The following is a 288,358-nucleotide window of genomic DNA, read 5'->3' as shown; positions in this document are numbered from 1 at the left end:
AGGGGGATCCGCCGCGCCCGGCACCCTCCGCGCCCGCGGAGCCCCGGCTGCTCCCGCCTTGGGAGCGGAGGGGTGGGAAGCATCCAATAAGCCATTACACAACAGACGGCTCCCTCGGGGGACGTGGCTGGGGCGAGCATATGTAACTACCCTGCTAAATACCGGGTTAATCTGGTTTTAGAGCAGGGGCCGCTCCAGCTGAGGGCAAGCCCAGTAAGCACCTGCGCCTCACCCCGCGGGAGCTCCGCGCCGCACCCCCACCCCGGCCGGGCGCTCCTGCCCTGCACTGTTCCCCGCCGCACCCGCTCCCATTCTTCAGCCGGACCAGGTCACCCCACACGGGGGGGGGGGAATAATAATAAAAATGATTTTTTAAACTAAACCTCATTTTAAAGCTGCGGGACGGCTCGGCTGCCCCAGGACTTACCGAGGGCTCCGCAGCCAAACCGCAGCAAGGACCTCCGCGCCGCTCCGCACCCCACTGCTGCCCTAGCTGAGTGGAGCCCAGCACTACCGCCGCGCCTCTTTTATATAGAGCGCGACCCGCCGCCCCATTGGCCGCTATTTATAGCCCATTCATTCCATTGGGCCAGGTGCGGCAGGGCGGGGTGAGCGCCTGCCGCTGGCTGGGCCTGCGCTTGCCGCCATTTTGCTTGTCTCTGGGGGGAAGCAGGGCGGCGGTGGGTGGGGGGCTGGGGGTTCCCGCCCCGGCCGCCCCGCACAGCAGAGCGGCAGCGGCGCCCCGCTGGTTGCACCCGACACGGACATCACGCCGGGATCCCGGCTCGGGGGTGCCACCGCACACCAGTGCAGGTGTGTGGCCTGCTGCCAATCGGGCTTCACACCTTGGCTGAGGATTCACTAACGGGTGTAATAACCCCCCAGCCTGAAAATACTTCATAGTGGGAGGGCTGTTCTGTCCCGATGCCACCGAGCTGGCTTGGCAGAAGCTGCCAACCACTTTCACTGGGCTCTTCGTAGGAATCAGCAGGGTTTGTCCCAAGCCTAAGATGTAGCTGAGAATCCCACTGTTTGCCAAAATAAATACATTAACAATGTGAGTGACTATCTTGATCTTTCACCTTTATGTAATAGTTTCTTTATCTTTCTGTGACATGTAATTCTTGCAGCAGAACCCACGTTTATGCTCCTGTCCAAACAGAGCGTGTACTTACTTACCCACGTGAATGCAGATCCAAGTGGCAGAGTTGCTCTCTTTGACCCAAGTTGTGAATGTCAGGGGACATCAGCTGGAACTCTTTCCCCCCACAATTCTTTTGGTGCCAGAACCACTACCCTCACCCCAACAACAGGAAGCACATGCACTTACAGAACTGATCAGGATTTAAAAAAAATAAATAACATACACCTAGAGGAAATCATTACAAAATAAAAAACAGAGAGTGCTTCAAGTGAAAATGCATTGTGTTTGGCTGCTATCCAGATTTCCAAGTTATTCCAGGTCTGACAGACTGAGATGCTGAGTACACAGATCTCCAGCAGAAGCCAAGGGTTCAGCATCTGTGCAAGTCCGGTCTCTTATCTCCCAGATCAAAGAACAAATCCTCTTTCTAAGTCTACTCTGACTTTCTAACCTCACAAAATCTTCCTCTGCGTTTTACTTTTAGTTTCACACAACACTCATGCTTCACAATAGTGTAAATAGCAAATAATGTAAGTGTAAAATCATACCCAGAGTCCTCAAACTAAATGTAATACTGCTGGATGACCTCAGTGGCAAAGATAGTTCTGATTGGGGATATTTTTTATTATTTTTTTTAATGTAAACCACTCAGTTTTAATTTTTAATTTAGAACAACAGAAAAAAAATCAAGACATTTTCTTAGATTACACCATACTTTTCTGGTGTTTTTCTTCATTTAAAAAAAAAGCATATCAGGGTAGGTGCTGACGGCTCGTTTTGTCTTATTTCATAATCAACTGCCGCACAGAGAAGCAATCAGCTGTTCTGTACTATAATTGTTCTGTAGATTTGTTCAGCCAAGGTCACCTCAAGAACCAAAATCCAAGGATCCATTTCTGTTCACTGGATATGCTCTTCCCCTCCCAGTCCTGCAGAACAGGGAATACCAGTCATTATTATAAACTAATATATTCTCAATGTGCCGTTCTGACACACACAGACGCCTCTTCACAAAACTTCTTCCGACAAGAAGACATGGAAAGAGACAAACAAAGAGTGCAAAACAACCAAAATATAGCAAATTTACATGTTTAATAAACATTGCACCCCCTACCTCATGTTCCTCACCACTATGTGACAATTTTCTAGCCTGCAGTAAGTCAGCAGTGGCTCTTGCCCGAGTTTTATTCAGACAGCATTTTAAGATTTGCTGAAAGCTGTGTGTAAACTGGATCCTACCTTTCTTACAGTATCCCATCCCAGCTTCCCTAGTGACTTAATTATAGATGCTGTGCCATGTGTCAACAGCCTCTGATCAACCGTTTTATCTAGCTCATCTGCTGAGACTTTCTTTGGATAAGCCGGTATGGCTTGTTAGACTGTGATAAAGGCACCAATACCTCTGTTCTGTGTTGGGATGACATGTTAGTGCATACTGACTTACACATCACATTGCTGTTCCGCAGCTCAGGATGGAAAGGTGGGGTGATTACTCCAGAGGTCTCTGCACCGAGCTTTAACAATGAAGAATTAAGGGAAGTTAAGCATGGGCCATGCAGCTAACTTCCTAAGAGGCTTAATGATAAATGTTGTGCAGCGTACAACTGCAAGAGGAGATGGGTGTTAGCTAGTGAATGTGTCTTCTGAAATGACTCGCATGAACGTAAGATGAACCTGAAGAATTAGGGGATAAACATCTTCTTAAAAATCTAGAAGAATATACCAAATTAGAAAACAGCAAGAGAAAGTGGTTTACAACAAAAAAATTGAATTGGTTCCCATTACTGACAATTGAAAATTAAACTAACACTCGTGTCAGTAAAGAAATTGGTTATAGCTGCATCTGCTTAACTTCTCAACCAAACCTTCTCTTCCCATTTACATTTACTGCTTAAAATATATTTGCCTAGTTATTATCCTTGGTATATTTTTTTACGCTGCTTAGGCAGTCTGTTGAAAAAGTACTGATCGTTTCCAGTGAGATGAGCGCCTGTGGAAACTAGGAGTTGCTGAGTGTCTTGATCTTGCATACACTCAGGCCCACAGTGATCTGAACAGCAGTTCATCATGCGAAAAAACGGACATGAGAACAATTACATATATAACCAATGACAGTAAAAATGACAGGAAAAAAACAAGGTAGGTGCAAATATAAAGGCACAGTAGAGCCATAATTGCCAGTCAGAAAAACAGCTGAGTAGGAGTTTGCAGTTTAAGAAACCTCTGAAACTGCATACATTATGTTTAGATTAGATGGAAAAGAGTTTCATAACTAAATAACAAAGACTACTGCAATTATGATATGGGCAGGTCAATAGCATAACAAAAAATATGTTCTCACCCAAGGTAATGGGTAAAAATCCCCTTATACTTGATGGAATCGCATTCATTTTTAAAAAATCACAAATTGTCATCTAAATGGCTCTCCGTTATTGATTTCTTGATTGTGGACGGATGACTTCTCCCCTATTGCGCATTACAGGTTACTGGTGAACACAGCACCATACAGAGCGTTATCTGATTTAGGTGAGAATGTTACCTGCACGTCCAGGGTGATTCACATGCCCTCTGCTCTGCCCATATTGCTCCCATGCCAGGTGGCCTGGGCTTGTTGCAAGCAGATGATGAGGCAATACTCTCCGCCCTTGCTCACCCTGACTACATCCCCCATACCACTGGGGCACACAGGGCTCTCCACATCACTTCAATCCTCAACATGAGACAGAAGTAGGAGTTAATACCATGCTATTTGGGGTTTAGATAACCATTCCATTGCTTCTGAGCCCACACTGTGGTTTCTCCTACAGCCTTACAAAACTCGTATGAAGAACTCTGGCGGCCTTGAGTTGCCTTTCCCCAACCAGGCTGCCATGGAGGAGGGCACGCAGAACTTTCTGGAAGCTGCCTGCCTGGGTGCAGGAGGTGAGGCCCAGGTTCACCAGCAGCACAAGTGGAGCCATTCCGTGGAGAAGGGGCTTCACCCCTTCTGGCAGTGGCCCTCAAGACTCCCCACCAGCACGCTTGATGGGTGATGAACATGAGTTCCCACTGGGTCCGTTAGTCCCCATCACGGCCCACTGAGATCCTGCAAGTTTCACCGAGAGGGTAACTGCCCCTCTGTGCCCTCACAGCCCCACAGCCGCTGGGACCGCCGCCCGTCGCCGAGGCAGGACCAGCCGGAGGGCTGCCGGTGACTGTCCCCCTTAGTGAGGGACCCAGCAAGGAGCACGGAGAGGGAGGCAAAGTCGGGCAGCGGCGGCCAGCGGGGCGGAAGCCTGGTGGCCGGGCGGGTTGACCGGGCTGCGGGAGCCGGGCTGACCGCGCCGGGGACGGGCGGCCGCGACGGCCCGGCTGCAAGCAGGGCTGGTGGGGCGGATACGACGGGAGCGTCAGCAGCCTGCGACCGGGGCGGAACGAAGCGCTGGGCGGGCACCGCGTGTGAGGAGAGCCGCGCCGGGCCTGCTGGCGGGGCTCAGCCCCGGAAGGTAACGGCTCTGGGGGACGGGGAGAGCTGATGGCTGCTGGGGGGGACGCAAGGCCCCGAGGAGCGGCGGCGGCCCTGGGGCGAGGGCGCTGCTCCTGCCCACGGCGCCGCCGCCTGGGCCCGTCGTGGCTGAATGCTGCTTCCTTGCAGGCTAATCCCTGCTCGGACGCTGCTGGTGGGCATTCTCCCCTTCCCTTCCTTCCCTGCCCTGTCTGTGCTTTTAACCCTTCCTCAGCAAATACCGAATTAAATCCGTCAACCCGGACACGGCCCCGGGACAGCCGTTAGGTTCCCGGGTCCGCTGGGACCGGCTCCTGTGCTCCTCGGGCGCGGGAGCCACGTTACCGCCCTCACGACCCTCAGCTGAGGGGCCGCAGAGAGAAACGGCCCGCGGGGGCAGCGCTCTGAGTGTGCCACCGGCCTTCGTGTTACCGGGGCCCTGCCCTGCCCTGCCCCGCGGCGAGAGGGTCGTGCCTGCCTCCTCCTTGTCCTCCTCGGGAGGTTCCCCATGCTGCTCTGTCAGGCAGCCAAGCTTTTCCGAGAGGGAAGAGGCAGCCTGCCAGGTCTGTGTGGAAGCTGGTCAGGAGAGGTATCTGGGTTTTGGTTGAAGGGAACACAGAATCGTTTTAGTGGTTTAATTCGTGAGGCTGCTCGGGGATTGCGTGCGTCATTTGAGTTTAGGTCGCTGCAGTCATGGCCCATAGAAAAGCTCTAATCCCTTGCCACAGGGCACTGCCTCACCTTCCCTTCCACTCCACAGCACGTGTGGCAAAAGTAACTCTGTACCAAGACATCTGTGTGCTACCCAGAGGGTAAAGGAGGGAAGTGTAACAACAGTGCATGAGGCTCTGCGTTGGTATGGAACAGAAAATGATTACAAAGGAATGAAAACGAGTGTTGTAGGTTACTGTGCTTATTGCCATAGGGGAGACAAGCTACCAAAACTCGTCACACACCCCATATTTTACCCCACGTATGAATATAATGTGCCAGGTGAGATCTGAGTCTGAGAGATTTGTCACATTGGGATCTCAGCATACAGTGTGGTGACAATTAGCTGTGCTACGTCTGGCGACTCAAAGGAAGGCAAAGAAACTGGAAGCCAGTTTGTGTAATCAAAGGGAGAATACCTCTTTCCATGTCCCTCCTAACATGCCGTAGCAATGTTCCTTTTGCACATAGGTGTAACTACAGTCTAAATACCATGAAAGAAATGGGTTACAGTCGAGGTCCTTGCAAACGGTACTGTTCTTACTAAGAGCTGAAAATTACATTGCTTTAATGGTATATAGAATGAGAGCTACAAATGTAATTTTTGAAAGCTTATGACAGGAATATAATCAGAAAGTGCAAGCTATTAAACATGGTTAAGCGTTTGTACTATCTCACAAAGTCCAGTATGCATGCATTTCTGAATTCATGGGATGCCCTTCTTACTATTTCGCCATATGTCTAGACAGGCCTATTCTGCTTTGGCATCTGAATACATTATGCAATAAGCATGTCATAAGCTTTGGAAGTTTTGGCCACAAGCACATCTGTTTATCAGTCTCAGTGACTGCAGTGGAAAAATTATAAATCTAGCTGCTTAACGGCAAACTGAACTACAACAAGTTTTGGTCAACAAAAAGAGACTAGAATTTGAGAACTAAAAGCTTTTCATTAAAACAGTGAAGTAGGACCAGGCTGTCATGCATGCAATACAAAAGTGGTGGAATCAAATCATTATTCTGAAGCTAAAAGTAATACTGCTTTTAATTCTGTCATGGAAGAAGTACCAGAAACCTGAGAAATCTGACCTTCAAAACCTTCTGTCTTAGGCTTTAACGTTAGAAAACTTCGGGATGACCATTACTTCATTAAACAATTCCTCCCATGAACTGATCAACCCGCAGTTTAGATAGTTAGGTGCCTTATCTGAAAGGCAACGCCAGGTTTCACTGTAATGTGCCTTCTAATTTTTAGATTGTCTTCTCAAAAACAAAATTTAATTGTAATTCTCTGCACAACTTTGATACCACGGAGCTAAAATAATACAGCTGTTTGCATTAGCTTGCAAATGGTTGTCTACATTTAGTTGCAGCACAGATCACTTCCCAGACAATTACTTTATGCCCCGATGGCAAATTAAAGGCCACAATATTCTTTTATCCTTGTAGTTTGTTAAATTTATGCATAAATTAATGCATATACTACCTTTATCCTATCTCTAAATCTTCATTTGGAAAACTTTCAAATAAACTTTTGTTAGTGGTACTTACAACTAGTGATTTATACCCAGGAAAATAACAATTGTCTTATGTTGTAAATCACCATGGTAAAGCCAGCAGATGGAAATAAAATTTACCACTTAAGAGCTTGTGGTATAACTCTTTAAGAGTTATAACTCTAAGAGTTATTCCACTTAAACTCTTGAGAGCTTGTGAACTCTTGAATTGAACAGTGCTGACATTATAGTAACTTGCAAGTTTCTCAGTATTGTGGAGCAGGCTGAGTAAATTATAATGTATTTCCTAAATTTTCTTTAAAATGTACCGTAAGATGGGAAAAATACTGGTTATATTCAAATCTGTGGGATCTTTCAATTGATTTTAATTAGATCAAGAGTGCGGCAGGGGGAGGTTCCTGAACTTTGTGAAGTTCTCTTGGTGACATCATATTTGAACAGTGTGGCTTCGTTCGGTATTTGGGAAAATGAAATTACTTCAGTTTGTGTCTCCATCATGATGCTGCAAAACTCTTTCGGCATATTTTTTCTTTTCTAGGTGACAAGCATCAGCAAGCTACAAGACTGTCACAATGAGTTTTGTTGAATATGGAGATACAATAAAGAATGGTGACACAGCTATTGTGTTCTTGGGCCATGAATCCATGTTTCCTGTGAAAGTCCAGCACGGCAATGTAACTCAGACTAAGTATGGGGTCATCAGGCATTCCACGGACCTCATAGGCAAGAAGTATGGCTCCAAAGTGACCTGCAGTAAAGGAGGATGGGTGTTTATTCTTCATCCAACTCCAGAACTGTGGACCATGAATCTTCCACACAGGACACAGATTCTGTATTCCACTGACATCTCTATAATCACCATGATGTTAGAACTGAAGCCAGGCTCCATAGTATGCGAATCAGGTAATAATTAATGTGTTGAAATCCTTTATTAAGAAGTAACACCAACACTTTCATGAAAAAAAAAAGAAAGGCTTATCTTTACATTTTGCATAAAGTCTCTTCCTTTTCCCATTATGATACAATTTTCCCAGCCTACACACTGAGTATTCTATTTCAAGCGCACGTGTTTCCTCATGTGCTGCTGTTTCTTCAACAAGTGATGTTACCTCAGTATGCTGGCCTCGTGTATGGGTATGCCTTTGGGTACATGCTTGATTAATTCATCTTCTTAGAATAAATATGTAAACATTTTTCTTCCCCTTTTCTAAAACTGTAGTTGTTTAGTAGTTAAAAAATATTTTTGAAGACATGATTTGAATCAAAATTCAGGCTTTGAGTTTGCACTTTCAGAGAACATAGTTGAAATAACCCAGTGAAAGAGAGTCTGACGATAGGGTGTTGAACTAATAAGGAAAATAAAATGGAATATTTATATAGTGTGATACCATGTAAGTACATCTATTTTAGCTTTCTGTTCCGAAGTGTGATCCAATTGTAGCACTGCAACTGCATACAGAATCACTGTAGCTGTATAATACAATGGATGATGTGTTTATCACATGGCAGTGTTTTGTTTCTAAACTTGGTCTGATTTATTACAACTTCTCTGATTTTGCTTAATTTGCAACTAAGGAGTGAAATTTTATATTAATAGGTATTTGCAGGTCAAAGGAGGTGATCCTGCCCCTCTACTCCGCTCTTGTGAGACCTCACTTTTGGAGTACTGTGTACAGTTCTGGTGTCCTTAACATAAAAGGGACATGGAGCTGTTGGAGCGAGTCCAGAGGAGGGCCACGAGGATGATGAGGGGGCTGGAGCACCTCCCGTATGAAGACAGGCTGAGAAAGTTGGGGCCGTTCAGCCTGGAGAAGAGAAGGCTGCGTGGAGACCTCATAGCAGCCTTTCAGTATCTGAAGGGGGCCTATAAGGATGCTGGGGAGGGACTCTTCAGTAGGGACTGTAGTGACAGAAGAAGGGGTAATGGCTTCAAACTTAAACAGGGGAAGTTTAGATTAGCTATAAGAAGAAGTTCTTCACAGTGAGGGTGGTGAGGCACTGGAATGGGTTGCCCAAGGGAGTTGTGAATGCTCCATCCCTGGCAGCGTTCAAGGCCAGGCTGGATGGAGTCTTGAGTGACATGGTTTAGTGCGAGGTGTTCCTGCCCATGGCAGGGGGGTTGGAACTAGATGATCTTAAGGTCCTTTCCAACCCTAACTATGCTATGATTCTATGATTTTCCTGCTTAAATACAGTTAATCATAACACCTTTTGAGTATTTGAGTCCATCTCTGTAGTTTGGAAAAATATGAACTGAGGTATTTTGTCCTTGTTTTTTCTGGCTGTTTCCTCTGAGTCTTTCTGTGAAGCAGTTCCACACACTTCCTTCTCAAGCATAGACATGGCAAAGGATCAGCATGACAGGATTGTGCTGCACTATATTTTCTCACATTTAACATTTTCTGTTCCCACCCAAGCATAATTTTGGGCAGCTTTTGAGGCATAATGACCACTTTCCAACATGACTGAAATGCCACTTTATCTCTGAATCCAGTTGCACCCATTAAGGAACAGGTGGTATATGGAGCTGGTTGCTGCATAGCAGCACTTGAAGCAGGCAAAGCCACAGGCAGAAGCCTCTGGTACTGCTAAAATGGTTGGGTCCTATGAGTTTACAATTTGGTTTGTAGGATGATCAGGCATTTTTAGGTTTGTCTTGGGAAGTAGCCCTATTGTTCGTTGGGCATTTCTTCACCTCTTCCCCTCCCTGCTGTGTTTAGACAAGATGGGATTAATATACAGTAAATTATTCAAGGTGGGGGAGATTTGAATTGCTCTGTGTCCTGCCGCACTTGGAATAGGTGGGTGTTGAAGTACAGAGCTGCACATAAAGTGTTTTCAGTAACATCAAAGGTACCTAGAGGGGGTAAAATGTTTAAAAGTTCTTTTATCTAAATAGCTAAGAAATGGAAACACTTGATGAGGTAACCTATCCAGATTCCCAAAGGTGTTGTGAGTCAAATTTCATAGCCATAAGCAATCCTTTTGGCTAATAGGAACCTATCCCCAGGTTTATTTTAACACCTGTGTAGTCAAAGTATTGTAACTTCTGCTTTCCAGGAGAAGTGAACAGTTTTATTGCCATAGTTGTGCTTGTATTGCTTGAAAGTTTCACTGTTCAGAAAGAAAGAGTATTGCATGAAATTCACCTGTTAACCTTAATGCAAGAGATCTTAACTGCAAATTTGCTTGCAATGACCAAAAGAGGTGATTCAGATGAAAAATTTTATGGATCCTGACAACTGGAGCTTCCAGTGTGGTGATGTAACCTACTTTGGTGCCATGCTAAATTAGACAGTTTTCACTGATTCAAAATCATTAGTTCTAGATTAACCTTCTGTGGCCTACACAGAACAAGCCCAATGGCGATTAATAGAAACAAGACAGGAAATCTGGTCTAAAAATGACATTTGAGTCTGCTTCCTGCTGGTGCTCCATTTAGATGTATTTTGAGCATTAATTAGCATGGAGGTCTGTCTTTTTTATCATTTGAAATTGAACTTCTGTACATAGTTGCTGTGCAGACCAGAAAAGCAAGCACTGTAAAGAGGCCAGGCTCTTTTGTCTTACCAATCAGACCATGGTTTTTGCCCAGTGTAAGCAGGCAGAATGGTGGATTCTCCACAACTCCACAACTATATGAAGAAAGGACTGAAAAAGTAAGATGAAATACCCTCTGAGTCATGTTGTATACAAGTATAAATGATCTTTGGTGTGTGTTTATAAAAATTCCGTAGAATAACCAGAAGGCTCAATTTGATATCACTTGAATTATGCATTTTAAATTGATTACTCATGATTTGTCATAAAAGATACAAATATATTAATACAGGTTTTACTATTTTTAATCATCTTTAATACATGAAGAGCAAGCTTGTCAGCAGTGCATGCATAATTAAAAATGATGCAAGCGTACTCTATTGAGGCTATAAGGGAACTCGGCATCTGCCTGATGTTTCATGACAGAGGTGTAGGAATATGATCCTTTTTCTGCCTTCTGCCAATTTCTAATTTATAAAGGTATGTAGAGATTTAAAGACTGTTAGCATGATTGCTGGAGCTAAGATCTCTTGAAATCATTGGTCCCTGGACTGTGGAATTTCCCACTCTGACGCAGTCTTTAACAACCTGGTCTTTCTGGAATTAAAGAATACTTGAGATAGCTCCTAAAATACCTGCCGTGGGTGGCCTCATAGCATGAAACGTTAATTCTCTTCAGGTAACTCTGAACCTCTTTGCGTTCTTTGCACGTGCATCCACTGTCTAGATAAAGGAATAAGATGAATCTTTTCTTTTGTGTCACACTCTCCAAAACTAATCTTTTTATTCTACATTTGAACCAGAATGAAACCTTTCAGATATTTTTTCCAAATATAAGTGTGCGGAACCCTTTTTTTTTTTTTGGATTTCTCCTTCTGGTCCCCATGTAGCAAGGCTTTTTTACTGTCTTCTTTCCCTGGTGAGACCTAAGCAAGTGTCTTCGCTAACCCTCAGAATTGCTCCGGAAATGCAGTACAGCACTGTGAAACCTCATTTAATCTGATAAATCTCAGAAATATTTTGGCTTCGATAGAGCATAGTATTTAGGCAAAATGTAATTGAGTCAGAAGTATTCTAACCACCATCCCAGTGATCCTTCAGCATTCAGCAAAATCAGACTCACATGAGCAAAAAATGTTAATTGGATTTTTTTGTTTCCCTTCAGCTAAATCCCAAATTAAAAATTGCTAAACCCTGTTCATTGCCACACAGCAGTGGGTTTCTGAGCCCACAGACTGGGTTTCTGAAGACTGAGAACAGTATTCTGGGTCCTCATGGTTTCTCTGTGGAGGAGTAACGGGAGCTGCCAGCCAGCCTTACACTAGAGCTTCTCAGAAACAATTATGAAATTTTCAAACTCAGCCTGGGTATAGATTTTGTTAAGAGCACGCTCATAAAAAATTAATGAGGACTTAATGATTAATGGATACTTAATGAATGATTAATACTTTATTGTCAAGTCCCAGCAAGTCATCTGTGTACTTATGAGTCTTCTGAAGTGCTTATAGACTTTTTGACGAATACTGCTCATGTCTTTACAATTTTTGTGGTATAAGTATATGTAAACTGTTTGCAGCTCTCTCTTTAGTGTAAAGTACAGGCAAGAGTTTGTAAGTATTAGTTTGATTTTGGAACATGTTCCTACTAATTAAGTCTATGTTTTATGATGTCTCTTATCTACCTCCTAGCAGCTGTTCAGGTTAGAGTGAGGGAAGAATTTGAAAACCCGATTCTTGTATAGCATCTTTTGAAGTGTAAGAAAGCCCTCATTAGTACAAATGTCAGAGAGCAGAGTATTCTCTTGATGTACCAGAGAACTGAACCAAAACAACTGTGGCCACATGAGGCATCCCTCCAGTGTATTCAGACTTGCGGCTCGCATGCAGCTGATGAAGAATGCCGGTCATGCCCTAAAGCATTTGTTTCCAGACTGTCTGGACTCACTTTCATCTTATCATTTCACTTGCCCACCAAGCGCATTTCTTATGCAGCTCTGAACTTAACAATATTATATTTGTTCTGCAAAAGATCCCTCTCCAAGGAACTCAGACTCTTGAATCTCTAAGGAAAAATTCAGTCTTCACATTCCCATTCCTTTTTGTAGGCAGTGCCAGCCTTGAAAACTTCCCTGCTATCCTTCCCCCAACTCCTCAATGTGGTCAGTGGGCAGCAGCAATCTGACCTCCAGCCTGCTGCCTAAAATGCCTATTTCAGCATGGTGTCCACAACAGATAGTAGGAGAAAGAGCTAATGTTCTGTAAAGGGGGCTTCTTGATTTAACTGTTTCCTTTGTCAGCTGCCAGCTCATCTTCCTAAAACTCTTTCCCTCTGTTTCCCCCTTCCGCTCTCTGTCCCTGCTCTTGCCGCGTCTCATGTCTGCCACTACGATTTGTGCCCTTGACTATCTTCACAGTAAGATATTTGGGTTAGTTTCCATCAGGTGCTTAATATCTGTTCATATATTTGCTAAAATTCATTAATGATTCTCCAGTTACACCAACTTATCGTGTACAGTGAGCAGTCTTCCTCTGTTCGGTGTTTCTTGACAGATACTAGCTGTGGAGTTGGTAGCTCTGTCTAAAGATTAATTTTCTTTGGTTTTGAGGCTCCTTCTGTTCTCATGGCTGACTCATGACCTGTCTTACTATTTGCTAGGTCTAAGTGGTGTAGCTAGGAGACAAATACAGCCACACTGTCATTATTGTTTTGTATTTACTCATAATATCTTCGGTTGCCAAATCTTGCAGCAGAAACTTAGTTCTGTTAAAAATGTTACTAGTTATTGTAGAGACCCAGTATTAAATTTCACTTCTCCTATTTCCAAGCAATAAGAACCAATGTTCTTAATTTTTGCTTAAAGCAAAAGAGCTGCTTTTGCTTTATTCCAAAATCCTTTTGCTTATGCACAGGTGTAAAATCTATAGGTCCCAAATCACAATTTCTAATTCCTTTTTTGGAAGGAAGCACCCATTATGAGAAATTTTTGGGGAAGACAAGCCAAGTGATAGCCTGCAATGAGAAAATGTAGTAGAACACAGAATCAGGTCACTTAGGTTTATAGCTTGGATCAGATTCCAGGATGTTAGACAAATATCCTTTTCAGTAAGAAAATGAGACAGAATAATAAACAGAAATCAGTGTAAAAATGTACTTTCTGGCTCAGTTATCAGTCAAGTACTATGCTAGATGCCGTGGTAATACTCATGTTTCTCTGGACAGTGTTCTGATGTCTATCTATACTGTTCTGAAATAGCACATGTTATTTTTTAACAGCTCAGATGTCCACTGCAGCTTTGAAAAGGTGAAAAAGGTCTTAATGTGGACATTGACTCAAGATATCTGAGGTGTGTGGAGGTTTCTCTGGAAACCTGTTGCTTGAATAAGCAGAGAGTGAGAAGAACAGATCTATTCGAGGTCAGGGGAGTGATTGAGGAGTGTGTCTGATCAATACTTTCTTGTCTACAAATCGGAAGTATCAGTAGCTGCTGAGCTAGAGTGTTCAATCTAGTTGTCCACTTGTTAAAATTGAAATCCTTCTAAAAGTGCAGTGTTTTCCTTGTCTTGGGATAGGGCAGAAACACTTTCCTGAGCTTAAGTGTATCAGAGAAAAAGAAGGGAATATGCTTGAGCCCACGAAGAAGGGAAGGATACTGCATCAGTCTGCAGGCCATTAGTCACCTGACTTATGTGGTTTTAACGCACAGGATCTTAATTCCTGCCACTTTCCTAGTCTGCATGCTGATCCCCTACACAGTGCCTCCTCCTCAGGTTTTGAGCTTTGAGTATGGCATATTGGGGACCCTGTGGTGTGTTATTAAATGCCTGCAATGCAGAAGTCTGCTTTTTGACTTTAAGATCACAGAATAGTCAAAGAGCATCATGTTTCCCAAAGGCATTAGCAGTGTCCTAAGTGCTCACCTAAGTGAGTGCTAAAACAGCAGCTGTGGTGTTAGGAATGTCTTCAGTGCAGTTTGAGTTATTGTCATTTTGCCTCTCTTTTGTAGAGTCCATTCATGATTAATACACTGTAGTTAAATGGGCATTTTCCTGTGGTAGAGAGCAAACAGTTTCTAAGACTATTCGTAGTGCAGGCTGTCAGAGAAGCAAGCATTCTGGTATAAAAATTACAAACTCTGTTTGTTTCTAGAAGTTTCTTGCTTTCCACTTTCTAGGTCAAATCGGGAACATTGGCATTTCACTACACCTGTATGAGAATGAAAATCTGTTGAAGTCTATCCAATTTTTAACTTGCCTCTTCTGATGGAAAAAGTTAATTTTTGAGCATTCAGGTTTTTGGTTCATTTGTGTACAGGTAATTCAGCTATGATATTTCAGATTTGGTAGCATTCTAGTTCATGTGTTCAGTAGTACTCCTTGCATTTTGCTGCTTTCTTGACTGATTCTGTGTCATGCTAAGGATACCCTTCATTTCCCAATGAAACCTGAACCTGACTAGAACTGAGTATTTTGCTGAATACTACTTTTTTTCAGTAGTGATTTTGAAATAAGTACAAAGAGAAATTGAAAGGGAATTGGGAAGGTGGTGGGAGAACTCGAATGTTGAATGTTGCAGATTTGCAGGGGAGAAGGTGAATATAAACAGAACTTTCCCCTTCTACAACATCAGAGAAACAGGGTTGAAGCCCTGCCTTCTATAGACAGTGCTGATTGGGCTTTAGGGGTTATGCTGAGTATGGGCTCATGTTGAACTGCCAAGCTCTCATATTCTTAATGAGTCGCATCAAGCATGCCAAACTGTCAGACACATCAGAGTTGAGGGTCCTCATAATTGCACAAGACTGGGTTCAGAACCTTTCATCTCTTCAAGAAGAGATTTTACAATGGTGGGTGATTCATAACCATCTTGTTCTTTGTTTCCTGCACTTTTGAGAATTGTCACAGAGAAGGCAGGCAGCATCTTCAGAAATACTCTCATTAATGATGTTACTGTGATAGAATTTGGTATGTTAAAATGTGATACATATTCTCATGTTTGTGGTAGCCAGTCAACAGTAAACAGTTCCTGGGAACCTTGCTTAACAAAAGCTCTGTAATACGCGTGCAAGTGATGACTTCCAACATCCTGGTTTTAGTTCAGGGTTTGGCATGGAGAGAAAAGAAAAGAAGCCAAAAGATCTTAATGAGTTTTCCTAGGAAGGAGACAAACAGTATCTTCTGTGGTGTTTTTAAGAGCAGATTTAAAAGGAAAGTGATTAAAAATGTAGAAGAATATGAACAAGGAAACTGGATACATGCACAAGCTGCCTCTCTCTTCTGCTTACAGCCCAGCTGTGCTGACAGGCCTTCTGTTCACTCTTTTAGATTAGCAGAGAAAGATACAGAAAGTGTGCAGTGTAACTCACTTGAGAGGTAAAATAATTAAATTCTGTCAGTTTGCAAAAGTTCTCAGTTGTGCAATCCTGCCTTCTGGCATGAAATGTAAGGGCAGAAGTTTAGTCATTTCAGCATCCTGTGAAAAACAGTTCCCTGCTCTTGTCATTAAAAGGGAAAAAAACTCACGACCACAAAATCAATCAAATGCTAGTTCGTTGTTATGCACATGTATCATTGAGGCTTTACAACCACATGGCTATCATGCTACCCTTACTCCTCCTGACCAGGGAACAGCTTATGTTGACGTTCAGAGCCTACAGGTGCTATGACCAGATAGTTTTTCATGTGTGCGCATGTAAATGTCTTTGCCTTTTCTTTGCTTTATTTTAATACTGTCATAAATTCATGGATTTTCACTTTAAATAAATGTGTGTCACAGTTTCTCTCTTCCTGTAGGTCCTCCCTCCTCACCTAATCCGCCCCATTAAAGCAGGGGGAGGGTGCTAGCCTGGCTGTTGGGGTCAGAGCCCTCTCAGAGGGAAGCAGAGGAGCAGTGCTGATTCCACAGTGCAGGCGGTTGATCCGGGGGCAAACATGGGCCCTGAGCTCTGTTTACAGTCTGAATAGCTCTCCTTTCAGAGCTGACAGATTAAATACGGTGCCACGGCAATGTTTCTCCCCTTACGTGACTAGGTGGCAAGAACCTTGGATCCATCAGTAAACTCTGACTTCCTGTATGGTTTCGGGAAGTATTACTCCAATTCAGCAGGTGTACCAGCCCCTGTGTCCCCTAATTAATTTCCTTTCTACTAGTTTCTGAACTTTCTCCACCACTGCTTTACTTCAGGTTCTGTCCTTTGTAAGCTTTTTAAGATCTATGTTAGAACTTGCTTCAGGCTGAAATTAGCCTGAACAGTCACTGAAGATAGCTGGAAATAGATTTTCTTTCTACAGGAAAAATATGTTCCAAGTACAGAAATAAAAATCAATAAATACAGATAATTTGGGTCTGCTGTGGGGTTTTGAGTTTGGGGGGTTATTCTGTTAAATGCCACTTGAGTGAGTAATTTGCAATGTGAATTGGTATATGGGTGTTTTCTGCAGTGAAAATGTTCGTTGTTAGTCATTCATCTATTTAACATGCCAATGGATCATTTAAAGGAAGTGTCCTAAATTATCAAACTAAAACAAGGAAGAGAATCTGTCTTAATAGTCCCTGGTTGTACATGGTAGTGGTACTTGCATACAATTTCAGGTATGTGATGGCTCTCATTAGACTAAGTTAAGACGGTGTAGGTGTGCATGTATGTAAGTCACCTGTGGTCATTTGGTCTGTGTGGCTGCAAGGAGACCTTAGTTTTGGATAATTTCAGTGGGAGTCGAGGATGGCCAGTGTCTCTCAAGAGCCCTGGGCAAAACAGACTCCATATCCTGAGGGCCATTTGTTTGCGTAGGTATCAGTAGGATTTTCAAGCGCTGACTCTTGCCAACATCTCTTGTTTGTTGTAATGAAGCATAAGGTTTTGAAAGACTTAAAATTTGCCTTCATCTTTTTTTCACCCTAGAAGAGCCTGGCCCTTTGAAAAAATCTCTCTGGTTAATTTCCCTGACTTTCTCCTGTCACATATACTTTGTGTTCTCTTGTGGCATTTGTTAGAGCTGACCCTTGGCATTAGTTTCCTACCCAGGGAGATAAGACAGAATTTGCCAGATTTTTAATTAATGTTTTGAGGACCCTTAAGACTGTTTCCTAGGTCATTTAGTTCCTCTTTCCTTGGGAAGACTCTTCTCTTTCAGTAGTTTAACCAATGGTTTCTGTTCATTTGGATTTTGAGTAAGTGTTCCAGGGAGTACTAATGGAGAAGAGCTCTGTTCTAATGTTTAGCACTGCCAAAAGGCATTTCATGAGTTGTTTGTCTTTTCCAGGTACGGGCAGCGGATCCCTCTCGCACGCTCTCATCAGGACAGTGGCCCCCACGGGGCACCTGTACACGGTGGAGTTCCACCAACAGAGGGCCGAGAAGGCCAGAGAGGAGTTTCGAGAGCATGGGGTGGAACATCTCGTCACCGTCACCAACCAAGATGTCTGCAAAAATGGGTTTGGTGTCTCAAACATTGCAGATGCAGTGTTCCTAGATATTCCGTCTCCGTGGGAAGCCATAGGACATGCAAAGTCAGCATTAAAAGCTGAAGGTAACTGCACTTGCCTCTCTCTGCTGAGGAAGTACTGTGCATGCACACATCTCTGCCTTTGAGCCATACACTAGATCTGCTCCCTTCCATTGTGTAATCACTGTTCTCAAATGTCAAAGTCTCTAGGCATTTCCAAGGCTGAAAAACCTTCAAAAGAGGTCTTCAATTTACAGTGGAAGATTTGAAAGGAGAACTTTTTTTCCTACAGGCCTGTGCTAGCTGCTACAATTAGCACGGGCAATTTATGAAAAACCCTTTGAACCTCTGTCAAGTGCATTTTGCTAGATCTGAGGGGTGTGGGAAGCAGCAGTAGCAATAAATGCTGAAAGCATATTTCTTTGGCAATTCAGTGGAAAGATGTTTGTATAAAAGGTGTTCAGACACACTTCACATCAATCATTGTAGGTTTGAACCTATTCAACAGAGCACCCCATCAGTATTGTTAAAGAAAATGTGGTTATACTTAAATATGCTTGCCAGTTTCTGCCTTAAATCTTTGCTGTTGGAGCTAATGAGAAGTTTGCCACTAGTTGCAGTGGGAATTGAACCGAAAGGGTGTCTAGTTTATGCCAGTTATTCCAGGATTGTGACAGCAAGTGAGAACTGTCAAGGTATTGGATGGATTTCATTAGTTCTTTTCCCTATTGAAAAATAAGCTTCAGTGAATAAATCATTCTTTTATCCTGGAATAATTTTTCCCTTAATTAATGTTATACTAGTGTAACTTTACTAGTGTGGATCTGAACTAACTTGTGCCAGATGACTTCCATCTACAAAAGTGACTCTTCTAATCAGGAGAGCATGCTGGGACATGAGTTTAGTAAAACTTGATTGTGTGCCAAGGCCCCGTTCTTTGTTAAAAAATGTAATCACAGGCCTGGCTTTAGATGAATTGCTAGGTCTTGAAATCACAGGATTTAAGCTTGTTCTTAACAGTCACTGAGTGTACATTACCTTGCTGAGTCAGGACTGACCTTGCTGTTGGGCTGCTTCAGCTACTACTGCAAATGTTCTAGAAAGCTTTCCAATACCACTGTACCACACACTTTCTTTAAAAAAATACTGAATAAAGAGAGACTGACTGGCACTCTGTACCTGCAACGGTTACAGCTCAATCTGTAGCTGCTTTCCAGCGTGTCCTGGGAAAAAAGGTAATTTGCACTGCACTGTACGATGCCCTTCCCATGCTCAAATTATCTAATCTAGTGAGCACAACACTCAGCTGACTTCCCAGCTTAGAAGGCGCTGCATTGCGCAGTCCAATTTGAATTCTTTAAGTGGTGCATGGTTAGCATACTAAGCAGAGCTGCTTGAACAGTTCCAAGTGTTGAATCCTTGTCTCATTTGAAATCCTAAAAAAGCTATTATAGTCACAAACTGGCCATGCCATCTGGCTGCACTTTTCTGTGCCACAAGGTTACATCTGTTTAGGCAATACATATAATACTTTAAAATCCCCCATTTTTGTGTTTGTGAAGTGGCGTCGCGCAGTTTATGTGCTAGTCAAAAGGCGAAGTTGGTGAGTCTTGCTGTAGTTTTTGCTGCAAACAGCCACCAGAGTCTTGAGATCTGGTACTTACCTAAGGCTCATGTTTTGGGTTTCATAGCACCTGAACAAGAGCCAGGGGCATATTTTTTCTTCCTATTTTGCATATAAACAATAGCTTTTCCATATCAAATATAATTGATTGCTGTCGTAGTAGGTACAGACTTACGTTTCTGGTTTTTTCCAATCGTGGGTATTTTTGTTGTGGACTTTCTTTTACTGCTGCAAAATCTAAAATATGACAGAAGGCTATCTGTAATGGCTTCCCTTTCCCTACTGCAAGCAGATAGCTTTATAGGGTTCCTTTGTTTTGTTTTCAAATAGTTAAAGCTCTTCTGCAGTAAGAGCAGTCTGTGCACATACTGCTGTTGTTCCAAGGGTTAGCACAGTGATAAAGCCTCACTGGAGAAAATGCGTCGTTCCACCCCCGCCCTCTCTCTCTCACATCTGGACAGGTCACATTTGAACCATTCACACTGTGGGTTTTATTGTGGTTTGCCCTGTATAGAGATTGCAGCTGTACTGCAGATATAGTGGTAATTTATTCCCTAAAGTCTTTGGGTACTTTGAATGAAATCAGAGCTAAGCAAATTCAGTCTATAGCATCAGCTAGCCTCCTCTTTAAAACCACAATATTCATTATAGAGTGTTCAGCTGAGACTGTATATAAGAGAGAGTTCTTAACAAAAATCTTACCAAATCACTGTTTTCTCTCCTTCTTAACTCAAGGTCCTGAATAGTTGCAGCTCCTAGTAGGCTGGGTGTTAATGATCCTCTTTATCATTTATCACTGAGGCTATGCCTTGCAGTATGCTGTAAATACACCACTTACAGTAGCTTGGCCTCCCATTTAAAGCACTGCCAGCCTCTGAAAAGCTAAAAGAATAAAATGGCACAGTAGGTTTGTAACTAGAAGGTTCTTGTTCTCTGGTGGTGTGCTCTGCCGACATTCAGGCTTGCATCTCAGCTGCATCCTTCTGTGCTGATTTCACCAGTCACACTTTCAGCAGACATGCTGCTTGTAATATCTCTCAAGCACTGCTGCACTGCAGAACTTGCTTTCATCTCCAGACCTGCACTGTTTTTCTTTTGCAGCATCTGCTGATTAATGTTTTTCTGTAGTCAGAATTGATGTTCCCAATATGTGACCTTGGCGGTTTTTGCAAAGTTGCCATTAACCCTTTCAGGCTAAATTTTTAAAAGGAAGAAAATGAAAAAAGGAAGAAAAAGGAAGAAAATGAGGTAAAAATATCTTCAGTATTCTACAGTTCTTAAATGCCCTGAAACTTTTGAGTCACAGTCATCTCGCAGCTCAATACTGTAGTGCTTTGAATATAATTCTGCACCCACCTACTCCACTCTCATAAATATTGTCTATTTCTTCCAAGGCTGTGGAAGCTGAAGCCGAAGCCCACTTGTAGGATAATTTTCATATGGATTTTAATTTTTCAGGTAGGAAGATGGAAAAATACAGCCATCTATTAGGTTGGATGGGCCTCTTGCATTATAAATCAGTCCTTGGTGGTGTTTAAATTAACAGTCTGAGTCATAAAATTATTAAAAGCACCCTCTTTTATTTCCTTTCTTTCTCTTAAAGATTTTACTCTTAAATTCAGACTCGCCACTTCTTCTTGAGTGTCCTAAAGCCCCTAAATTTTGAGTTTGTTAAATTGTGATCCCTGAGATACCACCTGAATCAGGTAACATGGTGCCGTCAGGTCTCCCCCCAAAACTCTGCAGGGAAAGTCCCCTCTGAACATCTCCCTGTTTGGGCCTCTGCATGTCCTGCCATCACAGAAGCCCTTCAGCAGTACTTTGCTCTTTGTAGTAGTAGTAGGCTTTCATTTCCAAAGTCTTATGTTTATTTCATTTGTAAACAATGAACTTAAAATAGGTCTTGTTTGTATTTTTTTTCCCCTTAGCACAGCCATTGGTGGTTGTTCTCACCTGCCAGGTTTGGTTATTACAGATGCTGTATAAGAGAATATATAATATCTCATCCTCCCAGTAGCCTGTAGTGCAGGTAAGGCATTGCCTGGTTTAGCTAGTTTCAATTTTCATTTGGGTTTGCCTCCCTGAGCTTTCAGGGAATACCAAGTCCGTGCAGAAAGTCTCACTGGCTTTTTTTCGTGAGCCCCAGAGGTTATTTGTGGTCCCATTTTTAAACCACCCCAGTGTGGCTTTGAGCAGCAGCTGAAATCCCTGGCCGCAAGTCTCACTTCTGTGGTAACTGGGTAGGGAGTACCACAAGCTGAATCACACTGAGAAGAGGGCAGTGACATCAAGGCTGATGTTGTTTGGGCTCGGGCTACCTCAAGAACAACCAGGGAATGTGTTAGGGCAGGAAGTGGAGTCTGACAGTCTAGCATGCTGTTGTCCTCCACCCATGCAGGTGGTACTGAAGTTGGTATCAGCACTTCTCATGTCCCCAGGAGATTGTTTTGGAATAAATGGATGAAGCAATAAGTGTTTGCTAAAATGTCAGCACCAGCCTTTGCTAGTGTGGTACCTGGTTTGATTTGAAGGAGAATTAACTCAAGGTTGAGGTTGAAGATCCACAAACTAACTTTAAATTGAAGCACATGTTACTCAAAGAAGGGCCACGAAGATGATCAAAGGACTGGGAAGCCTGGTGCATGAGGAAAGGCTGGGGGAAATGGGTTTCTCAGCCTTGCGAAAAGAAAGCTTAGCGGAGACCTTATGTTTCAGTATTTAAAGGGTGGCTATATAAAGAAGGTAGAGACTTCCTTTTTACAGGGACTCACATGGAAAAGATGAGGGCCAGTGGGTACAAGTTACTCCCCAGGGAGATTCCAGTTGGACACTAGAGGAAAATTTTTCTCCATGAGAACAATCAGCCATTGGAATAATCTTCTCAGGGAAGTGGTGGACTCCCCAGTGTTGGACACTTTTGAGATTCACTGGGACAGGGTGCTGGGACATCTAGTCTAGGTCATGCTTTGCCAAGAGTTGGACCAGATGATCCTTGAGGTCCCTTCCAACCTGATATTCTATGATTCATATCCTCTCAACATTGAGGGGCCATCTGCTGTAGTGCAGAGCTGCCCCACTAGGAAATAGGACCAGCTGCTAACCCACTACGCAGCTTCATTTGGTTCCCAAGCACCGTCCGTTTGCTGAGCCAGCCCCAGTTGTTGTATCTCATTGGAGAGCATTAACGTAGCTCTGGTCTGTCAGGGATTGCTAGGTCAGGTGCATATGATGGGCTTGGCCTGAAGTAAAAGTGATTCATGTGTTAAGAGTCAAGCAGAAGGATTCCTGCATCATAATCCGTGCTGTGGAATGCTGGCCAAAGCTATTTGCCTTTACACAGTTTGCAGGAAGTAGTTTGGGATGAAAGGATCCTTAAGTTTTCTTCCCCAGTTTGGAGCCAACTGATTTGTTTCATTTCCTTGTTACATGTTTTTGCCAGCCCATAATAGTGAGCAGGAATAAATCCCTTTTGAAAGATGCACCTACAGATGTAGAGGTTAAGGTCACATTTGCAGAAAATCACATCAAGCTCCTGTTAATGAGCTGGCAAGTGATTTGGAGAAAATTTTGTTTTCTGAACCAAGAAACATCCTTTAATTTCTTCCAACAGCCGAATCCTCTAATTTCACTTGTCAGGGAAGCTACATCAAATCGCCCACGAGCACACTCACTTAAAGGACGTTCTGTCCCCTTTTACAGAGGCAATATTTTTAGTGTCCTACTAGCACAGAGTAAATGCCATGGTGATGCTGCTCAGTGACTCTCCTGCCTCGCCTCTGCATAATGATAATGCCTGTGTGATTTTTTTTCTTCCTTGAGATCTTTGTAATGTAATCTTCCAATTATGACAATGCACTGAAGCCCCAAAACCCAGAGCTGTGTTCTTTTTCCAGAGACAAAAATGCTGTGTTGTATTCTTTACATCACAGAATTGTTTCTAAAATTACAGGCTCTTTTCCCTGGAACTTAATGGTGCTGCACTGCATATGTTCCTTTTGCATCTTCTGAATAATATTGGGATGATGAAAAAAAACTGTGAAAGCACTTGTGACGCATACTAAAATCTACAAAAGTGAGAGCACATAACTTGGACACATTTTCTGTATCCTAAGCCTGCACTGGAGTTCATGTCAATTGGGTAGTACTGCCAGATTTTCCATGCTTGAAACCTAATGTAGTTATCAGCTAAATAGAACTGGTAGAGGTGTTAGTCCTTGCTCAGACAAACCAGAAACAAAATTGTTTGCTGGAGTTGCACAGGAACATACCAGGAACTCCTCTTGAAGGAGGAGCAACTGTAGAGGCACTGACCTCTTGTAAAGATGCGAGGATGTGTCCCTTGATTACTAATCAGATACTGTCTGTTAAAATGTACAGAGCTTTGTGGATGCAAATCTTCTCTTTTATTTCTCCCTTCCCTTACTCTCTCTCTTCTAATAATTCCAGTCTGAATTGTACTTCAATTTTCATATCCTCTCGACCCTGTTGCTGGTTATAATGACTGCCAGGACTGTGTGGGCTCGTTCCAGCCTACAGGTTTGGGAGGTTTAACCTCTCCGTTAAATGTTTCAAACTAACTCACTCCCTGTAAAATTGGAGGTAGAAAGAAATTTAAGTCTTTCATACAGTCTCATTATTCTTTTCTCCTCAACTGTAACACTTGTCAGGTGCATTATACATGAATAAACACATTTTTAGACAGCTCTTCAGATCAAAAAGCTCACACAGCTTTCCAATGTGAACAGGATTAATCTCAGATAATTACTGTATCACTTTATGATGACACACAGATCTCATTAACCAAATTCAGGAACGGTAGCTTTCCTAAAAGGAGAGCTCTGAAAGAACACAAACTCAGTTTGTACTAAGAAGTTTCCGTTCAGTTGTTTTCGCTGCTCTCTTGTCTCCTCCACCCCTTTGTGATCCACAGACAGAGCAGTGTGCCCCAGCAAGTGGAGAGGGAGGGAGTACATGTCTTTTCTTCATTCACTAAGGAATCCTTGGCATGGCAAGACAAAGCAATGCATATTCAAGTCCTTTAAGCCCTAAATGCCTCTTGATGTCTAAAGGACAAGAGGGCTCTTAGAAAATCTGAGAATTGTGAATGCTGAAATCTAGATTTCTATCTGCTTGGTGATTGCGCCAGAAAGGGTCTTGCCTAGCTGGTAATCCGGCAGGGGTACAGAGGGCAGCCCACAGTGCAGAGAATTCAGAAGCATCTGGTCTGTTAGAGATGGCAGCATCTCTGCTCCTCAGAGAGATGAGCACGTCCTTCTGAGTGCTGGTTTTCTACTGCTCACAATCCAGGTTTTTTTGCTGGTCTAAACACATCATGGCAATTGAAGCTTCCCAAATCTTTCTATTTTAGACAGCCTCCTGCAGTCTGGAACTGTAATTTCATTTTTGCCTTCCAACCTTCTGCTAATTGTAGCTTTCCAATATTCTCTTAATATCTGCTAAATCAAACAAGTCCAGCCTTCGAGTCAAATCCAGGCTGCCTGATGGTGTGTACAGGAAAAAGCAGAGAAGACTCCTCGCCCACTTGTTAGGATCCATAAAGCTGTTTGTAGGTATATTTATTTGGGAGGGATGTATAATAATAACAACGAGAACAATAGGTATGAAAGGGAAAAGCTGAAATTGGCAGAACTACTTAAACCCACTGGATGCTCTCGGTTATATGGAACACCAGCTGTTACGCTGGTTTCTCACTCTTCATACCTGAGAAGCTTCCAGCAGCGCAGTAAGTAAAGTAACATTATTTTTTGTGCTTCCCCTGTGGATATTAGCTATTGCACGCAAGAGCTTTCTTTTCTACCAGGCAGTTTGAAAGCCTGTTTTCTGTACCCTGCTTCCCCAAGCAGTCTGCTTTGCAAGGAGACACTCTGATAAATCATCACCAAGTTTGGTGTTGACACGCTGTGCTCAGCTGACCATCCCGAGGCAAAATGAAGGGTGCTCTGCCTTTAACTGAAGGCTTGACAAGATCCGTAGGTGGCTCTGCAGCTTGTATGGCAACAGCTGTGTGCAGGCTTCTTAGGTTTTGACTGTAAATCCAGAGCATGTGAATTCGAAAGCCTAAACATATCTTGAAATCCTTGTAGTCAGAACAAATAAGAACAGACTTAATGTAAATGTGATTATATTTCCCTTTTTTATTGCAATATATAAACCACCAAAATCAAAAAGCCTGAATGAAATCGTAGTAAGTCTCTGGTCTCTGCAAATTCTTGCTTTGCAGACAAAGAGTTATTGTGAACTGACATTTAGCTAAGTTAGACATTTGTTCAATTCCCTACACAATAAGCATATAACATCTTTCTTTATAACATATGTGCCTCATAGTAGCTTTCTAATTATATAACAGAAATTTCTTCCTGAGCTTTTCTCTTTTACAGCTACAGACATGGTAGGAGTGTCTACTGCTTTGGCCAGAAAATATTAGCTGTCCACTTCAGCATCATTTTGGTAGCCCTGGAAATCCTGATGAACATAGAAATCTAATTTCATGGGAACTAGCGGACTGGGTGTGCAATTAAATCAGCATCAACAGAGTTGGTTAATAATGACACATAACAGCATTAATTTTGCAGGTGATTATTAGATTTGAGTTTTAATTGTCACTCCAGGGAATTACTTGTCCAGGGTACTTTGTTCTGAAGATGCATGATAAGAATCCCTGGCTGTGGAGACTTTATTTCAGGTCTGAAATTAAATCCTACTTAATGTATGGTGGATTAATGGTCATGGAGAGTGTTCTTTGCAGTCAGTACCCAGCACATCATTGCTGCACAGTAACTGGAGTGCTACACTGACGCTTTCAGACCTGATGCTTTCTTTTTTTAGAGATGTGACTTTAGAAACGAAAAAGGAAAAAAAGGGGAGTTTGAGATAAAGCAGGCTTCATGTAGTCCCAGCATAGCCTCTATTTATAGCAGAATGCTTTGCTCTCACTTGTATGGGTTCTTTAACTACTTCGACAACTGGTGCTGGAAGGCTTGAGTGCATGAGCCTGGGAGAGGGCTGGGAAGGAATGCAAATCAGGTCAGCAAGCATTTTCATCTAATTGTAGTAAGTAAAACAATAGCTGGAGCTGCATTGCCCAGTGTTCCTTCCCCCAGCACAAAAGCTTTTCAGGAAGGGCCTTGTGGGACACTGTGTCCTGGGTGAAAGCACATGCCCTGGCTTTGTGGCAGACAGTGTCCTTATAATTCTTTGATCTGATTTGGCTGTGGCTTTTCAGAGTAAATCTGAATCATTCTATTCTCAGCTGTTAAGGTGACATTGTAGCACTCAGAAAGTTGTAGGGGGCCTACTAATACTCTGTATTTAGAATCAAAAATCTGAACTGTGCTCAGATAAGGAGACAAGTGTCAGATTATCACTTGAAAGTCCTATCCTAGAGTTTTGAGGCATTTGCTGTAAACCTTCCTGATGTGATATCCAGTAAATTGTAATGCTCAGGAGACATGCTAGTCAGTTTGACTAAAAGGGTAAAGCCTTAACAGCACTCCGTCTATGGCCTGGAGAGATTACTTTATTCTGTACATGCATACCATCGTTCTCAAATAAACACAGCCGCTTTTGTCAGGCTGTGTGTGCACGCGCGCTGATATTCTAATGAAGGCAACTCAGTACAGTGCGTGGAGAATGACTTCTGGCTTTGTGTAGGTGCCAGCTTCAGTTCGGTCCCTCAGTCCAGAATAGTGGAGGGTGATTCCAAAAGAGTCTCTGCTCTAAAGGGATCAACTTTAACGGTTTTATCATGAACAAATGCGGTGGGCAATGCAGGATTTGGAAGATGAATGAATTCGCTGTTGCAGTTTTTGAAGGGTCTGAAGCATCTTGTAGAGTCATCTGTGTTTGATTTCATGCTGACACTTAAACCTGAATAGTTGCCTCACGGAGATTTTCTTGAAGAATGTTTTCACTTTGTCTGTAGGACAGTAATTCCATGGGCACCTGGGCGAATTTGAAAAATGATTAAAAGTGCTGTGGTTTGGTTTTTGCCCTCTTCCCCACTGCCTGTCTCATTTTGCAGGTGGCCGCATCTGTTCTTTCTCCCCCTGCATCGAACAAGTCCAAAGAACCTGCCTAGCGATGGAAGAATATGGTTTTACAGAGCTTAACACCTTGGAAATTCTGCTCCGAGTGTACAATGTGAGGACAATTAGCTTGCAAATCCCTGACCTTGGAAAAGCAGCTGAGGATAATTCTAGCACTGGCTTTGACAGCAGCAACCCATCAAACCAAGGTAGCCCATGTGCTAATCTCCAGCAAGGAGCTGTGCAGTTCAAAAGTGGTGTGCCACTCAGGGAGATGGTCGGTCACACTGGGTACCTGACCTTTGCCACCAAGAGCCTGTTCTAGTACATGTTGAGCTTGTGCAGTTTGGAGTGGTTTGTGTGTTTGTGTGTGTATTCTGTTTTCATGGTTCTTTTTTGTCGGGCATCCAAATTTTTACTTGTCAGGGAATTCCATATATAGTCAGATTTGGTTGGAATATGCTTTGTTTAAATAGCACACAAGCATTAAGCAGAGCAGCATCAAGGGAATGTTGAAACTCTGGAATGGTGCTCCACTTGCCGTCAGAAAGAAGATTAATTAATAGTGAACGGCCTTTCACTGGAATGTGCAGAATAAAGATCCCTCCTGATAAGAGAGCAAAACAAACAGCGCACAAATTACAATTAAGTTGGATTTTTTCCCTCCTCTTTTCTGAATTACTTTCCCAGGTTTATGTTTTTATTTTTTCCTAGCACCACTAGACACCTTTTTTTAACTTCTCTAGTGTCTGTGTTGCTCTTAGGAACGCAAAAGTGCCTACTTGCTTCACGTTAGATACGGAAGTTGCCAGCATGACTGATCACAGAATTAGTGTTTCCTTGAAATAGTGTTCAGCTGCGCCGAGGATTATTGGCACCGCTCAGGAACATAACCTCTTACTCCATTCCAGGCTGGCATCTGCAAATCATTTCAATTTCACAGAGGTCAAAGAAGTGTGCTAATTGTTGTATTTGGTTCAAACTGGTATGTTGTGCTCATCAGTTTATAGTAGAAATTTGGACCTGGATCTTCCAGTAGATCAGCCACTTTCATAGTTGGTGAATCCACTGTGAAAATTCACTGAACAGCTGGTTAATATTCTCTGAACACCTCTGTGTGAGTGGTATGGCTGTGGTTCTGTTTGTTTGATGGTTTATGTGCATTATGGTGTATTGTTTTCCTGCAGTTGAATGTCAGAAAGATTGCTTTTGGCAGGATTTCTGTCTCAAAATTGCATCAATAATGCAAACTTAGTAGAATCCTCAACCAGCTTTATTAATTAAGTTTTCAGACCATTTATTCTTTGGTCTTCATATAAAGCTGGTGGGTGTGATGAACTATTTGAATTCTGGATTAAATTTTGTATTTATAGATTAAAATAATTATGCAAATATATGGTGTTCCTTCTTTTTTAAATAGTAAATTCACACATATTTTTATTCCAGTCACTACTACTGTCTCTTGAAGTGTTTGGCTGTGCCTTGCATTCAGTACCTGAATATATTGATTGCTGTGTAAGAAAAATAACCATTCACAAACTGCTGCCTGAACATTTGAACCTGATATCCCTCCCCCATTCTGGACAAAAATAAACAAAGCTAAGCTTTTAACGTGTTATAGCAGAATGCTAATCCATAATGGTTTAAAGAAAGCTCAAGCGATCACGACAGCAAAGATAAACTGTTGAGCAGATTAAAGGCAGAAAGCAATTCTGTTGAACTAAACCAGTTATTTAAGTTGGCCTACAACTGTAGCATTTCTCCAGAAATTACGTGAAAGTTCTCTTTCTGCTGCGGCTTATGTCCTCCAGAAAGGCAGGCAATAAACTGCTCACACTGTGTATAAGGTTTGGGAGCGGCGTTATAATGACATGCTTGCATGTGTATGCATATGTATGTGTTTAGAATCATGGAATAGGATTGGAAAGGACCTTAAGATCATCTAGTTCCAACCCCCTGCCATGGGCAGGGACATCTTCCACTAGACCAGATTGCTCAAGGCCCCATCCAACCTGGCCTTGAACACTGCCAGGGATGAGGCATTCACAACTTCCTTGGGCAGCCTGTTCCAGTGCCTCACCACCCTCACAGTACAGAACTTCTTCCTTAGATCTAACCTAAATCTGCTCTGTTTAAGTTTGAAACCATTACCACTTGTCCTATTGCTACAGTCCCTGATGAAGAGTCCCTCTCCATCATCCTCGTAGGCCCCCTTCAGATACTGGAAGGCTGCTATGAGGTCTCCATGCAGCCTTCTCTTCTTCAGGCTGAAGAGCCCCAACTTCCTCAGCCTGTCTTCATACGGGAGGTGCTCCAGCCCCCTTATCATCCTCGTGGCCCTCCTCTAGACTTGCTCCAACAGCTCCATGTCCTTCTTAAGTTGAAGACACAACTCCAAGTGGGGTTTCTGTGTGCTTAAACCACCACCGTAGAAGTAGGGCTAAGGTACTAACATAAACCAGAAGAAAGAATAGGGAAATACGGCATAAAAGCTACAAGGTTGTTCTTAAGTTCCTTCAAGGTGATTCTCATTCACTAACAAACGGGATCCCCAGGCTTCACCAGGGATAATTCCAGCCCTAGACTTGATTCTTTTTTCCTGGCAGACCTTATTTTAAAATAGTGAAACATTTAAACAAGATTTAAGAGGAACAAAGTCACATTTCTGTCCTACAAATAGACATGGCATGAAAATACTGGTGTATCTTCAAGGACTTTGAAAGAAGGCTGATGCCTTTTTGCCTACAAAGCCTAATTCAAAACCCCTTGAAATAAACCATTGACTTTCCATGGTCCCATATTGATTTGATCCCTGCTGAGGAAGGGCAAGCATTGCGTAAGAGGAGAAGGATTTCATTTCTGTCTCTGCAATATTAAAAAGGCTTCTGTGTTTTTGTTGCCAGTCACAGCCATGGCCAGCAGCACCCCACCACTTCCTGCTGTTGCTTTGTTGTCAGGGTCACGGGGAGGATCCCACACTGTCCAGCATGGATGGTGCTGTGCTGCCAGAACCCCTCGCTGTTTCATTTCGCTTATGATCACCCATGGTTTACATTCTGACTGCATTCCCTGCCAACGGTGGTAAATCAGAAATGCGGGTCTTTCCTGCTCTGGGGAATCTAGAGCATAGATCTACACTGGGGGGGGTCTGCCCTGGCCACGCTTCCAGAGACTCATTTCTCTTTTCAGTACGTTTTAGTCTTCAGTCTGGAACGAAACATCTCTTTTTCCTGCCCTGGCATAATTCAGGCGCACCTTAGCAGGCTGCACATTTTGATTGCTGCCATGCATGTGGATCGCTTGGTTGCTGTGGATCGCTTGGTTGCTGTGGACAAGCAACACAGCTCTGCCCAATGGCCAGGTTCACCTTGTCCTGTTGTGCTCCATGCCTTCCAAGCTAGTGTGGAGAGCAGTCTCAGACACCTGCAACCTACAAGGCCCACGGTGATGACTAAGACGAGGCTTGTGTAACACTTGAGAGGTCTGCTGCTGTTCGTTGTTTACCTGTTCTTTAACGAAAGCATTACAGATCTGTATCTCATCAAGGTTGTTTCCTACCCACCTGTTAGCACAACACTGTTTTTCCTCTGAAGATGTGATCATAAATCCTGCTTGAGAACCTTAAAGGGATAAAGTAGCAAAAATGGTAGGAACTCACTCTTCTGCTTAACGTCCTGCTTTGTCTTCTCCGTAGGTACTTTGGGATACGTGATGGTGAGGAGATGGTTCTTCCTGGGAAGCATTCCAGAGATAAGGGTTCTGGTTCACACTCACTCCCTCGAGAGTACATCTGTGCTCCATTAGTCCTGGTGAACTGGATGATTGCGGAAGTCATGGTGACCTAGAAGTCATGGTGACCCCATGGAAGTCATGGGGTGTCCAGAGATGCAGCAAGCCTAGAACTACTTGTAAATACTAGCCCTCATCGCAGCAGAGTCTGCATCATTTAGGTGGGTGAGTGCACTGGGCAGCCCTGAGCAACCCATGTGTTCATGCCTTACCAGGCTCTTTCTGGAGAAAACTGTGCCCTCCTGGGCTGCAGTGTCAGTGGTGTTTGGTGTTCCCAGCTCCCCTCTGGTGCCAGTGGGAGCAGTGCAGGCTCAGAAAAGGAGGGCTGAGAAATGGCTGGGCTCTTGGACGTTATTGCCAGGCTCCATCCCAGCTTCTGCTTGCGCAATACGAGAGGGGCACAATCAGAGTGGGAGAGTCAGCATTGCGTAACTATGATGTTACACCAAAGGTACGTGCAGCTGTGACTACTCAAAGGGAGGAAGGGGGTTACTCTAGTACCAGAAAGTTCTGTCTGTGTCACCATGTGGGAAAGCATTTACATGCTGCTGGCCTCTCCAGTGCTCCTGAGCAACAATGTTGTTCAGATGCCAAAGAGGGGAGACAGCCTGTGTTATTTCCTTTCTCCCTACGTGACAGCTTCTGAGCTGGAGTGAATCTGCATTGGTATCAACACAGGGAACAAATAAACCTTGAATTAAATAGTCAGATAAAAGTACTCCTCCTCACTGGTATCCTGTCCTTTACCTGCATATCTCACCCACGAGCTCTGTGTCCTTTCCTGGACTGTTCAGGACGCACTGTTCTCTGCCATAGGGCAACAGCTTTGAACTCTGAGATTGGCTGGCTGGTATGCTGATAGAAATACATGCAAAAGCCAGCTGGGAACACTGGCCTGTGGGTCATCTCACCATACCTGCATATTTCTACCTGGCTGCTAAGGTAGCTCGCCCACAACTGGGCTTCCCTTGCCATGGAGTGGTCTCTTCCCTCCATCTCCCCTCTTCTGCCCTTAAACCCAAAGCTATCATCAGACTTACTGCTGGCATGCACCAGCTCTTGCTGGTGCTCCAAGGTGACTCAGATTGCACAGCCAGGTTTTTGGCAGAGGGAAGCATTTTCAGCTTCTCTTTACTGGACAGCAAGGCAGGGAGCAGGGCTGTATTTTGCCACCCCAGGAGGAAATGCAGACGCCCTGCAGGTACGGCTGCTGCGAGATGCTGTAGTGAAAAGCCACCTGACTGCTCCTGACCCCAGGCACCCTGTGGAGAGCCGTGTGCTGCCACAGCAACAGCACAGCATCATTCAAGCCACTTAACTCAGCTTTAAGATATTTTGGTGGGGGCTGAGTGGGTTGATGCTAAATACTGTATTCCTTTATAGTTTTTAAAAGGGCAATTTGCATGAATGGTTCCAGTGGAGCTGTGGAGAAGCTCTCCCGACAGATCTGAAAAGCTGCAGGAAATGTTGGAGATCGGGACCCAGTGAATTCGGAGCCACTGCTCCCAGAGGTGCTTGCTGAGCAAAGTACCTAAGTAGAGGAAGGAGTTTTTCCCATCTTTTTCTGTTAGTGCTGATACTGATTCAGCACGAAGCCCACGTGCATGACTAAGTCAGTCAGCTCGGAGAAGCCGTTGCTTTAGCAACCTCCCTTTGTATTAGGCACTGTGCAAGAAGGGGAGGTCTGCGGTGGGATTTTCCTCTCTCATGTTGATTTGAGGAAGCTGCTTTGGGGAACCTTCCTTGAGTCAAAAGTACATTAGCAGTTGCTACCCCCAACACAGGTGTCTGGGATGCCAAAATATTCTGAGCCAGAAGTTATTTTATTCCACTTGAGGGGTGAGGAAGATGATGAGATTGTAGCTCTCTGGTACTTTCTGCATTGGTCCCCCATGCCCTTAGAAATTGTCCATAAAGCACTATTTCAGAATAATTAAAGAAAAAAAAAAAAAATCTAGAACTCTCCAATCTGCTTGCAGGAAGAAGTAGTAGCAAGACAGAGAATTATTTCTGGGAGAAGGCTTCTCTTTTCCTTGCCTTTTGCAATGAAGAGACAATCCCCAGAAGGTTCCAGCTGCTCCCCTTGAAAGCTGTGGATCAGAAATGCTCATTAGTGAGGATGTCAGTGCAATTGGACTGTTTTAATAAGGTGTGTAGGCTGGATCTACAACGAAGGGAGTGGAAAGGAGGGAGGGAGAGGAAGAGAGGTTTTAAAAACATCTGCAGTCAGCTCAACCTGTTGGATTACATGTTCGTCCTGTCCGCTGTTGTTACAAGAGTTGCATTATGGTCTAAATTATCTTAACAAAATATACAATGTACTGATAGATAATACAGAAAAGAATCACCCACTTAAATACGTTACTGGGCAAGAGCATGGAAGAAGAAAGGGATTTGATTGCGTTTGTTGAAAAATCAGGTTTAGCTAAGAAACTAGCTGCAGTTTCTGCATGTTCTCTTGCTGTGGTTTTGTGTCCTCTGTCAGATAAGGTGGAAACATTTAAGAAAATGGATAATACTTGAGTGGAATATATACCCTACAAGCACACAAATCTTCCCAGACAGGAGACTGACTTCCAGTTTTGACCACCCAGTGCTCCCAGGGGAAACCTTCATTTTCAACATTTCCTCATTGATCTTAGCAGCACTTAGAGAGAAAATGGCCCTTTTTCAGCAGAGAGAGCAGATGGTCACATGGTTATGGCTGATTACCAGCCTGTGGACACACATCGGAGCAAGGACGGCAGCACCGGACTCCTTAAGGTTCCTTATATAGACTATGAATGGGACTGTATCCCCCCTCAACGGGTTGCTAGCATTACATCCAGCCCCTGTGCATTGCTAGCATTATAGCAACACCCGGAGGCCCAGGTGGGCTAAACGCTGCACACAGAGCCTGTCCCAAAGAGCTCATCAGCTGAACAAGCCACCAGCACGACAGACATGGCATGACCGGTACACGACCGCACAGCACGCCAGCTAGCCCAGGGCTTTCTCCCAATCTCAGGAATAGCGCTGCATCTTGCGCATTAATCCTTCAGAGCATTTTCTGCCTCCAAGGGATACACAAGGCTCAGTGTTTCCTCCAGACCCTGCATCTGCTAGCTCCTTCCATACCACTTCTGGTGGAGGTATAAGAGTCAAGAGTCAATGTGCTTCCCTAGGAGAAGCAAATGTGATTCTTCTGCATGATAAATCTCCATGTGAGACATGATTTCTGCTTCGTAAGGAAACCATTCCTCATTTCTCATGCAGTTTGATTTTGATCCTGCAAACATTTACTAAGAGAGCGGAAGGGATTTGTCAAATGGCTGCAGCAGGAGATGGAAATACCTGCTGCTGTTGTGAGTGTGGTGATACCTCTATGTTAGGGAGCTGCCTGAAGAAAGAGCAGATTTCTGAAAGAAAAGGGGTTTCATGCCCTAGCTCCTACTGATTTCCCTTGCTCATTTATTTCAGTGCAATTTCAGCACAACTCCCTTGATGACTTGGGCTTGGGCTGCCGAGGCTTCATTGGGAATCGTAGAGCACCATGCTCACGTGAAAGGCTGATGTGTAAGGGGCTTGTGCAAGTCAGTGGCAGAATGGAAAACGGGACCTGACATCCCTGTGACCTCCCAGGGGTCACAGCTCCCTCCTAAAGTGCTCTCCAAATGCTGAGCAAGAATCTCCTCTAGAGCAAAGCTCTCATGTGGCAACATCTCATTGCCCATAAGTTCTTACAGTACCTGGATGCAAATACAGTTAGATAATGTTCACCATGATACAGCTCATTACTAAATCAGAGCATGCAGCCATATCAATGCTTAATGATCTCCTGAAACCTGAATTCATTTTACTCTGTACTCTGTAGCCATTTTCATTAATCAGCTAGATTAATTTTATAAAGATTAAAGATGTAAGTCAATCTCTTTGAAGCAGAAAAGTGGCATTTTAAAATCTATATTCTATCCCAAGCCTATAAATACATCTGCCTCATAGAAATCAGCTGTTTATGGTTGTTCTTATAGCAGAGAGGATGACTCAAAGAGGCTTATGTGTTGCATTGTTTTTATCAGAGCTGAAAAAAAAAGCCCAAATTCCCTGTGAATTAGCAGGATCAGTGACTGTAGATAGATATTGTGCTTCTCCCCACCACTGGTTTCAAATAGTCTGGCTCCAATACAGTTACACTAGCAGCAAACAGTCGCATTTTGATGCACTTTTACAGAATACCAGCCAGCACTTGATTTCCTCAAGTGAAAGTCAACAAAGCAGAAAGACCACATAGGCTGCTAAAAGTGCCAGTGGTTTCCTTTCTCCCTGCCCCACTTCGTTATAGAGCACCTAAGAGTGATCGAATTCAATTACAAACCCCAAAGTAATATTAAAAGACCATGAGTAAGGCTGCAGAGCCACCCATGCAAAAAGCTAGGAATCTAACAGAATTAAGGTACTTTCTGAAGCCATTAGTTGTTGGATAAATAAGGCTAAGTAATGAGTTCAGGGATAAGGGTGGAGGGCAGACATCCTAGCTGGGTCTCGCAGGAGCATGGAGGTCACGAGTGGCGTCCCAGCATCTATGCTGGTACTTGTGCAGCTCAGTGTGGTTATAAATGACCCGGAAAAAGGGCTGAGCACTTAGCCAAGGAAATCTGCTGATGGCACAAAGTTATTTATGGCAGAAAGGATGGGGACAGGTTGTAAAAAACTATAGAAAGACTTTATAGGTGAGTCTGTCTTATGAGTGACTGACTGAGCAATAAACTGCAGGTGAAACTCAAGTGTATATAAATGCAAAGGGCTGCCAGGGAGAGAAGGGGGGCAACCCCATCAGGAAGTGTAAACTGAAAGAGGGCAGATTTAGATTAAATATTAGGAAGAAATTCTTATCACTGTGAGGGTGGTGAGACACTGGCACATGTTGCCCAGAAAAGTTGTGGATGTCCCATCCCTGGCAGTGTTCAAGGCCAGGTTGGACGGGGCTTTAAGCAGCCTGCTCTAGTGGATGGTATTCCTGCCCATGGCAGAGGGGTTGGAACTGGATGATATTTAAGGTTCCTTCCAACCCAAAACATTCTGTGATTCTATGATCTGTGAGTGCTGGGTACCAGGTGTTGGGGCTGCAACATGGAGAGAGAAGCTCAGCGGCAGCTCACAGCGGTGGCTGCTCCAGGGTGAGCGACACTGCCGAGAGGAGCACTAGCATCCTCTCCAGGGAAGGACAAGCTTGTTCCTTCTCATAGGAGCTTGTGTTTTAAACCTCCTAGCAGAGCGTGACTAAATGGAGCTAATCTAGGAGCTCATGGTCATTTGCTCCAAGGTCTCTGTACCTTCCTGGCAGTGATGGTCTAAAGCTCCATGACACTTCTCAAAACATGTAATAGCTGCTTGCTGCAAGTCAGAGTCAAGTTTCAGTTGTGTTTTCAATCACAGTAATAAGATTTATGTTGCAAAACTCTAGTGGTTCTTAACAGCACGTTTGCCCACTTGTAAGATGGGAGATTTTCATTATGGCTTTGTTTCCTAAACAATCTGAAAGTCTTTGGAAAGCAGAGGGCTTGCTCGGCTGTGTCCATAAACATTCAAATTGCACTTGTTTTCTACCCTCTATTTATCTTCTGAGTATGTGTGTTGCTGTTTAGCAAGTGCAGCAGTCCTGTGAGATCAATGACGGAAGAAGCCTCCTACCTGCAGTACAGCTTGGGGAGCTAAACCTCCTGGCTCCCATGCCTGGATTTTAAAGCAAAGAGCGAGGCTTTTAAATTCCTTGTTTAAACTCCATTCCACCCAAAAAACAGGGTCAGCAACCACTGCAGCACCAGGAAGGGCACTGCCGAGCACCTTTGGTTGCACTAACTGATGGGGAGCTGAGCCTGTGACTGCACCTCTCCATCCGTTCACCTGAAACAAGGTCTGGGCTGTGAGCAGGTTGCTGCAGCAGGGAGCAGCCCTGTTCCCCTGCCAGGCAGCTCGAGCAGCCTTGGGAGATGGCAGAGTTCGACAGGAGCATTTTGGTTTACAGGCGTTAGGATTTTACCAGGAGTTTTAAGAGACAGCTCTCTGCCTCGGGAACAGATGACACAGCAAACACTGGTGACGGGGCTCTCCCCTGCAAGGCACCTCACAGCTGCAGGGAGTATCTGTTCCACTGCTCCTCATCACGGCTGCCCATGGCATGTCAGCTTTTGTTCTGACTACTAATAAGCCCAACTCTTCCACTTCGTTTGGGGAAAAAAAGTGCAATAAACACACACTACAATTTGCTTGAAAATTTTCAACAGCCAAGGCTAAAATCAGCCTTTATGTGCTTGGAATTTATTTAAAATAATTGCTATTTATGCTTTTATATTTGGCTCTTTACCAATCTAATCAGCATCATTTGGCTGTGCTGGAACAAATCTACAAGACTCCAAAACTGCTCCTGCAGATCCTGCAGATTAAACATGAACTAATTAGTAGATTTCTGGATCTCTAAATCCACAGCTTTGGAAAAAGCTGACAATGCCCATCAGTCTTCCCACAAGAAGAGAGAGACAAAACGCAGATGCACCAGAAAAATGGCTACAGATGGAGATATGTGTGAGAAGTTTTTGCAAAGAAAAAAAAAACAACAAACAAAGAGATGGGGATATTAAGCAAGAGCAATTAATTTTTTCCCCCTCTAAATATTTCAAGAATAAAGACCTTTTTCTAACTTTAGTTTGCTCTTTTGTGGAAGTGAAACATGGTTCTGTGAGAACTAGTGGCCATAAACCACTGCAGGGCAAAAAGGAAAACATAGCAGAAGCTATGAAGATGAACACTGAATTCACCCACGACTTAGTCCAAGCACATCCAAAAGCCATGACGTCAGTAAAAAGGAAAAACTCTGACTATCACCCTGGGAATGAACCCAAAAAATTGCTTTGCCAATATGAGAAGGCTTCTTCATTCTGAAAGTCTCCTAAAAGTTTCCTCAGGAGACAACGATAATTCCATCAGGAATGTTCTAGCAGATGATGAAGAACAATAACAGCTGCTCCAAAGCTCACGGCAAACAATGGAAAGTCCTCATTGATTTGCTCAGTCTTGAACAGGGTCCAAAATTCACAGAATTTCAGAGGAGAGGTAAAGGCAGCTGTCTGCCTGTGAGAGCGGTGCTCATGCAAGGAGGGAACTGGAAGGGCCCTGTAACTCAAGCCCCAACCAACAACTGCCACTGACAAGCAAGAGCCTTAAAAGACGCACTGGAAAAGTGGGTTCAGTGCTTGTCCCAGGCTCAGCATTTGATGGGGTCACGTGGACAAACTTAGAAAGGTCTCTCTGGAATTAGACCTCTCTTGCATAAGGTGACATTGTTAAATCCCAGGTACATTAAAGAGGTGTTTTTATGTTCCTGTTTGCATGCAATGCCACTGTTTGCATGCAATGTCCTGTTGGCCACACGCAATCAGGGTACACTCCTGATCCCACCGGTACCGGTTTTATGGGAGGTCTCTTGATTGCATTCGCTGGCATTGAGCTTATCAAGCTGCCAGTCAGGGCTGCTTGGGCTGGACAGGCTCTGCTCTTTGATCTGATCTGATCAGAACGTCCCAGACAGTTTCACCTTCAGCACTTACCTGGGGGATACCTGAGATTGCTCTAATAATTTCCCTTATCATTGCCACCCAAAGCCTTCCTTGCTGCTCAGGAGCAGGAGGCTGCCATGTCTCTGCCTGGAGTCCCCATTCTCATACCCAGTGCAATTAGAGTTAATGAGGAAATATAAACCAATGGCATCAGAAATGCATTTGGCTCATTATCTTTGAAATATAGATAAAAGAGGCAAGAGGGCTTCAAAAACATCTGAAGAATGTCCCGGTGCTGGAATCTGAGTTTCACGATGCGGCACTGGCACTGCCTTGGCTGCTGGGGACCTACTGCCGTGTAACCGCAGCTGGAGTTGGCTGCTGGCATCCGGGAGTGCCAGGCTGAGCTCCGCAGCACCACAGGCTGAGGGTGTTGGCACAGCCTTGCAAGGAACTTCACTTCAGTTACTGATATGGAACTTTGCTGCCATGAGCAGCATGAGCAGTGGGTTTTGCCAGCAGAAGGACAAATTCCTCTTTCACTTCTTCATGTCCTGGCACAAACCTACGTGGCAAAGCATTGTGCCTGCCCCAGGGTTCAGAGCAGAGTGGCATTGCACTGCAGTACAGTAGCTGGGGAAAGTAAGCAGGAACAGACTGAATCCTGAGAATATCCGCTTTGCTTTCGTAGGTCTTCTCCCACCACCATCCCTCTCCCTTCAAAAGAAGTACTTGGAAAGTCCAAGAGACTCTTTCTCTACCATGCAGTTTAAAGTCAGTTTCAATAAAAGACCACATTTTTCTGCAAACAAAGCTTTAACAGCAAAATTATCTCTTTAGCAAGAAAATTAACCCTATTCCTGAGCCTTTTGATAGGTGCATGTTTATTTTGTCATTTCTCACAAAACTACATAGTCTTGTATTTGAAGGGGGCTTGTGTTGCTCATATCCTTTTGGCCAGGTATAATACCTCTAAAAATACTCCTAATAAAGCTTGTGTAATGTATGTACATTATAAGTATGCCCCTTCCCAAATTCCTTTCCCGTGGAACTGAAATCAGGCTTTTTCCATGACATGGTTAAATCCTGTGCTCAGGCTGCACAGCGAGAGGCTCTGGATCCTCATCCTTTTAGTTAAAATCCCTCTGGAATTTGTGTCAATTTAGCCAAAGAGCCTCTTGGAAATACTGCACAGGGCTTAAAACCCCCTCCACCATGCTATTTTCGAGCACAAGCTCTAGCAGCTCTGAAACATTTATTCAAATTGCACCCACAACGTTTCATTTTGGTCTCTTCTTAATGTGTCAGTTTAAATGCCTTCCCTTTTCTCAGGCAGCTCTCAGGATGTGCGGTGGCACTGGGACTGACGCCCAAGAGCAGGAACAGCACAGGGTGCTCTTGTGGGGATGACTTTCCCATCTCATGGCTTTGCACATCTTGGTTGGCACGGGGTAGGTTGCTTTATGCCCCAAAAAGCATGTTGGTACATGTGAAGGTAATGCAGTCAGCAGCCTTTGCTTTATCTCCTTAATCACCTTCATAGGTTTACCTAGCTGCATCATGTGCTGTGAATTCAGACATTAGTTACGGATGGGTTGTTTGCATTAAAGGTTTTACTTGAGGGAAATGAAGCAGTTGTACCTTCACCGCAGATAATCACATGCCGTCATCAATATGCACTTGCAAAGGAAAGGCTGGGCAGCAACAGAAAGTTCCCCGAGGTGGGTGTCCCCCAGAGGCAGTGCTGCTGTGAGCTGCGAGAGCAGGAGGAGCACACACGTGCTGTGCCCGTGTGTGTGTCCCTGTCTTCTCCAGGGACACTGCAGGGGATTGATGTTATCCCACTGGAGGAATCGTGTTCTCTTCGGTCTGTCTCGCCAGGAGCAAGTGGGGTGGGAGGTGGCAACTTCAGAAACTCAAGCCCCAGAACTGGGAAGGCTTTTTCCATGTTCCTGGCTGAAATGGATGTTTCCACTTCCCTGCCAGTCCTCCTCCCAGTCAGACCTATGTCTGAACCTCAGGAGCACTAGTGCGGGTCTGGGGAGGGCATGGGCAGGGAGGCTGCTGCCCCTCTGGGGATTGAAGCCCTGCAGCTCGGGGGCAGTTTCTTGCAAATACTAAACAAAGACATCAAGGAAAACGTGATTACTTGTACAGGAAAGCTTCAGCTGCTGGAGCAGGGCCAGTGCTCCTGATTGCTGCTGCCAAACTGGGCTCTGTGCTTGACCTTGGATGGGTCACTCAGCTCCAGCACAGCACTATCATGAGCAAGGACTCTGCAGTCAGCACAGAGCCAGATACTGCTGCTGGCTCTGCCCTTAGCATGCTGCTAGCTGTTTATTGTTTATATTAAGCCTTCTAACAATGTTGTTTATAATATTAGTTTGTACTCTATAAAGGCCATATGGACATGATGATCAATTCTATGCAGAAAGCAAAGTGAAGTGTGCTTTATACAGTCAGCATATTAGCAGTTTATTCAGTAAATTAATGCCTTTTAGAATGCTTATGTACATTGAAACAAAGATTTGTCATAAATTACATAGTTCAGGCCAACGATTTGTATTTCTGAAAGCCAAGGAATGACCCAGTGTAATTCAGCCCTATCTCTGCACAAAATAAGCACTCTATGGTCTTTATCTAACTGGAAAGCAAAGTGAAGGTCTCTGGAGCAGAGTTGTGATAGCCAAGCTCAGCTGTAACACACCTTAGCTGGAAGCCAGATGAGTTTATGGTAGCATAGATTAAAGACGGTGCAGTGTGATGCAGCCTAATGCATCCCCTGCTCCTCTCACCTGCACCCTGCCAGCCTGGGTTGAACAGGGGCAATGCTTCAGTTCAGCAAAGGAAGTGTTCTGTCATTTTTCTCCAGATCTTCACAAGATACAACCTGTTCTCAACGTAAATATCAAGAATCTCAAAACTCTCTCTCTCACAGCACACAGAGCTAAATGAAATGTCTCTTCCTCAGAGCTGGCACTGTTTTAGAAGTCTTAATGAGCTTTTCTTATTTATAAAAATGTTTTGTTTTTAAAAGTTTGCCATTTAATATTTAAGTAACAGCTTTAAATGTGTCTTTTGCATCTCTCCAGATATGCAACCTTTTTTCCTTCCACTTTCCTCCAAAGTCCATGTTATGGGTCATATGCAAAATGGTCTCACAGCTATTTATCTCTGAGGGAAGTCCAGCAGCTCACCAAATGGCAACTAGGAGGAAATATCAGCAGGGAAAGTTAATTTTAATGAGAAGAAAGGAAAACGCCCAGAGACAAAAGTCAAAGTCAGCTTGTGCTAGCAGTGGAAACCGCTTGGCCCTGTGGGACCCCTGAAAATCAACCCAGAGGACTCGAATCATACAAGCACCTTGGCTGGGCTTTCTCTCTAGCTTCTTTTAAGGTCCAGGCCAGCATCATGTAACATGGACATCTTGCTACACCTGCATGATGTCTCTCTGAATTCTGCCTGCCTGCAAAAAGCTGAAGAATTGGCATTCTCTGTTAGGTTTTTTTTCAAGCGAGAACTATTCCTTTAATTACAGGTTTTAATGTGATGTCACTCCTGTGCTCTCAAGCACCCTGCTGTGTGCTTCTGCAGAGCAACAGTAGTACCCTAGCAGTGATAAGATCTTTATAAACCCATTGTCCTTGTTAAACAAAGAGGACTTTGATTCTACAGTAACATTGCATTTGGTGAAAACTTTATTTGCAGACAGTCCTTTCCCTTCCGCCTACGAGAAAACTACCATCGACCTTCAAAGGCTTTTGAATTCATGTCTAGTGAAGGAATTGCAAGGTGAGCGCCTGACTTTCAACCTGTTTGTCAGACCTGCCATTGCTGGCCCCACCTCAGCACATAACCTTCAGCCGTGGACTCTGAGCTTGCAGTCAGCGCTTTTACCACCTGAGCTCTTTCAAATGCCTTTCAATCCCAGTGCAAATGGTAATACCAGTGATTGATACAGATTAAAGGCCAATGGGATGTCATAGGAACTATGGTATCTCTCCAGTTCCCTGCCAGTATTTTCCAGGAGCCTATTTCCTCTTATATCAGGATGTATTTAAAAAAAATCAATCTGCCTTATGCAAATACTTCTTATCAGCAGATAAATGCACCTGCACCACCAGGCATATGTGATTAAGGAGCCTGGGCACGATGTGACTCTTTCTGTCTAAAAGTTATTTGTACTAACTACAAGGAATGAACCATTAAGCACAAATGACCTATTTAGCAAGATGTTTTACAGAGCACCCTTGAGTGGACCCTCCAGTCTAGCCTGTATGTGCCAGGTCAGGATTGGGGTTGGGGAGAAATGTGGCTTTAGTCCCTTAAACTCTTGAGATGAGCAAAATAATATAAATGCGTGTAATTAATACAAAACTGCCTGTCTGTGATGCAAGGTGCTGTTGTGGCACCCAGGAGTTCATCAGCAATGCTTCCTTTCTTCTCAGGACAGTGATTTGGGGACCACTTTCCAAGGCTGCCATGTATTAAGTGTTTTTCTCAGTAAAACCATGCCCAGGCTTTAGGGATCAGATCTAAACCCAAGGATGTCATTGGAAACCCTCCTGTTGACTCCAGCAGCCTTTGAACTAGCCCCTCATTTCTGCGGATACTGCGGGAACAGGGAGGGATACATAGTGCTCTGGAGCAGTGTTTTTAAAACATATTTAGGATCGTTCCTCCTTCCGGCAATCTTTAGCTCAGCAGCTTAATCATCAGACAGGAACAAGAGTAGCTGAAAGATCTTCCACCTTCCTGCAGTGAGGTAATTTTCTCCTCTGCTATATTAGCTGTCATACATCTATATATTGTCATTTGTTTCTTATCCTCCTTCAGATCAGAGAGCTGCTTAATCACTGCTTGTCAACTCCTGCCTTGCCATATTTCAGCCTGCTTATTTAGAACATTGTTATTCACTCCCTGGGCAGCCAGTAGTAAACCAAAGAAGCAATCAATAAACGTCCTCAACTGGAGCTCAGACTGCAAGTGGAAGCATTGTCTAAAACAACAGGGGGAGGATAAATCCTTGTTTCCTTCTACGGCACTGCTGATTGCACGAATGCACTGATTCACTTGTCAGCTTGCCATTAGCAGGCAGGCTTTCCCTCCCAAAGCAAAGGGGTTGTGAAGGAAGAGAGGGGAAAGCCGCACAGGGAGCAGCTGGTGCCTCCTGGGCAAAACATCTCTGCTTGATTGATTGACCACTTTTTTGACACCCAAACCCCCCACTCTGCATGCTTGGAGGTGTGAGCATCCCGGCAGCACCCACAGCCACGTGCTGGGATCAGGCGCTGCTGCATATCCTTGGCATGTTAAGCAAAACTGGCACAGAAAAGTGCTGCCCAAACTCAGCAAAGGGGTAAGAAACACTGCGCCAATAGCGAGTGTTTGTAGACTTGAGTCCTGTATTTAAGCTGCTCCCAATGCTTAATATCAACGTCTTGTTAGAGACAGTAAAAAGGCACCAGCCATGTGGAACGGGCTTGCGTGACAGCTGTTTTATCCCAGAGGCATTTTAATAATCACTGCATTAACTGCATCCCAGTTTGCATGTTTTAGCCCAGCAAAACTAAAACCAGGATCTGTCTTATGAGCATGCATTTTAATGCCACTTAAGCATATAAAGCCATGAGAGGTGGTTTTCTTTCCTGCTATCTCTGCCTGGGATCCCATGCATGTCTACAAGTGTTTTCATTTGTTCTCCTTATCAGAACATTTTCTTGATACAGTAGAATACTGGGGTATCTACTAGGTTTAATGCCAGTTGGTAGGATGGATTTTCTCCAGTTTTAGCCTTATCTTCCTCTGTAAGCCATCAAAAATAAGTGTTCAAAAGTTATTAAGTGTTCCTGAGTTGACCTATAGAGAAAAACTAGGCCAATGAAGATCATAGAATGACATTTTCCTTATAGACACACCTTTTAGGAAAGATTCAAATTAAAAATCAGCTACTGTTAAACAAGGATACTTCCCTGTGGGTAAACCAGGCACTGCAAACTAGGAGCTGGAAGAGTTCCAGAATTTGGGAACTGGAAAATACCACTGATTTTCACTCCTGATCATAATGGACATGGTTTAGTGGTGGACTTGGCAGTGTTAGGTTTATAGTTGGACTCAGTGATCTTGGAGGTCTTTTCCAACCTAAATGATTCTATGATTCTATGATTGCACCTTATTGCGGTAGCCTGAAATGGCTTAGTGGGCTCTGCTTGTTTCAGTATCCTAGCTTGGGCTGTGTTGAGCTCTGTAGGTAGGTGAAGACACCACTTTGTTGTTATTATTTTATTTTTAAGTCATTACTTGTACTCTGATCATTGCTGCTGGCCCAACCCTAGCAAACCACAGAGATAGTTACATGAGAAGTCTGTTCCAAAGTGGGTTGATTATCTCAAGTCAGCAGAGGGATTCCAGAGGGTGCTAAAGCAGATCCGAAGTAATATGTGACACAACAGCTGCAAGTAATGGAAGGAGGGAATATTGTAGGAAAAGAGTAAAGGAAACAGAAGGTTATACAGATTGCTCAAAATATCTTCTCATTCCTGCCAGATATTAGTCAGCCTTGTCACCAACCATAACACATCTTCCACTAAAGCAACTCTAAGAAACACAGTTCTCTAACATCCTTCTCCAAATGTTGTCTGACATCTTCTGCCTTGACACTGGAAGCTGGGAGCAGGCACCCATGCTGCCGCATTTGCAGCTGTCAACATGGAGAGAAAAAATTCAGGCTCATCTACTCATGTCTCACAGTCATCAGCTGTCAGCAGTGAGACACTGGCTGTCCACGTTGTTCTCTCCAGAACGCGCCCTGAAACCAGTGAGCTGCACACACAGATGGACTGGCCCACACTTTTAACTAATCCTTCCCTCTGCCTCCATCTTCTCTTGCAACAGACCAGCTTCCTGGATGGCTCACACTGCAGAAATACTCTGCTGCAACAGCTCTTAGATAGATAGAGCCAAAGTTTGAGAGATGCAACCATGGTGCTGGCTGGAAGAAAATACATCTTGTCAACTCCATTCTCGGATGACAATAAGTGTCACATGAATCATCGCCATCCCAGCCAGAGAGCACTATTAGTGTCAAGGAGAATAATAAAGAAGATAAGGAGCACAGAAGAGCATGTGCAGCCCACTCTAATTACTCCCATCCCTAACAAGTCAATGAATTGAAGCATGAAAGGGAATGTCTGCAAAAAAGTGTAAAGCTGAAGACATCACTTGTTATTCCCTGATGGAGGGGGAGGAAGCCTGTATCAGCAAAACAAAGCTTCAAACACAATATGAAAAGTTGAGCTGTGCTGGCCACACTGCGCCATTGGGTGACTTTGGATAAAGTCAATCTCCCTTCTGTAAAACTCTAGGCAGGAATCCCCAAAACCTAAATAACAACCTGCACAAACTGTGCTCCCCTGTATTAAATGTAGAGGCAATGAGGCAAGGGGATTTGTACTGAGCTGGAGACTACTAGATGCACTCTCTGGGATCAGGACATCCCTATGAGGAGATTGAAAGTGCCTATTTAGTGCCCGTTCTCCAGCACAGTCATCATTACTGTTCAAGAATACTCTTCTTTCTATTCCTTCCTCTTGTCTGCACTTCAAAGGGCCTGTGACATTACAGCAAACTGGCAGAGAACACGAGCATCCAGACAGTTTTTATTCAAACCATGTAATTCAGGTCTTTCCCTCCTCATTCTGCCAGCCAGGGATACTTGCCATCACCTCTGTTAATGCCCTCTGCTCTGGAGCAGAAACATCAGCTCAGACCCTGATTCAGGCCCTCCATGTCTGGAAAGGAAGGATTATTTCACATCTGATTCAGAGCCTCCTGACTCTGAGGAGCAGGGCTCATTCCACTCCTGATTCACGCTGCTGTGATCTGATTCAAACCCTCCTGGCCCAGCAGGGAAGTGGGGCCGTGAGTCAGATGTCCTGGTTCAGAGCAGCGTGACTAAGGACCCCCATGGACCACAGCTAGAACAACTCCAAAACACCTCTGCGTCTTTGCTAGCTGCGGGGTACTTGCTACTGCCTGGGCACGTGGGGTGCACTGTGCCAAGATACACTTTGGACCATATCAATACAAAGAAGCTGTATGTTCAGAGAACAGTAGGGGAACAGGATATTCAGGCTGAAGCTGCCCCATGGATAAATCTGGTGATCACTGCACTTTCAACCTGTTGCACGAACCTGCCTGGCATGGCCCCTCCTTCTGACACAGTGCCAGCTCTTGTTCTGTAGGCGCTGCTGGATTGATGCCCTTTGCATCCTGCGTTGAAGAATTCAGTGAGCTTTTTTGGCATCAGCAGCTCAGGGCTCCTGGGTTTTGTACCTTGTGCTTACACTTATGGGACCTGACAGCAGCTTTTTAATTCTTAATCCTTCTGAGAAGCAGACTGTGTGTTCCTTCCAACTCAGATCAGTCTGGGCCTCATTAGCTCTCCTCACTCTGGTGTGCCTCGAGAAGAGGTGGCAGACGTACATTGCAGTCCATCACTATGGTTTACTGCAAATCAAGGCCCACAGATTTTACACTCAATTGGAACTGAACTCCATGTTAAAGCCCCTGTGGCTTCCTCAGCATTTCTGATTTCTGCCAGTATATTTTAATTCTTTGCCTTCCAGATTTCCATTTATGTTCAGAATGGAGGTTAGGGTGGACCACAGGATGCAAACTGCTGATGCAGTCTGTCCAGGGGCCCTTACTCTCAGAATTGGTGGGTGTTGACTGTCCCCACACCTTCAGGGGTAGGTATTTGGGTATGCATACATGGGGGAGGCTGAAAGTGTTAGAAAATCTTCACCGACATCCATCAATGAGCAGTGAGAAGAGCTGTCAGACACTGCTAGAGAATCCAGAGTGGGATCAATAACGTTATCCTGTGAACAGGGCAGTCTTCTACTGGTGCTCTTGGTAGGCACCATCCTTGGATGAGATCTGAACAGGTCAGTTTTCAAGTGGGCTCAAGATATCAAACATCCCATGGGACACATTGCCCATTGGTATGTGCTTAGATGGGGTTGGATCACCCCTCCCTTGGTATCTTGATATGCAAACTATGTTTAATTTCCCTAATTTCTGTGTGAAGGATTAAGCTAATGGGAAGGGGAAGGGAGGGAAGTACCCTCCCCTGCAGAAAGATCTGTAACTCATATCTACTATGCAGAATAAATTGGCTGGAGGGTGGAGTGGGCTGTGAACTTTGGCATCTGATTTGGGACTCTTGAGACCAGCCTGGTACCAAGAAGCACTGTGGCTGCAGCTTGGGCTTGTGGAAGCTGTTAGTTAGAAAGGTTCTCTAAAAGGACCAATACCGATCCAAATCAAACACACATAAAAATGTCACTAAACATAGCGGTATTTGAACCCAACCCACATGCCTGGAAGTTAGGAACCAAAGAAGGAGGGTGGGATGTCGCCAGCATCGGATGCCTCTGGCTGTTGGCAGAGGGCAAGAGTGAAGGACTCAGCTCTGTCTTGAAGCCTTAATGCTACTGAGGGTCCACCCTCCTTCAAGGAGAATTGTGGCTTCAGAAGCCCAGTTCACAGTAGACCCCAAGATGCAGTGAGACCAGTAAGCACTTTTAAGTGGAATTTTATACCAAGAAATGCAGTTTCCTTTTGCTCTTTAAGTTTACTTCAGCAGAGTAGTCTCTAGTTCAGAAGGGGAAAAAATGCCTGGCATGCCTGAGCACTGTCTGAGCAGTCATCATGGAAAGAGGCAGAACTTCTCCTAGGCATCGCAGCCCTGCGATTGTTTGCCTTACTAAAAAAAGTGATCCAAACTTGTCTTAACCCTGACATTCCCAGCGTTTTCCACAGCACACATCAGGCCAGTTGCAGGGAGCTGAGCTGAGGGCTCTGGCCAAGTGGGAACAACGCGCTCGCTGTTACGCAATGCATCAGCAGCATCTCCAGCTTGAGAAAAGTAAAATCCCAGCTCTACGGGCAACAGAAAACAGGCAGGGCCGTTTGGCAAGCGGAAGCAGGATTTGAGGTGGGCTTTGCAAAAGGGCAGGCATGGACCAGAGCCAGGCACCAGCATCCCTTGTTAAAAATCTACCTTTTAAGATGTGAGAAACGCTTCATTGTTATGTGCTGGTTTTGTCTTGGCCCTGCTATGCTAACCATGGCAGGGTCAGAGAGGAGGGGGAAAGCTGTGGTGAGGAGTTAAGCATGCTTTCACGCTGTATCTCAGGGAAATTGTATTATTTCCCTCATGTTGCTTATACTGCAGGATTTCAAAAAGCACCAGAGCCTTGGAGACTTAGCCTCCCAGTTAATGCAAACCAAATGGTAGCACGGTTAAGTAATTCTTTTTTACATGATGCAGCTGCAATTTGTCCTTCACTGTCATTAAAACCAAAGAAGCTGGAAGTAAATTGTTTTAGTCAAATCAGGGCAGAGCTGAGTGACCAACAATCCTGCTGCCGTGTCAGCCCTGAATGTAGTTTTTTTCCAGAGGCTGATGCAGGCTGAGATATTTGCATTCGCTTGCTCACTCTCAACATTGTTTCACTCCTCCGATTTCCATCGTGAGAGGTATATTAGCAGATCAGTAATCTATGCAGTTACATTACCATTTCCCTCACTGAAGAGCAGCATGCGCACTGCAACACATCACTAGCACAGCCGGAGTACAGAAATCCATACCTCCGGGCTGCAGCGACAGCAAAGGTAACAGCCTGGCTTTGCAGTATTAGCTCTCCCTCCAGTTACAGCACCCTTGGGTGACCTTCCTAACATTTCAGGCAATGCACGCCGTTTATCTGAGCAATGTGTAAGCCAAATGTAAGCCTGTGTATAGTAAAATGAGTCTCATGCTGCTTGACTGGGAGCTATGTATTTCCGCATTTTCCTTTCTCTTTACCTGAAATATTCAGGACATATTTCTGGTAAAATATTTCCTGGGCCCCTCTTTCAATAGGGGTAAACCAGGTAGATTGGGTCAAACAGTGAGAAGAACTGTCAATCAGTCAATCTGAACACAGTCAAACAAATGACTGGTCATGCTGAATTAATAACCTGGGCCTCAGCTGATTTACATGAGTGTAGCTCCACTGGTTCCACTGCCCTCCTCCTGTTCATGTCAACTTTCATTTTGGCCCCACCACTCAAGACCATCAAGAAAGGGTGCAGCACAGCAGCTCTCCATCACCACTGTACCTGCCCCCTGCCCTGTTCCCAACCAAGGGTCTTTGCACACTGCAGAGGCCTGCTGGCATTGAAGCCTTTCCAACATGTTATTTTAAAATTAAGAAATCAAAAGGAAGTACATTCATCAGATAAATTATGGTTTTATATTATCCCCTGCCCACCTCTGGAAGGTGAAGGTACAACAAAAATGCTGTTTGTGAAATAAATAGGGATGTGACCATAAACTTCATGTGAAAAAGGTTCATACTCCTGTTCCTGAATCAGGCAAATCTCAGCTTAGCTATTAAAGTCATTATCATCTTGTTCTGACTTTTTTTTTTTAATCTAATATATGCACAAGTTTCCACCTCCTGCTCTTGCCTGACCTTTACCGAATGACCCTTCTTAGACTCGGTACCATGCTGTCAGGCACCTCCTTCCTTCATCAACTGCATGAGAGCTGATTTACTTGCCCTTTAAAAATCCATCATCTTCCCCTAGACATTTCTTCTTCTAATTACCCAAACCTTTGTCTCCTTTCCACTGCCTGATAAGTGCTATTTATATCCACAGCTGCTGAAGTATCTTCTTCCTGATAGCAGGTGAAGAGGATTCCTATCGCAGCACATGCTCTAAAAATCCTCATCTGTTTTCTAAAGTCATTTGATGCTACCTGTCTTTTGCGTTGCAGAAATTGCCTCTCTGTGTGTTGGTGGCATGCACAAAATGACAGGAATTTCCCTGGGAGGGGGGAAAAGCAATGCAAATTAAAGGAAAGCACTGGGACAATGCAGCTAAGCTGACAGCAGAGCTGAAAATAATGGTCCCCCACCTGCCTTCCCTTCCAGTGGTGCTTCTTCAGCTTTGTGGAGGAACCAGCCAGCTATCCTCCTTTCCCTTGTGGGCTTAATCTTCTGACTGTCCATCTACTTGAACCTCCTAACTCTACTGGCAAAAGAGGAAAAGTGGAAGTAGCAAGGGGAGAAGACTGTGGAAGAAACACTCCTTCTTCCAGAAACAGCTATCCCATACATCGCTAGAAGTATGCTCGGGTTTGGAGATCTCTGTCCTGGGGTAGTTAATTTGATGGAGCTATAAATCTGCCCCAAACTCAGAGGAGACATGTGGGATGATGATACAGCTGGTCAGCTGCTTCTGGCCTTGTAGCCTGTGCTGCAAACCTCATCCTATGCTGCAAATAAACCTCCCTCCATATTGCAAATCTCATGTGGACCAATTCCACACAGCTACATCCAGGTGAACACTCCCAGGGTCAGCAATATCTGCACTGCAAAGGCCAGAGCCAGTTTTTCAGCTTCTTCCTGCAGTAGGAAGAGAACCAAACCTTCGTTGCACCTGGGAAGTTTGAGCTCTGCCATTTGTCCTACCACAGAGCAGAATTCACACCTGAACTCAAATGGGCTCGATTCCTGTTTGTGTCAGCCAGGCTTCAGAGCAAATGTGGTTAAAATTGAAGCTTGTATTAAAGCTGACCCTTGTATTAGCAATTTCACTGCACTTATGAGAACCTTTTCCATTGAACTTGGCACAACAGAGCCTTAAGGCTCAGATGTGTGACCAGTGTTTAAAATGAAAAAGTCCATCTTAGACAAATGAAGAGCAATGCTGTTGTACCGCCTGATAAAGGAGTGCAAGCCCAAATCTCTGTAGCTTAAGGGATGGCTTTTGCCACATGGAAATTTGCAGACCAAAGGGCAGAAGCTCTGGCAAGAGTGTTGAACCTACCCGCTGCAGCTACGTGCCAGGCAACACAACTGTTACGGACTTAGCCCATAGGCACCTCAGCAAGGTGCATCCAAGAGAGCCACTGCAAGATTCAACCCTCTAAATCTGTGCTAATCGCATGAGCATGCTAAGGAGTGAACCAATGTGCAGTGATCAGTCCTCAGTCTTTACAAGTTTTGCAATTGCTCCTTGTGCCAAAGGCAGAATGAAGCAACTGCAGCTCCAGAGAGGTCAGGAAGCTGCACCCCAGCAAATTGCTCATCTGATCATAGTCTCTGCTGGCTTCAGCTTTATCAGGCTTATTCCAGGCACAGTTGTGCTACAGCAGTTTTAATTCAAGTGCTGGCACCTTGTGCTCAAGTTCAATGTACTGGCATCTCATGTGAGACTGACAAGATGTATCACCTCTCCAAGAGCTATCTCAGTAACACTACACTGCCAAGTATTTTAAAGGGCTGTTGATGCTAAAGAGATGCTCTGAGTTGTCTGCAGCAGAGGCAGCTTGGTTGACCCATGGTAACATACATGGGGGCAACCCCTAAATAATAGTGAAAAGTGCAGAACATGTCATGATGTGTCACATGAAAACAAAAAGCACTGATTGCTGTGATCCCTGAGCTATGTGCCATGAAGAGGGGCAAAACCTCCATACAAAACTAACTATAAAGTTATCCACCAAGGCCAAAGGGGAGGAAGTCAAAACAGAGCCATGAGAGGAAGAGAAGGATGTTCCGGTAAGAAATGAAGAAAAAGTCTTCAGGGTGGGATGAGCCATCAGGAGCAGACTGACCCCTGGAAGCGGGCTGAAATGATACAATGAAAGCATAGAAGAGACCACAGTATGACCACATATATCTGGACTCTGAGGGCAAAAATGCCAGTTTTGTGCAAACACTTCTGCCAGGAGATGTTTATGGTGGTTTTTACCTATTGTGCCAGGCCAGCATGCCAGTCCCTCTGCGTCACTGACTGACACCAGTTAGGCAGCCACTGCAAAATGCAGTGCCCTGGGAATGCCATACACAGGTAAGCCCTTGTGGGCATTGGTGCTAAGGAAATATCTAGTGATACTTCATGCATTATTGGAACCTAATAACCTCTAACCCAAGAGTCACTCTGATTTTGGACCTCTATATCTTGGAAGACAAAGCCTAGCACTTGTGAAAATGTCCTGAGAAACCAGCTGGTAAAAGAACCAGCCCTTGTCACAGCTCTTGTGTTGGGCTCCTGGGAATAGGAGTGCCGAGATCCCCCAGCCGCGTTCCCGAGTAAGCAGCATGCAGGCCAGCAGGAGAGGTGGCCCTTCCTCTGCAGCAGGGACACAGCAGCAAAGGTCCCTCCGTGCCATGGGCTGACAAGGGCAAGGGTGAGCAAATGTTGTCTCCCTCCGTGCAATGTCAGGCTATTTCTCACGAGCACGTTGTAAACAGAGGTGTGTTTGCTGCAGCGTGTTCCCGACGGGGCTGGTTGGAGCTGCCTTGGCAGGGCAGAGGGAGTGGAGCACCCGCCTTTCGTGTGCTGCAAGACGTCGGTGGGACGGTACCAGCGGCAGCCACACTGCAGGGTAGAGGCTCTTTGCCATTCCCAGGAAGAGGTCCACATTCTCCATGTGGGGCTACAAGAGGTCCCTTCTTGCTCCTGCGGCACCCATGTACACCCACATTTATCCATGGGCACAGGGGGGTTCCCCCTGCAAGGTGCTCTGAGCTCTCATGGGCCAGCGCTTGCCCCACCAACCATGCGCATCCCCTTCCTCATCAAAGCATCCTTCAAAGTCTCACCAAAACAACCTAACCTCATTTGTAGTAGCCTCCCCAAAGGTGGCACACACACCGTGTCAAAGAGCCTCTGACTGTGCCCAGCCATCAAGGCTTGCCTCCCTCCCTGCAACAGCCCAGGGCTGGGTACAAAAAATCCTGCCTGCCCCATCCGTGCCCAGGACAGATTTGCATATTGGGTCAGGCAAGTGTTTACACCCGCTTCATTTCCAGGGGATGACATTATTCATGAAGCTGTTTGCAGTCCCCAAACCCCTGGTTGCCGTTTGCTCCTTTCTCACTGCCTCTTCCTTGCTTTTTACTCCCCCTTGGCTGTTTGTCTGTTAAAAGAAAGTTTCCCTTGGCTGCACCTTGAGTAGGACATTTCAAAGTCAGGCTGAGATGGGTATTAAATGAGGATAGATGCCAGGTTCCTTTTCACTACATCCAAAACTACTAGAATAGCACCGAAGGCTGTAAATTAGGTCAGCTTTGCACAAGAGTTTCTCGAGCCTTTGCTGGGAGCGATGCTGCACAGCCTTCGAGTGACTATCACTTTAAACAGATCTGGTGCAGCTTGTCTTGGGGGACTGGTGTGATGCAGTGAGACCTCTCCCAGGGCTGCCCCCTCCCCTATATAGACACAATTTGAGACCCAGACCTGTTCCTCTGAGGGTGCACAGTCAGGGGGAGGCATGGGAACCCCACAGCGCCCCAAGGCTTGGGCCTGGTAAATGCAGGGGATAGTGTGCATGAATACGGGGCAGAGTCTCAGACTGCAGAGAAGGGAGGCTGCATATGGGCAGCAGCAGGGGCAGCAGCTCTTGGATGAGGAGCAGCAGGCTGAGCAGCAATGCTGAGGACTGAGATTGCCTGGGGGAGCTTCTTGCCAAGTCCCGTGTGGATTCCAGCACATCGCTGTAGAGGCTTAAAAAAGCCTTTTCGGATACAACCAGTGAACCAGGAGGATTACTGGTGCTGAGATGATGCATCCTGCTCCTGTGGGCAGAAGGACAGCTATCTGCATGTGCTCTCTTGCCAGTTAAGTCATTGCCACCTTGGTATGCCACTCACAAGGTGAAGCCAGTTCCTTGCTTTCTGCAGTGGAAGATTAGCTCCTTGATTTTGGAAACCTGGAAGTAAGCAAGTGGGGCTACAGCAGGGGACACTTTGAGAGACATTCAGGTGGAAGAGAATGGTCTTACACAACTTTTCCAACTCTCCAGAGCACTTGCTGGTGAACGCAGTGAAGAGCTACAAACAGAGAAAAAAATACATGCTCCTTCCCCAGAACGCTCACCCAGTTCCCTCTGACCCACAGCTCGGGGATATTCTCATTTAGGGGTGATGTCTGTGTGGTTAGTAGCCATGGGCATATTTGCCCTCAGTGAGTTTGTCTAATTGCTTCTTGAACCTGTGTAACCCTGGGGTGACGTGTCCTACCCTTCACACTGTGTTTGGGGAACACACAGGCTGTCTCCTCTCTGCTCACGTCGGTTTTGGAGTCCTGCCCTGTCCCATGTGGCACCCTCAGCGTTGACTCTTTGCCCAGGGCGGGATCATCTCCTGGGCTGGGAACAGGTACACTGGGAGAGAAGGAAGGAGGAACAGGTCCGAGTCCTCAGCCATTAAAGGAAACGCAGGAGCACAAGGAATGTAATTAGTATCTTGGCATAGTGCTTGGGAAAGCCAGAGAGAGGAGGAGAAAGGGATCATATGATAAGCCAGAGAGCAGAGATCATGAAAACAGAAAGCAAAATACAGGTCCAACATTGTGAGGACCCAAAAGGCTTGGGCAGCCTCCACCATGCCTCTCCTGGTAGCTTCAGGCACGTGCGGCACCTCTGGGGATGTAGGAGACTGAGTCTACGGTGCAAAAGGCTTCTTCAAGGACCTGCAATCCTTTCCAATCACTTTCAACCCTGAAAGCCACTTCTGTGGTTTCCATGGAGATGTCATCAATGGGAGAGCAAGCGGAGGTCCACGCATCCTGGGTGAGAAGGGAGGGACCAGCAAGAGCAGCCTCACTCTCTTGCACCTATTACAAGTCTAAGCAAGTAAAGAGACACAGATTAGCTAGGAAAATCTTCTCACTGCCCTGACGCTTGCAGGAAGCACAGCAGAGGTTCAAATGCTGTGTCCCCTTGACAGGCAAGAGGAGATGCAAAGCATGACAGAGAGCTCCTTACCACTTCCAGCTGAGCTCTCCAGTGGCAACACAGTCCAAAATGATGAGAAAATAACCACTTTATACCTAAATGGCAGTGCAAACCTTCAGCAATGCTTGAGTTTGCTTAAATTGCAACAATTGAGTTTGCTTGGCTCAACAGGACTATCTGCCCCTGCTCCACCCCAAACAACACGGCTGCCCTCCCACAGCACTCCCCAGGACAGGGTGGTGGGGTGGCAGTCTGCAGGCGGGCGGGAGGGAAGGCTTGGACCTCAGTGCTGAGTGTTTATTTGCAAGATGCTGTTGTGTTTGGATAGAGATCCAGGCAGGATGTGTCTGCAGTAAACACAGGAAAAGGGCTGGCGCTGGAGTCAAGTGGAAGGGCTGGCAATAGTTTCAAGTTTTAATTAAAATGGCCCCTCTTGGGGTAGCATGTGATTCCTGAAATGATGGCTGATAAAGGCAGGTGGGTTGCTGAGGGCTTCCTCTTCAGGGTGCTGTGGAGGTGCCTTGATTGTTTGAGCTTCCGTTCTAGTAGTCCAAGTAGACACCAGATACATCTGGCAAAATACATGCATGGATTTAAACACTGAAACATCAACTGATAATTTTCTTTAAGCTCAAAATCAATCATGTGTTTGAGACAGAAACACAACCTACATTGTACAGTTCAGCCTTCCTGTGCACAAGCACTCCTCATTGCAATTGCTGCTTCCCAGCCAGGGAATAAGAAGGATATTAAAGAAGCTCCAGGTTGCCGTGTCAGGACCTATAATTTCACAATTCCCATGCGCAAAATGGCTGAAGGCCTGTAAACGGATTTTCCATAGAGCACTGCCCCCTGCTGAGAGCTCGCCATTCCCACATATTTCACTCCTCACAAACCCTCCTGTTAGGAATAATCTGCAAAATAACGGTGGTCTCATGAAATTCTGGGCTATTCACTGCCTATTTGTCTGCTTGGTGTCTTGTGGGTCTCCCACAGAGCAAAGGCTTCCTCAAAATGTGTGAGGAAGAAGAAATACCAACAGAACAAAAGGGAGGAATGAGGGTCAAGGAATTTGGTCAACGTATCTCTTTACCTCAACAAAATCCTTGACTGATACCTGAGATCTGGGGGCATCTGGGTCTGCAGCAGCTGCAGCCCAGGCCTTTGACACTGGGGCTTACCCTGCTGCGGAGGCACATTGTGCGACTAATGCAGCTGGTGGGGATGGATGGGACCAGTTGAGCATGGTTGCTGATGCCACTAGTGCTTGAGCCATTTTACTGCTCAACAGCAACGGAGGAAATGCACGTCTCTAAAGCACTGCTTGTCTTAGTGCTGGTGAGGTGCATTGGGTTGAACCCTCAGCCATGATGCTCAGTGAGTGCTGCGCAGCAGTGGGAGAGGCACCGCAGGCTGCTCACAGGGAGCAGTTCTGTAGAAGCTGTGTCCAGCCAAATGCTGCTATCAGCACCACACAGAATTTTGCCAACCAGGCAGGACATAAAAATGCACCCCAATGGCATTATATTTTCAGCAACTAAACCCTCCCATGCAACTATCTCAGTTGCTGGGGCTGAGCAAGTTTATTTGGCACAACAGTGTGATTTTCACGATATGATTCTTCTATCAGCATTGCCAGGGGTAATGTTTAAAGCCTTCTCGACAATTCAGCCATGCTCAGGGTAAGTCTGGTAACTCAAAAGTCTGACTTCTGGTAACTCAATCAGTCGCTGAGCGAGCTGTCTGCCTGCAGCTGTGCTGCTGGATGGCCTCATTTTTACGGTGGATAATGTATTTCAAAGGTGCACTCGCTCACATCCCATGGAGGTGACGCTCATTTCTGGAAGATGAACATGGTAGCTAAAGACCCAGCCTTTCAGCTGTTGAAGTCCATCACAGCTTTGCCGTTGTCTTCAGGAGAAGCTGGTAGTGACTTTCAGTTAAAGAAGCAAGAGAAAAGGTAGAAGAATGAAATAATGTGCCATTAGCATCCAAGCTGCAGGACAAAGAGCTTCAACTTTTGTAAACAGAGGACAAAGAGAAGACTGGAAGTTTTGGAAACTGCATGCATTCTAGATTAAATGAGCTTAGTGTGCATTTACTCTGAATAAACCATAAAATATCTTGGCAGAAGTCTACCCTACAGTAGATAGTGAAGTGCTATGTGGTAGATTATAAAATGACTAGTTGGAGAATACCTTGATTAGCAGATAAGAAGAGGTGGCTGTTGTAGTGAGATTCACAAAATGAAGCCCTAGGGCCCTGGTAGCTAGAAAACAGCAATTCCACCCACGCCGCAAACACACGGCTGCAAGCGAAGGGAAGGGAGAGGAGGGTTTCTCACATGGTTGTAATTGGGACCTTAGGAAAGCGGAGATGGAGGTAGCTCTGCAAGGGGTGTTTTTAGCCAGAATGAAAGCTTTTTTGGTTGACATTCATACAGGGAAAACCTGCTGGTGTTGGTGAACTGCCAAAGCTTGTGAGAACCGTCACGGCATTCCCTGTGATGTGGGAGACACAAAGTTTGATTCTGCAACCTGGCTTCATATTCCCCACATCAGCAACTCCCAACAAAAGGTAGAAGATTTATATTGATATCTGTGGCTGAGCTAGGAACTGAAACAGCAGGTTCTGAGGAGCATCTCTGCTGGCCTGGAAAAGTCACCAAGACAGTGCAGTGTAAAGTATGTTTCTGCATCCTCCATCTGCTTTGCAAAGCATTTCCAAGAAAGCCAAAAGAAACGGTTTGGGACGTGGGGGTTTTTTTACCTCTTCTGCCATTTACTTTCTTGATGTGACTCACTGTTGCCATTAAATTAAATGTATCCAGGTTATAGAAGAGTGAATTTATGCAGGGATTAAAATAGGCTAGCATTATGCCATTGAAAAAATTACTTAGCTTGCTACTGAATGAAAGCTCAGTCCTGACCCACACAAGTATTTCTGCCCAGGAACAAAAACAGGTCTAAAAGACGGAAGTGAGAAGACAGCTGGCAGGATGAAATGAAGAAAGAGAGAATGTCAGCTGCCTCTCCAGGGACCAGGCGTCTTTGAAATGAGTCCTGCTAGACAAAATAGAAGCCCTGTTGCTGGGGTCTAGTAAAATATTAGCAAAGGCCAGATCCTGTATGTCTCAAGGCTGGGGTACACCAACGTAAGATAAAAGTGATAAGCAGGAGTGGAATGTGAATGTTCCAGATCAGCATTAATGCTCATGTCCCACTGGTCTCTGCTCTTCAGTACACTCAAGAGAAAAAGAACAAGTTTGCCATGGCCTAAGACTGACACCCATCAATGCTGAGGGCAATCCCTGGTGTCTCCCTCATGCTAACTCCTTGCAAAGGACCAGGGACAAGAAATTATGCCCACTGCATCAGGAAGATGGACAGAGAAATCCAGCACAGGTCTTCTCCTCACACTGCCATGATGATATATCTCAGGTTTAAATAGGGTTTCCTACTGACAAGCCACAGTGTTAGCTGATGTAGGTGGACTTCACATGAGCTAAGGAGCTTATTGAAATGCCCCAAAATAGACTTTTCCTTTATCACATTGGTATAATTGAAATATCAAAGCCAGAAGGCTTTTGGACTGAGGGAGGATCCTAATCCACCTCTGTCCGTGAATATTTCAACACAGCTGTTCAGACAGGACATGGTCAGTCTTTGTCCTGCCAAGGTATGCTTTTTATTGATATGTCCAGGAAACAAACTTACAGGATGCTTCATACTGCTAGCCATATGGGTCCATACTGTGTCTGCTACACAAGACAGGTTAAGAACAGACCTGCACTTATTTCTGTACGAGTAAGAATACATATTCATCCCAGTAGCTGATAAATCACATTTCAACCACTGTATGTAGTTCTATGACTACCTCCCTTAGTGCATAAATTGTGCTGGTATAAGTGGTATATGTGTTTTAGATGGGGAGAGTTATTCCATTTCTGCAAGGAGCAGCTATCCCAAAATGGATATATTTATACCAGTACATCTGTGCCCACTCAGAAGGAGTTTTGTCACGTTAACTGTATGCACAGCTCAGCATGAGGGCATCTTCCAGTGAGCAGAGAGAGAATGCGGCCTACTATATATAACGTGTGCTCTTCTGCAAGACACAATGAGCACCCTTCCTCCAGCAACACAGGGGGGTGACCAAGAAGTAGAGCCAGTGTTAAAAAAAGTAAAACAGGTGACCCCTAACGTTAGGAGAGCTTCTTCAAAGAAATTGTGTCTTTCCACCAGTAGGGAAAGAGGAGTTGTTTACTCCTTTTTTGGTCCAACAGTAGTGGGTATAATTAAACGCAGCCAAAACCACAGCCTGATTTGTTTGACTCATTGACAATCTGAATAGCTGCCTCGTATTTTGTTTGGCCTCAGCAGAAGCCAGCCCATTTTGCAGGGCGACACAAGGCTGGGGTATAATGGGTATAATGAACAGGCCCCTTTCTAAGGAGCTCCTCTTTTCCCACTGAGCCACCAGGCTCTTTCAGTGTTTGACACTTCTGGAGATTTCTCCCCCTCATGGGTTTTCCATATTGCTATTTTCAGGAGATTTCAGAAGTGCAGTGCAAGCTTTGCCTGTTCAGCTTCTCTCTGACTATAAAAAAGCTTCCTTGCACCACTAACCATCTAAGTGTTTGGTATTAAATTATCCATCAGAGCTGCTTTGGTAGCAGAGGGAGTTGATTGCACCATCTTTACAGAGGATAAAAATAGCAAACGTCACAGGCGAGGGCAGTGGGGAGCAATGAGGCAAGGCTAACGAAAGCAGCAGCACTTTTACTGTGACTGAAGTTGGTAACGTCACCTGCAAACAGCGGGGATGGGTGAGAAAGGATCTACATTCTGTTATTGATCAAAATGTAAACGGCAGTGTTGGAATTCATGCTAATGACCTTCATCTGTTATGCAGGGAACGACACACTGGATACTGCAAATTTCCCCACAGCAGTCTGAAAACTCCCAGTCACCAGCCTAAAACCCCTGCCTGCTTCTTCAACTGCTTCTGGAAAACAACCGTGCTTTCCTCTTCAGTGCTGGTGCTGCACTGAGCTTGCATGCCCCAGCGTTTCAGGAGGCACAATGAGCTCTCTGGGCTCTGACAGGAAGGAAAACAGCTCCCTGCAATTTTTGCAGCTATTAAATAAGTGGAGCACACTCCTACCCTGCTCCACTGAACCCCCAGCCCCCACCCACCCTCTTCCAGCTGCTCCACTCCTAATCCAGGCTCTGACATCCTCACTCCGCTAAGCCCATCAGCATCATTGATGCAGTGCTGCAGCTCTCCCTCCAGACCTTGCTGAGAACTGACAAACTCACTGTTGCTTGTACCTCAAAAGCAGGGCTGACATGCAGAGGCGGGATTCATTTGCAGATGATGTGTCCTGAAGCAGGGAGGAGGTGGGATTTGCCTCCTTTGGCCCATGCATCAGCAAGCCGTGGTCGCCAGCATGTTGCGTGCTGCTTTCCCTACTCCGTGCAATGGGCTGGCCCAGAAGAGCACAGCCATCTGGCAGCTCCTACGTGTGAATGATGCCACTAAAGAAACAAGAATTTCACATTCAGATCCCTTTTTTTCATTTTTTTGCAGAAGTGTCAATTAAATGTGCTACTTGGGCTGGGAAAATGGTTTAAGAAGTTTGCCAGGATTAATAGAGCTTCTTATCAGATCAGTGGAAAAAAATATCTATAGGAACACATTTCCCTACAAATCCACGTAATTTCAGGCCCATAATTCAGCTTTTCTGGGGCTAAAGCTCTGCAAGTGTATAGACAGGACCCAGTTATCAGGGGCATTTCAGGAGACAGCAGAAGAATACAATGCAGGAATTTCACCTAAGTACAGATCAAAGTGCAGCTTTGGGTACTAAGTTATATCCTTCTGGAGACGGTGGTTTGCTCTGGTAGCAGACCATAATCAGATCTCCTTTTCACTGTTATAAGGGACTGGTGGCACAAATTTCAGGGACCTGAACCTACATGCTATGGCACAATAAGAACTGAAAAAAATAAGTAATGAATCCTTTACTGTTTCCTAATACCTAGGGCACTGTTAGAAATCATATACCCCCATGGACATACATCTGTTAAGCAAGGACATACTAGGGACATGCCATTTGTTTATCTGTGATCACTTTCCTGCAATATTAAGCTTTTCCTTATCAATAACTAGATAGCTGTATTACCAGAAATGCTGGTGCTCTGCTATTTCAGCACTGTACACGTAGCCAATGGCAATCCTTCCCCAAAAAGCAGGCAGTGAACCTAGTCCACCTATGACCCACATGCTTTCTAGGAGCACCTGCGCTCTACTAGCTCTGAGAGCATGGCTCTTATTTTCACATGCAAAAAGATGTGGATGCCATTGGAAATCAGACATAGTACTAAATTCCCAAGAACTTGCTTGGGAAGTGCAGAGCCAAACAACCCCAGCAAAGTGTCAGCACTACAGGCCAGCTCCTGAGGTTGTGACTCATGTGAAAAGAGTTCAGTGGTCCCACGTGGGTGCATAGGAACAAGGTTTGGCAGATGCAGACATCTGTACTCTCAGATGGGACCAAACAGTGAAGATGTGCCAAGTCCCTCATCCTTCCAACAGCTCACACATTGCCAGAGCAAGTGCTGAAAGCAGAAGACCATGGGGTAAGGCAAGCAAGTGGTCACACTTAGGCTGAATTTGGTACCCAGAAACTGTGAGAATCTGCCTTCTCGTTTGTATGACTAACCATAAGTTACGTATTCAGTCCTAGCAAAGTTTTCAACTGATGGATACACTAAGGCATGGAGGAGAAACACTGCAAAATGATCCTGCTTTACTAAAAGTTACATCTGCAACATATAAAGTAAATTGCCATGGTAAATAGCTAGCAGTAAGGCTGAATCATCTCCCCATCCTCTGCACATTTTCACTTTGACATTTGTTGTCCTTCTTCTTCTGTTTAATGAGCGAGTGAAATATATTTGAAACTTGTGTCAGTGCATCCTAGCAGTTGAAAAACTATTTTAAAGAAAAAAATACATTTAAAACTGCTGAAAGCTTCTCAGTGTAAAGAAAGTGCATAGAATGATTCACCTGTGCTATTGTGCGTTTTATCCTGGTCTGTAGCAAGTCAGAAATAATAGATCTGAAGATCCAAAGTGATTAATACCCCATTTTCTCTCTGCATTTCATTGGTGGCAGCTCCACTAAGCGTTGATACACTAAGCTTTACTTGGGTAAGCTAAGTTTTGTTACTTTAGCTTTACATATTTTGCATTTGAGATGTGCATTGAGATATGGATTTTTATATATATATAAATATCTTGAGATACACATCTCAATTCTGAGATATATTATTTAGGAGAAAACTGAAGTTTAATGACACCTGTAAAAAAATATGAGCGTATCATACAGATGAGTTTTGTGAAGACAGCAATGTGATGGCTGTTCTCTGGGTTACTAACACTCCATTAGCCCTTTTTCCAGCCCATTACTAACATCAGGAAAAATGTGTCTTTCTGAATAACCTTCATTTGGGTGCAGTGTCATTAAGACCTTCACAAGCCAAATATCAAATGCAAAGATCTCCAGCCATTGGGTAAGGCACACCAAGCCACTTGACTTTATATCCTCTTGGTGAATGTCCCAGTGGTATGCAGGCAACACTGTCTTCTTTTTTAAATGGGAATAAATTACTGCAGATTCATGGCCAAAGTTATTGCTAGTACGAACGAGTGACTCTTCGCTGACTTCGATAACTTGTGCTAGAATATGGCAGGACCAAATCAGACCTAAGGCCAGCCTGATGGCTTTAGGTCAAATTACAAATTAGACAAAGCTCTAAAGGGAAAAATCAAGTATGCCCAAAACTGGTTTAAAAGCCAATTTTAATACAATGTGATAACACAACATATATCACCCAGAAAATACAAACAGTCAACATAGCTTTCTGCAAACAGACAGTTAAACAATGAAACCTGCTTGTTTATCAGTGTCAGGAGCTGAACCCGGGAGTCCTGCATGGGAAGCGCAGAGCAGCCCACATATACAGCATAACTGAAACCAGTGAGGAACCTTAGACTTAGTGTTCAGGGGCGGTTTGGACCAATGACTTATTTTGCAGAGAGAAGCTGTCCCATGACGCATAGAGCTGTAGGCTCAGATATTTATGAATCTGCGAATCTGCTGGGAAGATGAAAGGGAGCTTATTACACAAATAAGAAACTCTGCTTGTTACCCAGTGACAGCAGGATCTCACCTATGAAAGCCAGTAATATGCTTTCCCAAAATCAGCAAGGTGATGATCAGAATGTCATGGAGCATTGCACCGATGCTGAATTAGGGGATTAATGCCACCTACTGAATTACCTATTCCAGCATGTAATGCAAATGCATGGACTGAGCTCATCCATTGCTGCACAGCCCTGGTGTGCCTGGCCTGCAAGAGTTAGCGAGACAGTGAATGAGAGAGAAAACAACAGCGTTTAGGGATGCTTGTGAGAGACAAATTATGATCCTTGTGACAACTGTCTGCTAGCAAGCAAGACGGCTGGACAGTAAGGTATATCTACTTAGGGGAAACAAATGTGAACACAAGCAGGAGTGAAAGAAGGATGGGCAAGGCATGGTGTGAATCAGTTATCACTAATATTAAAGTGCAAATTTAAACAATAGGTGGATACAAATATTAATAGACAAAGTGCATAGCTGGTGACTGCTCAGATTTGGCTGGTACATTTCTGTACAAGAAGCAGATGAGTGCAGCCAGTTATAGCTTGGAGGGTGTCCTACAGACAAGATCTTTAAGTCATTTCCTGCTTAGCTCCAGACATATCCAGCATCCAGTTGCCTGAAATTCACGAGGGATGTCAAACTCCTGACATGCCCTCATGTTGCCCAAAGCTCCCAGGGCTGCCTTGCCTTGCACTCCCAGCGACACCTCAGGGCCTCTCCTTGCACAAAACCACCTGCTGCCTGATGAGGTACAGGATTTGCCAATAGCAGTACTTGGAGCAACATATTTTCCACAAGCAGTTTTTCCCCTTATACTCAGACTGCCTTTTCATTTACAAGGCGAGGAGAAAAGGGTGTTTACTCTCCAGCCCAGGGAAACACTGTAGTCAGGTTGTACATCACTGGATAGCAAAGTCTAATAATTATTCCTTTAACAGAGACACACTGCTCTTTGCAGTGGTGCTCTACACTTACTTATTCTCTTGATGCCTGAGGCACCACACTTTTCCAGTGATATCAGCGCTGGCAACATACTTGTCCTGGGGCTTGTAGGGCTCTATATTATTCTTCATAACTCATAGGTATAAAATTTGTCCTTGTGACCTCCTGACATTTCAAGCCAACACAAAATCAATAAAGCACGTTCAATCATCAGCCAGCTTAAAAAACTAACCCAGCAGCAAGCATCGTCGTAAAAATGGCAGAAGAGCACTACTATTGAACAGTCAGAACTGTCATTTGTCCCCAACCTGGCCCACTGCTCTGGTCTTTGGGGTATTTCTCAGCGATTCCTTTCCATCGTGTCACTTAAGCAGTAAAGGGAAATCTTTTATAAGCTGAGAAAGGACCACAGTAGCAGCTGACATGATTTATGTTTAATAAAGGCCCTTCAGCCCCAGGAAAGAGGGGCCCTGCCAAATCTCAGGAGTCTTGCAAGCGGCTGCTATTGTCCCTGGGGCAGGAGCACTTTTTAGGTTCCCTCTCCATCTCTGCAAACAAAAGGACAGCTGTACGCTTGGCTGGCTCCGGACGGGGCTCTTTGTGCGCGATTAGTACCCTGTGCACATCATTCATGGCTCTTGAATAAAGATGACCTCTCACAGGACAGGACAGGGAGAAAAGCCTCTTTATTCAGCAGGGCTTGAATTAGCATAAGGACAAGGAAATTGTTCCTTGGAAGTCATAGGAAGAGCTAGATAAATAAGTAAACTACAGGTTCCATGCAAATACTCAGTGCTCAAGAGTTGTGCCTGGGAACGGTAAAATCCAAGGGAAGTTGTCCCCATTTGCAGTCGCTGGCACATGTGCCATCCCTCACTCTCCAGTCTGAGCTCCGCATGGCCCAGCCATGCATCTGCATGTGGGTAAACACTTTGCCGCAGAGGTTATGTCCCAAAACCATGTAACGTGGCCAATGTGAACTAATTGCCACCCCTTGATCCTTCCAGCTCTCTTGGCCAGGTGGGATGATGCCTCTGTTGGTGGCTTTTGGAGTGGGAATAATATTTGCCTTTATTTTCCATTCTGTGTGCAGACCGGGCAGGTCAGGCAGCGAGCTATGCAAACAGACAATGACATACTGAATTTGTTCACATGCTGGGTTTCCCGGCCAATGAAAGGCAATTCAGCAGCTTATCACCATGTAGGCTGCTGCAATTAAGAGCCCTGGGAGAAGTGGCAAATGAAGCTCTCCTCCCCCAACCCCCTCCACCTCCCATCCCTCCCCCATAGGAGCAGGATGTCTCTCACCACCCACCACACCAGCACAATTGCAACCCTTATACTCCGCACCAAGCTCCACCAAATTCGCTCTGACCCAGCAGCCAGGGGCACGGCAACAAGCGCCAGGGTGTCTTCCAGACCCAACCTTCACATCAGATTAGTTTTCAGCTGAAGTCCTGCTGTGTCAACTGTAGTGGCCCTTAGAAACACGAATTTCTCTCCTGGAAAGCTTAGCAACGGCAGAGTTCGCTCGGACTTAAAATTAGCTAAAGGCAGCAGACAAGGAATGAAACAGGGTTTAAAGTCAAATTAATTTCTAAAACTGTTTTTAATGCAGTGTTGCCACCTTCTTTGGTTTTATGAGTGCTCACAGTATTGCTGTTTTTCCACAGGTCTCACCTCCTGAAAATGATTCCACCCTTCTTTTTGACTTTGTAACTGCACCCTTTTTGCTGAAAAGCAGCCTGAAAATGTGGTCCTGGCTGTAGTCCAAATGGAAAAAGAAATAGATATTATTTTATGATTTGTGATTTTTCAAGTCCATTTCATTACTTTCAACCCTCTGCAGCCAGCAGCACAATGAACAAGCCAGAGTCTTCACTGTCACTCTTCTGTTCTGTATAAGTTTCGTGAGTCTCCAAAGAAGCTGCAGCATGCATAAAAACACAAAACAAGGGTAACTGCTGAGCCGGCACCAGACTCCTCCAGTGGTCTGGATTACTTTAGGGTTGAGATTAACGCAGGCCAACTGTAGCCACAGGTAGCAGTGTGATTTATGCAGGTGGGCATTATCCCCCTTATTCTTAAAAGCACAAGAAGCCAAGTGTCTTGCCCCAGCGGTATGGTTTGTCACTGGAAAACTGAGGAATAGGACATTACCATTTCGTGTGAACCATGCACCCACATAAAAGGACATGACACATTGAAGACTTTTAACAGTGGGTTGCCAAGGAATATTGCCAGAGTAAAGACTTTTCCTGTTGTGCATTAGTCTTTGGACTTCACGTGACAGAAAATGAGCCATTGGAAAAGTTATTTCCATGAAATCCAGTTGCATGTTGCTCCCACTCTTGCCTACTTCCAGCTCCCTGCCCCTCATCTCACATCTTATTTGTTTCTGTTCATCTCTGATAAGAAAAAACAATATTCTGAGTTTAATATATGGGGCTAAACTCAACATTTACAACAAGTATCCCTGATATATGTGATAACTACACATGTGCAACATTAACAGCCCTGTGGAGTTGCAGCAAATCAATGAATGAGTCTATAAAGGGCCAAAATACAATAAAAATCTGTGAATGGCGCTGTAAGAAAGCTCAAGTGCATCAAAGGGGAAGCAGTAAAACTGGATGAAGGGACTGCCTGAGAAGAGTAGCTAGTGAGAGAAGATTATCGAAAGTGCTTGTTATTTAAGAATGTTATTAATACAAGGGAACTCCTGCCATCCTTAGAGGTACTCTGCCTCTCTGCTTCATTATGGAAATGCTTCCCTCAGGCCCCATCTGTCTGGTTTTCTGCTGCAGATGAAGTTGACCCTAAGGGAATTCATTACCACACGTCTCCTACAGCAAAGCAAAGCCTTGCTGCAAACCAGGCAGCACAGCCTGACAAATGCTGCCTGAAGAGGCTCTGACAAACACATGGCAGACAGGACTCCACCGTCACAGATTCTCATGTGACAGCTTCTGCTTCCTTCTCGTACAGCTGGACGTCTTGGCAGCAGGCAGGGGGTTTGCGAGGTGATATGACTCATGTAGGGGGTTTGCTGGGAACATGCTCCAACAGGACAGAAATCATAGCGTATACTTGTTCTGGATGCAGGTGGGACATGGGAGCTATATACCAAGGAGATGCCTGTACCGGATAAATAAGACAAAATGCTGCAGGTGTCAATAAGAGAATATATATATTAATGTCTTATCTTCCATCAGTTTTCTATAAGCATTCACAGCTTAACTATCCAGTACAGGTGGAATTACTAAACCAGGCTTTATTAGTCAGTGTTAGTAGAAAAAACTGGGGCATAAAACGGGAAGCACTTTCTTAAAGACCAACAAGAAGTCATACACAGACCTCCTGCCTGTTTTCCAGTATTCATGACAAAAAACAAGACCCAAACAAATAGTGGAGTTAGGTTCTGCCAGCTTGAATGAGAAAGATAAAATACATAGGGACAGACTTGGCAGTAAAAGAAAATCCCCATGTGAGGCAGAGGTGGAAGACCCTCAACCTGTAAGGAAAACCAGGGCCCACGTAACCATCAGATTCCAAATATGTGTCATCTTTTAAATACATAAGTGAATTAGGCAAAATGAATAATCCTATGGCTTCTAGTGTCATAAATCAGGGAGATGAGAGGTGAGTAAGAGGCTGAGAGGTATATATCAGGCTTCGACTTTAATGTAGAGGATTAGCACGGCACCAGGATTTTCTGGCAAACCCCATGCCAGTACCATTGAGTTGCGTCAAGCAAGTTGAAGTTAGTTTCTTGCCAAAAGGCTCAGTCACATAAAAACTGTCTAACATTACACACCCATATGACTCAGGCTCCCAGCATCTTCAGCTTTATTCCACAATAAAAAGAGATACAGCTGTGAGCCTCTACAACAGCCATGAACAACAGTATTTATGGGGGTCTATCATCCTGCAGGTTATAGTGCCAGTCTAGCAGCTGACTGACATCTTTGCACTAGTTCTCGTTCTCCAGCTGGAATGGCTGGAGACGCTCAATGTTTCTGGGAGACTTTGCCCTGCTAAGCCCTGTGGTTCCTCTGCTGATGTTCTGAAAGGGCAAGGGCCTGGTGGAGGAGGCATGGCATGTGCCTGCAAGTTGTCAGCAGTATTCCCAGCAGAGGATGAGCTCAGCAGCTTCTCCGGCAGGATGTCAGGTGAACATTGACTCAGGAGAGGTCTGGGGAAGGCAATTCTGCCGTCTCCGAGGCACGCCTGCTCCAAGCTCTGAAGCACCAAGTCCTGCGGGAGGGCTGCCCAAGGAAGGGGGTTTGTTGCCTCCTCTCCAATGTACAAATGGTTAGCAATGTGCAGTGGTTAGTTTTTCACATATCCATGGAGCTGACACCCTGGTCTTCTGGGGGTTTTCCATCTTCACTAAATCCCATCAGCGGCTGAGGGATGGGGTCCTGCGGGGCTCATATGGGAGCAGGGGGAGTAGGAAGGAGCACAGCAGCATGTGAGGGAGCAGGGCACGTGGAGGAGACTCCATTTCACCAGCAGGGCAAGCAGCTCGGAAATACGGGATTTCAAGGGTTGTTTTCTGCAGCCTGGATTATAAACCTTGAGGTTTATAACCTGTTGCAGTGGGAAAGCTGTGACGCTTTGCCTGTCTCCTGCCAGCTTCCTGTGGACTTTCTTCAGCCCCTTGAATTTCTAACCTGCTTCTTGCTTAAAAGCCTTCATTTCAGTATGGGGCTGTAAACTCGGCCTGGCTTGTGGCAGAGCCATGTAAAGAATGATCACAGAAACTTGTATTTTCTAGTGAAATGGCATTTGTGTGTCACCAGGTGGAAAGAGATGTCCAGGAGGCCATGTATCTCCTGCACTGCCCTTACCTGTGGCACGTCCAGTGTAAAAAGACAGGCAGACTCACACCCAAACCATACTTCTTGGAGTATGAACAGTCCTCAAAGACTTCAGGAAAAAAGAGTTGCCTCAAGCCTCAACAAAGCAATGAATCCTAGTCTTTGCTGTAGTATAGCAAATTGACGCAGTGTTTACAAATACTTGCAGGCATAGCATGGTAAAACAAATGCTGCCAGTCCTCCAGCAAAATGCATGATTTATTTTCTATTCCACACACAAATATTTGTGCTGTTCTGTCTCTGAGAGCTGCTAAGTGAGAGCAGTGAAGCAACCTCTCCAACTGGCTCGGCCTGGGAGCTCTGGCTGTGCGCGGCTCCTCCAGCTCTGTGTGGGCACAGAGATAATGCGAGTGGTCAAACTGGGATCCTGCCAGCCCAGCTCCTGCAGTGGGAAATCATCCTGTAACCATTAGTTCTGTACAGGCTGCTATCCTGAAAGGGAGGAAGGTTACATTTATACTAGATAAAACCCAAACTCAAGGGGGCTTTTTTATTTTTTTCCCCTAAGAAATAATAAGATTGAGTTTATAGTTCATCCCTTTGCTGTAATGGAAGAACTAGTGACAGATAGGTGAGGGAAATTTAATGAAAAGCTTGTAAGCGTCTGCTTTGAGCATATAAGAATCCCCCAAAATGGTCCCATCCCATCCTTCTCCCACCTCTGCTGCTGCCCTTGTTTTTGCTGAAAGGGCTGCCCAGGCAGCGGGGCAATGGGGAGTGTGCCTGGTCCTTCTGCCCCACGGCGTGCTGGCTTACATGTGGGAGGTAGCACCAGTGAGGCAGCGTTTCGTTTCTTCTCCCATCCTCCCAGCATCAAAGCAGCTTACAGAGGATTGCTGGGGGAAACAGCCCACACAGACCATCAAACCACCAGCTGAAAAAAGTGCAGATAAATGCAGACATGGTTTCCTTCCCATCCGTGGCATTAGTAAGGGGTTTTTGCCGCAAGCAGATGGCATAGGGATATAAATACGTTGACAGCTCAGGGGAATCTGCTGCATCACCTCCGGTGCTGCAAGCCTCTTGCAGGCTCCCATTTTAGGGAGACCATTTTTCCTGGGCACCAGGGAAGGTGGCTGCTTTTGCCAGGGTAGGCTTTATGTGTGGATGTGGATGTGGAGAGAGAAGGTCAGTTTTGGGGAGGCCTGGCATCCTCACGCTAAAAGGCGGAGGAGGCAAGCCAGCAGGATACCAGCACTAAACAGCAGAAGTGCAGCAGGGCTGGTGTGGGTGAATGCAGCATCCAAAGGGAGACCCTGGATGCAGAGATGGCTCAGGTCCCTCAGCCTGGGGCAGCTCTGAGAACTTCTTAGGTTTCATGCAAGCAACGAGGAATTGGCCTCTATTTCTCCCCTAAAGCATGTTTCCATTCATCACCACTTGTGCATGCATGCTACATTTGTTTGGACCAATGACACAATCCCTGTCTGAGTGGTAACTGCTCATATTTACTGACCAGGGCACACTCAGTTGGGAAGGAGATGAGTGCAGGAGACCCTGCACATCTCTGCTGCCCACCACACACCTCGGTTCAGCCTTCCCTTCCCCAGGCAGACCCAGGCAGCTCATCCCTCCATTTAGCTACGTGACATGGTTACCTGAGATAGCCTGGAGCAAGATTCAGTGACTCAGGAGCTCCCTCTGTTTCTATTGTTTGCACAGGCTTTTAAGACAGAAGCCCTAAGCAATACTCATAACATGTTTGCTGAGGGCCAGGTGCTTACAGCAAACAGGGAAGCATCTGGGGAACACTGACAGTGGATATGATGAGCAGTTGTGAGGAAGGGGCTGGTGTCTATCTGTTAGCAGGTATGACAATGCACGTATACCTTTAATTTATTTCCCCCTGCCGAAGGTGGGTTTGCACGCCAAGGACCCTCCGCAGCTGCAGGGATGCTGGAGCTGAATGCACCAGGCATTTGACCTAGTGCCTCCCCTCCAGGGACCTTCCCGAGGCTACCCTCACCCTGCCACTCTCTCTGTGCCCTGCAGGCAACAAGATGTGGAGCGTCTCCAAGGGCGGTCAGGAGGAAAGGGAGATGATAGGGACAGTGGCAAGAGAAAGGGGGTGCCTGGTGTGTGTGGCAGCCCTGCACCCCAACATCAACCCCGGACAGGGATCGCTTGCCATAAATGTTGGGTCACATTAGTCAGACACAGGTGATTTTCATCTCTTTTCCTGCCTGAGCTGTGTCTAACCGCCTGCCCATATGTTGGCTCACTGGCAGCTCTGGGCACCCAGGGTGTGGTGTGCCTGCGGTCAGATGGCAAGAGGCTTCACCCATGCAGGGAGCTGGCTCTGAGCTGCATTGTCAGGTGCTGGTTCTCTTTTTCCACCTCCCATGTCACCAGTTTTCACCACAAGACAGCTGTGACTATGGCATTATGCCCTACCAAGTGTCACAGGGGGACCCTACTACAGCTTACAGACCTGGCAATATTCAGATACCCGCCTGTTTGGGATGCTTAAAATGAATAGAGCAGCCTGCCCCATTTCACAGAGCACTGCTGCCTGAGTCCCAGTCCTGCTCTCAAGCTTAACTGGGAGTTTGCCTTGCTTCTGTGATAGCTTCATTTCTCTTCCCATGCCATGCCCCCAGCCTCCCAGCCCAAAGATGCAAATATCTGTGAAAAAGCAACCTCTGTGCAAGCATCATTTCCATGGTATCCTGTAACCATGAATGATAGTGAAATTGCCAAATCCGGGACTGCTTTGTGGTCATTATCCAGCTGCAACTTGAAGGGGGCTGAGAGGGATGCCGTGCTAAAAGCTTTCCCTGCTCACTTGTGGGGAAGAAAGGAAAGAGAACAACTAGCCGTGATTAAAAGCTTTTTTTTTTCCTAAAGCAGTCTCTGCATGCAAAGATTTGGTTCAAGGAGCATTAAAATCACTGCTGTCAGTTCAGAAAGAAGGGGCTGAAGGAAATCTGGGCCATTGGCATTGTGTGAGGGTTGCTATGGCAATCCCTCCAGAAAGGCAGCTTAATAGGCTTTCTTCCCAGGAAACTCAAAACTGCAGCTCACGAGCTGCAGAGCAGCATGTGCAAAGATATTTTCATGAATAGCACCTCTATGGAAAATTTTGTTGGCTGTTTACATCCTCCCTTCGGAAGCAGGGAGGCAGGGAAGGTGTTTGAAGATCACCTAGAGGTGGCTTGTGACATGAAGAGGGTACAGGTGACATTGCAAAAGGGACATGCACACGGGCAGCAGCAGCAATGCAAAGAGAATGGCAAATTTCTCTGCACAAGGCAGGCGTTGTGAGGGACTTAAAACACATACTGTGACGATCTGCCTTCACACAGCAAGAGATGCTTTAGTAAATAGACAGGACCAATAAGCCATTTACCCTGAATTCTGTGACTCCATACGACATTATTCCTGAATGCTGCAAAACACAAATTTATGCTGCCTCTCAGCTCTTCCCTGTAATATTTAACAGATTTAAAAAATAATGACATTAACTAAAATATTCATGAACGCTACTTGATCACTCTGCTCTTTTCAGTGGAAGCTTCAGAGAATACCAGTTATTCAGGGCTTACCTGAAAAAAACCTTAAATATTGTGGATTAAGGAAACATATTTTATCTTAATGGAAAAGAAGAAAGACTAGGGATTAAAACATGAGACTGCAAGAGAGGATATCTCTGAGCTCTGGCAGACCTTCATTTCATGACGTCTGGCGAGACACGTAAATCCCTCTGTGCTTCTGTTCCTCCATGCCACCTGTAAGCTGGTAATATTACAAGCAATTAGTTACTTTCCTGGGTTCTACAAGATATTAGTTTGGTTAGTATGTTACTAACTGCATGTTAGTAGTATAATATATAATCTAACATAAAGAAATGACAGTCAAATATGTACATGTGCATCTTATTGGGAAAAATACAAACTGCTCATCAGTCTGGCCTATGACAAGGAAGATTTTCCTTTTTCTTCATTGGCAAATGCTTGATGCTTTGGAGCAAAGAGATCTGAATATCTCCTTGCTAAAGCCAGGAAATTCCACGTTATCACAATGTGTAGCACAGAGCTAACCCAAAAGTCTTAAAAGGTCAAGAGTTAGGTTTAAGCTGCTGTACTTTTTGCTGCAGCTCTATTTTCCATTTCATCTGCAATTCTAGTGCTGCTCTCTCTCAAGGCAGTGGTAATTAGTGCATTACTTGAACAAAACCTGAACTTATTATAAAGGACAGCTATGTAGCTAGGAGGAAAAAAAACCCACCAAACCAGAACTAGATTGTTTTTAAAAATCAGAAGAAACCATAGAAAAAATTACTTGGGATGAGTCAGAGTAGGAAAACAATAGGTAAGGGTCTGAATGCTTTGCTCTCCCTTAAGTTTGTGGCCATCTGGTAGAATTATGCCATTTCTCCATGTTATGTAAAGAGATTACTGCCCTCACAACATAAGAGTCTGAGCTCCTAATTTTGAGATTCAATGTCAGGCTCACGTTATGAAACTGAAATCAGAAAAGTGTGGAGACCTTGGCATCTGTGAGTTTTTTTGTTTTTGGTTTTTTTTTTTTTTTTTGTAGGCTCATGTTTGTTACAGGGAAGTTTTAAAGACTAATTGCAAAGAAGGGGAGAAAGGGGGGAATGGTGTGCACGCCTTTTACTTCTCTTCACTAACCAAGTCAGATGTAGAAAATCCCAAACAAGCTATAGAATCCCTTCCTCTGTCACTAATGGACTGTGGTGCCAAGAATGTGATGACACATTAATTTCTAATGGTTAGGAAATATGATGGATAGAGGATCAAAGGAAGTTCCCCGAAGCTCCCACAGTAAACCACAAGCAAACTTGTGATGATTTCTTGAACTTCAACACCAGACTGCTTTCTTAACTTGATTATGTAACTTAACTAGATTATGTAACACTAAAATTCAGAAGTTCGTCTGCTCTTTAATGTACAAGATAATGAAAAGAAGGTATAAAGGCAGAGCTAAAGCTGCTTCATTGTACAGTGGGAAAACTCCTACTGGCTACTTAACCCTGTTCTTGGTAGTGAATGACTACAGGACAGTGCCCTCTGCTTATTTTTTCAAGGCCTTTCAGGTAGTTAATACGCAACGGGCCTCAGTTGCTTGATTTTCAGGAGCAGGCAGAATGCATCTAAGGTTTGTGCTTTGGAGCTACAGCTGGAGAGGAGACCGTAGACCTTTAGGGACCTCAAGCAGGTCTCTAAATTGAAAGCTACACTGAATCCAAGTAAAAAAAAAAAAAAAGCAATTTACATGTGATTGTAACCCATCTGCATAAAATGCAATTGTTTGACTGCTAGTTTTGGCAGGCTTAAGCTTCAACAAGTCCTTTTCTTTGCACTTTCAAAATTACTCTTTTGCATTTCTCATTTTCTCACCCTTGTTTCCCTGAAGCCTTCAATGTCAGAGGATCAAAGGATTATCTGGGTTACCCGGCTGCACGGGTGCCTGAAGACTATGCTGGGACCTTGTTTCCCTGAGCCTCTAAGAGGTCTTGTATTTGGAGTTGAAACACAACTGTATTATCTGAATAACCAGGGCTTCCCTGCATTCAGAAAACCTATTCTTACAGGAGATACGAGGACTTAATCCACTCAGTTTTGCTCCCTAAAGATTCAACCAAAGTTTATCCAGTGCTGGCTTGTCTGAAGGCATTCAGAAATTGCCACAAAACCTCCTTTGGAGCAGCAGCTAAAGCAGCCGGGTGATTACAATGGATGAGCTCATGCTTTTCCTTGTAACAAGCACGGCTTTGTTCAGGGCTCTGGGGATGGGAGCCATGAATGGTGGGGAATACACCGAGTATCGGGGTCAGAGGATGCAGGAGTAAGAACTCAAATTGTTTTCAGTGGTGGGTTGGTTAGGAAGGTTTAAAAATAGGTTTTACAAACATGCTGGGCAGGAGGGGAGGGTTTTGTGCAAAAATCATTCAGCCCCATTCTCTTGTGCTGCGGAGTAGCATTTCCCATGCACTGTACAGCCGAATCTCTCTCCCATTGATGCCAGTTACAAAATTCTGGCTCCAAGCAGCAGATTTTGTAGTCTGTAGTGCTGTTCTGCAGTGCTAACCATGAGTTCTTTAATTTCACCCTTTGATTACTATAACTATATTTTTTCTAATGGAAGCAGTAATGTAGGACCGACACACTAATAATAAACTACTGCTTGTATATCAAAGTAGAGACACTCTACTGGGAAAAAAATAAAATCAAGGAACTAATCAGGAAAGCATTTTAAATATTATGTTTTTATTTAGAGGTGTAATCCTAAAAAAAAAGGTCTTGAGTGACATTCTTCCCAAGTGAAACCTCATGCAGAACAATAGCAGAGAGTGCATGTACTGTTAAGTGGCTGAAAAGGTTAAGAAGGGATTTATGTGAAAAACCTGGAGATCATTGATTCGGGTTCCTATTTTGAGATCAGCTTCATGGTAGGAGATTAAGACAAAGAGAGATACAAATTCAGAACAGATGCCATGATATGCTAGTTTACTACAGAGAACAAATAGTGGAATTATTCTACTTCGGCAAAAATATTAAGCCACGTAACAACTGTTTAGATAAATAAACGTTAAGAAAACATGGAGTTGCTGTACTTTTCTCCCCAGGAGTCCCGTGTTTTAAAACAATGAAATAAATATAGCTGGATGATTAATTTTGCAGAAATAAAGAAAGGGTGTTAACCTGAAATGAATCACAGCTCATGAAGTTTATGTCATATTATTGAATCGATGGAATTTCCTTCAGCCCAGGAACATTTTGTGACATCTCTGCTGAACAGCATGCTCAGAGTGCCACCTGATGGCTAAGCCTTGCTTTCTTCTCACACAGCTGCCGCCAAAATGTAATAGGGCCAGTCATGATTGCATCACTGTTTTCCTAACCTACAAGAAAAAGCTTCTGCTTAAATTACATGCTCATTTGCTCAGGAAAGGGGTATCTTTGGTGTTATATTCTTACCTACTATTGTCAGTTTGATAGACTGATCTACTCTGGATCTTCAGCAGGCATAGTTGGGGGCACACTGTGGCGCTCAAGGGGGCTTTGTGGGTCAGGGATTGCCCTGAGATGGGGAGACACCACTCCATCTGAGGAGGATTGTCCTGGGAGATCATCCACAGCTCCAGGTCATTTCCAGATAGGAAGGAGTCAGCTCCAAGCTTCAGAGAACCAGAAGCCTGTGAGTTTCAAAAGACACCTCAAAATCCACATTTTGTGAATTAAGCCGCTCTCAGTTAATACTCCATTTTGCCTTCTAAAATTTCCCCAGGTTTTGAAATGAGGATAACTCTTTCTGGGAGTATGCACTGGATGAGCCCAGTAACATCTACTGAGCTGCAGCCTGGATCTGATTCCTCTTTATTGACACTGCAGAGAAAACACAAGATTTTTGCTTGATCTCTGCCAAGACAGCAAAAGCAGCCTCTTCCTTCAGCACTCCAAGTAGGAGTCAGACATGATCATGTCCTTGAATGCTTCATCCACCCTGGTGGAAACAGAGACATGCTCCCGCCTTCCCTTGCACTCATCTGCAGGTTTTGACAGAGGGAAAGGAGAGCATTTGCTCTTCCCCACTGAGGACAGCAGGCGTGAACTAGCTTTGTGGGGAGGGAATGCCGAGATCCCCTTCCAGACAGAGGTACAATTCAACTGACTTCTATAAGAACATGTTCATGTTCTTATGCATCTCTAGTTCTCAAGAAAAACTGCAGGCAATGCTTACCTACAAGTCATGGTTTTATCTTTACCAAAGTTACCAAGAAAGAAGCTCAACATTATTTTATAAATAACTGTATTTAGTCTTTGAAACATTGTCTCTCATTCCTCTACTAGGGCATGAAGCTGATAAGAATTCAGAATAAGTATTCATTATGGTACTGTTTGTAGGAAAGGACAATCATTAAGGATAATCTCACTTTTTAAGGATGCTTGGGGGGTAAAACACAAATCCCTCCAGAATCTCATGCTCTCTACAGAACAAACAGAAGAGGCAGCATTCTTACAAGCAAGTCATATCAGAGGAAGACAGATATCCAAGCTGATAGATATATAATAAAACAATATTTCACAGTGACAGTAGTGAGACACTGGAGCAGGGTCCCAGAAACATGTGGACTCTCCATCCCTGGAGATATTGAAAACTCAACTGGACAGTGCCTTGAGCAACTCCATCTAACTTCAAAGTCAGGCCTGTTTTAAGCAGGAGATTGGACTAGATGACCTAGCGGTCCCTTCCAACATAGATTATTCCCTGCCTCTATGATGCAGACAATGAGAACAACATCCCACCCTTCCACTCTGACCAGCAATGAGTCAATGAACTTAACATTGCCTCTCTCTCCATGGGAAGGCTGCACCAACCTAGAGCTAACAAGTTGCTGTTTCACCCAGCAGCCATGTCAGGCCAAGTCCTGCAGCATCAGCCCTGAGGAAGCTCCTCTTGCGGAAGCTGACCAACATGAGCGTGCATCATTCCACATGACATTAAAGTCCCAGAGGCCATTGCCTTTAAGCAAACACAGTATTTCAAATCCAGCTGACAAAACAAAGTTTGGGGACAGCATAGCACACCCTTTCCTTATGAAAATCCCCATTAAGTGTAGGCATAGTTCTTACTCATCACACTAGCTTTCCCACACAACCTTCCTCCAACCTGCACATCAGAGCTGAACCCCTTTTCATCATCCAAAAGCAAAGCTTCTTCATTAACAGCAGCTGCCAGTTCATCCAGCCGGGCCAAGCTGCAGCTCTTGTTGAGCCTTTGGACCTTTACTCTGCACAAACGGCATTTTGTTGCTTCACTAAAGCCCATTCGAGGTGGACAAAATACGAGTTTCCAGGAGACCTCCATTCTCTTACAGAAAACACTCCTAAGGTTTTCTTCAGGTCGATGTTGTATTTTATTATCAAAACTATTTCTGCATTGTCATTGCATCCTATGAACCCATGGTCCTATGAATGCAATTGTATTTGCCCAGTGGATCTCTGCTGCATGTCTTGATCAGTTTTGATTGGAAAATTCCTGACCTAAAACCTTTCTCTGATCAATTTTCACTTTATATTTGCCTGATTTTACAGCTGCAACAGTTAACTGCTATGCACTCTGGTTTGAAAACTTTGGAGATGGCCTGTGAAGGTGCATTGGGACATGCCTGAAAGGACACTCAGTGTCCTCTTACGGATGATGGTTAACCTCACAGATTTCAATGTGATGGTGCAAGAGGGAGTGAGCAACCACTTCACAGCACGCAGTCAGTGGCCGGGCACATGCTGAAGGCAGGGCAGGCTGGACTGCTCTGCAACTCTGCTGCTGCCGAGGGTCCCCCTCAGCGAGGACCGCAAGGATCAGAGTAGATCAGGGCTAACAGCACCCACTGCCTACCCTCCTGACCTCACTTAAATTGACCTCATGCTGCCAGACATGGTTCACAGATTGAAAATCAAAGGGACTGTTGCAGTGCTCTGGTGTGACTCCTGCACACCACAAGCCAGCCTCTGCCACAAACCCTTGCAGCAGACGATAATTCTTTTTCCCTTGTTATATGAACATGTATCTGCTGGGACTCAAGCTTGTAACACGCTGCATCACGTAGAGCTACCAGCAAAGAAAATAAATGGGCTGTGTGTCATGCTCAGAGATTAATTAAATGGCTATTGAATAGCCCAGCTTCCTTAGCTAGCAAAAATCTTCAGGAGGTACTGGGAAACATTGACCTCCAGTAATGTGTCATAGTATCACTGGTCACCATTTTCCTTCTCTGAGGTCACCAGAACATGTGGCAATGCACCGATGTGTTCATATCCCCTCTGAGAAGAGCATGGCCAGCAGAGCCACCAGCTGACACCTTGTTCTTCTTCACAAATCTTGAGGTTTTAATAGGCCCCTGGAGGCAAAGGAAGGGAGCAGATGAGCCTGCTGTAGTGTGCCCTGGCATTTCTGGAGGCACGTTCACTCAGACACAGACTCGCTGAAGGCTTATGTTTTCTCCTCATCAAAGCAACATTGGAAACAAACCTGCCAGCCGAAGCAGCATGTCCTTCATACAAGCCAAAGCAAGTACCAGCCGTGTGAGGACTGACTTTACAACTAATTTCACTTCTTTCCATTGGCTTACACAAACCACCACAAGCTGTGTCTGAAAGTCACAGCCCTGGCTTTGGTGGAGGTGAAATAGAAACAGGGGGAGATGCGTGCAGAAGCTGGTAGTGGCAGAGGTAACCTGCAAAGGCAGTCACTGGCTGCAGGGGTATTAATGTACCCACAGAAGAAGTTCATAAATTGTTTCAGCAGTCCCCCTGCTAATCCTCAATTCTGAAATATCTATGGATGAGTTGATAACCCATACAAAGTGTACAAGGGCAAGAGGCATGGACGGAGCTTGTGCTCCTTCTTCAAGCACCCCAAGGGCCCATGGAGCACCCCCAGCCACCATGCCACCAGTGCAGGTTTGAGCTCACCCAGTGGCTGGGACACAGCCCCTCCATTCCCTGCTGCCAAGGCATGTGTAACTCCTGGAGCAGCTCTTCTTGTCCAAAAGGGCTGTGGGAGGAGGTGGAAATACTGCAGGGGACAAATGCCTGTGGCTGAGGGGATCAGGGTTGCAGTGGGGTGGTGGCTTGCTTGGGAGTGAATGTCATGCAGGTAAGCACCTTGATTAAGCTCTACTGAAAAGCAGCTGTCATGTCTGCCACTGATTTTGCTGCTTAATTCAAGACTCCTGAGCAGTTCAGGGAATTGTCTCAAAACCAGAGTGGACATTACATTGGTTGTATGCAATAAAGAATTAGCTGCAAATGTTTATCTTAGGGGCTTAGGAGATAGAAAGCTCTTAGGGTAGAAAATACAGTGGATAAAAAGTGGACCTAACCTGAAGGACATAAGCCTGGACTGCCTCACGTGAAGCACAGTGCAGAAAATGCCAGTAGCGGCATTCAGGGAAACATGAATGCATTGGTACAGCTCAGGGCATGGAGGTAAACTTTTACTTTGTGCAGAGCTGGTGTTTCTGGGCTGCCTTTTTGTTGCAGACAACAACAGAAAGGGCTGTCTGCCAGGGCTGCCTGCATGGAGAGTGCACCCCCAGGAGAGCCGGGGCTCTGGTGTCCCGCGTTGCTGGAAGTCACAGTCGCCCAGAGCATCCTCCGTGTCATGGGGCCACATGACACTGGCTGGCACCCATCGCTTCCCCTGCTTGTGTTGTGGTTTTCTCATCAGAAAACAGAGGTGATGGCAGTGTCCTCTCTGCTTTGATATCCATGAATGCGGAAATGAAAAGATAACAGCTGTTTACTGCGATGGCTGCCACTGCTGCTGTCCTTGGGAAGGGAGGCAGGGCCATGAGACTTGGTCTGCTGATTTATAGGCAGTTGAATTTGCAAAGAATAATTAAATACATATAAAGCAGAGGTCAGGCGCTACTTTAATTTATTTCTCAAAATAAGTACGAACAAAAAAATAAGATGCTTCCACATTTCAGCCATGGGGAAAAATCCAGGATCTGTTTTTCCTTCCCAACCTCACCTGATTGCACACCAGAGGGAGAAGGTGAAGATGAGCCATTATCCTCTGACTCGCTAGGTCTCATCTGCTTCATCTCCATCCCAACCACACAAACAATGCTCTGCTCTCAATCTGTTCATTCAGTCTCCCTTACCTGGCACTCAAAGGTGCAGATACCCTCCAGCATGGTTGCAGCTGGAGCCACAGCTTGCACAATGAGTAGTCCCATTGCCCAGAGAAGAAAAACCCAGAGCAGAAAGACCATGCCATTGCAGAGGACATTCATGGAAACTAGTGGACCAGCAGTTATCTGCCAGACCATGACTGCCCACTTCCAGGCTGCTTTGAGCATCTAACACCAGAGCTCTAAAAGGCTCTGTGGCTATGCAGGGAACGTGGATTTCCCTCCTGAGCCCTAAGCCACAACCACGCTGATGCCTGCAGAAGGAGTGTGAATGCCCCCCTCTCTCCTCAGAGGTGGAGCAAATGTTCCAAAGGACCTTCCACCATCTCATGTCATTTTGCAGACAGAGGGCTATCAGGCCTGGCTGACACTTGTCCTGCCTGGTCCCCGAGGCAGATCAGCATTGGCAGAGAGGTGGAAAATCGCTTTTATTCAGGGAGGTTAAAAAAAAAAGCTTACTGGCAAAACGTGGCATTAACTACAAGAGATCAATAGCTTCTGGATTTTTATGTTGTTTGAGACTACTCAGCACAAGGATAACAGCTGCTTTTTGATTCTGAGGAAGGTCTAGAAAGGAACCATCACGCAGCTATTCAGCCAGGTGCTTTTTATTAAATGAAAAGTCATTTGTTTCACAAGGAAATGCTCCTAAATTTGGATTCACCTCATCAAGAGGATATCAGGTACCTGCACTGCATGCCACAAAGAATGTCAGAAGAAGAATCAAGTCCTCATACATTAAATACTGGTCTAGGGAGGGTAGGCACCAGTGGGGTAGAAAATTAATGAATGCAATATCAACAAGAGGAAACGAGTGGTAAACAGTGCTGTGAGCAGGTACGTGTGTGACAGCAGTACATCTTCTGCGGTAAGCCCTCTACAACCCTATTTTTATCACTCTCCTCTGACCCAAATACTGCAAACACAACACCCTGGAGCTGTCTCCACACAGCAGGGCTGGTTCCTGAAACAGTGTCCCTATTAAAGCACCTGCACTCCTCACACCTGCCAGCTTATATTCACCATCTCTGGAGGAAGTGGGCAGTTTTCCAGCCTCCTGTGCAGGAGAGAGAGGATTTACTTTATATATATACTGCCAGGCCAGTGGCACAGACGTCTGACCAGGAGGCAAGGCTCGGGGTCTCAGTGGGCGGGGGGGACGCAGTGGAGAGCAGGGACACCTCTGTGTGAATGTCAACTAACAGTCCTGAGTTGGCCGATGTGACCTGAACTCACAGAGACAGACTGGACATCATAGTAGTCAAAGCAGCTAGGAAGGAATTAACGCACAGATTAATTCATTCTGCGGAAGCATGAGAGACCTTCAGAGAAACAGTGAGAAAGTTATTTACTGAGGAACAGCCTTGGCACATCCAGGCTGGCAAAATGTGCCTATGTGCCTGAAGACAGAGACCCCAAGGAAACCCCGCACAAACCACACCGGAGAGGGCTGACATATAAACATGGCAGGGGAGGATGTGCTTTTGAAGCTAAAGGACAAAGCTGGCACAAGAATCATAGAATCATAGACTCATAGAATCATAGAATCATAGAATCAGCTCGGTTGGAAAAGACCTTCAAGATCATGAAGTCCAACCTTTACCCCACGACTGCCAAGACCACCACTAAACCATGTCACTGAGGGCCTCATCTACACGCTTTTTGAACACTTCCAGGGACAGCGATTCCACCACTTCCCTGGGCAGCCTGTTCCGATACATGTTCACCCTCTCTGTGAAGGAATTGTTCCTAACACCCAGTCTAAACCTCCTCTGGTGCAGCTTGAGGCTGTTACCTGTTGTCCTGATGAATGGTTATAAACTGGTCATCAGCAATCCTAAGTGGGACACCATGAAACTGCAGCTAGCTGGGAAGTTTGAGAACAGGGCAATGGGAGCAAAAATAATCCATTTGGGAGGAGGCTTGCTGAGTTTAAGAGGGTATTTGTACAAAGTGGTGTTTGCAACAGCCAGGGTCAGCAGGCAATGACCCTCAATGTGCCAGCGAGTGCGGTGCTGCTGCATGTTCACTCTGGTCCCTGCAAGAGCACAAGATGGTCCCTACCCTGTGGCTAACCTGTGTGCTGGGCACGAGCCCACACTTCACTCCAGATGCTGCGTGAAGGGGATGCACTCACATCTGGCAGCTGTGGAGCTGTTTGCCATAGATACAGGAGCTGGAAGGGTGCCCTGGGTGTGGCCCACTGCCTATCAGAGGGAGCGAAGGCCTGAAATGGCCTTAATTTGCTTAACCTGCTATAAAAATAAGGTGGAAAGCAATTCTTGGAAGTGCTGCCCTTCTCCATGTGCTAAACCAGCAGGAGTGGAAGAATGAAACCCCCAGGTGAGCAGGTTGGACTTCACAAGAGCACATCAAGCGGAAACACAGGATCGTCTATGGTCCACTGCTGCTTTGACCATGGTTGCATTTATTTGTTGCTGTTGTTGAAAGGTAAATCTTTTTTACTGTTTTATCATCAGGTTGGGGTGTTATCAAGCAGTCAGAGCTGGCTTACACTGAGTCTTCAAATCATACAGACCCTGAGGTAAAAACTCGTAATCCCAGGTGGTGTTTGTCCTTCTAAGCAAGTTGTAATGCAGTTAACATCTTGCCTTTCATGCTGTCTCCTGTGCATGAGTTTGCACACACAAATGACTTCGCTGGCTGAAATAACAGAGTTTGCATTTCTGCCACCAGAAACAACTGAGAGACAAAAAAACAAAAACAAAAAAACCCCAAACAGCTGGCTAAGCATTAGTCCCATGATATTTTTTGAAAGGAACTCTATTAGCCTCGACTTCCTCTTGTTCATAGAGCTTTTTAGTGCTTCTCCTACCATTTACATTTGTGAAGGGCTTTTAAAAAAGCCCTTACATGCTTTTAAAAAACACCTTACATGCCAGCACTTACGTTGATGCGTTCTTATGTAAGAAATCTACTCAGTCTGAAAAATGCAAACACACGCCTCTATTTCCATTTTATGGTTTCATTTTTTGCAAAATCACAACCTTTTCTTCCCTGAGAACTCGATGAGAGCAGCTGCAGTGTCATGTCTGAGCAGTTTATCAGACAGCTCACATCTTCAGGAATTTAACACCAGCGGCTGAAGACGTATCAGCATCCTATAAACATCTGCCAGTGCTTTCTTGGTGCTGTGAGCACAGGCAGTCCTCTCCCTCCACACAGACCAGGCCACTTGAAGCGAGGAGGGGCTCAAGGTTTTGCAAGACTGCATTCCTGGTAACTTTGGAGAACCATGTGTTACGAGATGAAAGTCAGAGCTGGGTTCTCTAGCTCCCTGCAAATCCACAGGCAATAATCTCTCTGACTTCCCACGCTGCCAAAATGCAGTCTTTAACTGCATTTATTTTATTTGTTCTACATTTATTTTAAGCTACATTTATTTTATTTGTTCTGCCAGCTGTTTTGTAAAAAAGTGAAGACAACAAAAAAGTCAAAGCCTTGCTGCTTTCAGTTGGAAAAGTGACAAGTCAGGTTAGCAATAAAACCCCTCATGAAAGCTGAGGAATGGTGTGTCCTATTCTGCACCCCACGACAATACAGCCGCCGTGAAGTACTGCAGCTTATTTTGGGAAGTGTGTCATGCACTCCAGTTAAATATAGAAAACAGCACATTAGGTGGTGCCCCTGTTTCTTTCAAGACCCTCAGGAGATTTAGGGGACCAGGTACGAGTCTGGCGCCCAAGCATAGGGGCATGTCAGACGAAATCGGTAAGTAGAGAAGAAATGGAATTGCTCAGACCCTGCAAGGCAGCAGCCATGCATGGCAGAGAGCGACAATCTGGAGCAGCGCACAGAAATAGAAAACTCGTGCTGTCCCTCCCACTTCCTTCCCAAATGAAACCTACATCCATCAAACTGCAGTAACACTGCAACTAGGGGAGCATGTGGCTCCATGCTTCAAAGCAGAACCATCCTGGTGAGATTAAAAGTCACAGCAAGTATCAAATCAGAAAGAAAATCAAGAAGCAGCACAAGGTACTGCGAAGTGTTGCCAAAGATGGGTTTTCCACCCGCAAGGAGAAGAGACAATCTGCAGCAGAGTGATCTGCCTTGAAGGAAAGAACAATGGTCAGTAGACACTCCCAACACACCCAGCAGCTCATACAATGGCTGGAAGTATCCAACTGCCTGTTGCACAGAAATGAAGTGTTTAACCCTTTGACACGAGGAAAGGGGTACCTTTCATCCCCAAGTTGCACAAATGGCTGGGGTTGCCCTGTACAGTGCGTTAACTGTTTTCTCCAGATGGGCTGATGGCCTGGCATCACCATGGGAGGTGGGGACCCACCAAGGAAGGAGCTTCTCCCTTACAGCTGACTTCATTTGAGGGAGAGGCTGAGTTTAAGCTAAGGTTGGCAGTCAGAAGCAGGGATTGTGGTGCAGATGTTTGTATGGGAAGGTGTTTATCTCACAGGAAGTCTTTGGAGGAAGCAAAGCTAACCTCTCAATATTTACATTTTAAAATCATATTAAGAGCAGAGCCAGTGATCTGCAAACTGCTTTATCCCTGGGAAGGTTGCTCTGCTGTTGCTTGTGGTGGCTTATCTTCGCAGTGTCTCCATCAAGATACACCCAGGGTTGGTGCATCTGGATGGAAGCACCAAGGCCCACATCAAGGTTGGAGCTGACGTGGGCCACTGAAGTCAGGCTGGAAACTCCAGTTCAGCTCATGGATTCAGACTGAGACAGGAACTCTGGTCACACACAGCCATCTATGTACCCTACTCCCCAGTGTCACTGGCCTAACTCCTCACTATGCTGGATATTGAACCACTACACAGAAAGATCTAATCACTAACCCAGGAACCAGCAATTCAAGGCCCAGATATCAAAACAAGATTTTCTCAGGCCTGTGATAATGATTGCTACCCACATCTATCTTCTTACTTTGAAATGTTATTCCCTTCTAAGCTAAAACACAGACCAGAAATATAGAGTACAGAGAAAGCTTCACCTTAAAACACGGCCTGGCAATCACTAATGTAAGTGATGCAATGCACTGTCTACCTTAATCCAGATTATGTGGGAGAGAATGTATTCATTGTCAACGAGCTACACAAGCCTATAAAACCCCAGGGAAAGAGTGCTTTATATTGCATGAGAACTCTAGCATGCTATAAAGCAGAAGGCACTCCTATGTTCAGTAGCTGAGCATGTAAAACTAAGGAAGGGTGTGGGAATCAGGAGAAGGCTGAGCAACATGAAAAGAACTAAGACTTTCATGTGTTTCTAGTTAGTATGGAGGTATTTTTAAGGGTCCTGTTAGAAGTCTCTGAGCAGTACTTTGTCTTCAGAAAATGTTTGGAAACTACCCCTGAATGAGGTCTCTTCTGGAAGTTTCAGGTCAAGTAGCTGTTATATACCTCCTCCTCCAGTTGAATACCTCCCCTCCAGTTGCCAATCTTGATAATTCAGAGAAGAGTTTCCATCTGAGTCCTTTCTGCCTGTTGAGGTTTCGGAAGATCACAGGATCAGAATGGCCACAGGAAAGGATCTGGGGGTTGGAGGCTTTTCAAGCACCCATGTAAGTAAGTGGTACCTCAGGATGCCTGGCTGGGCAGGAACCATCTGTCACCTCCATTCACATGGGGCAGCGGGCACAGCTCCAGGGCACAACTGGAGTGGTCATTGTCTTGGGGGGCTGTTTGGCAGTTGGCACAGCCTTGATCAGTGAATCAGAGATGGTGGCAACCAGCCGCGGCTGGCATGTGGAGCCATGGCGCAGCAAATACATGCTCTCGCCCTAGCTGCAGGCAGGCCAAAGGCAGAAGCCAGCGGTGTGAGTCCTGCACTTGACGTGTGAGATCAGACAGGCCCAGGCTTATGCAGGATCATATGCTGAGCATGAGCCAACTGCGTGATGCTGTTGCAAGGAAGATGTTCTTGGCCGTATGTATAGGACTGTAATATGAGAGGCAATTATGCCATGTTACTAATTGCTAATGACTCCCCAACCGTAGTCCTGTGTCCATTTTTGGGAATAGTACTTCAAGAAATAGGCCCACAGTGAGCATCTATGGGAAAGCCACCTCAGCAACAGGAATTTAAATAACCTGTGATGTTATTCCGTCATGGAATACTGAAGCTGTTTTTGTGCTTAATCCATAAAAGCAAATGCTAAAAGAGGAGCTGAGGAAACAGCTATTTTCTGTGAATAATAAGGGGTTAGTTATTTATTACTAATGATTGCCTAATAACTCTCCAGATTCATGAGGATAGAGTAAGAAGGAAAACAAAAAATCAGTATTATTTAAATCTTTAGATGAAGAGTCAAGCTGCTAGGAAGAACTTGCTAGCTATAGAAGTAGTAAAGACCTAGGACAGACTACCTGCAGAGGATGTGGATTCTTTGAGAAGGTCGCACAAATATTTGTCACTCATGATCTGTTGATATTAATCCTCTCTTAATGCAAAAGTTTTCATGAGATGATCTCCTTAGGCCTCTCCCAAGCTGACTCTGTGACATAGTGTCTACCAAACATCTGCTTTCTGCGCTTTTTGCCTGTAAGAATTTAACAGAACTTTATAGCTACTCTAAAGTGGATGGCACATTTATTTCCAAAGAAGATTAAGTAAATAGAAATATGTGACATGTACTAGCATATCCAGAGAAGACTTGAGAATGAAGACACTCAAGGACTTAAAGGTATCTTTGGGATAATCAAGTCAAGGCAACATGTCATATAGCTTCCTTCAGAAATTGTCTCCTCTTTTACAGCATGGCTAATTTCTACCCATTTGTATTTCTACCCACACCATCCATTAGCTTAAGTAATTGCTTTTTCATCTTTGATACTTACTCTACTATTTAGAGAGAGCAATCTTATGTTTTTTTCTCAGCTTTCATTTTTAGGGGCTACAAAACTGAGCTATTTTAATGCCTTCCACTAAAGCAGGTCCTTCATTCTTCTGGTCTGTTTTGCACCTCTTGTAGTCATTAAGCTTCCCCGAGTGCAAATGATCAAAAGTTCCTATGATGTTTCAAAAGGGGTTTCCCTACTGCTCTATGCAGTGAGAAAAATGCTTCCTGTTCTGTACTGGAGATATCATCTCTGGTGCATTGTAGGAACATCTTCATCTTCTTTACGGCCATACTATAGGGATAGCTGTGTGGAAATACTCAGAAAGCTCTCCATGAGGTAGTGCCAAAACTGAAAACAATACTGCAGTGACCACACAGAATTTCCACATGAAGTTGTATGCAGCTTCTGCGTCAAGACCAATTTGGCTTGTGTTAAATATAACTATTGCATCTGCTAGTCTTCAGTCATATAGCATCATCCTATATTGCATCATCCCATAGTAAGCAAGTGGGAATGCAATTGCATCATGAAATGGTGGATGTGCTGGTGTGTGGCTGGTCTTTGTATCATATGATTAGAAATTGCATGGTTACTTAAAGTCCAGACCTTTTCCATGCTCAGGTGTTTGAGATGCTCTTCAGCTGACTGTGCTGAACAGCTTTCTGAATTTATAGATTTATAGGAATGCAGCCTTATGAGCTGAGATCAAAACCAAATTTCCCTTGTGTTGACTCAACTGCTGATTATTTCCTATTACCAACTCTTCAATGATCCCCTAACTGCTTAGCAAAACCTGTCTAAAACATAGTCATCTTTGACTATTATCATCCTTGATTATTTGGACTCACTGGCTGGTGCCCTGGCCTCAACCTGCTGTCTGAGTTCCCAAGCTCAACCTCAGACCTGCCTTATCACCAGACTTGTCTGGTGACCTGGACTCCTGGCAGAGTGTGGATATTGCCACTGGATCTGCCCTGCCCTGCCCTGCTGTTACACTCTCTCCTGGCACCCTATCCTGTTCTCCATCTTGTCCCCTAACTCCTTCCATCGATTGAGTATATCAGCAATATTGGTATTTTTTAGTCAGCTTGTTGGCTGTTCTACCCTCTCATGTTTTCTTATTTGTTGTTACAACCTCAGAATGTACTTTTTTTCTGTACAAGGAATGAAGCTCCTAAAAATCCTCCCAGCTGCCTTGTGTCTTAAACAGTTTCTTCACAACTACCAGAGCCTTGGTCCCAGTGATCCTTGACATAGCAGCTCATATGGAGTGCATGTGTTTTTTCAGGGTCTCCAGGTCTGACCAAGCGAGTAAAATTGATTTTGGCCAGAGAACGCAACTAACAAATGCATCCTGAATGTAATCTGTAAGGTTTCCACCAGGACAGAGAAATAACTCAGCCATTGGTGAACTGTTAGAAACTGTCCACAAAAGAATTACTTACTTGGGAAGCAGCTTGAGCTTAGGAAAAACAAGATGGGCCAGAAACAGAAATGATGAAATTTGCCACAAAACTGAATTAAAGGGTTATAATGAAAGATAGATAGAGACAAAATACAATAGCTATGTAGAAATAAAAGAGACAATAAATTGGCTTCTGCTCTGAGAACAGGGATGCTGAGAAATGCTGCAAAGCACTGAGTTGGAATGAGGCTGTTCTCAGGCTTCCCAAAACAGCTGCTGGCTTCACTGCATTTCAGTAATCTTTGGGTTTTTTTAAGATTATTTGCCATCATTGCTATAAATGTACTCAAACTTTTCAGAGAGCCATCTTACAACTAGTATTCTACAGACTCCCAGTGACCCCTGGCATACTCTAAGCTCCCAAAAGGAAACCGTTGTCAGAAGATTTTAATTTGCATGTGTATTTTTTTGAGTTTATAATTTGAAGAAGGTTGGAAACCACAGCACACACACCATATGAATGTTTGCTTATGTATATATGATCAGTAAGATGTTTTGTAGGTTATGAGATATTTTTCATAGGAAATTAGTACTCCTAGTACTCCATGTACCCCTAACAATTCAAATTTGAAAGCACATCTAAACACATAGCAACGTAAATCACCCTTCCACACTAAGTGCACTCTTCACAAGCAGTCTCCTGTTTTAACTGATGATTTCAAAGACCTTTGTCATGAATTGGGGTGGAGTCTCCCTGGGGAAGCTTTTATTCTAGTTCAGATACTATTGCACTTGCCTAAAAAATCTCATACTTCCAGCCAAGTGAAATGATCAGTGATAGCTTCTGGTCTAAAAGCCACTCCCATGTGGTTCCTTCAAACACCACCACACGTACTGCTGATGCAAACAAAGCTAGTAAAGTTTGAAAATGTTTTCAGTCCCTTTCTGCAGGTCATTCAGAATTATTAATTGCTAGAATATTCAAACAAGCAAAGCAAGGTGGGCATGAAGGTGGTGCCACAAAGAAATCACTGAAAATACATAATTCTGTTTTTTACAGTTGCACTGCTACAGATGTGATACTCATCTTTTTAGACTTCCCTTAAACAATGCATCAAACAAGGTACTTGTACGGACTCCTAGTTCAGGTTGGAAGTATCTAGCCTTAGATACACTTGGAACTGGAAAAACTCCTGAAAAAAATAAAAAAAATACTACTATGAATTTCCTTACGATTCAGAAAGTAGACATTTTCAAAGGAGCTCAGCCTGTTTGGGTGTATTTGCTTGGTAGCCAAGCAAAACAGGAGCTGAGAGGCAATTCAGCTGTGGTCTATAAATATACTCTAGACTACACACTAGGGGAGAAAAAAAGCTTCTCATAAATATGGTTATGCTGCAAATTAGAAGGTAACTCAATCCTAACAGCAACAATGCTTTGGAGCAACTTTACACTGGAGGAATGAGGCAAAGCCATTTTAAGTGGTGGCTTGATTAACTGCAAGGATGATCTTATGTTTGTCTGTGACAAGAAATGACAGCGTGCATGGGTCTATGGATGGGCTCCTTTTCAAAACGTGGCCTTACTTGTCATAGTGGGAACTTTGGGAAGCTGAGTATTCTGGAAAATCTGGCTTTTACTAGATGTCTGAAAGTGAGGAGAGGCCATTCATTAATATTCATAGTCAACAGAGCTCTTCAAACCTCCTTTTCATGTGGTATTATTATGAAGCACCCTAAAGTAGGAAATAGGCATTTGATCATAGGCTGATTTGAATAAAACAATGTTACAAAGATTTATTTTTTTTTAACTAAGAAATTTAGCCAAAAAAGATCTCTTACACAGACTTGCTACCAGTTTTTATACTATCCCTTCGAATTACCAGTTTGTTAGAGGATATAACCTTTATGTTGCACACTATCTTCTGCAAGCCAGGCTGATATTCCAATAGCATGCTAGGAGTTGCCATGACCAGAGATTTCAGAGAGAACGAGGGTAATTATGGCATTCCTGGAGATAGGCAGCATTATCTTGCCCAAGGGCACACCAAGGTAACCCCCATCAGCTAGGGGTTGGATAGTGCCCAGGAGGAGCACTTCAGGTGACTTAGGGTGGAAAACAATGTTGATCTGCAGGGTGTAGGCTGGGTATAACTGCAACAAGGCAAAAGGGAGCTTTGCTTTGCTTGCTTTTCTTATGCTGTGAAACTAAAAGAAGCCAGTCAACCAACCACCTGACAACTTTAGTAGTTTTTTTGCTTTGTTTTCCTCCAGCCTTCCTTTTTTCACTGCTTCTTTGGGGTATTCACTTGGCTTATAGAATTCTTGGTGGTCACAATCACAGATTGGGGTTTGGGTATATCTGTTCTGGAGTTGATACAATTAGGGAGCTAAGTAAGACAGGGCCTTATTAAGGACATTGGACTGCATCACTGTGTTTCTTCTCTCATGAGATACTTCTGATTAGCTGCCTGAAATACAGGTTTCACAAGGAACTCCTGTGGCACAGAAATTTGTCTGGCAGTACTAATTGAGAAGAAATGGCCCAATTAAGAAACTCATTGTACTTTTCCATTTCTAATGGCAAAATCTGCTACGATTTATGTCCTGTAGGAAGAGTTTTCAAATTTTGAAAGGGTCCTCATTATTTTTGAAGTGACAAGCAGAGCAACACATGCATTCATCTGTTTGGAAGTCCCCAGCACCAAATGCTGTAGAAAGAAAGGATAAGCAAAGCCTTCAACAAAAGCACACCTCATCCTCAGCTTCTTCAGTTTATGACCAGCTTTCAAATGATATCTATATGACTACTAATATAACTGAAAGCATCATTTACATAATTGTTTCAGGTAGCAAACCAGAATGATATCCAGGCCAGCCAACAACTAGTACATGCCCCACCCAGGGGCTCAGGAAAAGCTTTAAACAAAATTTCTCAGCTTCATCTAAAACAGAAAGCCTGACAGTATTTCAGGGAATATCCCCCCAAGAATCCACCTTCTCAGTGAAAACTCATAAGCAACAGGGGAACAGGCACAGAGTGCACTCAAAACACCAGCTCTGATCATCTGGTCATGTCTCTGCTAGCAATTTCCTCTAGCAGGAATGTTTTCCCAGATCCTTCTGTTTCAATGTCTCCTGCTGGCAGCCAGCTTAAGCCCCCAGGCCTTCGCCATGAGTTCAGTACTAAAGTCCTTCTACTCCTTCAAGTTCTCAGCTGAGAATTCTCCAAAGGAGAGGATACACCTATAAGGAAATAAAGAGTTTTTCCAGTTAAACCATTTCAGGCACCAAAATCTGCCTGTCCCAAACACACATAGCAAAATCCTTAGCAAGGCAAATTCTCTCCTTTGACGAGTAAACAGCTGATCAAGACAAACAGGTCAGCATCTAGCTGAGCAACATCTAGGGCCATTGCCCAGATGATTTACAGGTCTTTGAATAATATATTTACTTCAAATAAGCCCTACTGTTAAAAGGGAGAAGAAGATACAGTGAACTTGTTACCTATAGGAACACTCCACTTCTATAAACCTTATTCTTATCTGATGTCTTCTATGAAGTAAAACTTTTCCAGGTTGTGTACAGTGCTTCAACATGATCCCTTGTGCTTTGTATTGCATGAATATTTACTATATAACACAGAAGAGCAAATGAAAGCAACCGGTTTATTTTCTGTACATGATTCACTTGTATTGCCTTCACGATAGTCCATTACTAAAGCAGCAAATTCTCGTCTCTGTAGGAGTTGGTAGTGCCACCTTCTTTCCCTTCAGAGATTTAACTAATGACCGGCTGCTACTGAAAATCTTAACATTTGCTCTCCAATGCATGGCTGCATGACCCACCCATTCATTTTGCAGTAGCTCTGGCCCACATGTCCTTCTACAATCCAATTCGGCTCATTAAACCCACAGAACGCTTCCTCCTCCACTTTTGTTAAGTTTGTTTTCTCCCATTTTATCGGATTCAATCATCTCGTAGGAGTTGGCCAAGCAGCAGAAACCGCACAAAGCCAGCAGCTTTCCGGGCAGAAATAGAATGTCTGATTTCCATCAGCAGTGAGCTAGTAACTTGGCTCAGTGCACCCCAAGAAAACATACTGAGCCATCGAACAATCATGTGAACACGCCTCATCTACACAGTTTAAAGGCAGATTAGCTTACCTCCTACTAAAGATTCTTTAATCCACATTGATTTTGGACATGAAGAGAATTTATACCAACAGTTTTGCAAGCTCATCTGTTAAGGCAGCAGCCTTCAACAGAAAAGTGGCAGCACCTTGAAACAGCCACAAGCATTTTTGCAGTGATCATCCAACTGAAAGCCAGGAGTACGCAAAGCTATCGCTGAGGAAGGAACACGACCAATGACTGATGTAATGATTGTAACGCAAGGTTGAATTCAGAGAAAACCAAAAAGGCATCAGATTTAGCAAGTAGAGTTACAAGTGGTTTCCACACAAAGAACTTTATTTTCATAAATACAGCAGTGGAAAAGCAAACTTTTAAAGAAGGAGGGGAAAAAAATAACTTTATGTCCATATGTTTAATAAAAACACTTTCTCCAAGACAAAAATCATTTACATTCTTATAACTCACATTCAAAAATAAAGGCAGCAGGGCATAACATTCAAATGAATAACTAGTAAAAGGTAATAATGTATTTTTATTAATAATCAATATAACACTGCAATATTTAATCTTGAATTTGTATATACAAATGCCATATCCTACACAGCAATAAATCAAGATATACACACCATAAGGAGCACGTTCACTAACTCCTGTTAAATTGAAAAAGTAGGAATCATACTTAACAAAAAACTCCTCCAAGCTGGTAACAGAAAACCCACTTTGAGCAGTAAACAAAAAAATAAACACTGAAATAACTCAAGAAAACTAATTTAAAAAGAAAAAAAATCATGAAATAGGAATAATGATACAGGATTACCTCTCCCCCAAATAGCCAATTACTTATTTTGCTCTAAGGTAGGTAACATAGCACACAGAAAAGTTACCGTATTTCGCTAGAGTAGTAAAATGCAGGCTCCTGCAATTTGGTCCATTTGCATTTTGCTGATTATTTTAGCCTGCCATATCAGCAAGGAAAGTTGTGCCCCTCAATCTTTGGATAAAAACCAGAGAAATTACATTCTTCAGCACAAAAGCAAGATTTTGAGAAATGTGTGCATTATTTTTTTTTGTTAAGCATACTTAGTTTATTACTTTCATTCATGCAAAAGCTGTGAATTAATCCCATTCCAGATGCGGATTTTACCTTAAAATTTAAATAGCCAATTTATAAGATCAGAGGACAATGGAAAAAAGCTTAATCCACATAATATCTTGGTACTGAACTCTAACTCAGACAAAATTGCACTCATCTCACACATTTGCCTTGTGAGAGACACAGGTGTAATAATTCATTCAGAAAAGCTAAAAGACAAAAATGTAAAATAGAACAGATGAAAACTATACTTACTCATTTTTACCTAAGAGGTTCGAACATTTATAAAGCTACATGTAACCTCCAAAGAACATGGACACTAAATTGTTAAACAAACTACAAGTAACCACTGCAGACCTGACAGTAATACTAAAGAAAAAATGGGATAATATCATTATGCTATCAAATTCTTGTATTTCCTAAAAATCTAAGTGCAAATCAGAAGTTACAGTTCAAATGTGTAGAAAGCTTGAAATGAGTATTCAGGTATATAACATTATTCTGTTTTAGTCACATAATATATAAATATATTGGAATTTTAACTAGGGGAAAATGTATCTTTTTTTGAGGTAAGGAGAGAGAAATTTAACAGCGTTGTATCTCTGAAGGAGCGCAGTGTCCTGGGTCACTCACTGAAGCAAATGGTTACAGGAAGGTGCTGCCCTGCAGCAGAGCAGGGGCTTGCAATGGACAGGGGCATTCAGTGGGGTTTTCCTGAGCCAGGGAACCCCAGAGGAGCACTGAGACCCACTGGCTCATGAGAGATGGGCCAGGAGTAACGGCTCCCCCAACTCCCACAAAGGGCAGCCCCAGGGAGTGTGGTGACCAGAGCGTGGCACAGCAGTTCATGCATTCCAGAGGCGGTCTGCGCAGGTCAGGGCACACGTCCTACCTGACCCTCAAGGCAGAGTGGTGGGCACACGTCGGAAAGCATAAGCGGCAGCCCCAGTTGGGGGACCTGCACCATCTACACTGGTCGGTGGTGACTGAAGCCTTCACTAACAGGGAGCAGCTGCAGGAACAGGCTGCAGTGCAGACCTTGGTCTGCAAGAGGTGCCTAGTGCTGGGGCAGGAACAGGCAGCAGGCCAGACTTGGACCTGCTCAGGCAAGTCCAGAGGAGGACACAGAGATGATCAGAGGGATGGAGCACCTCTCCTATGAAGACAAACTGAGACAGATAGGGTTATTCAGCCTGGAGAAGAGATGGCTCCAGGGACACCTTCTAGCAGCCTTTCAGTACCTAAAGGGGGCCTACAAGAAAGCTGGAGAGGGACCTTTTCTGAAGGCATGCAGTGACAGGACAAGGGGGAATGGCTTTAAGCTGACAGAGGGGAGATTTAGATTAGATATTAGGAAGAAATTTTTCACTACGAGGGTGGTGAGACACTGGAACAGGTTGCCCAGAGAAGTTGTAGATGCCCCAATCCTGGAAGTGCTCAAGGCCAGGGGGGATGGGGCTTTGAGCAATCTGGTCTAGTGAAAGGTGTCCCTGCCCATGGCAGGGGGGTGAAACCAGATGATCCTGAAGGTCCCTTCCAACCCAAACCAGTCTGTGATCCTCCAACAAACATTCTGTGATTGCCTAATTGTGCCTTAGGCACCGTACTCAATTGAAAAAAATACGCCAGTTTTGGTAAGTAAATTGGCAAAGCAATCCCCTGTACAATCACAAACAGAATATATTTACACTCTGACATTACACAGCCTCAAAAACTAGATGATCTCAAAGCCTATTATGGAGCAAACATATTCTCTCCTTCTTGTAAGCACCTGCCTGAAGTCCCCCACCTCCACATCAATGCATTCATTTTTAAGCAGAATCCGTATTTCCCAAATTTGATACTCATTTTCAGGACTCCATAGAACAAGTGTCATCTATCATATTATGTTACGTTGACATACATTATAGTATAATAATATTTATGTGAGAAATCCAGTTTGCAAAGATTACAAATGTACCAAGCTGCCAGTAAACAGTTCCTCTATCTACATATGACGGTGCAAGTTAGCAGTGTCATAAAGGCACTTGTCTCTCACAGACAGTATTGTCTTCTCTAATCAGTCAAAAATAGATCTAAAAATATTTATTTTAGCATCCGAAATGTTTTTTACACCTTAAAGTGGTGCAAATCATCATCTATAGATAATTAATTCAACACCAAAGACATAAGTGCAAAGTATCCATAATTAAATATATCTTTATAATTAATTCATTTTAATGCCATGCTCTCAAAAAAATGCCAAAAAACATGCAATAGTAGAAATTTGATTGGCACTAGCAGCCACAAATGAAAAGGTAGGTGCATACTATAGTATAAGCAAGCTTATTTACAAAGTTACTAAAACAATTAAGTACTGCGTTGCAAGGAGAGGCATTTGACCTAAGTCTTTTCCAAGACATGCTTAAAGCCACACCTGACCAGTATGAAACATGTAACATGCATTTACATCATTAAAGACATCTTTATAGCTATCTAATTTTACAAAAATAATTCCAAAAATGTTCATTCACTATAAAGTGAATTGTTCGGGTTTTCATCGAATGTGAAAAGACAAGTCCAAACCAGAGCTAACAACAGAGTTGAAAAAGACACCTAAGCAGCCACTATACAAAATTCAGTGCAGTTTTCAGATTACCAGTGTGCAAGTTGCCAGTATGTACAGATGGCAGTGTGAAATCCTTGAAATCCAACTTGTCTGGTCAGAACATATGTACAGATTTTCCTCTCCAAGTCTCAGTAACTTAAAGCAATAATTTGAAAGTTTCCAACAACAAAAGACCTGTTTTTCCAAATCAAAGGGCTCAGGTATTAAAAAAAATAGACATAATTGGCTTTGCCTATGTAAATGCTAATTGGCAGTTGGCATTATAGCTCCATTAGCTGAGAAATCTAAACACCCAGAAAGGTGTGAGGGATGGAATAAATCAAGTACAACCCAAAAGCTAGCAGGTTTTTTGCCCTTTGCACATTAAGAGTATACCCAGACTGCTGTGAAGTTGCTGGATGGAGCCTCATGCTTGAATACCAATTTCCACGCCCAGTCTTCTGTAAATAATTTTGCTAGTACCATACCATAAGGAAGTTTCTGCATCTTTGAAAAATCTGCATCCACTGCACATTGCACAAGGTTATTAAAACAAAAACAGGAGGAAAAAACCAAGCCATTTCATCAAGTATTAAGCTATTCCTTCAGAGAATCACACTTTCTTTACTTATAGCAATGACCAGAATTGCTGATGGTGTACTGACAGTTGCCATGGCAAGTGGGTGACTGCGTGGGATAGCAGACATATAGCCAAGTCAACTGCTTATGCAATCTTCGTGATATAAGCAAGCACAGAACACACCACTTGTATTATGTGCTGCCTATGAAATGTATAAAGTGCCAAAGGAAAAAACGTTCCTCTATGTCAGGCCACGGCTATTTCAGTATTCCCATTCATCCGTTTTCATGTCCAGGTAGTAAAGAATGTTCTGCGCAAGCTTTACCGCTTGCTTTCTGGCGGTCTTGCACCGCTCGTCACCTTGGGGATCAACAGCATCAAGCGCTAGAAGTTGTTTTGTAAGAAGTTCTTCCAATCTCATGTAATTCTTATCTGTTCTGTTTCCATCAAATGAAATCACCTCCTGCTGAATTTGAGACAAGTTTCCAAGAACAGTCCAAACTGCTTTATGAGACTGATGTTCAGCAGCAGTTTGCTCAGAATACATTTTCCTTTTTTCAAGCGCTTCCTTCAGATCAATATACGTTATAAGAGTTTGAACTTCTATTACTGCTCTTCTCCTGGCTTCTCTAATACAGGGGTTTTTTCCTGGACTCACCTCATCCAAGCGGGCAATTAATCCCTGCAATTCTGCTTTGGATCCCAAATACAAATCAGAAGCATTCTCTGGTTTTAGAAGTAAAGAATTAATTTCCTTCATTTTCTTGCGGATCTCTTCTATTTTTAGAATGGACTGATTTTGTGCCAAATCATAAGCCTGAGTAGAATCTGCTTCTTCTTCCAAGTCCAGATATTTCTGCAATTTATTGATCTCTTCTACGACTTCCTTTCTGTAATTTCTGATTTCTGTGTGTCCACATACATCTAAAGCATCCAAATCAGCAATAAGGCCTGTAAGCACACAGGATAGATGCCTGCAGGTATCATTACTACTCACCCCCATTAGAAGCGCAATGAGAGTTCCTCTTGCTTTGTTCACATCACACATTACAGAGTTAATTTTGGAGACAGAAGGATGTGCATCATTAGAGAGTGGCAGGGACAGCTGTTGCTTCACACCGCTTTCTATGATCTCCTGAACAGCACATACTTTGGTCAGAGTGCGGTACCTTGCTTTGCGTAAAGAAACTTTCCCTCCAGTTTTCACCTGGGTAAGCCTCAGTACAATGTCCTGAATACCTTCTTCAAATTCATCACTTATACAGTTACCTCCTTTGTAAAAAGGTGTAATCTCACGTTCCACAAGTGACTGTGCCTCCTTAAATATAGCCTCTATCTCCAGTCTGCGCGGATGGTTTGCATTTTGTTCCAGCTCCTTAAGCAGCCTCTCTATTTCCTGAGCAGCTCGCTTTCTGGCTTGCTGAATATCGCCCTTTCCTTCGGTGTCTACAGAATCTATTTCAAAAAGCTGTTTGGTAAGGCTCCTTTCTAGTTTCTTGTAATCTCGGTCAGTAGACAGACCACTGAAGACAACCACTTGCTGTTCAATCTCTTTGACTTCTTTCTGTATTTCATGCAACCGTTTTATGGATGGGTGTTGGTTACCCATATCCATTCTCTTCTTTTGTCCAGTTTCAGATGAACTACAAGGAAAGTGAGAACAAGACTTGCGATTAATAAAGTGCTATGCAAGCACACATAACTTTCACAGCATCCTGAAGCACTTCAGCATTACAGCTACTTTAAATATCACTAGCACTAGGAATAAACCATTTGGGCGGTATTTCATAGCCATTCCTCTCGTTTCACACCTCTTCCTCCTGCTCGGGCCTCACAGGTGATGCTTTAGTTACCACAGGACCAGCTCTTACCGTTTACCCACAGCCTCCAGCCCTCCCCTCTCTACCTGCTCTGCAGCCGAGGGCATCGCGGAGCAAACCGGACACCCGCAGCCCGGGGGAAAACCAGCGGCAGAACCCGTGCGCGCTGCGGCTGCCCCAGCCCCAGCTCCAGCGCAGGGCTGCCTTCCCCCGCACAGGCCCCACAGCCGGCGCTCCCCCCGAGCACTCGGCGGCCTCCGCCCCCAGGCCCAGGCCCCTTCGCGGCGTTGGGGCCCGACGAAGCGGGGAGAGGAGATAACAGCGCCCCGCCGCGTCGCGTCGCCTCCGCCCGTAACGCTTCCCCCGGCCCGCGCCCCGTGCCGCCGCCTCACCCGCCGGTCGTCGCGGCCGAAGATCCCAGTGCCCGGCCCGGCGCTGCGCCACGGGCCGAGCGGCAGCGCACCCCGCGAGCCCCGCCCCGCGGCCCGGCGGCGGCGGAGGGGGCGGGCACGGTGCGGCCGAGGGACGCGGCCCCCTCCCCAGCACCGCCCCGCCTTTGCGATATCGCCGTAAAGCGCCAGGCGCCGGCAGGAGCCGGGCGATGGCGGCGGCGCGGGTGCTGCGGGGTGGGCGCTGTTGCCGCCGCCGCCGCCTCCTCTCCTCGTCGGCCGGCGGCCGCCCCACGGTTGAGCGCGGGGAGCGGCAGGAGAGCGCGGTAAATCCGGGCGGGACGGGGGGGTGAGGGCAGCTCCTGCGTCCTGGACCCGGCCTGCCCCGAGGCGGTGCGGGAGGCCTCGAGGTGTCCCGGCGCTGCGGAGCCCTGAGGGAGCTCTCAGCGTCTCTGGGCAGGTGCGCCCCGTTAAAAGGCCCCTGTTCCCCGCGGCCTCTCGTCGTTTATGTACTTTCCAACGCTCCCTGTGTTTGCAAGTACCGCGCGGGCGGGGCGCGGAGGCACATGGGGAGTAAAGCGCTTGTACGAACGGGCGGTAAGCTACGAGCTGCTGGACCCGGGTCCTCCGAGACCCAGCCTCAAAACTTACACGCTGGTGTATGCTCACAAGGGTGCGTGAAGAAAACAGCGCTTAGGAGGACCTACATACTCGCTAGTTCTTGCCATCAAATAATTTAACGAGGTGGAATATCAGTAAAAAAACGAAAAAAAAACCCAGCCCCAAACCCCCAAAACTGCTGGGTTTAAAAAAAAGTGTTGGAAAAGAGTCAAAGATACCTTCTCAGTAGTGCACTTACAAATAAAAGTAGATTTTAGGTGTATCACATTGTTTTCAGTTAAGGTAGATGAATGTGCATAGTTTCTGAACTTGTCATGCTTACATGTTTTAAGGTTGTGTAGAGTTTTGGAATTTATTTCGTATCAGGATGTTCTTTAAAACTCAGCCAAACCAGTCATAACGAGTTCTGCCTGTGTTTTCCAGGGCTTGGGTTTCAGCCCCCCCGCGCACTCCCGTAATGACTGGATCGGCCCCCCCGACAAGCACTCCAACCTGCGTCCGGTCATCTTCTACGTGCCCCCCGAAGAGTCCCCCCTGGAGCGGCGGCTGCGGGAGGCGCGGCAGGAGGCCCAGGCCTGCGACCAGCGCTTCTGGGCCCGGCACAACCGCGCCTTCTGCCAGGTGAGCGGCGCCGCTTGGCTCCTGCCTGCTGCCCGACCGCACTCGGGGTGGTGTCAGAGGGGTAGGGTGCTGTTCTGCCCGCTGTCAGTGGCTGGTAATTGCTACTGCTTCTTCTAATGCACACGGTGTCTTAGTGGAAATTACTGTTTTTTCATGCATTTCTTTAAACTGATGTACAATACTGAAGAACCTGTGTATTCTGTTGCTGTTTAGTGGCGTATAATGGTATTTGCCTTTTTCCTATCTTGCACTTGTATGGAGTTTTAGCCGCACTACATGCAAGACCTGTCTATGACTGGACCAGCTGCTGAAAATGATTCTTGAAGCTCATCTTGCTCTGTCATAAGTGAGAGAAATTAGGTATAATCACCAAGAATAAATGAGGGAATTGCCCTGTTTCAGTGTCAGGGTACCCCCAACAAGGCTAAAAGTGGGGACTTTTCAGTCATGATCTGTCTTCTTTCCTAATTGCAGCATTGCTTAGGAGACACTGAATTTTGTGGGAAGAACAGTAACGGTTCAGTAATTCACCATCATTTGTGGCAATCTTTGATCATCATATCCTCCTAAAACTTGCAGAGGTCTCAGAGAAAAAACAAAGCTTAGTTTGGTTTTTTTTTTAATTCTGTATAACTGCTTTTTAGGTTTGACAAACTTACATACAAATATTTATTCTGTTTCTATCTAAGTAACTTCATATTTTTTAAGGCTGCATGTTTTCCTTCATGCAGAAATTCTCAGTTATACAGCACATCTTATAGTTTGTCTTAGAAACTGAAGGTTTGGATCCTGTCAAGCAATGCTGAAGCTCAGCTGTAACTTTACTCCACAAATAGGTTGTATATGTTTCAGTAGAAGACTTGCAGGAATTAATTGATGCATGCAGAAAGCAGGATCTAGGTGACAAACTCACTGGATTCAGGCAAATGTTTTGTTGGTGTTTCCAGTATAATGAGTATTGCTTATTATTTCAGAGGGTGTTAAGCACTACACTGCTGTGTGATTAAAAACAATGGTTAACTTCAAGGACTGAGTACATCAGATTCTAATGTGGAAAAACATGTTTTAGGAAAAAGAAGAATTTATTTATTCACGACTGAAAGCCAAGGGTCTGGAAATGAGAGATGAAACAGGTTGGTGAGATCTTTGTTTATAGTTCAGGATGCATTCTGAATTCTGTTCAACTTTTCATTTCGTTAGTGTATGCTTTTTGTGTTCTGTCACAAGTAAATCTTGAGGGTAGGACTCGGAAATGTTTTCAGGAGCATGGTAAAGAAGGGAGGAGCTCCTCAGAGATGTGCATGTGGGGGTCAGATCATCTCTTGCACTGTTCTTCCCCTAAGTCCTTCCCGCAGCTGGAGAGAATGCACTGAAATCCTGGCCGAGTAATATAATCATCCTGTAGTCTAAGGAGAAAAGGGCCTTTTTCCTTTCCCAGTTCCTAAGCCAGTGAGCTAGCTGAGCTAAACAAACAGAGCATTTGCCTCAAGTGCATGTTATGGTTGGGTGGATAAATTCACATTCTTTGGCTTCAGGTCCACAGCGTATACAGTGAACACAATATTTTTCCTCAAGGGAGACTAAGACATCTTCAGAGGAGACAGCAGCTGGTATCAGCTTGTCTCTGCCTGACCACAGTTGCTGTAAAATAGTTGCCTCTGAAATTCATTACGTAAAACCGAAAAAGGATGCCTTCATAATAACAGCGAATTGGGCATTGTGGTATGAGGTTGAACATCTTATTAATAGAATAATGATCTGTTTGAGTTTAGTAAAGCATCTGCTCTGACGTTCTGTATATCACAGACCATTATTTTTCCTCTTCTGTTTGTATCCTGGTGACCAGTGTGTGGTTGAGAAATAATTTTAATTAAGTTCCGTGTTGTTTCAAAGACTTTTATATTGCCATTTAGGGTTTGGTTTTGTTTGGTTGGTTTGTTTTGGGGTATTTTTGTTGTTGGGGTTTTTTTAATTTATTTGTTGTTGGGTTTTGTTTGTTTTATATATATATATACACACCATAGAAATAAAAGAAAAACTAGTAAGCATCTACATCCCTTAGAAATTAAATTATATTGGCTGCATGTGTTGATTAACCCTGTTCCATAATACAGCTCTGTGTGCATATAGAAATAAGACTAATAACAATATATATGAACAGTTGGAACAAGACTTTATTTTTTGTGTAAGTGAATCTATAATCAGTTCTGCTGATACCAGTACAAAGAAACAAATTCATTATAGGTGTTAAGTAGTCAGCCTTCAAACAGTCTTAGAATAAATTTATCCCCATTTATCCCATAGTATGTTAATCCATAGTAATACATCAGATTTGTGAATAATGACAAATAGGACTGATCAATAATTTACATTTCTATGATCAGTCTCAGGAGCTTTAAAATACATTTTGGAACAGTAACAAGTTGAATATCACAATTCTACCTCCCTCATAATTTCCATGTCCCCTGGGACACTCAAATTTGACCCTCATCTTAGAAACATTGAAAGTGCCAGGAAGCTTTTATAGAAATTACCTGGTAGAGTCGAGAATATCTGCTGGTTCTCAGCATTCCACATTTGTGCTGTGGCCACAGGTTTTCCTTTTATGTTCCGTGGAGAGAATCCATCTCCTTTCATGTCCTGCTTATTAGTGGCATATTCAAAGTCATCTTTTCTACTTGCTTCTTCACAGAATAATTGTCTGCTATATGGTTAATAAATCTGACATCTTGGAACATATATTCTTTGATATAAGTTACTTTGAAATTTATCAACAGCAACAGAAAAAATGAACATCTGAAAATATGTCAGTTGTAGATAGTGTTCTTTCTATATTTATTGACTTGCTTTAGGAGGGAAATTGAAGTTACTAAGTGCTCTTACTGGTGCTGTTTAGACTTCAGCCCTGTGAGAGATTAATTTTACTCAAAGGTAGATACTGCTAGATCTATGGATTTTTTCATAGGGGTCCACTAGTTCCCTAAATAATCTAAGACCTGGTAAACATAATCACTTTCAAGTAATAAGGGTTTAAAAGTTACACCAGCTGCAAGATGATCAGTATTTTTAATCTGCTGTGTCCCCCAGATTAAGTTTTAAGAAGTTGGAAGATAAAAGTGTATTAACTTGCTCAGGGTTACACAGGAAGGTTGTAGGAATAAGGAGTCAGATCTAGATCTCCTGCATCTGAAGCCAGTGTTTTAATCCACAGAATTGTCTTGATATTGTTATGCTAAAACTTATTTTCAGGTAAAAAAGCAACACTGAATGCAGAAGAAATGGCTGACTTTTACAAGGACTTTCTAAGTAAAAATTTTAGAAAGCATATGCAGTATAACAGGTATGTAGAAGGTATTTATGTTGACTATTACACATTACAGTCTAAGTGAAAGGCATAAGATCAAATTTGAACATTTTTTTCCCGTAATTGGTAAAGCAGCACCTAAAACCATCATCTTAGAAAATTAGGTTTTTAAATGCTATCATTAGCATTTGTCAGAAATTTGCATTATCATTTGAGTTCTGCTGCTGCTTATTGCTGATTTAGTGGAGAGATGAGTCTCTTATCCGAGATTCAGAGAGATGATCAGGCACTCTTTTATGGGTCTTTGCATGTTGCTAATTGAAACTGACAAATATGCAAATAAAACAGTTGAAATTTCTGTATAACAGATTCTAGTTGACTGTTAAATAAGGACTAGTAAATGGGATTAATCTCAATGGAAAATTGTTTAATGAGAGTAGTACTTAGTACTCTTGGGTTTATTATTTTGCAAGCATATAGAAAAAGAAAAGTGATTAGCCTTGAGTTTGAGGTTTCTTGTGTGGCAAAGCATTAGTAAAATGATCTCCTGAACTCATCCAGTTTAGAACTCAGCTGCAGCTGGGTAAGCCCACATCTGCCATGCCTCTTTACATCTCCTGCATTGTTTCTGCAGCAGTAGTTGATAAACTGGGTAGGGGATCTGAAACGACTGAAAAATGACTTGCAAACACATGTACCCTACAAGTAGCTGTGCACAGTCGGTAGAGAGCTAGAAATAAGGAAGGAATGGGAAGCTGGAGGAGAATAGCACTTAATCCAGCTACAGTAGCACTGCCCGCTGAATGTGAAACCACAACTTCAATTTCTTTTTGGATTGAAAGATTTTTGGGCTTAAATGTGTTAAGTGTAACTGGTTTCTTAATGGTATAATGCTAGTGACAATTCTACCACTACTATAATTGACATATAATAATAAATTGTGGTTTAAGATTCTTGGTATGTATTGTGCATATACCATAACATACTCTACTGTAAGAACAATTTTAATGCAAATCTTGTCTTGCCCATGGGGAGAGGGGGCGGGCAGGAAAACCTCACCATAAACCTAAGCAACAGCATGAAAAGACGGAAAGTAAAAGATTATTTTTAGTAAGAGGATTATTGTTCAAATTGCCTATAACTGGTAAGTGAGAAAGCAAATTGTCTTAGAACTGGTCACCAGATACCATTGCTGTAGTGACATTGGGATAGTGTCCCATTTTCATGGTGAGAGAGTTGAGGTTTTGTGCCTACACATGCCCTTCCCTGTTGCTGCCTTGTATAATCGGGTAGTGTCAGCTGCATCATTGTAGTTTCAAAGCGGAACTGCACAGCGCTGAAAGCAGTGAGCTTTTTACAGGCACTCTGATTCTGAGGAGTCATATTTATAAAAATCTGTTTATGCATTCAGCTGTATGTTCTTTTGCAGAGTTGCCAGCTGGCCCGAAAACTGTGGCTGCTGAAGTGTTGCAACTTCTAAGATCTAGTTAAAATTGAAGCAATGACTGTACATACACACAATGAATATTTAGTTCAGGGTTCTTAGACTGGAAATACGGTCTAGTAGGAGGATACAGGACATGAGATCTGAAAGAGAAAGAGTTCCAATGTTAGCATGATATTTTGATTTAACATGATATTTTGATTTAACATGACATTTGAGGGGATAGCTCAGTGCTGCTTGTCAGCACGATTCTGGTTACTATCCTTACCTGAGACGTTAGTATCTCAGGTTTATGTTAGATCTGTACATACAAGATTCCCACAGAGATCTCAAGAAAAGACCTAAATTCCAGTGTTTAATATTCCCTGCTAGTTCTACAGTAAACATATTCTATTGCTTCTTGTGCAGCACTTTACAAAATGAGGGAGGGACCCTTGTTAGAAACTAGAACAAAATTGTGATATTAGTTTAGTTTCTAACGGGGGCTAGAATTTGAAGCAAGTTCTCAGTTTAAAAAGGACTGATACAAACTATCCTATCTATATCTTGAATTGGTTCCAGAAGCCATGCGTGCTTCATAAAAGCTATGTAAGGATAGAAAGACTTTGGCAGTATTAAAGGCATAATCTTTAAAAGGTACTGCATTAGAAACATAATGTGTCCTGTACTGGGTTATACAATTACTCTTTGAAGTGTGATTCTATTTTATTTTTCTCACTCTTGTAGGTAACCAACTACACCCTTTCCAACACACACATCTTCATACATGCACTAACAAATCTTACCCATAGCAGAGTGCTGGCAGGAGATTCTCCTAGATGGCTTTACTTCTGAAACATTGCAGGTGCTAATTTCAAATACAGTTTGTCATAAAACTGCCCATCCCTTAACTTGTTTACAGTTAAGCTTTCAATGGTTGTAGCCCTATAGTCCACATCCATCTGTTCATGGCTGCAGATGTTCACTTAGACCTTTTCATAGATTATTTAACTCTCATTAGGCAGGAAAAGTTCCGCCACAAAGAACTGAAAATGTAGGTCATCACTGAGGATCACTTTGTCAATGCCAAAAGATATTTTAATATAATTGTGTACCTTTCTCCCATTCTTGTTCTATGTGCTGATGATTTTCCTGGCTTTGGAATCCTAGAGATTGGTATAAACGTAACTTTACTATCACATTCCTCATGGCACAAGTAGCACTGGCAAGAGCTCTGAGGTGGCTTCGTTGGAAAAAGAAAAATGTTGGAAATTAATCATAGCTCCATGAAGAATGCAGCACTAGCTAGGCCTGCTATAAACTTGTTGTTTATAGTCATGTTCAGAATCTGAATGACTCATGTAATAATTGCTTGAATCTGTTAAATTATGTAAATAAAAGTTGCTATTGGTCTTAATTTATAATCAGTATGTTGATTTCCTTTATCTTTTATTCCAAGAATATCTATAATATTTCCCAACCAAAATACAACTATTAAAGTTGTATTATTAAAACTATTAAAAGCTGTTCCTTGTTTACATTAAATGGAATGGATCACAACTGTCACATTTTTACCACAGTCGTAACTCTGAAATAACGTGTGATTCGGTATGCTGGATCTGCACTCGGGTCAGAGAGTGACATCTCCACCTACCTCATTAGTATATAAAGACAGAAATGCCTCATTTGCAGCAGTTGTCTGTGTGGGGCAGTAGCTTTCTGTAAGTAATACAACATGGCTGAAGTGGCAAGTACGATTTGTGAGTATACATACAATCAATCTAGGATAATCCTCTTTTCAGTGTGATTATTGTCTAGTTTTAATAAAGATTTAAGATATGTTTTCATATAAATTACTAATGCAATAGGGTCTTCGTAGATCATTTCGTTTTAATTAAAAGCAATGTGCCTCCCTTGAACAAGAGTTCCTCTAACCTGTGATTGGTAAAAATTTTAGTTACTAAGCAGTGGAACAGATGCATTGTCAGTCACTAAATCCTGGTAGGAAAGGAAACTGATAGTTGGCTGTATGGAGAAGAACAACATTAGTACTAATACACACGGCTTTCTACTGGTTCATTTCTTTTAAAAAATGTGCTATTCTCACCAATTTCTCAGAGACACTCAAAACAACTCACTTGAGGGTGATTTTTCTGACCTCCAGGTACATAACATCAACCAGAAGGAGGCTAGTTTAAGTGAAGTCTTAAAATGTTGTGCCATATATGTCTAATTTAAAATAAGTTTCATTCCTCGGTATGTTTTCTTTGTTCATTTATACAGTTAAATGATTTTTTTGGATGTAGTACCTACTAAGAGGATTCTGTTAAAAAGAATGTGTGCTGTCAGATGAAGCATGTTTTCCTAAAGCTATGCTGTGGGGAAGGCTCTGCTTTTGGAAACGTCAGCTCCATAGCCATTGACCTGTTTTTCGTATCTAAACATGACATGATTTATTCACAGGCTCTTTCAGCTGGAGCAAAAAGCTTTGCCAGTATCGACTGTAATAATTCCTTTGCAAGATGAAATAAATATTAATGATACGGTAGCACTGTTTTGTACCATCATTGGAGCTAAAATGGTCACTGAACTGTGTTTTTAACTGTTGTTTTATCAGTAGATGAAAACAGTCATTAATAATGTTTGCTGAGGTGATAACCAACACTTCTAGGAAAATATCTGTGAATGTTATTTACTGCATTGGTAGTGTAAAAGTTGTATATTTATTTAAAAAGTTACAAAATGCCATATTTAGGGAAAAAATATTTTTAAGATAGACTACTGTGGGTATGTAACGTAATTCTTCAGGCCTTTACATTAAATTGTATCTTACAGTATGCGAGCTTTGACCACCATGCAAACGTACACTTTAATGACTAGTTCTGTTGTAAAAGAGTGATTGGGTAATACAAGAAAATATCCCTGAAAGGCAGCAGCCAGAACCCCAGTGGACTGGTGGTTGATAGCCTATGTTCTGACAGTCTATGTGCAAGATCTCTACAGTAGTTTCACATATGCTTTAAGAGGGTAGAGGTCAATCAAAAGAAGGATTTGCATCTTCCAAGTTGCTCACTCTTATTAACACAGACATTTTGTGTCTGCCTGCTGAACCAGATCAGGAAAATGTTTCACTACTAGAACTAATCCAAGGAAAAAAGTGTTAGATGTCAGTTGAATTAATATACCTCATCATGCAGATCTGAGTGTTCTACTGTTGGCAGGGGGGGGATGTGGGAATTCAAATGGAAGGTTTGGATTGTGCTTCAGTTACTTCACAGTTAAAAACTCTTTTTTGAACGTATAATTTTAGTGTTGGTCACCCAAAACCAGTATAGTTGGCATGTGATGGATCACACTAGGATTCTGCTCTGAACTGTTCGTAGGTAAAGTTCATGCCTTTATGGCACTGCCTTCATAGAATCATTCAGATTGGAAAAGTCCTTTAAGATCACTGACTAACCGTTAACCCAGCACTGCCAAGTCCACCACTGAACCCTATCTAGATGTCCTTTCAATACCTCCAGGGATGGTGACTCCACCACTTCCGTGGGCAGCCTGTTGCAATGCTCGACAACCATTTTGAAGAAATGTTTCCTGATATCCAATCTAAACCTCCCCTGGCGCAGCTTGAGGCCGTTACCTCTTGTCTATCACTTGATGCTTGGGAGAAGAGACCTACCCCCAGCTTGCTACAACCTCCTGTCAGGCACTTAAAGAGAGGGATCAGGTCTCACCTCAGGTTCCTTTTCTCCAGGCTAAACAACCTCAGTTCCCTCTGCTGCTTCTCATAAGACTTGTGCTCTAGACCCTTCACCAGCTTTGTTGCCCTTCTCTGGACACGTTCCAGCACCTCAATATCTTTCTGGTAGTGGGACCCAAAACTGAACATGGTATTTGAAGGCGGCCTCACCAGTGCCAAGTGCAAGGTAACAGCCACTTCCCTGTTCCTACTGTGCGCGCTATTTCTGATACAGGCTGGATGCTATTGGCCGCCTTGGCCACCTGGGCACACTACTGGCTCATACTCTGCAGTCAGCATTGCTTGGGTTGTTTTGACACCAGTGTAGGACTTGGCACTGAGCCTTGTTGAGCTTCATACAACTGGCCTCAGCCCGTCGATCCAGCCTGTCCAGATCCCTCTGCAGAACCTTCCTGTCCTCCAGCAGATCAACACTTCCAGTGAACTTGGTGTCGTCCACAAATTTACTGAGGGTGCACTCAATCCCCTCATCCAGATTGTCAATAAAGGTATTAAACAACACTGGCCCTAATACTGAGCCCTGGGAAACACCACTTGTGACTGACTGCCAACTGGATTTAACTCCATTCACCACCACTCTTTGGGCTTGGCCATCCAGCTGGTTTTTTAGCCAGTAAAGTGTACACCCATCCAAGCCATGAGCAGCCAGTTTTTCTGGGAGAATGCTGTGGGAAATGGTGTCAAAGGCTTTACTAAAGTCTAGATAGACAATAACCACAGCCTTTCAGTCATCCACTAGGTGGGTCACCGTGCCACAGAAGGAGATCAGGTGAGTCAAGCAAGACCTGCCTTTCATAAACCCATGCTGACTGGGCCTAATCACCTGCTTGTCCTGTACATGCTGCGTGATGATCTGCTCCATAACCTCCCTCAGCACCGAGGTCATGCTGACAGGCCTGTAGTTTCCTGGATCCTCCTTCCAGCCCTTCTTGTAGATGTGCGTGCCATTTGCTAACCTCCAGTCCAGTGGGACCTCTACTCTTAGTCAGGGGATAAATAATTAATGCTGATAAATGTTGGAAAGTGGCTCAGTGAGCACTTCCACCAGCTCCCTCAGTACCCTTGTGTGGATCCCATCTGGCTCCATACATTTAAGTGTGTGTATCTAAGTGGTGTAGCAGGTCACTGACCATTTCCCCTTGGATTATGGGGTCTTCATGCTGCTCCCCATCCCTGTCTTCCAGCTCAGGGGGCTGGGTACATGGAGAACAACTGGTCTCACTATTGAATTTTGAGGCAAAGAAGGCAGTAAGTACCTCAGCCTTTTCCTCATCCTTTGTCACTACGTTTCCCCCTGCATCCAATAAAGGATAGGGGTTCTCCTTGGCCCTCATTTTGCTGGTAACATATTTCTAGAAACATTTTTTATTGTCTTTTACAGCATAGCCAGATGAAGTTCTAGTTTGGCTTTGGCACTTCTGATTTTCTCCCTGCATAATCTCACAACATCCCTGTAGTCCTCCAGAGTTGCCTGCCCCTTCTTCCAAAGGTCATAAACCCTCCCACTATGTCTAAGATGGCCTGCAACCATCCCATCACCCTCAAGTCCTTCTCTGTTCACAAACAACAGATCCAGTGGTGTGCCTTCCATAGCTGGCTTCCTCACCAGCTGTGTCAGGAAGTTATCTTCCACACTCTCCAGGAACCTCTTGGGACTGTTTCCTCTCTGCTATATTGTATTTCTAGCAGACATCTGGTAAGTTGAAGTCCCCCAAGAGAACAAGGGCAAGCGATTGTGAGACTTATCCCAGCTGCTTATAGAATATTCCGTCTGCCTCTTCATTCTGGTTGGGTAGTCTGTAAAAGACTCCCACCATCTTATCTGCCTTGCTGGCCTTCCCTCTCATTCTTACTCAGAAACACCCAACCCTGCTGTCACCATAGTCAAGCTCTAGACAGCCAAAACAGTCCCTAACATAGAGGGTTACCCCACTGCCTCTCCCTCCTTGCATGTCCCTTCTGAAGAGTGTATACCCATCCACTGCAGCACTCCAGTTCTGAGAGTCATCCCACCATGTTTGCGTGATGGCAACTATGTCATAGGTTTCCTGCTGCACAATGGCTTCCAGCTTCTGTTTGTTGCCCATTGGTGCATGCATTGGTGTAGGTGCACTTCACTTTGGGGGGAGAAGCCCCAGTTCTTACATTGACCATTCTCAGGCACTTCCATGGTTTCTAACACATCAGTAACTCTTGAATCTTTGCTGCCGCATGGATCTCCCTCCCCTACCTCCACTGAGACAGCAGACCGAAGGACCTCACTAGCACACCGTCCCACAAACACTGGTGTGCTGCCTCCCTGGCTTATCTCTAGTGACCCTTGTTATATCCCTTTCTCCCTTCAAAGTCATTAAGATTCTGTGTGGAGGGCTGGGTCCCTTCATCTAAAGCTTAGTGAAGGAGTGATGTATTTATCTATTAGGTAAGTGTTGAGCTCTGATTTAGAATAACTAATAAAGCCACTGTGAAAAGAAGTTATTAAAAATAATCCATCCGAAATTTTGACTCTCATTACCAAAACCACATACATTTACTGAGATAATTACATTTTCTGAACAGCCGAAAGCCGTATCAGTTTTACCAGTGTTGCATTACTTCTGATTTTTTTTCTTGACACAGAGCAACTGTAATAATGCCAGCTGCTCTCAGATATTATTGATCATAAATCCTTTATACATCAAAGGAAGAATAAGGAGCTGCCACAGACTACTAAAAATATTTATTTTATTTATATGAAGGCCTGCTACAATAGCTGAGGCTAGTGAAATAGATCAAAGAGTGACTTCTCTGTGTTCATTTTCTGAGTGTGGGAAAAATACAGGTCAGTGTATTATCTCATCATTTAGGTATTTAGCTAATCCTGTCAGAAGGAAGAGTATTTCTTACTTGGTTGTGTCAGCATGTGTCATTTTAATCTGTCTCCTGCACTCAGTAAGTGCATAATAAAGCAACAGTATTCTGGTAATATTAAAATAATTTGAGGTGGTTTATATTGACTTGGGGTGTTTATGTTCTGATAATACGTGTGGTTTGTTGCTATTCACTGATTTTTTATTGGAGCATTAATTTCGGTAGAATATGAGAGGAGTAAGAGGAAGTATCAAATGGGGACTGAGAGACAGACCAACTAACAGTTGGATGGAAGTGATGGTAGCACCTTTATATATGATTAATAAAGAACTGTACATCTTAAAAAAATAATCTCAACTTCATTATGAGTATTAAAAGTAATGGTAGCAACTCCTGAGAACATAGCTTGTATGTTTAACTGAATATTCTTAGGGTAACTTTAAAATCTAGTTCAAAACTCAGATTTCTTATTTAGAAGCTGGCCCCATTTTAAGGGGACTGTTCTGCTTGCAATTCTTAGCTGCCGCTATCATTAAGCAAGATTGGTACCCTACAGGGTAATCAGATTTAGCCAAACAAGAACATAACTTACACCCTCTGCAGAGCCAGTCTTTTGCGTAAACACTGGGAGATTGAAATGTTTTCAGGGAAGAGTAACGTATGCCTGGAACTGTTACATGCATGAATGACATTTCATATTAAAAATTAGATCCACTGATTGCTGTGTAAATTCACTGAATAATAACCCCATAAATTGATCATTCAGGTTCATTTCTCAGAAAAAAAAATAGTAAGGGAAACACAACTTACTCTATTTCTTACAAGTTTATTTCTTACAAAGAGTTTATAAGTACACGGAATATAAGCATCTTGAAATACATACTCTTTTAATATTCATTATTATATAAATCACTTATTTGTGCCTTGACTTTGCCTTCATTAAGGGATCAAGATTTACCCAAGTACTGTGAGATTTAGTTGACCGATATATTCAAATAGCAGATGCTGTGGAAGTGCAAAAGCAGTCCTTATGGATAGAAATTGTAAAGGCAAAAAATTACACAATCCCATTGTAAGTGGAATCTTACGCAAGAGAAGTATTATTTTATAGTACTAGCCAGAGTCAAAACAGTATTTGAAGCCATGTAAATGCTCTGAAGATGCGGTCACTGTTTCACACAGCTGCTGGTGTTTTACTAGATACCCATTTAATTGTGTTTCTCATATTTTGCAGGGAAAGGCACAGTGGTTTTCCTTTCTTGTTCATGCAGGTTCTTGCCCATAGGGGTGGTCCCAGGTGCATTGTGACCGGCGCCTGAGACGGCAGGAGGGAGCAAGAACGACTGTATGCATCGCCTTAGCCAGGAGGCAATTCACACTCAGCCTAAGCTGGAGTAGCCCTAAAGCTACTTTGATGGGCCATGACTGGGATGAGTTTCTGGCAGCCCCCATGCCAGTCAAGAACTGCTGGCATCCAGCAGTACTCTGTTCACACTGCTGGGTCCAAAGAACCCACTGGTATGATTCAGCTGCAGAATTGGCTGTGATAATTTTCATCAGCTGAGCCAAAACACATTAACCGGCAAAATGCAGGGTTCAGAATCATAAGAAATTCAGGTCTCTATTCATATCTCATTGCTAAAGAACTTCCTGTTGACAAATGTTAACTCCATATTTGTAATAAATGCCTGGTGACCAGTGTGTAACATACATTGGCTGCTTCTACAGAGGTCCAGAAAAGTGACAGATTTTAATTTCTAGGATGGTTTGAGAAATTAGAAGTCTAGATTCATGTGGGGGGTGTGCAAAACAGATTGTGTAGTCAAGGCTCTATTACAAGAAAAAATCCACGAACTGCAAATTTCAAAATTTTGATTGCCTGCCTTGATTGCTTTCCAAGTGATTTTATTATTCTGGAGTGTCGTATAGAAACTAGATGATATGACACAACATAAATATTCTGTAACAAACCAAGTCAAGACAGTTCTGACCTTAGTTGCTATAGAAACTAGTCATACTTAGGTAGAAAACTCGTATTTGTCCAAAATTGCATGAGACTGGAAGACAAAATGGAAACTAAATTCCAATGAATATGTAATAAAATGTCTTCAGGATTTACCAATCTTCTTCTCACACTTACCAAAATAATACTTCACTTTAAATGTCATGTCTGGAAAACCTCCAGTTTCCTCAGGCCTCATGACAAATTCCACCACGAAAAAACAGAACAAAATGCTAAGCTGACATATGAGTAAATAGCCACAGGTGCTAATTTGTGTCAAAGGAGAATTCAAGCTCACTTCAAATTAAAAATGAGCTCTGCCATAGGATATTATAGAGCAACTTTAACTGACAAAAGATGCTCAAAACTAATTCATTTGCTATGCTCCTCTGCTGCTTCTTCCCTAGTGCTGCTTTTGCTGTTGGGAAAAGAGGCGTTCAGGGTGTTCAGGGTGACATCTGGAGACTTGCGGGGCATGCTTAACAGTTAGCACGGTATCACAGCCATAAATCTGATTGCCACAGGGCTGACTAAAATAGGCTGCTGCTGGGACAATGAGGCTGAAGAGTTGCCACTGGACAGAGCAGGTTTCCATCTTAGGAAGATTTTTCTCTAGCTTTCACATCACGAGGTTTACACTTTCTCTAAAAGCAGCAAAGCAGCTTATTACTTACCGTCTTGAGTCCATAATTTGTAGGTATTATCTAACAGCCACTTCACACTCAATGTTTGATTTTGTATGTAATTAACAATGTCCTTTCAACTTTTAGCTCTATTATATGTTTACATGTAAATTAGAAAAGCAATCTCACTTATTTACAATATGAACTTTGTTTTTCGGCACTACCCAAGAGAGTTCACAGCCAAAAATTCAAAGAGAAAGAAGTGAAATTAATGAGAACACCGGTAACACAGCATTCCAGCTTCCTTTGGCTGCAAAATGAGTGGGATGGGAAATGACAAACGTGTGAACCTTCCTTTAAAGATATTTAGAGTGCTTTCTGCATCGGTGTGCGATAAACCTAGAAGTAACATTTTGCAGTTCTGTAGTTAATTATAAGGATATGGGCCATGTTAAATTGCTGCCCACAACAGAACCATTTACTGGGTAGATTTCTGGTCAGTGTTCTACGTTGATGAAGGAAGATACTATTATTCATCAGCCTATTCTGTGTGAGTCATGGCAGTTTTCAAACATATGGTGATGGTGTACTTTGTGGCCCTTCAGCATGTAATAACAAGTATAACACTGTGTAGGCAGTACATTTCACTTTCATGGCTAATTTATATATATCAGTTGTTCCCAGCTTTCTCCTACTGTTTATTGAGGCATGTTTCAGTTCCTGTTTACAGTTACATTATTTTCCATACATACGGTTTTGTAAACTATGTAAAACTGCAATATATATGTCTTTGAAACAATTTCAATGTACTTCAGCTTTCATTAAAACATAATTACTATTTTAAATATGAAGGAATAATTCTATGTTAGAATACACAGATTCGAAATCTAAAGGACTGCATATGGCATGCTTCAGGAATTCCCCAGAACCTCTCCAGGAGACTGCTGTTAACTGATATGATGGAGTGAACTGCTCCCTCCATGTAATCAAAACACCTCAAACAGCTCAGGTGTTTTAGGTGACACTGGTGTGGTCAAGAACCATGGAGGCATGGATTTTTTTCCTTGAAAGAAATTACTACAAGTTCTGATTTCCTTGAATTTTACTATGCCCAGGTGGCCACCAAAGTCAAGGAGTCCTGCTTTACATTCCTGTCCTCTGAAGCAAAAAATTCTGTAGCCTCAGAATATCTGTGATGATTTACATACTGATAACTGCCTTCTTAGCCAGTTTCTGCATAAATTAGTTTACCTAAATAGATCCTAGCCTTTTTGGCACAAGGAAAGCCTTCAGAACACGTTGTGATACAGCAGTATCTGCCAAACCTGACAAATTAAGAGCATCCCCCTCCCTGGTTTGGGGATTTGGTTTAGGCATTTGGGTTTGGTTTTTTTTTTTTGTTGTTGTTGTTGTTAGTTTGTTTTTATATCCTGGTCTCTAAAACACCTATACACAGATGTATGAGGAATTCCTTTCTTCAGAAATCACCACCTACAAGGCTAGTTTCTAAGACCTCCTTTCACATCCCCTAATATAGGGGGTATACGAATGGGTTACGGATTAGGTTACAGATGGATCCTGTGGAAGCCCTGGGCAGAACTATCCCATGGGAGCCAGGTCCTTGTGGTTGTGTAAATCACACAGGGAGCAGGGAATATTACAGGCCTGGGAAGGCACAAAGATGATTTAAAACCATTCTCCCAAACCCTTCTCACCTGCAATATCAGACTCTGCTCTGGACCTTTTGGAGGCTGTCCACAGATTAAGGTCTTCAAGAATATTTGCTCTCAGGTAACTGACAGACAAGTCTGTTGAGATACAAAACACCATCCATCTTGTAGGAGTCAATTATGCAATCATGGCACTAATGTTTTAAGTCTAAGGCAGCAAAGTACATCTCTTGCTTTCTTCAGTATCGTTGTGAAGATACAGAAGTGAAGAGTGTGTCCATGGCATATCTATGAATTTCATATTTTTAATGGGATTTCTCTATGAACTGGCAAAACGATAGAAATACAACAGCAGAGATAGGAATTACAACATCTGAAACTAAGGCATAAACTTCACAGTACCTACTTGCTGTGGGAAGAGGGAGGCAGAAAGGAGAGAGAATTCATATCCAAGCCCCTGTGAGTAAGATCATCTTTTCTTATCCTGCATCTGCTCTATTTCCCAGAAAACAGGATGAGGAACAAAATATCTACCACAGGCAGTTCTGTTTCCTATTGATTTCTAGAATGACTCTGCCCTTCTCAGCCCCACATAGTGTATACCATCCATCTAGCCACAGGCATACCCACAGAAGCCATTTTCTGTAAAGACATAATTGCTCATTGGCACAGAAACTACAGAAACAATTGTCGCACAGCAGAAACATTCCCATTTCCCTTTCCCTTGGGGCAAACTGTATTACCATCAGTTCCCCAGCCCAGTGCAGCTGAGTACTGCCTTGGTTTGAATACCCTCTTAACCAAGGTAAAGACCTTTCATTTTCCAACAATGAAAAGCTGATGTAAAATGGCCTCCCATAAAAAATGAGAATTTCCAATCAACCTTGGATGCCAAGTGAATTTGGTGTAATTCCATATGGAGTGTTAATTGAGAAGGAGAGAAAAGCACTTAACAGAAGAACTGAAAGGGGGGTAAGGATTTGGCAATTACTGTGGCATGTGCAGAAAAGGAATACATCAAGTGAAAGGAGGTTACAGTCAGACTTAGGAACAACCATTTTCGATAGTGACCATGGCACAAACAATTGCTGCACATTAGCTTCAAGAAAGATGAAACAAATGAGAGCAGAGAAGGGCAAGCTGAATAATCAGGGATACAGAATCTCTTTAAAGAAATTAAGAGTTCAGTTTATTTAGCCAAGCAAATTGATGGTCAGGAGGGGAGAGAGGAGTGCAGAATCTCATAGAGAGGTGAATGGAGACAGGACCAGCTAAGAGGGTTACCCAGGGAAGAATCTTCTTTCTCTATAATAACTTAATCAAACATATTAAAGAGAAGTGTTACATTTGAGGATTTCATTAGAAATGCAAACATGTAGAGAAATGGGGCCAACCACTTGCAAGGGAAAATAGCTAGAAAGGAAGGATACGATTTGGCACAGCATCTGTATGTATATATTACCCTTGAGACTCAACACTGGAGGAGTGAGGTTCTTGGGCAGGAAGGGCAGGATGCCTGCTTGGTTTTCAATAGAGTTTGATAATTACATTTAGGAAAAGACCAGATGAGGTAGCTGTCTGTAATACCTTTTAAACTTCTGAGACTTATTTCTCTTTCATCAGTAGGTGCAAATTTCTACTTGGAAAAGGTCACGTACAGGCATATACTGGCATTAGCATTTCTTCTGATTAGCATATGCAGGGCTTTAATAAAAGGCAGCATCTGAAAAATCACAACTTCCTTCTTTCATAAATGTATGTAGGAATCTTAGTGATAATATACATCCATGAGAAAGCACCAGTTTCCCTATCGCCAAGTTTATGTCCCAGTCTGTGCCTGTGCCTAATGTCGGTTGGAAAAATGAATGCCTTTCTTACACTTTCAAAGATTCACTTCTCAAAAAAAGAAAAATCTCATACTGGTTAATAAAAGTATCCCAGATTTACACTGATGTGTGACAGAAATTAAAATCATAGCCCTCACAGGGACTTTTTTTAGGTGAAAAGCACTTTTGATAATGAAACTCTGGAGAATTTAATGAGAAAATGGTAGCTGTAAGTCTCCTTTGCCATGGAAAAAACCTTTCAATGCCTACCAAAATTATCAAGGTAAGAGTCTCACCCAATCTAATTGCAAGTAATCTAGCAGCAAAGCCTGATGAGCTACCAAATCTCCATAAAGGAATGCTGACAAACCATATAGGTAACAAACAGCTGGTGGTCAAAGAAAGAGAAGGGGATAATGTAAGTAATAAAGCAGGCACTTAGAAATCAGTAGAGGTGATCCTTTTTTTTCTGCATTTAGCCACGCATTCCAGAGTTCAAACACAGACTATCAAAGATTTTGTGTTTGGAAGAGTGTGTTTGTTGTGTTTGTGGAACAAGTTTCTTTTCCTGTCAATACCAGGCCAACGGAAAGGTAAAGAAAGGGAGCACAGTCATACTCGTGAGGTAAAGATATAGGATGGTAAAGAGAAGTACTGTATCACACACTGAATGTTCCTACTCTAGTTGTGTCCAAGACTGTGATACTCCACCAACAGAGTGTTTTGTATTTCCTCTGAAGAATACACTTCTGCAATGGTTCAGTGACTTAAGTAGGTGAGTACAGAAAAAAAAGTAACTTCCTGTGACTCATATGCAGTGATTAATAATTCTCATAACCTTGAATGAGCAACTGAAACCCCAAGAGAGAATAAACTCACTAAAAAGTGAGTACAGAGGAAGGAAAGGAGGAGCATAAATGGAACACTATCTTTCTTCATGTCTAAGCACTATAAGTCATGCAAAGTGAATATGGAGTCTTTCCAAACTAGAAAGGTGCTCATAGTCAACTCCCAGCTGACTATAGAGCATGAAAGCAAGTAAGGAAGAAAGCTGCTTCATCTTTCAAGGAAATGATAAGTATGGCAGCTGTAAAGAAGGAACAGAAATTGCTGGTTGAGCATAGTAAGAATGAATTGCTATAAACATTCCTTCATAGAAGGGGGAACTTACTCCTTGAATGCACGGAGTAAAGATACAACCCTAATTATCATCATAAGCTCTCTTCTGCGACCCCTTCACCTGTTGGGAGTTTTGATACTTAAACGTAGAATCTTGGAAAAACCAACAGTGTCTGTAAATTCATACTGCAAGGAGTTTGTCAAAGAGTGCAATTATTAGCTCCTTGGCCATTTACCTACTTTGAAGATAACAGTGAAAACTGGGATATATAAATAGCCGTGTAGCTGAAATTGTCTACTATTTTTCTGTATGTTCACATTAATATTGACATGCAAATTCTCTAATAGTTTGTAGCTTTCAAGTGGTTACTTTATCTGTATTACCTGAGGTTTGTAAGTCTGTTTTTTTATAACAGAACTGTTTTAAAGCTAACTGAAGAGGCTTCTTAAACCTTTCAGTCAGTATCTTTTGGGCTTTAACAGCAGCACACCTCTGTAATAGCTGGGAGACGACAGTTAGCAAAATGTTACTGTCCAGCGCAAGCATCCTGCTCTGTTTAAAGAGAGTAACAAAAATTAACTAATGAAATGGCCTGTTAAGGGTTGAATTAACACTGCATGCTTTATTTCCTTGTTATTTTTCTGTGGATAGAAAACAGCAGGGAAAAGCACGCTGGCTTTCATTTGTTACAGCTTTATAGAAATCAAAGGAGAATTCACTTGTGAATAAAGCTGGATCTTTAGGAAGCAGGATCACGATCAGGTTTGGTTTTTTTTTACTTAGAACTTCAATGCCATGCCCAGCAGTGGGTTCAGGCATCTTGACTATGACAGTGAGTCAAGGCAAGCTAAAATACAGTCCTTTTACTCTGAAGTGCCTGAATTCCCCGACACCAAGGTCGCTCTGCATGCAGTAATTGCACATATGCACAAGGGAATTAGGCTAAAATTGTGTTTGGAACCATGTTCCTGACACTTTTGACTCTTGAGCACTGATTTTTACGTTTTCTCTTTTCCATAAAGGACATTCTTGTAGAAAATAAAAACTAAAAGCATATGCAACTCTCAAGTGATTGTGATGAAAAGCCAGAAAGGTTGCTGAATCTGGCCTTTCAATAGTAATTATTGCCAGGATGCTTTTAAACAGCACTTTAGCAGCAGTTGAAATTATTCCAATGTAGTACTTTATTGTAGCCCATATTTATAAAATGAAGTCATAGATTTTACAGACTATAGGACTACATTTAAAAAACTTTTGTCTCTTCTGGAGGAAAGATCCTCTAAGACAGGAGGATAATTTTTTTTAATAACAATGTTAAAATAAAATTACCAACACTTCTTAAATGAAGTGAGCCTGAATTTCTTTATAGAGGCTTGCTCTATTTGTGGATGTCAGTTAAACTGAATCTTAGTTTGTTGCATGCATTTCTCACACTGTTGCACCTCAAAAACCCAAGAGCTTTCTGCTCCGTAAGTTGAACTGTTCCCTTATTTCTCTCCACTGTGAATTACAAACCTCCCTTCCTCTTCCGGGAGAGGAGGGAAATGGGTATATTGAGAATAAATAATCCATCATTGTAAATAATTCGTTCAGGGGCTTTGTTTTAATATCCACTCTGATGTCTCCAGCAAGCCACAGTGACCTTGGTGGCAGACAAAGAATATTCTACAGACAGCATGTCTAGATCATTTAATCCTAAAAGCGGGTCATGCAGCCTAACTAGTTCCATAAAAGAAGATGGAAATGTGGGCAGTAAGTAGTTTTTACTGCTAGATGAACTTGGATAATTCTTATGTAGATGAGACAGGAAAAACAAGATCCAAACGGAGAGGAACTTCTGATATTTCAGGTCAGGCAGAAGCTCGAGGAAGAAGCAGGCTCACCAAGCCTCTTCTGTCTCTATCCTCTGCTGCGGGCCATAAACACAGCGGAGTGATATTGCACTTTAGTTCCATGAGCTGATCAACTTTCCTGTGGGAGAGAGCTCATAGTGTGTGCCGCTGCTTATGTGGGAAACGGACAGCATACATATACTTGATTGGCCAGAGTATTATGCATCAGGGTCATAGCTGGAGTAGCTGCTTTGTTCAGCGATGCTCTGATCCCTTGGGTAAGCAGCTAATTGCAGGAAATCTTTTAAGACAAGTGTGTGATAGGAAGAATGCAATGAATATTGTTTATTCAAAAGACAGGAGTGGTTCCTTTGAGTCAGTTCTCTTGCATAATTACGTAATCAGGGCATGTTCTATTTTTAATTAAATCTCTTGCAAATTCATGAAAATACTCTGAACCTGTAGACCAATTGGCATGACTCTAACTTTTAAAATGTAGTTTGTATAAAGGAATGCCCTTCAATCTTTTTTTCCGCTTTCATATTACTGTGCAAACACGTATTTCACATTATCATACACAGCCTGTATTGACTGTCAACACTAAAAATAAAATATTATCCTAAACCATTAATACAAAATTGCCAAGAGAAATATTTTAAATGGAGATGAAGAAGATGAACACAAGAAGCTCTATTTCTGAAATAACAGTATCACAATTATTTTTGTTGGGCAGCTTGACCTGTGTAAGGTATAAGTGAGTGGTATTCAGCAAGTTTATTTCCCTCAGCTCTTCAAATCCAACAGTGACTCTCTGTATTTGCAGTCTGCAGACAACCCATGTGCCCCTGACTTTGTTTTGTTTCTTGTGGGCTTCTGTGAATCTTCCTGTTCTTCTGCCTGTTTGACACCAGCATTAGCTTTGATTCCTCTTCCAACTTCCTGCTTCTTCTCAGCAGTTTTGCTTTCTTCCCTGACTCTTGTTCTGCCATCCGCATTTTGCAGACTTGCTCAGTGTTGTACGTGAGGACGAACAGATGTAAGCTCTGCCTTCCTTGCGTATTTTATATATTACCATTTAGGTGAGGCTGCATGTTCTGATTTACCGTAATACCTCCATGTCTTCATCAGCTTATGACTGTTACTAATAACTCTTTCATAGTTAGGCTGTCACTGTTCCCTAATGATTTCCAATGCACGTTTTATGGTTTGCTATACTTAACTGTATTTTTCATTGCAGATGTCAACTGCCATCTTTAATTCCAGCACTTAACTTCTACCTAGTGGAACATAAAGCAACATGAAAAAAATACTGTGGTTGTTCCTTCTTCTCTAGCAAGACTGGGAATGAAATTGGAGGCGGCAAAGAAATAGTTCTTGTGACAAATGTCATGGAGTCCTTACAGAAGTTTTACCTTTCATGTGTACACCTGTGGAAGACTAGGGATCCTTCATTTGGTTGAGTGTGGAATAAACACAAGGGCTTTGAAATACATTAGCAGCACATAACTAGCCCTCAGGGGCTTTCAGCACAGAATTTGTACTTCAGCCTGTTTTACTCGTGTGAGCTGGCTGCACGCTATGCACTGCATTCCACATCCATCTTCAGGTACATTGTCCCAGCGGTGCCCAGCCGAGACAGTCACATCAGCTTTACAAACCCTGCTTGCTGGCACCCTGCTTTACAGGACCAAACCCTCAATTCTTTCCGGGACACTGAGACCAACCGACACAGACAGCACCTGCGGTGGTTCCCCGCGCCGGAGCAGAACCACCTCGGCGGCACCAGAGGGTGCGCTGAGGGAACGCCGCGTTCGCTCGCCACGCACACCCACGTCAGGCAGACGAGGACTCAGCAGGGCTGAGCACGGCCCCCGCCCGCGGGGCCTCGCACCTGAACCCCTGAAGGCGTCCTCCATCATCCCCCCTCCCCGGGGACAGCCCCGCCATGGCGCGGGTGCCGCGCTGAGGGGAGGGAGGCACCGACGGACGGGGGGGAGAGGGGGGGGGCAGGGAGCCGTCGCGGGGGGGGGTTGCCCTGTCCCGCTACCCGCGCGGCCCGCTCCCGTCCGAGGGGGAATGACGTTATGGATGGGGGGGGCGGTGGGAAAGAAGGGCACGCGGAGGCTTGTGGGAGAAGAAGGGGGCCGCCATGTTGGGCGGGGCGGCGCGGTGGGCGGGCGCGCGGGGCGGGCGCAGGGGCGGCGGCGGCGGCAGCCGGGGCGGTGGCGGGTGCCTGCAGCTGTCAGCGCCCGCTGCTCCGGACCGGGCTGTGCTCCCACCGCCGCGGCGGGACGGGACGCGCCTGTCAGCACCCCGGGGAGGCACTGAGGGCGCCGCGGGGCTGACCCGCTTCCTTCCTTCGCTCTCCTCGGTCCTCTTCCCCCTCCCGCCACCCCCCCCCAAAACCCTTTTCCTTCCTCCCTTCCGCCCGCCCATCGCTGACATCCTCCTCCGGTCGTCGTCGTCGTCGTCGTCCCCCCCCCTCTTCCCCCCCGCCGCTCGGGCTGCGCGGCCGCCGCCGCCTTTGCGAGCGCTGCGCACGTCGCCCGAGCCTGCAGCACCGAGCGGTGAGCGAGGGGAGCTGCCCGCGCCCGGGGCGGCCCCGCCGGGGGTCGGCGGGGGGGTGCGGGAAGACGCGGGGGGGAAGATGTTAAATCTTTTTGCCTTTTTATCTGCCGTTACGCACACAACAAAAGGCTGCGCGGGCCGGCGGGTCGCCCGCAGCGCCGCTGACAGCCAGCCCTTCCCTGCGCGGACACGGGAGGGTGCTTGGGCGGGGGGGGCGAGGCTGTTTCTCGGTGTTCTGTGTAAAGCTCTGTCAGTTGCAGCCGCCGCTCGGCTGCGGGAAAGAGGAACCTTCCCGCGGGGATGGGGATCACCCTGGCTTTGTCCCCTGTTCCTCTCCTGGCTCCCGTCGGTGCTGCGGCTGGGGCCGGGCGCCGCCCTGGGAGGGACCGGGGGCAGAGGCGGGGGGCGCCGGCCTCGCCTCTCACCGCCCCCCCTCCCGGACAGCCCCTCTCCGCGGGGCGTGCGGAGCTTGGTTTTTACTGCGCGGTTTTGGCTTAGGCGGTTTGTTCTGTGGCTAATTCAGAAATGGTGAAAGAGGAGGCGAGGACAGCTCTTTCTTGGGTTTTGTAGATCGGGACCGGATTTATACGTTGTAGGTCACCTGCTGTGCTGTAGTCGGAGGCGATTTGTAGCCTTAGGTCTTGGCAAGATTTCTACATTTATAAAATAAGACAAGCATTGATTAGGAACAGGTTATTCTAGCAAAAATACGTAACTGACTTAACTGGTAACTGTATCTCTAGGGCAGTGATTAATTAAACACTTTAAAATCTTACTCAATCTGGCTTCATGTTTCTGGTATTTTTGGGTAAGAAGATGCCAGGTCTGTAGATCTGCATAGGAGTTGTCTGTAATCACAAGAAGGAACTTCTTGACTCCTTATTGAATTTTGCGTGCTAAGCGTATTGAAGCATATTTTGATGACCAAAGTGGCATCACCTAGTATAATGCCAGTACCTGGCTTCTTAAAGGCTACTAAATCGATGATGGTGCTCTTACTGCTTTTTTTTATTTATTTCCTCCTGTTAATGATTTCCATTAGTGTATATGATTTAACCGTAGTAGTAGTACTCAGGTACTGCTCATCAAATCAGAATACAGAATCAGAAAATAAAAGCAGCTAGAAAAAAGTGAGTTTTTATGGTTTCCTATAGCAAAACGGTGAGCAAATAATATTCATGATATAAAATGCTTTCACAGTTGTACATAAAAATACATCAAATGAAAACGTAATCTTGGCGTTCTTGAAATTGGCAGGAGGTTTGGTAACAATTACTCGGGGAAGTAATTGCCTCTTTCACTTCCACTTTTGTATTTGCGCATCAGTTAAATAGGAAACTTATGCCCAAAGGGTGTGCATTGGAAGCTAGAAAGGAACCTTCGAGATTTAGAGAGCTTAGCATTTTAATTAAAAAAAACCCCAACCAACCAACAGCATGAACAACTAAACAAACCCCAACAAAATTATAACCCACCTTTTTTAATGTACAATTTTCAAACTCTGTTGGAAAACAGCTTTATTTTAATTGATTATGAATTCGAAAGCTTCAGTGAAACATAATAGAGGATATTATAACCCTGGGATTATAGATACAATTGAAAGTAACACATTCAGCATTTAGTGGCAGCAGAAAGAAAGCTGATCCAGGTGATTCTGAGCAGAAGACCTTGTATTTTGTAGGTCACACAATTATTTTTGTGAACATGGTCTGAGAGTACCTTTCTGTGAAATTACAACAGGTATGGAGAATTCTGGCAGTTCCGTTTAGATATGCATTTTATGTAATGCAGAACCATTTGGGTAAATGCAGGGAATTTAAATTGGTGCTTCCTGAAACTCGCACAATGCAGAATCACTTCTGCATCATGTTGCAGTTAAAGTTTGGCAGGCTTTATGTTTCCGAAGGACCATGGCGAAACTGGACAATTCCAGTAATCAGAAATTCTAACAGCAATTTGAGCTTAGATTCCCTTCACTTCCTAATGAAAGAAAACATGCTGTCATTTGTAATTAAAAAAAGAGAATAAAGTTGCCTTCCAGACATTCCCATGAAACAGCATCATTTACGGTTTGTCAAATTACTATAGTATGCTAACAGTGCCTTATTAATGGAAACTGATTTTTTAAAAGGTCTGGTTTTGACAAATGAGGAGTTGCATGCAAAATCATTGATTAAATTTGCAAGAGTCTAGAATACCATCTTCTGAATGTTTTTGACTGGACATAAATACTGTGGACTTACAACAATACTGTACGGACACTTAAGCTTATAGGAGCAATTGCTGCTTCCTCTGTTTTTGAAGAACTTGCCATGGTGATGTCAGAAAACCCTCACTTGTGTGCTACCCCTATACAGTATACTTTGTGTATCTATATATGTATCTCTGTGTATACATGCATGCCTGCATATGTCTCTGATTTAATTGGGAGTTTGGGGAAATATTGTAGCCTCATATTCAGTTCTGAGTCCATTTAATGCAGCTTTTGTTTCTCTTGAGATCTGGGCTTGTGCGATTACTCTTTCATCTCTTCCTCTGTTTGGCTTCTCTGGCAGATATGCAGTTGGATTTATTCTGGGATTAATAGCATCTCTTCAGATGCATACTCATGATTATTTTAAAACTTCATTCAGTGTGCAAATATTTGTTATAATGTTTTTATAAGAGGAGTGGAAAATAAGGAAATTTGAGTAAATTAATATGCAAAATATATTTCTGTATTTAATGTTGTAGGACGTAGTAGCAGATAGCGATGGGGACAAGCATGCTGGGTCTATTTAAATGAACGTGTCTTGTAGTCTGCCTGTCTCCAGGGTGTTGTTCAGTATGACACAAATACTGTAAACATGGACCAATTCCATCATCATTGCAATGAAGTTGCTAGTCACAAACTTTGCTCTTAATTCAGTCTGCATAATACTCTGTGTTTCCAAAATATTTTTCGGTGGTTTTGTAAAGAACATCATGTTTACCGTGACCAAAGTTTAGGAAAATGTTTCTTTTCAATGTTAACTCTCATTTTGCTCAAAACAAAAGCATGACACACATGATATCTGATACTTGGTGGTAACCAAGTACCAGTCACACCGTTCCTTCTAACAAGAAACCTTTTTGACTTCAAAATAGAACTGATTATAATAGTTGTATCCCGAGTCACAGTCGGCTTTGGGTATTTTTGAGGTATTAAGGCTTTCCCAGTAATTTCTTTAGTGAAACGTGTTCCTTCTGAAAGCAGGCTGTAGAAGTAAGTGTGGTTCCCTTGAAGAATTACGTAATCAATAAATGCCTGGCCGGAAAAAGGTGCACTTACGCTGTCTTAGCTTTGCTGAGATGCTTTTGTTGCCTTCACTTTATGGGATTTAAATTGGGCACTTTGTTAGAGGGTCAGAGCCAGAATTATGGATGCTTTCAGTGATGGAGGAATTATTTCCATAGGGTTTTGTGTGAGGTGCTTTGCAGGCATCAGGCATATGATGACACCATACTTGTTGGTGGTTTTTTTTTTTGCTAGACAATTAATACATTTAATAATGTCAGACCACAGCAAATAGGCAAGTGTGCGGACTGAGAATGTGTGCTTCCCTTACCCATGATATATTTGGGAATGTGAACAAAGGAGTTGTTCTCGGAGAATGAACACTAAAGCACAGTTAACACTAGATCTGCTAATTTCTCATAACGTATAAAGAACATGAGTATCTGATAGCTGACAGTTTCTTCAGATTCAGTCAGCTAAGGAAGCAGATGCAAGTAATAGTATCTGTGTGTTGATTTAATCACTGCTTGTTTCTTTGAATCCAGCTTATCTCTCATGGACTCTGCTATTTAATTCTTTTCTTGTTTCAGTCAGAAACAGTCTTAATTCTGGAAGCTGTGTTTTGACATGTACTTAGAATTAAATAGAATTTATTTTGTGAAATAATTATTGTTGGTCATCTTTGCTTAAAATTAGGAAGCATGAGATTGTGTCTCGTATTCCACATAATGCTTTCCTTCCATTGTCTGCTTAAATGTACAGATTCTTCATATAGTTTCTCAGTATCAAGTCTTGCTCACAGGTAAAAGCTGTAAATTATCTTTTGCAGGTAGACTTAAAAGACAACAGTTTCCTATTTTGGTCCTTTTGTAAATATCTGCCATAAAACCCATTCATTGTAATAAGATTGTGTTTCTGGGATTGTGTCAGAACTATGGTTGATTTTATTAAATTTCAAAGAGAAGAAAGCAAAGGATGTAACCAGTATAGTTGGTAGTACTGACTTCCTTATGTATCAGTAGGGTTGGCACAGTGGCTAATTATACTCTGCTTACTATGTGATGTACTGCAGCAAACCATTTAAAAAATCAGCGTTGCACTAAAGTAATATTCAGAAGGTCAAGAAATGTCTGACTTAGAGCTGAACTTTTTGGTACTGCTTTAAAAGGTGTATCTAAAAATCAGACCTTTTAAAGGACAATATTTAGATTTTTTGGAATTATCAGATAACTGTATATCTTAATACATAGTAATTTGCATTGCCTACAAACACTGATCCTGTATTCATAAATGTTTTCTTAAATCCTGTGCTACTGTGCAGCATATTACTACTGGTATTTTATAGTGTTCTAATTTTGTGCTTTGTCTGGAGACAGCACAAGTAGTTAAATGTTAACAGAAAATTAAGATTACTTGCTATTATTTGTGTGCTATTATTTGTGTGTGCTATTCATTACTCATATATGGGGGGGAGGGGGGGGGTGGTGGTTTTAAACTTTTTAAGGGATTGCAGTAGCTGTATTCCTGCAATGTATCTTGAGTTTGCTCCTTTCAGTTGACAGTAGCTGAACCAAAGCATGTCAGACAGGTTATGGACTGGCCTGGAGGAGGCAGGTTCTGTGTTGAGGGTGGGTCTGCTTTTTTTTCCTTTCTTTTCTTCTTCTTCCCTGAATAGAATATTGCGTTTAAGATTGAGTGCATCTATGGATGTTCCTTTATCAAACAATGTAGGATGCATAGTGTAGGAAAGTCACATCTTATCCTTCCACTTTGAGCAGCTTCCATTTCAGAGTGACTGCTAATAATCCCTCATCCCTCTTGTCTTCACTGTGAGTGGATTTTACAATAGCCTCACCTTTAACATTTAATTTGTCTACATGCTTTAACTGGATGATCCTCCCTGCCTCCCCCCAGTCATGTTTAGTGTGTATTAGAGGGAGAAGGGTTGGTTAAAAAAGTGGGATTCCTCCCCCCCTGCCTCATTGTGGAGGATGGCTGCATGTAGTCATGTTAATGCAACTAGTGGGATGGTAATCTGTGAGGATATAGGGGAGATTACAGATTTGAGATAGGGGGAGGACAGCAACCTCCTAAAATGTTTCTGCTGACACAAACAGGAATATATAATCAAACTCTAAAGATATAGTCGAACTCGTCTTCAGTCTCAGTGCTGTTTTATGTAGTCCTCATTCAGTTAACACAGCTCACCGCACGGCAGCCTGGGGAAATAGGTGTGTTTTGGCTGTGTTGGTGTCCTGGACCTTTTACTTTTCTGTCCCCTTGCTTGTGACAGAAAAATAATCCAGTAAAAGGCATATATCTTTGGTTTGACTCATTACAAACGGGTGCTTGTGTTGGAATGATGGGGGGTGTGAATGCAACGTTTGACTGCATGAGGAGCATTACCAGGGTATTATTTCTAACCATAGCCTTAATGAGTGAATGCTCATGGTCTTGTGTTTGTAGGAAGCCAAACCAGATGATTCAGTGGCCATTTCTGTCTCTAAATTCCTCTGTACGCAGAAGGCAATAATGTGAGGAAGAGATAAGAATGCACTGTCGTTTATATTTACCATTTCCCTGGATGTAGCCCAGTTACATGCAGTATAATAACTATTACTGTATTGAAATATGGAGGGGCACAGGAGTCATGGTGATGCTTGCCAGTATGCTGACACACATGATAGTGACCCAGAGATCTTACTAGAGGTATGGGTGAATGAATCATCAGGAAGATACATTAATTTTGAGGCGTGGTATATTGGAGGATATATAGTGGGAAGGTTTGATGTGTGAAGCTGATGGCTATGCCTCCGGTAAGGCAGATCTACGTTTAACAGGAATTGATAAAACTGCCCGTGGGCTTCTGGTCTGGGAGCATTGTGGAACACAGAATGCTGGTGCTTGGTGGGCATTCCTCGGGGCTTGAGAAATCCTGCAGAGATGACAGGTAGTTTTTTGTTACGGTACTGATAGGTGTCTTAGCCAAATGTCCTCATTTTCCAAAGATGTGTTATCCATCCTATACCTTTTGAAAAGGCAAGAGACGCCACAGGATGACTTTGACTCAGTGTCCCAGTAATTTGCTGTTCCTTAATTATATCTCCTTTCCATTGTTCAGAAAAGAGATAAAGGCATGTCATTGATTCAGCTACCATGCTTTTAAAGTCTTATTCAGTTAGTGTCAATTTCTCTCACAATAATTTACATTTCTACCATTGCTGTTAGAATACATTGTTTAACTTAGAAAATAATCTCTGAGTTTGTGCAGAATGCAGGTGGAGAGCAAATGCACAACAGATTTTTGAAAGCAACAGAGAGTAGGGTTTGCGAAGTGCCTGCTTGTAGTTTGTGTGGCCATTCAATCTTCAGTCTCAATCCCCACCCAGCTGTTGTTAACAAATGGCCTGGAAGTAATCTTGCTGACTTTTTTGTTTCTTTTTTTTCTTTTTTTTTTTTTTTCCCTTTTCCTTTTTCTTTTTTTCCTTTCTTTTTATTTTTTTCTTTCGGTCTGTGGTCTGGCTGCACATGGAGCAGTATTTGCAAGTGCATGGTATGTTGTTTTGAATAGCACAGTTGCTTTGGGAAGTGACTGTTCTGCCATCCTCCCCAAGGGGATGCTTTCAAAGCAGATTTATCCAAGTGAGATAGTTGAAAAAATAGTATTAAAAATGTAACTTCTTTTGTGTCTGTTTTCCAGTTAATGTGTGCTTTTGTTCTGTGTCAGTCCACCAGAAAAGTAGTGTACTGCAGCAGGATGGAGGAACTGTCACACTAGTGTACCACAGCCAGTATTTCAGGAGTCCCAAAGGAGCACTCAGTGCCCCAGTGTTAGCGAAGATAAATCATGAACGTGAAAGATCACTGAAGAAGGGGCTAAAAATATGGTTTGATCCTCAGGTGTGAGTGCACAGAATGTTAAAGTGTCTTTATCAATTGCTGGATTAAGGCCTGCTGTACTGCTGTCTGTCTCCTGGCCCAGTATAGTTCAGACAATTTGAGTAAACCCTGCAGACTATGGAAGACTTTTGGAAATTATTTCCAGTTTTACAGCAAAATCACCTCTCTGCTGTAGCAGGGAAGAAACAGTGAATGATAATGCGGTTGTTTTTCTAGGTGACTGCATCATTTGTTATGCTTCATATGAAATGAAATTTGTAAGGTGTAGAAAACTATTAGTGTCATAATTGGTGATTGCCATTGAAAGTATCAATTTTGATGTAATATTTAATGGGGTGAATTAATTCCTTCTCAATATTAAGGGCAGTGCCTGCACAGTTTAATCATGCAACTCTCTTTCTGTAGTCGTTTTGGAAGAATTTGGTTAGTGGTTTTGTATTTCTTTGTTTTTCAGTGGAAGAATGATCAGGGGGGCTATTTTTCCTAAAGCTTGAAGGGAGACTCTGCACAGTTTGTGCATCTCAGTGGAAGCTCTTAGAGAGCTTCAAAACCAGATTTAAGGATTTGTTAAACCTAAAGGCTAGTGTGTGCTGAAGCAAGGTTAGTGGATGTTCCTTTTATGTCTGCAGAAGAAATTGCTGGTTTTCTCATTTTGGTTCAGATAACCTTTCTCTTCAATGACCTCAAGTGTGTAAAAGCAACATAATCTGTACACAGTAAATTGTCGGCAAAACTTCCCACACAGATCCAGTAATATGAGACAAGATGTGGCCTTCTCTGCCCTTCCTGTGTGCATTTTTTATAGTGGTTATAGGTATGCTATAAAAAGTAGATTTGGTTAAGATTATAGGTCTGATGTTGGTAAGTGGAAGCTGATGGGGTTTTTAATGTATAATGGAAGTCTGATTTGATGGGAACATTCCTGTGCTTTTACCTAAGTGCCATTTAGAGTTAATATAAATATATAAGTAGATGCTTGCTTTGATTAGTCGATAAAGCAGTTCTTGTCCAAAAATAACAATGCATAATGAGTCAAGCTCCAAAAATGCTTTGTTTATGCTATTGACAGCTTGAAATTGCAAGACAAGTGAGTCTGAAAACATTTTGATGTTGCTGTACCTCTATTCCAGCCTCAGAGACACTCTCACTGGCTAGAATCAGTCTGCTAAAAATGTATTATCAAGGCTCAAGATTCACTGAAGACATGGTTGCACAAGTTGGCAAGTCCTTGAGGAGCCACGTGCTATTTCCACACAAATAAATATAGATTCTTGGACTATTGACTGTAAAAACTGTGGAATTTGATAGTGATGATGGATTTGTAACTCAAACTGTCTTGACAGTATCTTTCAAAAATCCCAGTCAAAATTTCCTTTCAGTGCACTGTAAGTAGGTAATTCATGAAGCATGTCTTCGTAACATTTCAGAAACCAGGCAAAATGCTCTGCTTTCTTGAGGTCTGTTGGTGGCTGCGTGGAAGTGTTTATTAGTGCTCACAAGAAACTAAGGAAGTGCTAGCTTTGAGGAAGATCAACAGACGCTGTTTGCTGTTGACACAGCAGTAGTACAAAAAAGAGACAACTCCCTTGCTCCAAGGGGTAGGAGGCACCGTGATCTGCAGTCTGTCTTCAGAAATTGCATGAACATAACTAAATTAGCAAATTGGCATTAGAGCTCTTTGCCCAAGACTACTGAACAGCAGAAGACGTGTGTATTGAATTTTATTATTCTGGAAAAGAATGTGGGTTTGATCTTGTCATGGGTCTGAGGATATTAAATAAATATGTTGTTTCAGATTTGAGTAAGGAAATTACGTACCACCAACCTGTAACAGATGATAGTAACCTTGGTTAGCAAAGAGTTAAAAAGCACGTTCCTTCTTGAAAGTCTGGCTTTTAGTGTAGTTCCTTTAGACTTTTGACCAGGTCTACTAAACCACCTTAGACACGTGCCTGTCAGATCTCCCTTGCACTTGCTTCAGCTTTGAGAGAGACTCATCTTTGATGTGATAAAAAATGCATAGAAAGATCTTTCCATCCAGTGTAATTTGAAACCTGAGATGGTAGAAGGGGTTAGGAACGTACACAGAGAATAAGTTTTTCTCTTACATACTTATGATACATGCAGACTGGTGGTAGGATCTAAACAGATGCCAATTTCCAGAGGAAGAATAATCCACTGTGATTTTAAGTTATGTGACTATTCCGTTTTTTAATCACTGCCTATTTTTAGGACTTCAGAAAGGTAAAATGTAGTGGGTGAGATATGCCAGAAAGAGGATATTTTCCCTTGATTCTTTTTACACAAATGCTGGGGGAAGGCATAGTGATTGGGGGGGGGGGTGGGGTAGCCATATCATCCAAGGGTCCCTACTGCTGTAGTATGTGAGCAGGAGGAGTAAGGTGGGATTTGGCCATGATCTGCAGCACTATGGAATTACAGATATGGTTGAATCTAAAAGAGAGTTTGGAAATAGATTGGCAGGTCATCTGGATTGTCTGCAGTTAAACGATAGAGATTTGACTGTATCATGATAATTGAAATGCTAGCTAGTAGCTAGTGTTTCTTCAGCGGAGTACTGTCAAGGGATTGACACCATAATAACTTTTTATTTAAGTGGAAGAATAATCTGTATAGTTACAGAATGCTTTTATACCACTTAATAGTTTTGTACTGTATACGGATTTTTTTACTGCATTAACTGTTTCAGAAGGAAGTTATAATTTCAATGAAAACAGTTTACTTGCTACAAAAAAAAGGAAGATTGAAGGCTGAAATTACTCTCAAGGGTTTTTTTGTCAGTTATCTTCAAAATGTGCAGAAGTATTTATTTCAAAATAGTGCTAAGATTGCTACTTACGAGAATGCACATATGATTGCTTAGAAACAGTATATGCTTCATTAGTCTTGATGTAGTATGCTATAGAAATCTAAATAAGAGGACTCCACAGCAGTGCAAGTCTTCATAGCTTGTGCTTTCTCAGTAGTGCAAATCTTCTTAGCTGCTTATTCTCAAAGAGAATTGTCAGCATCACCCTTGCTACAGGTTTTGTAGGAGCTATTTTAGCTATCATCTCTTTTATTAGCAAATATATTTTGTTTGCCTGCTCTTCTCCTTAGTAATTTTGTAATCTTCCAAAGAATCCAAAGATTTCCCCTGGAAGGCACGATTTTATTATTTTTTTTAATAGCAGGCTGCGATGTTTAAAGATGCTGAGATTTATCAAGGCAAGTGTACAGTCACTGTGTTCTTCACATAAACAAGCACATAATCCAGTTTAATGCAGTGGATGGGTTTATCGATGGCCGTTTGGGTTTCCTACAGTCTGATGTAGTGTTTTTCAGAGGTGGATGCTGTTGTGGAGCAGAGTTAGAACCTGCGGCTGTGCAGCCTCTTCCCACTGATGTGGTGTGGAGAAGAGGCTGCACCTGCCAGTCTTGTCGGAGGAGCAGCAGCCATATTAGTCTGGTGGAAATCTCTGCCAATATTGAAGTTTTTAGTGTTTTACATGTTTTAGTCAAGCTGTCCTGTGCTTATTGTGCATTTCTGCAGAAATTCATGTGTTACCTTTGTAAATGTTAAACCTTTACAAAGTATGAGTGTTTGTCCAATTTGCTTACCAGCGCAGATGTCTTGTGATATTAAGGTTGTAGATCAAATTATGAACGTGATTCTGATCTTTTTATTAGGATATGTGCCCTTGACATTAAAGGTCTAGAGATGTCCTTTTTATAGTATTTACCTTGCATACCTGCATTTTAAACCAAGTGATAGGGCAGACTCCTGCATGCAGGGTTAGTGCCAAGTTGAAGGCTGGTAGAAGGAGCACAGTAAGGTATTTTAAATTCAGATGCTTACTAGCTGGAAGTTGATAGAAAAATGACTCCACAGGGTTAATTCTGTGTTGGGTTTTTTTGTTGGTTTTTTTTTTTTTTCCCAAAACACATTGTATGTTCTAAAGGACTTCTCTGTAGCTCAATCTTGGGTGCTACTCATGTGCAGCACCATCTTCTTAGCTGCTTCTGGTCAGTGATCTACGGCCTCCAGTATGTGCTGCTAATTGTTCCCACTGAGTTATTTTTAAGGTGGCTTGTGTATGTGTGTGCTAAACTGTGAAGACACTTTCTGAGATATATTTGGAAGCCTGAGGCAGTACAGGAGTGCAGCAGTATTCTGTTTATAGAACTGGGTCAGCAAGTGTACCTTAAGTCTGACCTCCAACAGGACACTGTTTGCAAGTGTAGTTCACGACTTTATATTCTGTAGAGGCTCCTCTGTGGATTCAAACCTAGTATGATGAGAAGTGTGACAGATAGCATTGGCAGTTCAGCTACATTCCTGAATATGTCAAGAGGAAAAAGCTACTCTTTTTGTTCGTGGGGTTAGAGATGAATGTATAAAATTCCTGAGTGTAAAGAGATAATTTTAATTAAAAGGAGGGCAAGTCAAACAAGATGAAGATTATAAATTTTCTTATGCATGGAAATATGGCTTGTGATAGAAGAAGTAGCCTCACAGAGAAAGAAAAATTAACATATTAAAAAAAAAACAAAAAACCCAAACAATGAGTAACCATTGTTCTTTCAAACTTGGAGATTTCTGACTGTAAACCATAACAGCAGTATATTCAAACTAGAGTGTTTCTTATCTGAGTCCTTTTACAAATACCTTTCTAAGTGTGTGAAAGACATCCGTGGGTGATTCATCCTTGCCATTTCTGACTAGTGTGTCGCTGAGCTGCCTTGTTAGGAAGGGGAACAGTTAATGTAGTGTTTGACATACTACTCTTATCCCTCAGCAGACTCTTTTTCATCTCTTGCCTTTGGTTGGTTGCCTGCCTTTCTGTGCCTGGAAGGCCTGTGATCTTTTGAGATTGTTTGAGAAGGCAGTTTTCAACATTATGAAGATTAGCAGTTAAGCCAGCTCGCAGTATTTCAAGATGGTGCATTCCGTGATGTAATGAGATGTGTTCTTGGTCTAAGCAGGGAATTAATGACTTGTAATTTGCAGCTAATACAGAATGAAACAAGCTCATGCCAGATGTAGGACGCTGAGCCTTGCCATTTAATTAAGGAGGAACCAAGAGTGAAATTAGGGTTGAAAGCCCTGAATAGATTATTGTTACAAAACAGTGAATGGATAGGTACGTATTGGAGATACAAAAAAATTAAATTAATATGTACTATATCTTTGTGGAATTTGCAGTGCTTGTAGATGGCAGGGCCCATAGGTATGGCTTGAGCCAGTCTTGTAGTAGCTTTTGCTGTTAGGAAGATGATTTGCTCTTTCTCTCATGAAGACACATTATTCTGTAGTTTTCAACTATCCTGCCTCCTCTCTGTATATTCCAATGAAAAAGTTTAGGGAGAATTTGACTTGTCACAGCAGTTCACAGACTTCTGTTAATTGTATTTTAAATTGCGTTTTTAAAACAATAATGACCAGACACAAGATACATTAAAAATTTATCTTCCAAGTGTTTAGTACTTGAAACCTGGCAAATAATAAAAACATCAATACTGAGAAAGGGATTTCTTAGGGATACATAACAAGGAAATAAAAAAAAAAAAGAAAAATCAGAACTGTTTTGTTTGTTTATTTTTCTTTAGGACCAATATTAATCTTTAGTCAAGGAAACAAATAACATTGTGGGTTTCTTAGAAGAATGTTATTCCTTTTGTAAGTTTTCCTACACAAAGACATATTCATATGGTTACATGTTTTAGTTCAAGAATTCTTTGAGGTGATCTGCAGGGAAATTACACTTTTTAAAAAGTAGTGGAGTAGGAAAAGCTGTTTATGTTTAAGAAATCCTTAAATATAAGTTGAAGGGCTTAAGTAGCTCGTTCTGGTGTGTCTTAAATCCATTTGAATTTGGGCACAAAATGTGATGTCAGCATTACTAGTGCAATTGGTTTGAAAGTTTTACGAATAACAAAATACTTAAAGTGATTAAAGATACAGCCACTTAAGTCCTTCCTATATGTTATCTCAGAGAATATATGAGATTGTCTCAGCGGTTACATGACTGAAAGACAGTAGGCTTGGCTCTATTTTCTTTGTTTGCTTCAGATTCTTGCTATTCTCAATTTCTTTGACTGGAGTTTATGTTACAAAATTCTGCAGAACCCTCTTTGATAGGTGTCATTGTAGGACTTTTTATGTTTATCTGTCCAAGTTCATTAATTTTTGTGTGTTTGAAGAAAAATGCTTGATTTTTCTTTTAAAGTGTTGGAAAGTGTTAAGTGACTTCTGTACTTCAGCATAGTTTGTGTTGTGGTAAATAAACCAGGAAGGTAATACTCAAGATCTACACAGGCACGTATTTAATATGATACGTAAACTGCTTAAGCCAGCTGGCTAGTGCACAGCTCTGGCTGCATTGCATATTCTTTTTTTCTCTCATCCAAAATCCTGTTTTCCAGCTAAACCTTTGGGCATCTTAACTTTTTCTTTTGTTTTCAGTTGTAAAATGAATGAAAAATTAGTATTTGAATCTTGAATTCCTGCCCTATAACAGATAAAATTTGCAGTTCACTGGACTATTTAAAGGCTAAAACTGACAAAGAAGCCTTTGACTATGCCCTTTTTTTCTGTAGGGAAAAAATAGAGCAAGAAAGAATTAACATTTTCAAAAAGTGACATTAGAAAGGAATGGTAGATTTTATCTCTCTTCCTCTGTATACATGCATGTCTACTTCCTGCACACACGTGTAATTTTTTTGCTTCCTGTATGCATTTGCTGCCTTAGGGTATGCAAAAGTAATTGTACAATTGTCTTGTCAAATATGGCCTTGTTTGGTGAACACCACACCCCTATAGTACTCTTAAAATATATTAGATATTTATCAGATAACGGATGCATGTTATCAGAATCAGTTCTGATAACAGGATAAATTACATATTTGTTATTCTCCTTCTAAATTATTCTCACAAACACAATCTATGAAACTGTGAAAACTTTGTCAAGAGTCTTCTGTAGTGTTTTATACAGAGATAATTTAAACAGACATCCTATGAAACCTGTGCAGAAAGATTTATTCCTTTCCTGTCAGTGGGAGAGATCAGGATTCTAACTATTTTCACTAGAGGAGACTTTAGAATGCCTCTCCCAGGCTGTGTGCACCTTCAAATCAATCTGTGTCTTGATGCAGCTTTTGACTTGACACCAGCTACCAGTAGAGTTGTTTGTGCTGGTAGCTCTGAGGCAGTGAAAACTTACATAGCTATATTTGGTTTAGAATGAGGTGGCTTAAAAATCCAGCACACTGGATTTAGACAAGAAGCATGTATTTGTAAAGCAAGTCTACTGCTGCCATGGGCTTTGAGTATGTTTTTGTCCCATACGGTTTAAACTTGCTTTTACTTTCTTCAAAAGCTTCTGTGCTGGCTTAGCCTTCCTCAATTGCAGCTTCAGAGTATTCAGCCAGAGCTTTGTGCCTGATTCTATGATCTGACAATGTTTTTTTCTTTATAGTAACAAATTGGTGTCCATTTCACATCTTCGATGTAATTGTGCAGAGAGATGTGTGTTTTGGCTCTTTCTTCACTATGAGGATAGTGAGACACTGGAATAGGTTAACCCAGAGAAGCTGTGAATGTCCCATCCTTGGCAGTATTCAAGGTCAGGTTGGATGGGGCTTTGAGCAGCCTGGTCTAGTGGAAGGCGTCCCTGCCTGTGATGGGGGGGGTGGTAGCAGGGGGTGGAACTAGGTGATCTTTAAGGTCCCTTCGAACCCAAACCATTCTAAGATTCTGTGACTTCATATGTCAGATAGGTACTTCCGAGGATACTTTATTCTGTTTGCATGAAGGCATGACCGTTACAAGGCCTACTGTTTTGGTATTACTTTATTGGTTTTGTGTATCCTTTTCTTAACAGTGAATGGCTGTTAATTTATCAGTATTAATCACCTGTAATTAATTTCACTTCTACTGGTGTGGTTAAAATTTGCAATTTCTTTTAAACAGCATCTATACATGTGTTACATATAGATGCAGGTGCCTGCCTTCCATCTTCAGTGTAGAATGACTACAAAATACTGAAGCACACAGAAGGAATTGTTACCCCTGTCCACATAAGACAAACAAATGATCACACACTTACTTTGGAATGTTGTAGAAAACCTAGGTATTTGAAAATCATATTTCTCACAACTTCTCTAATACAAAATGGAATTCTCTATTCATTACATGTCCTCTGCTGTTTTTATTTCCTTACGATCATCAAAGGTTCAGTTCTTTGTATTCAGGATGGAAATTGTTGATTAAAGGTGTGAAAGCTGACAGTAATTAGGGTTGTGTTGTATGCTGAAGGTAGTGTAATTCATAACAATTCCTTATATGATGGTGCATGTTAGAAGCATGCATTTACAAATTTGGCTCACGCTAAATTGCAGTTCATTTTTATACACAATTTTACAGATTATGTGCTTTGAAAATGTCATTGAAGCATTCTCCGTAATAGTTCTCAGGTTTTAAGTGGGAAATGCATAAATATTCTGCTCATCAGGTTTTGGTGAGTTGGTTTTTCTATGCCATGCCAGATTAGATGTTTTATACAGATATATACGCTCTGTATTACATATAGTTGTGAATGTGAAGTTCTTGCATTAAACGGTGGTAAAACCAAAGTCAGTGCTTCCCCACATTGTGTTTTCAGACAGTAGATTATTACAAAATAAACCAGTGTAGTGTTCAGCTCTTTTGTGACAAATGGGTATGCCTTTTAGGTATTGTGTTGCAGGAGATTATAACAATGTGGGAAATTTGAGTGTATATAAACAGAAAGAGGAACACTTTTTGTTTGGGATTTTTTTTCTTAATGTAATGCAAGAGCATAAGAGCACATCCTTTGGCTGTTGTCATGAAGTGGTGCATATATATCCATGTGCCTTACAGCACTCTTATTCAAGATTTAAGTGGTTGTAATTTTTTCTTCTTTTCTTTCTAAAACTAGACTTGTTTCTGTACAGAGTTTTAATACAGTTTAGCTAATTCATCTTAAATGTTAGTTTATCAAAGCTTCTCCAAATGTCTTCATATAGATATGATAATTGAAAAAATCTTACCTACTTTATTCTAATTTATACTTCCCGGTTCACTTGAAGATATAAATAAGTATAAAGGAGCAATTCCTCAGTTCATTGTTGAACATTTTTCTGGTGACATTTAAAAAAGATCAAGTGATTTCTGTGTCTTCAGTTTGTATTTTTACAGTGTTATACTTGTCACTTCAGTAACAGAATGTGTGATAATAAAGTTACTCGAGTTCCTAAACTTTTTTGGATCTTCATTTGAATTTGACAAGCATCCAGAAATCTGCCAGCCTTAAAGTAGTGCATGAGGTACTGACAGAATTGCACAGTGAAATGTTTCTTGCAAGGGCTGTGTTTTACTAAACATTTTCCAGCATGAGGCAGCTGCAACTTCATCAAAACTACATCTATACCTGTAGGCAATTGAATGCATGTATTTAGCTGTAGAGTTCCAATAATGAATGTAAAGTAATGTTACGAGGCGGCTGTTATTTTCAAAATACATAGTGATAACAGCTTTTGTAGCCCTTGGGAAGGGATTAAAATGGTGTTTCCTTCTTACTGGAGAAGGATGGTTTTTCTCATGATTCCTGTCCCTACATGCTCATGTAAAAAATCCCTTCCAGATTTATTGTAGGCCCCCTTAAGGTACTGGAAGACTGTTGTAAGTTCTCCGTGGAGCGTTTTCTTCTCCAGGCTGAACAGCCCCAACTCTCTCAGCCTGTCTTCATAGGAGAGGTGCTCCAGCCCTCTGAGCATCTTTGTGGCCCACCTCTGGACTCTCTCCAACAGCTCCATATCCTTCTTATTTTTGGAGCCCCAGAGACAGATGTAGTACTCCAGGTAGGGGTCTCATGAGAGCAGAATAGAGGGGGAGAGTCACCTCCCTTGACCTGTTGGTGATGCTGCTTTTGATGCAGCCCAGCATACAGCTGGCTTTCTGGGCTGCAAGCACGCATTGCCGGCTCATGTTGAGCTTCTCATCAATCAACACCCGAAGTCTTTTTCCTCAGGGCTACTCTCAATCCAGTTGCTGCTCAGCCTGTAGTTGTGCTTGGATTGCCCTGACCCCAGGTGCAGGACCTTGCACTTGGCCTACTGAACTTCATGAAGCTCTCAGAGGCTCACCTCTCAAGTGTGTCAGGGTCCCTCTGGATGGCATCCCTTCCCTCCAATGTGTCAACTGCACCACACAGCTTGATGTCATTGGCAAACTTGCTGAGGGTGCACTCAATCCCGCTGTCCGTGTCACTGACAAAGATGACAGAAGACATCAGCAGTCCCAGTACTGACCTGTGAAGAACACCACTTGTCTGTGGTCTCCAGTTTGACATTGAGCCGTTGACTGCAACTCTCTGAGGGCAACTGTCCAGCCAATTCCTTATCCACTGAATGGTCTATCCATCGAATTCTTGTTTCTCCAGTTTAGAGGCAAGCATGTTGTGTGGGACAGTTTTGCCCAAGTCCAGGTAGATGATGTCAGTTGCTCTTTTCCACCAGTGCTGTAGCTCTGTTGTAAAAGGCCACCAATTTGCCAGGCACAATTTGCCCTTAGTGAAGCCGTGTTGGCTGTCTCCAATCACCTTATTTTCCACATGCCTTAGCATAGTTTCCAGGAGGATCTGCTCCATGATCTTGCCAGGCACTAAGGTGAGACCGACCAGCCTGTAGTTCCCTGGTCTTCGTTTTTAACCTTTTAAAAATGGGGATTATGTTTCCCCTTTTCCAGTCAGTGGGAACTTCACTGGACTGCCACGACTTCTTAAATTTGATGGACAGTGGTGTAGCCACTTCATCCACCAGTTCGCTCAGGACCCGTGGATGCATGTACAGGTCCCATGGACTTGTGCATCTTCAGGTTCCTTAAATGGTCTCAAACTTGACCTTCTACAGCAGGTGGTTCTTCATTCTCTCAGTCCCTGCCTTTGCCTTCTGTGACTTGGTGTGGCTGGAGCTCTTGCTGGTGAAGACCAAGGCAAAAAAGTCATTGAGTACCTCGGCTTTCTCCATGTCACGGGCAACCACGTCTCCTGTTTCCTTCTGGAGAGGGCCCACATTTTCCCTAGTCTTCCTTTTATCAACAACATACCTATAGAAGCTTTTCTTGTTGCCCTTGATGTCCCTGGACAGATTTAACTCTACTGAGGCTTTAGCTTTCCTAACCTGATCCCTGGCTGCTTGAACAGTTTCCATGTATTCCTCCCTGTCCTTCCTTCCACCCTCTGGAGGCTTCCTTTTTGTGTTGGAGTTTGTCCAGAAGCTCCTTGTTCATCCATGCAGGCCTCCTGGTGTTTTTGCCTGACTTCCTAGGTGTCGTAGTATACATCTTGCTTTCTGTTGTTGTTTGGCTTATGAGTTAGTGTTAATGTTGAATCTGGAAATAAAAACTGGGAAACTTGAAACACTGTTCAAACTCAGGACTTGAAACATTGTAAAAGTTGTGCAAAAATATAATGGCATTCTGAATATACATTTAAAATTTGTATGTTTTAATGACTTCTTAACAGAAAGCTTTATTCAGTTACAGAGAATTGCTGATTTTTTCATTTGGATTAACTAGTGTATTCTTCCATTTCAGAATGTATGAAAACATGTCCACAATGGTGTATTTAAAGGAAGAGAAGTTGGAGAAGCTCACTCAAGATGAAATCATTGCCAAAACTAAGCAAGTGATCAATGGACTAGAGGCACTGAAGAATGAACACAATTCAATTTTACAGAGCTTACTTGAAACACTGAAATGTTTGAAGAAAGATGATGAAACTAATCTGGTTGAAGAAAAATCAAACATGATTCGAAAGTCACTGGAAATGCTGGAGCTTGGCCTTAGTGAAGCACAGGTAAAATTGCAGCAGAAATAAAATATTTCAGACTTTGAGGACTTAAGATTTGCCTTACTGAATATTAGTAATGTGCTGGGACATTTACGTTGTTACTGCAAGTTAAGGAAAAAGACTGCTGTAATTAGTAGAGGTAGATACTGTTTGTCTTGCTATGTTAACAGAACTAATGATGAATTCAGCATTATAGCACTGAAGCTCACGATTGAGTCCTCTTTACTTAGTGAGATAGTGGCTATTTGCTGTTTAGACTTTTCCACAGCATTAGGCAGGTAATGTTTAAGCAGCTCAAGAACTGAGTGTTGGCATTTTAACTCCAAATTATTCCATATGGAGGTCTCACACACACAAATAAATTTGCTCTAAGCTTTGAGCTCTGTTGTAACCCTAAATTCATGTTTATATTCCCTTGATTCTGAGATTCTTTATAATAGCTCACAATGCTCCTGGATCTCAAGAATCTCTAATGTTTATCAAACATTTTACTAAACCAAAATTGAATCTAAAAGCTTTTTAGACGTTGAGAATTGAATACAGAATCTGAGTAACTTTCACTCTTAAAGGACTCCTTATGTGGACTGTCTTAGTTGATGAAGGTATTGTCTACAAAAGGTGAGTGAAAAGATGCATGTTTAGTCAGGATGTCAGGACTATATTTAAAGTCCAGCTTTAGGGTATTTTGTACTAGGTCAAAAACCTGAAACCTGATGTGATGCGACACAGTCATCAATATAAAATGGCAGAGTGTTTGCAGATGAGTTGAAAATGCCAATGAGTCAGCTCTATATTAATAGGCTTTATCTTTGTAACTGTGCTCAGTCTTTTCATCAAGCTGTCGAGCTATTACTGATTGGTGATTTGAAGTTGTGTGCATTGGACCTTGATGAATTGAAGCCTGAGAGAATGAACAAATGCAGGTTACCAGACCTGCAATGTACAAAGAACCCCTGGACATTATGGTACAAATTAGGTCAGGCCTTAGTATATCGTACAAGTTTTGATCCCTTCTATTGGAAGAAAATACTAAAAGACATGTGGAATAAAATTACAATAGTGGAGTTACATTTAGTGGGTGTTTGTAGAAGATGTGTGAATGAATGAGTAACTTCTCTCTCCTAATTTTGACATGGTATTGGGACTCTGAAAAGATAGCTCTGATTCTTGGCTCTGTCTGATTCAGCAGCCTAGTTGCAGATGTTCCTGCCTAGTTTGGCCCACATAGTGTTTCATGAACTGTGGTGGCGAGGAGCCAAGAAGTCTGTATTTAGTGCCTTTGTTAGGAAGCAATTCTTCAAACTGCTACTCTCAGACCTGATAAACCTACTCTTCCTGCACAGCTTGGGTTGCAACAATGTAGGATTTTTTTGTTTTTACTTGCAGTATTTAAATTAGACATGGAAATGCTTTAAAGATGTTTTTGTGACATGGATGTAGGTCTGATGATATAAGTGTTATTTCTGTAAAAATGAAACAGACATTGCTGAAGAAGCAATCAAACTTTTCTTTCAGTTAATTCTAGAGAGTAAGATCACAAGGGGGTTTAGTTTGCCATTGTAGTTTGTACAGTGTTGTTTGAGTATGTTGACCCCATTATCACAACTCTCCTAAATGTACTTTCTGATGTTAAAAATGCCACTGTTTGAATAGGCCAAGTTATTTAAATTATTAACAATTCTGAATGTGCAAATAGGTAGGTGCTGAAGTCTGGAGACTTGGATTGTTATTAGGAACAATGCGGAGTTCTTGCTTTTCTAGGAAAAAGTAGTTTCTAAAGGCTTGATGTGGGGTTTTTTGACACCAAATTTCACATAAGGACACCATCTGTTTCACATGAAATATTTGGTTTAAAAACACTTCAAGGTAACTTTGTTTTAAAGAAACATGAAATACTAAACTTGAGGATTTCAGATTCATCTGACAGAAGATTTGTATTATCACCAGTGACCCTTTCTTACAAGGTGTGCTTCCTGGGATTGCTGTGAGCTGTTCTACGTGTATCAGTGGGAGATTGCATAAACAGTGAAGGGGAAATACCTTCTCTATGTAGTGTTTGGCTTTCACTTAACAAGCTCCTTTTTCATTTAACTTTGCTTAGCAAAAAAACCCAATTCAAGTAGACTGCTTTTGTGGCTGTTGTATTTTTTGTCCTGAATATGACTGACTGTTCAAACACACTGAATGTCTGCACACTTAAGCTTATTGTATGTGTATCTGTAAAGCGCTTATATAAACTCTATGTTCAGTTGCACATTTAGATCTCAGCAGTATAATCATCCCTTTGAAGTATTACCATCATGCTGAGGTGTTCATCCTTATGAACTGTAAGCATGTGTATGAATCCTTTTCCATCTGAAAGCTGCTAAATTAGAACTATGTGTTAGTTCTTAGGTCATTTTTGTGTTCCTTCAAGTTAAAAGTATTACTGCTCCATTTGATGTTAGTGGAACAAAGATTTCCATTTCAGTAATCTGTTTCAAATTTTTCATATATTTTAAGATTATATGTTATCTTCAGGGAATTCTAAACCAATTTGATTTCTGGTAGCATCATAGAAAACAATCATTAGTAAAGAGTTCCTCTAGGTTAATTCTGGCTGAACAAATGGTAAAAAAGTTGAGAGGAAAAGTGAGAACCAGATAAAGAAGAGATATGTAAATGTTTACCGAATTTCACAGCTGACATAGGTTTTTAAATAATAAAAGGCTTTTAGATTAAATACAGGACTGCATTCTAGAGGAACTGTCATGTGACATCTTCTGCTTTTCAGGTAATGATGGCCTTGTCAAATCACTTAAATGCAGTGGAATCGGAGAAGCAGAAATTGCGTGCTCAGGTTCGCCGGCTATGCCAGGAAAACCAGTGGCTACGGGATGAACTAGCCAATACACAGCAGAAGCTACAGAAAAGTGAGCAATCTGTGGCTCAACTGGAGGAAGAAAAGAAACATCTAGAGTTCATGAATCAATTAAAAAAATATGACGATGATATTTCACCATCAGTAAGTAGCTGTGTAGTAAAAGCCCCTTACATCTACATGTGTGTTGTAATCTGCCTTGTTACCAAGAAGTGACTGATGCAAGCTTTTTATTTCTCTAACAAAAAGTTGTCACTGAAATGTTTACCTTGTACCAGGGTCACATAGTTTGCAGAAAGATTCTGAGTGTTCAGTTCATTCTTATTTTAACAGAATGTTTCACTGTCTGTAGGTAACAAAATATGTATGAGGATCAAAATCCATAAATACGTAGTATCATATTAGCTTAAAAAATATGAAGAACTAAACCAAACCAAAAATTCCTTTCTGTAAATTCAACAGTTAAAATAAATGGAGAATTTAAACTATTACAGATTGTAAGTACATAGGGGGCTTGGCTTATTTTGACTCCAAGAAAAACATTTAGTTTTCATGTAGTGAAATCAGTGTGCAGGTTTTATATCTGTTGATAATTTCCACGAGGATAGGATGTTACTGGATCCCCTTCTGCCAGACATTATGATAGTCTGCACGTTTTCAGTCGTGTTTAGCCCACTGTGTTACATATGCTTAGATTCAGGGAGAAAATGGATACAATTTTAATTTATAGAAGTAATGTACCACTTAAAAAGACTTCTGGATTATTTGCACTTCTTGTTGCCCTTTTATTTGTTTCCTTAAGTTAGATGGCACATCAGAGAAAGATCTCATTTTGCGTGGTTAGACCTTTTCAGCTGTGTTTTGGAAAGAACAGGTTTTTGTAACCAGTTATTTCAGCAACATAATGATTGAAAATATATGCATTTGTCACGCTTAACTGACTGCTTGACTGAATCCTTTTTAGTATATTGTTAGCAGTGAGAGTTGTTTTGGCATGTGGAACTTTCCAGTGCTATTTCATGAGTTGGTATTTGTAGCCGCATACTGCCAGTGAAGCCTGTTTAGAAAAGGGGCGGGAGAAGGGAATATTGGGATTTTGATGTGCTAACTGTTGATCTGTAATCTGCAGATGGCCTAAATAATGCCGTTATTTGAAGTTTAATTGGCAAATAAGGTCAAAGTAAGCACATCGTCTTTATAGTTTCACTAACCATATGGACAGTCTCTCTCGTTAACCTTTGAAAATAGTCAATTCTGTATGCTCAGTGTAAGGTTGGAATCAGCACACTTAAAATTATGAACTTCCCATCTGAGATCTAGTCCCATCAATCTGCTGTTTTTGCAGAGCACCCACTTTGCCACCATTGAACTCGAATGCCAGCAACTGCAGTTGTCTTTTTCTCTTGGATGGAGAGCCAGAAGAATGGGAATGTGTTCTGCTTCTGGGCTTTCTCCTTACCGAGATTAACTTTTCTGAGAACTTCAACTGTTTATATTGTGTAGGCCCCACATTTAAGAAACAGGATTGAGATGATCTCTTTCTTTATTTTACATGATTTGGAATGATCTTTGGATGTTTAAACAATGTAGACTGATGGATTGTGCAGAAATTAATATGGTTCCAGGTGAACACTGTTGGAGATGAACTTCGTTGCAGGTGGTTTTTTAATTTTTAATCCTTACAGATTACAGCTGCAAAAACTATTTTTTGTGCAGAAGTTGAGCACTCAGAAATTGAGGTCTCCATATTTCTCTCCCTTGCCCATCTGTAACTGTGTTTACGACTAAAAATGTACAATGTTCAGTATTTAGTAGCACTGAATCTGTATTCAGTAGCATTCACTCGTCACTGGGTACTTTCATTAGGTATGATGTCTCTGTAAGAATAGCAAACGTGTTCGCGTGTGCTCAAATTGAGACTGAAATCTAGGAGATCTGATTTCTATTCCTGGCTCTTCTGAAGGTGTCCTGTGTTGTTTGGGACACATTATGCAAATACATTTGAACATAAGATCTTCATAAAATTTCAATAAGAAGTGTTATTCCTGTCTATTCCTAAGTTCTGGATGTGGGGTTTTCCTCTAACATTGCTGTCCCTTTATGGCTTAGATTTAAGTATAACAATTTGCGTTTGCGGTTGTTCTATAGGAGGATAAGGATACAGATTCCACCAAAGAGCCTTTGGATGACTTGTTTCCCAATGATGAGGATGACCAAGGACAAGGAAGTAAGTGCACTTAAAATTACAATATTAGTAGGTTTCTGCAATGCAGAATATAAAGATGCTGTTTAGAAAAATGAACCCATGTTTGGGGTCCTGTGGGACACGGGGAGTGGTGAATGCCTCTGCTAGAATAAGGAAACTAGTCATTGATATACATTCTATACATTGATATGTGCAGAACTGGGGCATAGGTTTTTAAATAGAGTTTACTGGTTGTCGTAAAGTTCTTGGCACGGACCCCAGTTTAAAATTTGTCCCACAGTCTTTCCTGTGGGCCTCATAATGGAAAAGTCACTTTGGTCCAAGAGACTGAGACAGATTCTGATATACTGAAGCCTTTTGATGGTCTGATCAGATGGTGAATTCTGTTAATGGCCTTTTCAATGATCTGATTTAACACTCTGGGGCAGGTTTCGGTATGAAGTCTTTCTCATATAATATTTTGTCCTTTGCTGAGGTAGTTTTCCTTAGTTTTACTACTCATTCCAGAAGTGTTGTCTTCTGGTCAGAAGGACTCTGAATATGCTGTGCAGTTTGAGGTAGTGGTTTGGTAGCATGATTGAAAGAAGCCATTAATAGATAAGCCTTGCTTAGTGAAATTTTGGGGGTTTTACAGGTGTAAAGCTGGTATTGTATAATGTATTGATACTATAGTGTGTAGGCAGTGTGCTAGTAATATTATGGTTCTCAGTAGACAAGTGACTGCAGAAGAAATGTTTGAAGGGTCCCACCTGTGTAATCAGACTTTCAAATTTCCTTTACGGGCACATGCACAAAATACACTGCATTCTTCATAGCATGGTAGTGCTATCCATAGCCATCAACGGAAGGAAGACTTGAAGAGTTTAGAATAGGTTAGTGTTGACCATGAGCTCCCTTCTGAGCTCGTGCTTGCTTCCCTAGAATTTTGTACTAGGAAAGTTGAATGGCAAAGCTGTCTATATACCTGCATAGTCCATCTACCTTATTTCAAAGTTGATCTGTGAGTAATTTCCTTGACCTCCAGAAAAAATACTGAAATGCTCTGAAAGTGCATTGGTAGGCAGTGGTAGTGGGTGTAGGCTTGGAATTGTATGATGCCACTGACATAAAAAGGCTCCCACTTGAGGTGAGAGTGGTTTTTGTTCGTAGAAAGAAGAATGTCAGGCTCATGGAGCCCTTATCCTGCGTGGTGTTTAGAATTTAATGTAAATGAGTAAGAGAGAATTTTCTCAATTTTCCCAGAAATCTCCCAGAGGAAGACAAAAGGGGTAGTAGATTTGGGAGGGGGAGGTGGGGTATAGGAGGGAATTGGAGCGTGGTGGTTGCAACAACCAAAGGTTAGGAGCTTCTGGAAAAGAAGTGGCTAAGCCTGAAAGTTAGTAAGTAAAACCTAAAGGTTTTACCTAAAGTGTCACTGGCCTTCACTTGGTGCCTGTTCTCTTGCAGCTGTTACTTGTGGCATGCAAGGTCTTCTAATCCTTTATGTGCCAACCTTAAGTACTCCTTAGTATAGCAAAAAAAGGAAACAAACAAAAAAGTATGTTTAGAGAAGGAGAATAAAGGAAAAAGACAAATCGTGGGAGCTTTTCTGCAGGTATTTGGCTTGTCTATGTTAATGTTCCTTTCCACAGGGAAACATCGATATTTGTAACTGCAAAATTATGATATGATCTTGAGAATTGTTAATGATTTGCTGAGCTGAAAGAGTTTCCTGCTTTCTTCTCTGGTTTATTACATTTGGGCCTTTGAGCTAATAGAAGTGTAAAATAACACAGTAATGGACAGAATATGAAGAATGAAATGGTCATAGTTTCACTGTCACTGTTGAAGACAGCATGACTGCTTGTGAAGTATGTTCTAATACTAATACTTTCTAAAATTCAGTGAGTCTCATTTTTTGTCACTGAGCAGTAATGTTAAATGCTTTAGTTGCAGTCATCTTTTAAACAACTTGAAATCTCGTGTGTTTCTTTCAGTTCAACAGCAGCACAGCAGTGCAGCAGCTGCTGCCCAACAAGGTGGCTATGAAATTCCAGCAAGATTAAGGACCCTTCATAATCTTGTTATTCAGTACGCTTCCCAAGGTAGATATGAGGTTGCTGTACCTCTCTGTAAACAAGCTCTTGAAGATCTGGAGAAGACTTCAGGTCATGATCATCCTGATGTTGCCACTATGTTGAACATACTTGCTTTGGTGTACAGGTTTGTATACTGACGTAGATAAGTATCAATTAACTAAATAATATTTGGCTACAACCTGTTAATGCTCAGACTAACATTTTTTGACTCTTTTATTTTCCATTCCTTTTTTTAAAAAAATTGAAACCCTTAGGAGGGTGCTGCAATACTTACATGTGTCCCTATGCTTAAAAGTCAAAAAAGTTACTTCATTTTTGCCTATGCCTTTGCTTTGGGAGCAAAGCTGGTTTTGATACCTTTTTTTTTTGCCTTCTGGGGCGGCTTGTCTTGATTACACACTTGTAGATAATCTAGAGGAATAAATTGGACAGCAGTGTAGCGGTAGTACATGCTAGTCCTGAACCAGCGAACTACTTTACAGTGACAGGCTTCAGGTTTTTACTTCCCAATTCCTGAATATATTGTTAAATACTCTTCTTTTGTACTAGCATCTTTAGGCCAATACTGAAGTCAGATTCATTTTTACGACTTTCTTTTCTGAATCCCCAGTATTAATTATGACTCTTAAAATTTAGAGACCAGAACAAATACAAAGATGCAGCAAATCTCCTGAATGATGCCTTGGCTATCCGTGAGAAGACTTTGGGCAAAGATCATCCAGCGGTTTGTATACATGCAATATCATATTTTTAGTTGTGTTTTTCACTGAACGTTTTTCAACTCATTCTAATATTAAACTCAACAGGAAAGTTTTTAAGACCTGGCTTATCTCTAGACAGTACAGGTAGGAGGCCACAATGTAACAGTCATTTTCTCTTAAATATTTAACATGCCTTTTGAGCATTATATTCAATGTTGTTTCACCATAAATGACTCTCACACATTTGATTTTGGATTGCATGGATTTTCTACGGGAAATCAATTTGTGAAGAAAGATTTTAATTTTCTTACTCAAATCACTTTATAAAACTCATATTGAAGGGGTCCTGCTGATTTGTTTTATGGTTGCTTTGAAATGAAACTTAAATCAAGCTTTTGTACTCAGGGTTTAAAATTAATGTTATCTCACTTCATATAGCCTGTGTGAAACAGGGCAGCTCTGAGTATAGATCTGAGGAGTAACTTTGTAAGAGAAGAACATATGAAGAAAATGTGTGCACTAAATGACATTTCCACAAATGAAGCAAAATTATTTCATGATTTTTTTTCCTTTCCTTGTTTGTATATGTATGCATTCAATAATTATTTATTTGCAAATCTCAAGAGGTCTACCCTGTGCATGGAAAATTTGAAAACATCAATGCATTGCAGGTGTATTCATTTGTCATATATTTGTATCAGTGAATTCCAGTGTGATTAAAATTTCTCTGCTGTTGACAGGTGGCAGCAACTCTAAACAATCTTGCAGTACTTTATGGTAAACGGGGAAAGTACAAAGAAGCTGAACCGTTGTGTAAGCGAGCTCTGGAAATCAGGGAAAAGGTATGAGTAAAAGAATCCAGCACCTTTGAATGGATTTTTTTGAGGGAGAGGGCAATGTTAAGCTTGCTTTATTTACTTGTTGTATGTTTTGGGTGGGTAGATCTGCCAGATAAACCAGAGTTATCAATGCCCTAGTAGTTAGCAGTGTCTGAAATTCAAAACACTTGCACATTCAAGTAGTCCTGTGGAGCTGCTGGAGCACTCTGGGTATATTCTAAATTCTGTATTTTGTAATTAACCTTCTTTACCTTTTTCTTTCCCCTTTGCTAGTTAAGTAATCTTTCATTTGACAAAAGCTTTGGAACTAAAAATGAAACAACATTAAAATTTTGAAGTTGATTATTCTATGACTATGTGGATATTTATTCTAGTCCATGACACTGAATGCCTGCATCTTCAGGCTTTGTTTAATACACTGCATGCAAGGTTGTTATACTATTTATATTATTCCTGTTATGAATTGTTCTTCAGCATTCTCAGTTTTTAATAGAATTGTGTAATTTTCATATATCTCTTTTGTCATCCTCACGTTGAGTTGATGAGGAATAAAAACTAACAGCATATTTCTAAATGATGCATTTCTAAACCCTGATACGATGATTGGCGAACATTTTAATACAAGTTATTCAATTTTCAGGTCCTGGGGAAGGATCACCCTGACGTTGCTAAACAATTAAATAACTTGGCTTTACTGTGCCAGAACCAGGGTAAATACGAGGAGGTTGAATACTACTATCAGAGGGCACTGGAAATTTACCAGACCAAGTTGGGACCAGATGATCCAAATGTTGCAAAAACAAAGAATAACCTGGTAAGCCTGTTATAGAGTAAATCTAAGAAAAAGTAAGATTTTTCTGATTAATTGCAATGCACCTTATTCAGGATGTATTGTATTTGTTATTTATCAAGCTGAATAAAAGTGTGCTGATACCTTTGGGGGGGGTATTTTGTTTTTAGGCATCCTGCTATCTAAAACAGGGCAAATTTAAGCAAGCGGAAACTTTATACAAAGAGATTCTTACTCGTGCTCACGAACGGGAATTTGGCTCTGTAGATGGTAAGAAACTGAGTCCCTAGATTTGAATGTATGTGTCATTTTTGTAGTTATTATGAAATATCATCTGCAGGAAGTTAATTGTATCCTCATCAAAATCGTGTGCTTGAGGTAGACTTAAAAAGTGAAGTAATAGGCATGTTGAAGTATATGCATCATAAAGCATTTAGGTGCGTCAGTAGCATTTGATTGAAAGGAGAGTTTTTCTTGCATGAGGTAGACTTCGTAGGTTTATGTTTTATGGATTGTATTTCTGGCAAAATTTGTGTTATGCCCAACCAAAACCAATTTTTGTATTTTTATAGAGGCAGAAAAATCTGTGACTTTCCAGTCACAGGTAAAAGTCAGTGGAGGATTTTTAATGATATAATAAATACATTATTAATGTGAGTCTTTCATTAATACATTTAAAGAATGGGGAAAATACCTTTAAATTGTGAATTACACTGTACATTGAAGTCAAATGCATTTTATCAACTGTAAATCACATTGCATTCCATGACAGTAGCGTGTGTGCCACTTAATAGATGTCAAAACAGTTTTTATGATAAAAGAAGTAAATTTGCAGGTTTTAGCCCAGAACTAGGCACGTGACAAGTCAATGTCAGCATATACTGACTTCAAAGCTTCTCAGAAGTAACTAAGTTCAGATAAGAAGACATAGTTGTAAAACTATAAAGAAGAGGTGCATGTTTTATTTATCTGCTGTTTGTAGTATGGACAGTAAGGTTTTTTTGTGGTGGTAATAGTATAATTCCCTGGTTCACAGCTTCATTTCAGAAGGTGAAAATCAAACAATGAATGCTTTGTAGTTTTGTTCTTCCGTAACATATTTTCTTGTGTTTCATCAGATGAAAATAAGCCTATTTGGATGCATGCAGAAGAGAGGGAGGAATGCAAAGTAAGGCCATTGCCATAAATCTTTTTTTGGAGTTTTTACTTAAGTTACAAATTGGTTATTTTCGTTCAATGTCACTTTTGTTTTAGGGAAAGCAAAAAGATGGCACATCTTTTGGAGAATATGGTGGCTGGTACAAAGCTTGCAAAGTTGACAGGTGGGTAATTTCTTTACAGGACAAACAATGTGGTAATACACAGTATCCAGAAATGTCGCATTAAAGCACGTTTAAAAATGAAACCAAACCAGCTGCTTGCTTAGGACTGTAAAAACAATAGTATTAAAAATTCAGGCCCCAAGAAAGGGTTTCAGGAACATACTAACAGTTTTCAAGTCCTGTGCATGCTTTTAATCTAGCTTGGTTAGATCTAGTAAGTGAGAGAAAAATTCACCAGTTGTGTTGTTGGCAGTCCTTCATGTGAGGCATTAGTCACCTTTCTCTCTTTATTCCATTGGTTGGCATACATGCTCTCTCTGATCCAGAAGGCCTCTAGAGAGGGCCAGAAGCAAAAAGGAGGCTGTGCAAATAACTGAGCTTTGAGTTTTCTAGCTGGTACAAGAAAACAAAGTCAAAACTGCCACAATTCAGCATTGAGTTTATAAAGCTCAAAGAATATAGCTTTGTGTGAATGAAAGTGTACTTTAAAATGGAAGAAGAGAAACAAGGACTTCTGCTTGGATCGTACTTGGTGAAATAAGGTTTTTTGTTTGCTTTAATTTTGTAACTTAGCTGCCTTTATAATAATGTGCAAGTGGTACAAGGTAAGAAACCTGCATCTAGTACTGATAATGTTTAGTGAGGGTTTTTAATTTCTTCAGTGTTTGGATTCTTGTATTTAACAAGTAACAGAACCTTTGAACTGTTGAAATCTGCTCTTTTCTCTCCATCCTGAACTCTGGGTGCAATACATTTTGTTGGTTTATTTTTCATGTTCATCCTAATGCATGAGGAAATCTTTTCTGTTACTGAAGCAAAACTTCACGCAACAATACGGTGACTGGGCTAATACTATGTCACTGAGACAAAAATGTCTTCTTGGAGTGTGAGACTTGTTAATGGAATGCACAGTTTTAATTTTTTTCCTCTTTATTCTTCAAGCATAGTTTGAAAGTATAGAAAATGCAAGTAAGTATAAAGTGAAAGCTGATGAAAGGAACTGTTAATTTGTGTCTAACACATGCTACAGTGATGGTCACTGCATGCATGAGTAGGCATATTTTCTGGAAGCTTCACAATTATTCAGTTGAGCACACTCAGATTGAGCTAAATTTTTACTTTGAGATACACCTGAGAAACAGAAGGATACAGTGCTCCAGTTTTCTCTCGAATAGATCTAGAGTCTAGTTCCTAACTTTCAGTTTCAGGTCTGTTGACTAATCATAGTGTGAGCCGTTAATGCATTTGGAAAGAAGTTAACAGGTTTATCCATGTACTTGCAGTACAGTGTAGTGTATTTCAAGAGACTTTTTGTAATTATTTAATATGATAAATACTATATTTAAGTTTTTATTAGTTTGTGAATTAAGAAGTTTAGTGTGTGTGTGTATTTTTTTCTTTAAATAGTCCAACAGTAACAACTACCTTAAAGAATCTTGGGGCGCTTTACAGACGACAGGGCAAGTTTGAAGCTGCTGAAACATTAGAGGAGGCAGCAATGAGATCTCGTAAACAGGCAAGTGTGAAAATTCTCCTTAATGATATGTCTGCATTGTGATCATGCAGATTTTCAACTTCAGTATCTATTGTATGTACAGAATATGTGAACTTTTAGCTGTTTAGTGTCTGGTGCCTGGCATCTCCTTCTTATTTCAGTCTGAACTGGTGATAAACCAAAACCATCTTAACGCTTGAAACTGGTTAATTGCTAGGGCAGTGGCATCGTATCCTGGGGGCATGATTCAAATTCGGGGCGAAACTCCATGGAAAATGGTACAGCAGAAAACACTGTCATGGCCAGCAGTCCTTAATTGCGTGCATGTCCTGGGAGGGAGGCTGTAGCTAACGGAAGATGGAGAATTTCGATGATAATCTCATTTGCCAGTAATGCTGGTTTATTTTCAATAAGGAGCTGTCAAACTTACAAATGTTCTGTTTCTGCATACAACTGACTGACTGGTACAGGTCTTTAGAAGACCATTATAAATTTATTGGTTGTTTATGTTACTTTGCAAACTGATGAGATGGATATTACATCCATCTCGTATACTTATGAGAAGCACCCCCCCGCTTAAGTTTAAGTGGAGGGGGACTATTATTCTTTTTATGCAGGGAAGTTCTGTACTGTGTCTGTGCTCTCAAATCTGCAGTTCAAGTAACCCTTTTTCAGAAGGTGGGAGAGAGTTTGTTTTTGTGGGGTTTTATTGGCTTTTTGTTTTTCTTTTCCCTTTTGGATGATTTGATACAATGTCTTGTATAATACCCAAGACAGGACAAGTAAATATGGCTTGTCAGTGTTAAAATAGAAAGCAAAATAAGAAAATATAAGTGAATAAAAAACCCCCTTGGGAAGTTCAATTTTAATTTCATTTTTGCACAATAAGTAAATAAGTTAATAAGATTTTTATTTTTATTTTTTTTCCCCAGAAGTGATTTGTTTCTGTGGGGTATTTTTTTTTTTCTTACACTGATTTGAAGTTGTATTTTAAACAATGATATTGCAGTGTTTGATGTATATGGAAGCAGATTTCTGGAAAATGGAGAGAGCAAAAAGCTCCTGGCAAGCATAATGCTCTTCTAGTGAATTCAGGAATAGTTCCCTTTGATATAAGGTGGTTGAAGTTTTTTCTTCCACAAAAAATTATGGAAAACTTACAAGTGTTTGCCAAGTAAATAGAATGAAACTGGATAAGAGGAAAGTATGAATGTGGGACAAAGGTTCTTCAGCAAGGAAAATTCAAGGGGGGGGGGGGGATAGTTGATAAAGGTATTTTCTTTTGCTGAGGATAATTTTACCTTACTTTTACTGAAGGCTCATCTTTGGAGTGTCTTGATTTGAAAATAAGAAATGAACATGCACTGCATCTTAAAATGTTTGCTTTGGTTCTTAGTTTTGCTGTTGCCATTACATGGGAACATGTAATTTTTCTTTTTTGATGTAAACATATATAACCAGGATAAATTGGAATAATAGCTTGTATTTATTTTCTTTTTTATGTATGTATATATTAGAACCAAAACAAAACAGAGCACCAGCTCTGTTGAAATTTTACCAGCAAGTTGAAATTTCTACTGGGAAGCTTGGAATTGATTATCTAGGAGGATCTTGCTATTGGAGAAGTCTTTTTTCCCAGTCCCTGTGTAATCAGCCCACTTCTGGCTTGCCAGTACTACTGCAAAAACTGTTCCTTGTCTCCATTTTCCTTAGAGCCTGCTGGAGGCTTGCTGCTGCTACTTTGTTTTTATTAAGCATGCTTCAGGTTTTCATTGGTGCATCATATACCACGTCTACCATTATATCACCTTACACACAGCACTGGATTTGGACATGTAGGAAACAATGCTGTCTTACTCACAGTGTTTAACTCTACCTTTCTATTTTAGGTCATTAAAGGAGAACAGACAGGGTTAATGCATTTCCCCTTCTCAGCTAAAAGCAAAGAGGTATTTCTGTTCCCAGATGTGGAAAAGTATCAGTCCTCCACAGTTCTGTTCTTTTTCATGCATGTTTTGTTTGCTTTAGCTGCTGGGATGGAAATGCTAGATTTTTGAAGACCAGTGAAAGTCTTTGTCCTTCATCTTTCACGACAGAATCAAACTGGGGAAGTGCAGTTCCCCATCCCTTCATTTTTCAAATGTATGTATTTTTTAACATGTGAAGTAAATGAGACATGATAGCTTTGGAGCACAGCCCAGGGTCTGTATGTGATACATCACCTCTTTAGTGGTGATTTTGAATAGTTTTATGCCTTTTGTGTTGTGTGCGGCTGAAGGGATTGGTGCAGAAGCCATTTTGAGCCTGCGCTTCTCTACTGTCTGAGAGTCTAGCCAGTTTTCTGCACTTCCACTTCATGTGGAAGTGAAAATATATGATCATTAGATGTTCATGCTTTCTTGTGGGTAGAATTCCATTAGGGAGGGCTGTTCTGGTCTTCAATCAGTGGAAAGCAGCTATATGGAACCAAGAACCTGATTTCTCCATGCCACTAAACCAACTTTCATTCTTATTCATGCACTTTACTTTTTAGAAGAATTTTGGCATGATTTTCACTTTCTGTATTGTGGTAGGCTTTATGGATTTGTCTCACAGATCCCCTGCTGCATTTGCTGCTAATATTGCACAGTGAAAGATGTAGAATGTTTTCTTAAGCGTAAGGCATTGATCTGGCATCTCTTCCTGCAGCATATACTGTTCATGATGTGGAGTATGAGAGGTTTATTATAAAGAAAACAAAACTCAAGTATGGTTTGAGCTTTATTACTTTCTAGTTTCTGTTAAAGATTTTGCCTTTATTTGTAGTCCATTGACCTTCATAGAAGGTATTTTAACATATTTAAAGGGTTATTTGGTAACTGATGGACATTGTTTAACACAAAGCAAAAATATTTTATTGACCATAAATATAGCCTGTTCTATTATAAGCTTATTTTCTATTTAATTTCTTTCTGAAGAGTAAATTATACCACTGTGCCAAGTATCATATGTCTCTATTTTTAAATAACACAACCTGTGTCTCACATATTAGATATTCAGGCACCTGCAATGTTCTTTCCAAAGGTGGGTGACTACTGCACGATTTGATAGGTGGAAACCTGAGAATTGCATAGACTGTTCATGATCTAGGAATTGCTTAAACATTAAACTAGTGGCCAGGTGGCTTCAGGTAAGTTACATGAGCACTGTGAGGCTTTGATGAGTGATAGGGAAGGAGAAAAAGAACGGCAAGTCACTGAATTCTCTACTAAACTGTCTGTCCACTTCGTGCTCTGTTGGTTTCTGCAGTGTATAAAGGGCAACTCAACTGCCCTTTGAAAGTAGAATTGGGGTGATGGACTAATGGGTCGGCTTGACTTCTTTCTTGATATGGTTATTGTGTGTGAATTGTAGATTAGTACCGCTTGCAATAAAAGAAAACCTTTTGACATTTTATCTAATTCTCAGGGTCTTGACAATGTTCATAAACAGAGAGTTGCTGAAGTGCTGAATGACCCTGAGAGCATAGAAAAAAGGCGAAGCCGAGAAAGCCTCAATGTTGATGTGGTAAAGTACGAGAGTGGTCCTGATGGAGGCGAGGAAGTGAGTATGAGCGTAGAATGGAATGGGGTAAGTACAGTACACAGTTTAAGAAAATAGCCTAGATAAATTATCACCATAACAGATATGGTTGTCCATTCACCAGCCTATTGTGTTTTCAGTTGTTTCTTGGTTAATCTACTTTGTACTTCGTAATTTTGCAGAATCAAGAAATAAAGAATAACATTTTGTTTATCATAACATAATTTAAAAAAATTGTAACATTTAAAAATTTTAAACCATCCTTTCTGTTGTTCTGAATGGTGAAATTTCTTCGAGAATCCTAAGCAGTTGTATTTAACTCTAAGTTGTTTAATGCTGATTGAGTGTCCTGGTTATGGTCTGGTGTACAATTGCTTGTTAGTGGTTTCTTTTTACTGGTAGAAATATTCTGGCAATTAACTTACTTTTGCTTTTGTCCTTTTGATGCCATATTTGCCTGTATTTTAAATGTTTCTTTAAAATACTGCATCTCTTAGAATCACAAAGAACATTTGCTATGGAGATTTATTAAGTGTCAACAGTTTTACAGTAATTAAGTGATCAGTCTAACACTAAACTAATTCCAATCTCCTCCTTACCCAACTTGTTAGAGGGAAAAAAAGTAACTTTTCAAGCTGCTACACAGTCCCATTTTAAGAGGCATTGCCATCACATAAAAATACGATAGTAACTTCACATATCTTAAGTGAAATATTAATAACACTTTTTTGTATTAGAATTTGACTGGAGTCAGGGCTTTTTCCTATTTTTCCCATATATTGGCTTCACTGTATAACACCGATTGTCATAAAGTAAAAATATACATATAATGTGATTACATATGCATTTTTGTAACCATTGTTTTCCTTTAATTTGAAAGACAGTGCCAGCTTTCAGTTATTGATCTGGCTTATGTAGTTGCTTGCTTCTGTCACCACCTTTCCCATGCTTTATTCCATTGCCAGCAATGGGATATATATTGCACTGTTAACCAACTCCCAGCTGCAGTTCCGCTGAAAATACTGTTAGATTATAAAAGTGGTGTTGCCTGCTTTTGCTATATGGGAGGGGAAGTAGCCTACTTTGCAGAATTGAGTGTTCTGAAGTTTCGTTTCTTTTACAGTAGCAATCTTTTTTTGTTTTTCTTCTTTTTGTTAGCCACATGAGACATGAGAAAGTTTAGCATTCCTAAGAAACCTTGATAAAACACATACTGCTTTAGTCTTCAAGAAGAAAGTTCTTTCCATCTTTGCTTTTGTCTCTATTATTGTTTTCTTGGCATTGGTCTTCTCAGTGCCAAGACAGTCAATCAGCATCTATTGTGAATAACACTGCATCATCAATAAAGCCAAAGTAAGGTTGGATTAACACTTTTTTTAATTCTCATTTTGCCCATTCAGCATTAGAACTGTGTACTGTACTCCTCCCTTAATTTTCGCTGTACTTTGCATGACTCTATGTTCTAAATGGATAAACTTTTTTCTGTTATTGACATTAATTAAACAAGCATGCAGGTTTTGGATTGAAAGGGTCTTCTGTGGAAAAGCAATAGACAGTATTTCTAGGTCAATATGTGAACCAAACTCAGTGATAAAATTTGTTGATCTGAAAAATTGAATTTTGACCTCTCAGGGCAAGCTTCATTTTTAGTGTGCTGAAGTGGCATCGCTTTATTCTCGTCTTAGTTTATTTCTTTTTTTCCCCCCTCATGAGAGGTACTTTTGTAGTACATGTTTTACATAAAAGTGGGCAACTCTCTCTCCCTCTCTCTCCCTCTACCCTGCTAGTGTTTCTATCTCAGTGCTCTTCTTGCCTCTACTTTATATTGTGTAGGGTTTTTTTACCCTCGTGTGTTTCCTCCAGACAAAATATTCTGATTCATAAAGTATAGTAGAATTTTTTACTTCTGTCTTTTCCATTTAAATTCTTCTGAAGTGGTCAAGCTGAGTGTCAGAATACTTGAGTATGTAAAGCAACAAATTTCAACAAAAAATTCTTGGAAGATTTATTGTAATTAAGTGACTTCCATATGTAATGTAATCCATATTAAGCAGGATATGCTTTGATGTAATGTCTTGCACTCTTACAAAAAGAACTGAAATAGCTATTGAAATAAATCTGCCATTAACTATTAAAACTGATACATTAAGTCATATAGCGCGTGTTTACATGTTTCTTAGAAAGTCCATCCCTTTAAGTTAACAGAAAATACTTCAAAAAGCAAAGAAATGCTTGGTCTTGAAAATTCAAGGTAGAAATCTGAAGATTTCTAGCCCTTATTAAATTTGTATATAAAAAATGACAGTGGGTATCTAATTGACTTTTTTGTAAATTGATCTCGCAGCCAGTTGCAGGACAGATAAAAATCCTTGTGGTCTGATAGTGCTTAATTTAAGATAATGTTCTTAGTGTGAGGAAGTATTTTTTCTTACTCTAACTCATATGCTTCAAAGATACTTCTTTTGAGCACATTAGCCTGCTTTCAGGTGTGAAACGAAAGCAGTACATTTCACTACTATACAGTAGCTGCGAAGAGTTGCTCTTCTTTAAGAAGTATCAAATCAGTCAGAGGGGCATTGTTGCAGACAACTACAGAGTACAGGAGGAGATGATGGTGGGGAAGTGTAAGCAGAAGTAGTAAGGGGATTCTCATTCTGAGTGACACGAAAATTGGCGATTAATCTTTGCCATAGAAATGGAGATTTTCTGCCTTTTTGATTATGCTGGAATAAGTTCTTTTTTTTTTTTTTTTAAATTCTAAACTCGTGTTTTAAAGTTTTTTTTTTTTTTAATCATGCAGTCAGTGTTTAACTTGGGAGTTTAATATTTTTATTCCAGATTTGAAGTAACCAAAAGCTTGTCTGCTTATTCATAATGTGCTAGTTAGCATAGTAGAAGTTACGCACCCTTACCAAATTTGTCTTGCCTTTGTTCTTTAGATCATTATCACTACTATAGCATCACTGGTTTAAGGCCATAGGAATAATTAGCCTTTTCACTGATCTAATACTTCTAATTACTTCTATAATTTTAATTACTGTTAATTCCAGTTGCTATAGGTAAAGGCTTTCAAAACAGTTATCTTGAGGCTATCAGTAATGGTCTCTGTGCTTACACCAAGAATGGAAAGTATGTAAATTGAAGTAAAGCTTATTTTTAAAAGTGGATTCTTTCAGATGCCTCACTGCATTAGGAAAAGGAGACAAGTTTCCACTTGGATTTTATATATTATTTTATATATATATATATATTTATACACACAGAGGGATGTGTTCTAAAATTATTCTGAAACTGAACTGACACAGGTCAGTTGGATTCTAGTTCCGTAAAGGAATGAACAGGATTTTGTCTGGAGGGTAGGGGAAGACCTCTTTCTTCTTGCTGTTGTGTTTTGAGGAACATTCCTGACAGAAGTTAAAGCTGAAATGAATGCACCTTGCTCTGTTCCTTTCTTCTGGTTTGTTTTTATTTTTCCTTTTATTTTTTATTTTTGTGTTAATGTCAGCTGAAAAAAAATCCTTTGCTTACAAAATGTAATACTAAAGCTATCACTTCTTAAAGGTTTTTGTATTTTATACAAATTCTAACTTAAAGAATGCACGGAATCATTCACGCTCATTTGTAAGTCACGTATTAGTGATAGAGGTGAAACCGCAGAAAGATGTACGTTCTGGTAATTGCAAGGGCCTGCACTTTGTACTTCAGGGCAGTCCAAATACTCCAGAAAAAAAATGTTTTGAATGTGACCTAGAAATACTGTAAACTTAACTGTTCAAAATTGAAAACTGTTGAATTTTCCCCCAACAGTTTCATTGAGTTTTTCTCTCTCCATTTCTGACAGGCCTAGATGCCTTTTGTGATTCTTATACTGTCTCCTGCATGACGGGCGTGCACCATCTTCAAGCTTTAACTTCTCTCTTCAGTACTGACTGCTGTGTTTTAGCAAACCCCTTAAGATTCTTGTCAGAGCTACACTTCCCTGTAAACTGGCCATTCCTTCAGTGCTGGTGTCTTTTTTTGGTTTTCTATTTCTGTACATGTGTAGCTTTGCCAGATATGTATCTAGTCAAACAAAATGTTATTACAACCATTTGCTGTGTAATACATAGGAAAAAAAAAAGTAACAATGAACTTTAGAAGTAGCTGTTCACTATGGAAAAAAGGTAGTTAAAAATATCACACAAGGTATTACTGAAATGGCATGATGGTGATCTTTACAGGAGAAAAACAAAACAAAACCCATAAAAGTAAGGCATGTTCTCCAAGTGCTTTAAAATGTATTTAGAGACCTATTACATGGTTAACATCGATATGGAACTCTGGATGTCTTCAAATATGAGTATTCTAAAGTAGCATTGCTGTATAGTCTTTGTGTGAGATTTTAGCAATTATGCTTTTCTCTACTAATCTTGGTGTTCAGTGATTTGTGTATTTGTCTTTCTAACTTCTAATAAACTCACTCTAACTCAGGTGTCTGTCTGCTTAGTAGTACTTTACTTTCTTCTTTTACAATTCTTGTTTCATAGTCACATAGGATTTCTATGAAGTAGGAAGTGGTCGCTTCTCTTCTAATCTTACTAAACTGTTGGGGGTTGTTTTAAGAGTAAAACATTTAAAAATAGAATTTTGGTCAGTTGGAGATTTCTTTTGGTCAGCACAGCAGTGCGTAAAACACGAATGCAGTGTATGAAAAATTCATTTCATTGTGTTTTACATTTTCTTTGGTAAAAGTTAAAACGAAGCACAGGAATTTAACCATACCTGTTTCTGATCAGAAATATTTTTGTTTAAGGACTAGGATTAAACATGTTTGCAAGTAATGTAGATGTTTAGAAAGAATAAACCAGGTTTTTTTCTTAGTGATGGAATGCTTTTGTGTGGGGCTTGTACTATGTGAACTCCAGTGTGCTCTTATAAAATGGTAACGTGGTGACGGTGAATTGTTTGACTCCTGTGGTGGGTTTTTACTAATTATTATGAACCATGGCTTGAGCATGGCTTGGCATTTTAGAAATCTGTTACCGTTTGGAAAGAACCTTTCTGTTATAGTAAAGTTGTAGCTATATGGTATTATGTGTTTAGGTAATTGTACCAAGTACCTATTAATAGCAATTAAAAAAAAAAACATCAATGAAACGGTCTTGAGCCAGGTTTGGGGGAGGGCACCAACTCCTGCAGTTTCACATTTGTTCAATTTTTTTCAGGATGGCACTGGATCTTTAAAGCGCAGTGGTTCCTTTAGCAAACTTCGTGCTTCCATTAGACGCAGCAGTGAGAAGCTGGTTAGAAAGCTGAAGGGAGGAAGTTCACGGGACAGTGAACCAAAGAATCCAGGGTAATTATCTGTTCTTAGCTATGCTGCTCTGCCCTTCTGTGCCCCCACTGTAGCCTAGTGTAGTACCTAGAGCAGTGTTTTCTTCTCTGCTTAGCTAACTGCATTTCATATAGATTTGTATCTTAAAGAAAAATAGGAAATAATTTCTTAAACTTATAATTAAAGTTCTGCAACATCTGAGGAATTATATTTGCTTTAAGAGTTAACTCAATTTTAACAGTGTTTTTTCCCTTTTTACTGCTTTAGCCCTTTGAGGAATAGAAAAGCCTCTTAGAAATATTGATGAATGTTAGTTACCTGCAAAATTCTCTTCATACAGCAGTGAAGAAAAATAAATGTTACTGATTTTTGTTATAGCTTAATATCCTGATATAGTCTTAAATAGAGCTTTATATATTGCTGTGGGTATAAAGAGAATTACTTACTTCAGGCCTTCTCAGTTTCTATTTTTGGAAACCCCAGATTTCAGAGAGCAGAGGAAAATGTTGAAAAACTTCAACCTCAATGTGCATCTCATTAACATTTTGGCCTCAGTAAAGTCAGTGGTAAATATTCGAATTTTAGTGAATTTAACTTCTCTTTCTTATTTACCATATGATTATGGATCTGGGTGTATGTCAAATTTCCAATAAATGCATTAAAAACATTCATCACTTGCTGCTGCAGAGAAGTCAAAATATTAAAATACACTGCTATTTTTCATAATAGCATTCATGGGTGTTCCCCTTTGCCCCAACATTATTGCAGTCAAATTTGCAGGATTTTTTCCCCTTGCTGTGGAAAACTGGAACTCAGTTGACAGAAAACTGGATGACAATGTGAATTTGAACTTATGCTTTAAAACAGTTAGATTAGAGAATGTGGAGTAACTTCTGATGGAGCAACTGGATCTTATTAATATAGTAGATGATGATGATGGTAATACCTGAGACAGTGATCTGGAGGCAGGCTCTTGATGTGTTTCTGTAAGTGCTCCACTGAAATTTTGCCTCATTGTTTTCTGTGGCTGTAAAACGTTGTGTACAGCTGCGATACATGTAGAATTCACATGTGATTAGAAGAAGGAAATACATAAATGTAAAATGCTTTAGGGAAAACACGCAAATGCAAACCAAAATAGAATAAAAGGGATTTCCTTCTTTGTTTTCAGTGTGAGCATTTTCATACTTTGGTTTTCTGGTTTTATTCAGCTCTGTCTAGAGTTCATACATTGTAGCTCAGGTATATTATTGTATGAATAGACATATATATTCATAGCTAATTTTGCATTTTCTCATCAGTTTCTGAGACATGGAAAGGTTTTAAGTTCCTTAAAAGCCAAGAGTTTTATTCTTTGTTCTCTGTAGTAAATAGAGCTATTTTGACTCCAGATAAAGTAATTCCATGATTATAGGTGTCGAAAATTGTGTTTATGTATAACCAAAGACATTTGGCTTTGCAATTTCCCGTAAGAATTCATCTGCCTTTTTATTGTCTGCACTTTAGGAATGTTATTTGACCAATATAGAAGTAATTTACCCACATTAACATTAATTGTATCGTGGGGTCTCTATCACCAGCGAAGATTTCCTCAAATAAAGACATTAAAATGAAACAGATTTGAAAACAAAGCAATATCTTTCTTGCTTTCACTTTTTGACAAAGTATTCTTGTTTTTTAGATGTCACCATAGTTCTCAAAGAATAATTTATTCTTAAACTTGCAATACATGTTTTGCACTGACAGGCTTTTTTGTAGATATGCACGTTGAGTGTGTAAGACAATAAATATTGCAAAGCTCTGTTTTTATGAAATAGACATTTAGACATTTTTAAATCCTAATTTATATTAGCTAGTTTTAATAACAAAGATGCCTGGTATTAAACACCAGCTTTGTAGCTCATGAAGCACAGCTGTACGTACTGATATTCCAGGAAGTTGTTCTGAGTTCATTTTCTGAAAAAACTTTAGTAAATAGATTTATTTTTTTTCTGCTTCTGAGTTTACTAAAAGGGATATTCAGTTTTATTATGCAAACGTTTTTAGAGTGTTTGATACCTGAATATTACAATAGTGACATAGCGTACATATAAATCATTTTTGCTGTGAAGTCAGCTGCTCTAGGTAGATAGAGGACATATGTGCCTCCTTCCTTAGCAGTACATGTCCGCATTCCCTGCCTATGTCTCTGGGAAGACTATTTTGAAATTAATTTGTTGCTTATACTGTGCTTTTGTAAATAGTAATTAACACTGCTGGTAAGATTCTGAATGAGGCATACTCAAATAGAAATACATTAATATCATAGCATGAAAGAGACAGTTACCGTGGTGTTGGTTGATACAGAAGGCTGGAGAAAATAAAGTAGAAAACTCATCAGGGAAATTGTTTAGTTAAAATCATGCAAAAGCCTTTTTGACAAAGACTAAGAATTGTTCTTTGAAACACACAGTATCTCTATCAGTTCTTCAGTTCTGTAATAATTTAACTTCACTCAATGTTAGATTTGATGTTTTCACTTTGAAAATTTTGATCCTAGAGCAGAACAGTTAAGATTTATAATTCAAAAAAAGAAAAAAAGAAAAAAAGCTTTCATCATTGCTATTACTTAAGCACTTGAAAACCAACTGCATGCTCTTTGTGCAGTTATGTTTCTAACATGGAGGGAGTTAAAAGTGCATTTGCCAGACTAAAGTTCTCAAGCATGTTGATTTAAAAAAACACACAAAGAAACAAAACAAAACAACCCCCCAAAAACAACCCATAAAGAAACCAGTATCTCCTGTGTGATTAAAAAAGAGAAAATACTTTTTAATTGGCACTTCAGCAAGAACCTAAAATTACGTGTGTAAATTTTTACTGGTGGATTTTCTATTTCCCTTGAATGTTTTCCATAAGCCTTTATGCTCTTTTGGAGAGTTTTATGTAATGTTTGTTTGTGTTTTACAGATTAACTTACTTTGACTTCCATATATAACCGCTTCTTCTATGTGTTTCCTTGAATAAATGAGAGGTGTATACCATGCATGAGACTTTGCTTTGTTGTTGCTAACACTCATGTCAAATATTTTAAATTGTGTATGTTCTAGCTTCTGAAACATTCAGATTTAATGCTAGGAAAAGACAGTGAGCCTGTGTTATGTAGCAGCTGTTGCCTGTGTGTGTTAGTGTTTGGTTTGTTATTCTGCTAAGTCTTTGCTTTATGAAAGCATTTAAAAATCGTGCTAGACTTCAACTGTTAGTAGTCTTGCTTCAGTAGGAAGAAACACAGGTTAGTATCTAAGGTGATCTGTACGGATAAACCTTTCCATGTTACTGGAAAGCATTAGAAACTTGGCCTTGACCAGTTGTGTCTAACCCTGCAGGATTAGGGCCTCATCGTCTTGTGAATAGTTCATCAAATACGTATTCAAAGCCCTCCTTTAGGAGTTCTGAAGTAGTTAAAGAGCTAGTGAAAAATCAAAGCAAATGTAGAACATTCTGAGTAACGTACAGACGCTTGGGGATAAAGGACATCAGACATGCCTGTTGTAGTCACCATGATGGTGTGAATCTTAAGGCTCATTTTGAATTTCATTACACATTTTAAAATATTTTGTTAAATTTTGTGTATGTTTGAGAAATGTAGGTAAACTATTAATCCCCGTCTCAAACAGCAGTAGATATTACAGTTAATGCAGTGATATTCTGACTCTCAGTAGTTCCTGTGTAGGTGATTGATTTATTTTTTTTAAATAATCTGTTGCTTTCAGTACAGTATTCTTGGGTGGTTGTGTTGTAAAGCCAAAAGCATAACCAAAGTTAACAGCAGCAACCCTTTTGCTTCCATTCACTTTAAAACATGTAAAATAAAAGATTTTAAAATGCTTTTTGAAATTGATTCTGAAGATTTACCTAGATCAGAGAGAAAGCCCTAAACTAATGTTTGTTGTAGCTTTTACACGTTAAATGCTGCCTACGTAACAAACTTATTCACGCTTCACATTTTTCCTAAACTGTATGAATGTTTTGATGCCTTTGTAAGAAGCTACATAAAATTGAAGCTGAGAATTAGTTAATTAAAAATCAGTGCTAACTCAGTGTATTCATTTGATATGCTTTAAAAACTGAGATTTTGGTTTGAGTTGAAATTAAGTCAGTGGCCTGTAACGTTTAAGCTCTGAGGAGCTGGTAATTTTTTTTGGTTTTACATGTAAATTAGAACTGAATATAAACATATTCTAAGTTATGTAGTTTTCTTAAAGGGGTATCCCTCAGATCAGTTTTGGGGCATTGTTCAAACTCCCTTTACTATGCATTGCTCATTGTTACATTTGTGTTTTTAGAGCTGTTAGTTTTCAGCTATTCTGATTGGTTTATCCTTGCATGTTCACTGTCCTGGTTGCAGCATGAAGCGTGCCAGTTCTCTGAATGTTCTTAACATGGGTGGCAAGGCTACTGAAGATCATTTTCAAGTAAGAAGCCCTACAATACTCTTACAAAAATAGCTATCATTAGTAGGGTTTGGGATAAAGAGAGTATGATGATTAATAAAACAACAAACTCCCAATGAGTGGTAAGAGCCTACCTTAGTAAGATGCTTAAAGCATATGCTTAAGGCGTAATTCTGTAACACTTTTGTGAATTATGCTTCATTTTAAGCAAGTGCTTATGTCTGACCAGTAAAGAGCATTGGCTTTTATGATACCAAGGAGTCTCTGCTTTGGACTTTCTGACTATTACAGTGGATATGAAACTTCTGGAATCATATGTTCTTGTAAAGATAAAATACAGGAACTTTTAAAGCCCAGTTCAGGATTTGTTTACTTCATCCCCTTTATTGCAGAAGGCCCAATCATCTTAATTGCTGCACGTTTTCAGGTTCCTTTAAATGCGACCTCAGTTGTTTCTGAGGTTGAATAGGAGCAAGTCTCTAAGTTTGTCTGATCTATGTTATGCTTCTGCTAATATAAAACCCTACTTTGCTTAACTGTAAACCATGTGCCCAGTTGCTACTTCCCATTTCCTGTTTTACCTAATAAATCATTCTTTCTTACATTGTCAAATGAGTTAGCAGTGTTCTGTGTTCTAAACGCTGTAGTGCATTTTACTAACACAGTAACTGCAACTAATTTTTAGGAAGATAAAATTGCTTCTGTACTAACAAAACTGTATGTTTTGGTCTTGATCACTGTCCTAAAGTAGCAAGTAAGCCCAGACTGTATGGCTCTCATTTTGCTGTTGAGTGGCATAAAGATGTCTTAACTATATTATCTCTAATGAATGTACTGCAGAGTTTTCTGTGGTGTGACATATATACATAACTTTGCTTAGGGTGAACTTCAGCCAAGAAAAAAATCCAGGGTAAAGCATAATTCTTTGAAGCAACAGTGACAAGGGTTCAGAATGGCATGCCCTAGGTGCCCCTAAGCTGGATCCTTAGTGTGTAATTGATGTGACTTCCAGAAGAGTAATTGTTGCTTGTGTGTACATAGCAATACGAAAATTAGTTCTCACTTCTTGTGAATTTCAGTAGTTTGCTCACTGTTAGATGCTCATGGCAATTCCTATAGATGGGCTCTTGTGTTTCTGGTAAGGTTTAGGTCAGGATTGTAAAGGGTGTATATACCTGTCAATAGATCTTTTCAGTATCACTAGTTGATAGTTGGGGAAAAAGATGTTTATTAGAATATGGAAAAGTTGTCCCCCTACCCAACATGAACAAGGCCAGTTCTCTGTAGTTCCTTGTATTTGTTTGTTCCTGTTTGTTAAAACAAGTAACTTTGTTTATTTGCTTGAACTTTCTGGACGTCTGCTTAATTTATTTGTTTGTCTTTTTCCCCTTCACACAGGAACGAAATAATTGTCTGACAGACACGAGAGCTCTGAGTGTCAGTCATACTGATTTGGCGCATTGAGAGTCTTGGACAGAAGCTAGCTAATATTCCTTTGTGAATAAAGAAGCACTGAGACCTTCAAAGCTTTGGTTCCTCATCATTATGTATAGGAACACCTAGTTTGTAATTTTGTTGGGTTTTCTTCCAATGGACTGCTGGTTTTACTTTTCTAAATAGGGATGGTTTTAAACACAGCATTAGTGGGTGTTTTCTTCTAAAGAAAAACTATGTAGATATATATTGCTCATTGCACTGCTCCCATTCATGCTCCTTATGTTGATTTCTTTAATAGATTGGAATATTACAGCAGCCAAAAAAGTGTAAAAATACAAACATATTTAAAGCATACCAAAATGCATTTGAAAGCGCCGGCAAAATTAAATGTGTAGCAGTAAATATATACAGTTCTGGAATGAGAAAAGGATACATTGATGTGCATTACTGTATAAATTCAAATTAAGCGTACTGTATTGGTGGGGCTTTCTTTTGCTCCACTGATTATTGCAATGTTAGAAACCTTAGCTGGCAAAACAGCACTTAGGCACGGCTTACTTAACCACTATATTGAGCTATTAAATTTATCAGAAGAGATGGCTGGGGTTGCATCATATAGAGATAGCATGAATAGCAATACCTGTGACCATGACTTTGATCCTTGCTGATGTCTTAGGGCACAATTATCAATGGAGAGAGGATGGTTAATGTTGATCAGGAGAAATGGAAAATGTTTTGACCTTTACTGTGTACGGTTGAAGAATACAGAAGTTTTAGACTTCAGCTGTCCCAGAGCAGCTCCTGGTGCTCTTGGGGAAACATAAAGCCTCAGGTTGACTTTCTTGCTTGTCCACTGGAATTCAAAGTCCAACCCCATTTGCCAGAAGGGCCCCAACATTTCCTTATGCTGATCCCAAATCCTGCCTTTCTCCATGATAGCTGACAACAGCAGCAGGAGGCAGCTACACACTAGGCTGTTACACAGTGGAGTAGCTGCTGTGCAAAGGACCACTCAAATCCTAGGGGCCCCAGGGGAAGCATCAGATGGCTGTAACTGGCAAGCAACTGGTTAGACCATGCATCCATGTTAAACCTACTTACAGTTAATACATATGCTGTCTGTATACAGGACTGCTGCTGGAACTAAGTATGTATGTTTTAAGTATTTTATAGACACTAGTCTTTCCTTTTGCTTTTCTGTAAAGCTTGTAATTTTGTTCATCTTTTGTAAAAGTTCTTATTCATGTGAAGTTGGATGAGAAAGTAAAACGAGTGTGTGTACAAATGTATTTGTGGTCATAGATGTGAGTTGGAAAATGCCGAAGGAAGGTAACTTTGGGAAAAGCTGGAATATTCATTCAAGGTTAGTGACAGCCGAAGGAGGCAAAACAAAGGAACGTAAGCAAGTTTTAGTATTTTAATAGACTGTGAGGAGTCATTAGAATTAGTACTTTGTAGAAGCATTTGACTGATTTTGCATCTGGTTTCAAGTTGGTTACAATAACTGATGCAAAAGGCTGTGTATGTTATGCACTTAACTATGTTTACCAGGAGGTACCTTATGAGTATGGTGTACCTGCTAGAAAGACAGTTTAGAAACGGTGAGATATGATGCTGCTAATGTGTAGGAGTTTTAGCACAGAGTAATGCAATTCATTAATGAACTCGAGCAAGAACAGATTGTTGCTCAGTTACCTTAACAATATGTACTTATGTAGACTCTTGAGTTTTAATCTTTTTATTAAGAGCTTTTTATATAAAAGAAAAACCATAATATATATACTTTTATTCCCCCTAAAGCAAGACATGTTGTGTGCACTCGTTGATGAATCGGTTCTCTACCCAAAAGCAGACTGAGCTGGCTCTGCAAGAGGAGCTGGACATGGGCCGCAGCTCACTGAGCGGGGCCAGCCGGGAAGTGACAGAGCTGTCTGTCCCTCTGGCTGCAAACACCCCTCGCAGTCGGCCCGTTCCACACCAGCAGGACGCTACCGCTGTAGGAGTGGCTCAGCGTGCCTGGTCTGTGAGCTCAGTACTTCACTGGGAGGCCGCTACAAGAGTCCAGCTCCCAAAAAAGCCCACAAAACTATTTAGAGACAGAGCTGGTTTTGGTAATAAGGAAGTACTTAAATGGAAGAATTTTTCTACATTGATCTTTCAACTTTGAAGGAAAATTATTTTTGCAGCCTCTCAAAAAACCCCCAACAAACCAACTCATGTAAATAGCAATAAAATATTTAACCATGCCAAACTACAATGTGCAGGAAGTTTTAAAAGGCAAGACCATAGTGGGGTGATGGTGGTAGTGAGGGAGCTTTCTCGTTCAGGATCTTAGTGTTGGTGGCATTACTAGTACTGTGCTTTTAAATGTTTTAAACCTTTATATAGTATTGTAAAGTGTGTTGGAAGATTAAGTTGTTGAGCTACTGCTTATTAAACGATTCTTACATTTAAAAGGTTATTTTTACTTTTTTTTTTTTCCAGAGAAGAAACAAATTTCAAGACTTAATAAATCACCCAGAATTATAGCCAGCTCCTGATAGTTACGAGCCAGGGAGCTGTTTGAGAAGATCTTGTAAAGTACAAAAGCAAACTTCGTGTGTTTGAATGGTGAATGAGTTACTGTCAGGACAATGTTTGTATACATTTAAATTTCAGGTGGGCCTCTTAGTGTGCTTTTATGGAAGATTTTCTTTCTGAATTTCCCTGTACCAGTTGTAGCTAACAGTGCACAAAGTGTAAACCCAGAATACCCAGTTGTGTAAAAGTCCTGCATGGCTTCAGTACTGAACCAAATCAACAGCTCTTATGAAACAGAAATGTAAAAAAGACCTTCAGAATTGACAGGGTTGGGCTGTTTGTTAGGGTTGGGCTGCTGGGGTTTGAATCTCAGTTTTGTAAGTGTGAACTTCACTCAAACCATGATGAGGACTCCAATTATGCCACTTTCTCCAGGTTCTCCTACAAGTGGAGGCTGGTGGTTCTAGGGTATTGCAGTGGGGTGCTGCAGGAATAGTATGTGGAATTGTTACTGACGGAAAGATGCCCACGGCCCTTGTGTCTGTGTGGTGGTGTGCAGGTCTTTAGGAATTCCGGCAGTATTTGGTCTTGAGTTTAGATCTTACTAAATACTATTGTAAAATGTAACTGTTTCATGATTTGCTCCTCTTTAGAAGGAATAACTGGACTATTGCTGTGATGTTTGTGCTTGCAGTACTGTGGTGACAGAACATAGCACTGAAGCAACAGAAAAACTATTGAACGCATTCTCTAGAGTTTGAGCCTTTTCTTAAAACGAACGGCACCTCCTTTCCCTGAAGCCTTCCTGAATGGTAGTAAAACAAAATGGGTTTAAGCCTGAGGAGTATTTGTGCTTAAATTGTACCACTGAGTCTAGTAATTTTGAAAATGGTGTGATTCTGTTGTAAATAAATAGTAAAAGGGGCATGCAGTGCTGCAGTGGAAGTGTGTTTACAAAACCTGATGAGTTCAAGTTACTTCAGTTTTTGTTATGTAGGTCATGTATTTTGTCTGAAAGCTGCTAAGAGAATTGCATTGTTGGTCATGTTGGCCTGTACTGAGAGAATAAATGTTAAGAGATGTGATGCTGTGAAGTTTACAGTTTCATTGTAGTCACTTTACATTGTCACAGACTTACAGAAGTATCAGTATAAACACTGGCACTTCGGAGTTCTTGTAGATAGTTTAGAATTGAGGGAAATTTTGAACATCTACATTTGATTATTGCCTCGCTCTGACCCACTCGCATTAGTCTCAGTGCACTCAATAGGTAGTTTGTTTTAAACAAAAAGCCCAAAACAACAAAGCAAGAGCGAACCATGGTGCCACCATCAGCTATAAGGCAGAAGACAGGAGCTGTTGAGAAAGATGCTCATGCTCATAGTGAGGCTGCAAAACTGTTCTTTACTTGTAAGAAAGAAATTAAATAAAAAGATGTTATCATCTTTTAAATAAGAAATACTGAGAGAACCATAGTTAGGAAGCTTCATTTAACAGAACTGCTCTAACAGTTGTTAGACGACACACACGATTGAGAAGACTAAATGTTGTATAGAGCATAGAACAAGTGTAGTGAAGTAGTTTTTAAAGCCAGATCCTGAGGCTCCCTATATTTATACTCGAGTCTCCACTCAAGCAGGGAAGGTTATTTTGTCTTTAGTTTTAAATTACGTAGTAGAAGCACCATGGAGTAGGGGTGGTGAGTGACAATGGAATTAGGCCAGGTGAGTTCTGTGTAAGCAGGAAGGGCATTTTCTGTTTTCTAGGACCTCACTTAAAAAAACCCAAACACTGCCACCAGAAAACCATTTGTAATGTCAGTGTGTCCTTCTTGGGGAAACACAAACCCCTCCTTCTCTCTCCTCCCCGACATAGGGATTTCATGCTTGATTTAAAAAAAAAATAGATCTTCCAAGACTGGCTCTTAAGATGCTGCATTTTGATCTCCAAGTGTAGTTGCTGCTCCTCACATCACAGCTGTGTATGAAATCCCATTCACCTGCTTGTCTTACCCCATAAAACTTTGTTGAAAATAGACTTCCCTAAATGTTATTTGTAACAAATACCAGTAATTCACTATAATTTCATCAAGAAATTTGTAATGAGGTTGTTCAGTGTGTTTCATTACATCTATTCTGTCGATAGGTCAGTTGTGTCAATTCTTCATCAAGCACAAATTAATTTGGTTCTACTTTTCCAAAGCCATGTTTCCAGAGCTCTGTGTGAGCTTTCTGCTGAAAAAGGCCTCTTTCTATATGTCACCAAGCTGCAGATTAACTTGAAACTGCTTAAAATTTCTCAAGTGTCACTTAACATTTCTTTTCAAAGTGTAGAAAAATGTTTAAATGTAGCCTTACAGGATAAAGATGACATACTGAATACATTCTAGAATGTAAACCTTCTTTGTAAAACATTACTTCATTTTTTTTCCTGTATAGCAACAACTCTCCATTGTGCAATCCAAAGATGAATAAAGCTGTATAAAGGGAAGGTTCGTAACTTGCATTTATTAAGACTTCAGCATGTTTCAACAGATTTGACAAAAGGCTTCAAAGAGGGTTTGTATCCCAAAAGCTATACCAGTGTCAGGTGAACAACGGTCTGGGTTTCTGACTCTGGCTGTGAATAACTGCAGAAAGGGGTAGAAAGTGCAGGTGAACACTCGGCTGCTGCGAGCAACTGATGACTTGGGGGTTGGTTGTATTTTAGTGGATCAGGGTTTGTGTGTGGTAATGAAGCAGGAAATGGACTCTGACTCAGACTGAAACCTGCAGCTGGAGAGTTAAGTAAAGGCCAACACGGGCAATGTCAGGAAGACTTGACTTGTGCAGGAAAATGCATGTGAGTAACTTCATGGGTCTTGCTTTTGCACGAAAATCAGCAGTGAGTAGAGAAAGCAGATGTTACAGCTGTAGTTGGAGGACAACAGAAGAAGTTGTGATAAATAGTGCAAAAATGGAAAGAAAAACACGTAAAGCTCTAACAATGCAAAATTGAGAAAAGCAATCACTCGAGGGATGGATGGAACCTGCTACAGCAGCCCTTCAGGAGCACAGCTGAGCAAAGCCTGGGGCAGAAGCTACAGGGGCAGCAATCCAGGGGCTGATCAAGAATGTTACCTCGATCCAATGAACCGCAGAGCTGTGCAGAGCATTGGGAGGAACACATACAGAGCCCTTGCTCTGAAACTACATGGTCATGCAGCATCAGCGCTGGGCCAGCAGAGCAGAGTAAGGGGATGGTGCCATGTGGTTTGTTTTTAACTGGAAGAGGCTGAAGAGGCTTTTGCTATGAGGGGAGAGAACCAGAAAGCAGGAGAAGAGCCATTTCTAAAAAAAAGTCAAAGTTCCGTGAAGCTATACATGCCCATATAGTACAAAAGCAGTACAATTTTAATTCTTACTGTAAGATTTTAAAATCAAGTATCTTTATGGCTTTTTTAAAATCCTAATATTAATAACAAGTTGTTCTAAAACAGGATAGCTGCTTTGTGCTATTTCTGAGGCCCTACAGATTGAAGAATGGCTGTACTTAATGGCAGCATGAGGCCCAGAAACAGCCGCAGAAAAGAGTCACTGGCTGAATTGGAGTCCCTGTGGGTCTGGACACACAGAAGGTACACCACTGCAGCACATGCTGTCACTAGATTAGCATGCTATTAAAGCTAAATTAGAAATCAGATCTCCCCTACCATGTGGATTGCCACATCACACTTCACTGTGCAGCCTCTGCCCAGCCAAAGCTCTACTCTTCTTCAGAATACTTACCAGAAAAATGTGTGAACATATACCCAAGTATAAAGAGATCTTTCACAGTGTTGACAACACCTGATGTAGTCACATCATTGTTTCTTTATTTCAGTGTCCATTTGTCTCATCTAGGAGGAATTTAATTTAACCAGCAATTCCTCCTGAAGCAGAGTAGTTTTGATATGGTTTTGGAGCAGACAGCTTTACAGTACAAAGAATTTATTTTATTCCTTTTACACCTTCCAATTTTACTGTGTAGTAGCAAAAAGAGGGAGGGAGATGAGGAGCAAAAACTACTCGTAAAGTCCTCACGCTTCCAGTGTGGTGTGACATAACTCCAGGGGGCCGCTCAGGCTGTGGTGTTCGGCTGACCATCAGTCTCATTAGCAGTTGATTTGCCCAGGTTATTCCAAGTGCTGGAGAGACTCTGTTACCCGCTACACTGCAAAGAAAACAATACAGATTTCTGCATGTATGAATTTAATATGAATTATCTTCACTTCTGTTATAACAAAGTGACACTGGAAGCAATGATCTACTGTCTCTATTTACCGTCATTTGCTGTATTTAAACCTATAGGTCTTCAAAGATGGAGATTATGGGCTATCTTCACAAAGCTATACACTGGGTTCTCTCTGTAGCAAGGTAATAATGGGAAGAGAAGTGCTTCTATACAGAATAATTCAGTCATTCTTCCAGCTACAGCCATGGTGAACACCTGCCTGTGTCTCGGTGTGTCCCCTCTTGTCATAGGACAATAGTGATACAAAAATGGTGGTTGAACTGTAAGTATTTGAACCATGTAACTGTTGGCCTTGGATTCCATTTGCAGGTATATTTAGAAACATTGGGCAGATATGACACTGTGTAACTATTCATTTCAACCTGAAGATTAAAACTTTTTTTTTTTCCCCTGGAAAGAGTGCAATCTCTGCAGGAAGAGAATTACAAGATAACTGGGGAGGGGGTGGGGGGAGGAGGAGGAAATTGAACCTTATCCTTGTTCTGCATCACCTTCCGAATCTGGAGGACATAACTAACTTCTCGCAGAAATGCATTTATGTAGCACCTACCTCTCTAGTAACTCTAGATTATAGTTAGGCTTCAAATAAGAAATATGTATGTTTGAATCCTGTTAATATCTTGATGTCAAAGAGGGGTTTTTTCTTAAGCAACGAAATCAACCAATAGGGTTTGTTTGCTATATTTTTTTAAGAAGACATAAAATGCTCTCAGTTATATCATAGGATCATAAAATGGTTTGGTTTGGAAGGCACCTTCAAGATCATCTAGTTCCAACCCCCTTGCCATGGGCAGGGACACCTTTCACTTGTCCAGGTTGCTCAAACCCCATCTAACCTGGCCTTGAACACTGCCAGAGATGGGGCATTCGCAGCTTCTCTGGACAGCCTGTTTGAATGCCTCACCCCCTCACAGTAAAGAACTTCTTCCTAATACCTGATCTGAATCTATCCTCTTCTAGGTTAAAGCCATTCCCCCTATCACTACCTGCCCTTATAAAATGTCCATCCCCAGCTTTCAAAGACAAGCTATCAGATATGAGAAGCAAAAATATTCTTGCGTAAGCAAGTACAAGAGCCATTAACTTCTTCCCCCCCTAACTTGCTGATTAGGGATTACCACGTAAGCATATATGACAGTTTCTTCCACTTTACAGCACATTAGTTATTGCTGATCTCCAGCAAATGCAGCACTGCTGGGTAAAATGCTCTACCACTCTTAACATGCTTTGGTAGATTATATTGGAGTTATAAAAAATACAGTGGTTAAATGCTGCTGCGTATGACATTGTTACACTTCTGTTGCAGATGGCTTACCTACAACAACACTGAGCAGCTTCTGAGTCACTCACTGTATCAGTCACCTAAAACAGAAAAATGATGGTTGAAGCTGACCTGTAGTTACGCATTTGTTTTTAGCAAGCAGAAGGGCAGGGAAGGGAGTGAAGCCACAAAAGCCCAAGTAACTGGATCACGTATTAAGCCAAGTTAGAAACCCCTTATTCTTTCCAGGCAAACTAAAAAGGAGTTGTGAGGTATAATCTTGGTTTACAGTGCTACAATATTTAGCTTATATGAATTTAACTACTACTAGATATTTAAATTGTAAAAAAAAAAATAAAGTTGGTTAAAACATTAGGAGTAACTTGAGGCTGAAATTTAAATCCTACTGAATCTTAATGGGATTCTTACTGAAAAGAAAAACACTGTATGTGCCTGAAAGCTGTTCTAATTACTGCCATGTATGAATTCCAGTACACTCCCCTCCAGTTATGGTAGTAAATGTAAGGTTTTACACACTGCCCATTCCATAATTCCAGAACTCCTCCTAGAAACAAATCAAACAAGTAACAGTTGACTTGATGTTTCTAGAACATCTTTCTTCCTGATATAAAATTCTTCTAAATAAAAACTTCTCCAGTTCAGCTTTTCTCCTTACACCTTCTCCTCTGCTGTGAGAAGAAAACCTCAGGGCTGAGTACTTACTCATTGGATGGAAGGGCCCACCAGAAAGGGAGTTTCCTAGTAGTGGATTGCCTGCACATCTACTTATCCCTTTTTGAGGCCACATTCCGAGTGTCAGTGCTTTATCTCCAGCCTGCACATGCTCCTTTGATTTGTGATTAGACTAAGAGCAGTGGCATGCCACTTCTACAGGATAGATGCAACATCTTGCCTAGTTTTCTCAAAAGAATATTATTATTGACTGGTATTATTGTGGGTTTTTTGCTTGCATCAATTCTAATGTTTTACTAATCTCAGCAGTTACACAGAAGTGCTGAGCTTCGCAAAAAGGCAGCACAGACCCTGGTGTTTCACTGCCTCCTGTGTATGTGGAATATAACTGTTCTCAAAACAATCCTGCTGGCAATGGCATTTGAAGGTAGTGTTAAGAACTCTTGTTATTTTAGTTTGATGCTTCGCACAGTTGCTATACGTATCTATTTTCATTAGTTTTAATAGACAACCTTTGAGGTCATTAACAGTCTATAAAAGCTTAAATGCTATTCTTAAAGTTTAAGAAGTTAAGATTTACTAGTTTAAAGAATACCAGTTTAAGGAAGCTTTAGTTTCCATCAGTCATTAATATTTGGTTGACAATGTTAAATTTAACACCAAATCTGCATACACAGATTTCCTCCTCCCCAACCATTTATTAAATGGTCCCTATAAAATAAGCAGCAGTTTTGATGTCATACCTGATTAATGCACACTATTGGAGTCCTGAATCTAGTGCTTAAACTGTGAAGCTGTGCGCCAAATGTCTGCAAATACCGAGCCTTTGTAACAGAATCTGAAGCTCCAAATTCACATCGAAACAAGGCAGCAATAGAATCGACGACCACCAACCGCACCATGCCTCTTGCAAGCAGCAGGGAAATCCTTTTAGTAATGCAGTTGTGAAAGGTATCCTACCGCAAAATACAAACAGCCAGTATTAGAACAGTTCAAATACCTCTGTTTGTAAAACTGAGGTAGTAACTACAGGTAGCATTGCTGAAACACAAGCTGATGGAGTTTCTAATCATAAAGTGAGTTTGCAGATCTTTAAGCCTCACCAGTAACCATTTTTCACTAATGTCTTATGCTTTCACCTTAAGAAAAAAAAAAATAGAGATCAAACTGCAATGTACAGTTACCTGCAGCTCTGACTTGAATCAGCTGCTTACCAACATTTCAAATCTCAAGAATGCAATACTACTATCCTAAACCATTCTATTTTGCAAGAGTGATTCTCCTTGAAACACTGAGAACTCAAGACTAACATTAAATATGTAAACCCAAAGGCATAGACTACACTGCTGTTCCACTAAAGATACAGTAACAGTAAAATACACAATTGCTACAACAAATCCATATTGATCAAGAGTCTTGATCAATGAACATGAGTAGCTGCAACTTACATCCTCCCTATTAGAAGTTTTACTAATTGAATATTTTGAAATCACCAAACATTTCAATTGCAAGATCTTTAACAAATATTTTGTAGGGCTCAACATCTATTATATACAAATAAGGTACTTGTAGCCTAGTACCTGTCCTTAACAATGTGGTCTACAGCAGCTGAGTGGAAGGGAGAACAAGCTCATGGTGATAATCTCAGCTTCTGGCCATCAGAAATTTCAGTGTTGGCAAAAAAAAGCAATAATGTGAGAGTCACACTTCTGATTGGTGCCACTCTTTATATCTAAATAGAGGTTCACAGCTAAGAGCTTACATTCATCCAAAATTACATAAGATACCCTCCAGCATTCCACAGCTTTTAAAATGAAATTGTAATTCTCAAGTCTGAATTACAGTAAGTTCTAGTCTACGAATGAGCTGCTTTTTACAAAATATTATAATATCAAAGGTTTTTCTTTTTTTTAACTGATGGGAAAAAGTTACTCGGAAGAATATACGACTACTTTCCATTCTGGAAAAGGGATTTTTTTTTTTTGTTTCTTTTGTTTCACGTACTGATACATCTACAGGAAGCTATGCTGCACTTTAAACAGTTCAGTGTTTGTATGTGGTCCTTCTGTTTGTACAAGACTCATTCTTTTCAAGTGAATATACAAACAACTGGATTCTTCAGCATGCAGCAAGTAAAAAAAGCTTCAGTGTGAAAGAAACTGCAGAATGTAATTGTGACTTGGATTTCTACTTCAGCTGCTATCATCTGCCTGTATATAGCAATGCGTTCTATGTATACGGATACACACACAAACAAAAACTGAATCTGTAGATAACAATATATGAATTGTAACCATCTACTGTGCAGTTGCTGGAATTACCAGTGAGTGTATTGTTTTACTTTTAAGGGTATTTTAGAGGGATGTACGTGCTACTATAGGGCAGTTCCCTCCTTTTTACAATAACATACTCTAGCTTCCAGAAACTTTTAAGATTTCCAGTGAAAGGGACATGGAGAAGGCAGCTTAGCTGCTGCCTGGACCACACGGTAAGTGGTAAACATACTGACGTGCAGCATCTTCTTACACTTGCAAACTACAATTCAAAAAACCCAACAATTGGAATGATTTCAGAAGTGCTACTTGCAAGCCTTAGAGAAAACAGAACTTCAGATGTTCTATCAATAAAGAGCGTACTAACAGCTACTTATGAAAAAGCATGACAAAGGCGGTTTACAAAGCAAAAGTACAGTACTTACTTAGGTTGTATATTTTCCTGTCCAGTTCTACTACGACATGTTACAGGTAAAGGGGCAAGCACAGCCGTGGTCATGCTCTGCCACTGCCTATTCCAGATGATATTTTTTGTACCCTTTCCTTAAATAGCAGTTTAACAACTCTGTTGTTACATTGCAAGCCAGTCAGGATACACACCACCTTTTGCACATGTATTTATATCCTGTCTCCCAACTCAATGAAAATCTCCCTGGAAGCTGCAGTAAAACTAGTAGCAGTAAGTCTACTACATTTTAATAAACATAATGACTTACAAAAATTCACTATATGATCCATTCTTTTAAAATATTAATATTTCTCTTTTAATATCCTTCATAATAAAACACTGTAATAGTTCTTTACCAACAAATTGCAGAGATTAAGTAGTATTCATTACAAATCTTGGTTCACTCAACCTTTTGTAAGGTCTCCTACATGAAAAAAATCACCCTGTGGTTACTAGATTATAGTGTAATAATTGCACATTCTTAATTTGTGTTACTACTTACTAAGTCTGCTGCATGTTCAACAAAAATACTGTTTCCAAATTTGATCTTCTGTATGACTTCAGCTGGAACATCTGCACGCAGCTTATGTTGTTGATCTATGACTTGTTGCAAACGTTTACTTGGGAATACATCTTCTGTACAAATGTAGACAGCTCCTATAGTCAAGGAAAGCACCTCTATTATTACAACAGGGCTCTTACACTCCCTTTTCTTAACAGCACAAAAATAATACATTCTGCACTCAAAAGCTAGACACGTGTACCTGGAAATTCATGTTACTTTTTTTGCAGCCACACTGAATCAATTATGAACAACAAAAAACCTGCTCCTATGACTTTCCCATAGTTGCTGGGTCCTTTTTTTGGTGACAGAATTGGGTTTTTGTACTCTCCACTAGGTGACAGCTAGGTGCACAGCTGCGGAACACCTCGACCACCTAAATCGGGTGATTATAAGTATCATAATTTATCCAATCCACAAACAGAGCAACACTGCAGAGTTTGCCTGTTTCGGTCAGAAACACAAAGCACAGCAGTGTTCTGTGAAGAAAATTCCCTGTCCCAGCCAAACCCAGTACAACCAGTATTTTGATTAATTTCACTCACTGTTTTCAAGTTTCTTGTTTTTAAATTTACAAGTGGAGGGGTACTTATTACTACAATGGGTAAGTCTGTTTAAAGAGGATCACTCATCCAATCTCAGTCCAATTGACTCTTCCTGAAAATGGTAGATTAGATAAGCAGCATTATACTTCAATCCCATTACTGCGAGTGATGTCTATATGTTGTTACTGTGGTTTCTGGTTAACAAGTATGCGTTATTGCAGAGAAAATTAACCATACACATCAAAGATGTTGGGGAAATCAAACAGAAATACATGCAATATTTTCTTTATAAAAAAATAAATTGTTACTGTTATTGCAGAACTCGCCAGAATTATCAGCTAATACTTGAAGGGTTACATCTAAGGATTAACATGACGCTGCTAACACAGTTTAGCAGCTGATATGCTTGGCAATCTGAGATATCCTGAACAATTCCACTCCAATGGTCCACCCCTGCTCTGGCTCTCCATGGAGTGGAAAGTCCCATTTCCAGAAGCAACTTCCAAATCCTCTATATATTCCACTGAAAAAAAAACTATGAAACTATATCCAACAGCAGGAACTGAAAGATCTCAAGACTGGATCAAGTGAAAATTAAGGGTTACTTTATCAATAAAAATATTTTGCTGGTGGACACCTGTATAACACAGGGTATTGAATTCTGAGAATATTCTATGTAAGACAGAGATGAGGCTAAGCCTAATTTGCTGTAGGACTAAACCTGCATTTCAGCTTAACTCTCCCTAACCCCTCCACAAATTCTTACATAAATCACCTGACTTCACATGTGAAACATTTAAAACCTCAGAAATCTATCAGGTAAAGAAAAAAAAAAAAAAACCAAAACAAAACCCATGCCCACTAATTAAAAAAAAAAGTTTTTGACAGGTGAGAATGAAAGACCTTCCTCAATTATTATCACATGGAAAAATTCTTCATCATCTTCCAGGCTTTCCATAGGAGGTCCTGAAATATTTTCACAACTTCTGTTTCCATCCTACCTAATAACAGTTTTGAGTTATACTTCAGCTCCTTTTTACTTTCCTTGGCCCTGGCAGCCAATAGCACTTATCACTCAAATATTCGGCCTCCATTCTTAACCGCCCAGTTTCATTCATGTCTGTGAGGGGTGTTAGAAGTTTATAACATTTGACAGTGAATAACGACTGCAATAAAGCATTAGCAATCAGAGCAGTCATGATCTCATCATGATTCCTGAACTACAACATATAAAAAACCTAAGAAGTTGAACCATGAATATGTTCCCTGCTTTTCCCACTTTTTTTCCTAGCACTTGAGCGGATGGACATAAATGCTGTCTTTGGTAATTACAACCGAAGTAATTCACAATACCTGTAGACACAAATGAGCACACGTACAAGGTTCCATCGGCAAAGGAAAATTTTAAATAAATTAATTAATGAGTCCACAGTTACTTGACTCCATTAAGTTTACAGTGACAATCAGCAGCTTGTTAAATAGTGCCTGAACTTGTATGAAGCTCAGGCGAGGAAAACACAGTAACCTATTAATTATATCACTTAACTGCTAAAGGCTTTCTAAATAGCTAATTAGTAAGCAGTTAATTATGTGAACCTTAATTTTCTTAACTATTTCCCTAGGTTAATTTCTCCTAATTGGACTCATTTTCCTATCACTCTCCAACTTGATAGTGACAGCTGAGTATCAAATAGGCAGGTGAGTATCTTTACTACCAGCACTTCACGCATTCCCAATCAGGTTCCAGTTTCACAATTTCTAAAAAGCTCTAAGTTAAGAAAAATTTCTAATCACAATGCATATCTAGCACCAATACTCACTCAGGTCAGCAATTATGTCTTGCAACACACCACAAAACTGAAAATCACAATGATGCAAATTCAAAACCAAGTAAACAAAGAAATAAAGAAAACCCACCAAGATATACAGCTTCCTCAAGCCCATGTTCTTTCTGAATTTCATACTAACAAAAGCTGTGCTAACTTGTGTTGAGATAACAGTTGCTAAAGTAACTGGATTTCTCAACTACCATTCTTATTCACGGCTGACTGCCTTTTGCACAATATTGGCTATTTCTGAAAGACAGGGATTTCTTTACCGTGAATATTGGCTTACAGAGAAATTGTCTGCTTTTTAAAAATCAGACCTGCTTCTAAGTGGTATGTCCCTTGTCCTCTCCTTGGTTTACCCAGAAAGCACAGAATGTCCACTACTTGAGACTTCATGAGGGTTTTGTAAAACCAGATTTGTATTTCTAGATAGATTGGTGCTCCATTGATTACATAATTGTATTTTAATCCAGAGTTATTGCAACATTCAAGACATTTCAAAACAGAGAACCTGAGAGACTTGCTGGAAAAAATACATTTTTCCCCAAATTAACTTCTCTAGACAAAAAGAAACATAAAATTCTACTTAAGATCTTTGTTGCAGATAATTTCAGTACAGTAACAAGAACAGGGATAGGAAAAAACATAAGGCAAAAGCAGAAGAGTATAAAATGATCAGGCAATCTTACTGTGTTACAAACATACATGCAATTGTGGCCTGGTTTCATGTTTATACCTGATCAACAAGAAAATCGAGGCTAACAAGGTAATCCTAAAGTGGTAATACCTGTGGGGAAAAAAGAACAGCTGAAGAAACAAAAATCTGGTCCTCTCTGCTCCACTGGTCGAGCAGCCTAGATTTAAAATTCCTGATCAATAGATACACACCATCCTCTTTGTAAAACCATGACAGCAATTTTAAAGTTATATGAATTCATCTAGTCAGGTTAATTTTTTTTAGTGAAACACTTGTTCTAAAAAACAAAAAAACAACCACCACCAAGAAGAATTCCTTCTTAAGAACAGTTCTACTTCATAAGAGTATTTCCTGCCTCAGCTTAGTTTTGTAAATACTGGCATTCAGCCACCTGCCAACCTTGCACTCTTCTGTAATGCTTCTTTGACATCCATTAAAGCTACTACAGCAGATATTGTACTCTGAGTACATAACTTCCATTTGTGATTTCTCCAAAATACAGTAGGACAACCTTTTTGTTTTTCTTGAAGTGCTGCTCATTTCACAGAACAATTGTGTAATCTGCATCTTGAACTTTTAGGAGTTAAACCACATGAAATATATCAGATGAGCTTTGCCTCTGCTTAAAATATGAGTTGCACAGTACAATGAGAACAGCACTCTCTCCTACTGGACCTTCATCAAGCCTCTTCTGCTTCTGTTTGTGCTCTTCAGTTTGAGTCACAATTCAATGTTTGATTAAGGCGAATACACACCTATGCATTAAAAATACAGGAAGTGCTTCATAGCAAAGTTACAATGGCTAGAAAAGATTGACAAATAACTAAACTCAATTTTAAAGGCCTACGCCTAATTATGAGGCAAAAGCACTTAATATTCATGTATCTTTAAAGATAAATGAATTGCCATAGCCTAAATAATAAGAGGAGAGTAGTACAATGCAAACAGAAAAGCCTATAGCATTGTGCTATTTACAGTTTATTAGGAAGCTGCAACACTAATGAGTCAAGAGTCAGGGTAGTTACCACTTTTGAGAAAGAAGCTGAGACACTCTTAATGAGTCAGTTGTCCTCAGTAATCATATAAACATCTTTCCTCATAAAAACTGAATAGAAATCAGCAATTGCATTAAATCCCAGTGCTCTTCTCTCAGCTAAACTGACAGAAGTGCTATGCTGGTTGTTGATCAAAAACCACCCCAAAACAAAAAGAACAAAAATAAAATGCACCAAAAAACCCCATCCTCAAAGGAGGACAGATTTTGAGTCCTGTGAACCTGATCTGTCATGCACCAAACCGGCCTGTTACTAAGACTCAGCAGCAGACTTTTTTTTCTAATTCAGAATTCTAATATGGATAGGAATTTGTCATGTTATATTCATGCACTACTTATGAATATAAAATAAATTCAGCCAACATGCAATTGACCATAACTGACATTCTTAGAATGGCAGAAAGAGAACCTGGAGGCAAAGCATGTCCTAATTTCTGTTTGCTGCCAACCTCCTAGCACTGAGAATCGTAAATAAGATTACACTAAGTCAAATGAAGGAAATACACAATAAATCTATACTGTCTAAAGAAACATATTTCAACATCACCACCTAAGAGAAGGGAAGTTTCTAGCACTAAAAAAAAAAAACCTCAAACAAACACAAAGGACCAAAACCCAACAACGAAAGAAAACAAACATCCCCCTCCCAAAAACCCCACCTGACCCACCACAATTTTAAATCTGTAGCAACGTTTTAGCACCAAGATTAATCTCCTATTGGTAGTGCTAGACTTCTGTGATAATGACTAAGCACTGTTGTTGTTCTCAAGTTTTCTAAAGAATAAAACTTCTCATACTTAACATAAGCTTTTAGTTCCTGTGTTTCTCGTAAGAGACTCAACATAAACCCTTATTTATAGACTGCAGCAAAATCGAGTTTCATTTTCTAAGTGCTATGTAAACAGTATCTGCTGCTATGACTGTATGCCTTCTAACATATGGCAAGAAACCACACTGAGAGTAAAGAATTGCAAGAATTAGGATTCCACCACTCCCTTAGCTGTCCAACTCCAGCAGCAGGATATTTCCACGTTCTATACCTTCATGATCCTCAAATGTTCTGTCCTCTCAGCCCTTCCAAAACACTCTGATCCTCTCACAGGAGCACTGACACGATGGCCAGGCCATTCTAGCCTATCTTCCATGAAACACTTAGGAGTGGGTAGGTGTGGGACAGACACAACAAAGCAATCCTTCTAGCACCAAGTACCAGGTGCGTAAGAAACAAGAATCATCTGCAAACGCAAATCACAAAAAAACTTGACATTTTGTAGCCCTACAAGGAAGCTTACTGTCTGGCACAAGAGACAAGAGTGCCATTAGGATGTTGGGCACCTTCTTCTGTACTCTGTTCTGGTTTCTTTCTTTTGATATAAATCAGGATCAGTGTTGGGGCATGAATAAAAACATATTTGCATTCAAACTATTTGCAGCAGTTTTCAGCAACACACCAAGGAATCAAAGAAAATATATGTTTCTGCTCTGATTAATGACGTAAATTGAAAGAAAGTAACGTAAGCCACAGGCTAATTACAGCCCTTTAAGCAAGATCTTCATTTGGACATTCCATATTTTTCCACATCGGTGGATGTAGTACTAGAAATAATTAAGTATCCCCACAAGAAACCACTCAGCTGCCAAAATAAAGCCAGTGCTGCATAAAAGGAAGAACAAGATCACAGCCAAAATACACCTAAGACAGATTACCAGGACACCAAATTCTTAAAAGTGACACAAGTTTCCTTCCTTTCTAAGACAGCATAGAACACTAAAAAAACCCCAGTAAATACTAGGAGTTAGATTAATGTGATAGAATGTTAAAAAATTATACTCAAAGAATAAACCTGTATACTTTGGCAAACCTATACAAAACAATGTTAACTGTCTTCAGCTATATTTCCATCAGGTTTACTCTGTAAATCACTGTAATTATTGTTATCAAACTAAATATTCTTTGAAATTCAAAATCCCCAACTAGGGTATAAAATATACCTGAAATGTTTGTGGAAAATTATTGGACAAGCTGTTTTGCTGTGGTTGATACCTGAGGAGTCAGTAAGTACTTAGGACAGCAATGCTTTTCATATATTGTTTGCATGTGTCCAACCACAGCAGTAGGCAGGTAGACAACAGCCAATAGTAATTTTGTATTAAGTTATGCTGCGATGCAGGGCATGTGCAGAGCATGATTTTCTCTATATGACAATTACTAACTAACTAGCTTACTACTAAAGCTGTAAGGGTAAGACAGACTACAGTAAGACAGTAGATGCACTGAATACGTGCATTCTACTTCAGTGCACCGATGGCTTTAAGCTGACAGAGGGGAGATTTAGATGAGACATTAGGAAGAAGTTCTTCCCTGTGAGGGTGGTGAGACACTGGCACAGGTTGCCCAGAGCAGCTGTGGCTGCCCCATCCCTGGCAGTGTTCAAGGCCAGGTTGGATGGGGCTCTGAGCAACCTGGTCTAGTGGAAGGTCTCCAGCCCCTGGCAGGGGGTTGGAACTAGATGATCTTAAGGTCCTTTCCAACCCAAAGCATTCTATGCTTCTATGATGTTCTTAAAGACAGGATATTCCTCCAAATGCCAAATTAATCAGTACTTACATTTCAGTACTTACCAGACTCTAATCCACCATATTTGTAAGGATATTGCACACAAAGGCACAGCTGTAAACTAATCTGAGTCTTCCCAGCAGAACTTTCCCCAGCAACTTCTGTGATTCCCACTAAAGGAATGCCACCTTTTAACAAGTTATCTAGTACTGAACATCCAAGGCTTAGCTTCTGGTTTTGAGAGGTGAGATGATCTTTATCTTGGTAGAGCTGAAGTGCTGCAAGGTTTGGGATTTTTTTGTTTGTTTGTAATATTAAAAAGAAAGGGAAAAAAAAGGAGTTTCATTTAGTATCTTTCCAACACACGATGATACAAAATAGAAGCTGTATATCAGATGTATACCTATAAGGGATGCTGTCTTTGCTGATGGGAAATTTTTCTGATTCAGCCTGGTCTTTCCACCTCCCTTTCCCCACTGGCCCTACTGACCAAATGCCTGTTCAAAAACTGAGAGTTTACACTGAGCCCTTTCTGCCTCTCAAAGCTTTTTTTCCTTTCTCTGCCTTCAAGGAGTCTCTGGAAAGCTATACCCTCAGAAAATACTGCCAGCAAGGTTCAAGCACAACAATCATGGAAACAGGAAGCCATAGCAGCCTATGAAGCAGTGTAGCAGGCATCTGGCCAAAGCCTGAAGATATATGCAAATCAGAAAACAAATTTTAAGTACAGAGCTGCCATGAAGCATTTGTACAGGAGGAACTACTAGGTCCTGCTTGGTTTGGAATGAGGTGTTTCTATCAAATCAGTTTATGTAGTTTATTAATATGTAAGTTTTTCAACTAGTCTTAGTCCAAAAGTAAAACAGCAAGAGGGGGAGAGAGAAGGAGAAAGAAAACAGAAATATTTTGTTCCTTTAATGAAGCTTTTCAGACTGGAGAATTATTTTATCCTGTTTCAAGCAGGCTTGATCTTGAAGAGTGACACCCACCCACTTCCATGTACCTTTAAGGTCTCAGAGGGGCTGTCCTTAGTTAATTCACCACAGCATAATAAAAACACTTGCCTTTTCATTTTCAGAATCACATTACTGAGCCAATAAGGAGCCAAAACCATATTTTGTCCCAGTGAGAGGTATTTTAAGATTTAAATAGAACAGGTTTTTTTGTATTGACTGTATTACCCGTAAGCATACTGTTTCTCCTCAGCATGTGAGAGACCGTTTTCAATAAGCACTGTATGTCTGCACTGGACAGTTTCATCAATCGTTGCAAGTCTGCTCCAGAAAGATTTAAAATCTCCTTTATCGATTTTATGTCAGCTGAAATTAGAAGAATTTTTATAAATACTTTGGGGTAGATTACAGTCTTATGCACAAAAGTAAAAGTCTTCCCAATTCCTACTACTCATTTACTTAGTTTGTCTACCCTGCACTCCTGTATGCAGGGCAGGCAACATTTACTTTGAATGCATCAACACATGCTATAAAATTGTTTGGAAAATGATTATTGGAGCACTGGCAAAAGCCATCACTTCAAGTTACTCAAAGAACTTGCTTATGAAATAATTACAGTTTTAAAATGCTAATGTACATCTATGTGCTTATACCCACAGAAGCAGGACAGCTTGCTGACAGATCTATTAGTGAGGCATTGGCAAACTAAGTTACCTTTCTTAAGGGCAGCAATTACTTTAGGGTTCAAGTCAAACTGGTCCCAATCCATTTCCTGATACAGCACCCGGATGAACAGCACATCAGGCAATCACCTATTATTAAAGTGGCTTTTATCAGATATACATGCAACAAGAAAAGTAAGCATCATTCAAAAGTCTCTAGGATACATTTTTACTTTTTAACAATATATTTATCAGTTATCTTAGAAAAAGAACGATTCAGCACATTGGCAGAAGTCTTCTCAGATAGATAGCTGTTGACATATATCTGTTAAAGAGTTCAACCACTAATACTGCTGTTAAGAGCTACTAGTAATTTTAATTGCTCCATAGTGCTTTTGCTGTGGATTGAACAAAGCTCACAAATACGTTCGATAGTCATTTCTATCCAGACACTTTTTACATCAGTTTTTAATTTTCAAATGGAAAATAAATCTTATGCATGTGCAAGTTGGGATGATCCAGGACGATTCATACATTGGATAGCCAAACATATATTGATTAGCTAATTGCAAATTTAGCATTAAAACATTAAAATCAGTTTGTTTCTTGCAACAACATTAAACACTCTTTTTAATACTTCGATCTGAAATGCAATTAGTTTAGCACTAGAGTTGCCTGGAAGAGGACCATGATGTTTGTTACCATTATTCAGATCATCGTTATGATCCTAAGGTCCCTTCCAACGCTAACTATTCTATGGGTCTATGACTGCCGCAGACCCAAAGAAGTTAGATAAAAATATATGACTTAACGAACAATCCCTTTTTTAACACAGAGGAGAGGTTGCTGTGGCTCCTGACGGCAGAACAAACGTAGGAGAAGAAACAGCTACTTTTAAGCAACACCTATCCAAAGCAGCATTCTGGCAAGAGTCAGAAGTCGAAACTTACTGATGTTAATCATGATTACGGTGACCTTTGACGGACGGGTTCCAAATCATTTTGTACACCCTGGGCACACGAAGCCGCTCCAGGGCAGCCACTGTCTGAGGCCGCGGGAAGAGGGAAATCAGCAGGAGCAAGCTATGCGGAAGCCAGGCGGGTCCCGCGGAGGCCGCTCGGGTCTGCCCCAGCCCTGGCACAGGGCAGGGCGGGCGGGGCAGAGGGGAGCGCGGTGAGGGCGCACGGAGGGGCAGAGCAGCCGGGCCCGCCGCGGCACAGCACCAGCCGCCTAGCACCCGGGCCCGCCGCAGCCCGCGCCCGCGCCCGCGCCCTCACCCCCGTTACGAACCCCCCGCCAGAGCCACCGCAAAAGGCCGTAGCCAATCGGCGAGCAGCTTGGCTGCGACGTCGCCGGTCACAGGCCAATCAAAACTCTTCACAGCGACCGCTCCGGCAGGACAGCCAATGGCAGGGCGCCGCTGAAGGAGCGGGCGGGACGCTGTTCGCCCCGGTCACGATCTGTTCCGCGGGGCGGTGCGGGGCGGTACGTGCCGGGGGAGGAGCGGAGCGGAGCGCTCGCCCCCGCCGGCGGCGGCACCAGCCGCGGGCGCTCCGCACCGCCGAGCCCGCCCCTGCGCGGCCCCGCTCGCTGATTGGCTACCACGCCTCCTCCAACGCGGAACACGGGGGCGTGGCTGTGGCGCGCACGCCCTTCGCTTCCGGGTTGCGGGGCCGACAGTTCCCATTGCGCATGCGCCTCTAGCGCCTAAAGAGGTGGGGAAAGCATAACACGCCAACCGTAAACCCCAAGCGGTACGGGATTGGCTGGGAAGTCCAGAGGCAGTGTTCTATTGGGTGTTTGGGGTGGGTGGGCGGGGCCTGACGGCTCCTTGCTTTTCATTGGCAGCGCGCCGTGCCTGTTCGGGAGGGTCTGGGCGGTCATTGGCTGGTGGCGGTGCCCCGCAGGGCCGAGGGGGAGCGTAGCGGTGGCGGAGTGTGAGGGTGAAGATGTCGGGCTGCGAGGCCCGCGACGCCAAGAAGCTGGTGCGGTCGCCCAGCGGGCTGCGCATGGTGCCCGAGCACCGCTCCGCCCGCAGCCCCTTCGGCCTGGACGAGCCGCCCTGGGTGCCTGACAAGGAGGTATCGGGAGGGGCGGGGGCGCCGCGCTTCCCTTCCCCGGGGTGCGGGGCTCCTCCGAGCGGCGGCCCGTTGTCCGCCTCAGGGGCCCGCACCGCCTGAGGGGCCGCTGCCCTGTGGGGAGCCGGGACACGACTCGCCTGGCCGGGGACCGAGCGTTAAGATCGCGCTTCTTCCCCTTTCTGGCGCGTCGCTGCCTGCCCCTGCCACCGCTCCCTGTCGGGTCCCGGTGGTGGTCTGGCGGCGGGGCCCGCCGGCTGCTCGCCTCTCCTCGCAGCCTGACCAGGTAGCGGGTCGGGCGGACCCAGGTCGGGATTTTCAGTTGTAAGCCACAGGGGTGTTATTTCGCATAGATCAGTGGGCTGAAAGGACGGGGCTCTCGCTCGTGCTCCGGGGGTGCGTGACTCTCACAAAAATGAGCGAGGAATGAATGAGTTAAAAGTGTAGCGAGCTGTGAGCGTTGATGCTTGGTGAAGTGTTCTCTTTAAATCTCTATAAGTGTAATTCTGAAGACCATGTTGATTTAAAAAAGAGTGTTGCAACGTGTTAAGGCAACAAGGCTAAGTAAGAACAGCCCTTCTGGCTCCCCGTGTGAACGTTTGTGGTGTTAAACGAGTGTTGAATAGCATAGATTGTTTCGATCGCCTTTTAAACACTTCCCAAGTAAACTATGATCATGATGATGTATTAAATTTCATGTCATATGCATTATTTGTTACCGGTTCCTACAGCTAGATGCTAATATAGCTTAGAATCAGTTGCTTGTTTATTGCCAGTGTTCTGTGGTGTGGATGCATGCCAATGCATTTAAATGTGACTGGAATTAAGATTTTTAGATGGGCCAATATGAATTTAAGCAGGGAGCTGTTGTACAAAGCCATTCTTTGCCAGATACTGACATGGTTGGTCTGTTCTGCATGGGAACACTATGTCCTTTCTGGTTAGGAATGAGGAAGAAAGTTTCTTCCCTACGTGGTATCTGTGGAAGTGAAAAGTTTTATGTAAAAGTAGTAATTCTGTAAATTCGCATTGCTAGCACAGCTTCTGCAGCTCAGACTAACCATTACTGTCACACGGTGCGTGACTAGTGAGTCACTTGCTAGTTTTGTGCAGATTAACAGCCCTGCTTTGTAAAGTGACTTTTTCAACTTATTTAAACAAGCAGTCTGCTAAGATATTTTGTGGGTGTTTTCCTAAGTTATTCTTCTCCATACTTAGGGAATTAAAAAAATCCTCCCTGACATCGCTGGTTCTCTGTCTCAGATGAAGCGTAGGTAAGACAAAACTTTCGGTGTGCAGAGCTGAGAGTCATTAGAAGGTGTCTGAAGCCAGTCAGCACCACATGTGGTGTGTGGTGCACTGGGTGTGTTGCAGATAGGGTGTGTATTTATCAGTTTGTAGCTAAGTCTGAGCAGTTGTTGTGCAAGTGGTTTCCCTTTGCATTGTGTGGCGTCTGCTGTGTTGGTGATTTGCACCTGTGTGCACTCACTCACCTGGGCTACCCCGAAACCTGATTCCTGGCAGCAGCAGCATCAGTGGATATAACTTGTGCAGCAGTTAAATTGAAATGGCTTTTCTCCCTGACCTTCCGAAGTGTAGTTTTGTGTTTCATTAGTCCTTGATTATAGCAGACTATTTCATTAAAAAAACAAACAACAAAACAAAGTACTTGTAACTCCAACTCTAATACATAATGCCATCCTAATTCAGCTGGAGGTTGTTTGAGGATTGTGTTGGGATTTATTTAAACTAGATAGGTATATTTAAGAGTTAAGTCTATATATTTTGGGTGCATAAGCCTGCTGTTTGTTGTTGGTTGAGTTTGATATTACAGTTATACTGCAGGTATTCATACTCTGTAAGCCTGACCTTTCCCCCTGTAGTCTGTTGTTAAGTAGGCTGATGGTCTTGATTTGAGACTGAATATCGCCTTTGCATCAGACTCGGTGACATTTGCTGTTGAGAGGAATTAGCATTTAAATGCGTTTGTTAATCCATATTATTAATCATTTACATGATTAAATTTAAATGCATTTGTTAATCCATGTTATTAATCTTGCATTATTGCTACTTTGTAAAAAATTATTTTACTAGATTTCTTGAAGTGTATTGAAGTTCTGACATCCCTTCGATTAATGATTACCAAATATGTTACCAACTTCTTCCTTAACTAGAGCAGGTACCGGCTATGCAGGGAAGCTTATAAAGGCCATGTTTTTATTAAGAAATTGAAATTTAAAGAGACAGTGTTACCTGGTTAATGAATTTAGCCAGAACACTTGCTCTGTTACCATGTCAGATGTAATTAAAAAAACCATCTTCTTTGTCCAAGACAAGAGACTGGTGTTAGCAAATGTTGATGTGGCTTTTCCAATATGCTGGCTTCTGCTGTGACACTCACAAAGTCAGTTACTTCATTTTTCTTATGCAGAAAGAGTCTACTGGCTTGTTTTGTTCTAAAAGTAAAGCCACCTAAAAATTATGGCAGTCGGTAGTTTTGTTAAACATACATAACATTGAAATATGTTTTACTTTTAAATTTGATGTAGTAAGATTATACTGTCTTAAAGTGAGGAGTTTGGAGTGTAAGATCGAAGGAGGACTACAGAAAACTTTCTTTTTTGGTAGTCTTATATATAAATAATGAGTTGAGGTGGATAATACTATGAAGATTTGTGCTGAGCTCCATTAAACTTGAGACAGATGTTGGTCACTGCATGTGCTATGTCTTACCAGAATTTTTGTTAATCACCAGCAGAGCTCAACTGATGATGTTCTTATTAAACAAATCTTGGACTAGAAATTGAGTAAAGTTTGTATGTTTGAATGCGGAGGTGGCGAAACCTCCTGACACCCAGCTGTGCACCACATCTGCATGTGGCTGAGGAGCACTGTGTGCCTCAGAGCTGGAATGTGTGAGAGGAGCTTACAGATGTGCTGGAAGTGAGTCCCCAGGGCTCCTCCATCGCTGCAGGAGGGAGGCGAGCTCTGTGTAACTGGGACCTGTGTTGGCTCAGGCTCTCGGGGTCAGCACTGGTTGTGTGACAGAGCTGCCTTGGAGCGCTGGCGAACTCGTGGAGCTCAGGCAGTGAGGTGGCCCCGTGCAGTGGCAGTGTCAGAGAGGATGGAGCTGTATCAGCCATATGTTTGCATTGTGGTGTTTTCCACTCTGGCATCAGCTGTTTTGGTCAGGTGCGTTACAAGGTGTTGAGCTTGTGAACTTTCGCATTTGCCAAAGTTCACTGCGTTAACAAGCTCAACCAGGTTTTATCTTGCATCACTTCTTGAGTTGCTTTGTTATTGTATATGCAAATAAAGCATGTGAAGCGTAACTATAGCTTCCCATCCATCTACAGCATTCTCACCTCTGGCTGGATCCAAAGGATATGCAAATTTGTCATCACACTTCAGCAAATGTGCGAGAAGTTCCACTCTCTTTGTAATGAATTCGCTCTCAGTTTAAATCAATACCAAGATCCAACAACTGTTGGATGTTCTTCCACTTTCCTCTTGCTATACGAAGTAGTCTGATAGCAGTATTAGTGGTATGTTGGTTGTATGTGAAATGAATATACTTGTGATGTGCATTTTTATTTAATTTCTTACTTTGTATCATTTTGTTTTCACTTGATAAAACCCCCAGACTTGCACTGGTTTTAAAAAGTCTGTGTCTTGAAGACATGAAAAGTAACTGGGACATCATGCTTCCTTCTCTGTAGGTGTGATAAGAAACTCCTCAAGCAATAAAGCTTAATTCAGAACTCGTGCACTCTCTAATTATGTCAGCATTATGTCAGCATATGGATGGATAGGAAGAATTGAGCTTTCAAGATGTTATTCAATAGAGATCTCTTCCCAGGCAAAATAGAAGTTGATGTTATGCAAATGGTTCACTTTATTCTCGTTGCATAAAGCACTGAAGGAACAGTGCATCAGCCAACTTGTGTTAGAACAGTTTTGTAGGAAAATCCCATTCGCCTGTGCCTGCTACCATATGCCATTTGACTTGTGGTTTGTTTATGATTGCATATATCTCAGGCAGTGGTATCATGATAGGTCTGGAATTCAGCAATATTTTTCTGTAGAGTTTGTATTAAATGAGAGGGTGGGTAACTTTGTTCCTTCCTGAAAAGCAGCTTGCATGTTTATAATAACGTTGTGTATGAAATCTATTTAGGATAGTATTTAGAAAAGCAATTTAACCCGTCGACAAATTGGCGGCTTGTGCTTTCTAATTCCTGAACAACAACAACAAAAAAAGCCGCGTCCAGTTCCTAGACAAGCTCTTAAGCTACACATGTCAAAAATTAACACACTAAATCAAGATAAGTGTAGAGTAAAATGTGGTTATTGGCTGTAGCGTGCTACTTGTTACAGAGATGAAACCTGCAGAATGCTGAAGTAGCTTTATGCTGAAGGTTATTAATCAGTGAATGTTAGAATAAGCTTTTCTGCAGCTGTTGTGAAAAGAGGTGGTTGGATGCCTTAATCTAGTTCGTTATTTGAAACAATACAGGAACACTTCTTGTTCTCTTTTGATTAGGATTTAGAAACAGATAATATAACAAATACTGCAAGCAGCGAGTTATGTTCCATTATGGCGACTGCAGTTACTCTAATGTGTTAACCTTCTGTTTAGACATCAGAACCCTTCATCTAAACTATTTCAAATTATTAAGAGTCTTCTAATTCAAAAGAATATGAAAAGTTTCTAGAGAATTTTAATTTAGTTGCTGAGATATTTTCTTGGCTATAGTTGTTGAACTGGTGACGGTGATTGGGAATCTACTGAAGTGAAAGTCCCTGAAATAGATGACAAAAGCAGTTGTAGCCTGGAAGAATTTATAGAAGATAAAATATTGAAATATGTTAATGAAAAGCAAAGGGTGATTACTGTGTGCTTAGCAAATAGCACCTGCTCAGCTGAAGGCATGTTTTTAAGATGACATTCTGCTGTAGCCTGAGATGATCTGGTTTGAGGAATTTCAGTTTCAAGAGGTATAAAACTTGCTACGGGATCTAACCATGTTTTCCTGATTCAGACCTCAGGCATAATTTTGTATTAATATTGGCAAATAAATCTTGCAATAATTGCGTTATAAGCCCTGGAGAGAGCATTTTGATATGGTGAATAAAATAGGTAAGATCTTGGTGAAGGTCCAGTGATTTAATGGCTGAGTACCAGCCCGTCGGTAGGTGAGTTTCTAAACAGAAAGTTTGAATTGTCACTTCTAGTAGCTTAGAAAATCAAAACTGTCGCCCCTGACGCTCTGCTTAGTTGTGAGAGACAAAACTTCCATTGCGAGAGACAAACTTCTTCAGTTATTTCTGGCTTTTCTTTTGGGAGGCGTGTGTGGGCGTAAGCTTGTTTTAGGAAAGAGATATTTCAGGAAGTGACATTTTGTAGCTGGAATAAAATTAAGTCTTAGTGGCTTGGAAGAAAACCAGATTATCTCCTAGCATGTTTCAAAATGTCTAAGTATTGAGAGCATTAAAATATGTGAACAGTGTTTTAGAGAGTCAACAGAGCATCGCAGCATAATACAGTGAGGATGACAGCTTATATAAAACCAGTTGACTCTGCAATACATGGCTGTCTGGATAGCCAAATGTAATTAAACATGATAAGTATTTCTGAGGTGGAGTTTTGAAATGAGTTTGGCAGCTTTTTTTGTCTTACAAATGAGGATGACATTATTTTGCTACATTGAAAATAAATGAAAGCCATCCCTGGTGAAAAGGTAAAGGATGGAAATTTGTGGAAGGTGTTTCTTTTTAGGGCAAAATATAAAGCTCAGTCTTTGTATGTGGTAGTAGGATTAAAGGTTTAGAAATCTTGTAGATTAATCTTAATTTGTACTCTTTTCTAGTGCCCAAGATGTATGCAGTGTGATACAAAATTTGACTTCATAACGAGAAAGGTAAGAGAAATCGATGAAATGTAAAGCATTAACTGTAGCAAAATACCAGTATGGACTTCTACTGAAATCTTCTACCTTTTAAATCAAAAGAAGAGCATGCAAAGTCTGACATAACTTAAAGTAGTTTTTCTTTCTGTTCTGCCTTTTCTCAGTAGAGATCTTTTTTGGTTTAATTCTGTTTCTTTGAGATTCTTCTTGTTGCTCAGTGTGTAGTCAGAGTTTTTCCAAGTTACTGGGTACCTGCAGGATTTAGATTCAAAGGAAGTGTTGGAGGAACTCAAGCTGGTGTGGGCTGCTAACATCAACACTGACATAGAGAACAAATCAACTAATTCAGGTGTGGAAATGTAAGCAAAGTTGTTTTCAGCAGTAATGAATTATGATCTTACATTAAAGAACCATATTGTTAAGATGCAGAAAACCAAAACTTAGATTCTCCTGTTATAAAAGAGGATTTATCTTAGGTTTGGAAAAGGGAATTTCTGGTTAAAGTAGAAAGTGTAAACACCCTTGATTGCTGTGAGCCATAATCAGGCTCACTGTGTGAAGAGAAAACACTAACATTAGAGTTAAATTATGCTCATTACATAAAAGTAAGCAGGTCACTGTAGAATCATGCTGATGTGCAGAATACAACTAACAGAAAGCATTCTGCTGATACTGGGGTTTCTGCCTGGAGAAAGAAAGCAGCCTTCCAAAAAAGGCTAGCAATGACTTTTAGCAGAGAATGTCATTCCTTTGATTAACTGCATTGATGCTCTCTTTGTATGTGCTTGTGAAAGTGAAGAAAGATGTGCAAGTGTGACCTGTAGTGCACCGACATAGTCAGTGTTTTTTAATTTCTTGTTTGGAGGGGAGAGGGAAGGAGAAATTGTAAACCAGACATACCAATATGTTATATCAGATAGGTGAAAATTTTCAGGATGCCTGAAGAGCATCAGGATATCAGTCAGTGATCCTAGTAATAGAATAGAACAGAATATTTCAGTTGAAAGAGACCTCCAATGATCATCTAGCCCAACTGCATGATCACATCAGGGCTGACCAAGTTACAGTGATGTACTGCACATGTTATTAAGGGCATTGTCCAAATGCCTCCAACACTGACATTGCTCACCTCTCTAGGAAGCCTGTTGCAGTGTTTGACCACCCTCTTGGTAAAGAAATGCTTCCTAATGCCTAGTCTAAATCTCCCCATAGCAGCTCTGAACCATGCCCACGTGTCCCGTCACTGGATACCAGGAGGGAGCTCTACTCTCCACTTCCCTTCAATCACAGAACACACTTTCTCCTTGGTCTTGTTTTACCTTTTAGCTGGATGGGTTAAGAGCATGGTGGGTGGGTGGTTTGAGTGTTCTGGTTTAGAAGCACTAATTCATTAGGCTGCTGTGTTTTACTGTGGGGAGTAAATGGAGCCCTGGAAAACAGTTGCTGCAGAGGATTTTGCACAATATTTGGAAGGAAAGATTAACACTTGACTGTAACTGCAGGGTATCAGTTCCTTGTATCAAACTGTTCAAAGTCTCTGAGCCACACATTAGTTCCTGCTTGCCTGGGAATACCTGTTCTGACATGAGAACTTGCAGCAGGAAGACATGCTGCGACTGTCACACCCCAGTAGTGATTTGGAGCACAAGCCACTTGTTGCAGATTTGGTAGTTGTGAAACACATTGCAATACCAGTTCTGATTTTGCAGCTTCATTGGATTTGTACTATGCTGCCTGATATTTCTGATAGAGAAATAGCTTTAGGGTTTAAGTACGAAGATTTTCATCTTTTTCCGTGGGAAAAACTTGAGAATAACTTTTAAGGGAGAAGAATAGCAACACCAGTTGAGGTTTTGCTTTGCTTGAAAGTGTGAAGGGACCTAGAAACCACTCTTGTGTGTTTATTGACAGTAAGGTGAAGGATTTACTAGACAGTGGAGAGGCTATTACAGCTTCTTGCCTGGTCTGCTCCAGAAACGTGTTTAAAGAGTGCCAGCAAAGGCTTGTAGTGCTGCTGTTCATACTGTACTCAGTTCTTTGTGTTCAGTCTTCAGGGATTTCTTTCTACCTCTGTAGCAGTTAAACTTCCTTTACCTAGCCCTCAGTTGGCATGTTTCACACCTGAGAAACTGTGCTTTCTTGGGGAGGAGAATATTTAATGTAGTAACTTTTTCACATTATTCCCTATTAGTTTCCTGTGTACATTTGTATTAACCAAACTGTCCCCTCATGCTTAGCACCACTGCCGAAGATGTGGGAAGTGTTTCTGTGACAAGTGCTGCAGTAAAAAAGTGCCTCTGCCTCGCATGTGCTTTGTGGACCCTGTGCGCCAGTGTGCTGAATGTGCCCTCATCTCTCAGAAAGAAACAGAGTTTTATGACAAGCAGCTTAAAGTACTTATGAATGGTAAGGACTGACTGCGTGTGTGTGCTGGTTTGATCTCATTTGTATTTGTTCAAATGCTGTTTAAATCTGATCAACAGCAGGAGTAATGCCTCTTGTCAAATGAGCTATGGTTTTGTCTCCTTTAAATACTGTTTTCATAGAATCACAGAATGGTTGGTGTTGGAAAGGACCTTAAAATCATCTAGTTCCAACCCCCCTGCCATGGGCAGGGATGCCTCACCCTAGACCATGTCACCCAAGGCTCTGTCCAGCCTGGCCTTGAACACTGCCAGGGATGGAGCATTTACCACTTCTCTGGGCAACCTGTCCCAGTGCCTCACCACCCTCACAGTAAAGAACTTCTTCCTTATATCCAACCTGAACTTCCCCTGTTGAAGTTCGAACCCATTACCCCTTGTCCTATGGCTACTGTCCCTGATGAAGAGTCCCTCTCTGGCATTTGTTCTCATGCTTCTTGTTTGCCAATTAATAATTCTGTGTTAGCAGTTTATTTAGAGAGAATTTTACACTTTTTAGTCAGTATTTACAAAGACTTAATTAAAGACAAAGGAATTTTCAATGCCTCTGGGAACACGTGTGTGCAGTTGACATGTTTCTTAAAATGCATCTTTTGGCCACATTCCTGTTCACAGTAAATAAGGATGGAAAATACTTCACAATACAGAATATTTTAATATTTTCTAACATAATACAGTGCTTGTTTCAGGTTTCATCTGTGAGCTTTGATCCTGTCCAGGGCCTACAGCTATGGTTGAGGGCGGATCATAATGAGTGGTCAATTTTGCATAGCATTAAAACTACATGCAATACAGCATTTCATGTTCTGGTTACATTCAGAAAGCTGAGTCTTCAGGTTTTAAAATATTGTGTGATTGTTCAGTGGCTTTTGATGTGCTCTTGGTGTGATGGCAGCGTGTATGTGATGTGCTCTCTGTGTGTATTATCGGTAGCTAAACCACCTGTCTGTTGATAGCATGAATGTTCCTAGGGAGAGGCTAGGAACAGAGAGGAGTATGTTCATCCCTGTAACACACAAAGAATTCTCAGCTCTGCTTTGCAGATGAGGCTGTAGATGAGTCTTAAAATAGTGTCTTTTAAACTGAAAACTTTTTTTAAAGCTTGTCCTGCTTTTTGAGATTTGTGTTATGCAGTTGAAGTCTGAAGTTGTTCCTGACTTAGTATCAGTTTGATCTAGTTGAAGATGTCCCTGCTCACTGCAGGGGGTTTGGATTAGATGACCTTTGAAGGTCCCTTCCAACCCAAACTGTTGTATGATTCTAGTGTGGAGCCACAGATCTCGGTCAGAGAGATGGCAGTTGCGATGTCCGCTACACTTTTGCCATTGCTGCCTCGCTGTCTCGCTTCAGCGGCAGGCAGGGGGCCCATGCTGAGGGGTCAGTGGGACTGCGTATAACTCTGAAATGGCAAGGCGGAGCTCCCTGCGCTGCATGGCTCCCACTATGGAGGTGGACTGCAGATGGTTTGGCAGGGCTCTGTGGTGTTATTTTTTTCATTTCCCAGGCCAGCAGTACTGGGATTAGGTAATCCAGGGAGCGTGAGGCACGGAGGAAGTAAAGTGGTTAGGCGTGTAGTCTGCTTTATTTTATGTTATGAATCACTTCACTAATGTAGCTAAGATGACTCCTGATCTCAAAGGGGCTCTTTTGGGCAGGAGGAAACATAACATGAAGTTCATTGACCTCGGAGTAAGAGTGAGCTAGCCTTGAGTAATGAAAAAGAGGTGTCTTCACTATTTATTAAGCACAGAGCTGAAGGTCACATCCTGCCACTAGATTCTTCTGACAGGTTTTTGGTTTGGTTTTTATTTTTGAGTACTGAAACAATAGTTTGTATTATGGTCACAAGGGAGGGTCTGCAGTGGCCTGTTTGCCATCTCCAAATCTGTTCTCATTTTAAAAGATTCATCTTGGGTATCATCTGTATTTCCACAACATGTGGAAGAAATGACATTGCAATTGTGAAAGGTCCTGTGATTCACAACACGGTAATTAAAGATCAGCTTTTTATCCTTGAGTGTTCTCCTGATGTTAATCACTTCAACGTTTCAATTAGCCTCTTAATTCACCCAGTTCTGTGTACGAGGTGCAGTAAGTAAAAATGAGTTACCCTTTCTGATACTTGAATGATCCCTCCTCAACTCCCTCTTAGAATACTAAAACATTTCTTTCCAGGTGCTACGTTCTTTGTAACTCTGGGAACATCTGAAAAATCTGAGCTCATGGTTTGTCGACTTTCCAACAATCAGAGGTAAGAAAGGTTGATAGAAATTGCACTTGTAAACTGTATTGCTGCACAGCAATATATATATAGGATACAGTTATGTTGTTATCTAATAACCTGAGCAAAATATGAGAGTAAGATGCTGCAAAGATATTGGAGAGAGTAATCAGACTGAAAGGATAGATATAACTTTAGAGTGAGTGGGTTTTAATTTACTAGCAGCATGGCTCAGAACACCTGGGAGTGGTGGAGCTTCACTTGCCTATGATGTCTCTTACTGCCACTGGAATACAGTGGTTTTGCCAGCTAAAAGAGGGATCATAAGAGGTGGGAGCAGGCAAAAAGCTGTAGCCACTGTAAAAAGCTTGTTTGGGGTTGATTCTAACAGTGCACTGTATTGTTAACATGAGAGCCACACCTGTTACCATGACAGGTCACCCTGTAATTTGGTTGGCTACAACTCTTTAGACCCTGTGTTCTCTTCTTGCCCCAGAACTTTGGAAGAATGCTTTTCATGTTTTGAAGGCTCTTGCGGCAAACTGAACTACAGGTCTGTGGTTTGGGGGGTTGGGTTTTGTTTCCTTTCAGTCAAGAACTTCAATGAAAAGTAATTTTTCCTGCTTGATTTCTCTCCCTCCCCGCCCCACAGAACAGATTATTTTTTTCCTTTGATTTGGACTTCATATTATAGGAAAAAAATCCTTTTTTAAAACAAGTTTTTCTTGTGTTATGTAGGTATCTGGTTTTGGATGGAGACAGCCACTATGAAATCGAAATTATACAGATTTCAACTGTTCAGATACTTACAGAGGGATTTACTCCTGGAGGTAAGTTTTTCATTGAATACAAATTAACTGTTAAGAAAAAAATACGTGAAGTTGTAATTATTGTTTGAGGTGGACAGTGCATTTCTAGGTAATCAGTAACTGCCGTGTGTTAGCTACAGCTGCTCTCAGGATGGAGTGCAGTGTGTGAAACGCTGTCTGTGTGGCTGCTGGGATTTTGGGGAAAACCTGGGAATTGAGAAATTACCCTACAGCTGTAATATGGGAAAACTTCTTGATAAACCTGCATAAAGGTGGTCATCATTTGTTCTTAATGTTTCTTTTGGCTAAATATAAAGATCTGTTGATTCAAAAGCTTGTAGGAGGGAACTGCTAGTCTTTGGTAGCTTCCATTTCAGGATCCAGATGGGATTTCTCTTCTCCTGGTACAAACAATTGCAAGAAGAGTGAGAGAACCTGGGAGGGGGGTGTGGGTGGGAATTAAGCTGTGCTTTGTTGATTTCATTGGAGCTGAAGGGGTGGCCAAATGAAACTGGTAACATTTGAATCGGAGGGCAGCTACTTACTGCCTCATCTCTTACCAGATTTTAGGGTATTTCAGGATGAACTTGAATAGGATTTCACTGAAATGAGAACAAACAAGGTCAGGAATTTTAATGATTGTTCATCAGAACACCTCTGTCACTGCTAGAGTTTTCTAAATGGACAGCCTCTCTGTGCAACATTCAGTCAGTACAGCATGTTACCTTCAGTAAACTTGGTATTCAAATCAACCAGATGTGTTGCTGAGTTGATGTTCCTGTAATTCCTTGTTCACTACTCTTCTGACTGCTTTATCTTTTTGCCTGCCTGCCTTCCTTCTTGACGGTAGAAAAAGATACTCACACTTACACCAGCCTTCTGGAGAGCCAGCACATAAGTGAAGGTATCGCCAGTACGTTTGAGCATGACTCACCTAAGCATTTTGTCCTGACCCCCTCCCACCTCTCCTCCTCTGCAGTGCTGATTTTGTGTTTGATCTATAGCTGTTTAACTTGAGACAAATTACGTTCAAATCTGACAGATACCTTTCCTTCCCATCTAATAAACCGGGACTGAATGTTCTGTATCTTTTTGGAGAACTAAAACGCTCAAAGCTTTCTTTAGATCACATGTGCTATTGTGCATGCTGGAAGGGAGAACGGAAGTTGAGAAATAGTATTTTTAGTGGCACGCAATGTTACACATCACCCACTCCAGCAGAGGCGTGCGGAATTGTGTATACCAGAAATGAGTAAGTCCTTGTGCACTGTCCAGTAAGGCTTTGCACTGAATAAATAAACCATTAATGGTGGACTTTTACAGAGCTTTAAAAGTAGTAAGACCTGTTGTTATATGAGGTGTGTTCTGCCTAACTCAGTAATGTCCTGGAATGCCAGACACTCGCAAACTGGCCAAGGCTGTAGGTGCTTGATTTCCACTGGTTTAAGTAGTCTGTTAATCTGTTATTCTGACCAGGTACATGCAGGGGAGTGAGTGAAGAAGTTGGATTTCAGTCTCTCCTAGAAGAGGAGCGAGTAGCTACTCTTACGAAAACTGCCTGTGGGCTTTTGATCAGGTCACTTAGATTGAGTTTGTCTTTGTTTGGATTCTTGGATATTACAGAAATGGCCTCTGGGAGCCCCCTCATGCAGTGTTGTCCTGTGTATGGCAGTGCTGTTCCTGGGGCTTAGTTTATGTTCTGCTGCTTCAGGAAATAATGCCAATAAAGTGCAGTGTTCTAAACAAAGCTCTTGTTTCCTTTCTGTGTTTTGGCTTTGGTTTATCTTATCTCTGTGCAGCTAGTGTAAGAGAGATACAAACATCTCGCTATCACACGGTTGGCAGAGCAATGTCTTTTGTAGCAGATTTCCTTCAGGAAGCAAATGACATTGACAGTTGTTTTCTAGTCTTGCGTAAGCATCTTTCCCAACCTTTGCCATCCTTGGAGGGACTTCAGATTGCTGTGCCAGACTTTGTATGGAGCAGGGTATCAGTCTGCTGGACACAAGTAATTCACTTTACAGACTGCAGGATACAGTGTGAAACTGTGGTATCTATTTCAGTGAAGACACAGTAATAGTAAAACAAGGGGGTATTCCATGCGTGTGTGTAGCTAGTGGCTTTACCTGATGGCTTTTACAAGTTCTACCTCGATGATTGCCAGACAGAACTAAACATTGAGTCTGCACATTCCATGGCCTGGCAGTATCACCGTGGTCAATGCTGCGGCTGCTGGTGGTGCACCTGTGGTTTCCAGGGCTTTCAGTTACGTGATGAGCTGGTTTTCTTCAAACGTGCTCATTAGCTAGAAGTTGTTCTGTTCTTAGTTCTAGAACCTGTCACTGTTCAAGATTTTCTTTCTTTTTTTCAGGAGGCAATACTCGTGCCATAGGTATGATTCTGCAGTATAAGGTACCAGGATCAGAGGAGCTAACGCAGATGAAGTTTACAGCTAGTGAAGACTTCAGCTGTAATAAGAAGCTGTCAGCAAGCTGGCTGGCAGCTATGCACAAGGTAAGCAGTGGAGGCAAAACTTGCAGAACACCGAAGAAAATCTTTATGTGGTGTGCTTTGTCTCCTTTGACAGTCATTTAGCTTGATTTTGTGTGATGGATGGGTGCAGTGAGACTTTCAGAGGTCCCCGTTAACAGCATGTAAAGGGACTTGCAGCGAGAGGAAGCACGTCTGTCCCCAGTGCAGGAGGCTGGTTGATACTATAGTATGAGACCAATGAAACCCCTCGCCAGGACTTTGTGAGGAGGAGGCATGAGGGATATAGAACTTAACAACGTTGTTTACTGTGTATGTTTTAGAGGGATTACCAAAATCTCAGAAACATTACTTCTAGCTTTTCCAAAGGCAGGTTTTATCAGAAATAGTAATTTCTGACCAAGAAGAAACAAATATAAGTTGATCTGAAATACTCAGTGTCCACAGGTTCTGCATTTAAAATAACCCTGAATAGTCTCTAAAATAACTCTACTTCCTATCTGACTGCTATTAAATGCCTTAAACTGAGGAAAATGAAGAATTTAAAGCGTTGGGTTTAAAGGAAATTGTGGAGGGGTAGAAGGGCGATGAGGTGGCTGCAGGCACCACTTAACACAGTGATGTGTTTTGTCTTTGTGTTAGGCAACAAAACTTCTTTACGAGTCCCGGGACCAGTAAGGACAGCAAAGGTTGAGGCACCTGAGGGCAGAGCCTGGCCTCCATGGACCTCCCTCTCGCCCTGTGCTAGCTGAGGGCTGGTAACAGGGTTCTTGACCCTTTCTCATTCCAGCGTGGTTTGGTATGCAGGAACTGGCAGATGCAGTGGGAGTATTTTCTGACCCATTTCTGACCCATTTCTGACCCATTTCTGACCCATTTCTGAGTATTCACAATAGTGTGCAATATGTATACAATTAATGCTTTAAACAGCCTCACCTTTTAAGACTTTGTATATTTTGTTAAGCCTTTATTGGCACTTAATATGAAAGTGACCTGCACTACAGCTCATGTACAGCACAACTTTTATAGTAACAGTTATATATACTGTTTGCTACAGAAAGCAAACAAACGTGTATGTCTCTTCTGCAGAGAATAGCTTTTGGGCATAGATCTCAGGTTTTTCCCTCTATCCAAATGTTTAAAAGTCAATGTACAATAATAAAATCTGCCTTAGATATGATTTTATAGAAATCACTTGGGGTTTTTTTTAACATTTCATGTTAAACATCTAAATATTTCACCAAGTACCACAAACTGGACTTACATGAACATGACCTTGAAACTTCACTTCTGTGATAAATAAGCTTCCAGAATAATGTTTAGTTTTGTATTTTCTTTTTGGTAACTAGCTTTTGTTAATCTAACTGTAATGCTCTCTGAAATTGTATACAGTTTAATGTACAAATATGAATAAATTAATTCACTTATTTAAAAAACCTAGGAGATACTTAATTTTGCAGTGTGTAACTTCTTTAATGGTGGATACGGTGGTCTCTGCTCTCTGAAACTTTCCCTTTTGATAAAGAGCATTCTCAGTTTAGTTCTAACTGTTGATAATTGTTCAACCACGGGGATGAATCCTCTGGCTACATGCTCTGCCAAGTGAATTTCTGCCCTCGGTCTTCCCTTACTGGTAAAAACTGAGTAAACCAGCGCGGGTGGCTGAGCTGTCAGCTTGTGTGTAAAGGGGCCCTGAGAGCTTTTCTAGGTACGTATTAATTTGTCACAGCTGGAATACTGGAGAACTTGTGTAAAAAGCTGTCTGGCAACGTGCTGTCTGTGCAGCTGGTGAAGGAAGCGGTGAGGAAGCTGGAGGTGACAGGTAGAACACAACATGCTCAAGTTGCTCTTTTTATGGAGACTCTGAGCGAAGGCATGTCTGTCTGCTCTTGCACCTGTATAAAAATACTGGAGAATGCAGCCATGCCTTAGCAGGACTTTATTGTGCACATTTACATGTTCTCTGAATTAGTGTATCATAGGCTCTTGAAATCATCACATTCATGTAGCAAATTCTTCAACAATAATACCCTTTCACTTTTCACCACAATATATACAGTTAACGCTAACCTGTGGTAAAAGCAAGTTACAGCACTGCAGGAATGGATATATAAATTATACACAGAACTTGTACATGAAGAATTAATCAAATTGCATACTGGTAAATGGGAGAAAATTACAAGAAATATGGCTAAAACTCATAATGGGAAATTCAAAATAGACTTTTGGTGTATAAAATCATGTACAATTAAAATGCCAGTGAAGTGCCTTTTTTTTTTTTTTGGTTGAAACTCCCATGTAGTGGAATAGGTTATTGCATAACTTGCCTTGGCAACAGCTGGAGGCTGCCAAGAACCACAGAAAAATAAGCTAGTGCCTTTCTTAGATCCTTCTCTAAACCTTGTTTCTTTCTTCTCCTTGACTTCACATCTACATAACCCTCTTCCTACTTCTATCCAGTCCTTCATATTTTGGTCTAGACTGACTCGGGCAGACTTCAGCTCACACACTGTAACTCTTACCGGACTCTTACCCTTTTCAACTATTGCACTTCCATCCATGCAGACATACAAATCCCTTAACTGCTGCACGTTTGGTACTGACTGCTTTGTCCAGGGCGGACAAGTGCCGGTGGTTGGCAGACGAACCTTTACATTAGTAGAGATAACACTGGTGCTGTAAGCTGAATAAGAAGAAAATAAAACACCACGTGAAATACCGTGTAGGGGATTTGAGAAGTGTACAAATACTGTTGTTCTGTTAGTTCTCTAGCTCGATTCTAAATGCAAATAATACGAGGTGCTAGACTAGTTAAAGCTTTTGTTGGGGTTGTCCAGACTAGGATGTAAGCGTGTAGCATGTTACCGCTTAATCCTAGCCTTCATTTAGCTTTGGTGACTACTTAAAATTATGCATGTTATAGATGAAGATCTTGTGTCCTAGAACCCAAGAGTTGATCGATAATAAGAACTCAACATTCACTGGTATTGAACAAAACATCCAAAATCCTGATGTGGGACAGTTGCTGTGGGGTTGGAGCAAACTGGACAGCGTATCTGCACCCCACAAGTGACACCTCTGAACATTGAACACAAGAAAGCTCCAACCACGGAACTTTTAACTTAAAACACCGCTTCAGACAATAGTGGCGCAACACTGTAGGTAGTGGAGGTATCGCTCTCCTCAGCAGTGGTGGGTCATGTAAAAATGATCCTCATTTATAAACTGCAGATCTTGAAAATCGTGGATGCTGTCCATTTAACAAGAGAAAGCACCATTAAAACTAAATATCATAGTTTTATTTCTCTGTGTGAAATGACCAAAAGTGATGGCTCCAGTGTATGTTTTAAGTTTCCAGTTACCAGCATGGTATTGCACTGTCGTACAACTGAGTTCAAGCAAGGGTTCGCTGTCTGGGTTTTATTCGTGGATATAACTGTAAAACACAATAAAAATATTAGGCTTTGCATGATTGACACCAAGTTAGATACAAATTAATTCAATTATAACCAAGAGGTACTTGTTAACAAGAACTGGATGCTGGAGTGTTTGGTGGGGGTGATGTTTTTGTGAGCTAAGCATGTTCTTGGGTAACTTCTGAAAAATTAAACCAGAAGCAGCAGGAGGCTGAGGGCTGTTACTCCTGCCAGCAGCTGCTCTGGAAATGACTTGGTTCATTTAACTCGAGATCCCAGCCTGGACCAAAAGATGTTCTCACGTAAGTACAAGAACTCCCTGTCGAGCCCTGGGGAGAGCTCATTTCCCGCTCTATAAACTTGTCTTACGCCTGTTGTCCTCTGTGTGTCTCTCCCTGGTAGCCTCACATTCCTGGTATCTCTGGATAGCAGTATTCTGTTTGACCAAGAATAGCATAAAGAACTGTTTAACCTACAGTATCTGTGTGTTGCTCATCTTGTGCCAGGTATTAAAAACCACCTTAAAGAACTTCCTGGACCAAAGCTTCATGCTGCCTAATAGAGCCACGATGCTTTACATAGATAGGGGCCCTGTGTTTTAGCCAAGGGGCAAAATAACCTTATGAAAGCATAAACTCTATTAACTCTACTAACTTGCCAAAGAAAACCCAGCACTGATCTGGCCATAGCCTGTCCTTTTTGTTCACAATGACACAGAGGCGAGAGAGGATAAGCATAAGCATCTGCTTTGCACTGTGTCCTAGCAGTGTATCTGGATGATGTACAGAGGGATCCTGACCAAAGATCGTTCTTGTGTTTCCATTTCAGAAGGAAGAAAGAAAGAGAAGGGAGAAAGTAACTGAAAAAGAACTCACCCCAAGAAGGTTTTTAGGCACGTAGCCTTCTTTATCATTGAGGCGGGCCCACCACCACTCCGTTTCATTGTCATCCTTGCGTCTTAGAATAGTAATGGCATCACCTTCGTGGAATGACAACTCGTCATTATTCTGGGCTTCGTAATCCCACAGAGCATACACCACTCCTTTGTTCATCACTCCCAGCTTCTCTTGCACTCCTGTTAACAACAAAGCACTCTAGATGGTGAAAGATCCTGGGTTTCCCTCCAAAATATTTCATATGAACACTGTGTCCCAAATATAAAAGTCTCTTTTATTAATAAAAGATTTCATGAACAATTTTCAGCACATGATGAAATGGTTCCAGAAGTTTAGGTGCCTGATAAAACCAAATATTACAGAGTAGTGAAAACCAATTTAGAGCACGAGTTTTTCTATATGCAATAGAAATTTTACAATCTTTTATTCAAATGAGGATAAAAATAGCTCTACAAAGTGTTGAGCAGAGCAGCTGTAGAGAACCGCTGTGTATTTCTCACAGGCCTGCTTTCTACAGCAGGTGTTACACAGTAATGCTTGAAGCTTTTGGAAATCTGCACCATGTCACGTATACAGAACCCTAATGGAGCCTATAGCCTCTGATGGAAATGAAAAATTTGTCTGCTCCATCAAGGTACTTTTCTCACAAAACAGAACTTAGTAACTAACTACATTCTGTGAGTTGGTTATTCATCAAGTATACGTGCTTCTTCATATGATCTGCAAGGAATTTGTGCACCTGGAAGTTGGAGTATCTCTGTCAGGATACCTGACAACCTGTTGTTACTGTCAAAACCTTCCCATGGAAGCATTTTGTTGAAATTAGGCCAAATTAAATGTTAAAAATTGGTAACGTTAGAAGGAGCCTGTGACGTAACTCGAAGAACAGAAGCACTGCGAGCAGCATAATCATCACAGAATGGTTTGGGTTGGAAGGGACCTTAAAGATCATACAGTTCCAACGCCCTGCCATGGGCAGGGACACCTTCCACCAGACCAGGTTGCTCAAAGCCCTGTCCAACCTGGCCTTGAACACTTCCAGGAATGAGGCAGAATACCCTGGTTTTAGCATTTGGAAAGAGCAGGAAGGTGATGGGCAGTATTGTCTAGTCTGAGGCCTAAGCAGATGTTTCATGCAAATCAGAGACAAAAAGGGATGAATTTTAGAAAAGCTGAAGAAGTTTGTAGTGTCCCAGCTTACCGTATAAGAACTGGGAACATTGAATATAACCTTCTTCCATCTCTTCACACTTGTCCGCAGCAGTTTCTATATCACTTATAGTTGAAGCAAAAATAGCTGCCCCAGATTCAACCAGTAGTTTACAGAGATGAACGCTATTGCAAGAAGCAGCACAATGCAAGGGTGTCCTGAAATAAAGCAGAAATGTACACAGGAAAAAATAAACTTCCCTGAATCCTAATTATTTTGTCTTGCTATACAGAGTTTAGCCTGTCTATTTTTAAAGGAAATTGTTCCTTATGCTTATAGATTATGTATGCATTGTCCAAAACCTGTAAAGCAACTGGAGTGGATCCCAGGATTTACCCAACTCCAGTAAAGCCAAACAGGTGTTAGCAAAAAAGTCTATTTTCATTGCTTACAGAGATGCTGGGTACAAAAGACTATTTTCCAATGCGAGGAAATTTGAAAGATAAACCAGGTCAGCACAGCAAGGTTTTGCATCCCTCCAAATTCTCCAGAAGCACTACATCTACCTGCAAGGCTAGACTCTTCAGCAGTATCAAGATCTGTGGTGGGTTGTATGAAGATGAAACTTTAGTCCTTTCTTATTTATAGTTTAATTATTGCAGCATCTGAACATAAATGCAAATACACAAATTAAAACCAAAACATAGTATAAGTTACAATTTGAGCGTGCTTACACAGGAGTTGGACATAGAGGAACCCTGCATTTGAGTTTGCCACCACCTAGGGACTAGAACATGCTTATTTGCTGGGGTTTAAGGGGAAGGAAATTGTTTCCAAATAGGTCTCAGCTGAACTCTGAATGTGCACCAAAATGGTGTCTCTCCCAGATGCCAAGGTGACACTTACCACCCATCACTGTCTGCCGCATTTACATTTACACCAAAATCAAGCAGGAACTTCACAATGTGGTGATGACCAGCACACACTGCGTTATGCAAAGGTGTAATTCCTTCATCGTTTGGTTTACTGGGATCATCAACCTGTTAAAACCATAAAATAGTTCAGCACTTGTTCTCCCCAAAAAATACTTCAAGAGGTTGCCATTGTTTAGCAGCTCACCTCATATATGATTCGTTGTACAAGATCAAATTCTCCCTCCAAAGAAGCATCCAGGAGGAGGGCCAACGGATTGAACTTGACTCTCAAACCATGGCCTGTTCTTTCTGAGTTTGGTTTCTTCAAGTTGGTACGTTTTGTCTGAACAGAGGTGAAGGTTGGAAGGTAAAATTTCAGCTTGCACAAGTCTAACAGATTAGTTAGTTATTTAACTAGATTAAGAATCCTATCCTCCTTAACTGTTTCTATTATAAAGTCTCTATAAATAAAAGGCTTGATATCTTACTACATCTTACTCAATTAGAAAATGAAAAAGCGTGCCCATATGATTTAGAAGCTTCTAATTAAAAGTATTGAGTACAAGGCCTGAGGTACTTGTGTCAGTGGGTTTTAAGCACCACTATCTTAATTGTATCTAATATAAAGCTGAATATGTTTCTGGTGGATTGTCTGAGACACTGTCAACACTTGTAACACTTTCGCTTAGACTAGAAATCATGACACAGTGAAGTCCAAGTATCAGTCTCTACTCAAAGGAATCTTTGCCTTGAAGCAGCAGAAGTATCTGCTGCAGGTTGGTGCCGACAAGTTGTGAGTTTTGCTATGGGAAAGAGAAGTACAGAACATGAAGCTGTTTTATGTGACATTCTGACTGGCGTTACCAGAAGATGCATTCTCAAGATCTGAAACCCATTTAAATGTTTTGCAAATATTCTGAATCATTCACGTGTCCTTGTCACTTTCCAGGGGGAAAAAGAAGTCTATTATTAATTACAGCTCTTATAGAATGCTTTTAGTCTCTAGCACTGTAAGATCCATTTTCATTCATGCTCCTATTTAGTATGGCTATTTCAGTTTGGATAATAAGCCTCTCTCAGTGTTAATAATATCTGTTGCTAGCGTATTCCATTCTCCTAGAAGTATCCTGGCCCACCTGTGGCCATGGCAAATGCACATGAGACCCCGTGCGCACCACACTCATTGTCAGAGGATTGCGAGGTCCCTGTCTGAATCAAGAAGTAGAGATACCCTTTGAAACCAGTGTTAAAGTGAGTCATAGCAACAACTAAGAACAAAATACAGTTTTCTCCCAATTTTCAATTCTCCCTATGTTGTAGATTTTGGTGACGACAAGTATTGAAAAGATTTTGGCACAGCTGGAGAAGGAACATTGAAAGCAATTCAAACTATGCAACCAGCCCACTAGAAAAACATTTGTGCTAAAACAAGTGAGCTGTGGTGGTGTTTGCGTTAGCCCCTGGTCTCACGTCCCTCTGCTCGGAGGGGAAAAGGAGTGCACTGCTCCCAGAACAGTTATTTCAGCTTGTCTGCAAATCAAAATGCTTCTCGCTGCCATGGCTTACCCTTAAGTTTCATATAAATGGTTCTCTCTGTAGGCCCAGGGAAATTAAAATAGTATTTTTAATGGAATCTCAGATTCCAGAATTAGTTCTAAACCAAGAGTATATCTCTCCCAAAAGTTCCACAACCTAAAGCACATACACAACCTCCTGTTGCCTGTATTCATATATTCCACATTAAATGGCTGTGGTAGTAAAGAAACTAATCCATCATAATTCTCCTTGGAGCCCTCTGGTTTTCTTTTCTTTGAGTATCATGAAAATTGAAGTGCAAACATACCATTTGGCAAAACTTAGCATCTTCCAGTTATGCTTAAACAAACACACACCTAATTTTATTCTCCACAAAATTGTCCTTTTGCTTGGTTACTTACTGGAGGAAGCGGAGGAGGAGGAGCAGGAGGCAGAGGAGCTTCATCTTCTACTGGAGAACTGACCTCTGGTGTGGGACTAGGTGACTGTTCAGTAGAAGGAACTATAGCAGGATTGTTGTTGTTATCTTCAGTTGTCTCAGGTGTTTGATTTGTTGTTTCAGTGCTTATCAGTTCCTCAGTAGCAGGAGAAGGTAATTCGTTATCATTGGCATCTGATGAAGGGGGTGGCTCGTCAGGAAGAGGAACTGTGGGTTGCACGGAAATGGGTTCTTCAATATTGCCATTGGTACTAGCGTTGCCATTATCAACATCAGCTAAGATGCCTATGAAGTCCTGTGGGTTGCTTGGCTGATAAAAAGGAGCACTTTCTATTCCTCCAGCAAGAGTATTAAAGCGCTGATACAATAATTTTTGTATATTTGGTCCACTTGGGCCTTCTGGTTCAGTGATAGAACTACGTTTCTTTAATGGCCTCGGAGCATTGGCCAATTTTCTTCTCAGAGCTTCAAGGTCAGCATCGCTTTGATAGCGTAGGGGTGAATGCACAATAGGTGTGAGCTTAGTAGGACTGAGAGGACGGGGAATGTTTTCCACGTTGCTGTTTTCACTGGGTGGTGGAGCGTTTTCCACCTCTTGATCTTTTTCAGAGACCTCAGTCTGGGGCTGAGACTGTGGCTGTGAGGAAGTCTGGGCGGGCAAAGAACCATGAAGGAATGGCAAGGGTGAGGGAGAAGTCGAGCCAGATTGCAATACAGGTTTTCCATAAACTGAAGAAAAGAAAGATGGAAAACAGTGAAGAACCATTCTCAAATTACATAATAAAGTATTTGCAAATAAACTGTGAATTGTCTCTGTTGCTGCCTGTTTGATGCTAATACAGAAAATTAAAAAAAATCAAATTAATTATATTGGAACCTATCAATACAGAAATACATACTTACCTGTTGATGATGCTTCTTATAATCACAACCTACAAGTAGCACTTGGAATGTTTTTCCTCTTCCATAAGGAAAGAGTGAAAGAAAGAAAACTCTCTTCTCTAGACACTGTTTTTTCAACTTGTTTCTGAAAGTACTGGTGAAGTATCCAGGCCGTATTGTTCTAACTGCATCTTGTTTTAAATGAGAGGTAACCAAATGTATATTTATCACCCCCAAAACATATGGGATATTTTTTCTGCATATATGCTATATATGCATATAATATGCTGCAAACATAAAAATATCTTTCCTCTTCTCATAGATTTAGACATATTTTTCAAACTGATATGGAAAGTAAACTAAGCCCAGTAAGTAGATCTTAACAGTCTATTTCAAGGGAAAACCAAAGGAAAATGTATTTTACCTGCTTTTACGGACTTATTTAAGGTATTGTATACAGCTTGTTGATAATTCTTTGGTGGTGTTGCTTGCTGAAGATACATTGAGTAGATGGAACTGGAGTTCACTGTCTGTGGCCCTTTCCTGGGAGACTGAGGTCGTGATCCTTTATCAGCCAGAAAAGGTCTGATTGCGACAGTTAAGGGGAGTTCTGGCCTGCCATCTCCTCCTGGAAACAAGGGGGGACCAGAAGGTTGATACGTAGGGCTGGGAGGTACAGAAATTCTCTGCTGAATCTGTTGTGAAGAACTGGGCTGATGGACGTTGCTTGGCGGTGGAAGTGGAACAGGTCTTTGCCGATTTGTTATACTGGTGCCAGGTCTGGGCAGGCTGCCATCCTTCCGTCTTTCTAGAGAATTTGTAGAACCTGTTCCTAAGGGAACTGGACTTGGATAAGTCCCATAGTTTTGAGGCAACTGCTTGCTTACACCAGGAACTGCTGGTGGCACCTTCCCCAGGTCAAGACCCTGTGTAAGAACATGAAACAGAATATAACATTTAACTAAATAAAATACTTGCGAGCAAGAACATTCCTCATTCTACAAAACATACTAATAATCTTGTGTGACAGCAAGGGAGTCAATTTAAACAACTTGTGTTACTTCATCACTAGGTATGATTTTACCTGAATTTACCGCACAATCTCATCATAGATCAGACAAAAGCCAGGCCTCTTCAGCTATTAATATGAATCCAAAACTATTTACATACTTTCAAAACCTGAGTAACTTGTTTTAGGTTCTGGTTCTTGGTATCTAGTCGATAACATATTTGATAATATATAGTGTGATAACAGAGTTTACCAAAACTATTTAAAGACCAGGTCCTTATTCTTTAAAGATTACAGCCTTAAAGAATTCATAAAGTTCTAGAACAACAGTGCAGACAGACACCATCAGTGGACTCACTCAAGGATGGATTTAGTGAGTTTTTTAATGAGATTTTTGTGAGAAAAAGAGCACACAGAGAGTGATAATCTACATCAAGGAGAAAAGAGTAATGAAGATCTGAATTAGAGAAAGATGGGTGAGATGATTAGGAGAAGCAAAAGGAGAGAAAAGGGGAGACCAGATATGTAAAAGAACTGGAAGAAATATGAACTACTGAAGTCAGGGAAAAAAAAAAAAAAAGAAAGGTAATGTGATACGAACAGAAAGAAACAAGAGGAACACTGCAGAGGTAATTTTCTTTACGACTTTCAAATAATTATCAGCAGGGAAACCGAATGTGTACGTAACTGAAGTGAGTTCAGCTATGGAAGCCAAAGGTTCATAATTTCAGCAAAACATATCTATAAATACATCACAGATGAAACCCACCAGCTTATCAGTACTTCCTAGTACTGAAGTTGGCAAGGGCTGGCTGGATATAGTTCCTTGTTTTAAAGCAGTATCCATGCTCGATTCTTTCCAGTCTGTGTTGGAGATCTGAGGTGGCTTTACCACAGGGGCTGAGCTCTGTTTAAGTAGTGGCCAGTTTCCATCATTAGCTTGAAAACAGACAAAAATACTATATTTAAGATAATCCACACCACCACTGTAAACAAGAAAAATAACATGTGATATGGAATAGCTTCGATTACAACAGGATTAATTTGATTCCAGAAATGAGATAAATCACTCTTCACATTTGATTCAGAAATAGATACTGAGAGCAATCACCACATATAACATGCTGTTCTTTACCCTTTGACATTCAAATTGCATTGAAAATTTCTACAGAAAAAAAGATGGTTAAAATTTTTGTTTGAGCATTGCATATTCTGCTATCAGAAGGCAAACAGATTCAGAACAAAAATCCTTATAGAAACACCTCATCAAGGTATTTCTTTTTGTATTATACAGAGACACTGTCAAATTATGTTAAATGTTAAGTCTATGTAAGCTCTGGGTGGACCTACTCCAAATTTAAGCTATGGTTACTCGATTAATTCACTCGTAACAGAATGTAAAAACTCCTTTCAACAATGGGGTGGAACAAAAGCTTACATTCCTTTGCTGGAAGTGGCCATTAACTTACCTTTTGTCTTTCCTCAACATACTCACCTGATTAGAACTACCCAAGAGACTTAACTTTAAAGAAACTAATAAAGTCAGCTGACAACTTCAACTCACTGTGTCAAGATCCAAGTCATGGGCTTTTGTCTTCATCATGTACAAAACAATCATGCATAGCTGCACATAAACTGAGGCAACAAATCCTTAATAAGTGCTAGGTGCATTGATGTGTTACTTTATTAACTGTGTGAGACTTTTTGGTTTCTGTTCTCTGAGTAAGCAAGAGAGTTTAAATAGCCTGATAATTAGATCTGTTTTATACTAACTAAATAGATCCCTGTTTAGATCCTAAGACTTTCATTTGCCTTGAAAACATTAAACTTCAGGTTTCTCTTACTCCAAGGAAACCAGAGATCGTTTCTCCTTCCTATTGCCTGGAATTATCTTAGTGGAGCACTTAGGATCAGTAAAGATGACATGTAACACGTAGCTATGCTAGAAGATAACAACTAAAATGGCAGTGGTTTGCACATGTGTGGAGCTTTACTGAGATTTCTGGACCCCATAGTAAGAAACCACTGAATGAAAATCGGGTATTTGATGGTAACTTCCCATTTCATTTCAGTTTTAAGCACCTAAAAACAGAATCAGCAAGGCTATTTCCAGAATCCTTTGCCATCCTCTGTCTAGTATAGCAGATGATAATCTAAAAATAAGCTACATTAATTACAGTGAATTTAACATCCCCACTCTGTTTCCTATTCATGAAATGACCACCTGAAGATTTCTTGAAAATTACCACCCAATGTTTTCACTATGTGAGTGCAAATTCACTCTATTAGCTCATACATCTATTTATAGGCTAGTTAAAATCATTTCACTTTAAAGTTAGCAAAAAATGAAGTATCTCTTGCATTTAAGCTACCATAGTAATTATTTTTTAATTATACGTGCAGATCATCCTTTAATATTACACAAACTATATTGTATTAAACTTTCAAATTCAAATCAACTGTGTTTGAATTCTGAGAGATAATTACTTTGAAGCAGGAGTATTTTTGTGGTTGGTCATTAAAAAAAGGTTAACACTTGCATATTTTTACACTGAGAATATAGTATGTAGCCCAGAAATCACTTTTCGCCCTTGCAAACTGCCAGGAAGTAATGAGGCCCAGCTCTAGTACTGGCAACATCCAAGAACTGGACATATTGGGGTTTTTGTTTGTTATTGACTTTAGTCATGTGGTTATCAAAAGCAAGACCAAGGAAGATGACTGCTAGACACTCTGACCCTAAATAAGGGCAAATTTTCCACATATGCATTGAATAAATGTTTAGTGTACAAAATACACAGGATGTTCCATAACTCCAGAAAAGTTATGACTCAGTAAAGCTTTTGAAGATCAATAGAAGGTGTTATAACTGATTCACGCTAAACATGAAAGCATATTTAGCCTAAGTTCGGCTATTAAGAAAGCACTTACAGTAAAACCAGCAGAAGTCCCAAAGAATTTAATTCTCTTACCTGCAAACACAAGCCCACACTCTTCTGTTAGTTATACAAAAACTTTTTGTAATCCTTGGAATTCCAAATACTAGCATGTTCACCCCCAAATTCTGAGGTAACAGACTAGAAGTAAATTCAGATTCTCCTCTCTCTAACCTCTCCGTTTCATTTTACTTACATAAACATCGGTATGTAACTGTTCCCACCTTCATGTCCTTCCTTTTACAAGCTGGCAGACTTGCCAACTACCATGCATGTGTTATGAGCGCACGTCTCACGTACTCCCACAAGCCAAGCGAATCTCGTGCACTTAAGCTTCCGTTGCAATCTGCAACTGCAGCGTATAGCGCCAGAGGCTGCCTGGGAGGTGCTAAGAGGAGGCAACCAAACAGCATCTGCCTCCTTCTATCTTTGGTTGGGCTGAGCAGGTCCCAGACACTCTTGCCCATCTGATGGCAACACCCTTCCGACAAGCCCTCACTAGCTCCTGCTCTCAGCCACCTAACACCCATTTCAGCCAACTGGCTTTTTCTCCCCAAAACGTACCCTCTTGTCTGCTGCTTGTACGACCACCTAACACCCAGAGTATTTCAACTCTCACCACTCCATTTTGTATTTACACGAATAAGACAGTAACATGCAGACACAAAAGGTTTTATGTGTTTTCTCTGACTTCACCTAAAAATTTTTGTAGGTCTGGATCCAGGACACTTAGTAAAGCAAACCAGGTATAACTTCTTTGACCAATGGAAGTAAGCAAGATTCTTGCTGAGGACAGAGTGAGCTTTATCCCAACTCTGGGGCCAGAGCAACATGGAAACTCAAAGTTTCCCACAAAGTAACTCAAGCTAAACCTGTATGTAATACATCTATCTTATCTGAGATATACTAATACATGCTTTGGTGATTACCACAAAATTTTCTAACTACAATTAGAAAATTTCGACATTTTTAAATGAAGAAAACACTTCCTTAGTAGATACTCCAGTACTCCAGTGATGAATTTGCTGCAAATCTGTTTCCTTCAAAGATGAAAAGCAACTTCTCAACAATTTTACATTTCAACATAATTTTCTGCATGCCAGACCACAATACGAGTTCTAAAGATGCTGTTTAATATGCATCTGTATGCAAGAGCTCAGATGACCATATTAAAACCTGGATTCTTAGCTAGCCAGAGATCTTCTACGGACTCACAGTGCTGGGTGTCAAACAGAGTAGGTGCCAGGCGGATGACATTGTGAACAGCGGACTGAAGAGAAGTGGGAGGTGACAGAATAGGATCCACTATTATGTCTAAATCAGAAACCTTCCAGGTGTCTGGAGATTTTTTCACACACCCACAGTCTGTCTCTACCGGACACACCAAGGCAGATCCAGTTACACAGAAAAAGAAAGAAAAAAAAAGTGGTGGAAAAATTATAACAATGACAATGGAGAAATTAGAACAGGAACACTCAGATAATGAGAAATAAAAGCATGACAGTTGAAAAAAATATCCTAATTTCTTTTCTGCGTGGGAGCATATAAGCTTCTCCTTACATAAATCTATCTTATAGAATATTCAAATACCTTCAGAGTAGTAAACACAAAGTCAGTCCCAAGGCAGAAATATTACTTATGTAAAATCAAAAAGTTATCATTCAGAGGTCTTGTAACCTCCTGAAGTAGTTCTTTAAGTGGGTATGTGTACCCACTGAGGTTGATATTTACAAAGCAGGGACTTATTTTTGGCTGGTAAACTTAAAATTTATGAACCGTCCTTTCCTGTATGTGGAAGAGGAATCCACATGCCCGAAAACAAACTGTCACCTCACAATTAAGTCATTCCTTAGGCTTACAACTTTTCCATAAGACCATAGTGATGGGGTTTGTACAGCCTTTGAATTAAACCAAAGGTTTTGTTAAATCACTAATATAAATGGAAAAGACTAGGGTTTGGGTTGGTTTTTTTTTTTTAAGTTTTGTTAGGACAGTTTCACTTCCTGACCTTGGGGATTTTTTGGGGGGGTATTTCTGTCATTCCTTCCTACAGAGAGGTTCAGACTGCTTTCCTTCCACTCTTCCTCCTCATTTGGAAGCATGCTGCAGGTGTTTTGTTCTTCCCCCCCCCCCCTTTTCCTATTTAGTCTCCTTCTGAGAAGTAGTATTATTTTCACTTGTTTACTAGCTTTGTTTTACTTGACAAAAAGCAACCTACTGTAAATAGTTGTTTATAATATAGCTTGCCACAAAGTTGATTATTCATTAGTTTATTATTATATTCAAACACACAAACTAATTGAAAAGCTATTAAAGACAGAACATAGAATCTGTGAAGGAACATGTGCTCCTTTTAGCTGTGTACCAGCTAGTAAAATTTCAAAGAAAACACTCAAGTCTCCTAAGAAAAATTAATGGAAAGAAGCAAAACCACCTCATATCAAATGAGTAATGTCCAATTCACAGAACAGGATCAAGACACTTGAAACACCTCTTCCACTACAGGGATTATGCCAACACTTGGGCTCCCAAGATTACTCTTTTTGTCTATTACTCCTTTCCAAACCATGTGTATTAATAAGCACCACACTTAAGTACTTACCAGATTTTGATCTTCCATGTGTTGAGCTAGAAGCAATGGTGAGAGACTGTGGTTTAACTGGATCTACTGGTACAGCATAAGTGCCAGCACTTGGAACTTGGATGTAAGGTCCTACTGCTGCCACCCTTCCTGAAGCACTCAGGGATGACTGGGGTGAGGAAGTGCCATTAATACGATTCAACTGAAAAAAACAGACAAATGAAACGTGAACTTCCATTTACTTCAGGCATTTGTGCATGAGCAGGAAGTCTAAATTTAATTATCTAGAATCATGCACTGTAGCTAAGACACCTTAATAATTAAGTTACCATGCTCCATGCTTCTACAAAAAAAAGTATAGTACAAATTTAATTCCTTAAAATCAACACCTCAAAAATTAAATTTCTCAGCCACAGCAAATACATTTCTTGTAGAAATCTCTATCTGTGTAAGGTCTCTTTCACTGGGCCTTTCTTAGGCAAATGGACTAAAATGAGTTCTTAAATGTTCAAATATGTATGTTTGGTTTGTGGTTGGTTTTTTTTTTTAAAGCAATACCTCCAGCTAGGAATATGTATGGAAATTCAGAATTGATCTCTCTGATCCTTAGATAAATGGTCTACAGTGCAACTGATCTCTTACCAAAGTTCTAGACAGCTATCAAGACTAACTTTATCAGACCACTTAGATATTTCTCAATTTTCCATATTGGAAGATCAATATTTTATAAAAACCAAACTGTTATGCTTTCATGCTTTGAAACACAGCCCATAATTAGACATTCCTTCCTAGAAATATAAACTACTATAATTTTTAATATACTATGGTCTGTGCCATGAAGAAAAATAAAAGGAAACACACTCTATCAGTTTTCTGATCTTTATAGAAAACCTTAAAATACTTCTAAGGATCCTATTACTTTTAAAATAGGCTCTTTGACGTAATCATGTTATGCAGCTGGGAAAAAGCGAAGTATGTCGTTTTTACAGCCTTTTGATAAACTAAAGTGTGGCCCTTTTAACAGTTTATCTTACAGGAATGTTTTCTTTTTGACGTGCCTCAACTTTTTTCTTGTATAGCCGTTCACGCAGCTCATTGATTCGCTTGTCCATCATAGCCACCTCCATATTGCGTTTGTTTAAGAGTTCTTTTTGCTGCTGAAGCTTGGAGTTCTGCTCCTGGTTAAGCCTGTTACGAATCTTTAAAAAAAAAAAAAAAGGGCGGGGGGGGGAGGAAGGGAGGGAGGCAGGCAGGCAGGCAGGCAGGCAGGCAGGAAGGAAGGAAGGAAGGAAGAAAAAAGCACTTGTTAGGACAGCTCCTTCATTCTGTTACTTCATTCTGTCTGTTGTCAAGTCGTTTTTTAATATAGTGTTAAAAAACCCAAAGCAACTTGGTTTGGCAACTTGTGCTGACATCTCTAATGTTATGTTTCCACACGGCCTGTCAAATTAGCATTGGCAAACATGAACTACTCTTAAAAGAAAACAGCAAAAGAATGTCCTAATAAACTAGCGGATACCTATTAAATACATGTAGGCTGCATCCCATTTATAGCAAATGGATTGAAGAAATAGGCATAGCGACATTTCAGAACTGAACTCCACTGTGAAAAATTAAACCATAGAAAATGTTTATTAAAAGTCATGTTTAACCAAGACAGTTTGATTATCACGAAAACTCAGTGATATAAAACTTGTAACAGAAATTATGTTATTGATTCAGTTTCCAGTTCCACATGAAACTTCTTGATGTCAGGTTAACTGAACTGTTAGTGCAGGAACTGGGCACAGATTTTCCTCTTTACAGTAGGATTAAACCGAAACCTTCACAATAGGTTTCCAGCAGATTAGGGGATGGATTACCTTTATGGTTTATATCAGTCATGACAGTCTTTATATTATTTCTCTTGCTTTCCCACTGGCATTTTTTCATACCTTCAATAACTCTGACAGTATTGTCAGTGTGTTCCAATTTTCATGGTAATGTTACATGCAAAAAACACCTGAGGCAAATTTAAGTCTTGACAAATGTGTATGGGATCACTGTGAAGCACAAAAGAAATCTTAATCTATTGAGCATCTTCGCACTTCAAAACACTCACAAGGCATATATGCCTCGTATAAATGGGAAAAGCGGAATAAGAGGAGAAAAAAGGACTCATTCCTACTTAATGAAAACACATGATGGATTAATTTGTATGTTGTACTTGCTCATGTAAGAACTGGTTGAGACTGATTTCGAAATAGTAAATATATTTGAGCTGTTGCCTTGATCACAGTAAAATACATGAGTAAATAAAAAAAAGCCCTCAAATCCTGATACACTGGCACATAGTTAAGTATTCCATAACTTGTAAACATAAAAGCTGGACAAAATTTCAATGTAAATTGAATATTTCATCACTCGTGTGAGAACTGCATTTCAAATTTAACAATCTTCTTGGAGGAAGATACACAATAGTGATACAGGGAATGCTGTGTGAATATACTGCAGCTATAGTGTACTATATAGTGCAGTGAACATAGTGCAGCTTTTATTTTTGATGATTCTGTTAAAATGTGTTATTTAAGTCTTATGTATTTTCTTTATTTACACTAGACATTCTAGCTATATTTTCACAATGTAGTTTAAATTTACTTTTATTCACTGCCCAGTCATGTCTCCAAGTTAAGATGCCATCTAAGTGAGCTTGCTACATCCAGTTCTTTCGAACTATAGAAAAATACCGATTTTTTTTTTTTTTAATTTATTGAGAGATTAAAAGAAATAGTAGATTATGTCAACGTTCGGTATTTCAGTATTAGGGGCTGAGAAATGCCCTTCAGAACACTTGTGCACTTTGTATTATTACGTGTATGACCAACAACAAAAATAGTTTTTAAAGCTAATAAGATTCTGTTTTAAAGAGGGTTATACGCTAACTACAACCTCACACATTGACAGCATTCCAATATACCTGTTTTATGAGATGTTACAGAACCAAATGGCTACCCATAAGCATAGTAATGCAACTTCTTAAAATCTACAGCTATCATTCAAATAGCATCCCTCTGTTACTTACTTGTAGCTCTTGATACAACTTTTTCAATTCTACTGCTGCAGGTCCCGTCATTTGTCCATTGTAAGACTGAAACCCATTAAGTTTCCCTTTCCTTAAATCCTCCAGTTGCTGAGTAAGCTGATCCACTTTTAACACTGCAGCCTGTAGCTCCTGCTGCTTTTCCTGGAACATGGCACTTATATGCTCAATTTCAGTTGCTAAAATTAACAAGATAAAAAAACCAAAAAACAATTAAGTAAAGCAGTTGTTGTTAATTTTTTAATTCTACAGGTACTGATAAATACAACACAACAGTTTTAAACCTAGTACATACATACTCATACAAAACATTCACGTGTTGGGAATTTGCTAACAGTCGTAGTATTTCGTAATATTAAGAGAATAGGCTTATCCTGACTTTATGCCTGACTATAGAAAACAAAAAGTTACAACATAAACAAATTTCATAGAAACACAGCACCCTCTCTAAGACAAAAAAACCCCATTCTATTTGCAATCCTGTTTCAATGCTACAATGACTAGAAATATAGCATTATTTGCTAATCATACAGTAAATAGTAAATTTAACCAAGTAATTTCCTTAAAAATTCCACATACACAGATTGCCATTCATGATCTTGCTGTAGTCCACTTGTCCTCTCATGGCACGGATTTTTTTCAGCTTTGTCTCCTGGGTTTCAACACGTTCTTTAAGTTTCTGAAGCTTTTCACTCTCAGAAACAGACTGCTGCTGACGACGTTCTTGCTGCTTCAGATAACGCAAACGTTGTTCCTGATAAAATGAGGTTTGAGAAAACAGATACCTGTTACCCATTGATTTAAAATGAAATCAACTTGGAAAAAAGCATCGCTATGATCAGTGGGGTTTTGTATTCCCAGAAATCAGAAAAGGTTGCTGTTAAAAATGTAGTTTAAAGATGTATCAGTCCACCTAGAAAAGTGCTCTACATTAAGTTAAATCTGTTTTAGAGCAGAGATTCAAGATTTTTTTAGACCAAATTTACATATATGTGCGAATACAACCCTTGCCTGAACTCTCATTAAAACGCATGTGAAGCTTCCTCTGGCATTTGTTTGCTGACGCTATTAACTCCTCTCCTGCTGTTGCAAAACAAACTTCCAATGATGTATCTCTTCCCAGACATGACAAAATAGGTCCAACACACCATTTTAAACAAGCTGACCTACTCTAAGATCATGTTCCAGTCCTAAATAACAGTCCTTCTGCTGGACATGCAAGGAAAATGTTTCTTTTTCTACATTATTTCCATCCAGAAAGAACTACAGAATTGATAGGTTGATTCCTAGGTACTCCAAGCATCCAGTGCATACTGTATATTGTAACACTCACAACAATGTCAGAAACATTAAACCCACTCCTCACTCTGAAAACATACTTGGATTCTTACATCTCAGAGACTTTGGAAATGTAATACATGAATATATACTAAGTGGGCAGATTCTCATCTCACAGCACTGCTACTGTAGTGGAGCTCATACTAAAGATGAGCATAAAGTCAAGCCTGATCTATAACAGATCATGAAGTGGGCCTCACAAAAGAGACAAATAAAAACTATTAATATTTTTTTCTAAAGACACATAACTTGGCTTGACATAGGTTGTTATAGTGTCATTTACACTGAAATGTTGTGTATTGTCTGGTTAAGATTCACTTGGTAAAACAATGGATTCAAGCTTTCTTGAGCTTATCTAGAATGAATTAATGTGTTTTTACAAATCCATGAAAATTACACTTGCATATGTTGAAGGAAATTTGTATTTATTACAATCTGTATATAATTATTACCTTAGCAACCAGCATTTGCTGTTGATTTTCAATCTGCTGCTGTTGTCGGGCAGCCATATCTTGAAGTTCAGAAAGAGTGAGCTCAACACGTGGATTTCCAACCTGCAGAATACAAAATGTTACATTAATGTGCTGATGTATATGAAGTGTTCTGATGATAGAAGCTAAATTCCCACTTCTCAGAGCCTAAAGGCTAAAGCCTCCACTGCAGTCCTCAGAGAAAGAACAATGACAAATGCTTCTGAAAGAGTAAGGAACCTCAGAGCAAAAATAAAGGACAGAGACCATGCCCATGCAAAGAACAGAAAAAGCAGAAACTGGAAAAGCAGATAAAAGAGGAAAACATTAGGAGACTAAACAAACAAGAGAAAAAAAGCCCTTAAACTACGTTTAACACTGTTCTGTCAAGATGTTCTGCAGAATTGGTACACAGCTCTGGTATGGCACATGTGATAACACACATGCAAGCAGGTATTTTAAGCAGTATTAGAATCAGAATCTTCTTTCCTAACATTTTCAGTGTAACTGCCTTGGCAGCTTTAACTGGTGGCTAGCATTATTTACTTAGTGCAGGACAAGACCTCATGAGAACCTTTAGATAAAGGCTTAGGTAAAAACTATCTCCGTCACCAATCTCGCATCTGAAGATGGTGAAATTTCCTGGCAGATTGGAGCATTTAAGGCAACAATCTGAGTGAAAAAAATCTGTACAAAGTGAAGCAAAGTAAAGTGAAGTGATCCCCTCTGGATAAGAAAGTGGCTATTACTGAGTGAACCCTAAATGAGAAGACGAGATATTATTGGGGCTTTATCACTCCTTCTGCATTTCAAAACTAACAAAACATTTACAAAATTGGGGTGGAAAGGCAATTACTGAAAATTATTTAAAATTTATACAATGCTGTGACAATGTGTGAGACCAAATATGTGTTTTTGAAAATCAATGCATTGTTTCAGTATATTCATAGTTCTGCCAACAAATAGAATTTAAATCTATACGTTAAACTACTCCACTTCAACCACAGTTTTTACTATGCAATCACAAGAGAGTGCTGTGTAACAAGACAAACTCCAGAGGCTGACACTTGCCAAATACCTGCTTTGCTACTCAGAAAACCAAAACCCACAATCTTAAAATTCCATGGTTTAACCACAACTTTAGAATCTGCACAGAAAGAAAGTAACAGCCTTTGAAAAACTATGCCGGAAAGTGAGAAGTTCAGAATAGCCCTTCAGTCAGAAAGGAAAGTACTATTTGTTTTAAAATGACTGATTTCTCCTTTTTTTTTTTTTCCTTCTTCTTTTTTCTACCTGAAATCCAATTAGTATTTCCTATTTCTGCATACAATTATTCAAGTAAAGATATGCACCTCAAGGGCAGTCACTACAAATGAGGCAGATTTGGAACAGTAACTTTTCAAGCTGCTACATCTTAGATGCATGATATAGACATGTCGGACAAAAATATTTCTAGAAAGTTATTGTCCCTCTGAACATTTCCTACTGAATAAATTATGGAGCAAAATTATAATTCTTATTGGATACTACAACTTAAACTCCTCTTAATAGTCAACAATAATGAAAATTACTCACAGTAGAGAAGTAATTTAAAAATATCTATTTATTTAGTTATAGCTATATAGAATGACGAAACCAGAATAAAAGATAAAATCCACCCAAACCACTAATTTTCTATTTCATCACTCTGTAATTAAAAGTAAATTACAGTAATTAAAAGAAAAAAAAGGGGGGGGGGGGAGATTCAACATTGTAGCGTGTACTTTTTTTATTAGCATGAGTTATGACAGACAAGTGAGTCCTTCCCAGTATTTTTTAAGGCCAAAGAACTTGTACACATCTGTGGCACCAGCTAATAAATCAAAGAGAGACATTTTATTATTAATTACAGACTGAGAGGCACTAATTGGGTAAGAAAGTAAGGAAGCCTTTCCAAGTGTCATCCACAAACCAAAATGTGCTAACTTAAGAAAAATAACATACAAAACAGAGATGCTGCTCCCAGAACATGTTCATGCTCTGCTGACTTCCTTTGGCACCACCTTCCACGAGAAAACCCTAAACCTTTACATCTGCATTTGCTGGACTTTGTAGGTAATTCTTAAAGGGGGCTCAGAATGGCTTGAAGGTTCTGAATCACTGATTTTAAAAGTAAAAAAAGCTGGAGGGTGAACTGATAGTATTTTTTCAAGAAACATATGCTCTGTTTCAAAAATACACAAATTGCATTAGACTATGCAAAGTCTTCCCAATGCTTCCCTCCTTCCTGCTTTCATCATCAGTTTAAGTTAACAACATTGATAGCTCATTCTATTTCCAGTAGCAATTTTCAGCATAACACTGTCCAAAAATAAAGATGTTTTATTTTGCTAATGTCGTGGTTTGAGCCTGTCCTGGGTTCAGCTAAGAAGTCTTGTTAAAAATACATCCAGACTCAAAAAGTGGCATCTCTATAGGGGCTGTGCGTATTTCAAAGTAAAAAAGCCATTTCTCAGAGTGAAAATTACAGATTTTCTAAGTGAAAAATGTAACCTGGAATGCACGACAGTAAGAAACTGTTTTGTAAAAGCACAAGAAACAAAAAAACCACAACACAGTTTGATCCAAAAGCTCAGAATTTTTACTGCTTTAAATAAGCGTATTTGAAAGTATATCTTATAATGCCTGAAAAAAGTACTGCATTATTTTATATTATGTAAAATATAGAAGATTAATTAAAAGATTAATGCTAATATTAGCTTCTCCTTGAAGAAAATATTAACTACTTCAAAATGTTCAATTTAGAAAGCATAATGTCTAAAAACCTTTTATAGACGGCAAAGCACAAGAACCTGGGAACAGTGATAATTAACCATTTAAATATAAATGCCCTATGAGAAATCCCTTAACTTTTACCTCACTTAATACCAGTAAGTGTCCCTTTCACTTAAAATAACTACACTACACTTAGGAAAGAAAACAAGAGGCAGCTGAGGAAGCAAAGTTTTAAACCTGCAACTTCACTAGCAGTTTGTTCTTTCTCATCCACATGGCAAAAACATTGAACAGACCAAGCAGAATTCCTCTTCGACATCAAATCAATTGTTTTCAGATAGACTGTTGCTGATTTCAGGTCTCCAGAACAGGACAGCGTAATTTTTTGAAACAGCATGAAAAACACTGAATCTTTCTCTTGCCGAGATCTAGTTGAATCAATTCAATCAGAGCATTTTATATCCCTTGAGTCTGCTTGTAATAATCTGTACACAACCACCACCAATGAAAAAAAGCCAGTCTCGGTCCCTCTCCAGAACCTCAAGTTATGCAAGGTAAAGAGAGTGCTGCATTTTCTCAGTTCCTTAATGAGGTTGTTGGTTTCTCAGATTCTTAAGTTTGCGCTGTTCATGCTAGTTATTAACAATTTCATCCACAAAGTCACTCACCTCTCATAACAAACACAAGCCTATCACATTTAAGGTCCAGATCTCCTCCTTCCTCCTGCAGCAAGAAAAACCTCCCTCCTACAGAACTGCCTTCTGAAGGAGGTACTAAAAAGCCACTACAAATATCTACTCCTTCAGATTCCACAGATTCATTTGCTACATGGTGATACATCAAAGCAGACAGTTTTGCTGAATTGTAAATTTCTTTTGATTGATTCACAGAAGCATTTACACATAGAGATGAACTCCTAAATGAGATGCTATGGAGCAAACAGTGCATTATTAGGCACTAAGGAAGTACTATGTATGTCTCATACAGACAAGAATACTTTACATCTATATTCCCTAATTTCTTAATATTGACAAGAATCTTACAAAAATGAATTTATTTTGCTTAGCATGCACTTTAAAAGGCCGTGATGAGAGACAGAATTTGTAATGAACTGGAGTTTCAGCTTCTGACATTAGCCTCCTACTACAGGCTAATATTTTTACCATTTGATGATTAATATTTTGAGGCAGGCAGGATAAATGGTACAGTAGTAATTACATAGTTTGGGAACCAGTTTACAAGCAGCCTCAAAACAAGTCATACGTTAGGCATTTAATTAAGAAAAGGAACCTCCTTTAATATTTATTTCTACACATTAGTCTTGTCATTCTGAAAATTCATTTTCTTATTCCTCCTTCTTTTCTTTCTACCCTCACACTATGCTCGTCTGTCTATCATCACAAACTCCTCAGTCTGCATACTTCTCAGCTATTATGAAATGGTTTACTCATTGGCAACCCACAACAGTAAATGAAAAATTGCACCCGAACTCAAACTATTTCTTTGACAAGCAGAGGGTACTGTTGTAACAACATGTAAGCAATAAGGGCAGATTCCAGTGGGGTTTTTTTGCCTCTACTCCCATCAGAAAACTCTCTTTTAAGAGGAATCTGATTATGTCAATATTAAAATGAAAAAACCCATGATACTGACCTCTTGAAATAAAAGATGATAATTAGGATGTGGTTTGATTTTATGCATTTCTTTGCCTCGATGTCTAAGCAATGAAGATACTTATTTTTGATCATTTTATAAGTTTGCACTAGTAAGAACAGAAAGTTACTTTGAAACTAATAATGAAACATTTACACAAATAAGGGCTTTAAAGGAAACCAACAAATATTCATAAGCTTTACAGCCCATCATAATGATGGGCAATCTCATTTTAGGTTCAGCAATGCCTAGCCACTCAAATAGCCAGTGTAAAGTATAATGTGACCAATTAATTGAAGAAGAAAACTGGAGCAGTACATGAATTTACCAATCATTTCCTGCATGCTATCTCTTCAGATCTTTTTCTAGGTTTGCAAGAGCCACCAGGTCATTAACTTCCCTTATCTATTCCTTCCCTCTTTTTAAGATAGGTGCTCACTCCTGTCTCCCACACAATTCTTCTTCAGTTCTCCTCCCAATGCCCTGAACTAGGAAGCGTAAGTTGAAGTACCTCAAGCCTCCTGAACTGGCTGAACTCCACCTTCTACTGTGTGTATTCTTGTACAATGAATGAACTCATGTTTTCTAGTCTTTTTCCTCTCATTCACCTTCATCTCTTCTATCTTTACTCCCTCTTTTTCCTCTCATTCACCTTCATCTCTTCTATCTTTACTCCCTCTTTTACTACTTTGCTTTTAGTACTTCAGTCCATCCTTCTCTCTTGTCACAGCCAGAGATGATTTTGAAGTCAAACCACCAATTTTCAAAGTCCAACGTAACCCAAGTAAAATGTAATCAAGCAGTGTGAATCAACCCCCCCAAAAAACATGGACTGAGGACAAGATGAGTGTTGAATTAGAGGCAACAGAGAGACATCCCAGAAGTGATTCCTTTGGGTTCATGGTTTAAAGAATTTACTCCCCCACGTGGGATTCATTAAAAAGGCATACAATTTTGCCATGGCAAAAAGAAAACATTATCTTTACTGGCCTAACAGGAGGAACAGCAAAGGCCAGAAAGGTACTGCAAGTTGCTCCTAAGAAGACTTAAAATGCCTACATAGAAATGCAAAGTAAATACTCCCATTTTACTGAACATACTGAAAGATTCAGTTTTCCATAATCTATAGCAGTTCTAAGTTGCTGTTCCTTCCTAGGGCAAATGGGGGAATAAAAATCTTACATCCAGACTAGAAATTTACCTTTGTAGAACTGTCAAACTCCAGAAATCTATATAGCTACATGTCAAACACAGAACTGAGAGGTCTGGGACTAGATATGTGAGTATGTGGACAAAGGCAGTCATTTATTATATAAATGAGCATTTTCCCAGAATGAAGCAGAATGACAACCATAAAATGAATGCGGGTAGGTTGGAGGACTCCCCAGACAGTGACTTCCAGACTGGGATCAGGACTCTGACAATCCTCAGCCTCCCCAAACCAGGGAGTTCTCACCTCAGTGGGCAATCCCTGCATTCTCCTACTCTGTGCCACATTTACAGCAAAGGAAGAGCTACAGCTCTGCACAACTACTGAACTGCCAGAGCAGAAAGGAACAGCTTGCTTTGCCTGCTGAATCTAGCAAAAGACTTCCAAATTCTCACATTCTAGAACTTGGACATGAGCAGCAGAAGTCCATCAGTAACTCGTAATTTTTCTGCCTTAAGCCTCATTCAAAGTAACGTAGTTTTGGTGCTGCTTTAACTAGCCCAGTTGGCAACAAAGCTTCAAAGGTTGCTGATAAGCATAGCCATCATACATTTTGGACACCTGTCCTCAGCACAACAGTAGTGATGGGGAAACCAGATGGAAGATACGGGAGTTTATTACACCAGTTCTGTATCAAATAGCTCTTATATGAAATGTATGTGGCCTCCTTGTGCCATGTAGGGACTATGAGAGGCAAACACAGGAGGGAGCATCTGCTGAAGATTATTGATTCTGACTTCCTTACATTTCTGAAACATGCTGACCCTATAGATCACCAAATTTATGATGTCTAATAGATTTTGTCCACATTTTCCATTAAACCTAATCCTACTGCCATGTACAGTGAAGACAATTTGAAAATCTTCTGTGAAAACTCATATATAACATTATGGACAAAAGACAAAATATCTGTTTCTGTTTAAACTAAAATAGAGGTTTTTTGCTGAACTCAACACAGATGACATTATTTCCAGTTTAATGGCTTTACCCACAGCTCTGCCTTGCATTTTTTTTAACTGGGTCAGAAATATGCCGATAGCAGAAATCCATTTTAAAGAATCCAATCACAATAGCACGTGCCTTTTTCAGCTTAATGGAAATGAACAAGCTAATTAAACCCAGAAAAGGCAGCCTGAATATTGGGAATTAAAGAAAAATATACCCAGCATGTGCTTTCTCCTTATAATAAAATAATCTTGAAATTAACATTACAAATGGAATGCGGTAACTTTACTCAGAAATGTAAAATAAAAATGTTATTTTATTTGTGCAAATAAATGAATTAACAGTTTCTTAGAATAAACACACTTCAACTGTATCACGATTTGCTGAAAAATCTCATATTACCTATATTAGATAAAATTTTAATGTCTCTCATGAACTATGCTACCTTGTTAGCAATTCCTCCAACTTGCTGATGCTAATAAGTCCTCTATATAATAAAATGTTATTATTAAGTCTATTCAGCGTAAGCCACAGACTCCAGATTTCCTGTTCCCATATTGCTTTCGTAGAAATCTCACAAGGGAGGCTGTCCTCTACTTTGCATAGAACAGCTAAGAACAGGCAGAACAAAAATCAAAACAATGGTAAAATGGATTTTCAAAATTAGAAATGGATTTAAGTATATATTGAACATCTGCTACATACGAAATTAACTGCTTATAAATCACTTCTACTATGTAGGAAAGTAGTATCTGGAACTCATCTATTTAAAATACTTCCTTGCTTGTCCTTGCAGACACTATTCAACAGCCACAGAAATCTTAAGTATGTTTATATTAACTTCAGTGTCAGCTAGAACACCCAGTAGCTGATCTGAATCAAAATATCAACCTCATTTTCCTAACAAAAGTAAATTATCTTAAATTATGCATTCTTATAGAAATGACAAATCAGTTGTGCCCAAAACTTCAGACCTGTTTACAATACTGATCCTTTTACTCAGAGTGACTTTAAAAGATATGTTACAACACATGTCGAAACACACTAAGTGCCTTTAAAAATAGTCTTGGAACTATGTTTTTCTGGATCTTTTAGAAAAGCAACATCTTATTCTGATAGAATAACTAAGTATGACTAAGATAAAAACTAATTGTTGGTCTGAATAACATTCAGCATCTAATGTTTATTTATTCTGCTCATAGGTAATTGTTTCGATATCAAGTTTTTCTGTGCGGATGTATTATATGAGAACAGTAGAATAAAACAATTGCCAAATGTTTCCGTACAAAAGTACTGAAAATAAGTATCTTGTAACTGAAAGATGGTATGAAACTTAGTGTATAACTTGCACTTCCCATAAAACCAGAGCTGTTAAAAGCAAAAGCTGACCATGACATTTTGAAGTAACCTTTTGATAAGGTCTTAAAACTTAAAAATTACAAAAAAAGCATGTAACGATCTGATTAATTCAGGATTTCAATTCAGAGATAAGGCATTACAAAACCCAAACTAGGCTGCATTCCAGTCATGTGACAACAAAACCCACAATCATTTAAACTACAGTGCAAAAGCTACATAATATTTAAATAACATGTCCACTACCATGTAAAACTAAAATTTTGAGAATTAATTACCTGTCTGCTATTTTCCCATGTAACTGTAAGAGAGCACATCTTTATTTTGCAGCACTGCCCATCAGCTGCAAACATTCGCATTGCTTCAATGTGCTTCAACTCCATGTTTCTGTTACTTTCTGGCTGCAATAGTTTAATTCTTGATTTGGCTTGTTTGCAGCAAACAATTGTAAACATCTCATGAGTTTCTGCACGGCTTTTTGTCTCAGTAAAATCAACAAGAGGTAGGATATTTTTTAATCTTATTCTATATGAAATAAAGGTTTACCCAAAGTCTTTATCAATATGAAAGGCTGTGTCTCTGCATCCATCAACAATCAGCTAACGGAAAAGGCTAGTGGATTTTGCCAGCAGTAAAAGACCTAATCACGGCAAGATCAAGCCAGCTGTCAACTACGATCAGCTTGATTCATTGCACTTTTCATATTCAATGGAAAATGTTGAGCGATACACAGTTCTTTTGCAGTTATCAGGTCAAACCGAAGATACAAGAATACAGACAATTTAGCTTTAAAACCACATGATTTTTTCCATTTGTACTTCTGTGGTATTACCAACTCCGTGCAAAAACTGAACACCAAAAAGATCAGGAAAATCATTACTGTTGGTATTTAATTTTACTGTTTAAAGTAACAGAAAACCATACCTCCTGAAATTTAACAGTTTCTTTATTAACAGAGACTGCCCGAGATAAAAGGCAAATAGTACAGTCAGAATAGATACTACAGCCCCATGCAAATAACCTTTCCAGTGTTTGCTATATGCTTTTCCCTATATACTTTAGCTTTTCTTAAATCTTGCATGCAACAAGATGAATGCAAGAGCCAGCAATAAAGCTAAAGCATATGTATAATAGCATAAATCAAGAAGCTGCAAGTCAGAGAAGACTGTAGCAAGCCAAAACCTAGACCTAAGACTTTTTAAACACTAAAAATTAAAGAAAATACTAAACCACATCAAAAATTTGTTACATATCTAAAAATTATGATATTGTGGAAGATAAAAACCATAAAAAGCTGTAACTTACCTTGTCAAATTCACAAATTACATGCAAGTTCACCCCCTCTTCGTTCTTTCAAGAAAGTAATTCAAGCATGATTCACTGCACTTACTTACTTACACAAGAGATCCAGCCAAATGGGTGTCCATAAGGACACTGAAGAACTGTATGTCCAAGCATAATACAGTGAATATTCCACCCGCATAAAGAACAGGCTTATTTTTAGCAAGCAAGAAAAGGTATGAGCTGAGAGTACAATCATCCAGTGGGAATAAGAGAAGAAAAACAAGTTCAACTCCCTTGCTCCTAAATTCGCCAAAGGGTCTTTCATTTTCTCTGCTTTGATCTGAGGAAGGCTGCAGGGGGAACAAACCTAACAACAATTAGAACTGGAGGCAAGTGCAGAGACAATAGAGAAATGGAAAAGTTCACTTGCCTGGGAAAAATATGAAGGTGGCAAACAGGTATGCTAGGTGTCCAAAGGCTAGATGGACAGGAAACTAAATGAACAAGTCAGTGAACTTGGAAAGGTGTGTCAGAGAAAGGAGGCCACAGCAGCACTGTGAAAGGAAAGCCACAGAGACTGTGGAAATGATGAGAGGCAACACTAATCTGCAGATGACATAGCTACATAAAAGAGAGCACTCTAAAGGTGGCCTGAAAAGGAACAGTTGGCCTGGTAAGTACCAGAAGAGTCTCCTGCACAGAAGTGAAAGCTGCTCAGAGAGGGACAAGCTAAACTCTCAAGCTTCCTCAATTAAACTCTTAGAGCTCTGCACTGCCACAGTGAATTTCATAATCTGTCTCCTGCAAGGAACTATAGAAATAAAATACAAGTTCCATCTTCCCTTACAGTAAGTTAATATTATAATATTTGGCTTAACTAAAAACAATACTTATGTGACTGTAAAAGGATACAACTATGACAAAAGGCATTGAAGTTTACACTGCCAATGTAAGGACTGTGAAAGCACAGCAGTACTTCATGAAAAATAACAAATGAACTCTTTTAAGTAACATTTACTTTATGAGCTAATGTGTATAATGTTATGTGCCAGCTGAAGCACTCATTTATTCTATTCTACCTTTATATAAAGGCCAAGCAACTCAGGATCTCTGTGTGCAGTGACAACTGGAGGTGATTCTCCACATGTTTCATTTAGTTAGAAATCTAGGGAAGAGAGTCAATTGTACAGCTCCATGTTCACAATACAAATATATTGAAGTAAGTACTACAGTTACAGGTTAAACAAACAGACAAGACTTCTCATCCTCACCCTTCCATGGACATCTGCGACTAAGTATTAGTGTAAAACTGCAGAGCCATGTCTGAGGAAAATCAAAGTGTCAGTCCTGTAAAAGTAGAAACTAAAGGTGTAGATTGAGTAAAGGGTCCAGTTTAGGTTTTCCTCCTCTGCAAAATGGGAAGCCACCTGTTGGCTGTTACAGACTAGAAAACCACATCTTTGTTCCCTGTAACTTGTTGACCAGTACTATTTTTGATGCCCAGAAGAGCAGCAGAACTATAAAGTTTGTATACTACAAGTGAGTGTATATAAGTGTCTGTATACCACAAGTCTGTCTATGAATATACATAGTCATCCAGGTAGATATTTGATATCTAGAGTGACAGAGATTAAAAATCATGTAAATGCATGGAGAAGGCATGGAGGAAAATAGTCCTTTCACAATGTTCCAAGTGTGTTCCGAAAGTGTTTCCTGTTCCCAGTAAGTCAAACAATGTTAGGCTCCTCAAAACAAATGAAGTCAGATATTAAAAGCTAATACTAGTAATAACCTAATGCTATAATTAAAATTATAACAGGAAAATTTTAAGTGTGATATCAAATTATTCTTAGAAAATGTAAGCATCTAGTAACTTTGTCCATTATGAACTGAAATATATTTGAGATCACACAGGACATGTCAAAACAGTGTTCATGACTTTCCAAATCCAAGAATGATGTCATGCTGCCTAAAATGTTTAAAAGAGGCCTCAAAATGAGGTATAAGGCCAGGACCATTTGAATTCCCTACAGTTTCATAGAAGTTCTTTCTAATAGACCACATAGTTATTAGTGTGGTAGAGATTTTACCCTACATAACTATAATTTACTGAGGTGTAAAGAGACTGGGATTTCTAGCCCAGCAAGAATTCAAAAGCTATTTGGATACATTAAAATTAGCTTTAGAATATACTTCCCCCCCCTACACACACTTCCTAATTTAATTCTTTTTCCCTTAAGCCCCTTAGTTGGATTAGTTTTTCTATTTTTTGAAGAGCAAGATTCTGCCAGCTGTCTGGAAAGTGCTTCAGCAGAGTTATGAAGAACTGTATCTGAATCCATACTCTATCAAGCTGACCCAGGGCTTGAACGAGGAATCTGACAATGCAGAAGACTGCTGTAGGGGCAGCAAGGCTTCCCTCTCTGACGGGTGAAAATAATATTAGGAATGTATGTCTTAGGAAAGGGAACACCCTTGACTGTAGAAGTAGCAGATACAACTATTTTTGTCTCCTTAACAAAAGCAACAGAGAAAGCTGCTACAGAAAATTATGAAAAATTTGAGCTAATTACTATTTTTCACATGGTCAAAATGTTCCAGGAAGCCTACAACCAAATTTCTTCAGAAAATTTTTCCTTCTCTGCAAACTGTTAGAATTCCTTGTGCCTAAATTTCTTTTTACCATCTTTTAATGGAATTAATTCCTTAGACTTTGCTATGAACGAACCTAGATTTCCAGAGACTGACACAGTTATTTGTTCATTTTAAACAAATTTGATTAGAACCTGTTTTACATGAATGGCAGCCTCTTCCAAATACATTGTTCAATGTTACAAACAGAAAGTGTTTTAATACTTACAAGCTTATATTAAATTGAATTTGCAGCTCAAGTTTAAAGAACAACTTCTATTCCAGACTAAGCTCTTTATCCTTCACCATTTCTTCTCTCTTGGGTTTACTACTTCTGTTAAAAATTTAACTTGTTTGCCTCTTTCCTCACAATTAATTTCTTTTATGTTGTTGCCAACAGGTTAAGGAAACCTTAAGGTGTTTCACCTGTGCAAGTGTACTTGTGAACCCCCATTCAGACATCTTTGAAATTTCTTTATCAGACACTTCTTAGAACGCATTTAAAAAGTTTCGTAATATCATAAGAAATATATGACAAAGTGTGCATTAGATATCTAATGCCTTTTGTTGCACTCGTATGGATCAAATCATTAAAGCTAATGAACAGCATATCATCCTACTGAAGGATTTTGGCACCACATGTAAATCTAGAATTTGACAAGCTATACCACATGAACTCAGAAGCAGCGTAGGTTTACTACTGTCACAATGGAATGTGATACAGAGACTGACTGCATCTGATGGCTACATCTATTCTCCATCAGCAACCACATGTTCTCCTAAGGTTAAACCAGTAACATTCAAAACTGCTTTATGTGTACATATATCAAGAAATTTTTACCTACCTGTTAATGGAATTTTCCTGAGCAATTCCCCCAGCATGAAAGGAGTCTCAAAGGAGGTGATCCTGCCCCTCTACTCTGCTCTCATGAGACCTCACTTGGAGTACTGCGTACAGTTCTGGTGTCCTCAACATAAAAAGGACATGGAGCTGTTGGAGCGAGTCCAGAGGAGGGCCACGAGGATGATAAGAGGGCTGGAGCACCTCCCCTATGAAGACAGGCTGAGAGGGTTGGGGCTGTTCAGCCTGGAGAAGAGAAGGCTGCGTGGAGACCTCAGAGCAGCCTTCCAGTATCTGAAGGGGGTCTATAAGGATGCTGGGAAGGGACTCTTCCTTAGGGACTGTTGTGGTAGGACAAGGAGTAATGGCTTCAAACTTAAACAGGGGAAGTTTAGATTAGAAATAAGGAAGAAGTTCTTTACAGTGAGGGTGGTGAAGCACTGGAATGGGTTGCCCAAGGAAGTTGTGAATGGTCCATCCCTGGCAGTGTTCAAGGCCAGGTTGGACAGAGCCTTGGGCCACATGGTTCAGTGCGAGGTGTCCCTGCCCATGGCAGGGGGGTTGGAACTAGATGATCTTAAAGATCCTTTCCAACACTTACTATTCCATGATTCTATGATTCCATGAAAGTGTAACAATCACTTGATGCTAAAACAATTGGGCTGCCTGCTGTAAAACTTTTGCTAAGAGCCTGATTTGTATTTCTTAGCAAAAGCTTCAGTCAATATCCAGCAGGAAAAAAGCTTAATGGTATCACTCTTTCTAAATCGGGGGAGCAATTTTAACACTAGAAACAGCAAAAATAAACAGAAATGGTACAGGAGAACACAAACTGTCATTTTATTTTACCCAAGCATACTATGAAATAGAAAAATAATTTGAACAAACTAACTACAGAAAACAAGTATTGTCATCATATACAGACTGTTTGCATCACACTAATCTACTTCTACTCAGTCTAATACACTTTACTGTCATCATGTTCCTGTATCTCATCCTTTTTTCCTCCCAAACTGTATCTGCTTTCTTGTTTTCTTATCTCCAAAAAAATTTTTCTGTTATCTCATTACCTTTTCTTCTGGACAATCGCCATCATCCAGTCTGTCCTCTTTCTGGGACTTCCTTTAAGTACTGATCCACTTTTCCTATTGATGACTGGTGGCTGCACCACAATGGGTGGCTCCCCAGTCCCTCTCCTGTCTACCGCTGACCCCCAGTGGTTACAACTATATTTGCTCTGTCTCACTGTTTTCAGATGGCTGCTGCTTCTATGGGATGAAGCTTGGATCACAAGCTAAAACATCGGGATGCAAACAAGACCCCACCATTGTATGACCACTGTTTCATCGCCACTGATCACAGAATCAAAGAATAAGTAGGTAGAAAGGCGTCTCTGGAAGTTACTTGGTTCAGTAACCCCTGTTCAGAGCAGTTCACACTGATCAGAACTTTATTTGGCTAGACAGAAATTACACAGCAACCAGTCTGTTCCAATGTCTGTTACTCTCATCAAGAAAACATTTTCCCCAATATTTAATTCGAATTTCCCTTTTTACAACTTGTGTTCAAATCCAACTGGCTCAGTTACATATGCAAAAGAAAGGAAGAGGAGGAAGATTCTCTTCTTGAAGAAGAGAATACCTCTTCAGGCACTGTCCAATCTCCCTGTCAAAAGGAAATGTTCAGTTATGTAAGTCTTATCTCCGCATATCTATATCTTTGTGTAGTGGCAGAAAGAGACCAGGCCCTGATTGACAGCATAATTCCACTTCCAGGAAGGAAAGTTGTAAACAAAAGCAACCAAAAGTTCACCTCAGAAATAAAAGAACTTGTCAATTTACAAAATCTCACACAGTTTTTCCTTTAGACTGTTACGCAGAATGCAAAGCTCTTAGATGAGCACTTACAGATAAGTATTTTTTTTACAACAATGCATGTTTCACTGTTCAAAGAGACCTAGCCTATTCTCTCTGTAACATTAAATCTTTATTTGGAATTTAATATAATGAAATTTAATCATTTATATAATGTGATTTTAAGCTAAGCATTATTTAAATAATTGCTGATCAAGCACATGTTATTTTAGAGAAAAAAAAATCCTACTGCGTATGACAAAATGCCAATTAATAGAATTATCCAAATAGAATTCCAGACAGACTGCCCATCATTTTTTCCAAGATTATTGATTCAAATATTAAAGCATTCATCTTAAAAAGTTTCCTATGCATGTCACACTTTCAGCTCTGTACAGATATTCAGTAAAAATCAATTATTTCATCATTAAAACATTACACATATTAAAAATATACCTGAATGCAGAATATTTGATAAGATTTGAGCTGTCTTCAATGTTCCATTGGTTTGCATTGATTTGAGGGCTAGTCTAACATTCAGCATGCCAGTAACAGTGAATAAGCCTAATGCATTACGTAAATGTAAGCTGATTAAGTCCTTGATCCTGAAGCCACCTCTTTTTTCCCCTCCCCCTCTGATTTAAAACTTGGCACAATTGAAAAATCTTAGTTTTATACACTTTCAAAACCTAATTTGTACCATTTTTGGCATAAAATTCACCACAAATTACATTAACATAAACCCTTCAGGTTTTAGTCCTGTGTTTTAATAGTTTCTTAAACTTGGTAACAGTCCATTTTGAAGTGACCAGTTCCCTAATAAAAGTTTAACATTGTGGTAAAATTTTCTTTTTTTTTTTTTTTTTTTTTTTTTTTTAAATAGACATCAAATGTTCCAAGGTAGCAGTTTTCTTCAAGGTCTGAGCTTTACCCATCAAAATTAACAAGAAATTGAACTAAATAAAAAGCCATGCTATCATACACTTTAGTGCTGCTAAGAAGTGAGATTGTAAGTATAATGCACATGCCAGATCTGATTTCCAAAGACGTTATGTCTCTAATGAAGGAATGGAGAAATAGCCAGGGGAGGTCATGAAAGAGTTATGTTCCCCTAGCACATTATAGCACTATGATCTCACTACATTGTCAATATCACAATGGATGCAGGATAAACAGATCTGCTCAGCAGAGGATATCAGCTAGGGTTCTGTACAGAAAAGGAACGCAGAACGCAATACATGATTAACTGCTTTGAATAGGGAAAAAAATTCCTTCCACTAGGCCCACATGCCATACACAAAACAAGCTGCCAAGAGCTGCAAACTAAACAATTTTGTTGCTGCATTGTTTTTTTGTGTGTGAATTTTAGATGCCAGTTATCAGGCAACATACAAGTGCAGAACTGTTTAACCTGCACGATTATTAACATTTTAGTTCTTTTTTTCTTGAAGATGTCTCAGCTTGAAAACCTGATTTGTTTGCTTTTAAACTCTTTTAGGCAGTATTTTACCCTGAGAAGGAGCCCTATATGTACTTGGAAATTGAAAGTGCTTCATAGAGGCAATAGAACTATGAATTAGTGAGCTCAGATCTTTTTCTTGAGATTTAAAAGTGTTTAAAAATAGTCAACTATAGCTATAGTGCCTCAGTAAAGGCAGCAGAATGGCCCTGAGCAAATGAGAGCAGAATATGCTCTGTAGTGTCTTCATTATTATTGAGAATGAGAGACAAGAAAGTAAAGCAAGTTTCATCTCAGGAGTAGAGGTTTTTAAGCCATGGTAATTCCAAAAGAGATGTACTACATTTTATTTGTAAAAGAGAGGATGTTCAAACCAGGATTCACTAAATGCCACCGAACAGGTTGCCTATGGTATGTAATATCTATTTTAAATTAGAAATCTAGTCATATTTTAGTAAAAAAAACCCCAAAAAACCAAAAAAACCCCAAACAAAACCACCAAAACCCAAACCAACCAACACACAAAAAACAGGCACAGAAATTAACCAAGGGCATAAAAGAAGAAAGTATGAAGAGGTGACTCTGAGGGGCATGCAACTTCTTCTACCAGCATCCGAAAACATCCCAATCCACACATACATTCTTACATATTAACATATGAGGCTATGCCATAGATCAGTACCAGTGAGATAAATCAAGCAAGAAAAGATGTCTGGATAGGAAATACTAGTATGAAAGAATAACGTAGCTGGTGTGGTTTTTTCTTCCTTCACACAGGATGAATAAGACAGAGGAAGACAGATTAGAAAATGCAGTAATTAATAAGACTCCGAGGGCTTCTCACATCACATAAGTGACTTACTTTCTAAACAGAAAATTTAGAATAGTTCGTGAAAGCCATATTCTCCCATTCATCTTACAACAAAAACAAACAAAACAGAACAAGATCTATTTTCCACCAGTTCCCACCACAATAGATCTTAAAAAACTAGAATTCTAAAAACATCAAATATTTAAGTGGAATTGATCCAAAACCTGTATGAATTATTGCATACCCCATTCTCTGTACGCTTCTCCATAGGTATATTTATGCCATTTCTTTGATTTTGGGCTTGACGTCCACCTAAAAGTAAAGCATTGCTCTTAGTGCAAAGTTCAGTTCTCAACACAAATGGTTTTCAGTCTTGAAATCTGTTCTTTTCAAGAACTTTTATCTAAAACTTTTACCTGTGAATTTTTATTCTGCTAGTTTCAACTCTTTTTTATGAAGTTATTCTTTGTAAGCAGTGGAGTCAGCAGAAACAAAGCATTTACTTCACACACTTCCTCTGTTAAAAGTACAGACATGCAGCTCTACTTTTCTGACTTCTGTTTAGGCAATGATGTCATGAAAGGGAACGTACCAAAAACCTCAGCTCAAAGCAGTTAAGGACTCAGCCAAGATTTGAAATTCAATTGTTAGAAGTAGTCAGATTAGTTGAATGAGTAACAATAATCTGAGCATGCAAATATACATCTCACTTCAAGATACCTTTCCTATCCTCCAGACAGTCTGACAGCCATTAAGTATATAATGCACTGCCTCAAGTCTTCTTATAAATTAAGTCTATACCAGTCAGAGCAGAAAACTGAAATCCTTCTGTTCCAGGCTTTTCAGAAAGCCCCACTTCATCCAGCACTTTTTTATATAAACACTTTTCCTGCAGAACCAAGCAGACCAGTGATTTTTCAAGGTGTGGTTTACCACCACTATAAAAATATATCTACATGAAGTTCTAAGAAAGCAAAGCCACTGAGACTTCTGCCAATGATGTCTGTAAAATAGATTTTAGTTTCTAAAGGAGTCAAAGTAGTTTACTGATTCTTTTCTGTGGGGCAACTGAAAAGAACAGGAGGTCAAAAAGAACAATCCCACCTTCTCAAAATGTAGGGACTTTATCTCAACAAGAAAAAAAAAAAAGCATTAAGCCTTTAATACCCACCAACATTTCTGGATCAGAATTAAGCAGAATAGAAACCAATTTCACTACAAAAATATTGCTCAACAGACTGGTAGAAATTATTCTACAGAAGGGAATTTGAGAATAGCAATATATGTGCCACTGAGAAAGGTTCAAAATGGTTTTTGGTATAAAGAAGTTATATTATACATACATCTACTGAAGTTCACTGAAAGAACCAATATTCAAACTCACTTCAGAAAGTTTTTAAATATTATTAGGTTACAACACTACAGGATAAATGTACTTACTCTGTTCATTACTTTCGGCTGGTGACTCCTCATGACGAAGAAAAAATTTCACCTCTTCCCTGCGGGGACCCCATTTCTGTAGGTGGTCATACATCATGTGATCAAAGGGTATGGGGCGTTCTAAAAGTAAAAGATCAAAAGACTTATCACAAAAATTTTAAATTAAGCAAAGTTTAATACAACTCTTGTGAAGAATCAGAATGTTCTTTCTGGTTGCAATTCAACCTATCCAATGTATTTGGTGTTATGCAAAGTCAAAGAAACAGGCACCAACAGGCAATAGCTGTGCTGTACTAAAAGCTAGCCTGTTACCACAACATGGCTCACTGCTTAACAGCAGTACTTCACCAGTTTCCAAAATCATACAAAAAATAGCAGTATTTAGAAAACCTAATTTAGGAATTCTTCATCACAACCTTTTTTTTCACAATGCTGATCTTTGCACCTTTGCTCCCCATCACCACCAGAGGGATATTTTGTTCTATTATTAAAATGATTCATTCAATTTGAACCTGCAGGTTTCCGCTCAGACTGAAAACCTTATGATTATACTGACATTTCGTCTCCTAAGAACTTGAGCAGGTACTCCCACTCCAATACACTATGTCAGACATTAACTTCCAGTATATGTGGAATTACTGGCAAATCTTTGAACAAAGAAAGGCCAAGTTCTATGCAGCAGTCAATCTTTTTGTTTTCCTCCAAAGAAATGTAAAACATTCTCATAGTGTAGTTATTTCTTCCAAATTGGTCAAATACATTATTACTAGGAGGCTGCATGCTATATATTTAGTATTTCAAAAGGGGGGGGGGGTAATATATCAAAAGCAAAGTTTCTCCGGTTTCCATAATTATACTTGCATTTACTTTTAAAAGTTTTAGGGTAAGAAAATCTCCACTTTTAAGATCTAATACTAAGCATAGCGTTAGAAGATATCTTCTAATCAGAATAAAATTATACTAGAAGACATTTAATTAGCTTTCCTACATGCAGCACCATGTCATTACTACAGGAAATCAGGCTTGGCTGGAAACCAAAAGGTGGAGTTTGCATTCTTCATCATTAAAAGCAAAATGTTCTCTGCCTCCAAAAGCCAAACCACAGTATCTCCTACCAGGCAGAGCACCACTAACAATTTGTTATCCATTTCATACTTAACCTGTTTGACATGAGAAGATAAAATGATTCAAAGATATAACAGATATCTTGGAGAAAGCTTGGGAAAACCACATCGCAAATATACCTTTTAATAATGAAAGTTACCTAAATTTATGTGCATTATGAACTCCATAAATGTATACATGCCTTGATACTCTTGGGATACTTGTCGTATTTAAGAAACAATATGTTTTCATGACTTGATTCACAAGTGTCTTGTCAGAATCTGTCACTTCAAATAGGTATAGTGATTCACACAAATTAGCCACACTCGATCTTGCTGCTTTCAGTGGGGAAGGGTCATTTAAACCACAAGCTAGTTATATTCATCAGCTGACTGGTTACTCATCTTCCTAACACACCACCCTGCCCCCCCAAAAAACCCCACAACACCTGGATTTAAAAAGATAGAAGCTTTTCTTTTCATTTTCTTGTTCCTCACTCAAGTGGACTCCAAAAACCACTGTCAATAGTGTTTACACACACATGAACAAGGTCAGGGCCTTATTACAACTCAGTTCTTGAAAAGGAATTTTAAAAACATGACTTTCAGGTTTTTCAACTCCTAAACTAAGATTTCATGTGCTTTGAAGCACATCCACTAAAATTTCAGCATAAGTCTTCTAAAGATCAGAGTGTAAAAGTTTTCAAATGGTTTAGTTCAGAGACCCAGAAGATAATCTTTAGGAATCTTTCCCAACAGAAAAATTTCTAACTAGACCTAGCAAAAACTGAAGCTTATTAAGATGGTACCAAGGAACTGGATGTCTGAACAGGGTTGGGCTAAATCTGGAATGGTGAGGAGTGGCTGCAGCATCGCTCCCGGTTAGGCTGGAGTGCCATTAAAAGTCAGGCCCTAATCCCAGGAGCAATTCAAAATAAAAGGTTTCATTTGCACAACATACCTTGAAGAATCAAGGCTAGTATTTTTCAGGCATAACCATGGAGAGAAATGGGAAAGACACGTTTAACTACTTTTGCAATTTTTCCACAAGAAAAAAAACCCCAACTTTGGGATATGGTGCCCTAAATTAGAAAGAAAATAGGTTAAAATAAGAAGATCAACATCATCATCACTTAAGAAAAATGAAGCAGCACTAACTATTCTGTGCAACTTAGCTACACGAAACAGATTCACAAAAGAAAGAGAAAGAAGAAATGGACACTAACACTCGACACAAGACATGATGAGAATTGAAATCCCCATCCCTTCCTTCAGTTAAAATCCTCTAAATCTAGAAAAACTGCAGAAAGAAAGCATGATGTTGTATTTGCTGTAAATCAGGATAGCACAAAGAGATATTTTCTGGAAATACCTGTTCTTTAAGAATGAAAATCAAAACCAATACAACCAACCTGCAGTTAAACTTTATAACATTTGTTATAGCTTCAGACACATTTGTCAGTAATTGTTTCACAATACTATTTCAAACTTCCATTTTATTAAGTTTAAATACAGGAGAATGAAGAAAAGGTGAAATAAGAGAAGAAGTGTAAAGTAATAATAAACAGGCTGGATCCCTATACTTTAACCACATTAAAAAAATTATCTAGAGAATGTTTTCATTAATAACTAAGTGGAAGACCATGATATGCATATATCCATCATTATTTGCAAAGACTGCTTTAGATTTTAAGTTGGATGAAAATTCTGGAAGACTTCTGAGATCTGAGCTAGACTCCTTTCCTTTCAAGAATGAAGTTTTGAGGATGGGCTAGTTTTAAGTATTCTGAAATGTCTGAAGCACCCTGAAAGACCAGAACACAGATACTGAATCAATGTTTTAGAAGAGAATTGCAAAAATCTTTCTGTTAGAACTCTATATCCACTATTCAAAACAAAGTTTCACTACTTCAGAAGCTGTTCTAATCCTGATTACAAGTATCCTGCTGTTTGTAATAAACGCATTTATGCCTGCTGTACATGAAACCACAATACAGAGTAATGGATTATCTCCATAGTAGGGGAGCTCACTGCAAGATCAGAAACGAGTCTTTCCCCTCCCAGGTTTGCACTTGTAGTAAATAACTCTCTCTTTAACAGTCACTTGTCTCTGTGTTACCACTAAGTCGAGGAAGACCAATTAATACCAACTGCTGAAGGGCATTCCAGATGTAGATTAAGTGAATAATGAAGTACTTGGTGGATTTAAAAGGTTGAAATCCATTCTCTCTTAAACACATTACAAGTTGCTAGCATCACACCTGTCTTTCCTCCCTACCAACTGCTATTTGCAATAGTTCGGGAATGAGGAAGAACATTCTGGTTTTTTTCCTGTTACAGCATGAGAAATCCATGCAAAGAGAGGAAGCTTCAAGCTGACAAAGCACAATGTACTGATACATCAGACACAGAGACTTTTTCAACTATTACTCATCTCAAGAAACTAGAAAGGAGGGGGAACAGAGAATGAAGTATAAAAATCAAACGCAAATAAACCAAATGCTTATGTCATGCAGCTCTAAGAAGAATCAGTTTCTTAACTCTAATACAAACAATACCTAAACTATTTTACAACTCTTGGGAAGCTCCTCAACCATTTCTCTGCCACACAAAAAAGAAGAGAGAAGAGCTAACATAATAAACAAATATGTTTTCCAGCAGCTAAGCTATTGTAATCCTCCTCTGAACGCTAGAAATCTTACATAAATTTTGAAGTAAAACTTGCACGGATTTTAACAACATTTTTCTCGAAGACGAATTGTCTCTGCCACCCTCTAAAAATAAAATTAAGTATTTCTCATTCTGAAGAGAAAGATTGTTAGAAGAGACAGTATTTTGTTAGATTGATACAGTTTAGGAAATGGACAAGCTTCTGGGCACACAAACTGGTTTTTGTACCTCATAATAAAACTACAATCTACAAGCCCCATTGCTTTGAATTTGAGTAGACATGTATTATTTAGTGGGGCTACCTAAAAGAGGCTGTGGCTACCTATAGAATGGAGGAATTTAGCACATTGATACGAGGACAGATAGGACGGCACTCTCTTAGTGAGAGCTATGATTAGTCATCTGTGCAACATGGAGACACTACCAACAAAACAAACCACTTATGATGTATGACAAAAGCTAATGTGTTTATTCAACCCATGATTTTCTGTATTAACTTTTAGTTTTAATTTTACTTTCAAAAATGTCCTCTGAAAAACCCTCTCTTGAGGATAAGGGTTGAGGGGTCAGAGACAGCGTAATAGAAGAGAAAAAAACCCACCCTTTCACTGGCACGACATGCCACAATTTCATTGCAAATTGCTTTACACTTCCCACTCAGAAACATAGTTTAAGTTTTTTCTTGTTGTATCTGTTGCGTTTAACTGTTTAGACATGTTTTCTACACCAGATCTCTGCTCCAGGCAAAACTATTTTTAAAAACTTCAGGGGAAAGAGTTCAATTCAGCTCTCAGGAACAGCTGAAGGAAAAATTATCATACTTTAAAAATCAGGTTGTTTCACTGAGAAATTTATGTACCCCAGACTTTGGGGCAATAAGTTGAGGCCACCAACACATGGGGAGGTTTTAACAGTATCCTACATTCAAGAGCAACAAACAAAACGCTTCTGTGCTTGTGCTGGAATTCCTGTCACACAGACTTAAAATCAGTGTGCAGAACATCTTTTTTGCTGACAGTACAGGCCTGTCTGAGAGATCCAGAAATATATGCAAGTGTTTCATTTTTTTCTTTCATTCTCTCTAGTCTTTTCTGTTCCACACTTTCGATGGAACAGATTTATGTAGTTACGACCTTGGGTATTTAGCAAGTGAAATTAGATTTGTGAAAGCACCTTCATGCAAGTTTTTAAAGCAACTTGGAGCCACAAACCCATTTTGAAAAGACTGACAAACCCACTCAATAGGTAGACGATTTGGGCAGGACTCTGCTCCTGAACTGAGGTTTGTATATAGATGCCTACTTCAGAAAACTTGGTGAGCTCCAATGCTCAAAACAGAATAGGTATCAACTAGTTGAAATCAGTGATCTCCATGTTCTACTCACAGTAATATCCAGATCTCCACTAACTATAATGGGACCAAAGATGCATAATTCACAGGGTAGATACCCAAAATTGAGTCTTAGTCTCTCCATCACAACTTCCTGGAGAAGTTTATTTCATACTTCATAGAAACTTTTAGCTTTAGGTATCTAACGCTTTGAGATATATTACATCCACAAATAAAATACTTTCTCCATCACAGAAGTTATTGAAATCATGTGCTTGCACTTGCCAGAGTTGCATGGTCTAAGTGTCCCACAGAGATGCTGTGGATCACTTTTCTGGCTTCCAGTCATCCTTTGCAGCTAGTTGACAACATTCTCTGCATTTCTTAAGAAGTACATCCTCAAAGTATTGTGAAAGCAGAAGAACAAATAATATCATACGTTACACTTTTGCAGAGAAGTGACTGGAAATATTAGGGATATTTGAGTTCCCATGCAGTTAGGAAATGGCTTATTGAAGAACTCTCTCCGTTTACAAACTCTTAAAACAGTTTAGAAAAGAGGAGGAATAGTCTCCCCAGGAGGAAAATATTCTAGATTGCTAATACTTAAAAGCTCCAAAAGCATATGAATAATGCCCGTTTTGCCTGTTTGACAAAAAAACCCTGACCAAAATAAAACCCCTCTATACAAAATTTAAGAATTCAGTATCAAGTTATGACCTCCTCAGTCTTCATATAAAAAAGACGAAAGACAGCTTAAGCAGGGGTGACCTTAGTACTTAAGTGATAAGAACCTGTCTAAATGTTATCCTCAGCCATCCACTGATTCTACTCACATTCATACACTGATATACTATAACCTGGAGGGTTCTACTGCATGCAATTGCAAGAATCCATCTAGAAACAGAATACATAACAGGGCTGTTTTGAGGCACTCCTGAAAAGAACTGCTCATCCCATTATTCTGTGAAATAACAATTGCAACACAAATGGGATATGGGCACTACTACCTGCCCCAAGGAAGGTTATCAAATCTTTGAGAGGAAATGTTCACAAAGAAACTGGAGATACTATGTCCAATTCTGGCACAATTCTGTCTGCAGAACATCTGCTGTTCATGACACAGAAGGAAAAAGATCTATACCCATTCATAAATTTCAGGTTGTGTTCACATGCCTAAGTGAGGAAATAGGATTCGAAAGCATGCAGGTGGTAATCTGCATCCACTGATCGTAAGAGAAGATCACTGAGGTTCTGTATTGTCATTTAAATACCCTCCACCTGATATATGCTGCATGCCTATTTGAAATAAATGGCTTCTAGAAGTGAAAATACACATATACACCCCCCTTATTTTTTTTTTTTTCAAGGTAGGGATACTGTATGCTTTGTTTACAAAATTTGAAAAACTGAAATACAGAACACCAATGTATCTTACACATGCGTTTCATCAAATATTCCATCTGAGAAGAAAAAAAAAAAATAAGTCAAGAATTGTATTCATCTCTACAGATACTGAATTACCATGCTTTGCATCAAAGTTTGCTAGGAAAAAAGAAGTATAATTTGAAATCATTAATATTGAAAAGTCAGTCTTACCTTTTTTATAATTGGTACATATATTTAAATCAATTTCCACTGAACATTTTACTTACCATTTCCACGCCACACTTCAGCCAGATGGCAGCTTCCTTCTCCAGGCTCTTTGCAGAACTCTACTACATCGCGACAGGTTGTTTCTGGTGTAATTGGAACTTCTGTCAAAATCTGTTCATTGTTGCTCAGAAACACAGTTAGTATCATCTGAAAGAAAAAAAAAAAGTAGCAGAATATTAAAGAAAGAAAAAAGACAAGAATGAGATTCTGGGTAAGATTTATAATTCCCCTGTAAATGCAAATGTATGCTTATGGTTGGTTGCCACAATCCGTCAAAGTAGTTTTCAGTTTCTTGTAACTTTGCCAAAGCTTTAGTCCTCTGTGTTGAATTTTTTTGACAGTGCATAGAATTGACTTTTTTTTTTTTTTTTTTTTTTTTTTTTTAAAGGCTTTGGTTGAAATGGTTTAGTTCTGTCTGAAAATACGTCTGGGACAGAAGGAACAAGTTTTGGCTATGTTAGATGCTTGAATTATAGCATTTAAATGTTGCAAATAAATTCATACTTCAGCAAAGTAACCTGAAGTTTCACAAGTGGCAACCCCTTGCATGATGGATGTCACTTTTGCAATTTGTCTGAAGATACAGTTACAGTTGGTCGAATTATAAGCCTTTGGATAAATGGTAAGCCTCAGAGTTTAAAAGAAAAAAAGGGGGGAGGAAAAAAAGCCACATTTTTTCAAGTCGTATTTTTTCAATATACTTGCTAGAGCTAAAAACCTCTGAGAAGCCAGTTCTTTCTGTACTACTTTAGCCCCACCCCCTGAGCTTGCTGTGTTGATCATACTGTAGATGCAACCTTCCCACAGCGGTACTAAGTGTGCTCTCTTCACTCAAAGTTACATCATCAAAAGACTGTTTTTACTCTAGTAACTGCTCCAAGCTATTCAAGCTGGAAAGTAGCCACAAAACAGAGAATAACTTTTCTTCCCCTGCCCCCACCCTTTACAACATTCACGATGACTTGACATCAAGGAAAACAGAAAGAAGGAAAAGTGGGGTGAAATTTATAAAGGAAAAAGCCTAGCACTAAGAGTTACTACTAATCTGGGTTGCCGTAAACTTGTGTTCCAATTCCTTGCTCCACCTTAAATACACGTCTGCACAAACACATCTATCCAGAGATACTCCCATCCCTCTTCATGTTAGCAGGTATAACTTGCCAATAAAGTGAAACACTCAAAAACTGTTTACATTAACTTAACCCACCTCACCCCACTGGTGCCTATGTATTATGATATGGTCATTAATAATATGCTCATTTGCTACATTCCCCCTATCAAGGTCCATCGCCTTATGCAGTATTCTCCATTTATTCGTTCTGTAGGCCCTCATGTAATTTACTTCAAAGGCTGGAAGCATATAGTTAACAGCTGAGGGGCTTGTTAAAAGGAAAAGATAAAAAACCTTCTACCAAGAAACAAAGTCCTAATACAATGGATGTAATAAATATCTATACATAATACAATGGATGTTATTAATCTAATACAAATGCTGAAGTGATTTATTTTTTCCTGTGTTGAGGACCAATAAAGGTTGTATTCAAAGACAAGTATTCCTACATTACACTAAAGCCTCTGAAAGACACCTCACCCTAAGTGCCTGCTTAAAATTAAACAGGTAATTCTAATTCTCTGCACTTTAATTTCCCATCCGTAGTCAAAATACTTTTCTGTAAACTCAGAGATGGAACAGAGATAATGTGATGTTTAAAAAGACAAAGATACCATAATAATAGATGTTCCTACAGAATGTGACAAAATTTTGTCTGCAAAGAAAGTTCTTTCAGATCTTTCCAGTAAATAAAATGTGGCATCACATGTTGAGCCACAAAGATTAAACCTAATTATTTTAAAGCTCTTCATCAAATGCACACTCTCCACTTAAGCAGAGTTGTGCTTCGGTTTGCATAAGCAATTCTTAAAAACATTCATAATACTTTTATCTGTGGGACATATACATGTACCAAATTGGATATTTGCATTAATAACAGCTAGATACTGGGTGAGAGCAGTCTGCCTACTTTAAAAGTAGGCATAGGACAAATTCCAAGAAAGCTCAGGCTTCAAGCTCTCAGTCTCCTCATCAGTCCTCCAGGCTATTTTAGTCCATGTTTCTATTCTCCCTCAGCCTGCCAAATTTGTATCGTGAAGTTTTCAAGTAACTACACTTCAACACAAGAAGCAGTCATCCAGGGCTTTGAGTATACTACAATTCACCCCCAAGGTTCTCCAACAGCAGCATTAAAAGAAGCTATAGAAAAAGCTGTGGTACAAGCTAGAAGGAAACTACAGGATGCAGCCACAGATAGTAACAAAAGTGCCTGTAACCACCTACTGTAAAGCAGCTCACAATGTTATTTTTCCCCCGTAGAAGATTCAGATGTAATCTGGATATTCGGTGGCTGTGGAATCTCTTACAGAATAAATATCTGATGTGGAATCTAGTAGTGCAATTTGGCCTTATATATAAGAAGATTATTTATGTTCATATATGAACATAAAACAATAGGCTTTAGAAGAAACCTTTAGAGGTCATCTAATGCAGTCTCTTGGCCTCAGGCAGGATCAGCTATACCTACATTATTCTGCAGAGATGCTTGCTTAACCTGTTCCGAAAAGCCTTTCATGATGGAAATTCCACCATTTCCCTGAACCATCCACCCCAGAAACCCAGGATTCCTGTTGCAATGAGAATTTTCTTAAAGTCTGGTCAGAGCTTTCCTTGCCACTATTTTAATCCACTAGTTCTCCTAGCCACAGGGATAATAGATAACACTCCCCCTGCCTTTTTTTCTTTTTTTACTCTGCAGTTAAATTTAAGGAACATATAAAAAGTAAATTAAGTTAAATCGAACACCAGCAATCTGACAGTTATTAATGCCAGTATTCTAAGTAGCTTCCCTATAACGTGATAGTAATTTCAAAATAAAACCCAAGTTTCCCCCACATCATGAGAATACCAAGAGACCCTGGTTTTACAGAAGTCATGATACGATGCATACTGCTTCTTTGTCATTTGTCTGAAAGACTTGTTATCTTATTATGAAAGGATAAATACAATGGCTTAACACCATGTGGTTTTACACCGTTTCCAAGTTTTGATTTTTTTATTGCTGTAAAGGTAACACTGGCCCAGAAAACTTGTTTCATGTTTTCCAGATTCTTTGTCTGCATCTGCAGACAGGCTGAAAATTAAAGAAAAACCTTGGAGGTATGAATTATCCCATAGATCCCTGTAAATTCTCCATAAATTCAGACCTCAACCACTATATAAACTCAACAGTCCCCTTTGCAACACCAGGCCAAAATTTGCTGTTTCTCCAACACACTACTTGATTCTCTCAGCTTAGAGTGCACCAGTACTGCCTTCTGCAAGGCTGGATGTCACTCACAATATCATCTACTAGACAGCTCAGGGAATGGTATCTCAGTAATGAGGAAGCAAGGCGCTGTACCCAAATATTGCCATACTACCCCTTATGCAAATTTGGTTAAGTAAAGATTTATTTTTAATGGGTTGTCTGAGTAATACTAAAGGAACTGAAACACTGTACTGTGAAACAGATGTCCTGAAACATACACAAGCTGACTCAAAATATTGAACATTAGAATATATTGCAATATTAATTAGATTTTCAAGTTAGTGTGGTAGCTGTCCCTATTCCTGGTAGGGATGGACAAGAATCAGAGGTATTTCATAGAGATAAAATACAAAGAAGCATTGATGGAGCTTGGTAATTTGCTACTGAAGAATATGAGTGAAGCATACACATAAAATACATCGTACATCCATTAGCTTTATGAAAAAAACATTCTTAGCCAAAGATTAAGACACAGGAAAACTGATAATTTAAAATAAGAAATCAAAGGATTTAATTCCTAAATAGCATCAACTATACAAAACCCATTGAGTAAAATGAGATCATAACCATTGTAGCATTTGATAATCTCTCAATTCAATCAGTCAACATTTTTAAAAATTGGGCCCAATGTCACACAACAGAATCAATCTAACACTCATGAGCAAGTTACCTCAGGGCTTCTATATCATGTATTTTTCTCACAGTGAACACCAAGCTCCAAATCTTAGACTTCCCTCCTCCTCCTCAACCCACACATGGATGTTGTCTGTTACTCTCCTCTACTGCTCCTGCTACCAAACCAATGGCTTTACTCCAACTTTCATGAACTCATATCTTTTTTCACTCTTTTTTTTAACCTCCTTGCAAACTCTAGTATATCCCTTCACAGTTCATGTCTTTTCCATGTGAGATAAGCTGTATCAGACATCACAACCTGCCTTCAAAACTACTCTGTCATTTCACTCCTCAGCTTACAGATGACCTCCTCCTGGGAGAGCTTCAGAATCAGTAGAGCCCAAATCTTCTCTGTCCAACAGATGCTTGTCCAATAGTTCTACATATTAGAATGTTGTCTTCCCTTTCTCCATTCCTGTCCCAGTTCTCCTCTTTCAACCATACTTCCCGTGTTATTTAAAGAACACAATCATCCCTGCAGTTTCTTGAGGAGTTAGAAAAGAGGGATAAATCTATGAGATCTTTATCCTCACTTATTGTACCATCTCTTTTTACAGCTGGATAATACCACCTACAGAAATTTCAATAGGTGTCGTCCATAGAGATGACAAGAGTTTTATCCTTCTGGTCCTGATCTCTTGCTAAGGAAGCTAAAATGTTGACAATCTTCAGTCAACTCTTGTGAATGCCTAGCTATCAACTCAAGTTCCATACGGCTATAACACAGTCCTCAGCCACATTTCTCCAATGACTCCCTAGATTTCATATTCGTAACAACACAGAGGTACCTATTGCTGTGAGCTGTAATACAGACATCTTTGACACCAAGCATTTTCTGTCTTGTGTCTCAAATCTACCTCCAGTTTTCCTGTACAATATATAAAAAAATAGGGTTTTTTCCTATCAACTAATCCAGCTAATGCTCTCAGAGTTTGAAAACTTGACTATCAGTTTCCCAGCTTTTCACTGGTGTGCCTTTTTTACTCATGATGCCTGAAACAGCAACCATCGTTCTTCACACCTATGGCTATGACCATGTTGCCTTTCTGTGCCAGTCCTGATAAGCACAATTTACTGCTCTCCACTTCCCCATTGTGACATGGAATCTTCTTCCCTATAACTTTTCAATCCATATCAAGAAATTGATGCTGAATCAGTCCTTTACACTAGTTTCTACTCTCCTTGTGCTAAACAGGTGGTTTTATGCTTTCTTCTGTGTTGTTCATCATGCCCTATATGCACTTGCGAAGCAACCTCATTATTTTCCTTGAAGACCCTCCTTTGCCGTTCTGGCTACAAAACATATTAGACACAAGTAAGCTGTCAATATGCTGAGAACTGCTGCCAATCAGGCTCATAAATATTGCTTTGTCTGCTTAGACTTCTCTAACTGTCCAGTTCATCTCTCATTTCATCCCAAACCAAGTTCCAAGAGCTGTGCAACAGAGATGCATCCTATCTTGTCTACCACAGCAGAGATCCCACAAGGCCACAACTAAATGATTTACACACTATTATGTAGAACCAAATAATCCTTAAAATGAGTTTAATGTTCTAGATGAGCTTGTTCAGGCTGTCCTAAAAACCAACTTGTCTTCCCTACTTGAGTTTTGCAACTTCATTTGCACTCTTCTAGTACAATGCAATTACTTGCGATTGGAACAAAAACTAGACCAGCACCACAAAACCAGATGGCAGCTAATGCAGCACATTGTTTCTTAATAAGAAATAGCCTAGAAAGTTTAAACTCCAACCACTGAAGTTTTTTCCTCACCATTTTTCTACAACCTTACTAAAGAAGTAAAACTTTTGATCTCCAGCTAATATCCCGAATTAAAAAGAATAGGTATACATTTAATTAGATCCTCTTTAACAACAATTTTAGTGGAGACAAGAAATATATCTTACTCAACTACTAACTTATGCTACCAAGACCTGAAACAGTGGTGCTTGAGTAGAAATAAATTGTACGCCCACACTTTCACTGCCTTATGCCCAAGTTAATTTACTAACTCAGACAGCTGGTACAATAAATATTGTCAATACAATAACACAGTCCATATAAATACATATCTCCTGAAATCCTACTTGCAGAAAATTGAATTATTTAGCCCATCAAAAAGCAATCAGACAAATACTATTTCAGGACATGGTGAAAGACTAGAATTTACAACAAGCCCAAGATTATTTTCTTATAGTCATATATTCAATGAGAAAAAGAGAAGTAGCAAGTTCTGGTGATGAAGATGGGAAATTACTCAGCTGGCTTTTTACTTTACATGTAACTGGTTCTTAACTAAACCCCACGCTTCCACCCAAAACCAGGGTTCCTGGCAAAAGTGGATCAGATGATCATTACTTTTCCTGCATATAACCTATTTTAGGTCCACAACAATAAAGTAATTTAGAAAAATCACATCTATGAAAGATTAGAAGATCATTCAAGCAGTGAACAAAAGGTTAAGGAAAAAAAACCCCATATCCTGAGAAACCCCATATCCTGAGAAAATTAAAACCATTGCCCATTACCCAAATCTAGAAACAGGAATGCCTACCTGATACTAAAGGTATAGTGCATAATAGATCATCTTGTGTTAATAACTTTTGCCAATTTAAGAATTATCAAGCATATGATTATGAGTTAAGAATATACTGAGTGTTTAACATGGCTAAATTCACACACTGCTGTTTAGTCTTATTAGATTTTCCCTTTAATTTTTTGGTTGTGGGTTGTTTTTTTTTTAAACCAACCTAGAAATTTCATTGTGTAAAGAATGTGTAAAGATCTTTTACAGTAAGAAACTATAAAAAGGCCTCTTCCAGCAGTGATCAGAGTTTTCAAATACATTAAATGTTTATTATTAAAAGGCTGGCACACAGTGAACTTAAAGTACAAAACACATTTCTGATAGAAATGCCAACTTCATTCCTTCTGTTTCACAGGAATTGGAAGGCACTATCTTCTTACCATGCATTTCTCCTTAATAGAGAGTTCTAAAACATCCATTCATAATCTTCTGCTTTGACATTTCAGAGCACTTAGTGGTGCCTACAACTCCAAGATGAAAACAATGAGCAAAGAAAAGACTCCTTCAAAGTCTCTCTCTCTTGCACAGTAGAGACCTCAACATCTCCCAAGAAGTTTTAATAACTTTCATCCTTGATTCTGCTGAATTGGGAGTCCCAAGAACTTGCTATATTTAAAGTGCTACTCCAATGGAGTGGTAATCAAGATGTCCAACACCCCATCTTACTAAAATGTCAAAGTCCCATCAATCAAATACGAACTTCGGTTAAGACTGATTTTCAGTTACTAGGAAAATTGCAAAATGAGATGCAGGCAAAATGCAAAGTAGTGAAAAATCATCCCTTTGGTGGTGAGACATACTAATATGCCCAACTCTGCATGTAGAATGGCCAGAGAAAAAGCTACAAATAATCAATTACCTCATGCAAGTTTGCTTGCCTGGAATTCCTGCCATTACATAAATCTTGCATCAGCTACAGCTGTAGAAATTCTAGTTGCATATTTCAAGCACTAAAGCAGAATTGTAACTTTATTTGCAGTATGAACACCATCCCTTTTTAAGATTATATAGTTAATTAGGTGAAGCTTTAAGCAATTACATTTTAAAAGTAACCAGACTATGGAATTATAATCACAAAACTGTTTTAATTAAAGCAATATAAAGATACATTCTTGACTCAAGTCATCACTATTTTATACTGTTGAGATTTCAGAACAAACAAGACCCAAATAAATCTCTGATGTTATTATGTATAAACCCCAGAAAAACAGGAATAACATTAAACCATTTCACATCCCTATATTAAAAAATAAATATTCAAATTCTATCTAATAAGCAAGTTATTCACCAGCATGGTTTGTTCCAATAATTATTTACCTTCAGATGAAGCTGTTATTCTTAAAAATAGATCTGTTGAATAATTTCTTGCAACGTGTTTAAGAGTCTTCTTTCAAATAAGAGCAAATACAGCAAAGTTATTATCGATGACTGAGTTTTTCATTAGGAGATTTCTCTCATTTAATATCGTTTCCCTTATATGGGGTGAGAAATAACTGTGTTTAATTTCCATGTTTCTGAATACATTTCCTCACATCCAAGCTGTACAAACTTTGAGTTCAGGCCAAAATTTAGAGCGCAGTGATGTTTTTTGACTATTATTAAAATTCACAAAGATCGTGCAACCAGACTTCAGTTTGCAGAGAATACAAAAATGAATAAAGTTTTCTGCCAGGATGTAGACTTGTGAAACCAATAGCATGTTTCCTACTACACTTTCAAATTTGAAGCCAATTGCCTCCTTATGACCTGCAAAAGAATTCACAAAATTGGGAACAAGTCTCAGACACTAAAAATGTGTAGCATTCAGCTATGGACTACTAACAGACATTAAAACAGTAATTCTCACTGTTGAATTTATAAGGTTACTCAAAAATACAAAGAAGTTAATATTAGTAATGGATAACATTTGCAATTTTGATCAAATCTGAAAATTTAATGTTGCTTAAACGTACGTAAACTATATTTATCTCACAGAAGTATTTTTTGCATAAGCTCGTACACAAGTCGCATTAACTTGCTGGTCTGCAATAACCAAAGAAAAAAAGATTGATCCACCTTGAGATCTACCCTCATCAGGCTCTGCACAAGACAGTCTGAGTACAGAAAGCATAGCCGGGAGAAAAAAAACCCAACAGTTTTGTCAGACAATAGTTGTACCAACACACTTATTGAAGGGGTATAAAATTACTTCTCTTGCTAGAGCACAGGAATAACTTTTTTCTTTTTTTTTTTTTTTAATATTTAACTCCTATTATAGAAATAGGAAGGCACAGCATTAAAAATAATCCTCAAACAGTATTTCCCTACATTTTTATAAGGCCTACATGTATACAATGGCTTAAAGAACTGATAAAAACCACAGACATTTCCTCTCAGGACTTTCAGGGCTGTTGCCTCTGCTCTCCTCCGTAAGTGAGCTTTCACATGCAACAGCAGGTGTTCAACAGAATTCAGACTGTATCAAAATCCTACATCTCCTTGATATTCATTTGCTGAAGGGGTATTTATGACACTTTCTTGTTCTTTGTTACTGAAAGATAAAAAGCTACAGCATCAATTGTAAATGTGGAATTTGAAGCCTTTCAGTAGCAGGCTTTTTGTAGGGCAGAGAAACAAGCCAACTTTTTTGCTAGAGGAAAGAAACAGCAGCTATCATCACATATTTAATATATTCAACTAAGCAAGATAGATCCACAGATTACTAAATGAAAGGTATTGTAGTAGTTAATTGAAAGATGTCCAGAGCTCTAGGAAAACAATAACTAATGAAAACAATGAAAAGCAACCACAAGTTCACTTGTGTAAACAATACAAGCAACCCACAGACTCAAATGGGTGTTCTACAGGCTGTGAGGAGCAAGATATGAATAGGGCTAAAAAAACAACTGATCTAACAAATGCTACATTTCTAGCATCTGCCTCCAACAGAAGAGTGACATGATCGTTTAGACATTATAATCCTAGATCAGATTTTAGACTGTGCTTTGTTATATTAGAAGTCACAGTCAATCCATGGTACTAAACCACTGCCAGCTCTCCAGACATTGTCTTTATAGAAGCCATTTGTTGTTTGTCACAACATCAGAATGCCTTCTTTTAGATTCAGATGGTTCTGTTAAAAGTAAGCAGGAGCTGAGATTTGGATAAATTAAAAGATGGGCATTAAACTTGTGGCTACAGAAGTGAAAAGGGGTATAGCTGAAAAGGGAAAAGTTAAAAGCATAAAAAAGGTTGCACTACAAACAAAACTATTAATTTAAAAGGAAATCTGTCCAAGTGCAATATTTAATGGCATTAGCTAAGGCAACACAGCCTGAAGTTAGAAAAATCTGTAAAACATGCCTCTTGTGATGTTTTCTAGTGGAAAATGTAATTTGGCACTTGCTATAGAATGAGTTCAACATCCCTGAATCGTATTATCTGTTGGCTTGATTCCTAAATTGCTACATCTGGAGAAACAGCAAGAGATCTTGTTGTTCTCCTTGATGCAAATAATTCTACCAAAGGACTGTCGAGACACGAGTTACCATGTAAGAGTCTTTTAAACACAGGGTAATTCTAGGTACATTGACAAGTTCTTGCTGAGCACATTTCTCCATTAGGCAACATACATTATAAATGGAGAGATTTTTATTCTTTCAAGAGCAAGGCTTTGAAATTTTGTTTTGTTCCACTGTTTAAAAGACTGTGGGCTGTATGCTATCTTTTATCATATACACAACTATTATTAAAAGGTGGAAGTTGGAAACTCTTCTTGAAAGACTGACCAGTTGATGGTGGATTTCCTAACCCCCTTACAAGGTTCATGACAACTCAATACATAAAAGTAAGTATTCTCACCCTGTTGGTTAGTATTCTCTAATAATAGATGGCAAAGGAGTCAGTGCTATCTATCAGCCAAGAACAGAAGATCTGCCTGGTCTTCCCATCAGGCAGCTCTGAGGAAGTCCTAGAGTTTTTCTGACACTTACTGGCCTCATTAAGGATACTCTTTTTTACCTTTTAGAGTATTTTTTATTTGTAAATCTTAGAATGACAAACCTCTTCTACTGCTGCCTGCCTAATTTCAATGAGATTTATCTAAAGCACCTTGAAAGATACAGTAACAATCAGCAGGCACATCAATTCTGTGCTGCTTATTACATAAAAAAGTAAAAGAAATTGCTAATCTAGTTAAGAAATAGCAGATATCCTTGCTATAACTATGTATTTTAGTAGTTGTTTAGGCCTATTAACATGAGAATTCCTTGAACAATGGATTCTTGCCAAAGTCTTTAGAAAACTGCAGCAGACGCTGCATTTGCAAAGGCATGGAACACTAATAATATGCAGGAAAAGTCAGAAGTTCAGGGGACCGCAAAACTCCAGATCAAAACAACAGCTACATCAGTGCAGTCATCTTTGCCGAAGTCTGTTTGTCCGTTATTTATGACAGCTCTATTTTGATAAAATATAAACATGATGTCCATGTTTCTACTATTCTTCACATCTCCAACCCAGGCTCGTCCAGACCAAATGGTTTAGAGAACTTAAGTGGGGACACCCAGTACAGCACCAAGAGTGGCCCCACAGCCCCCAGGGAAGAGGAGGGAGGAATCACTGTGGCACTACAACCGCTTCTCAATGCACAGTATCACAAACATACCTTAGTGACAATGTTCAGAGGTTTAAATCTTTCATATATGTCGAGGTAGCCAGCAGGCTGTACAAACGCATGACAAGCTTGAAACAACAGTCCTAAAATATTAACTGCCCATTTCATTTCATCAGCTGATGGGATATGAGTAGTATGTTAAGAAATACTAAAAAATATTTTAGTTTCCAAATCACTATGGAAGACGTTGCTGAAGAACAACGCAACTGTAAAGTCTGCAGTAAACTCAGGTGAAGTGGCAATAAATTAAAAACTAAATTAATCCAAGATGACTCAGCTTCAAAGATCATTTTATTACATAAGAATCTCAGCTTCCCAGACAGCAGGGGGGAAAAAAAACCAGTCAGATTCACTAAAAGGAAAGGTTAAAAACCAAACCAAAACACCGAGCCAAAAAACTCACACAAACCAAACAAAAATACATCACACACACAAAAGTCCCTAAACCCCCAAACCCTACAAAACAGGACACCTCTCCCCCAGAGACTCAAGAACCAGATGACAGATAAGAAAGACAAAACATTAAGTATCTTATTTTACTAGGGGGTTGATACAGGGAGAAAATCTATTCAAGGTTTTTGCATATTTGCATTAGCAATACTTTAATTTAGTTGGAAATAAAGCTCATTCTGACAACACAAGGCAAAGCTGAAGACCAGGGTTAACCATAAGGGTTTGGGTTAATTTTCCTGAAAGACAACTTAATTGTCAAAATCCACAAACAGCAGAAGTGTCCCACAGAATGTGTATTACAGAACTGAGTGTTCTCAAATTATTGAAAATATTTTGGCCAAGGCTAAGGAAAGGGAGGTGCTGATGTTTCTACAGTCTTGCGTTCGACCTTGTCAACAGCTACAGCAAAGTCATCCAAAAATCCACTGAATTCCAGAAAAGCCTGAGCTACCTACTGCATTGAAAATAATAGCATCAAAAAATTATAGGATACAGAGACAGACATTTGTGTCTTTTCATTTACAGCTTTTCAATGTAACACAAAAAAAAACCTGCCCAAAAAAAAGTAAAACCACAAAACACCACCAAGTAACCGTCACAGTATTTTTACTAAAGACCTCGTGCTTTTTGCCAATTAACAAAGGTGATTTGCAGCACTGAACATCACTCTGTAATTTTACAAACAAGAAGCAACTTTTATGAGATCTACAAACACACACCCATATGTGAAATTGCAAGTGGAATCAGCACTACTCTTTCCTTTTATTTTCAACACAGCAAAACAAGAAGGGACTGCCACAGCTTTCTCCCACTGAGCGGAAAGTATTAACAAAATCCTGATTGTTTAGTGTATTGCTTTCCGGGAATACCAACTATTCAATCTTAGATGTAATGTTAGCTGCCTTGGCAAAAATATAAAAAGTGAAAAGTGAATACATCCTTTGGGATTCAACAGGCAGTCTGTAGGGTTTTCCTTCCATCACAGTGGAAACTGCACATAATAGAAAATAAGTCTTTCCAGAGCTTACCTTTAGTTTTTAAATGGCAGATTTAAAAATTAAAAGCTTTTCTGTTCTACTCTCAGATCTCCACTTTGGCTGAATCAAAAACCATAAATAAGAATTAAAAAATAAAATTAAAAAATAAAATAAAACAACATATGCAAGATAAAATTAAAAATTTCAGGCATTTCATATATAGAAGAAACCCGTAAGACATTAATCTATGATCTTCAAGTAAAATTCCACAAATACACACTCTAACCCATTATAAGGATACACTGCTCAGTTTTACCAAAAAAAAAAAAAAAAAATCCCCAAATGCTTAATTTTACAGCAAATATAGAAAAAGCAATGTAATCCCACCTTCTTTTTTATAATTCTGTCCTTTTTCCAGTTTTTAGAGTTAAGTCCAGTCTTTTGTGGTAGCCAAGATTTCTCTTTTGAGGTTTTTACAATATTCTGAAGAACCATCCTTAAAATATTCTTCATGTGGACAATTGTAAACAACAACAAACACAAAAAATCGTGTGTAGAGCTAAAACCTAAGAACAGTTTCTGTGCACAACTACAGTGAAAAACTACTTAAACAGAGTATTTTTGGTCTCTGGCATATGAATTCAAGCAGTAATGACGAGCAGTGATAAGATGTTCTAAAGAAACAAGACAGGCCACAGTTGTGACAGGAACAAGATAGGCTAGATCAAGTTTCACCTAATTAGGCAAGGTTGCAGTAGGGGAGTTTTGCTATCCTCTCATTGTGCAATAGTAATCTTTGTTTGCTATTATAATAATGACAAACAGTAAGCATTCATCTTAAATAAATTTACATATAAGGCTCTGTCTGTCTCAAAAGAGACAGAAGTGATTTTCCTGTTAAGGGGACAATGATATGAGATGTTCCAAGAGCAAATAATCAAAAGACATTTCCATGACATTTTCTTAGATCAGGAAAATGTTTTAAAAAGACCACCAGCTTAGAAACAAAACAAACCACAACAACAAACCCAACATGTATTTATGCCTAAAAATACTATACTTCAAGCACTACTCCATGCTTGGCAAAGTCTGCCTTCTAGCTGGACATAATTCAAGCAGCAAAGAATATAAAACGGTAAACTGTGTTTCTGACTGCCTCTTCATGTCAAGGGACAGCAAATGTTTATCATCATTCCTGTCAACACTATACAGGATCCAGAGTGGGGAACAGACAGAGAGATGGCACCAACACTGCATTTAGCTTTTACTCTACAATTGCAGGAGCAAAGCATATTCTTCATTCCCTTAATAGAGAAAATTGAGAGAAAGAGTCAGCAAGTGACCCAAGGGGCTAAAAAAACCAAAAAGAAACCAAAGAAAAACAAAACAAAAAAATCCAACCCATACTATGAAAGAACAACACGCCTGAACAATGCAGCTCTCTTAGAACAGAGTTATGAGGTACATTTTTCTGTATAGTACTTTAGATGTTAGTTGCAGGAACGGAAAAGTAAGGGGTTCTCGGTTTCATTGTCAGCCACAGAATTGTTACATTACGCTTCCCTACAAAGGGCAGCAGAGAAGAAAAAGCTAGTAAGACACCATATTTAGCCTGCTTCACCACCCAGGAATAGTACTGTCCTCCCTTAAATCATTTTGTCAGTAACAAAAAGACTCTGATCCCATGCAGTATTCCTTCCTTCCTCAGCAAACATGTATCATGTTGAGAGGTTTATTGAGAATATAATTGGTTGAATCATTTCAGACTTATAAAATGCTGCAACTGTAAAAAGTTAACCTGTGAGTAACTGAGAACATTTTAAATAAATGAGGAACTGAAGGATGTTTCTTAAAAGGGAAGGGTTGTTTTGCTTTTGGAAGGATGGAAAAATCTAATCTGGTTGTTCTCCAAAACCAGATTGTATCTTTATCTGCCAGAAAAACAAACTCTATCCATAAATAAATATTTGAGAGGAAAAGCTGGGCCTATATTAACACATATTGTGCCACTCTTCCAACTATGGCTACTGGCTGAATTCTTCTAAAAAACCCCCCAAACTCACAAAACCTTACTGCAACAGAAAGGCGTGACATACACATGCAGACCAGAAGTACATGGAGAGTCCAAAACTGAAGCCTGCCATCCCTATTGAGTATTGGGTTCTTCCAAGAGGAATAGGCACATAAACACGTCACTGAACTTCCCTTTCACCCTGTCATCCTCCCTTCCGGAATAACTGAAAACACCTGCAAGTAGTTTGTTAAATCAGATAAATAATAAAAGCAATACATGCACAGCATAGCCCCTTGCTTTCTCTCATATAAATAGATGTATTGTCTCCATATTGTGTATCTGATGAAGTGCCGCTATTTGGCTGACTGATTTAACTGTTACTTTTAGGTAGGCAGATCTAAATCTAGAATATATGTAGAGAGATAAGGACACTACAACCTCTGGTTGCTTTAATATATGATCAGCCTCAAATCCCTCAACTAAAAAAATAAGAACTGTTTTCCTCCAAAAAATGTAAAGAGGTTTCAAATATTCTAAGTGAACGAGGTGAGGTACACAGACGTAAGTTATGATCCTACATTAAATGTAAAAACCACGTAAGATCCCAGAGGACTTGCCCTGTGTGACAAGCTCATATTTAACAAACCTATATACATGCAGATTAGGTAAATCACTCAGTAGCAAAGTAACTGCAGTCTGTGATCCCACTAAAGCATTTTAACTTGAAGACACTCATGACCTCTGAAAACCACATGGAAAGATGTAGGAAAAAGAATATAAAGAAAACTGGAAGCATAATTCTCTAAAACGACACAACTTTACATCAAATATTCACACAAAATGAGAAATTACTTAACATATAGTTATAGATTGAAATTGGTGGATGTGAGCAACTAAGAATACTGAGAAGTAACAGGCAAGTATAAAGAAAAGCAAGAGTTGGAATAAAATACAACACTGTAGGTAGGGTATCACTAACTTTAAATTAAGGCTTATTTGTTTTAATAGGAATTGTTCCACTTTGCCACCCTATCTTACCCTCTCACTATTTTCAGTTCTTTCCCCTGCTACATAAGCTATATTGTAAATGCCTAATATGCAAATGTACCATTTATTGATTTTGAACATGCCTACCAACTAATGTGCACAACTGCACAGAGGCCCTCTGAGCTAAGCTTTTCCCACATTTGTAGAAAATTAATTTATACAGACACTTTAGGATTACTTCCAGATGAAAATTAACAAAACCCACACCACCAGCTTGTTCGCTTTCTATACATTCTCTTTCAGTGTTTTCCAATCAAAAATCCATGGATCATGCTGGGAAAAGCAAAAAAACCAAACATAAGCCAACCAAACAACAACAAACAATAAACCAAACAACACCTTCCCAAACAAAAAAACCCCAAACAACAAGCAAAAAGAAAACAGAAAACCAAACCAAAACAAAAAATCCCAAACAAAAACCACCCAACACCTGACCCCAGCCAAAACTAAAGGGGAAAAAAAAAAAATATCTAATTTTTCACAAGTCACTGTAAATTAATACTACTTAATGAGACAGGTACCTAAGTGTACTTATCACTTCCACTTTGGTAAACTGACAACTGAGTTTACATATTTCTTAAAACTCTTTTACTCAGGTAAAAGCAAATGATGTTCTATTACACTATAACTGTACTACGCTCAGTAACCTATGGAGAGTATGATTCATGTTGAGCATGTTTCCTTTTTCCATTCAAAGGATAAAGAAAATAAAAGTGAAAAAGAACTGGATTTAAACACATCAAATACATACATTCATTTATATAACATTTAAAAAAGAAATTGTGCTCAGCACGCTCTTTTCCAGGGGTGGGTTGGGGCCTCCCCAAATGATAGAAACACAATAGCATCCCTAAGTCCCCTGCATATCGAAGTATGTATTCCAGTATGACTACAAGCACTAACATATAAAAACATACACAGCTACATGGCAATACTCACACTTTTGCATTCTTTCACATATTCCAAGACATCTTTTCTCACAAGAAAACTGCAGTACTTAACAGAACAAGGAGGATGACTGAAAGGAAGGCAAAAGGTTTATAAAGAAACTCAGACACAATCAGAACACTCTCATCCCTGAGCACTGGAAAAAAAGAGGTTATTGAGACCTCGCTGCTTGAAAAATTTCTATATCATTTGTGAGGTAATAAGAAAAAGCTGACCAAAAGCTTCTTCCTACTTCTGAAAAACATACAGGCAAGTACATGCACACTCACGATCATGCTTCCTTGTAATTTTATGCCAAGGCTTCTCAGTTCTTCAGAACTCAGAGAAAGAACTGAGCAGTACTTGGTAGCTTCAGATGACTAGGAAAGGGCAGCAGCAGTACATGGGGGTAATTCACTAATGTATTGAAGACTCAAATCACAAAGATTTGTTAGGGTGAATGTTATAACACACCCAGAAATGCAAAAATACTGTATTAGAAATACCGCATAGTAAATCCTCTGATTTAGTGTCTTATGTGACTTAAAGTGGTTTTTTTTAGACTATAATTTTGTACCTCAAGTACAAAAAATCAACTATAAAAAGGTATAAAAAGGATACCAAAGGTTGGTAAATATGAAAGTGAATCAAATTCAGAAGATCTCTATGTTTATCTAAAAATGAGGAAAAGCACAGCAGTTGATATATAAATTAAATTACTCTACAGTAAGTATTTGAGTTGGACTTCAAAAAAAAAAAAATCACACTGGGGTAAACAGCAGTTTATAATTTAGCATTCAAACTGATTTAAACTTCCTTCACCACTTCACCTCCTATCAGTGCTAAAAAACCAAATAGTCCTTTGTTTTCCATCAGAAAAAAAAAAAATTAAAATAAAAAGTAAAATTAAAGTGCTGCCCTCAGGAATTTGGCCCCAGGTGGGGTGAGGTGGTGTTGCAAAAGCAACAGATTTGAAACTGATTTGTTTCAATGTAAAGCTTGGATTTTTATAGCATATTCCCATATCCAACGAGCTCTTGCTGAAGTGATGGTAACTGACAATAAAACGGTAAACACGCTGCACTGCACTGTACACCAAGAAGCTAGTCAGAAAAAGGACTGAAAAGGTTTCCAAGTGACATGGGCTAGAACAGACAACTGTCTATGCGATATGGTTTTAAAATAATGGCATGGATCCTGACATGACTTAGAAGTGCAAAGGAGGTCAACCACTACGGATTTTTTTTCCCCACTATTAGAAGTACATGACTCAGACTTCAAGCTAAAATTCAGGTAACGTGGGACAATAAAGCAGTACGTAAGGATATTAAGCATCAGGCATGCTGAGACATTCAGAGCTGCATGCAGAGATGAAGCTGCACACAAAGATGAGTTTCATAGCTTATTTTTACAAGACACAAGAATTCAATAACCTCCCAAAGTGTACATACAGTCCAACTGTTTGGAGCCTGAACAGTAATTAACCCATTCTTTAGCCTGCAGAATCATCCCAAATTTTAATTCCAAGAACTTGCTGATTTTAAATACACAGCAGGAAAATCTAACTACTTCTCTGATGATATATCTCAATAGCAACTTTGACACTAAGAAACCTGTTTGACTATTTCTAAGTATATATTTGACAAAGCTAAGCACCTGCCATACACATGTACTATAAAAATTACCTTACAGGATTTGTAAGAAATAGCTATCAGTTCATAGATGCAAATACTTTCGCAGATGCCCAAATAACAAGTTAGCTAAGCTGTCAGTGGGTAACTTAAGTTTCAGTCAAGTAATCATTTATTAGACGTACTACTTTCTGATGCTGCCCACATCATCACATGGTATACGCTCTGGCTACCATATTCTTCTCTCTACAACATGCTAACAGGCTGCCAGCCATTTTATAGACATCAATTATACTGTAACAATGTACAAATATCTTTACCTTGTTCTGTATCTTTTCAAAGAAAGTGACTGATATATTAGTAACATTTATTACAGACATTATGACAATGTTCTTAATTTAAGTAGTTTGAAAACCCTTATCTTTGGCTGGATGGGATAGATTCAGGTCAGGTTTTGACCAACACAGTGGTTAAAATTTTACAAGATAGTCACAAACCCGAAACCTCATTTGTTTCTTTCTTTGTTTTTAAAAAAGTAGTAAGTATGAGGGAAAAGGGAGTACAAAAAAAGAGGTTGAACTATGTTGAAAGTATCATACCTTCAGAATGAGTAAGAATGCCAACAAATGCTGCACCATCTTGAACCACAAATTAGACAAATTGCATTAGGAAACAGAATTAGAAAAGGATTTTCTGATGCAAACATGCACTCAAACTATGTCTCCTCAACTTAAATTGTATTTCCTATTGTAAACTAAGACCTAAGCCATCTTATTTGACAAATTAAAAAAAAATTATATGCAGGTAAGCCTGTACTTAATGGCTATGGTAAACTTTGCTAGTCTCAAACCGCCCTCTTTCTTTCCCTTTAAACATCAGAGAGCAGCACAGGCAATACTTTTCTCCAAATATTAATAATGGGGCCCTGCCTACTGCTTTGTTCATCTAATGCTATAACTCTCGACAATTCTCAGTTATTCAACTTAGCAGGTCTGGACACATACATTCTGGTTTTTAGAAGAGAAGTTTGCGGGTCTCCAAGTATCAAAAATTGGCTCCCAGGAGAGTAAACCACAGAATTAATTCAGATGCTAGTCAATGCACTGTGCTTATGTGCATGAAGTGAGCCCATGGGATTTGGGATTTTTGGAGATCAGCCTGGCAGAGACGTTGAGCACGGCCCTGTTTTCTTGTTTTGGTTTGAGAGAGCAGGGAAGTTAGTTACTCTCCTTTGCCCCTTGGGACATGGATTACATTCCAAAAATCATTCAGATATACCTCACCATATTCACCATGGAGTCATTTCAGGCTAAAAAAAAAAAATCCAAACAGCCTAAACTGATAAAACTGTTTACATCCTTCCTGCAATCTATGCTTTTCTGTGCCGCCTTGTGCTGGTTTCAGTGCTTATCTGACCCTGCACCGAGTTGGTTTCAGTGTGCTCAGCTGGCAGAAAAGTATCCTGGGGAGAAAAAAAAAAAAAAGGCAAACAACTTCCTGCTGAGTTCGCAAACTGAAACAGCTCAGTACAGAATCAGATATCTACCAGAGCTAACACAAAAGAGAGGGCAGCAGGGCAGCAGGACTACAGCAGCCCCTGCAGTTATATCAATTTCACCTACACAGAACTGAAGCCTCAGTTTCCCACATTCTCAATTTATAAACAGTAGTTTAGTCATGTGAAAGCTGAAATCCTTTTGTCGAACCTAAAGTAGACATAAGGATACATATGTTAAATACAGTGTCTGCAACGTATGCAAGTTTAGAATAAATTGCTTCCTGCTGAAGTTGGAATTCCTTAAATAAAATAGTTTTATAGCTACAGTTTCCTCACACATAAATAGAATTCTGCTGCTAAGCAAAGCAATGAGATGGAAACTAAAAAAAAAAAAAAAAAAAATCTTAATTGTACTTTCACTAATGAAGAGCTAGGCTAAATTACACTATGAAGAGCGTAAAGAAATAATGGGCAGAAATCAGAAGGAATGCAATATTGCAAAGTGTGGGGGGGTAATAATGCAGACTAGCAACTGCCACCTAAGTTTTATTGGTTTTCCTCTTTTTTTGGTCCCAACTTTATATTTGTTTCTCAAGATTTCCACACAGACCACACATTTTACCAAAAACCCCAATATCCCTTACTTCCTCCTGTTTCAGGCAAAATCTAAAGTGTTACTGGATACCCAATAAAGATGTGAAAACTGATGAAACCATAACTTATCCTTGAAGCAACAATGTTACTGCACTGCAGAAATCTTTAGTTTCATTACACTGCTCTACTCGCCGGCTAAACAGCCAGAAAACAAAATTCAAAATATGTTGCCTGGGGTACAGCTACACAATAAACTAAACTGAATAAACAAAAATACTGAAAGGGAGAGTTTTCACTTCCTTATCCCCTTCTTCATTATCAATCTCAGCCAAGAAGTCCACTCCCTCCTATACCAACACAGACAAAACAATAGTCACAATGTAATCTGATTTAATGCACTAGCCTGGCAACATATGCAGGTATGTGTGTGTGTGTGTGTACATATATATCATCATCATTCTTTGGATACAACTATTTTTTACATTTTTAGTGACCTGGATCAGTGTACTGAGACAAGCGGTGCAACCCATTCAAAGCAAATGGTGGGAATAAGCAGCAAGGAAGAGGAAACAGCCTCTTCCCCTGGCCACAGGAAATGGTTAACCCAGCTCATCCCTATTGTGAAACCTCAGTCCCGAAAGGAATTCAGTTCCTCCAACATCCTACTGCACCACAATGATAAACCCACACTCCCCTACACAAGCAAGATTACACGTACTTGCTTCTAAGCAAGATTTAAGAAAACTAACAGAGTGACCTAAAACCTATGTAAAGTGGATGAAAATTGATGTTCAAAACAATTCTTTTCTTCCATTAAGCAGATCATATTTTTGCTTGTCCTTTGAGTTATTATAAAATTCAGGCTCTGTCCTCCCAGTAGCATTGTTGCTTCTGACACACTAATCTACTTCTGAAGGATGGTGTCTATTATTGCACAATACAAGTCTATTACTGTCTGTCATAAAAAAAAATGCTTTCAGAAGCTCCAAACATTGAGCACATTCCATGGACATATCATCTAATACATTAGAGATTATTACATGCTTCCAAGCTTAATTGATTCTAATGACAGATTTCCAAATTACTGGGAAAATGTACTAATCAGAAGTGTTAAAATTAATATTTTTTATTTATTTACTTAAAATACTATAATTTAAGAATCAGTGAGACACAGGATTCAAAACTGATGGAAAATCTGTTCATAAGTGAAGAAAGATTTTAAAGATCTTTGAAGTCACCTAATAATACAATTTTTCAATTTAAGAGGAAAAAAAAAAAAAATAAAATCCCACTTTCCTGGGATGTGACACAAGCCCAAGAATTATATCCTATATCCCATGCTAGCATGTTCACTTAGAGTTGAAGTATTTTGAGCTATCCTGTGCTAGTAATTAATGTATGTTAATACTAAGCTTTTAATTTAGTCAAACACATAAGACTTGTAAATTTTAGCAGTGAGTCATGATGGAAAGGGAGCAAGACATCTTCCCTCCACCTCCCCCAATTAGGCAATAATTTGTTTGCCTCTTCAAACCTCCATTCTCATCATTTTTTTTTTGCTTTTTGGAAGATGCCTCCAGCTTATAGGGACAAAAAAAAAAAAAAGCTCTGAAAATCCCTAAATGTTTAAAACTAAATGTGAGGTTTGATTTTAGCACTGAACAATAGACAGCAAATTCTTTAAAAAAAGGAACCTTGTTTATTCTACATATGGACAACTGTTAACATAACAGGGCTCTTCCACAGCTGTATGTGATCTTAATATAACTAAAAGAATCATCTACATGAGTTTTCTTAATAATATATTTCACATTAAACTTGGATTTGTTAGATTAACGTAATTCAATCTGGTGGAATGGAACTTTGTTGTCAAATAAATACCTATTCTCTCTAAAGTCTGCAAAGAGCAACAATCTCATCTATGTTAATAGATGAAGAGAAACTAATAAAGAGTATCCTTTCCCTCAAAATTTTCTCGTATGTTTCATTACAATCCATAGGTATCTACTAAACATATTTAAATATTCTATTATCAGAATAGCTTACGAGTAGTACTTTTTGTTGACATGGAGATGATTATGAACTTATTTTTACCACAGAATAGGTCATATTCTGTCATCCTAAAAAAAACAATGACATGATCCAAAAAAACACTAAATGGCCTTTAAGCTTTGTAGCAATAAATAACTCCTTTAATAATGGCTGATAAACTTGCAAATTATTCTCCACACTCAGTTCACATTTTTTCAGCAAACAGAGATGATATCAGATAACTGCAGAGCTCTGAATTAATTGCAATATATTTTATTTCAACATCACTGAAAATTCCTAATATTAAAGTGACACATTTTCCTTTAGACTTTTACAACATATTGTAGGGAAGAGAACGGCGTACACTGATTTGAAAATATTTTGAGTTTTAATCAGGAATAAGCAATTCCCACTTTGGACTTTTTGGGAAAGGTTTGGGACTGAATACATGAAAAGTGTGTACTCATTTAAAAAAACAAAACCAAAAAAACCCAACATCCAAACAACAACAGAAAACCAAAACAAAAAACCCCTTTTTCTTAATTCATCTGGAAGATAGGTTAATTCAAAAATAACTACCTGATACCCATCTTTGCTTTGTATTTTATCAGTCATGTTATCTGCCTTCATAAGTCAGGAACCTATGTAGCAATTAAGATACTACTGCACACTGTAATACTCAAGATCCACTTGTAATTGTCTAGTCTAATATAAAATACGCATCAGTCATGGTCATCTTTGGAGAAGAGTTGCAGTGTCACACAAAATTAACTAGACAAAAAAAAGACTCTAAGCTTTTCACTCTCACTTCTATTAAAACAACAAACACAACTACCCGACCATACACATAAAACCAGACATGTCCAACAAGTCTTTGACTCTAAGCCCCGCATGATGTCCCATAAGGTTACTCCTACATGCTTTCAAAAACATGAATGCTGGCTGCAACCTCACCGATACATGTTTCTCCCATCGCAAAACCAGAAAAGCTCTGCAGCGATATGCAATACTAACTATTCCTCCTAAGAGATTCAGTCCATCACAAGTTCTCACACAGCATCCACCATCACCTCTCATCACTTTACTGATGGTGTACAGACTACACTCTACACAGTTCTATGCCTTTGGCATGGCATGTTACCTCACATATGCTGTAAAAGAATGATATCCCAAATTTAGGTATATAATAGGAAGCGTTATATGCTTCTCAACTGTAGCAGTTCTTTCTTCCACGGTATCTCTTCTTAAGTAGGAAAACAGTGCTCCTCGTAAGTGACTTTTCCTATTTGTCAGCAGAGGCAATTTCAGAACTACCATCCAAGAAAAGGCATTAATTGCCTTCTTTAAGGGGAAAAAAGAAAAAAAAATCCAATAATTTTTCATAAACCAAATCTGAAGTCCCACCAAAGAAATCCAACTGGGGCAGAAGGAAAAAAAAAGGGGGGGAGGGAGTGTGGGAGAATGGAGGAGGAGATAATTAGACTTCTCCAAACAGGTTATAGATTATGTGGCTGAAAGAGGAGCTATTTTTGCAAACAAAATACAACTGTGGCTATTTTAACCCAGACGATTTCCTGTTTGAAAGGATATCACATAGTTCTGGGTTTGCATGTTTTATTCTATGGCAGCAATAAATATTAACCTTTTTTTCCAGTCAAAAAAAAAAAATCACTGTATTCAAGGCATACTTAGAGCAACTCTTTCAGTAAGTTCCTTTGTAGTGCTGATATTCAGTGTGGCATCATAAGCTCCTCACACACATAATCCTTATGTCCTGAAGGCAATGAAAGAGTTTATGACGGATGTGCCTTGTCAGCAAAGCAAAAAAACAATAAGTGAGAAAAGTGCAGTCCACATCATTATTGCTTCTTGAAGCCCAACTGTCTTCAAGACCAAGAATACAGTTATTTTTATATTTTTCAAAACCAAAGTAGAGTAAGCAACATGAACTAATATGGAAAGGCCGCCAAGGAACAGAGAGGGAGGTATCCTGGTCACAAAAGAAATCGTAACTGATAAAAACCTCTCAGAAGTAACTATGTTCCTGCAAGGGTTGGGAACAAAAGTCACCACTGACAAAACACAGGGAAAGAGGAAACAGGTAATTCCATTTTCTAAGCTTTAGATAAGACTTCATTATTAAAAATGGTTGTACAGAGTGAAAGAAAAAAAAAAAATCAAAAAATGTCCTCAATTACTTCAAATCTGATAAATACAAGTCATAAGAAACTAGAAAAGTTTGATAGCATTTCATTCTAATTTGCTGACACAAAACTGCAGCAATATCCACTTGTTACAGTGTTCAAGGCTAGTAGTACTGAAGTCTCTCCTCTTGCTATTACATGCTTTTAGTAATTGCATTTTTTTTAAAAAGGATCAGGGAAGAAAAAAAGCTTCTAGGAATGTGAATTCAAGGAATTCCATCACATAAGTTAGATCACTAGCATTTCCATTTTCAGAATACAAAATCTCAAGTAAAGAAAACCAAAACATTTGGTCCAGTTCTACAGCCATATGTTCACATCATTTTGGTATTGTATGTTGATTATTCCAGTAAATGGGGTTGTTTTTTTCATCCTTGCAGTCCAGGAATAAAATAGCTGAGAACCTGGAAGACTAAAGGCACTCTCACAGTGTCCATTTAAATATACATATTCCTGACTACCTTATGATCAGTTGTCCAGAACAGCACCTGAAAGCTCTTCGGAGAAGTAAAAAAATTATTATTTCAGGATTCGGACTCAGTAAGCTCTAATCTGCATTACTACCATCATAGCAAGGTAATTTGTTTTTATTAAAATTCAACCATCGCTACTAAAAATGCTTTGAAGTGTGTTTCAAAAACATCATAAAAAGTCTGAATTTTATAAGCACAAACAACTGCTACATTTAAACAACCATGAAGGTAACAAGAGACTGGCAGAAACAAACAGGTAAAGGAAGTCTTTTTCTAAAAAGTCAATCACTGCACTACAGAAGTTATGACATCAGCCTGAAACCCACACGTGGGTTAGTAATGGGAAGTGAATACATTTGTTCTGACTTAGCGTATCACTGACATGCTAGTCTTTCAATGAGAATTTTATGAATCTAAAGCCAAGTTACGATGGAAGCTGCAAAAGCTGACAGCCACCTTGGTTTTGTTTTTACAAGCTAAGATCCATACGTCTATGAAATAAGTTTGTCATTCAATGAACTTTATTGCTGGTTTCTAGTATGTCTAGTGCACTGAAATTCCTCTACAGTATCAATAGAATATTTTGGTACCTAGCAGTTGGAAGTTAAAGAGCACATCATGTTAAAAAGCTTGTCATATACCCGTTTTTTTAACACTACCTGTACTCTTCGATCTAAAATTTTACATCTAGTTTGAGCTATTTATTTCCTCCTCTCAGTCATGAAACCAAGTTAGAGTGATAAAATTTTGTAAAAGACGTCTTTACTATTCTCACTGAGAAGCATTCTGCTGCAGTGCTTCAGCTGCAAACACTGCAGAGGAACTGTAAATAAAAAGCTCATTTCTATTGGAATTAGAGAAAACCTGGGAGATACTCCTTTATATGGAGCACCTCATAAACCCACATCTGAGACCAAATAGAGTTTGAAAGAAATCAACAAAAGGAATGTAATTGTTTATTACTCAGCCTCAGAGGATCCTGTCATAAAACGAACAGTCATCAAGAACAACTCTCTTCCGACCACTGCATCAGCCCACAGCGAAAGGGGGAGGGAAAGAGAGGGGAGGGAAACGGAGAGACATTCTGTCACAGAAGACAGCCAAGGTTGTTTGCGGGAAAATGAAAGGGTTTATCTTCGGTAAACAAGCGACGGTTTCACAAAAGAGGCGGCAGAAACCGAGGAGGGAGACCGCCTTCCCTTCAGAGGTGCCGAGGCTGACATGAAGCTGCCGCCTGCACCCGGCTGACAACCGGCCTAAGGGCCCGGGCCGCCTGCCCCGGGACCGGTTAACCCTTCCCCACACCCGGGCGGCGAAGAATCAATGCTTGTAAGGAAAAAACCAAAACAAACAAACATGCCCCCCCCGCACACCCACTCACACAAACACAGAAAACCCGCCCGCGCCTCACGTGGGGCCTCGGCGGCCAGCAGCCGGTCGCCCCGCCGGCCCGCGCCCCCCGCCGAAACTGCCGCGGGCCAAGAGGGCGCCGCGGGAGGCAAGGAGCCCTCTCGGGCAGACGCGAGGGCACAGCCCGGGGGAACGCGGCCCTCGACCTGTCACAGCCGGTATGACTCCGAGAGCTGCTCAGCCGACGGAGGGGAGCGGCAGCCCCTCGCTGAGGGGAGGAGCGGGAGCAGGTCGTGTCCCCCCAGAAGCCAGGGACGGCGGTGACCGGCGGCCCCACCCCCGCCGGGGAACCTGACGGCGCCTCCGCGGCACCGTCGCGCTCTGGCCGTGCTGGCCGGAGCACAGGCAGGGATGACGGCGGCGCCGCGCACTCCATCCGCCGCCGCCGCCGGCCCCACAGGAAAAGGCAAGCCGTCCCATTACCCGGCAGAGCGGCGCCAGGCCGGGAAGGCAACGACGCGAACTCAACCCCTTCCCACTCACCGGCATCATCTCCACAGCCGCCCTCCAGCCAGCCTCGCCGAGGCTGCCGCCGTGCCGTGCCGGGCCTTTTCTGCCGCCGCCTCTCACCGTGGAGGACGCCGCGCTCGCCCTGGCGGCTGTGACAGGTGCCTCCCGCGCGCCTCGCTCGCCACAGCGGGCGGGCGGAAGGAAGAGGCGAAGGCGGCGGCGACGGCCGGGCTCCCAACCCCCTTCCTCCTCCTCTCGGCGCGGTGGCCTCCTGCCTCCTTCCCTCGGCGCTTCCTGCTCCGCTCCGCTCCGCCCGCGCCGCCCCGCCAGGGGTTAACCGCCGCCGCGGCACCATTGGCCGAGGCGGGGAGAGCCGGGGGCGGGGCGGTGGGAGGCGCGCGCACGGCCCTCGTGGGGCGGGTGCGCGCGTTGGCGCTGCACGTGACCGCGGCACTGTGAGGAGCCGGGACCCCCTCACGCCAGTTCTCCCCGCGGTTCCGTTCCGGTCCCGGTCGTTCCCACCACCCCCCACCCAAGCCTGGCCTCCGGCAGGCACCGCCTCCTCTGGGCGGGCTGCCCGGGCCGATTGCCCGCGGGTCGCGGCAGTGGAGGAAGCGGTAGCGGCCGCGGCCCTGGGCGCTTTCTGCCCCTGGAATGCGGGGAATGTGGTGGCGACGGAGCGGCTCGGCCGGGCTCTATCGCTGCGCGCTGGGAGACGGAGGAGCGCGGCGCGATCCGCCGGGCGTGCGTGGAGCGGGCTGGGGGAACGCGGCGCAGCCAGCCTCCCGCGGGAAGCGGGTGGGCCGCAGGGAGGCCCTGCCCTCTTCCCACAGCTTGTCGTGGTGTGTCTAAACGCATCTCGGTGCATCGCTGTCCCCTGGCGAGAATAACGTCATGCCTAGCGCCTCCCTCACTGCACCGTCCTTTCACCTGTGCCTTACTTGTGAAACCTGCCCGGTGGACAGCCCCCACCTCTGCAGCAGGAGGGAAGGTGTTTCTGGCCCGACCCTGATGTCGGGCTCCCATGAGATTCGGTCTTGTGTTTAAAAGTGAGGTTTAGTCCCCTCGGTTTCTGGTGTCTCATTCTGTAGAGCTACACCACCAAGATGAAAGTTAACAGCTTGGGAGAAGTGAAGCTCAACTCTTAAGTCAAAACATCACCATATGTTAGTACTGCACCACATGCAATGTAGACAAATTTCATATTGCTATGAGTCTTAAATCTGAATCTACAGAATACATGGACATACCCAGTGCTTCAACTCTTTCTGTAAGTGGCTGGTTTCCAGTCTTTGTTATTTTATTTGTAGAACACTGACAGATCTCAGCTAGGAGTGAAAAAAGAAAGTAACTTGGGAAATTTTTGAGAGGAGCTTAGATACAGTTTAAGTCTTCCAGGGTAAGTGGTAGTAGCATATTAATCCCAAATACAAGCTCCTATGTTAAATGTAACCTACTGATGTAAGATTCTATAACAGTTAAATGTGCGAATTATCTTAAAATAATATATACATGCCCAAGATTTCATTGCATGTCCTTGTCAGTGTATTTGCAGGCTCCAGTGTCAGCTTTACAATAGGTCAAAGCTTCTGCTGGTTTGGGTAAATTGGTCCTATGCGAAAAATCTACTTGCATCACAAGATAATACTTTGTCAGTTTGAAATTATTTTGCAAGTACTACAAGCACAGGGAGTGCTGCTCACTGACAGTAACACTATCATTATACTCGGTTTCCTGTAAACTGTGATTCTACCTCATGCACACAACTCTGGAAATAGGTAAGACTATGATACTTTAGACCCAATAGAGAACTCCAAGGTCTACTCAGGATAATAGTATTAACCCTGCTGCTAGGCTGACCTGAAATGAAACAGGCTATAATGGACTTGTAGTTATATATCTTAAAGAAAAAAGGAATTTTTCTTAATCAAAATTATACTGAACTTCAGTGAACAAAACAGCAGTGAAATTTACTTGTCCTCTTACTATTTGTAGTAATTCTAACAAATTCTAAATCCTAAAATTCTAATTTTAACAAGGGAATTGTGCATCTTTTGTCATACTTGTTCTTTTAAAACTAGTCTTTCTCATTACCCAGATTAGATTTTTTGCCATGATTCTTAAATGATGGTCTGTAATGTCTTTGCATTATAGCTTTATAGCTGACTTCTCCCTGTTTTCAGTGATTGATAATAAAACCTAAAATACTATAAATATTACCCCACTATTACTTTTACAGTGCATCAGCAGGAACAGTGGCAAAAAGAAAAGTGGGAGAATATGGTGTAGACAGTTGCTACTGGGAAGGAAGGCACTCCTCCACGCAATACCTCTGTTGGAATAATGGCCTCCAGTATAAAAGTTTGTCAACCTTGCATCACTTTTGGCAGAGGCAGGTTCAGCCAATGCAGCAACCAGACAGACAGGATACCGTGGACTAAGAGGAAACTTCTTCAAAAAAGGTAGACTACATATTTTACATTCAAGTCTGTTCTTACTCCTATTTCTGCTTCCCTTGGTAAAAAAAAAACAACACTTGCCTTATCCCCTCCCATCCCCATTTTCCCACAGAAATGAGGGAAGAAAAATAAAATTAACCAATACTTACAAAGCATACGACTTAAAACTTTCACTGCAGTATGGTAAATTAACTAACACCTCCTCTCCCACAGAATAATCTTTTTGGAAATCACTCTTTCAGCAGTCAAGGATTAGAGTAGTCATTATCAAATCTTCTGATTCCGACTTATAACTACACAGATTTTGTTTACTGTGGACAGGAAAATGGTTGCTTTTAATAATGTAGAAGCTTTTCCCCCATTGACCATGCATTTCCAAACAAAATGACTGGTCCAGCTTTGTAGAAATTATCTTGCTTGACCAAAGGAGCCAGTGATACCTGCAAGTTAGTTGCCTGTCTTAGATAAGCAAGGCTGTGTGAAAGGAGCCATGATTTGGAGAATGCCGAAGAAGATAAGGTAAGAGAATGTGGCTATAGAAGCAGATAAAGCCAGATTCAAAGAAAGAACCCAAATTACTTGCTTCCAAATACGTTGCTTTCGTAAGAAGTGTTCTAATTTTGCTGGCCTTTTTCTAAAGGAAAGGGTTTGTGCTTATTTGTTGGTGTAAGTATTAAAACATGTTATGCAAATACTTCTTACACTCCTCTTGTTCTTAAAAAAAATCTCGAGTAATACTATTTAACTTTAGAAATTGAAGCCACTGTAGCTTGAGATTTATTCAATTTACAACATCAAAAAATGAAGAGTTGCTGTTTATTAGTTATGGTATGGTTCGTTACTGACATTTGTGCTGAGCTTGTGTTCAGCTAGAAATTGAAATTTTATTGAAATGTATAAACTATCATTTTAGTGTTTTGTTAAATTACTTGAAACTTATGAGTACATAGAGGAAAATTATCAGAATGTTTTGAAAAGGGATATTAACTGCACTTAATAAATTGGCAGGCCTCATATTTGATCATGCACAATGTTCTTCTTAGGAAAAGTAGAGATTCCTAAAGATACAGGTAGGAGAGTAATGAGATTTTCAGGAGCACTCCTTATGAAGTTCCAGTTCATACTTTTGTCTTTTAAGTATCTTCTAGCAAGATTTGCAAATGTAAAAATGTTTTTTAAAGTTTTTAAAACCACCAGGTCTGAATCTCTCCTACTTCCTTTTAATGCATAGACGAAAGGAGGAAAATGAGCTTTCCTACCTTGTCAGATACAAGTTTTCTTCGGTTTTTCATTAACTTAAGATGCTTTTCTAGAGCATAGGAAAATGTTTTCAGGCTTTATAGGTGTCACAGGAAAATAAGTATTTATTTTTAATTCATGTAACACTTTTTCTTTTCATGTGGTATTACTTTACATAACAGGTACTCCTATTTATAGCCAGAAACAGTCTCAGAAGTCAAACATTTAGGGTGGGATCCATCTTACCCGAGTTTAGTAATCTAGGAAGTTAAGTGCGTAGTCTCAATCACCTAGGCTTCTTCTATAGATAAATTGAGATGGGGAGGGAAAGAGGCAATTCTGCAGGCAATTCATTCCTTGCTAAGATACTCATCCCACTATCTGAATCTCTTGGTCTTTGAAGGTGCCTATCTCTATTGATTTAAGATGGAGCCTGGATGACTAGGTCAGATTAGAGAGCAGGCTTTTGGATGGCTACAGTTAGGATGGGTTTCCTCACAACTGGCAGGATAAAATCTCTAAAAAGGGAGTAAAGGTAGGAGTGTAGGGAGCTTTGTGTATGTGTATTAAAAAAAAATCATGTATCCTTTCTAAATGAATGAGGGGATTCCTTTATTACAGAATACAACTCTCCTTTCAAAAATTACATTTTGTATTGGCTGTAATGCAGGAAGAACTGGTCATGAGTAGCTAAGCAATTTTAGAAGTGGAGTCACAGAAGTACTTCTTACTTGCCAGGCAAACATGCAGGTGCAGTGCTATGTGATAAATGATACAAACAAAAAGATGAAGTATTTCCAGAATTTCAGAGCAAGTAGCTTAAAAATCTTTAGCAAAATACTGTGTAAAGTAACTGTGTATATTTAATAAAGTCAAGGTATTTTAATTTGTTACTGTGACCTTAAGTAACCTCTAATTCCAGCATAAAGCTGACTTCCCAAGGCTGCAACAATAAGGAATTCATATTGAACAATAGTCATATACTGCTGTGTTTGGATTCATATACAGCCAATGATTCATATGCATTTTAAACCCCACCAAACCTGTTCAGAGATAAACTATAAATAATAATCTAAAGGAAACACTTTGATGTCTGTTTTGTATACGGTACTTAAGACACGTGAACAGGAGAAAGATACTTTTTCATCACTACCTTGTAATATTCTAAAGTAAAGTGTGTTGGACTAGATGACTAATGTTCTAAAGTTGCCATAGCACTATCCACTCAGTGCATCATTCTGCAAAGGAGTGTAACAATTAAAGCAGGAGCGAAGCCATATGATCTGTGTATAGCATAGCTGCATGCACTTCCTGGGGATTTCGGTGTCTGATATGTCATGTGTTTCAGCCCTGCATTTGGTGGATTAGAGATGTACTTTCTTTAAACAATAACATAAATTGTATGCTTAATCCAATACACATGATGAAAAAGAGCACACGTACGTAGTGGAGAGTGCTGTGGCCTCATTGAGAAATGTATTGCTATACTCTCTCACAAAGTAATTACAGTAATAGGTATTGTTAATTTTTTATGTTGTAGCTACAGAAGAAATCTCTGTGTAAGACAGATTACATGCCATCGCTTTTACAGACGGAAAAGTCTTGTTCTGCTCCTCTGTAATTTATAATGATGAAACCATTAACTATATACAAAGGGGTGGAGAAAACAAAAATTTAAATGTCCTGGGAGCGGTTGTCTCTGCTTGTACCTTTAGGCTTGTAACTATTTTGGATGTCAAGATGTTTCTTTACAAAAAATAGCTTTTTGTAAATTTTAAGTATGCCCATGAGTGGGGGGCATACTGAAACATGACTAGATGATGGGTTATTAGTTGAAACAGTAATTAGTGAAGGGACTGAGTAACAAGTCAATCCTTCACTCTTTACTCATTTTTTATAGGCCACTTCATTTTGGGTGTACCACTTGGCTGAAGTTTGAGGGGAAAAAGGATGGGTCATATTTAAGATTGAGTCCAGCCATTTAATTTGTTACTATAAATCTAAAATTGTTCTCTGGTATCTCAGCCATGATTCAGTGAGTCGAGTACTCAAGTGTTTTTAACAACTTCTGTCTGAACTGATTTCAAGTATTTCTTCTCTCAGCTAAAGGCCTAGTGCAGAATTGTGTGATGCATGATTAGTTTTTACCCCACACTGCAAAAATGGTAGGCAACTAATCTTCAACTTTTCTATTAATCATCACTTCCTTGTTTAAAATGAGCAACTACTCTACTTACTATAATTGAAAACAGTCTGCTTTCTTATGTTTACTGCTGGATCAGATGCAGATTTGTATTATTTCCATATTCAAACCCAGTAATTCCTAATTGGAAATGTGTATCTTCTTCTAGAATATGTCTTTTTCTTGGTTAGCTTACTTGAGGTAAGTAAATCTACTAAGAAAAAACATGCAGAGGATACAACGTAATGGAGCTTATGCTTCCTGCTGTCGTAGCTGCCAATGGGTGAACTTGAAGGATTCCATCTTGGAAGGGGAGATTAGGAAAATCCTCTGCTGAATTCTGAAACCTGGGATATACTGGAAAATGTTTTTCAGCAATTACTGAGAAAAAGTGATGTGCAGAAGAGGCCTGAAGAGAAAAACATGTCTCTAAGTGGGAAGAATACTCACATGTAGTAGGAGAAAAAAATTATAAACCAATTAAATGTGTTTTTTAAAAAATTATCTGTTTATACTTAGTATTTAAAACTGTGTTATTAAGACTACAATACTGGAAACAACATCATTTACCTTGTTCTGTGTGTCTATTATAGAATCATAGAATGGCTTGGGTTGGAAGGGACCTCAGAGACAGATCATCTAGTTCCAACCCCCCTGCCATGGGCAGGGACACCTTCCACTAGACCAATTTGCTGAATTTATCTGTACTCATCAGGTCTCAGATATCAGAATACACAAGATAAGTTTCCTCAAAAATTACAATAAGAGTATTGAATGTGTTTAAATAAAACATCATTACAGTTGTGAAACAGGAAATGGTTATGATTTAAGATACACCTCTATGGGAAACATTTCTGTGCTATATATATCTCACACATAATATATGAAAAAAACCCCAACACCTTAAGTGATCACTTTTGGGGCTTTACGATTACCAAAAACGGATAGAGCATGGCTGGCTTCTATACAGGTGTACACCATTTATTGTGAATCAGGGTCTTCTGTCACAGGTACTTTTTTAATCATGCATTTTTATATAGGAGCAGCTACACTCAGATAACCTGACCAGCAGATGTAATCCGAGGCATTTGCAATGATGGCTTTTTGTGCCTTAGAGATGCTTAAGGTTCATCCTTTTTAAATGTATAAACATTCCTTTTCCAGGTGAAGTAATGATGTTTAGTCCTGGGAACAGTAATGAGACAAGTTGATTTTGCCTCTTAAGTGCCTTAGTTTGTAATCTTACAGAAACATATTTCTGAATGTTACTTTTACTGTTGTGATCCTATGACAAAGTTTACTGAAATTCTTAGCTGCATAAACAAAAGAATGTCAGTAGTAAGATGCAAGATGAATTGTATAGGGCATTTATGGAACCCTACTGAAAATGACTCCATAAAAAGCTCTAGAAAGTGACAGTAGAAAAGCATCACTGGTATGTGTTTAGAATATTTTAGGTTGATTTATTCAAAGAAGATACCATAATATGCAGCTGAGGCTCAGAAGATACGAAAGACTGGAAAGGAGTGTGTTCGTCATGGAGGAGTACACACAATAATAACCTACTTGCTTGGGGATGATTAGATGCTACTTAAAGGCTTGTATATTGCTTATATCTCAAATTCACAACCAGTATTTCTATTCTATAAATGGACAAGCTACAGCACAAGGTAAAGTAACTTACATCTTTTCTCTTTTTCTTCTACTTGCTATGTGAAAGTTCTGCACAATTTTCTTTTTCTTGCCTTCTGTTTCTGTCCTTCTAGACAGGCCTGAGTACATGTTTAAATTAGTAGCCTTAATTTCAAAAGAGGTAGGATGGTTAGCATTAATAAGAATACATAATTTGAAAGCAAAGACATTTTTGGCAGGATTCCTTTTCTAGTTGCATTACTCTGAAAGAATTAACTAAACCAAAGTATGTTGAAAAGTATTTATGTCTCGGTGTTTAATGAAACAAGAGTCAGATCCTTTGTTAAAACTGGTATGACTCCAATTCCTATCTTACTGAAAGAAATGCATAATTTAATTTTTTCTAATTAAAGTGTCTTGAGGTCGTAACTGGGACCAGAATAATTTTCTTCTCAAGCTGTATGTGGCATGTCCAATACAACACAGGGAGTATCAGGAGAGAATTGTAATGTCAGATTTAAGAGAATTTAACAAAGGCTATTTTTCTGTACATATATACCTGAAGCATCAGGAGTAAAGAGTAAGTAACAGTGCTGCAAAAAATCCTCAAGATAAATAATGGAGTTAATTAAAAAAATTGAAATGCTTTTGGTTAGACCCCCACTTAAAGAGGGTATCCTTGTCTGGATTCTTAGTTCTGTATCAAATGCCTATTCACATTCTAATCCATTTTACTAATCCCTCCTTTTACATCCTGTAATACTCTGGTTGTATTCAATTTAGTGGTTGCCATTTTGCATGTTTATATAGCATTCCATATGAAATAGCTCACAACAGTTTCTATTTCATACCTAAAAATTCCCCCTTAACTGCAGCAATTCTTAGTATTATCAAAAGCATGCTAAACACAACAGGTTAAAACAAGAAATGAAGACTACAACTGATACTGCAGGAAAAATTTGTGTAGGCAGTAGTCATCACAGATGGGATTCATTCAGTATACTGCTGTTAGTTCTACCACCCACATAATCCCTATTATCATTTCCTAGCAAACACACTTCATTAGCTCTAAAGAAATCTCCATTGTCTGTTCCAGCAGATACCTGAAGTTATTGTGATGATATAAAAATAGTTAAAGGCCATTGTGATGATTTAAAATAGTTAAAAAGTTACTTTAGGTTTTTTGAAGGTCATAATAATTAAAAGTGTATTTTCATTTGATGACAACCAGTAATTTGAAGAACCACCACAAAATTTATCCTTTACTACTAAAAGCATTCTTCCTGCGAGCAAGCATTGAGCATTAGGATATTGTGGTACAATTGTTCTCCCTGTTCCCTACTTGTTTGTTCGTTTGTCCCAATTAAGTAAGTGATACTATAAACTTGAGAAAGCGATGTGCTGTCACAGAGGAAGGAAGCAAGGTTCTGCCTTTTTGCTGAAGCACAAGCTGACATTCCTGATTTGTATACAGGGTGGAGTTCTGCAGTCTTTTATTCCTGT

General features: G+C 40.6%; 8 protein-coding genes and 1 long non-coding RNA gene across 27 annotated transcripts in view; 5 read left to right on the top strand and 4 right to left on the bottom strand.

Annotated features, from left to right (window-relative positions):
- The window catches only part of CKB (creatine kinase B), an 8,130-nt gene extending 7,469 nt beyond the window's left edge, over nucleotides 1-661 (bottom strand). Inside the window, exon 1 of one of the 2 annotated variants that reach the window (XM_030481543.1) lies at nucleotides 428-661. The gene's annotated coding sequence lies outside the window, so the exon portion shown is untranslated. The remainder of the gene's footprint in view (nucleotides 1-427) is intronic. The other variant, XM_030481542.1, reaches the window with a different exon arrangement.
- Nucleotides 662-4,493: 3,832 nt separating this feature from the next.
- On the top strand, nucleotides 4,494-29,118 carry TRMT61A (tRNA methyltransferase 61A). Of its 2 annotated transcripts, XM_030481541.1 has the most exons (5): nucleotides 4,494-4,629; nucleotides 7,394-7,758; nucleotides 17,656-17,922; nucleotides 27,504-27,716; nucleotides 28,954-29,118. In XM_030481541.1, the coding sequence occupies exons 2-5, from the start codon at nucleotides 7,428-7,430 to the stop codon at nucleotides 28,971-28,973; spliced, it is 831 nt and encodes a 276-aa protein (XP_030337401.1). In that variant the 5' UTR covers nucleotides 4,494-4,629; nucleotides 7,394-7,427; the 3' UTR covers nucleotides 28,974-29,118. The 2 variants fall into 2 exon arrangements, with proteins under 2 accessions (XP_030337401.1, XP_030337400.1); XM_030481540.1 differs by having other exon boundaries at nucleotides 27,504-29,118.
- Nucleotides 29,119-85,903: 56,785 nt separating this feature from the next.
- On the top strand, nucleotides 85,904-87,217 carry LOC115606678. The gene is made up of 2 exons (XR_003990964.1): nucleotides 85,904-85,937; nucleotides 85,978-87,217. It is a non-coding gene; the product is annotated as an uncharacterized LOC115606678 (long non-coding RNA).
- Nucleotides 87,218-94,686: 7,469 nt separating this feature from the next.
- On the bottom strand, nucleotides 94,687-100,296 carry BAG5 (BAG cochaperone 5). The gene is made up of 2 exons (XM_030482599.1): nucleotides 100,176-100,296; nucleotides 94,687-99,606 (listed from the first exon to the last, which is right to left on the bottom strand). The coding sequence occupies exon 2, from the start codon at nucleotides 99,576-99,578 to the stop codon at nucleotides 98,226-98,228; it is 1,353 nt and encodes a 450-aa protein (XP_030338459.1). The 5' UTR covers nucleotides 99,579-99,606; nucleotides 100,176-100,296; the 3' UTR covers nucleotides 94,687-98,225.
- On the top strand, nucleotides 100,179-108,186 carry LOC115606533 (cytochrome c oxidase assembly factor 8). 3 transcript variants are annotated; one of them, XM_030482607.1, is made up of 5 exons: nucleotides 100,179-100,498; nucleotides 101,217-101,414; nucleotides 102,484-102,547; nucleotides 104,664-104,754; nucleotides 107,312-108,186. In XM_030482607.1, exons 1-5 carry the CDS (start codon nucleotides 100,385-100,387, stop codon nucleotides 107,415-107,417), a joined length of 573 nt encoding a protein of 190 aa, XP_030338467.1. In that variant the 5' UTR covers nucleotides 100,179-100,384; the 3' UTR covers nucleotides 107,418-108,186. The 3 variants fall into 3 exon arrangements, 2 of the variants coding, with proteins under 2 accessions (XP_030338467.1, XP_030338468.1); XR_003990925.1 differs by having other exon boundaries at nucleotides 100,331-100,498; nucleotides 102,389-102,547; XM_030482608.1 differs by lacking the exons at nucleotides 104,664-104,754; nucleotides 107,312-108,186 and adding an exon at nucleotides 102,642-103,289 and having other exon boundaries at nucleotides 100,336-100,498.
- Nucleotides 108,187-124,003: 15,817 nt separating this feature from the next.
- Nucleotides 124,004-174,062, top strand: KLC1 (kinesin light chain 1). 10 transcript variants are annotated; one of them, XM_030482594.1, is made up of 17 exons: nucleotides 124,004-124,391; nucleotides 143,166-143,427; nucleotides 146,195-146,425; nucleotides 148,430-148,508; nucleotides 150,464-150,689; nucleotides 151,202-151,289; nucleotides 152,007-152,108; nucleotides 152,746-152,919; nucleotides 153,066-153,165; nucleotides 154,014-154,063; nucleotides 154,150-154,217; nucleotides 155,625-155,733; nucleotides 157,602-157,661; nucleotides 159,160-159,321; nucleotides 164,478-164,608; nucleotides 168,975-169,041; nucleotides 170,419-174,062. In XM_030482594.1, the coding sequence occupies exons 2-17, from the start codon at nucleotides 143,167-143,169 to the stop codon at nucleotides 170,482-170,484; spliced, it is 1,974 nt and encodes a 657-aa protein (XP_030338454.1). In that variant the 5' UTR covers nucleotides 124,004-124,391; nucleotide 143,166; the 3' UTR covers nucleotides 170,485-174,062. The 10 variants fall into 10 exon arrangements, with proteins under 10 accessions (XP_030338454.1, XP_030338455.1, XP_030338458.1 ...); XM_032919873.1 differs by lacking the exon at nucleotides 157,602-157,661 and having other exon boundaries at nucleotides 124,034-124,391; XM_030482588.1 differs by lacking the exon at nucleotides 124,004-124,391 and having other exon boundaries at nucleotides 159,160-159,294.
- A 2,358-nt stretch (nucleotides 174,063-176,420) lies between these two features.
- Nucleotides 176,421-192,399, bottom strand: XRCC3 (X-ray repair cross complementing 3). 3 transcript variants are annotated; one of them, XM_030482600.1, is made up of 8 exons: nucleotides 191,734-192,399; nucleotides 190,836-190,933; nucleotides 190,350-190,487; nucleotides 189,234-189,446; nucleotides 182,427-182,581; nucleotides 179,947-180,159; nucleotides 178,565-178,611; nucleotides 176,421-177,168 (listed from the first exon to the last, which is right to left on the bottom strand). In XM_030482600.1, the coding sequence occupies exons 2-8, from the start codon at nucleotides 190,888-190,890 to the stop codon at nucleotides 176,946-176,948; spliced, it is 1,044 nt and encodes a 347-aa protein (XP_030338460.1). In that variant the 5' UTR covers nucleotides 190,891-190,933; nucleotides 191,734-192,399; the 3' UTR covers nucleotides 176,421-176,945. The 3 variants fall into 3 exon arrangements, with proteins under 3 accessions (XP_030338460.1, XP_030338463.1, XP_030338462.1); XM_030482603.1 differs by having other exon boundaries at nucleotides 190,836-190,948; nucleotides 191,734-191,954; XM_030482602.1 differs by having other exon boundaries at nucleotides 190,836-190,943; nucleotides 191,738-191,954.
- A 276-nt stretch (nucleotides 192,400-192,675) lies between these two features.
- On the top strand, nucleotides 192,676-209,073 carry ZFYVE21 (zinc finger FYVE-type containing 21). 2 transcript variants are annotated; one of them, XM_030482604.1, is made up of 8 exons: nucleotides 192,676-192,864; nucleotides 198,732-198,782; nucleotides 201,008-201,176; nucleotides 203,369-203,444; nucleotides 204,153-204,244; nucleotides 205,074-205,127; nucleotides 206,595-206,737; nucleotides 207,356-209,073. In XM_030482604.1, the coding sequence occupies exons 1-8, from the start codon at nucleotides 192,733-192,735 to the stop codon at nucleotides 207,389-207,391; spliced, it is 753 nt and encodes a 250-aa protein (XP_030338464.1). In that variant the 5' UTR covers nucleotides 192,676-192,732; the 3' UTR covers nucleotides 207,392-209,073. The 2 variants fall into 2 exon arrangements, with proteins under 2 accessions (XP_030338464.1, XP_030338465.1); XM_030482605.1 differs by lacking the exon at nucleotides 205,074-205,127.
- Nucleotides 208,640-279,662, bottom strand: PPP1R13B (protein phosphatase 1 regulatory subunit 13B). 3 transcript variants are annotated; one of them, XM_030482585.1, is made up of 18 exons: nucleotides 279,377-279,658; nucleotides 252,355-252,502; nucleotides 245,597-245,716; nucleotides 244,401-244,468; nucleotides 227,342-227,443; nucleotides 226,131-226,305; nucleotides 225,534-225,730; nucleotides 223,507-223,671; nucleotides 222,494-222,674; nucleotides 221,107-221,262; nucleotides 217,725-217,894; nucleotides 216,371-216,872; nucleotides 215,027-215,793; nucleotides 213,295-213,432; nucleotides 213,082-213,215; nucleotides 212,227-212,393; nucleotides 211,005-211,204; nucleotides 208,640-210,149 (listed from the first exon to the last, which is right to left on the bottom strand). In XM_030482585.1, the coding sequence occupies exons 1-18, from the start codon at nucleotides 279,383-279,385 to the stop codon at nucleotides 210,108-210,110; spliced, it is 3,441 nt and encodes a 1,146-aa protein (XP_030338445.1). In that variant the 5' UTR covers nucleotides 279,386-279,658; the 3' UTR covers nucleotides 208,640-210,107. The 3 variants fall into 3 exon arrangements, with proteins under 3 accessions (XP_030338445.1, XP_030338446.1, XP_030338447.1); XM_030482586.1 differs by lacking the exon at nucleotides 221,107-221,262 and having other exon boundaries at nucleotides 279,377-279,662; XM_030482587.1 differs by lacking the exon at nucleotides 221,107-221,262 and having other exon boundaries at nucleotides 223,531-223,671.
- Nucleotides 279,663-288,358: the final 8,696 nt, after the last annotated feature.

Source organism: Strigops habroptila, chromosome 4 (assembly GCF_004027225.2).
Source record: "Strigops habroptila isolate Jane chromosome 4, bStrHab1.2.pri, whole genome shotgun sequence".
Classification (NCBI taxonomy): domain Eukaryota; kingdom Metazoa; phylum Chordata; class Aves; order Psittaciformes; family Psittacidae; genus Strigops; species Strigops habroptila.
The sequence above is the reverse complement of the archived record's forward strand: the minus strand, read 5'-3'. Positions and strand labels throughout refer to the sequence as shown.

Excerpts from the sequence above, each read along its gene's own strand:
- TRMT61A (XM_030481540.1), top strand. The coding sequence starts at position 7,428 with ATGAGTTTTGTTGAATATGGAGATACAATAAAGAATGGTGACACAGCT. Across the intron at positions 7,759-17,655 it reads CTCCATAGTATGCGAATCAG|GTACGGGCAGCGGATCCCTC; the intron begins GTAATAATTAAT and ends TGTCTTTTCCAG. Across the intron at positions 17,923-27,503 it reads GTCAGCATTAAAAGCTGAAG|GTGGCCGCATCTGTTCTTTC; the intron begins GTAACTGCACTT and ends CTCATTTTGCAG.
- BAG5 (XM_030482599.1), bottom strand. The coding sequence starts at position 99,578 with ATGGATATGGGTAACCAACACCCATCCATAAAACGGTTGCATGAAATA.
- LOC115606533 (XM_030482607.1), top strand. The coding sequence starts at position 100,385 with ATGGCGGCGGCGCGGGTGCTGCGGGGTGGGCGCTGTTGCCGCCGCCGC. Across the intron at positions 102,548-104,663 it reads GGAAATGAGAGATGAAACAG|GTAAAAAAGCAACACTGAAT; the intron begins GTTGGTGAGATC and ends ACTTATTTTCAG. Across the intron at positions 104,755-107,311 it reads AAGCATATGCAGTATAACAG|AGATTGGTATAAACGTAACT; the intron begins GTATGTAGAAGG and ends TTGGAATCCTAG.
- KLC1 (XM_030482594.1), top strand. The coding sequence starts at position 143,167 with ATGTATGAAAACATGTCCACAATGGTGTATTTAAAGGAAGAGAAGTTG. Across the intron at positions 155,734-157,601 it reads CAATGAGATCTCGTAAACAG|GTCATTAAAGGAGAACAGAC; the intron begins GCAAGTGTGAAA and ends TTTCTATTTTAG. Across the intron at positions 169,042-170,418 it reads CTACTGAAGATCATTTTCAA|GAACGAAATAATTGTCTGAC; the intron begins GTAAGAAGCCCT and ends CCCTTCACACAG.
- XRCC3 (XM_030482600.1), bottom strand. The coding sequence starts at position 190,890 with ATGGATTGGGACCAGTTTGACTTGAACCCTAAAGTAATTGCTGCCCTT. Across the intron at positions 189,447-190,349 it reads GAGAAACAGTATGCTTACGG|CACTTCAGCTCTACCAAGAT; the intron begins GTAATACAGTCA and ends CAAACCTTGCAG. Across the intron at positions 177,169-178,564 it reads GCTGCTCAGTGTTGTTGTAG|TGTAGCGGGTAACAGAGTCT; the intron begins GTAAGCCATCTG and ends TTTTCTTTGCAG.
- ZFYVE21 (XM_030482604.1), top strand. The coding sequence starts at position 192,733 with ATGTCGGGCTGCGAGGCCCGCGACGCCAAGAAGCTGGTGCGGTCGCCC. Across the intron at positions 192,865-198,731 it reads CCTGGGTGCCTGACAAGGAG|TGCCCAAGATGTATGCAGTG; the intron begins GTATCGGGAGGG and ends ACTCTTTTCTAG. Across the intron at positions 203,445-204,152 it reads CGACTTTCCAACAATCAGAG|GTATCTGGTTTTGGATGGAG; the intron begins GTAAGAAAGGTT and ends TGTGTTATGTAG.
- PPP1R13B (XM_030482585.1), bottom strand. Across the intron at positions 216,873-217,724 it reads TAGGAAGTACTGATAAGCTG|GGTCTTGACCTGGGGAAGGT; the intron begins GTGGGTTTCATC and ends GTTCTTACACAG. Across the intron at positions 210,150-211,004 it reads TGCCTAAAAACCTTCTTGGG|TTATATCCACGAATAAAACC; the intron begins GTGAGTTCTTTT and ends TGTGTTTTACAG.